The sequence below is a fragment of the Botryllus schlosseri genome, chromosome 5 (assembly GCF_051294905.1).
Source record: "Botryllus schlosseri isolate E-star chromosome 5, Bs_hap1, whole genome shotgun sequence".
Classification (NCBI taxonomy): Eukaryota; Metazoa; Chordata; class Ascidiacea; order Stolidobranchia; family Styelidae; genus Botryllus; species Botryllus schlosseri.
In genome coordinates, this window is record NC_137240.1 from 894,571 (window position 1) to 1,138,363 (window position 243,793).

Here is a 243,793-nt window from a genome sequence, read left to right on the forward strand (position 1 = left end):
TTTACGCTCGAAAATCAATTATTAGACCAGTAAGATCAATATGTCGTGAAATGTACGTCCTTCAGTTCGAGTTCGCCATTGTCGATGGATTCAGCTGTTATTGTAACGGGAGAGTCTTGAGAGACTGTTTTCATTCGATAGTTTCACTACTAAAATGAGATGCCTTGCGATGCGATGGAGCTTCATTGAATGCTGACTGTCAGGCACTTGGCTGCAATCATGTATGTCTTCATCTTTGCAAACTAAAGATTGAATGAGCATATAGGAGTCAATATTGTTATGCCGTTTTGGGTATGCCACATCAAGATAGGCAATCATCTCCAGATAAGTTTCATGCAGCATTAATGCCAATAAACGAACACAGTAAATTAATATGTACCGGTGCTGTGTCTGAGAAAATGAGAATACTGAAATCCATGTTTTCTACAAACATTTTGTAGCCTAATAATCAATGTTCCCTCTAATTTTTGACGAGTCTGCGCACACTCACCAACTTATTGCGCAGAGCCTTGGACAACAGTGCGTAACGACTAAAAAAATGGTCCTCACTTCAGAGTTTTTGTGTGCAACTTGAATTTTCTGTGCGCAGAGACCGTGTAAGCACTGCGCACGTGCGAAGCTTCGAGGGTACATTGCTAATAATATATTATTTCCAGATCAAGTGAATTTCAGTGCAAACGTTTCAAAGTCCACAAACGTAAAAACTGTTGAATATGCATAGGCTACACCGGTAGCCATGCATCTGTTCGCGACAATAAGAAGCCAAGAACTACGTTCTTTACAGTTCCAAGCTGAACTTCTTACAAGATATTAGCATAAACTAATATTAAATCACCTTATATATACGCGGCTTCCGTACATTCCAATGGCGCGGTATTCAGAAACGGCGAATAACCTCGTCAGGGGTGCAAAATGTGGCTGGTTCTGAACTTGGCCAGTCATACACTACTGGCGCCAGAGCGCTGGAAATCGTCTATTCAAGTCGTCAAGCAGCTGATCCCAATCTGTAAAATAATAAATCACATAAGAGGATTCATAACACGAGAGGATTCATAGCGCTTTAAAATCTAACAGTGTTACTATAACAACTATAGACCTCACCCTTGGAACACTCTTTTAAATCTTTATGTTGTCTCGAAACGCGTTGTTCGTATAATTCATGCGATATCTCTTGATTCAAATACAGCTCCACGAAGTGTACATGATCGCGGCGTTGTACAAGTGTCTTTTCGTGTAACCGAGTCAGGCCTGCTTGTTCCAGAACAGATATTATGTAATCACTAGCCATGTGTAAAAACAAGACACAGATATCAGGAAATATTGTTACTAAAATGTTTTAGTTACAACATTTCGAAAACACCCACAGATTGTAAACAAAGTTTCATCTAAAACTATCAGTGTTCACCGCAGATTATGTTCACAATGACCAAGGGAATCATGTTTACAAAAATCATCGGTTGTAGCATCACTACTTTCAGTGTCAGAACGAGGTCGTTTCAAACTGTTTGCGATTCGATGTTGATCAAGGAAAAATTGGAATTTTCGATGTTGCTTGCGGGTTCTCAAGTAGGTTTGTCTCTCTTCGTGACCGAAAAGAGGTATCCACGAACAATTTTTTCCCAAGACCACATAATTTGTCAGCTTTGCTCTGTTGAATAGGATGTGGTTATCACTCGGCGTCTTTCGATCAGGAAATTGTAGTTGAAGTAGCGCTTCTATGCAGACACTTCGGACACGGGTCCATTTCTCATCTAGTTCCTGACGGCGCGCCTTGGATCGATCGGGTATCGTGCGGTCTTGTGAGTTGTCGTCGGTACCGTGAATCGAGAGCTGTGTTAATTCCTGCTCCAGTTCAAGCGTCTCTTTGTGCAAACTATTTAAATCCAATTCTGACATTACTGACTCAATATATGAAATAGCGTTATCCATCTGGAAAACAAATGACACATTAGCACATAATAAATACAAGTAAATCAAAATAAAATCAAACACACAGAATATACAAATAAAATGCAATAACACACAAAATATACAATTACACATTTAATGGTAGGGTTGACACGCCATCCTCGAGCACTCGGCGTTTGGCATAGAAATAGGAAAATGTTTTACGCTGTTGTTTGTACGTATAGACACCCCTATCTCTGCACCGAAACCCCTTGTTCACTCCCCCGACAGATTGCCTAGATGTCAAGACACCCAGAAAAGTTTCGAAATCGACTGGGTTGGGTTTCTGGAGGCCTTTGGAAGCCAGTTTTTTCTTTGGCCCATCGCAAAAGTAATTTTTTGATTGGAGTCCACAGAAGGATGTACCACCTTCGTACTCCACTTTCATCAAACCCGGTTGACGAAGGTAATAGGCATACGTGTCTTTGCAACACTGTCTCGATCGGTCAAAAGAAACCGGATCAGCCAAAAACTCAGCTCGGTGCTCGTCACAAAAATAGCGTGGAAACCAGTTCTCGTATTCCACATAAAATTCATCCCTTTTCTCGGGGATAAGGATATCGTCGAATGAGGCTGAATGCGAAAGATAGAGGGAGTCTGTGTCCATCATTAATAGCATGAAGCACTCGTCACGGAAATATTTACACAAGCAATCATAAAAAAACGACAGCATCTTGAGCTTAGCGTTGTTATAAACCCAGAACCCCACCTGAATACAGTTACCCCACTTGATCGTTTTAGGTCGATTCGTTACTTCAAATAGATCAGCGTTCAATTCGTCATATTTCACAAAAAAACGATCCTTCACGCGGGCACCCAATTCACTTTTATCACAGTAGGTGGTTCGTTTGAATTTACGTGGATTCATCAAGACCCGACCATAGCTGCTGTTTCCGGCTAATTTTTGTGTCAGGGCAATAATCTCTAGGTTAGGGTCACGGTCCCCAGCCCGTCGACAGTCTGAGACATTTTTCGCAAAGTTGTCAAAACATGTCTTTTTGGTGAATTCGACCGCCTCATGAAGTTTTGATATAATCAACCCGTGCTCTACATACCACTTGATCAAGTCAGAGGTCAACAAGATTTTCTTACCCCAGTATGAAGCAACTAACATGCGCGTGGGTTTGGTGAGTAATTTACGATCAATGGCGAACTGTTTCATGTGACCTGACAAATGCTCGCGAGACACCATCGTATTTTTGAATATCGGACATAGTTCAACAAACTTCCTTTGCAAATGTTTTGGCGTAAAAATATCGACTGATAAACATCCGAAGAATGTACCAGTCATTACCATCTCCATCAATTTATGCGCGTTGACAGACTTGGTTCGAGTCAATTGCGGTTGAATTCCGTTAAGATATCGCACAATATCAGGATTTTCCTGTTTCTCCGTGCGCCAGTCGCATTCCCATTTACATACGACTTGATAATTGAGGCTTTTGTAATAATCATGAACACGTTTAGTTCGTTCTCGACGTTCCAGGTCATCACAGCCAAATCTGCATTGATGCGCGTGAAAATGACACCCAAGAAAAGACAAGATTACCCCTTGACCAGCTGAATTACGATAGAACCCATCAGCGGGGTAATTACGGGCTCCTACGCGGATTTCGGGTCCATTAAAAGCATGGTGGACATGTACATTGTGAATGTGTGAATACCTGTTTAGCCATTGAGCTGCTGTCTCCCCCCATTTCGGTGCGGTCTTTACAGGTTTGAATTTAGTACACTCAGCATCGAGTGGTTGCCAATGAACCGGGAAACCAGTTGGACTAGGTTCACTCAAAGCAAAAAGGTATAACGAATTGCTGTCCAGCCCTGTTACATGTTGGGTAATCTGAGCGTCCTCCTTGTAAAAAAATTCTTTGATTCGAGTTTCACCCTGTTTTTGATATCGATGAAAAATGACTGACGGTCCACCCACTAAATTGTCTCTGAATAGCGAAACCAGGTCTTGATGTTTATCATTGAACAAGGTGAAATCGCGCGGAATGCTATTGAAAAGATGTCTTGATACAACCCCAGGTAGGGAGACAGCTTCCTTGAATATATCCACACTGAACTGACTTTTGAAAGATTGAAATTGTTTTTCTAACCCCTCAATGAAGTAGTGAGTATCGATTGCGTTGTACCATTTGAGATAATCACGTAAAGTAGTCATTTTGTTATCATTCCAAACCTTCAAACAGTTTTCATATTCAGCTGTGGATATATTACGACCCTTTAGCGAGCTGTAAAAGTCGCTGTGGCTAGGAAGACTCGTATAATCCAGCTTTTCCAAACTAGTCAGAAACTCGTACGGAAAATGACCTTTAGCGGCGCTACATTTGAAGGCTTTCAAATAAGCATCGTACGAGAACCCGGGTGCCAAGTAATTCACAATATCCAAAAATTTAAGTCTGTTCGTTGTCAACGAGAGGAAGTTGTTACCTCGTTTCAATACATTCAGATTTTCATCAACGAGTAAACCCATCAAGTACTCTTTGAGACAGTTCAAGTCGTACCGACCACCATTGAACGATAAAACAGGGATTTGTTTTAAATATCGCATAAACTCCTCTTGTAAACGTTCAAGAGGTATTTTTTTCTCGGAAGGATCGAGTGCTTTCATTTAGGTAATTTTAGTTTCGAGCATGTCCAAGTAGTGTTGATATTCCATCTGTAACAATCTGAATGACTCACTTTGAATATCATGAAAATGATCAACCATTTCTGCACACAAGTCGTTTGGGTCACCGTTCGAGACAATTACATACGGTTCCAAGAACCCTTCCACATTAGAAGATATACTAACAGAAATGGGAATATGTTTACACTCCCATGAAGTTTTGGAGGAATCTGGAATATCACACTTTTCAAACATGCTCTCGATATCGAACGCGATACGGTATTTGAAATAACGAAGCTGGTGAGGAACAAACACCCCTTCTAGATCAAGTTTTTCAAATATATTAAGAGGAGGGCTATACACGCCACCGGGAAACACTTCAACAGGTTCTGTTGTACATTTATGTCTGGTCAATTCATACTGCAAATTGAAAAATCTTTCGCAAACATCACATTGATAGCTCTCAGCGTAACGGAATATATCAGTAATTAGACAGAAATGGTTGCTTTCTAAATGTAAGTACACAGGTTTCGCTTCAAACGTACTACGACGGATTGCGACAGCTTTACCCTCAGTTTTTGTGTACACAAATATGGCCACATTAAACAAGTCCTCGATATCGTCCAGCATGTCAAGAGTTACACCAGATTCTACGTTGACCTCATACACCGAAGTAAACTGTTGAGCCATTGCCTTTGTATCTTTTCCTAGTGAGTGCGCGATACAGCGAAAAGCACACAGATGATCCTTGTACCTCGTACCGTTTTTTCGGCGTGTAAATGCCATGATACATCTCGCCCTCGCAAGCCATATCGGGAGTTTAATACCGACGCAGCCAATCAACACGCCATCGGTAGGATATACATAAAACTGTACATTAGTCAGACAGACCGGCAGTGACTTAGTGTTTGGTCGAGAATTTCGTAATAAATCAAGCGCCGTTACTAACCTTATAGACTCAACAAATTCATTGAATTTAGCTAGTGTTGAAATCGCCGCCGGTGTTTCTAATACACTATCAACATTCGCCGATGCATGAAAATAACGAAATCTCAGAGTCTCGACGTGGTACAAAATAAATGCATACGCGAAATTGACTTTGAAACGGGTCGACTCTGAGAAAAATATAGCTTGTATATCGCGGAAAACATCCGCTAACTCCCGACCAATGACTCGAATATTATACACATGGTTAGTCTTGTTCACTACATACGATTTTATCGCTTGCCAGTTCTGATTTACAACTTCTTGGCGTTCGTCACCGATCTCTGGTGGGGGATTCGGTTCTTCGCGAACACGATTCCGTCTGCGTCGGCTCATCTGTAAAATTGATAACACGCGGTCAAATTCAGCACTTGGGGGAACATTAAACTAGTCTTACTTACATTCTAGTTTCTTTGTTGGTGTCTTCCCCGACTCTTTATGCTTAATAAAACAAGTAACACATCAATCTATGTCCATTAACGTTGTGTTATAGCGGATAACTTACCAGTAGACTCGTGTATTCAACTTGAGTTTGCTCTGTCTGTTCAACAACAAAATCATTACATCATGTTCACTACTTCTGAACTGTAATAACTCACCTATGCAATTCTTTACTTCAATTCCGACGTTTGTTGTGTCTGTAGGATAACGAATAACATATTACGTTCATGAATCAAAGTAATCGTACCGAATAACTTACTAATTAACTCCTTATCCAGCAATCCGCGATCGAATATACCCAGACAGTCAGCCACGTTGTTCGCTGCTCGACACTCAGAGAGAAAGACCTAAACCGCTGATTCGAGATTACAAGAGCGCCAGCACCACTAGTGGTTGCGCTTTTAGAATCTATTGTTTATTTATGGCTCTAATGTAAAATCTGAAACGGAAAACAGAAATTGAGAATAGACACTCACAACAATGAAAATCATTCAGCACAATCACAAATTATACTTCAATTTTGTTCTAATTTCTAGAAGTCGATGCAAGTACTCATCGGTTGCGGTATTTAATTCAGGCTGAATCTCATCAAGACTCCAACGCTGACCCTTGACAGTAAGCAATCGTTTGATGTCAGCCATGAGCTTTGTGACAGTCAAATTTTTTTCTCCGTCAACGAATCAACATAACATAGTATTGAACCTAAATGCGGCTTAACAACGTCAATAGTCTGGAGGTAGGTGACCATCTTGTCAACTGTGTATTGACATAACTTTTCTTCCTGCTTCTTTTTTCCCTTCACGTCGTCGCGAAAATCATCGTCACTCGCGCTTTTAGATTTCACAGGTTTCTTACCAACCTTCTGTCTGGGTTCGGTACGATTCAAATTTTTCGATTTCCCATTACGAAGCTGTTTAGCCGGTGGTATGCCCGCCGTTGTCGATATGGTTCTTTTTCGAGTTGGCTTGTCGGTTGATACAGATTTAGGAGTATCAGTCGCCGATAGCGACCCCGCGGGGCGTGGTATCGTCATCCCAGAAGTCGACGGTTTCTCGGGATTCGGTAATTCGTTGCTAACGGCTGTCTCGTCGGTCGGTACACGCGGTATCGTCACCAAGTTCGTGAGATCGTTAATCGCGCTTTCTCTAGCTAGTTGACCCGACTTCAGCCACGCCTGGCGCGCTATATCTGTATAGTTTGACTGCATTTCGATCGTTGCCGTAAGGTTGCGTTCTGCGGATTCAACTCTTAAATCCGGTGTCATCAGATCACCAGGATTAATCGCATCAAAGATATCCGCGTTCTCTTCAAATTGCGATTCGAATGCATTTGGTTCATAACCAAATTTGTCAAGATTATCTATCTGAACCTCGGCCATTGTATAATAATTAATCTAACTGCTCCAACCGACGTTTATGTCTGCGACAGCGAAGTATAACAATCTGATCGTGGTGTTGGCTATTTATAGATTTAATTCGATAGTAGCACGCGGTTGGATGGAAAATAATTCAGCGCGCAGGTCATTCGAAATATAGGTCGCACGCACTGCGTAAATCCTTTTGCAAACAGGTCGCGTTTCCGAATTTCAGAACCGGACGTATTTAGTGTGTCACACAGGTCAAAACGCGGCCGCGGACATCTGTTTTTCCAAAATCGCGCAGCGCACCGCGCTTTAGTGAATTTCCTGTTTAGCGAAACGGGTGATTTTATTGTGTCACACATGTCAAACGCACCCGCCAACATCTGTTTTTTCGAAATCTGAGCGGTGTATTTCACCATTTTAACACATTGCGGTGTCATTCTCATGGTTTACTTTTTCAGTTGATAGTTACATATACTCGTTATGGCAACTAGCGCGATTATTGAGAATTACCTTCTGTACTATCATAACTTGACAACCCCCACATTGAGCGAAACAGAAAAATTCATCCACGGAGTACTAGATTTCTATGTACATGGAGAAAACGTGAACCGTGTTCGAAAGTGTGATTTTACCGCATTGGTTAACTCGATTCGATCATACGGCATCGACTGGAATGGGGATTTTAGTGTCATAAGCATTGCGGCGATGAAAAGTGACATACGTACCCTAGCGGCGTACAGAGATTTAGCAACAGACATCTTGAATACTCACGACAGTACATTGATAAGTGACTGGGTAAGAAGAAAATTCATTCGTGTCGTGTCACTTGTGAACGGTATCCTTTCTTACAGAACTCCTGTAAAGTTTATTTCAATCCAAGTCTATTCACGCGGGTCATCAGGATTATACAAAGACTGTTAACTCACTCAATACCACGCGCCTAATTCTATAAATATCGACGGATTTGTTGATGACTCTCACTTTATCAAACGATATGACATCAAACAGCGTCAGCAGTATGCAAGTCGGAGCAGTTTCAAATTTTCACGTCGGCGTCAAATTCGTCTCATCACCCAAAAGAGGTGGCGTTAGCCAATATCTCAAAGGTATATTCATCGACGGCAATAACGAAGAGATATCTTTCACGTGTTTCAATCGTGAATTGTTCGGGGTCATTGAGAAAGCATTCTCCAAACGAAAAAAACTCATGGTCAAATCCGGTTGGGTCCAAATTGACAAGTTTACTGGAAAACCCACTGTATTACTGGGACGGGCTTCGTCAGTAACTCTGCATGGAAAATCGAGACATACGACTGAAGAATACCCATTATTGACCTGTGAATCGGTATACGGAAATAAAGATGAATACGTCTCGATCGCCGCTACTTGTGTTTCTCGAGAGGAGAAGATGGTCAATTCTGGGGCCGGAAAGGAGTTGAAATTATACAGTTTTACATTGAAGGATGATACTGGTGAGGTGGTTTTGGATCAATGGAACAAAGCCTCGCTCGTACCCGGGAAGAAATATCAACTCACTCGTGTTAAAAACTGTGTCGGCAGCTTGAAAATCGATCCGTTAACTAGACTTGTTGAATTGAAAGAATAGTTTGCATATTTGTATACCACAATACAATATTTCATTTCGCGTAAAATGTATGACCTATGTGATTCGACAACTGGGTTAGCGCGGTGTTGTTCTACTGATCGAGGTGTGAAAATTGTGCCATCGCGATGAAGTTGTGGTTGTGAACAGCAGACTATTCTGTAGGCGCGAAACAGCGGTGTGAATAAGCCGAAAGTACTATTCAGCTAGCAATCAATAGCGAGGAAAGAGAACACGATCGGTCATTTGTCACGACTAAACTACGACATCATATATAATAATTTACGATATACACATTAACAAAGGTTCATTCACATGACTATTTACCTGATACATATTTAACACCGTGCGAAAGATGCCTATACCCGAAAGTACGAATCATCGCCGCGTCCATAAGCAAACGATATATCATTGTCGCGCTCACCGTAAACGTTGGGATTCCCTCGAATACGAGACGGCAGGTCATCGCCGCAGCCTATACCGAAAGGGTGGGGTCACCAACACGAGTTTTCAAGGTATATCATCACCGCAGCCTATACCTGAAAGGGTGGGGTCATCACCGCGCCCATGAGAAACAATGGCAGGTCACCGCCGCACGGGGGTCTAAAAGGGTGGGGTCATCACCCCGGGTTTTCAGGCAGGTCACCACCCCGCCCATAAGAACCAATGGCCGTTCGCGAGCGATCTATATAACTACTAACACCATCTCTATCTCTATTGGGACACGAAACTAGGTGACCCAACTGGCCTCAGTAAGCACAATGGGAATTTGGGCAGTTTTTGTGAATGTGTCCAGTCACTCCACAGTTATGGCAAGGTCCATACACAAACGTTACGCTTCTTTGATAGGGAGGGCTTCTAGGCCTACTCATTGGTGGTGGATTTCTGGCAGTCACTAGGTTGCTAACCAGGTCAATCAGCTTGTCAATTTTCGATTCCATCTCATTATCACGCTTGCCTACTGCAAGACGTTCATCGCCATTTTTTGGTTGTAGACTTACAGGAGCCACAACTGGTTTACTAGTTTTGAACAATTGACTGTTAGGCGGTCCATCAACGTATAAATACAAATCCGCGGAAGCAACTAGTTCATCTAGGTTACTTGTTTTCATCAACGTTAGCGGTCGGCGAAGGTTAATATCACCAAGACCATTGATAAACTGTTGACACACAAACTCATCAAGAGCCGCAGAATTCATACGTGGAAAAGCCTTCAAGCTAAGCGTAGCCAGAACTGATGCGAATTCTGTTGGGGATTCTCCCAATTTCATTTTGCGTTTGTTAAATTCAGTACGGCTCAAGGTTTCCATACCTCATGGAACGTAGCGCTTCTTCAATTTGGCAATTACACGATCAATATCCCGACGGCAATCAGCCGACATTTGTGCAAGCACTTGCAAAGCGTTACCACGTAAGCTAGCATTAAGCCTGGTACAAGCAGTTTGTTCGTCCCATCCGTTGGCCAATGTCACCGCATCAAAATGGCATAAATAATCGCTAATGGGCATATTCACACCATCAAATGGTTCCAGTTTAATAACACCAACAGCGGGTTTGGGCATGCTATGACTAGATGGAGTGGGGCGTACAGAATTGCTACGAGTAACACGCACTCTATCATTTACATACTGTGGTTCTGGAGACATCACATCAGTTTTACTGTCAGTCATATCAACAAACTCCCCCATGTCACCATTATCATTACTGTCAAACACACATCCACTCGCATTCGGAGCCGCAGACATACTCTCACCTCCCAAACTTTGTACAATGGTTAATACACGACTGAGGGTACTGTTTTGGGCTTCCACCATATCGTCGATCCGGCGATGAACCCGCTCCAACTCTGCTCGCAGATACTCATTCTCTTCACGCAATGAATCCATATCGATACCGGTAGTCTTGTAGCACTGATCGCTGGTTGTTGACTTGAAGACTGGTGTGCTCGCCAATTGTAACGGTGTCGCTACTAGTTCTTTATACTCTTCAAGTGTAAATCAGTTCACAGCCAGACAGGTACCGTAACAGTTATATTGACGACAGTAGAAAGCCGAAAAAGCGTGTACCAGAATATTCTCCCGCGAACGCATTGTCTCAAGGCGTGACGTCATTGGTCGCCATAGATGGCGCCCCGTCACAGTTGCAAGGCAGTATTCTATGAGGGTACCAACAAGTCGACGATGGTCCATATGCATGTTTTCTTAGAATGTGAATGATCTTCTGCTTGCCAAAATGCCGATAATATGCAAATCGAACATCAGAAGATGTTTGCCAAATCCGAGTCATCAAGAGATGAGACAGGCCTGAATCACTGGAAATCAGTGTCAACACTGAGCAGAATCCGCAGCAGATTTGATCATTTTGATTTATGAAATAGTTCATCGTAACCGAGGTTGCGTAATCAATTGTTCGCGGGCGTGTGTGTGAATAGTTGTCATTAAAGTGAGATCGCTATTATTGATGGCCCTGCCGGACTCGCTGGCAAACTTGAGCGTACTCATATGCGTAAGTTCGTCAACACGGGGAAGCTTGCACGGTCCACGTATCATCTGCATTTAAGCATGTTCTTAACCCTAATAAATTGATGCTGATGATGATGGTAAATTGAAACATTTTTATCCTGTTCCCTTTTTTTCGGCCGGTCACCTCGTGCAGGTTTTCCAGCGAAGAAAATACGGAAACGTGGATTTCTTCCGAGGTTGGGATGATTACAAGAAAGGATTCGGGGATAGTGATGGAGATTTATGGCTCGGTAGGAAAGTTGTAATTTGATGACTTCAGGAAGAATCCGTAACTCGGTCATTATCTGTGTAATAAATAACTCGATTCTGTGATGACTGAGATATTCTCGTCCGTGTAACGGTTTATGCCATAAAAAGGAATTGATTCCAAAGCCAACGCCTTATATCATTTCTCAATGTTTTGTGTCCAGGGCTCGAGACATTGCACGAATTGACAAAAGGAGACGACATGTCGTTGGAAATCAACATGATGACGAAAGATAAAAAAGACCATCTTTGGGCGAAATACAGGTGAGTTGTATTCGAATGCTTCAATTAAAACACATATCCAAAAACGAAGCGCAAAAAGGTATGATAGTGACCACATGATAAAAACAAGGGGTTTGGATTGCAACTCCACAAGGCCAGACAGCTGAAACGAGACGAAGTAAAAAGTCATTTAATTCCATATTTTTGGTGCGATTCATAATGGAAGTACACGGTCACATGTTTCGTAGGTCAAAACTTTGTTAAAATAATTTTTCACGTCAGAAAATGGTAAAATCGTCGATGTATTTGGGTCGTAATTGTTGAGAATATCAATTAATCGTCCCAGACCGGATCCGCAACGACCTGAAGTCTTTCCCAATGCAAAAGGAAGGCTGTTTTGTCCGGAATCTCCTTTCCAGGTACTTCCGGATCACACCCGGATCCGACAACTACACTCTATTCGCATCCGGATTCTCCGGGAATGCTGGCGATGGTCTCTCACATCACAACAATGTCCAATTCTCAACGCACGACGCGGACCACGATGGGAGGTCGGATTTGAATTGCGCTTCCGACTTCGAAGGAGGCTGGTGGTATTGGACACACGGCCTCAGCAATCTGAACGGAAACTTCAACAAAATATTCACGCAGGGAATCTGGTGGGGGAACAATGACCCCATGTTTCGCAACCTGTGCTGTTCGGAGATGAAGGTTTACAAAAGAAACTGAAAACGAACGACAGCGACAACTAGCGGTGACGAGCTTTACGCAACGGACGCATCAGCGGAAATCTCAGCAGACCATCTCGCGAGTGCGGTCTTCCTTGATATCTCCGAACAAATTTACCCAACTTATTTCTGAACCAAACTCGGCCGCTGATGAAATAGAGTTTATGCGGCAGGATTGCTCACGTTTTTAATTTTGTTTAGTCGCGTTTCGAGCGCTTCCGCTTTAGTGCAGCTGTGTGCATTTCTTGATTATATTGTGCGTATATACGCACACCCCTAACAAAATAGGATTCGTCCCCCAGAGATTAGGTTCAGCGCCCTATGATGGCTAAGACCAGTGGTTCCCAGCGTGGGTGATATCGCCCCCCCAGTGGGCGATTTGGCGGCCTAGGGGGGCGAAAATGACGAAGGGGGCGATAGGGGGCGATGACGCGTTAAAACGACTATATTGGAGTCAAGTCGGAGAAATGACCTTTTTTTATAGTCAACCCACGGAAATTTAGTTGCATAAGTGTAAAATCGACAACGAGCCGAAAAGTTGACCTTTTTTTAAGTCAACCCGCCGATGATTACAGATTGTATACTAATTTTTCGGTTCACAAAATCTGGGGGGCGATGATCGGTGTTGAACTTGAAAAGGGGGCGTTGAGTCGAAAAAGGTTGGGAACCACTGGCATAGACCAACGTTTTCGGTGGTAAATTTGAACCGGTGGAATGTGATTCACGATATTAGAGCTGCGTTGTCACATAACAGCCCTCTCACTCCTCTGTATATGATAACATCATGCCAAGATCAATGTGAGTTTGACTGATATTGTAATTACTCACTTACATTTCTAATAAATCAATAATTTGCTTTCGATTACGCGCCAGACCTTGTGCACAGAGCATCTTTTCCGCCAATCCTAAACGCTTTCTAGTTGACTTGTTGGCTTGACGCAATCGGGCCAGACTTCCTGTTTGAATTTTTGCTACATTTTGCTCCACATGTTATACATTAATGTATGAGCCGCGAGATTGAAATATGACCGCCTTCGGAACTATTTTTAATTACCGAGGACGTCCTTTGTAGCATGTGTAGCACGATTTAGCTTTAGTATCTGTTTTTTATTAATATTTTCATTATTCAGCTATATTTCATTCATAACTTACTAACGCTACCCTACTTTTATAATTCTCGGCATCTCGTGTGTTCATTTTGCAGCATTGCAACAAATTAAATTATGACAAACACACCAGCCACTACTATGAACGTTATGCCGTACTTCAACCAATTTCTGAGATAATTATACTCCGCAAGACGACGGCTATTAGAAAAAAAAACGTGTATTTCCACGTTGATCAGCCCTTGAAACGCCCAATAAATTTCAGTTTTCGATATTAATTTGAACAAACACCATCGATCTGGCTTATAACGTATCTTTCAAGTTTAAAACATTTCTTAGTACTTCAACAGCCTTATAATGACTCGATTAACAATTAATATCAATTCTGTACAACGACATAACGCGCTGCTTTATCATTTCTAGCCAGTTGATTGACTTGTGATGAGTTGCTTGGAATTCGCTTCACAAAACTCAGCAGTAGCTATCAATCGCACATCCGCTGTCAAGATTACGCAAACTATGATCCTTGATACACCGAGAATTTATTACTTGAATAGCAATTTAGCAGACCTGTTTTGACTTACACTAAGGAGTCCGTGGTGAGCAGACTTCCTGTCCAATTCGCATTTACGTTCGCCACGTTCTCGGGGTTCCAAATTCAAATAAAATAAACTGTTTCATTACGTAACGCCACTATAGCAAACAAGGGTACTTTCGCAATACAGCTTTTTTTGTTCAGATATGCCGCGGTACTTGATTAATCGGCAGATACCATCATTCGGGTTCGTCATTGTTTCGTTAAAACGGATATGCTAAGTAGCCAGCCTTTCCACTTAACTGATCATTGGAGAAATACCGGCTCCTATGGCCGGCAATGATTTCTCAACAAGATAAAAGCATGGTTTAGTATGACGCAGCATTCTTCACAAATGGCGATGCATTAATTTCACGTTAGTCGGGGATTTTCATCGACTTCAAGCGAGGCTTAAACACATTACCGCCTCTGCCGCATATCATCTTTATTTTATGGGAGTAGTATAGAGAATGTGCGGAACTCGCGGATGCACCCTATTTACTTAAACAAACAAAGATTATCAATATAATAGATAATGAAAGAATTAGCTGATTCTCATTTTGCAGCAATACTCGAAGGGGAATTCCCTTCTGGCCGCGTGGCAATAAAAAAAGGAGAATAATTAACGCTACAGAGAAAAAGAACAAAGAATCTCGATTGACCTTTGGTACTCTGGCCAGACACGAAACTTGGGATTTTATTTATTATAATACATTGTAATTTTACTGTATTTTTCCACGATCCACAGCTGACTTCGGTCCTACACGACGGGGCTTGATAATAGTTGCCTGCCCTGACCTGTCGTTCCGTGGTCCAATTTCGTGGCTTGGGAACAATACGCCGTCAAACCACCCTGGTTGACTTGTCGCCCCGCGGCTGATTCAATTTCGTGTACGGCGGGTCATAGGAATAAATGCCGTTCGTGACGTCAGTATAGTTTTCTCCTGATCCGTGAGATCCTGGTGCGTGTTTTAGGTGTCCGTACGTTCGGCCGTGTTAAGTGACGCTTGTAGTCTGTCTCATACTGTCGTACTTGACCCCTTTGCTTTGTTGTCGACTTAAATAGTAAGGAGAAATGATCTGTTATGGTTATAAATATGCGTTTCATATCGAGAACAACAAAAATGTCGTGAAGTGGAAATGTGTGTTAGGCCCCCCGACATAGATTAACTTAAATAAAGTAACATTATGAATATAATAAGTAATTAAAGAAATAACTGATTGTCAATTTGGTTCGCATCAACGTGTTAACTTACGGTATCACGTACCTAGTAGTTGGTCCAAGCAACAACTGCTGCTGTTCCATACCTTTTACCGCGTCCTAGCGTCTTCATAAGGACAAACAGTCCCAACCAAACAATGTATTCATGATGGGTTCTTTTACTGCTTCACGTCTGGTCAAGCGTAATCACGACGGTGCCTGTAAATGATAAGTAATTTACCGCGACATATTAATTCTGTATGCTGTACATGATGTACATTGTACAACTTGAATCGATCTGTTGGCGAACTAATGCTTTGTCCGTCTGTAACATACACATATCGATCACGTGCTCACCACGCAGTTGTCGTTCGAGGGCGACTAATTTCGCTGCAGACAATTACTGGTGTTCGCGTGTGCCGTAAAACACCCTCAACACTTGTTATGCCAACACCTCCACACATATTTACAATATCATACTAAGGATATATTGCTTCGGCAGCCACGCACTGTCGCTTGAAGTCGACTAATTTCGCTGCAGACAATCAGTTGTCTGTGTTTGCGTGTGGCGTAACATATCCTCAATACATGTTATGCCAACACCTCCAAGCATATTTGCAGCATAATTACTACGGATATATTGATTTGGCGGAGTGTTACCTTCAGAGAATTGCTGTGTCACCCCTTTGAGCCTCGCATTTCCCGTTTGAACTCGGTAACTGCGAGTCAGTGTTGCCAATTTAACGATTTTCGCGCTAGATCTAGCTATTTTCCATCCGATTTAGCGCCAAAACATATGGATCTAACGCTTAGCGATAATTTTAGCGATTTTTGAACAAGTATTTAGCGATTATTTAGCGCTTTTTTACCCAAAATAACCAATTAAGATCAGTTCTGGCCGACGATTGCATTGGCTATAACGGTCACCCGAGTGCGGACTCCGATGATATATAATTATAAATTTCTCACCTACGGATAGATAGTAGATATGCAACTCCTGGCGATCACGCATGGGCAAACAGTGTCTCTTCGTGCTGAGTAATCTAAAAGTAGTATACTTGTCAGTGCTACATCTGGCGACCTGAGTGCTGGTCTGTATTGTAGGTGTTGAATGCTATCATCTGTCATATAAGATAGAGCACAAACATTGAGCACACATTTGCAATATCGTACCCATCACCATTTATTTGATGGAATATCTACATGATAATAAATGCGATAATGTTTTTCATCGGCCTCGGTAAAAGGCTCTGCTTTCATTTCCGGTCTCAAGAAAACCGAAATGTTAGCCTTTTCCGTGGCTGGACGGATTTCCCCATTCGTCTCGACTTTCGGCAATGCTGTCATTGCTTCGTCATCAGAAACAGGCTCGGTTTTAATTCCCGCTGTTGAAAAGACTGATACGCCAGCGCTCAAATCTTCAGATTTCGCGCTTTCGACTTTAATCAGCTTGTACAAACGAGCATATTCAACTAGCAGTGATGCTATATCGATACAGTGCAGTATGTATAGCTGGATGCTAACCAATTCAAATTTAACAATGCGACCCGCGCACAATTATGTAACCCGATTTTCGTTGAATATGGACGACCCCGACAAATCGAATGAGCTCTTTTCCATAGACATCTATCAGACAGTTGTCAGTTCAATGGGCACGGACTTGCGATTCCGTGGGGTTAAATTCCAAATCAAATAATATCAGAGTATCCCTTCTCGCTTTCAGGATTTGGACTGATGCGTCCGGCCTATATGTCGCAACAAACCTGTATAGATATACAGTTGTTATTTGTAGTGTCATCGTCGCCCGCCAATGCGATAAACTCCCAACAGCTGACACATAGGGCTTCAATCTAATACCAGTGTAACTTTTACAGGTCGAGAATAAGGGTAATTTGCAAATAAAACGCCTGCGGCGACTATAATTCGAAGATTGTTTCGGCTCGAGGGTCGGATGAAACATACGAATCCATTCGCGTGGCGGCTATGGCCAATTTAGGATGATGAGCCAAAGCACATAGGGGAGTAGATGTAGATAATAACTATATATTTAGGACAAATCAAGTATTGATTTCATGATAACGTACTCGTGCCGTAAACATTTAGCGAGTTTTATAAGCTGCTTAACCTCAATAACCAATTTGTGGAAATTAGCGATGAAAGCGGATTGTGCACATTCTTAAAACAGCACGGGAATCTGGTTACAGATTTGCTGATGGTACCTGCTGACAGCATCATAACCATGTGACCTTTACTCACCCATCAGCTAATGTCTTACTATGTTACTAAAACATGCTTTCTCCATGTTCTTTTGTGAAGTCAAACGTAATTTACCGATGTCCTAAATATTTTAATAATTCAGCTACTTTATGTGGCAGCTCATCATAATTTGAAATCAGCAACGACTTCATTACATTACGAGTCTTACATTTTACGTAACTCCCTACGTCCAAATAGAAATACGGTTTGCTTGATTCTTTACTGGAAAAAAGCGTTTACATTCAACTCGTTGCATTTTAAATTGCTTGGAGTCGTGACGGAAGTTATGAACGAGTTATGCCTACTATCCAGTGAACCTGTAGAGGCGCAATCTACCTAACACGCACATGGATCGTTTCTTCCCAGTAAATCGCTAAAAGTAATAAACATACTGAAGTTGTCAATCGAAAATCGCAACGGACGCCGCACGAGATAACTATTTACATCGTATCAAGGGCATAACGATACTTATGTAGCGATAAATATTACTCAAGTAAAACAGTTTTATCGCCGTCGACTCTGATAATTAGCTTACTATCTTACAGGCAATTTCAAAATTTATCAATTAGCTTGTGCCATTTGTGAAGTTATTGATAGCTTGTTGTTAAAAACACCTTCGTTATTACAAGCACCCTACCATGACTATAATAAAGTATATAAAATTATTCTCATAAAGTAAAAACCAAAGCTTAAACTTTTTGGATGTTTATTTCTAATAATTTCGACCATACAATACTGAAAAATAATATAATTTAGACTCTTGGATAAATTTTATGATGGTGTAATTGGATTAACTCGATATTCTCACAGCGCATAAACTGTACAATGGCTGACTAAACTCTGCAAACTACCATGATTCAGTCAAATGTTATTGGCATACGTGTTGGTGTTGGCACTGGAGCGGTTTGTTGCTTGAGTATATATGTCACGTATCATCATTTTATCCGACTTATCGAAATATTGAAATAGTCCGACACAAAAATCACATTGGAGGTTGATTAGAATTAATATTAATTTTATTTCCTGATCATGAATTATTGATGATTCACATACGCTAAAGGTGATAACAGGATGTACCATCAATCAATACTTATGGATCATGATGAAGTTGAAATTCCTTGTGGGATCTATCATAAAACTACGACTGAATTGGATGTAAAGAATATCGTGAATGGCCTCATGGAGAAATCTCGCATTTACGAGTTAGAATTCCGCCAATGCCATCTCAATGAAAACCTTGTAAAGATGATATTGGACCAAATTCGCGAATTTGAATTTGAGGTAAACACATTTACACATACCGCTCACAGTCAAGCAGCATTATAAACCCACGTTCAATTTAAGCATGTTATCCGTATAATATACAGAGCTGGCTTTAAAAAACTTTCATCATCATCGCATTGATTCATATTGATATTGTGTGTATTGCGTGTATTGAAGGTATCGTACCGAACAATGCCTAATTGCGCACGGTGTAGCCATTTATCGCAATATAGTCGTACTAGACTAGTGAGAGTTGATGAGGGTTTAATTATTCATCACCTCAATTACCGTTTTATGGGGGAAAGTTTGCACTCGTACAAGTCCTAATGAAAAACTCGGCGTCACAGCCCACGATGGTATTGACACATACTCCTGCCAGCCATCTGCGAGTTGATGAAGGAGTGTGGTTCGACGGAACTCAACCTGGAAGAAAGTAGCGGATCTAACGATTTTCTGATCGTTTTGAGTCAACCCATCGACCAGCATCAGGTATATTGGCGATGGAAAAATCCGGATACTAATCTAGTATAAATCCTTTCGAAATGAGATTTTTAATACCTCATTCTCATAGGTGAAATTGCAAAACCTCGATCTCAGCTACGTCGGCAACATCAACTTTACGCAACTCGGGACTATTATTTCAACCGATCTAACCTATTTGTCACTTGTGAACTCGCACTTGCAGTCCAAGGATTTCGTCGCCATGCAGGTCAAAAACAGTAAGGTATGGGTCTTGTCTTGAGCGATTGTTGTTGAGTAGTGGTCACATTCTTTATAACTGGTTGCATAGAGTCCATTTGAGACGAATCACGAAAATTCTATTTTAATCTCAGAACATTTCGCCAATCTATTATGACGTGACTGACTAATCAACATTTCTCTGTTATAAGTTTGTAATGTTTGTCTTTATCGCCGATTAATTCTGGTCGTAAATTGCCAGTTTCCCATATTCGTTTAGCTCCAATATCTCGACATCAGTTATAATCATCTGGATGAAGAGTGTGTGGCTGCACTACCGCCCTTATTTTTGTAAAGACAAAGCGGTTACTCTTGTGGTGAAAGGATGCGACCTTACACCTGAGGAAATTGATGCTTTTGAATTTTTGGTGAAATCGAGGTAGCCATTCGTTTCCACAATTTTGTGTGTCTTTTTCAGAATAATTGGCTGTATTTTGTAGGTTGACAAACTCGATCTAAGTTACAATACAGATTTGGAACCGGTAGGATTGCAAGAAATAGGACGCTTCGCAAAAAGGCATAACACGAAGGAAGTTCGACTTTCAGCTTGCGAATTGGATGAACAGTCATTAACGTCGTTGAATAATTGTCTCTGAAATCATGGGGTGATCCATTTTTCCTAGATCCGTTTTGTTTTCTTACAAGTGACATAATCAAGCATAGAGTAATACTAATGTGAGTTCCAATCATAGTCAGGCATGGTATTTCATTTAGCGAGCGAATTTATCATCGATAAGGCATTCCTGATCACGTCTGCTGATAAAAAGTGTCATTACTTATGAGCGAAAGGTGTCCTATCGCTCACTCACATTAATCGTAGTTTCCGCAGTTTCTTCATTATGCTCTCGACCTTAATTATTTTCTGTATTACACCAGTTTTGCGATGAGGCGCAGAAATTGAATTGCGAAAATTGCTCTGTCGTTGATAAATATTCTTATTACATTACCTGAGTGGTTTGCAGCGTCGTAAAATATCTGAACATCACACTATATGTTTTAGCTGCATTCGTTGGATTTGAGTAGAAATCCTGATATTTCCTCCTGCTACAAAACAGTAACTGAAATCCTGCACAAAACCCGCGTTGAAGAATTAAATCTGAGTAATTGCAAGATGCTTTCCATGCAAATCAGGAATCTTAGCGAAGAGATGGGGAAACGATGCGCTACAGTAAGTTCTTTCTGCTCTCTCATGGATCTCAATAAAGCAATGTAGTTCAGATTTCGTTTATGAAATTGCATGATCTGAACCGCCTAATATTCAATTATTCAATGAACAGCTAATGATAATCGACCTCAGTGACAGCGATAGAACAAGAATCGACGAGGAATATGTGAATATCATTAAGAGCTTCGTGAAATATCATCCTGAATGTCGCCAACTCAAACTGATCTTGCCGCGCTTGAATGGTTTAGAGAGGAAAACTTTAAGGAAACAAATGCATTCTCCCGGTAAGACGATATTTACGCATAAATATGCATCTATACATTAGAATTCGGCGCATTTATTCCTTCACTTCATATTACTTATCGTGTTCGCTACGGCTTTATAAAATTGTAGGTAGTTACATAACACGATAGGTTAACACAGGTTGATGTGACGTTGCTCGCATGTATGTATTGAGGTTTAGAATTCCCGTAAAATTAATTACTGGGCAAAGTACTCTCGTAAATAACAACGAAATAGTAACATTTATATCTGTTCCATATAAACAATATTTATAGAACACGATATTTGGTCGTGGAGAACCGACGATTATATGGCATCGGAAGGTGGATAATTTTGAGTCGTCATAACTCCTTGTCGCCACTTTGGTCGGAATTTGATCAAATTTGACCTGCGGCATTTTCTAGGTGACCTAATTCCCTGGCGTATAGACGGATAAATTTGAAAAATGAAAATATTCCAGATAAAGACGGTTTTCATGGATCAATCTTTCATGTAATCTCAGAAGAAACTGCATCCATCCTATAGTAAAATTGATGTAATTAAACGACGAAGAAATATATTATTTAAAAAAATATTACATGATGTATGACAAAGGAGTATCCATCATCTTGTTAATGCCATTGGAATAGACGTCAGTCCAATTCCAGCAAGCATGAGCCTCTTCCAAACTTTATTATCATCGAACGCTGCGTTATCAAAAAATACTAAAAAACTGTTCTGAAACAAACAAAAAAATGTAAGTCTTCCTAATCTAGCAGAAGAAAATTACCGTACTTGCTAGGTAATTCAAAGTTCGGAGCGCTTGGAATGTAAATTACTGGGCCTTATGAGAAAATGTAAATTGAAAACGGAATTGTGAAGTGCGAGCTAAGTTTCAGTATCGATAGATGATATGGGCTATGGAGAGCAGATACACAGTACCTCAAGCTAAATGATAATTCCTAAATCCCTATCAGGGCATGTAAAATCACTTACCCATCCTCCATTTTCCCCTATCCACTTTCGTCTTCTACTACCAATGTAATTTCCGACTGACTGTATGATACCTTCTATATTCTCCCCGTGATGTTCATCCTCGTTTTTGTGAGCAAGAATGCTACCGATCACGAACAGAGAGACAATCTGACCCCAATTCTCTTGGGTATCTTTAAAAATTTCATCAGCTATCACCAAGAACATCCGCTCATCCGTAGAATATTCTTCATATTTTTCATCGACTTCGACATCACTGTATCTTAGACGTTTAGAGAGGGCGTTTACGACGGTTCGATGTCGCTGGAACATTTCATCACCAACTCGTCGTAAGGTTCTCTCTGCTTTCGTATTTGCCTTAACGCTTGCCCCGTCGAGTTTGTACATGATAAAATTCCTGGCCAAGGAATATGCTCCGGATATAATTTCATCCTTTTCTTCAGTGACCGATGGTAATACTCGTGATAATTCCATGGTTTGAAGATAACAGCGAGTCAGAGCTCATTCAGAGATCCAAGCTACCTTGAAAAGTAGGATCCAAGAATTTGCTCATTCATTTTCATGAGAGACTGATGATTGGGTTGATATTATGAATTAGAACATATTCGCTGGTCACCGCAAAGAAAATATTGCCTGTTTCACAATACACACCGCATTAGTGATATTTGGCTGTTTCTCAAACCTTGCGTGATAATGTTTCGGATTGATTACTATTCGAGGGAAACTCATTCAGAGATTTACGTTACTTTGAATTTAGTATCAAAGTATTTCTTCATTTATTTTTATGTAAAACTTCCGATGCGATTGAAATTACGAATTAGAAACTAATTTTGGGCTACCTCAAATACAATATTTCCATTTTCATAATACATACCCCGTTTATGATATTTTTATATTTCTTCGCCCTTATCTATTTATCGTAATGTTTCGGATTGTTTACTATTACGGGGAAATGTCAATCAAATTTCGTATCGGTCATATAACTATATTACAGTAATTTCAGTGCTCGCAAATTAAATTTTACTACTCGACTCGAATCATTATAACTAGGGCAAGTTTTTTGTTGCAATTAAACTCCGCGGAAAGTTGCATTTATTTATTTATTTTTGACAAAAGTTGCACTAAAAGACCACATTTTGCTCGGTTGATTGAAAAAAAGGTCAATTTACCGGTCCAGCTTCCGATATACCCGTACTTTCGGTGCTGATTTACGGTGTTTCAGTCGAATTTGGCCGTGTATTTCACCAAAACCGATAATACTTTCATGAGATATCGAAAAAGTTGCAAAATGTTGCAAAGAGTTGCATGAAAAAAAAATGGACAAAAGTTGCAAAAAGTTGCACTATAAGATTCCTTCAAACAGCTTAAAACAGCATTCTACATATCTTACGATTATTTAGGAAGCTACAGGAAGATGTAAAAAAAGTTGCAAAAGTTGCAAAAACTTGCCCTAATTATAACAAATATAGTCGATACGGATTTCAGCACTCGAATTAGTGCACTAGTCGCATCGAAATTTCGACTTCTTGACTATCCAATTCTAAATGATCACTATGGCCGATGTCAGAGCAAATTTTATGTATAGCAATGTGCGACTCGATATCATGACTATTATTCATTTTTCAGGGTTATTCGATCTCGTCATTCGGAAGGTATCAGATAACGTGTTGTGATTTACTCTGCCTTTTCAGGTTTTAGGTAAAACTGGACTCATAATACTTATATTCTAATCGCATTAAAATCGCTACTTCTTGTACTTGAGTATAAATTTACTATGCTATGATAGTCGAATTTTAAAAAGTACTTTTTCAACGGCCTTGATGAAAGGTAGAAATTCATTCTAAATTGAACGGTGAATTTTCGCGATGCTGGATGGCTATCGCAAAGGAAACATAGCTAAATAAATTGAAAAATTTAGCAAAGTTCCGCTGCGCGATATTAGAGCTCTAAAAATTACCCAACGGCATCAGCCCGCATATTGGATATTATCGAAAGTAAACAAATATCATTACTCACTACGATCAACAGCGCGATCGCTAGTTCTTGTACTAAAGTAAAAATTTTCCATGTCATGAAAGTCAAATTTTGAAAAGTGCTTTTTCATTGGCTTTCATGAAAGATAGCAGTTTATTCTAAATTGCACAATGAATTTTCGCGATGCTGGATGGCTATCGCAAAGGAAACATAGCTAAATAAATTGAAAAATTTAGCAAAGTTCCGCTGCGCGATATTAGAGCTCTAAAAATTACCCAACGGCATCAACCCGCATATTGGATGTTATCGAAAGTAAACGAATATCATTACTCACTACGATCAACAGTGCAATCGCTAGTTCTTGTACTTGAGTAAAAATTTACCATGTCATGAAAGTCAAATTTTGAAAAGTGCTTTTTCATTGGCTTTCATGAAAGATAGCAGTTTATTCTAAATTGCACAATGAATTTTCGCGATCCTGAACGAGTACAAAATTTCAAATCTCTGTCCGGTGACGTACTACATAGGCCTACTGCCCGCCAAGCAGCAACGGTCAAACTGCGTTTGCATAACCAAACATCAATACACAAGTTACTTGGTAGAGCGGTGATTATTTATCCTGCTCCGAGATACTGGCGTGTGGAACGGGTTGATAACCTGATATACAGCACGGCGGGTGTACGTGACGTACATCGAATATCTATTTACTGTGGATACTTCTTACGCAATGACTAGCAAAGCTAATAGGCTACTTCTGACGTAATAATGAGCAATGGCATTTAAAAATCAGAGGTTTGTGGTATCATGAACCTGGTATAATACATCTACCTTGTTCACGAATGTTCAGTTTTTTATGTCATAGTCCAGTGGTTCTCAACCTTTTTGGCTTCGCGGACCCCTTTTGACCGTCATGGACCCTCGCGGACTCCCTCAAGTTTTAGTTCAATTTTAGCTCTATTATGGTGCAACCTTCATCTGTCTTGTGCAAATATGAACTGTAGGCTTGTGATACACAGAAAAATAATGATTTTTCTTGAAGATAATATCATACTATTTATATAGAAATTGGTAGACTTTTATCATTTCAAAGCTAATTTGGCTGCTGTATTTCTTGAAGTAAGGTAGTGTCTTGAAAATCTGCGTCTTCGTTTTGATATGAGCGAGGAGTGCGCAAAACCATTTTCGCAAAGATAGATGGAGGCTAATGCAATATTAACGCATAACGCTTCCGATGATACTTTTGGTGTGATCGCAACATTTATGGCACCAAAATGAAGACACACATATTTTATGAACATATTACGTCCAGCATCTACAGCGCAGGGACGGGAAACACACGGACCGCGGGCCGGATTCGGCCCGCAACGGCATTTTGATCGGCTCGCAGAGAGTTTCGACCGTCAAAGTGAAATCCTAATTTACAAATTTTATGCTGCAAAGAATGGATCCAAGTTTTCTAACCAGAAAAATACTGTCATTAAACGACTTGTTCTGTTCGGGTTTACATATAAATTTACGAGCAAACATTTTCGACCATGAACAATTGAAAATTAACAAGACAAGGCTGCATACCAATATAACTGATGATATTAATTTCAGGGTTGGAGCGTAATGCTTTGATAGCAACGAAACACTCCCTAGTCCTTTTTCATCAAAAAATCAGCTTTGTCGAGAGGGCATCCGCAATAAGAATGCGCCAAATCTGATAGCCGAACTTTAGAAGCAGGTATATGATTGTCCGATTTATGACGAGTGTCAGCCGAAAATATTCGGGTTCATTTCAATATGATTATGCTATTCAATTGTATATATTAAAGTTCTGTACCTCCAAGAAGCTGTTCCCTGCATTGGGACAAATTATGGAAATACTTCGGAAATTTTTTATTTCAAACGACTGTTCACTTATTTGATGAGACTGACAACTTCAAATCGAGAAGGTTTCACAGGCATTACGAAGTCACCCTGATAGACGTTACTATCTTCACATATATAGATTTTTATATAATCCACCAAAACGTCTCTAAACAACAATATGTTTGTGTCAGCAGGTTACTCGAAAATTGGCAATGAAAATGAGTTTCAACACTACGATAGTCCATGTCAGACGATTATTATGATGATATGAGTCATGAGGTTTTAGCAGCTGTGGTGCGAAACAGTCTCATGCTTTCTCAAATTAAAAAATAAAATAAAAATTAGGTTATCAAACATTTAAAAATTTAGAGGTCTCGCGGACCCCCTGAAATTACTTCGCGGACCCCTAGGGGTCCGCGGACCCCCGGTTGAGAACCGCTGTCATAGTCCTTGTACAAATAAAATGTAATCGTTCTTTCACAAAGAAATCGATTAGATATGGGAAGTAGTCGATTACGATTACGATTACTTCGGATTTTTTTCGAATGTAATCGATTGCGATTACGATTACTGGAAAATGCTGTAATCGTCGTAATCGATTACGATTACTAATCGCGATTACCCCATGTCTGGTACTGAGTAGTCAGAATTTATTTTGTACAGAATAAATGTCGGAAAAGCGGGTGGAAATTCAGTAATTAAATTTCGTATCACAGTTACAAAAGGTATAGTGCTGGTACTAGAGGTTTACTCTCCACCAGTATAGGCATGTGAGCATAATTTTATTTTACTGTTGACATTCACAGAGTCGCAGTTTTGTTTCGAATGCGCCTCAACATCTCATGTATTCAGTTATTTCCTCCTGAAGTTGCAAATTCAATTTGTTAGATGTGACGTTAAATGTACTACGAAAGCAAGATTAGATACCCATTTTCGATGACAAGATTATAAGCCGGCGACGTTTGTATTTCCAAAGAAAGTTGCTATTTCGTTTCTCAGTTCAAAATACACTCGTGCAAGGATAGCGGCTCGTCTTAATGTGCGAACATCGCAGATATACAGGACATCGCCATATTAATTCTCTGCTTCTAGTAATATAGGGGGTAGGCTAACTTTCGGTGATCAAGTTTGTGAGACAAAATCAGCTTTCCCCACTGTGTCCAAAACACTGAGTGTTCAGGTTTGTTGTCTTGGCGTACAATGTCTTCTGGTGAATTAAACTGCAGATAACTAACCTACGGAGGCTGGTTATCTCAAATGAAACGGAAAGTTTGAGATTTTGTCATTGCGTCTGAGTTGTTCCAAACGTTTTGAAGCAGAGGAACCACACCTTTAATTTCGCACCCTATCAGAGTGGCAACCCCTCAAAAAGTATTGTATACCTATGGTTGCGCGATACACACGCTTTATAAGCACTGGTCTAGTCTACTCTACATATATTCTCCATCTCCTACTTTTAGTACTAGATAGGCTGCTAATCAACAGCGTTCGCATCAGTTTCATCGCGTAACAATAGACCAATACGACGTAGGATACTTACATCGTAGCAATGCCGCATTCTTATCAAGCCGTGCCGCAGTGCTGCACTGCAGATTGGAACTCATTACGAAACGACGGGCCGTATTCTTGTGGTAACTAATTATTTCGTCGCGGGCCGTAGGTTGCCGACCCTTGTCGTACGTGATTCAATAAAGTTACAAGTCGTGGAGACAGAAACAACATATATTCGTCAGTGTGATCCATCGAATACGTGAGCAATAGACAGGCTTCGTGGTACGTCAGCCAACAAGGCCGTACGGCGCGGTTAAGCCGGTCCGTCAAAGGAAGAAACACGCAGCGAATTGTAAACGCAACCTTCTGGAGTCCATTATACAACTACAAACATTCGCTCTGCGTTATATGGTTGACCTTCCGACGTTCAATTGATCAAGACCGACCGGCCGACCGAAGAAGATCAATAAAAAGATTTGCCTTGCACGACGGCAAGAAAGACCATTCAGAGAAAACGACGAGACATTATTGCCAGGAAGAAATGCAGTGGGGTTGTGCTTTCGACGATCAATACGCCAGAGAGAAGACAATAATGAAGACAACATTTGCAGTGATAGAAATCGGTCGGAATTCGCAGAAGTTGTGCAGATTTGCGGACAGTGATGATCCGAGCATGCATCACATGGATTAGAAAAATATAAGGTAGATCGATTTTATTCTCTTGCACTACGACGTTAGTTGGTTACTGTTATTGGGATATTGACAAAGTATAGTTTAGTAAAGTAGCTTGCAATCATTGGTTTCTAAACCCAGGAAGGGGTCGCATTTCCTGCGAGTCAAATCCTGCGCTGCTTGCAGATGTTTGCTGGTAAACCCGCAGCCCGCAACCCGCAGCCCTATTTATTCGATGCCATGATGCATCCAATAGCTGAATAGCTTGATATGTATGTGTGATGAATAATGATATATTGCAAGCCTTATGAAGAGATATTAGCCCTCTGCCATACGACGATACCCTTATGTTGAGTATATCATTGAGGAAATATGCACCGCGGTAGTGCATGATATTTGCATACATTGCTTTGCATGTAATACAATAAATAGGGCACACTCTCGTTCTGTTGGTATATACCAATGTTAAATGCTACGTGATATGAATTAATACTTCTACTTTAATTGAAAGGAATTATCGGACATCGTAGCTTATGTCCTGCTCATATCGCATGCTCTTCATTTATTTCGATAGGTCTCGATTGATCAGCCATTTTCTGTTACTGATGAAGTTGCTGACGAAAGGTACTCGGTAAAGACTTACTCCTGCCTTTATCAAAGTATATTCTGATAGGGTTTGCCTACCAACAGTACTTACTCGAAAGATCATGCTGAAAACCGGGGATGAGCAAACTACGGTCAGCGGATCGCACGTGGACAACATTTTAGCGGCTCACGATAGCATCAAGATATTGATGAAATGTATTCAAAAAATATAATAATTTTATCGACCTGATTAAACTTACTATAATACTTTTTTTATTGCTGGTGCAATGATCCGACTTCGGGGCCAACGCATTTCAAAGGCAGTTCATAAACGTCTTATAAATTTAAAATGACAATGACTTATTTCGTATCATAAATGCGATTTTCGATTGACAACTCCAGTATGTTTATTGCTTTTAGCGATTTACTGGGAATAAACGATCCATGTGCGTGTTAGGTAGATTGTGCCTCTACAGGTTCACTGGATAGTAGGCATAACTCGTTCATATCTTCCGTCACGACTCCAAGCAATTTAAAATGCAACGAGTTGAATATAAACGCTTTTTTCCAGTAAAGAATCAAGCAAACCGTATTTCTATTTGGACGTAGGGAGTTACGTAAAATGTAAGACTCGTAATGTAATGAAGTCGTTGCTGATTTCAAATTATGAGCTGCCACATAAAGTAGCTGAATTATTTAAATATTTAGGACATCGGTAAATTACGTTTGACTTCACAAAAGAACATGCAGAAAGCATGTTTTAGTAACATAGCAAGACATTAGCTGATGGGTGAGTAAAGGTCACATGGTTATGATGCTGTCAGCAGGTACCATCAGCAAATCTGTAACCAGATTCCCGTGCTGTTTTAAGAATGTGCACAATCCGCTTTCATCGCTAATTTCCACAAATTGGTTATTGAGGTAAGCAGCTTATAAAACTCGCTAAATGTTTACGGCGCGAGTACGTTATCATGAAATCAATACTTGATTTGTCCTAAATATATAGTTATTATCAACATATACTCGCCTATGTGCTTTGGCTCATCATCCTAAATTGGCCATAGCGCGCCACGCGAATGGATTCGTATGTTTCATCCGACCCTCGAGCCGAAACAATCTTCGAATTATAGTCGCCGCAGTCGTTTTAGTTGCAAATTACCCTTATTCTTGACCTGTAAAAGTTACACTGGTATTAGATTGAAGCCCTATGTGTCAGCTGTTGGTAGTTTATCGCATTGGCGGGCGACGATGACACTACAAATAACAACTGTATATGTATACAGGTTTGTGTGGCCACATATTGTGGTGTTGCGACATATAGGCCGGACGCATCAGTCCAAATCCTGAAAGCGAGAAGGGATACTCTGATCTTATTTGATTTGGAATTTAACCCCACGGAATCTCAAGTCCGTGCCCATTGAACTGACAACTGTCTGATAGATGTCTATGGAAAAGAGCTCATTCGATTTGTCGGGGTCGTCAATATTCAACGAAAATCGGGTTACATAATTGTGCGCGGGTCGCATTATTAAATTTGAATTGGTTAGCATCCAGCTATACATACTGCACTGTATCGATATAGCATCACTGCTAGTTGAATATGCTCGTTTGTACAAGCTGATTAAAGTCGAAAGCGCGAAATCTGAAGATTTGAGCGCTGGCGTATCAGTCTTTTCAACAGCGGGACTTAAAACCGAGCCTGTTTCTGATGACGAAGCAATGACAGCATTGCCGAAAGTCGAGACGAATGGGGAAATCCGTCCAGCCACGGAAAAGGCTAACATTTCGGTTTTCTTGAGACCGGAAATGAAAGCAGAGCCTTTTACCGAGGCCGATGAAAAACATTATCGCATTTATTATCATGTAGATATTCCATCAAATAAATGGTGATGGGTACGATATTGCAAATGTGTGCTCAATGTTTGTACTCTATCTTATATGACAGCTGATAGCATTTAATACCTACAATACAGACCAGGAATTCAGGTCGGCGCGATAGTGTAGTGCAGTGGTTCTTAACCTTTTTTCTTCCAGCGCCCCCTTTCAAAAATTATCGTGCTCCAGCGCCCCCCAACTTCATATTGTAAGGAATGTAATAATAGGCTTACCATATTTTGGAAATCAAAAAAGAGGACACTTTTTCAGAAATTTTCCACTTGCAAAACCGGAGTGACATTTTCAAAATTCGGTTAATTTTACCCACTTTGTGATCGGTTGACGAAAAAAAAAAAAAAAAAAAAAAAAAAAAGGTCATCTTTTCCGCTCAGATCCCAAAATAACGTTTTTTACTCCACATCGTCAGGTGGATGACTAAAAAAAAAAAAAAAAAAAAAAAAAAAAAGGTCATTTTTTCGCTCAGAGCTAAAATCACCGTTTTTCACCCGCCGGAGCTTCATTTCTGTGCTATTTTGTGGCATATCACTCGCAATTTGCTCTAAAATTTGAATTTAGATTCTACTGCAATACCATTTTTCTCCAGCGCCCCCCATACCGCCCCCCTGAGCCCAGCGCCCCCCATATCGCCCCCTGAGCTTTTCCGCCCCCCTTCAAAGTCGCCAGCGCCCCCTGGGGGGCGCTGTGGGCAAGGTTAAGAACCACTGGTGTAGTGGTTACTAGGGATGGTGTGAACCTCTGAAAGGTTCGGGTTCGTGTGAACACGAACCTTTTTGAAAGGTTCTGTGTGAACACGAACGTGAACCTCGTGACGTCATATTGTAATTCCAACCCTATCTTTCAATGAAGTGATTGCCTATATTATTGTACACGATACCTAGAGAAGACTCGGGCCACATAATATCGCATTGCTGAAGTACATTTAGGCGTTTTAAACGTCGCTAAATGTATCAACCGCGGTTATCAAAGGATATAATAATCTCATAAAATCAATACATTCCGTCGTTTTGCCAACAATTTCGACGAGGACTTACCAGGAAATATAAGCTTACGCCTTAATGGTCTTAGCCAGACCGGACAATGTGTTCGGAATCTGAGTATTGCTACATTGATATTGAGCAGAGTGTAAAACGGGTTTCTATACTCGCTACCGATACCATAAACAACAAGTTATATAGCAGTAGCCAGCACCTTAATCGCACGGATTTGGTTTTAATGATACAGTAAAGATATGAAGTCGAGATTGACCCCATACGCCCGCTCGATTTTTTACATCAGAAAACGATATCAATGCCATTGATTGGTTGAATAAGCATCATTCGCTGACTACGTATATCGCTCGTGATGTTGTGTGATTGCGGGTCAAGCTCACAGCAGAGAGTCACTAAATATTCACAAACGGAAAGCTGGATATTTCGAGAAATTTTTGGTAACAAAAATGGAAGTAAAACTTTTAAGGTTGTCATGGTGCATGCTCGTTAAGTGTTGATTTTTTATGCTGCCAGCGCCATGCATAGAGGGACCCACAGTTGAAATGCTATAAACTTGAACCAAAGATCTGATAATTAAGTGCAAATTACAATTTACCAAAAAGGTTCACAGTGCAGAACCTACCAAGGTTCTGTTGTGAACGCGAACCTCTAAATTTCCGTGGTTCACACACAGAACACGAACGTGAACCTTACGTTCACACCATCCCTAGTGGTTACAGTTCTGTTCTACAAGTCAAGAGTTCTTTAGTTCGAGTCGAGGGTAGGGTATGTTTACATCCTGCAGAAATTTCTGAATGGCGGATAGAATTTGAAAAATTAAAAAAAAAAATTAAAAAAATTAGAAAAACTTGCGTGGTAATTTAATTTTGAATGTGGGCGTGGATGGACACGTAGCGTCATCTCATTGGCGGGCCCTTAGGAGGCCTTTATACACTACTTGTAGTGCCAGGTAAGTCCAATTTATTTTGCAGTAGTGCGGATCATATATTGTTACGCATGCTGGTAAATTGAAAGACAACAAGGGTAGTCTAAGTTCAGCTTTACACCTATAATGCAATAACAATATCGTAGAAATATAGTTGTTAGTATTGAAGAGTGTAGTGGTCTATTATAGTCAGAAAAATTAATCCTGACATGCCATCATCAAAATGACTTTGAAGAAACGAGGGCAAGATATTGGAAACCTTTTGAGTTCGCCTTCAAAATGAATAACTACTCTTCGTCAAAATGGCATTTGAACTTTCTGATTGAATTTCCTTCAACTTATTGCTGTGAAATAAGATTTTGTGCAATGGTATCTATCAAAACGAAATATTGACAGTTTTCAATTGACAATTACATGAGATGCTGTCGATTATCCTCAGCATCGCCTAGATGCGATCACTGGATAACACAAAAACAGCATCAGCCTTCCCATTGACTTGATATTTTAACATGCATTTCAGTGCGCATTATGACGTCACTTTGTGTTGTTTTACAATTGATTGAATCCAAGCTGTAATTTCTGAATTTTTGAAAAGGGGTAATTGCATCCCGCCATTTTCTTCTTGGGGGTAACGGTATGAAAAAGGTTAAGAACCACTGTTATAGTGGCTGGCAAACTCGGGCCAAGTCATGTTGTGTCGGGTCAAGTCGCATGTCGCCTACATTGTGTGTCAAGTCGCATGTCGTATTCAAGTACTCTAACCAGACATGGGTGATTACTTCATGAATGTAATCGATTGCGATTACGATTACTTCTGAATCCCGCGATTACGATTACGATTACGATTACAGCAAAATCAGGAAGTAGTCGATTACGATTACGATTACATTGGCACGATTACTCACGATTACATTCATTTTGCTTAGAAAACCAAGAAAATGTATTGGAAGACAATATAAGGATTACGATGAAAAGGCCTGAAAACAACCATGATGATACGTCATTTTCTTGTTACGTCATAATAATTGCTCAACTTTATATGGGGCGATTTATCGCACACACCGATTTGCATTCTAGGCAGCTCCGTACCTACCGCACCCCAAACTCCCTAATATGATGGTGAGCAAGAAAGGGCCGAAACATCACATCGTCCCCCTCCCCCCACCAAAAAATTTGTTTTGTTTTGAGCATTCGGAACTAGTGAACTATGCACCAACATTACCCGTTCATGGTGATCAATTTATTGACTAAGTACTTTTACACGTCAACCTTTTACTTTTATAATTCTCTCGAATTGATAATTCATGAATCAGCATATTTCTAGTTACGAGGTTTCAGTTTTTTCCATTTACGCCCGTTACTTAAAGTAATTCACTTGATACCTATTATATACGATGCACTGCTTTTCTTATTTTTCTAAGTTACATAACTAGCTTACCATGACTCATCATATTTCTAGTTACGAGGTTTCAGTTTTTTCCGTCTACGCCCACTACGTAAAATACTTCACTTGAAACCTAATACAAACAATGCGCCGCCGGGATTATTTTTGTACGTCTAATACCTATATCACAAAGTTACTTAACGATTTAGCAAAATTATAACATCACATTTTACTACTTCCCTATACAAACTACGTATATCCTGTATTTACACCAAAATTTTAAGAACCAATTCTCTTACCTTCAAATTTTGTCATTCTCCGTTGTGTTCCGTTGTGTTCCGTTTCGTCTCCTCGTGTTCCTCATACGACTTAAGGTTCTACGTCGACGACACCTTATACAACCTACCCATAACACAATCACCAGAGCTATCAACCCGGTTACCATCATTATCAGAGCAACCGGTTCCAGTGTAGGTATCAGTTTCGCACCTTCCATAATCATCCTATCGATCAAGTTTAATCCACTTACCTTATATCCACCTTCCATCATCACCAGTTCGTGCAGCCATCGAGTATAGTTGTATAGTCAACGAAATCTGTGGCTGTCTTCCCCACGGTGGTTCTTGATACTCGGGAATATTCAGGAGCGGGTGTTCCCAACCCTTGTTTTTTCTGCCCAGGCAGTGGTGATGCGTCAGCCATCGTTGACTCCAAGGTAGTATTTATTAGTTCGACACTCCTCGGGGACGAGTCGTCTTTGTCGTCTCCTGTTGAATACAAAACAGTTGTTTCGGTACTTAGGCTACCTTACGATTGTGGCCCGGGGTTTGGTAGTCCGTTCCGATGTCGCTTCCGTCATCATCTCTGGAGTCTGATTTTCGTCGTTCCCTCGGGTCGGTTACGCGCGCTAGTTGGCAATTGTTGCTTCCCATGAGTCACATCAGTTGGTTTGACAGTTTTATACTGCCCCTTTTCTTCAGCCAGTGGTTGCGATTGTATAACTTGCGCCAGCGTCGTTTCCATCCGCCATCCTAAAGTTATGGGTAGTAGGTGTTTCAGCGTTGTAGTGCTTGGATCATAGTCTTTCGCCTCTGGAGTTACCCACGTCGGACTGTAGTAAGCGATCATGTACACTTCTTGGGATGGGGGTTTACCTCTGACGTCCGTCTTGCTACTATCGAGTGCGACTCGCCTTGTCTTGTAGTCTTTCATTCATTTTCTCAAGAACAACAAAAATAGTCAATTTTCATTCGGCAAAACATTGCTCAATAATACCAAAATCAGGTATTATATCTATTGCTTCCTTTAGTGCCTTCGCCTGACCCTCCCGCGTCAGGTTGTAAGGGCCAGAAACGAAAGGCTTAGTCGATGGGTCCTTACGTCCGATGTCGCATTGGTATTTCATGGATTGGGGGGCGCTGAGTTGGCCCCGCAGGCTATCAAGTTCGGAAGCAAATGGATCATAAACGGCTGTCAAGACTCCTTCAGGAATGGCGATATTTTCTAGGCCAGTCAAAAGTCAGGAGGTTTGTATGACAGCTTTGCCAGTGCTACCGATTGTGCACAGAGACTTTCGAGTTCCGTCTTCACGCTGGGACTGGTGTCTTGTTGTAAGGTCACATAGTAATTGGGCCAGTTATTGGCCCAATGCGAATCTCATGATTAACGGGGTTTTGGTGTTGGTGGAGAGAGGGCGAGGTTCTTCGTTGTCAGCGGGGATTCCCAACCTGTTCAATCTGACCTCTGATCTCGGCGTGTGCCCACGCCTACCGTCACGCCGGCGGATTCAGTCGCCGCCGGGGGCCCGTTTCTGGGGAGACGTGCATCTTAAAATCCCCAGACTCCTTGCCGGACATGACCGGGCGTGTATCCGGTTGACCTGCAATAGCTGCTTTGTTTGAACCTTTTGGGGTAGTACTCATGACTGTAGCTGTCGTCATGCATCTATGTGCCGAACCATTACAGTTATTCGGACAAGTGCATCCACGAGAGCATTTAGGACCAGTTTTCTCGTGCAGGTCCTTATTTACGCCAGCGGGCATTCCACGCTCGACGTCTTCTGTTGCTGTCGCATGCAAGCTATGGGCCGAATTGTTAAAGTTATCCGGACAAGTGCATCCACGAAAGCTTTTAGGGCCAATTTTCTCGTGTTGGCCCTCTTTTGCGCCAGCGGGAATTCCTCGCTCGACGTCTTCTGAATGGTGCCGTCAGGGATTCCTGACTCGACACATCTTTGGTTAGTGCCAGCAGTGCTAAATGACCCGACACTTTCTCGACTAGTGCCAGCAAGGGCTACCTGACCCAACACTAGGGATTTCCCATATTTTTTGACCTTTTGGGAAAGAAGGTAACACAGTTGCCGTCGTAAGATCGGCGTATTTATGATTGGTGCCAGCAGGGATTCCTGTCTCGACACATTTCGCGCCAGTGGTGATTACCATCTCGACACTTGCGCCAGCGGCAACGGCCTGCGGCGACACAGACAACGTGCCGGCTCGACGCTTATCTAATTTGCAGCTTCCATCAACCCATCATCGGTTACAGTGTCGCGAAGACTGCTTCCGACTTTGGTCCCGTCCCGTTGATCACACGAGATCCCGCCACGAAGCGTTACTAAAGACAACTCTTCGTTTGCATTAGGCGGAGATTCAAATTCAGTCGCTGTGTTTGGTAATTGTTGTACATGATCAATCCATTTTAGACCTTCAATATCGAGAGGTCTCCTTTCTCGATCGCAAATGGAGCCGATAGTCCGTCGAAATTGATTATTACTAAGGAGTCAACGTGAGAGGAGTCACCTATATCACGTAGTTTCATGTCTATAGGTTGTCGCTCCTCCCAGCTTGGCGGGTATTAGGTTTCTACGACGTTTTTCAATTTGAGGACGCTTCCCGTGTCGGCGCAGAAAACCCCAGTTGTGATCCTTCGACGATATTTTCTTTTCATAGATTGGCGTTCGCAGATAGTAAGGAGGTAATCGATGTGTTCGTCTTCAGACTCTCCCCCGTCCACTGAAATTGCCAAGAAATGACGCTGAGCCCCAGAAGACCTTCAGTTGGTTCCTCCATTTGATTATAGTGTAGCTTCATGGCGCTTGCCATGCAAGTATTCCACACTTGGTTCGATTTACTTCACAGAGCTCAACCCTATCTCCTGGCTTTACCCCATTTTTCCACACCCCTTATACAACCCGGTTTTGTCGACGTTGATTGAAGCATTGGTTGTAGATTGATCGAACGAAGCAGTGACCTTGGAAGGTCCAGCGGCTCAAACTATTCATACAATAGACAAGCCCCTTGGCTTAATACAACCAAATACTCCAATAATTATCATGCAGACAGCAATGAAGTATCTATGCAAAACTCGGTTAAGTTGGCACTCGGAACATACGTCATTCACTACACGAGTCAAGATTTAACCTATTCATATTCATGCACGATTAATAGCAGTTCAATACTTCAAGGTGTGTTTACACCATAAATGTGACGGTATTTCCTGCCGACAATATACATGCATATAATATACAAGAAATATGCCAATCGATGCCACAAAAAAAAACAATACCACACAGAGTTCAAGTTGACCAATTTGCCGACCACCTTGTTTATAAGAGTTCCCCAATCTTCCAGATGCAGATATCAAACCGCAATTAGTCCAGGAACCGACCCCTTGTTTGAGTCGTTACTACTTAGGATCATCAAGTAGCCTACTTGCGTGCTGTCGATTCGGAGATCGGGCATTCCAAGTCCAACAGAACGCAGGGTTTGTTGAGGGTTCGTTGTAACGATATTCCGAATGCAATACCTCTATGTTCTTGGCTCTTTCCATTTTTAGCTCATCGGCTTCATGGAGCGATTCCAGCACATTTAATCGAGCTTCTTCATTTATGTATACATTGCAATTTCGGTTAGCAGTCGCTCCCATTTCATCGCAATGCTTTATTTCTGTATACTTTGCAACTGCAGCAAGCAGCCGATCCAATCAATAGCATGTCAAGATTTTTCAGAGGGACATCGGAACATCACCCTTCAATCTCAAAAGACGTCAAACCCTTCCGCAATGCCTCCGTCAATGTCCGGTTTTCTGGATATAGTCTGCTACTGGATGCTTCGTTTGGGGCTCTGTTTCAGAATGGCGGATTTACTTGGCATAGAGTCACAAGTTCGCCGAAACTAGCGGACGCACCGATGTCGTCTTTATATGCAATAATTGGATACTACAACTGAGTGTACAATTCATGTGGACATCATACATGGCATAGATATGCATACATATATCAGTCATACTTCGGCTCACTGTAAAAGCTCGCATACATGAAAAAATGGTGGCGCCATTTTTGGTAAAGCAAACTGATGGTATAGCTAACACTTAACATGCATACGACACAGTCCCAGATAAGCACAAAATGATGCCATCTCACTTATAATAGTCATATGTGAACCAAAATCCCAATTGTAATCATGCTATATTCCTTATCATTATTATATTCCTTATCATGCTATTTCCTTCCCAGTATTGGTGTGCTTAAGCTTTTTTATTTATTCGTATATATCGTGCTTCATAGGCAATAGAAGTAGTGTATTGAGGCCGATTATAGCCACCAATGAGAATACGCCACGTGTCCAGCCACGCCCACTTTCAAATTTAAATATTGCCGCGTATTTTTTCAATTTTTTTTTTTAATTTTTCTGTCTCGAATTTCAGTGGATTATGAGAACGGTTACTCGCCGAGAATTGAACCGAGGACCTCCTGACACAGATGTGATAACACGCCTTCTCCTGGAATCGACCCCAGAACCTCATGTCTTATAGACCATAACTGTAACCATTACACTACCGCGCTCGCTAAGAAGCTTTTGACGACGAATGAAAACGGTTCCTCCCCCTGACCGAACCGAGGACCCTGTGACTTGTAGAACAGAACCGTGACCATTACACTATAGCGCTCGCTGCCAATCCCTGTCCGTATTGAAGCTTTTAAAAGGCTATCAGCAACTTTCAAGTATAAACATTGAACGAAGCTCGTATACGACTAAGCTATTGCTAGCTTCCTCTAATTACGTTCGTTATTAATGATAATTGACACATATTTAATTTAACGCAACAACGATTTCGCGACGATTAGCATTCGCATTCGCATTCGCCGATACAGTAGGATTTCAACATTTGTTATTGGCGCGACATTCACCATATATTTTTCGGGATATCCACATGATAATGGTCCCTATTGACCTCAGAAAAGGATTCAGGTCCATTTTTCGGCCTCAAGAAAGCTACCATTAAATTAGAGATGGCTACCGTACGCTTCCGAGCCCGCGCTCTCAATTGTAAGGCGAGGCGACGAGTGTACCAGTACTATTACAGACGTACAACGAACGATCAATGTAAGTGGCTCTGTAAATCATGAGCAATAATAAGCGACGAGTGTGCCATCAACATTATAGACGTACAAACGAGCATATTCAACTAGCATTGATGCTTTATCGATATAGCGCAGTATGTGTACTACACATTGTGTAGCTGGAGCTGGATGCTAACCAATTCCCATTTAACAATGCGACCCGCGCACAATTATGTAGCCCGATTTTCGTTGAATATTGACGACCCCAATAAATCGAATGAGCTCTTTTCCGCAGACATCTATGACACAGCTGTCAGTCCAGTGGACACGAACTTGAGATTCCGTGGGGTTGAATTCCGCATCAAATAAGATCAGAGCGCCTTTTCTCGCTTTCAGGATTTGGACTGATGCGTCCGGCCTATGTCGCAACACTACAATATGTGGTAACACGAACCTGTGCACACGTACAGTTGTTATTTGTAGTGTCATCGTCGCCCGCCAATGCGATAAACTCCCAACGACTGACACATTGGCCTTCAATCTAATACCAGCATAATTTTTCTAGGTCGAAAACAAGGGTAATTTAATTGCCACTAAAATGCCTGCGGCTTGTTTTGGCTCGAGGGTCGAATGCAACATATGAATCCATTCGCGTTACGCACTATAGCCTATTTAGGATGATGAGCCAAAACGCGTAGGCGAGGGCATGGAGATAATAACTAGCCTATATATTTAGAACAAATCGAGCATTGATTTCACGATAACGTATTCGTTTTAACGTCATAAAAATTTAGCGAGTTTTATAAGCTGCTTATCCTCAATAACCAATTTGCGGAAATTAGTGAAGAAGTGGATTGTACAGATTCTTAGAACTGCACGACAATCTGGTTATAGATTTGCTGATGGTACCTGCTGCCAGCATCATAACCAAGCAACCTTTACTTACCCGTCAGCTAATGTCTTACTATGTAAAACATGCATTCTGCACGTTCTTCCGTGTAGACGAACGTAACTTACCGATGTCCTAAATATTCAATTAATTCGGTTACTTTATGTGGCAGCTCATAATTTGAAATCAGCAACGACTTCATTACATTACAAGTCTTACAGTTTACGTTACTTCTTGCTCGTTTATTTACTGCAAAAAGCGTTTATATTCAACTCGTCGCATTTTAGATTGCTTCGAGTCGTGGTGGTAGTTATGAATAAGTTAATATTGTGCCTACTGCCCAGTGCACCTATAGATGCGGAATCTACTTAACACGCGCATGGATCGCTTATTTCAAATAAATCGCATAAAGTAATAAACGTGCTGGAGTTGTCAATCTAAAATCACATTCATGATACGAAATAAGTCGTTGTCATTTTGAATTTATGGGATGTTTATAAACTACCTTTGAAAATGCGCGGGCCCCGAAGTCAGGTTATTGCACCAGCAATAAAAAAATAACATAGCAAGTATATTCCGGGCGATAAAATATTATATATTTTTGAATACATTTCATCCATATCTACAAATATATCTTGATGCTATCGTGAGCCACTAAAATGTTGTCCGCATGCGATCCGCTTACCGTAGTTTGCTCATCCCTGGTTTTAATCATAACCTTTCGAGTAAGTTCTGTTCGGTTGGTAGGCAAGCCCTACCAGAGTATATTTTGATAAAGGCAGGAGTAAATCGTTCTCGAGCACCTTTCGTTAGCAACTTCTTCGGTAACAGAAAATGGGTGACCAATCGCGACCTCTCGAAATAAATGACCAGCATGCAATATGAACAGGACATGAAGCTACGATGTCCGATAATTCCTTTCAATTAAAGTAGAAGTATAGCTATTTCCGAGCGAGTAAAACGTTACTCGACATTGCGCTGTCGATATTAGTGAGAAAAGATATTCGTTTACTTTCGATAATATCCAACATGCGGGCTCATGTCGAGGGCAATTTTTAGAACTCTAATATCGCATAGCCCAACTGTGCAATATTTTTCGATTTATTTAGTCATCTTTTCCTTGCGATAACCATTCAGCATCGCGAAAATTCATAGTACAATTTAGAATAAACTGCTAACTTTTATCAAGGTCTTTGAAAAGTACTTTTCAACATTTAACTATCATGACATAGTAAACTTCTACTCAAGTACGAGAAGTAGCGATTGTAAGGTGATTAGAAAATAAGTATTACGGGCCCAGTTTTGCCTAAAACCTAAATCATAACACGTTATCTGATCCCTTCCGAATGACGAGTTTAAATATCCCTGAAAAATGAATAATATTCATAATATTCACATTGCTATACATAAAATTTGCTCTGACATTGCCCATAGTGACCATTTAGATTTGGATAGTAAAGGAGTCGAAATTTCTTCGATGCGCCTAGTGCACTAATTCGAGTGCTGAAATCCGAATCGACTAATTTGTTATAATGATTCGAGTCGAGTAGTGAAATTTAATTAACGAGCACTGAATTTACAGTAATATAGTTATATCACCGATACGAAATTTGGTAGCCATTTTCCCGGAATAGTAATCAGTCCAAAACATTATGATAAATAGATAAGGTTGAAGTAATATAAAAATATCATCAATGGTGTATGTATTATGAAACTGGAAATATTGTATTTGCGGTAGCACGCAATTAGTTTCCAATTCGTAATTTCAACCGCATCGGCAGTTTTCTCATAAAAATAAATAAACAAATACTTTGATACTAATTTCAAAATAACGCAAATCTCTTAATGAATGTCCCTTGAATAGTTAATTAATCCAAAACATTATCATGCAAGGTCCGAGAAACATAAAAATATCATTAATGTAGTATGCATTGTGAAAGGGGCAATATTTTCTTCGCGGTGACCAGGGAATAGGTTCTAATTCCTAATTTCAACCCCATCATCATTCTCTCATTATAATGAATTAGCAAATCCTTGGATCCTAATTTTCAAAGTAGCTCAGATCTCTGAATGAGCTCTGACTCGCTGTTATCTTCAAACCATGGAAAGGGATGAAATTATATCCGGGGCATATTCCTTGGCCAGGAATTTTATCATGTATCAACTAGACGGGCCGAGCGTTAAAGCAAATACGAAAGCGGAGGCAACCTTACGGCGAGTTAGTGATGAAATGTTCGAGCGACATCGAACTGTCGTGAACGCAATCTCTAAACGTCTCCGATACAGTATTGTTGAAGTCGACGAAAAATATGAAGAATATTCTGCGGATGAGCGGATGTTCCCGATGATAGCTGACGAAATTTTTAAAGATACCCAAGAGAATTGGGGTCGGATCGTATCTGTGTTCGTGCTCGGTAGCATTCTTGCTCGCAAAAACGAGGATGAGCATCACGGTGATAATATAGAAGGTATCATACAGTCAGTCGGAAATTACATTGGTAGTAGAAGGCGAAAGTGGATAGCGGGAAATGGAGGATGGGTAAGCGATTTTACATGGCCTGATACGGATTTGGGAATTATCATTTAGCTTGAGGTACTGTGTATCTGCTCTCGAGAGTCCAAACCACCTATCGATAATGAAACTTAGCTTGCACTTCACAATTCGGTTTTCAATTTACATTTTGTCATAAGGCGCAGTAATTTACATTCCAAGCGCTCCGAGCTTTGAATTACCTAGCAAGTACGGTAACTTTCCTCTGCAAGATTAGGAAGGCTTACATTCTTTTGTTTGTTTCAGGACAGTTTTGTAGGATTTTTTGATAACGCAGCTTTCGATGATAGTGAAGTTTGGAAGAGGCTCATGCTTGTTGGAATTGGACTGACGTCTATTGCAATGGCAATAACAAGATCATGGATACTCCTTTGACGTACATCATGTAATATTTTTTAAATAATATATTTCTTCGCCGTTTAATTACATAAATTTTACTGTAGGACGGATGCAGTTTCTTCTGAGATTACATGAAAGATTGCTCCATAAAACCGTCTTTATCTGGAACATTTTCATTTTCAAATTTATACAGCTACGTAAGGAAATTGCTAGGTTACCTAGAAAACGCCGCAAGTCAAATTTGATCCAATTCCGACCATAGTAGCGACAAAGAGTTATGACAGCTCAAAATGATCCATCTTTCGATGCCAAATATCGTTGGTTCTCCACGACCAAATATCGTGTTCTATAAATATTGTGTATATGGAACAGATATAAATGTTGCTATTTTGTTGTTATTTGCGAATAATACTTTGCTCAGTAATTCATTTCACGGGGATTCTAAACCTCAATACATACAAGTGAGCAAAGTTACATCAACCTGCGTTAACCTGTAGTGTTATGTAACTACCTACAATTCTATCAAGACGTAGCGAACACGACAAGTAATATGGAGCGAAGGAATAAGGGCGCGAAATTCCAATGTATAGATGCATATTTAGGCGGAAATATCGTCTTACCGGACGAATGCAATTGTTTCCTTAAAGTTTTCCTGTCTACGCCATTCCAGCGCGGTAAGATCAGTTTGAGTTGACGACATTCAGGATGATATTTCAAGAAGCTCCGAATGATAGTCACATATTCCTCGTCGATTCTTGTTCTATCGCTGTCACTGAGGTCGAATACCTTTAGCTGTTCATTGAATAATTGAATATTAGGCGGTTTAGGTCAATTTCATAAACGAAATCTGAACCAAATTGCTTTATTGAGAACCGTGAGAGAGCAGAAAGAACTTACTGTAGTGCATCGCTTGCCCATCTCTTCACTAAGATTCCTGATTTGCATGGAAAGCATCTTGCAATTACTCAGCTTGAATTCTTCAACGCGGGTTTTGTGCAGGATTTCAGTTACTGTTTTGTAGCAGGAGGAAATGTCGGGATTTCTACTCAAATCCAGCGAATGCAGCTAAAACACAGTGTGACGTTCAGATATGTTACGATGCTACAAACCACTCAGTTGCTGTAATAATAATATTTATCGACGACAGAGCAATATTATCAATTTCTTCGCCTCATCGCAAAACTGGTGTAATACAGAAAATAATGAACGTCTATAGGATATCGAAGAAACTGAGGAAACTAGCATTAATATGAATGAGCGATGGAAAACCTTTCACTCATAAGCAAGGACACTTTTCATCAGCAGACATGATCAGGAATGCCTTATTGATGATAAATTCGCTCGCTAAATGAAATGCCATGTCTGACGTTGCTTGGAACTCGCATTAGTTGCAAACTATGCTTGATTATTTCACTAGTAAGAAAACAAAACAGATCTAGCTAGAATGGATCACCTCATGATTACCGAGACCATTGTTCAACGACGTTAATGAATGTTTATCCAATTCGCAAGCTGAAAGTCGAACTGCCTTCGTGTTATGCCTTTTCGCGAAACGTCCGATTTCTTGCAATCCTGCCGGTTCCAAATCCGTATTGTAACTTAGATCGAGTTTATCGACCTACAAAATACAGCAAATTATTCTGAAAACGACACACAAAATTGTGTAAACGAGTGGCTACCTCGATTTCACCAAAACATTCAAAAGCATGAATTTCCTCCGGTGTGAGGTCGCATCCTTTCATCACAAGAGTAACCGCTCTGTCTTTACAAAATAAGGGCGGCAGTGCAGCCATACACTCTTCATCCAGACGATTATAACTGATGTCGAGATATCGGAGCTAAACGAATATGGGAAACTGGCAACTTACGACCAGAATTAATCGGGGATGAAGACAAACATTACAAACTTATAACAGAGAAATGTTGATTAGCCAGTCACGTCATAATAGATTGGCGAAATGTTCTGAGATTAAAATAGAATTTCTGTGATTCGTCTCAAATGGACTCTTTGCAAGCAGTCATAAAGAATGTGACTATTGACCACTACTGAACAACAATCGCTCAAGGCAAGATATATATACCTTACTGTTTTTGACCTGCATGGCAACGAAATCCTTTGATCGCGAGTGCGAGTTCACAAGTGACAAATAGGTTAGATCGCTTGAAATAATAGTTCCGAGTTGCGTAAAGTTGATGTTTTCGCCGTAGCTGAGATCGAGTTTTTGCAATTCAACCTATGGGAATGAGGTAATAAAAGTCTCATATCGAAAGGATTTATACTAGATTAGTGTCCGGATATTTTCATCGCCAATACCTGATGCTGTCTGATAAGTTGACTCAAAACGATCAGAAAATTGTTAGATCCGCTACTTTCTTCCAGGTTGAGTTCCGTCGAGCCACACTCCTTCATCAACTCGCAGATGGCTGGCAGGAGTTTGTCAATGCCATCGTGGGCTGTGACGCTGAGTTTTTTTATTTGGACCTGGACGATTGCGAAACTTTTCCCCATAAAACAGTAATTGAGGTGATGAATAATTAAACCCTCATCAACTCTCACTAGTCTAGTATGACTATTGCGATAAATGGCTACACCGGTGCGTGATTGAGCATTGTTCGGTACGATACCTTCAATTCACGCGTAGTAACAATATTAATATGAAACAATGCGGTCATGATGAAGGTTTCTTTTTAGGCCCGCTATGTATATTATACGGATAAACATGTTTAAATTGAACGTGGGTTAATAATGCTCAGTGACTGTGAGCGGTAAGTGTAAATGTGTTTACCTCAAATTCAAATTCGCGAATTTGGTCCAATATCATCTTTACAAGGTTTTCATTGAGATGGCATTGGCGGAATTCTAACTCGTAAATGCGAGATTTCTCCATGAGACCATTCACGATATTCTTTACATCCAATTCAGTCGTAGTTTTATGATAGATCCCACAAGGAATTTCAACTTCATCATGATCCATAAGTATTGATTGATGGTACATCCTGTTATCACCTTTAGCGTATGTGAATCATCAATAATTCATGATCAGGAAATAAAATTAATATTAATTCTAATCAACCTCCAATGTGATTTTTGTGTCGGACTATTTCAATATTTCGATAAGTCGGATAAAATGATGATATGTGACATATATACTCAAGCAACAAACCGCTCCAGTACCAACACCAACACGTATGCCAATAACATATGACTGAATCATGGTAGTTTGCAGAGTTTAGTCAGCCATTGTACAGTTTATGCGCTGTGAGAATATCGAGTTAATCCAATTACACCATCATAAAATTTATCCAAGAGTCTAAATTATATTATTTTTCAGTATTGTATGGTCGAAATTATTAGAAATAAACATCCAAAAAGTTTACGCTTTGGTTTTTACTTTATGAGAATAATTTTATATACTTTATTATAGTCATGGTAGGGTGCTTGTAATAACGAAGGTGTTTTTAACAACAAGCTATCAATAACTTCACAAATGGCACAAACTGATTGATAAATTTTGAAATTGCGATAGCGATTGTTGTTCAGTAGTGGTCAATAGTCACATTCTTTATGACTGCTTGCAAAGAGTCCATTTGAGACGAATCACAGAAATTCTATTTTAATCTCAGAACATTTCGCCAATCTATTATGACGTGACTGGCTAATCAACATTTCTCTGTTATAAGTTTGTAATGTTTGTCTTCATCCCCGATTAATTCTGGTCGTAAGTTGCCAGTTTCCCATATTCGTTTAGCTCCGATATCTCGACATCAGTTATAATCGTCTGGATGAAGAGTGTATGGCTGCACTGCCGCCCTTATTTTGTAAAGACAGAGCGGTTACTCTTGTGATGAAAGGATGCGACCTCACACCGGAGGAAATTCATGCTTTTGAATGTTTTGGTGAAATCGAGGTAGCCACTCGTTTACACAATTTTGTGTGTCGTTTTCAGAATAATTTGCTGTATTTTGTAGGTCGATAAACTCGATCTAAGTTACAATACGGATTTGGAACCGGCAGGATTGCAAGAAATCGGACGTTTCGCGAAAAGGCATAACACGAAGGCAGTTCGACTTTCAGCTTGCGAATTGGATAAACATTCATTAACGTCGTTGAACAATGGTCTCGGTAATCATGAGGTGATCCATTCTAGCTAGATCTGTTTTGTTTTCTTACTAGTGAAATAATCAAGCATAGTTTGCAACTAATGCGAGTTCCAAGCAACGTCAGACATGGCATTTCATTTAGCGAGCGAATTTATCATCAATAAGGCATTCCTGATCATGTCTGCTGATGAAAAGTGTCCTTGCTTATGAGTGAAAGGTTTTCCATCGCTCATTCATATTAATGCTAGTTTCCTCAGTTTCTTCGATATCCTATAGACGTTCATTATTTTCTGTATTACACCAGTTTTGCGATGAGGCGAAGAAATTGATAATATTGCTCTGTCGTCGATAAATATTATTATTACAGCAACTGAGTGGTTTGTAGCATCGTAACATATCTGAACGTCACACTGTGTTTTAGCTGCATTCGCTGGATTTGAGTAGAAATCCCGACATTTCCTCCTGCTACAAAACAGTAACTGAAATCCTGCACAAAACCCGCGTTGAAGAATTCAAGCTGAGTAATTGCAAGATGCTTTCCATGCAAATCAGGAATCTTAGTGAAGAGATGGGCAAGCGATGCACTACAGTAAGTTCTTTCTGCTCTCTCACGGTTCTCAATAAAGCAATTTGGTTCAGATTTCGTTTATGAAATTGACCTAAACCGCCTAATATTCAATTATTCAATGAACAGCTAAAGGTATTCGACCTCAGTGACAGCGATAGAACAAGAATCGACGAGGAATATGTGACTATCATTCGGAGCTTCTTGAAATATCATCCTGAATGTCGTCAACTCAAACTGATCTTACCGCGCTTGAATGGCGTAGACAGGAAAACTTTAAGGAAACAATTGCATTCGTCCGGTAAGACGATATTTCCGCCTAAATATGCATCTATACATTGGAATTTCGCGCCCTTATTCCTTCGCTCCATATTACTTGTCGTGTTCGCTACGTCTTGATAGAATTGTAGGTAGTTACATAACACTACAGGTTAACGCAGGTTGATGTAACTTTGCTCACTTGTATGTATTGAGGTTTAGAATCCCCGTGAAATGAATTACTGAGCAAAGTATTATTCGCAAATAACAACAAAATAGCAACATTTATATCTGTTCCATATACACAATATTTATAGAACACGATATTTGGTCGTGGAGAACCAACGATATTTGGCATCGAAAGATGGATCATTTTGAGCTGTCATAACTCTTTGTCGCTACTATGGTCGGAATTGGATCAAATTTGACTTGCGGCGTTTTCTAGGTAACCTAGCAATTTCCTTACGTAGCTGTATAAATTTGAAAATGAAAATGTTCCAGATAAAGACGGTTTTATGGAGCAATCTTTCATGTAATCTCAGAAGAAACTGCATCCGTCCTACAGTAAAATTTATGTAATTAAACGGCGAAGAAATATATTATTTAAAAAATATTACATGATGTACGTCAAAGGAGTATCCATGATCTTGTTATTGCCATTGCAATAGACGTCAGTCCAATTCCAACAAGCATGAGCCTCTTCCAAACTTCACTATCATCGAAAGCTGCGTTATCAAAAAATCCTACAAAACTGTCCTGAAACAAACAAAAGAATGTAAGCCTTCCTAATCTTGCAGAGGAAAGTTACCGTACTTGCTAGGTAATTCAAAGCTCGGAGCGCTTGGAATGTAAATTACTGCGCCTTATGACAAAATGTAAATTGAAAACCGAATTGTGAAGTGCAAGCTAAGTTTCATTATCGATAGGTGGTTTGGACTCTCGAGAGCAGATACACAGTACCTCAAGCTAAATGATAATTCCCAAATCCGTATCAGGCCATGTAAAATCGCTTACCCATCCTCCATTTCCCGCTATCCACTTTCGCCTTCTACTACCAATGTAATTTCCGACTGACTGTATGATACCTTCTATATTATCACCGTGATGCTCATCCTCGTTTTTGCGAGCAAGAATGCTACCGAGCACGAACACAGATACGATCCGACCCCAATTCTCTTGGGTATCTTTAAAAATTTCGTCAGCTATCATCGGGAACATCCGCTCATCCGCAGAATATTCTTCATATTTTTCGTCGACTTCAACAATACTGTATCGGAGACGTTTAGAGATTGCGTTCACGACAGTTCGATGTCGCTCGAACGTTTCATCACTAACTCGTCGTAAGGTTGCCTCCGCTTTCGTATTTGCTTTAACGCTCGACCCGTCTAGTTGATACATGATAAAATTCCTGGCCAAGGAATATGCCCCGGATATAATTTCATCCCTTTCCATGGTTTGAAGATAACAGCGAGTCAGAGCTCATTCAGAGATCTGAGCTACTTTGAAAATTAGGATCCAAGGATTTGCTAATTCATTATAATGAGAGAATGATGATGGGGTTGAAATTAGGAATTAGAACCTATTCCCTGGTCACCGCAAAGAAAATATTGCCCCTTTCACAATGCATACTACATTAATGATATTTTTATGTTTCTCGGACCTTGCATGATAATGTTTTGGATTAATTAACTATTCAAGGGACATTCATTAAGAGATTTGCGTTATTTTGAAATTAGTATCAAAGTATTTGTTTATTTATTTTTATGAGAAAACTGCCGATGCGGTTGAAATTACGAATTGGAAACTAATTGCGTGCTACCGCAAATACAATATTTCCAGTTTCATAATACATACACCATTGATGATATTTTTATATTACTTCAACCTTATCTATTTATCATAATGTTTTGGACTGATTACTATTCCGGGAAAATGGCTACCAAATTTCGTATCGGTGATATAACTATATTACTGTAAATTCAGTGCTCGTTAATTAAATTTCACTACTCGACTCGAATCATTATAACAAATTAGTCGATTCGGATTTCAGCACTCGAATTAGTGCACTAGGCGCATCGAAGAAATTTCGACTCCTTTACTATCCAAATCTAAATGGTCACTATGGGCAATGTCAGAGCAAATTTTATGTATAGCAATGTGAATATTATGAATATTATTCATTTTTCAGGGATATTTAAACTCGTCATTCGGAAGGGATCAGATAACGTGTTATGATTTAGGTTTTAGGCAAAACTGGGCCCGTAATACTTATTTTCTAATCACCTTACAATCGCTACTTCTCGTACTTGAGTAGAAGTTTACTATGTCATGATAGTTAAATGTTGAAAAGTACTTTTCAAAGACCTTGATAAAAGTTAGCAGTTTATTCTAAATTGTACTATGAATTTTCGCGATGCTGAATGGTTATCGCAAGGAAAAGATGACTAAATAAATCGAAAAATATTGCACAGTTGGGCTATGCGATATTAGAGTTCTAAAAATTGCCCTCGACATGAGCCCGCATGTTGGATATTATCGAAAGTAAACGAATATCTTTTCTCACTAATATCGACAGCGCAATGTCGAGTAACGTTTTACTCGCTCGGAAATAGCTATACTTCTACTTTAATTGAAAGGAATTATCGGACATCGTAGCTTCATGTCCTGTTCATATTGCATGCTGGTCATTTATTTCGAGAGGTCGCGATTGGTCACCCATTTTCTGTTACCGAAGAAGTTGCTAACGAAAGGTGCTCGAGAACGATTTACTCCTGCCTTTATCAAAATATACTCTGGTAGGGCTTGCCTACCAACCGAACAGAACTTACTCGAAAGGTTATGATTAAAACCAGGGATGAGCAAACTACGGTAAGCGGATCGCATGCGGACAACATTTTAGTGGCTCACGATAGCATCAAGATATATTTGTAGATATGGATGAAATGTATTCAAAAATATATAATATTTTATCGCCCGGAATATACTTGCTATGTTATTTTTTTATTGCTGGTGCAATAACCTGACTTCGGGGCCCGCGCATTTTCAAAGGTAGTTTATAAACATCCCATAAATTCAAAATGACAACGACTTATTTCGTATCATGAATGTGATTTTAGATTGACAACTCCAGCACGTTTATTACTTTATGCGATTTATTTGAAATAAGCGATCCATGCGCGTGTTAAGTAGATTCCGCATCTATAGGTGCACTGGGCAGTAGGCACAATATTAACTTATTCATAACTACCACCACGACTCGAAGCAATCTAAAATGCGACGAGTTGAATATAAACGCTTTTTGCAGTAAATAAACGAGCAAGAAGTAACGTAAACTGTAAGACTTGTAATGTAATGAAGTCGTTGCTGATTTCAAATTATGAGCTGCCACATAAAGTAACCGAATTAATTGAATATTTAGGACATCGGTAAGTTACGTTCGTCTACACGGAAGAACGTGCAGAATGCATGTTTTACATAGTAAGACATTAGCTGACGGGTAAGTAAAGGTTGCTTGGTTATGATGCTGGCAGCAGGTACCATCAGCAAATCTATAACCAGATTGTCGTGCAGTTCTAAGAATCTGTACAATCCACTTCTTCACTAATTTCCGCAAATTGGTTATTGAGGATAAGCAGCTTATAAAACTCGCTAAATTTTTATGACGTTAAAACGAATACGTTATCGTGAAATCAATGCTCGATTTGTTCTAAATATATAGGCTAGTTATTATCTCCATGCCCTCGCCTACGCGTTTTGGCTCATCATCCTAAATAGGCTATAGTGCGTAACGCGAATGGATTCATATGTTGCATTCGACCCTCGAGCCAAAACAAGCCGCAGGCATTTTAGTGGCAATTAAATTACCCTTGTTTTCGACCTAGAAAAATTATGCTGGTATTAGATTGAAGGCCAATGTGTCAGCCGTTGGGAGTTTATCGCATTGGCGGGCGACGATGACACTACAAATAACAACTGTACGTGTGCACAGGTTCGTGTTACCACATATTGTAGTGTTGCGACATAGGCCGGACGCATCAGTCCAAATCCTGAAAGCGAGAAAAGGCGCTCTGATCTTATTTGATGCGGAATTCAACCCCACGGAATCTCAAGTTCGTGTCCACTGGACTGACAGCTGTGTCATAGATGTCTGCGGAAAAGAGCTCATTCGATTTATTGGGGTCGTCAATATTCAACGAAAATCGGGCTACATAATTGTGCGCGGGTCGCATTGTTAAATGGGAATTGGTTAGCATCCAGCTCCAGCTACACAATGTGTAGTACACATACTGCGCTATATCGATAAAGCATCAATGCTAGTTGAATATGCTCGTTTGTACGTCTATAATGTTGATGGCACACTCGTCGCTTATTATTGCTCATGATTTACAGAGCCACTTACATTGATCGTTCGTTGTACGTCTGTAATAGTACTGGTACACTCGTCGCCTCGCCTTACAATTGAGAGCGCGGGCTCGGAAGCGTACGGTAGCCATCTCTAATTTAATGGTAGCTTTCTTGAGGCCGAAAAATGGACCTGAATCCTTTTCTGAGGTCAATAGGGACCATTATCATGTGGATATCCCGAAAAATATATGGTGAATGTCGCGCCAATAACAAATGTTGAAATCCTACTGTATCGGCGAATGCGAATGCGAATGCTAATCGTCGCGAAATCGTTGTTGCGTTAAATTAAATATGTGTCAATTATCATTAATAACGAACGTAATTAGAGGAAGCTAGCAATAGCTTAGTCGTATATGAGCTTCGTTCAATGTTTATACTTGAAAGTTGCTGATAGCCTTTTAAAACCTTCAATACGGACAGGGATTGGCAGTGAGCGCTATAGTGTAATGGTCACTGTTCTGCTCTACAAGTCATAGGGTCCTCGGTTCGAGTCAGGGGGAGGAACCGTTTTCATTCGTCGTCTAAAGCTTCAGTACAGACGGAATTTCTTAGCGAGCGCGGTAGTGTAATGGTTACAGTTGTGGTCTCTATAACAGTGGTTCCCAACCTTTGTCACTTCGCGGACCGGTCAAAATTTCCAAAAATGTCTGGCGGACCGGTGAACTTTCAATATTGAAATGAAGCCAAAATGTAAAGTATGTGAGGGTTTTTTGCAATTATATGGTGCTAGAGTGTGTCATTTAGAGGGTTTTGATCGTAATTAATTATCTTCATGATGGCATCCATGTGATTTTATGGTAGTGAGTCTGCTGAGTCGAGATAAAATTGCCTTGTCCAGATAAACGTGCTACCGCCGAGAGTCGTTTACAGTTTTTCGCACCGAAGGCCGTGGGTATATAATCGACCACGCCAACCCGAATAATATTCTTCTCTTTGACAATATCGAGAGAAGAAGCGGTTCGGAGTAGAACCAATCACCTTGTCGTGCTACCTTGCTCATTGCACACTGCCACCAGACGCAGGCTACTCTGGCAACTACGAATACGATGCGTGCCGCAAGACAACACCTTACAGCAGCTGTACCGGCCATGCGCAAACCCGGGCCGAAAAATTACTTCGTCAGTTCACCCCAAAAACGCTGGTCTTGGGTCCACGCAGGACGATTAGCCAAACTTCCGGGGGCTTCGACCCCAGACCCTACAGTTGGGTGGATGTTTTCACCTGTACTTGTGAGCGCATTCATTCTACTCAGTGTAAACAGAAAGTCTATACAGCTTAATCGCGCCTATAGCGAAAATTTCCCATCATTCATGACTGAATCGGTATTCTCGCAGCCGAATTTTTGGCACAACCTTCGTAGTCCCATGTTAGCCTGAACTTGTGTTGGTACGTCGCGGCGTGGTAATGGCTGACGACGAAATGCCTATTTAGATAAATCAGCGGTTCTTAACCTTGTCTCCAGCGCACCCCAAGGGGCAATTTGGATTTTAAGGGGGGCGGAAACGCCAAGGGGGCAAAATGCGGGGCGCTGGGCTCATGAGGCGGTATGGGGGGCGCTGAAGAAAATTGGCGTCGCAGTAGATGATATAGTAGAGGCATATGATTATATAGTAGAAAAATAGTTGTATATATCCCTCAGTTATAATTCCAAATTAACTTTCGACAAAATATGTGAAATCCCGAAATTTTTCGTCACGAAACTTACACATTCGCTGTTCCCATGAATGCAGTGGTTTATTTTAATTCATGTAAAAAGAATTGCGCGTTCTTTTGAATCGCCAATTCCCCGTTAAAACACTCAACACTAGCCAGTCTTCAGGATTACCGGACCACGACCTAACATCGACCTCGCCCTCCGCCACATGCCACCCCATTTTGTCGCTTGCGTCTTATATTTCTCTGCATTACTTTTCATTCAGTGTGCATGCCTCTTATTTACTTCGCCTAGGCTAAGGTGGGTGTCTGATCTTAAAGGCTACTCCAAGTTGTTTCGACACCCTCCTATCTTTTCATTGTATCGCAGTCTTGTGATGTTTTGAAACGATGAAAATATTAATAAACCTGACTGACTGACTGACTCCCGTCACACTAGCTCGGGTTATTTCCACTAAATGTTTCCAGCTAGGTATTTGTATCCTGCCGCGCATATTGTGTTGAAAGTGATGAGAGTGATGCCCTTTGTACATTAAAGATGCTTTGAAGCTTTGCGGCCTAAATGATTACCGAAATATAATTGTATTTGAGAGCTACAATATTAATCGTCAGAATATTTCTTCATCGAACCATAAAAGATGATACTGATTAGTTTTGTGATCTACAACGCACATGAACGTTATATAATATGGTTTACTTTGTTTGGAATACATTCATCTTGAAGTTAAGAGCTGGGTGCAGTGCTAAATTCAATGTGAGCAAAGATCTCTACCACATTCTCAGTTGATTTACTGTAGTAACACAAAACAATAAAACAAATACCAATACAATTAACTTTCCCGTATTGGCAAACGCAGAGGTGAATTCGGGATGTGTACATCGGACTCAAACCATGAGGCCTACCCGATAGTTGTTATAAATAACGACCTTGATTTGATCCCCAACATAGCACATATACAAGTATTATATCGTTAATTACTCGAGTGATCCTCGGGCGCGATTCAAAATAGGGGGACGCCAGACCCAGGTAGGCCTACCCGATAGTTGTTATAAATAACGACCTTGATTTGATCCCGAATATTGCACATATACAAGTATTATATCGTTAATTACTCGAGTGATCTTCGGGCACGATTCAAAATAGGGGGACGCCAGACCCAGGTAGGCCTACCCGATAGTTGTTATAAATAACGACCTTGATTTGATCCCGAATATTGCACATATACAAGTATTATATCGTTAATTACTCGAGTGATCCTCGGGCGCGATTCAAAATAGGGGGCGCCAGACCCAGGCAATTTTTGAAAAGGGGTGCTGGAGGAAAAAAGGTCAAGAACCACTGATATAAATCATGCGTGTTTCTCGGGAGAGGGCACCTATAAGCATGGCATTTAGTGACACTAAATCGCGCAAAGCGCGAAAAGAAGTTGAAAAATGTTGAAAAAAGTTTCAAACAAATTACAATATGATTTATGTTCATTTGCAAAATAATTTTGGGCCCTTTTCAAGCTCGGCCCCTCTTCAATTGGGCGGTTTGCGAGCCCCAGTTACGGTCTTGCCCGAAATGAAATCGAAAACGAATGATCGCACGAACTGCGCTGTTTAGCGACGAGTCAGCTCGTATATGTTCTATACTTGTCGCCTTCAACATTGCATCTTGAAATTAAGGTATAAAATTGTAATATAGCTCGCGGACCGGCAGGAATGTCGTCGCGGACCGGCGGTTGAGAACCATTGGTCTATAAGACATGAGGTTCTGGGTTCGATTCCAGGAGAAGGCGTGTTTTCAAGTCTGAGTCGGGAGGTCCTCGGTTCAATTCTCGGCGAGTAACCGTTCTCATAATCCACTGAAATTCGAGACAGAAAAATTAAAAAAAAAAAATTGAAAAAATACGCCGCAATATTTAAATTTGTAAGTGGGTGTGGCTGGACACGTGGCGTATTCTCATTGGTGGCTATAATCGGCCTCAATACACTACTACTAATAGACTAGGCTTATCGCGAATTTCGAACTCACATATGCTCCAATGCCTTACCCCAGGAGGTCTTTAAATAATCATGTCCTATGGTCCATTACACATCAAATTTTCAAACTTTTGTCGCGTTGGGGTGAAGGGTCCTGACGCTAGTATAGGGGCGGGGTCAGTTATGATGCCTTATTGATGCCTACAGATGTAGTAGGCTACTCGCTATTAAATAAGTGTAGGCCTAGTAACAACCAAATTCACATAATAAATGGTCATTAACCCATACCCATATCTAAGACATAAAATGTTAGTGTCATTTGAAAGCAACCGGGTGGTAGATATCAAAAATACGGTGAATGCAGTACTTGAACACAACAGGAAATATTGGCGTCATCATACAATAATTCATCATAGTAAACCCTCACATGAAATACCCATTAGCAGATTGATTTTTGCCAATACAGTATACTTTCATAGTTCATACACGTAATGATTGCAATGCGACAAAATGGCGCTCGTCAGGCGCATTCACTTCGTAAAGTGAATACGCGGACAAAGCGGGTTTTAGGCTAGTGTCATTTTCCATCATCGACACATCAGTTTCGAAAAACGAATGTGTGGATAAGTTCAACCATGGGTTACTTTTCTAAGGTCTTTATATTAGCAGTACTGGCCTGAAGTATTCCTAATGTTATAGGCCTAGTAATTCCGGTTACATTATACTTCTTTATTAATCCTAGTTAGTGACCAAGGTATCGATGTTTATTAATCACAATAGTAGCCCTAAACTTTTGGAATATTAGTCGATCTTCTCCAAGGTCTAGCACCAAAGGTATCGATTTAGCAATTTGAAATCCGCTGATATTGTTGTTTGCGATTAGATAGTCGGCAACTATACTGGCGCTTCAGCGCTACGACGTTAAATCGACACAAGGCCCGATATACATGACAACACAAAATGGACACAGTAGCCAACGAACTGACTCGCTGCTCCGTGACCATTTACAGCGTCTCCAAAGGGACATTGACGTCCTGATCAGAATGGTATTGAGTGTATTGACCTTGCCGGAATAGTAGCGCTTGTGACGTTCAGATATAGTTAAATATATTTTCATTTCGAGTCAGACCCAGACAACTAGAAAATTTTCAGCTTTTCCGAATTAGATGAGATTTAGAGCTACATAGCTTTTCCAAATTATGTTAGAATTAGAGCTACGCAGCTTTTTCAAATTATGTTAAAATTAGAATTAGAGCTACGCAGGTGGCGAGATAGCGCAGTGGTATAATCCGCGGCTGCAACACCAATGGGTGCGGGTTCGAGTCCGACCGAGGTCGACTTCTGAATCCCGATACCTAAGTGTTGGAGGTTTACCTAGGCTCCTCCTCGTCTCCCCATCCGCGTCAGCGGTGTCTTACAAAAGCCTAGAGGTGGGCCGTGCTATAAGTCGGCAGTTACGGAAAATAAAAAAGAATATCGGCCTGGTGTAAATGACCATGGTAGTCGACAAACACCATGAGTACCCCAAAACAAACAAACAAAGAGCTACGCAGCTTTTTCCAAATTAGATTAGAATTATATTACTGGCATTTCGCTCTAATTCCGTGAGATTAGACGACTAGAATTATTTAGTTGTCCAAGCCTGGTTCGAGTCGCCTGCTTGCAGTACCAATAATAAATCTAATTTGACTTTGTCCTTGTTATTACTTAATGCGACAAGTGGGTATATTTCTGAAGCTATTTTTGAGTTAGTGCGTTTCATCTTACGTCAGCGAGGTAAATTGTCCTCAAAAACACTAAACAAGAATGCTCTAAAATGCTGACAAAACCATGGAATATCTAGGTACAAAGGCACCCGCCTTATTGTCGGCATGAATATGCACAGCGAACGGCACATATTTATTGACGCACTGCGATACTACACATTTACAACGCCGTAACATACCCTACGGAAACTTTATCGCTGCTAGTGATTATTTTTCATCCTCACTAATTCTTGGTCTTAGTTCGGCCCATGTAAGCTTACACGAAATAATAGAGTGTTTTTCGGCATATTCAAATCTTGACTGGAGTCAGGCTCACTTTCAACTAGACACTTTCATCTCGCCAAATCTGTCGCAGCCAATTACTAAACGCGACAGGATAGTTAGTACGACTGACCTGGATCGCAGTTTCGTGGTGTTTTGAAATGATGAAAATATTATTAAAACTGATTGACTAAACGCGGCATAAGCACTCGTCATTTCCTGCTTTTATATCTCTAGACATTAGTATCTCTGGACTTTAATTAAACTATACTAACTGTCCTACTCAAATTTTCGCGTAAATGAATTACATACTTTTCATATTGATTATTCGAGCGGGTTTCTGCAGATATGGATCAATACCGTTAAGCATGATCCGTTTTGAATACTATCGATAAAACGTGTTAATATGGTGTAGCCTTCTTTGTTTCATCCATGGCGACTAGGACTATATACCGCGCATGTTTGAGAACAAACGGCAATATTCGCGAAGGATTTCATATGTCATCACCCATTCGAATTACAACAGAATATGACTGATATCCAGAGGTGGTCAGTCACGAAGTACTTCTACTTTTTGGAAGTACTCAAGTAGTTTTGCTCTACTTCTGGTACTTATTCAAGTAGATATGATTTTCTCTACTTCTACTTCTACTTCGTACTATTTTGTGATCTACTTACTTACTTTTCGCTATTTTCAGTTTGTCAAGTAGAAGTAGTCTAATTCCCCAATACGAACGATAACTTGAGGAATTCCGCGGCTGTTTTCATGGAGTACCAACATTTAATATTCATAAGAGTCAAGTAAAGCCCAGGAATTTTATTGCGCTTCGCGCATAGTAGTAATGGAGTGACAAATATGTTTTCATGAAAGTATCAGTGAATGTAATTGAGGTACGGCATTGCTTGGTTCCTCTCACACCGCATTGTCGTCCTTATCAAATATTTCATCACAGTAAATATGGCCCACCACAACGTTTGAAACTACCGTTCACAATCTAGCAATTGCCTATCATATTGTAATCTAGTGGCCCCTTACGTGTCTTGATAATCTGAAAAATCCAGCTTTTTTGAACGTTACACCTGTTTTAGCAGATGACCTTTTAAGCTTTGTAGACAAAATACAGGAAATATATTCTCCGCTTTTTAGAAGTGGTATTTGTATTTCATTTTAATTAACGTATAATAATCACGCTAAGTGATGTAACTGTATCCGATACATTTTCTACGTATTGCTCTTCGCCTAAACTTGTGGCCTTATAATATGGGGTAGGGCGCCATCCCATGATATTCTCTAAAAACGGGGTGTTCCAGTAAACAAAAGATAAGTATCGCATTTTCATATCAGTACTATAATTTGCATCCCATGATGCGAAACAATAGTTATTATGTCGAAAGTTGATACCTCCTGGGAAGCATCATCAATACGAATCAAGCTCCCTGCACGGGCCGCATAGCTCAATTCGCAGCTTTTGACAGTCCATGCCAACGAATTAAGACTGTTTTCAAAACTACTTACTTACTTGAGTAGATATAAAGTCAGTTAATTCTACTTCTACTTCAAGTAGTTTTAGGTGGCTTATTGATGAAGTACTTCTACTTGTACTTGAGTAGATTTTTCCGTCGCTTCTCCTACTTCTACTTGAGTAGCTTTCTTGACTACTTTGGCCACCTCTGCTGATATCATCCATAAGTCAGTTTTTCTTTTCTTTAGCAATTGTCATATAATTCGGACCCTCTCTGTCTTTCAGCGTTTCCTTTATTTGAATTCAAAACGACTAGCACTTTTTATACAGTTGTACTGTGTTCCAGAATAGCTATAACCATCACATTCTGTGGGATCCGTTTTTGACCACAATACCTAATTTAAGATATTACGTCGCGGGCCATTCAAAACCTTCCCGCGGCCACGGGTTGGCTGGCCCTGACCTAGCTCAATCAGGGGTGTGCAAATATTTTCAGGTTAGTTGATTGTGAACTAGCGGGACGAAAACTTGGCCCATATTACAAGTCGTATTATTTTTCCAAATAAAGATCCGAAAATTACATCCTCAATGCAGGCCATTGCAGGTCAACCCCTTTTTTGCCTCCCCCGTCCAGCACAAATTTTGATGGTGGGCTCAACAAATTTTGGTCTAAAAGCGCATAGTCGCAATGCCTCGAATCAAGTCAAATGACCCTTACAGCAGGGGTCGGCAACCTTTTGCTAGCCGCGGGCCAAAATTCAAGTGTACAACTTGGCGGGTCGGAATTTTCCTTAGTACTATATTTTACGCTCACTTCGGTATGTTAGCCTGCATTGCTGCAATCTCGATCATACGAATCAGAAGACACATGTATTTACACTTCTATAACACAGAATCATTGTGACAATTGACGCAGCTTGCTCTGTGAAAGGTTTTCAACTTCTGGTAACAAGTCAGATGAAACTAGAATCAGACCCTATTCAAAATGGACGTCAGAAATACGTGATCTTAGCTTGCTCTTCGTGAATTCCATTGTTCGCAACTATTGTTCATATGCGTACGTGCTTCCAAAATTTGATACAATTTCTTTTGCATTGTTGGTTAAGCTGGGATAAAGACCAATTTCGAGAACGTACTCTTTGTCAAAATCATGCAGCGATATGCTCTTTGTATAAATTTTGTCATTCAATTCAACTGCATCGCCTTTCAGAAAGGCCTATTTGAAATTTTCTGGCAATGGTATTGGCGTCCGCATTAAACAGAGCACCGAATAGTCAGAATTCATTTTGTAGAGAAGGAATGTCGTAAACGCGGGTGAATACTCAGTAGTTAAATTTCGCATCACCGTACAAGTGTAGTGATTAGTACTAGATTTCCTCTCCTCCAGTATAGGAAAGTGAACATAATTTTCTCTCAACCTCCCACGCGCCTAGTTGTTTTCCCCCTGGAGTTGCAAATTAAATTTGTTCAGATGTGACGTTAAATGTACCAGGAAAGCAAAGTGAGATACCCATCTTCGATTACAAGATTATGCGTCGGCGATATTTGTGTTTTGCCCTTTCAATCCTCAGTTCATACACTCGTGTAGGCATAACGTAATTGATTTTGACGATGTAGGTTACTATTATACCGTAGCAATGCCGCATTTTTTTATGCAGGGCTGCACTGCAGATTGAATCTCATTATGCAACGGCGGGCCGCATTCTAGTGATAACTAATTACTATGTCGCGGGCCAGTTTGAAAGGGATGGACTATTCGGCGCCTTGACATATTATTATCGAAAGCTTCGACCAGGCCTAGGTTATAGCCGACGGCCCTTTTGTAAGCGCAAACGGCGGGGAACACTCTATCTCGTAATCGCAAATGCAGTTCGGCTCAATTCGATACATTAGGCGTTCTTTCATTTTTACAAAGAGGTAACCTTATTAAAAGCAAAAAATCGAGCGACAACATGTTGCGCAAAGCGTGTAGTAAATTTTTACTTTTGATAAACCTATCGCAAATTATTCTACTTTAGTGTACGGAGATCTACCAAAATATGATCGGCTAACTGATACCACAATCATTACATATCAACAGTTGCGGCCAGACTAGTCAATTTCAGTTGGCCTAGTAAGTTTACAATCTGTGCAGTCATTACTGATTTCGCAAATTACCTCACGGGTCACTGAAAACCCTATCGCTGGCCACGGATTGGCCGGCCCTGTGTTACTAGGTTGCTATTCCACCCTTGTGGATTTTAGGGTTCGTATCGAACTTGGGGCGTTACATTCCTTGATTTCGCCTATCTATACTATCTCCGCTCTACAAAATTTCCCCAGGCCGTAGCCTAGAACTCGCTCGGTATGTACAATGGTCCTGCGAGCGGCTATGCAATGCCAGCTCTGTGGATCCTACTGCACCTATTTGCGGTAGGCGTAAGGCTTCCCGCTACCGAGGCGAGTTACTGTTTCTGGGCCCACGAATTACCATAAAAGCAATCGTCTAATTTGGGTCTACCCCTACCTAACTTATTCGCTAACTAACTACGCTTTGGAACAAAGCCCATCTTGAACTCGAGACAATAAGGGCCCAGCCCATCGTGCCACTCGAATTTGTCCTCAAGCTCGAAATGAAGGCTTTGCTCCAGGGACTAATCGCCCGTCTGGAGGTTGCCAGCTACCAAAAACGTGCCGTAAGTATTTTACTCAACCTGACTTACTTCCCGATTTGAAGCTATACGAACCCACCGGGTGGCAGGTTCATATTCCTTACTTAGTGTAAGGTCTGCTCGGCAGAGCTCGTAAATCGCCGTAGTTAACGCAACACCTCTAAGCGGGACCCCGCGCATTTCCCAGCCTAGTCTTCCAGGATAGGCCTACATAGTAATATTCGTACATTGCTGATCCCTCGGGTACCTGTTGACTGTAATCGTCTAAAAAGGTTATTGAAAAGCAATAATTAGCATGCACTAAATCAGACACATTCCCACACTTGCCAAACGGCCGCCTACCTTGAGCAAATAATTATTTTATCATTTCACGCCTTCCTGTTCTCTCCAGAGGCCCCAATTCGGACATGCTCGTGGGCCCTTCTACCAAGTCTTGGAGGAGCCGCAGCCGCGGCATTAATAATAGGGATATTAAATATATTAATCTCAAATGGGGCCCCTTCGACGGGTTTCCATAAACAAGAATCTTACAATCTTCGGAAAAATCCAAATTACATAGTATCTTGCGATCGATACAAAAAAAAAACTCACAACTCCATACATGCAGGCCGGGTCGCCTTTATGCCGGCCGTAATTTGTAATTTCAAAATCTTGTTATGGCGAAACTTGCCGGGATTTCCACAGCGACCTCAGAACGAAAAATGGGTAGATATGGCCCGCAAGCTGTGTCCGTAACCTCCACCATAAGCCGATCGTATCTGCGAGCCTAGCGACTCGAATTCAACCTGAAAGGACCCGCACATTCAAGGGCAATCGAAATGGCACCCAAAGAAAACACAGGCCGACTTTTTACAATCGGGAACATATTCGGTGTACTAAATTTTCTCTTTACAGGGTGCAAGCACAAGGCGATTTGGTGCGCACTACTTCAAGCGCGTAGATAACCGAGCAAAGCCCCAACCTTCCACGTCTGCATTCTGCAACTACGTTTAGCTACCGCTACATAGGACACGCAATATTTATAAAGTACTCAACTCAGCGCTGTGATCTTTGCCGTAGCCTCGGTGCAAGAATGGCCGTCTTGCTCCTGTGTTCTTTCTAAGCTTCAATTCCTTCTGCTCCGTGTTGCGAGTCCAGATCAGACTGAATTAGACCGTGTTGCGCAGCGGATTATATGGGTTTCTGATTTTTAAAACAAACTAAGGCTTCCTGTACTTAATAGTTGGCGATTAATTTCGGGCCTAGCTCGTGGCAAGTTAGTTATTTCTTTATTCTTTTATGAATCACAGTTCGTGGACCCGCCGTGCTCATTGTCCGATTGTTTTTCGGCTCCAAGAGCTGTCAATCATCACTACTTCGTGCGAGAGCTTGTCTTTTTTAGCTTTATTAATGGCTACGAGTCACTCAAATGATGATGATGATAACGATGATGGTGATGATTTCGTGCGCAAGTTGTCAATTAGTCAGTTTCGACCCTACTGGCGCCATTTTGATTGAAAACTTTAGCAGCCATTTGATCTCGCCACAATTCATTGTAGTTCAACATTATAGTATCCCGCATGCGGCAATTCACGCTAGCATTTCATACCCTGTACGACTTACGCCTCGCTGGCCCATAATTGGCCGAATCGCCGACTTAGAAGATCACATATAGCCTCCCTTTTTATCAAAAGGACCCCTATCGCTTACCTATCCCTTTAGGCCGCCGGCGGGCGCTGTTGTTTCATTTTGCGCACACAAAGTTCAACCGAGCTTTTCACAATCTGGATTACGGCACATAAATTGATAACACATGTCTTAACAATTGTTCTTTTTATGGTATATTGAGGCATAGCAAGTTCATGGATCTTTTATCCACAACTGGGTCTTTCCTTACGCTATTCTCAGGATATAACTAGTCCAAGTGCTGTTCGTAAATCAGCCGTTGAGATTATTCGCACGCGTCACTAATGGCGCACAAGATTCATGTCAGAGGCAATGTTGTAATGCTAAGATCAAACTACTTCGCATGTGGTCAAGTTTAGTGAAACACTCCTGTCCTTATGACGAAAGATGTCGCCTAACGGTTCACATTTCTGGTTATTGGGGCAAGAGGCATATTTCCTTTCGGATTGTTCGAAAGAATAAATGAATGCAAAATAGTTCTTTATAAAATTATACCGGGCGCATGAGATACGTAGCTGGGCGTGGGTTCATTATATTTCAGTTATCCTAGATCAACTGTTCTCGAAACTCCTAGTCAGAAAGTGGCAGTAGGTTCACGCGGGTTTATTATACAGCAAACATATGGCGATATCGTTATTTCATGTTGCGCAACCAACCAGCAAACCAGTGTAGCTGGCTCACATCAGATATCTACTGCCAATTTCGCAGTATGGGGCATCCATTATGAGAATTTGTACCTTGGCACCTTTGAAGTTCAGGACTGTCACTCCTAAATATGGCCACATTGCCGCGACCTCTGTCACCAGGATTACCAACCCAGATGGTTCGAAATTCGACCCGCGATGTGATTACGCCCGAAAAAGTCCGCTAAGTAAATCTACTTGAATTCAAACTACTTGAACAAACTCAGAACTCGCGCCACCGCAAGTCTCGCGCCGCATCAACATTTCACGACATAACTCAATGCCATGCACTGCACGGTGTTAATTTTAGATCAAGCGTTGACCCGTGACATCCAGCTGGTACAATGTGTATAGAACCGACAAGAATCAGTAGCCCACAGATGATATTCATGCAATAGAGCCCACTTCCAATACGACTGAGAACTCGAAGTTCGCGCACCCAATCTAAGCGTATTAACCAAACCACGACTCGCACTTTATTAATAAAGACGCGGGTTTTTCCCATTTTAATTAAAATATAACGCGGTTCTAGCGGCCATTATTATCCCGCAGGTGGTTAGCAATTTGGGGTCGGTGAGATTGACCGTTGCCTGCTCAGTTATCCAATTTTATGATGTAAGCTAGCCCGGACCCGGTGCAGTACCAGTTTATAATCTGCCCCGTACATGTACATGTACATGTACATGTACATGTACATGGCCGTACATGTATTACATGAGCCCGTTCCCTGTAAAGTAGATATAGACCGCCCATTTTGTCGTGTGCAATACAAGCTTCAGAACATCCAATCTAGCGATTACGTCATCGCTCATGTGCGTACGTAGCATATAGAGAGTACCGCACGAATAATTTGGCGATTATTGTATCTTCCTTGTACGGGCGAAATCAGAATACATATATTCTTGCGCGTTGTGTCAAATACATGCGACATCATATACCGCCAACGATTGCCAACATACTGCACCGATCACCGGCGTAAATAAAAATCCAAATTGGGTTCAAATTTAGGATCACGTACCATTGTTGGTTTTCTTGACATGAATTTATTGGACTACTTTCAACAGCAATTCAAAAGGTCGTGTATTCCTTACAGTCGCAGCGCAATTCTTAGGTAACGCGTAGCTCTCATAGGTCGTGGCTATTTGATACATTCGTATTATAATTATCGTGTAACTAAACGCCCGGACTGTAATCGGCTTGGTGGCGAATCTTGACCGGCTGGGAATTCAACGTCGAGTTAACTTTATGTTTTCTTTCACCAAATAGTTATAAATTTGCGAAGTTTAAAAGGGTCCAAAAATACAACTATAGGTCACATTACTTTGGTAAATTAAAAATTGGCTTCACGCCATCATATTAACTTTGCTGTAACGATAGTTCTTCGGATATCATTCGAGTCACCGTATGTTAACGGTTATGAAATTTGACTCCTTAATTTCCTGAATTTGCATCGCACATTAAGCGCTATCCTTAGTCATTCCATCAAGCTAGATTTAAAAATGTTGCCGCAGGTCGCTGAATATAGCCGCGGCGGCTAGTTCATATTTCGATTTAAAGGGGCACTGCGCTCTAAAAATGATGTGGTCTCAAATTGAAGGTAAAAACGAACAAAAATTTTTGGCCGCAGCCATTTCCTTCAGAACGCCACCGTAATGGAGCTGCAATTTATTGAAATTTCTACAAGACCAGCTGCCGCGACTGCTTAACCCGTTACATGGCACGATGTCTTCATCGTCGCACTTGCTCGACGCGATAAGGCAGTCACGCAGAGAACGAAACTTAGACACATTTCCTTCATAACATCGGCTGACAACTATCTAAAATTCGTACTCTGCGTGACTGCCTAATCGCGTCGAGCAAGTGCGACGGTGAAGATATCGTGCCACGTAACGGGTTAAGCAGCCGCGGCAGCTGGTCTTGTAGAAATTTCAATAAATTGCAGCTCCATTACGGTGGCGTTCTGAAGGAAATGGCCGCAGCCAAAAATTTTTGTTCGTTTTTACCTTCAATTTGAGACCACATCATTTTTAGAGCGCAGTGCCCCTTTAATTAAAATGGCCGACAGATTATTCCTCTGGTCGTTCCTAGTATTTATCCTGGGTACACGAATAATACATTAATGCCTTCAAGTCCAGATTATTCAACCTCACATTCCCAACATTTTTTCTACGCTTACACGTTAAATTTTATTGGTGTTAAATTCACTTGTTCCATATGAGATCAAGTAAACTTTAATAAAATATATGCTTCGTCATATTACACTTCATTGAATACCATTCTCTCAAATTTCATTCAGTGTTCCTCGTGGAGAGCTGGGTATTAACTGCACCTGAACCAATAATTCTATATAATTCAATATTGATTCTGTCAATATTATTGGAAATTGCATATATACTGCTATAATTTTTTTTATCCTCTCTCTGCCCATGTAATCAGATTTACCGGTAGCGCTGAGTGAGGTGTTGCCTGAGAAAATGTCGGGCCCGTAAATAATAATTGAACAATGAACATATTGGGGTGGGCTCGTTGTTATTTCATGTATTCCTGTCTGCTATGTCAGATGATATTAAAATCGCCCAAACGTAATAAAGTAAAAGAAGCACACGATTTAAAATTGGTATTTCTTCACTGGCAAATATTTTTTCTCTGCGGGGTGGCACTTGTCTTGCAGATTGTCAGTACAGGAACATTTGTCGCCAGTCATTTATAGGCTACTATGGACAATTGAACATATTTGTATGTATATAAAAGTTTTCGGACAGCATAAGGCCAGCAGGTCGAGTTTTTTCGCTGCCTATCGTTCTTGCACACTTATCGGAGTTGCATATTGCATGGCCTCAAACTTCATATGTTTTGATGCGTCGTGGCGCGGTGATGGCCGACGCCGAACTGACAATTTCTATAAATCATGCGTATTTTTCTTGGAGAATGGTACTCAACAACGAAGAGGCTCGGCACCATCAAATTGTTGTTGCATAAAGTTGCATATATATTCCAAAAATACTCACGAAATTATTTTGAGCCCCCTTCGAGCTCCCCCCCCCCCTCCCCCCATTGTCGGGTTTGGGGTGCGGTATAGTTACGGTCCTGGAGCGAGCTCAAAGGGGAATCAAAAGTATTTCGTAAACATACATAAAATGTAGACTATTTTGGAGAAATTTAATCAACTTAAAAATTTTCGTCAAGCTTCGCAATTTAATTTCTGTAGATACCTTGGTTCTGAAATGCATATGTCTACCCTTAAAAAAAGTATGCCTAATTTATAGCAATAAGAAGTTCGGTGCACGTCATTACCGCACCATGACACACCAAAAGACAGGTGCATTTCCAGCCAACATGTGACTCCACGAAGTGTGCTACCAAAAAAATCTTACGCCGAAACTTTAGGTATGTGTTAATTTTCAATAGCCACGATGGATGGACGTGATGAATAGTCATGTCCTCCCAATCTAAACCCAAAATACAGATGCAACCTGGGCACCCTCAGAGGAATGAATGCATGGGAATTTGAGTGTGCGTCCCACGACATTTTTAGCCTGCTAGACGTTTGGGTGACTACAATAGCTTTTGATTATATAACAGACGTCATGCAATAATGTGATTATAACAGCATATCAGATGTTATAAATATGAATTACGAGCTCGCAGCTCGACCGGCAAATCTCGACATCGGTGGCTGGGAGAGGATTGAAAATGAATAATAATATTGTGTAATTATCAATATTACTAACGAATTTCAGTCATCAACCAGAAAATTGACTACCTTATGGAAGCCAGCCCGAAACCAACGTTTGGAGTGGAGGGACGAATTGCTGTTTTGGTCCTGATTCTAGCTACAACCCACACTAACATGGTGCATAAGCGGGTGGCTATGGCGCAGGTCCAAATATTGAGTAAATAATTGGAAAATAACGATTGGCGCCCGTTTCAAATAGAGTCATATGAGAAAAAGATAAAGTGAACATAAAATGCTGCCTTCCATTTAATACAGATATGCAGCAAGCTGCCGTTACAAGAAAGAAAGGCTCGGTTATGATATATAAATGCAGCTGTTCGTTTTTAATGCTTCATTGTGGAAATCGTAATGTCTCATTTTAGTAGTACAAAATTTCAAATCGATTTCCGGTGTACGTACGCGGACACATAGGCATACGGCTCGCCAAGCAACAATTAACGGTCCAACTGCGTTTAATCAAGCATAACCATTACCTAATCATCAATTCATAAGTTACTATCTAAAATTAGGCGGAGTGGTGATTATTATCCTGCTGCGAGGAGTGACTCTGTACTGCACTGAAAACCTGATATCCAGCGCGGGCGGGTGTTTTTATAATCACATTACAATGTACAATGTGCTGTACATTGTACATCGGATATCGGATATCTGTTAGCTGTGTGGATACTTCTTACGCAATGATGAGCAAAGCCAATACTTTTAATGTAATAGGCTTACCATATTTTGGAAATGTAAAAAGAGGACACTTTTTCAGAAATTTGAGACTTACAAAACCGGAGAAGAATTCTCAAAAACCGGTGAATTTTTCCCACTTTGTGACCGGTTGACTAAAAAAAAAGGTCATCACTCCGCGCTCAGAGCCAAAAATACCGTTTTTTTTCTCCGCATTGCTAGGTGGATGACTAAAAAAAAAAGGTCATATCACTCGCAATTTGCTCTAAATCTGACCTCAATTTTCAAAAAAGAGGACAAAATCTCAAAAAAGAGGACAAAAGGGCGTCCTATGAGGACACTTTCAGAAAAGCCAAAAAAAGAGGACAAATCGTCTTAAAAGAGGACGTATGGTAAGCCTATAATGTAATAATGAGCAGTGGCGTTTGAAAATAAGACGTTGGTGCTATCAATAAGCCTGATATAATATCGCTTCCTTGTTCAGAAATGTTCAGTAGGGCTCTTCAAAAATGACTTTTTTTCTCAAATCTTACTGGCTACTCGATAAAATTGTTAGGTTACCTAATTTAAGCCTGCACACAAAATTTGGTTCAATTCCAGCCAGTAACCGCTTTGCTACAGGAGAAGAAAGTTTCTATTTACTAAATAAAAATAAATAATAAAAAAATTGAAAATTTTATGTTCACCCTATGAAAGTGTTAGGCTGTCTATACAAACGGTGCTCACCAAATTTGGTTCAATTCCAACCAGTGGAAGCGGAGTTATTGCCGTCGAAAAATTTGGATTTGAATAAAATAGTATTTACGGTGACCGATTCTTTGTTTATTTAATATAGTTGTGCTCACCGCTTCCACTGGTTGGAATTGAACCAAATTCCTCATCCTCATGAAAAGGTACCGAACAGTCCCTTTAAATAACTCCAGACCCCATTCTTTTCAGCCACTCGCGCACTGGAAACAGACCAACGAGACGTTGAAAGACCTTCAAATAGAAAAGGAGAATATAGACAAAAGCAAGAGAATATACCATGACACGCTGGAAAAGGAGCACTGCAGAGAAATAAGGGAAATGGAGGGCCCAAGCTGGACCAACATCCACAGCAACTGCCTACCGAAAGACCAAATACACCTCAACTGGAGAATAGCCCACAACCTACTCCCAACCAGGGATAGGATGTATGCAAGATTGGCTGCGACAACGGCGCATTGCGCTTTTTGTGAAATTCACACAGAAACTCACGTGCACCTCTTTACCAAATGCAAGTCCACCCAAACAGTAATACGTTTTTTCCTAGACCTTTGGGAAGAAACCACCAACGAACGGAAGCAGAATGCCGATCTTGGAAGCATCATACTAATGAAGCTGAATGAACTCACCAAGAGAAGTAACATCAATTCGGTAATTAAATTGATCTCTATTTTCAAACAGACCATTTGGCAAGCAAGAAACAGAAAAATCAGGAACAGACCAGAAATTGACACAAAATGGATCCAAAATTCAATGCTAAGAAGAATTGAAAGGAGACCCCAAATCGAGGAAGACGAGAAAACGGGAGAAATTCTGAACCAAATCAAAGAGCGGGCGCGCGCGCTAGGCTTGAACAACACGGCCCTCTTGCGGCCCTAGCTTTCCATTTTAACCTGCCATACGAATTTATGTTGAAACCTGTAATACATGTTATAATATTGTAAATATCAGTTTTTTTTCATACAATACGATATTGTGTTGCATACTTCATTTTATTATTGCAATTGTAGCAATAAGTTTCTTTCCCATGCGATGCAATAAATAAAAAGTTGACAGCCTAACACTTTCGTAGGGTGAACAGAAAATTTTCAAATTTTTTTATTCTTTATTTTTATATAGTAAATAGAAACTTTCTTCTCCTGTAGCAAAGCGGTTACTGGCTGGAATTGAACCAAATTTTGTGTGTAGGCTTAAATTAGGTAACCTAACAATTTTATCAAGTAGCCAGTACGATTTGAGAAAAAAAGTCATTTTTGAAGAGCCCTAATGTTCAGTTTATGTCATGGTCTTTGTACAAATAAAAAGTAATCGTTATTACACAAAGAAATCGATTAGATATGCGAAGTAGTCGATTACGATTACGATTACTTTGGAATTTTTTCGAATGTAATCGATTGCGATTAAGATTACTTGAAAATGCTGTAATCGCCGTAATCGATTACGATTACTAATCGCGATCACCCCATGTCTGACTCTAACACAGTTTGGGGAAGTCAAGCGCATTTCCACCGTACATCGCATAACTTATTCACGGACGTATCGAGCAAGGTACGCTTATATAATTAGCGGTTATGCCTGTAAACCTGGTCGGCGGTCACGTATAGCGATCATTGCGCAAAGCGATCTGCTATATCGAAAGGCACTGCACGTTTTGTCCCGCTTAGAGATGACGACTATTACGTATTATGAACTAGAAATATGATAAGTGAATTTGGCCCAAGACGAGTAAAATATCGCTGAGAAGAATGTATTGATATATTGGTTCAATTTAACACCTTTAGCAATTAATGCAGATTTAGCGCCTTTTTTTAGCGCTTTTTTCTAAGTATTTAGCGACATCTAGCGATTTTTGACACCAGTTTTAGCGATTTTCTTCCATCCGGAGTTGACAACACTGCTGCGAGTACGATGTCAGATTCAATTGTACAGTGACGAATCGGGGTAGCTCGCTTCATCGGGAATCAGGGGACTGACTTATTTGTCTGAAACGCGATCGGTTTCGGTGGTGCAATAATGAGGATGAATTGTGACAGATCATACGTGATGCGATCTATAGCCTGCTTTCGGTGAGGTGTAAAGATGAGTGGGAGATTTCGAAATCGGAATCCACCGCGACTAGGGTTGCAAAATCACAGTCCAAAAATACGGCTGGCTCGTAAAGTCCTGGTATTTCCATATATTGGGCTGGTAAAATGTAGCATAAATCCGACTCTCAAAGATACTTGGCTGCATCCAGTCCGGGTTTAACCAAAACTGATAAATCTGCGCCGGGTCCGGGGACGAATCGTGACCACCCTCCGTCCAGACAAAACAGTTCTGCTGTAATGGGAGTGTCGTCGTACAATGTACATTAATTTGCGTGCAGCGAAACTTTGTATCGACTCATTGGCGGACTTCTGTTTGTCTGTACAGTTGTTATTAGTGTAATTAGATTTGGCACCACAAGGTGAACTTTGGCAAAACCACTCAACGATAAGAACTTTACCCGCCAACAACTCCAACGGGATATATCTATGTAAATTTCATTCATATTATTATGAAAAGCTAATCCATCACGTTCACACGATAATATTTCGGACGACTCCTTTGATTGTAACATGGTGATCGGTGACGGTGGACTTCTAATCAAGGTCCAAAGAATTTAGAAATGCGTTAGTATTACACCGGTCAGCCGGTAGGGTATTCGAGAAAATCGCTTAATTTTTTGACAGGAACGATGATCACACCGACGGGTTCTCATAACTTGTCGTTGGTACGCTTCCAATTTCGATGTGGTGTGATGTACACAAATCAGCTGTGATCAATCGAGCGTGACACAATCGATGTCAGTCATCAATCTGCTGTTTGACAAAACTCAGATTTTCGGGAGTGTTGACAGCCATACAATGCGAAACATTTGATGTCGCCATCGACCCCCAAGTCCCCCATATTAATAGGGTTACCATACGTCCTCATTTAGGGAGATATGTCCTCCTTTTTTCATACAAATTGTCCTCCCATCGACCAAATGTCCTCCTTTTTCTCAATTTTTCTTCCTTTTTTTTAGCTGAACACACTCCACAACAGCATGAATAACACGAAATGGGGGCCTAGTCGATTTCGAAAAATGACCGTTTATTTACTTAACTTGCACAACACAAGTAACTGTCCGATATTTCTGTAGTCAAGTCAGAAAAATGACCTATTTTACTTAATCCAATTAGGTGTGTAAATATAAAAATCACTCGTCTCCTAAAGTAACTTTGGCAGCTCGTACAGCCAAGTGCTCCCATGTCGTAGCGGGAATAGCCGGGGAACATGGTAAATAATTCCCACAAGAAGTACTTTGGAGCGGTGTGAAATCGACGTCGTTCGTTACGCGACGAGTATGAAGCAAGACGCCACTGTAATCTCTCTCTGTGTATACACAACGTGCTAAGCACTGTGGGGGATACGCAGCTACCGATTCTGGTCCAGGGAGCGAGATACATGTAGCGATTTACGACACATGCTAAATTTCCTTTCAAATGAATTAAAAAATGTGGCTTTGAAGTACTCAAGTAGAAGTAGTGTTAAAGAATAGTTGGTATCGTAAAATTGCTTTATATCTTAATTATAAAGAGTAGTTTCACATAAAACTGTCAAGGATAGTCCAAACAGGTTGGTAACTTTGATAAGCATAGTACCCCGGCGGTGCGAATTGCCGAATCGATACATTATTCGACCACCGATCAACATATACGAGGAATAAATCGTATTCAATCAATGTATTTTAGCAACAGCAATGTCACTACCAAGCCGTATCTCGCCGATAATAACGAGGACAATGTGGATTTGAGAACAGTATTTTTATACAGGCACCGCCATGTCTGCTTCTCTCTAATCAATTAACACTCCGCCAAATCAATATATCCGTAGTAATTATGCTGCAAATATGCTTGGAGGTGTTGGCATAACATGTATTGAGGATATGTTACGCCACACGCGAACACAGACAACTGATTGTCTGCAGCGAAATTAGTCGACTTCAAGCGACAGTGCGTGGCTGCCGAAGCAATATATCCTTAGTATGATATTGTAAATATGTGTGGAGGTGTTGGCATAACAAGTGTTGAGGATGTTTTACGGCACACGCGAACACCAGTAATTGTCTGCAGCGAAATTAGTCGCCCTCGAACGACAACTGCGTGGTGAGCACGTGATCGATATGTGTATGTTACAGACGGACAAAGCATTAGTTCGCCAACAGATCGATTCAAGTTGTACAATGTACATCATGTACAGCAGGGCTGGCCAACCTTTTGAGCCAAAGGGCCACATTCGAACGACAAAATATTGCGCGGGCCACTAGCTGCGCAAAGCGCGAAAATTTTTCGAAGTCCATAGCTCAATAATATTGTCACTTGACTATATTGCGGGCCTGCAGTATATCGCTGGACTCAGTTTGCCAGGACTGGACTATTCAGCGCCTGGACATATCAATTTCGAAAGCGTCGACCAACATGCGTCAATTATTTCGTGCCTATAGGTTTCATAGTCGCCGGTCTTTCTGCGAGCGCAAACGCTAGGTCGCATATGTTGAACGACAGTTTGTCTCGTAATTGAGAATATAGTTAGACTCAATCTGATACATTAGGCGTTCATTCATTTTCACAAAGGGGTAACAATATTAAAAGCAAGAAATCGAATGACTACATGCTGCGCGAAGCGTGTAGAAAATGTTTACTTTTGATAATTTATCGCAAATTATTCTGCTTTGTAGTGTACGAAGATCTACCAAAGTGTGACTGGCTCATGGAAATGCCAATGCGTCGTAACTGATATTTTAATCAGCTCAAGTGTTGCGGCGAGACTAATCAAATTTTTGGTTGGCCTTGCAAGTTCACAATCTGTACAATTCATCTTTTTATAACATTACCAAGTTCGGAAATTACCTCTTGGACCACTCAAAACCTTCTCGCGGGCCACATGTGGCCCGCGGGCCACGGGTTGGCCGGCTCTGATGTACAGCATACAGAATTAATATGTCGCGGTAAATTACTTATCATTTACAGGCACCGTCGTGATTACGCTTGACCAGACGTGAAGCAGTAAAAGAACCCATCATGAATACATTGTTTGGTTGTGACTGTTTGTCCTTATGAAGACGCTAGAACGCGGTAAAAGGTATGGAACAGCAGCAGTTGTTGCTTGGACCAATTACTAGGTACGTGATACCGTAAGTTAACACGTTGATGCGAACCAAATTGACAATCAGTTATTTCTTTAACTATACTTATTATATTCATAATGTTACTTTATTTAAGTTAATCTATGTCGGGGGGCCTAACACACATTTCCACTTCACTACATTTTTGTTGTTCTCGATATGACACGCATATTTATAACCATAACAGATCATTTCTCCTTACTATTTAAGTCGACAACAAAGCAAAGGGGTCAAGTACGACAGTATGAGACAGACTACAAGCGTCACTTAACACGGCCGAACGTACGGACACCTAAAACACGCACCAGGATCTCACGGATCAGGAGAAAACTATACTGACGTCACGAACGGCATTTATTCCTATGACCCGCCGTACACGAAATTGAATCAGCCGCGGGGCGACAAGTCAACCAGGGTGGTTTGACGGCGTATTGTTCCCAAGCCACGAAATTGGACCACGGAACGACAGGTCAGGGCAGGCAACTATTATCAAGCCCCGTCGTGTAGGACCGAAGTCAGCTGTGGATCGTGGAAAAATACAGTTAAATTACAATGTATTATAATAAATAAAATCCCAAGTTTCGTGTCTGGCCAGAGTACCAAAGGTCAATCGAGATTCTTTGTTCTTTTTCTCTGTAGCGTTAATTATTCTCCTTTTTTTATTGCCGCGCGGCCAGAAGGGAATTCCCCTTCGAGTATTGCTGCAAAATGAGAATCAGCTAATTCTTTCATTATCTATTATATTGATAATCTTTGTTTGTTTAGGTAAATAGGGTGCATCCGCGAGTTCCGCACATTCTTTATACTACTACTTATGGGATTTGACTGACAGTTACGTTACTCATTGGATTTTTTTTACGTTGTTTTCGATTACGACGGACATATTCCGTCACCCCTAATCGCCGTCTAGTTTGCTTGCTGGCAGACTTCCTGTCATTTTCCCCAATTCCCCTCACCACGTGCCAATGTTTTCCTACTACATTTTTTTCCGCAGTCGACAGAGATTGACCCCTTGCTTGCAACGCTGTAAGGGAACAGCGTGCCTATTATTTTCTCAATTGTTTTAGATATTGTTGACACCTACTAAATTCGGTGCCTTCTCAGACTGGTTATACTTATTGATAGGCTTTGTGTTTTAATTCCTGCTTGTATTGTTATTTGGTACTAGTTTTAATCGTGCTAGTATATTCCCTTTCGTCGTCATGCTGTTGTGAGGTTTTTACAGAATTGGCGAATATACGTGTCCGTCATCCACGCTTCCGGGTTTCGGCGTACCAAGCTTCTACTCATATGTGCGAAGTCATCGAAACGATTTCGACAAACTCTAAAACAACGATCTGGCAATATACTTTCTGACACCACGTGCCGTCGCACTGCAACAGTCGACAGCGACAGTTCGCCGCTGTCCACCGACGAAACTACACCAATATCCGCAAACGACCATCGACCGACCGACGATCCACCTATCAGCACCAGTGCAGGCACACCTGAATTGAGTAACAGTTGTACGCCGGAAACACCTGTACATTATCGATCGAGATTTTGTACGAATTTTACTGACCAGGAACACTTTTGTGCATATGGGCCACGGCCCGAAGCTGAAGTCTACGCGGACTTGGGTCTGTCGGTTACCCTAAGTCACAGGACAATATCGACCGAGATATTGCAATTTTGAACTGGCCACTATTGTATATATACCGGCCACAAACTGGAGTTAATTTTGCCTTCACGTGAACAGCGACGGTACCACTATGATGTTTGGGCTGTCACGTGGATGAATTTGTAAATTTGTTTGTTACTTTTTGCTTAGGTTAAATTGTGTTGTGTTATTCCATTTAGGATAACATATATATTAGAAAAGCAGTATAAAACCTTACTCTTGCAACTTCTCATACTGAAGCTGAAACTGAATAGACCTAATTCATATTGGTTTGATAACATTTCAGGTAATTACTTAAATGGTCGTTGAAATTAAAAGTCTTTACTCGTAATTGTTACTAACCGATATCCTTCTTAATAGGGAGCGGGGTGACCTTTCTGTACCAAATTTGTACTCGACATAGTAAATTATTATTGTCAATCATGGTCGTATGATTTAATGGCTTTTCCCTTAATAAATTCCTAATTAATTCACTTTTCAAGAGGAGATAATGCAGCTATCCCGCTGTGATCAGTCGCACATGATATTTCGCGCTGTCTCGGATAAGAAACTACTTCTTGTTGTGATTACTCGAGAGTCGAGACTTCTATATAAGTGTAGGTAACACGTGTTAGAGATTACTTTGATTATGAGACTCTTTACGCAAACTACTGCAACGTTCTGAATAAACCATTGTATTGAGAATATATGTTACGAAGAACCTCACAAAGAGAAACAAGCTATCTCCAGATAAGTATTGTATAGCTGGGCACCAAGACGTTTGGTTAGCTATACTTTTATACAGATCACCAGATACATAAAACAGTCAATTGCTGTAATATCATTTCTGCCTTCATCAACGGATCATCATATGTCGTGGGATTGCAGTTAATTTCAAAAGTGATTTCAGTAACTCTCTTATAGAGCCGCTACAGTCTTCCTAATGTCGTCTCAGTAAAGTTGAAATTCGCGAGGCAATTGTTGATCATCGCCGCTTACTCGAGCGCTTAACGAAAGACGAATAGTGCAAACAATAGCGCTTCGCCTCAAGAAATATCTTATATGCGCTGATTGCTACGAAGCAGTGACGTGCGGTCCAATGAGGCAGGTGAGGCAGTCTCACCTGTCGTCAGGGCGAATAAGTGAAAACCCTCCATGAGTCGATGATTATTGATATTTTACATCAATCTTCATAAATAAATAAATTTGAACATTTTTTCACACAACATTATCAATTTGCATAATTATTATTCAAAAATACAGCGCGAAAGGAGAGTTGCGGCACAGGTGAGGCACGGGCGGGTCGTGCCTCACCTGCGACAATGCAATTCATCATAATAGCTCGGAATTCATAACAGCTGGTATCAATCAAATTCTATCGTCACACTGATTCCGAAAATCCAAATACTAACAGTGTCAGACCACCGGAACCCCCTCAAAATCGCCAAGGAAGGTGATATTCGGCTTTATTACAAACAATGTCATCGCAGAGAATTATAAACAATAGCCAGGTGAGGCACCAACGGATTTGCGTCATGCACTATTCGCTAACAATTGGACAATCGCAGCACAGTGAAACGCGCTATCGATTTCGGAATACAACAGTCTTGTAGGAATTATATAGTAGCGACGGCCAATACGTAATGCGGAGCAAATACATTCCCTTACTTATGTAGCTGTTATTTATTTTCCATTAAATTGTGATATGTGATAGCTACTTGCATCGGCTGCATTGTCGTTGCTTTATGCTTCGAATAATTTATAACGGTACTTGAAGAGATAGTAATTATTATCCGTCTAAACTTGCCGATTTAGCACAATAGCGACCACCCCTACAAGTATTGTATAATGTGGAATTGCAACGGCTAATAGTGTGCAAAGAAAATCCTCTCTATACCCGCTGCTGTTGTTATTCACATTTTGGATCTATTTATCAGGTAGGCTACTTTACGTGCGTGTGTGTTTGGGTGTTGTGGAGCTCTGACCCCTTATTCCCTCTCATATCTGTATATCACGTGACTTATATCTTTCTTCTCGCTACCACGTGACTTACCATTTATCAGCTCGCGCATTTCAATTACAAACTAGACTCATATCATGCGATATCCTACTGTATATTCCATGCATATTCGACCAATATATCTATCTGAGGCAATACTGTCGTTGCATTCACGTTGAAGTTGTCAGATCAAGGACTAACGCAGGGACGTGCGTCTACTACGAAAAGAGCTAAGTAGGCTATATCTACCCAGCCACACATTACGTGGGACTCAGGTTACAACTCTAGCAGGTTATCAGACGACATATCTGGTCCGCAGTGTGTGTGTGGAGGGGGGGGCGTGCCTCGGTCACCAGCCATGAACCTCACCACACGTCACTGCCACGAAGTATATCTTCATAATAGATAGAAGAAATAGATATATTCAAGTTATGTTATTGTTGGGTTAAATTTTTCATCTGAACAAGTCACACACAATGTACCATGCGATGTCATGAACAGATAGGAGGATGTCGAACGACACGCATCAGTAGCGATCGTTTTAAAGATCACCCTCGGCCAAGAGTGCCCGATGTTCACAGTTCTTTTCGATGTTGATCTTTTTGAAGCCGAGGCCCTTTCTACTAGTTCTTTCCATTCCTTTTGAGCACTTTCCTTCGTCGGGTATTTTTCTGGGCTTTTTTGTCGCCGTAAGAACGGCAACGGCGGGGAAGAGGAGCCCAGATAAACGTCCGACGGGAATCGAACCGGTTCCGTCAGATTGGTGGGCGCTTATCGTTACAATCAATCAATCACTACGCTATCTCCCCGCCGCAATTGTAGTTGGTGGCTTGCAACTGGATAGGTCGCCAGAAAACTGGGACGGACATAAATTGCAATGCGAGCATTTAGATTTCTAGTATTAAGAAGCGGTCTGGGCCTATTTGACAACAAGCTCTAAAACAGTGGTTCCTAAACGCGTATCACACGAACCACAGGGATCCGCTATAGAAGTCACACATACATCTCATACAGCAGAAGTCACACTGATGGAGCTTGAGCAATGCAGTCTATGAATATAAGTGCAACTGTGATTGGTGCTATACGTGGGAAGAACGTCACGTTTGCATATCCCCATAGTTATTACTAGGGTTGCATTTATTGTTCAAAACATGTTTTGAACAGAGTTTTAAATAAATGCCTTTTTAAAATGAATTATGTATATTTTAAGTTGTAAATTATGCTGTAATTGTGTAAATACTTTCCAAAAACATGTTCAATGAGCCTACGGACAGGACAATTGCCACCCGATATAGCCGACGTATATAGATATGGGATGGTAGGAACTAGTGCGGAGCGGATCTACAAATTCTCTGGTCCGATTCCGATTTCCATTTCTCCGGTCCGGCTCCGGCCGTCTCACGAAAAGTACTGGTCCGGCTCCGGCCGCATATGAAAAGTCCGGCCACGGTCCGGTGATTCCGTGAAATTTATAAATATTGGTCGTTTATTTTCGCACTGGCTTGGCGGTTACTTGCGTGTGGTTGGTGTGAGTCGTCTTTGAAATCAGACACCTACTTTAACTAAATATTGCAGTAAAACACGCGAATTCCTCCCAGTTTACTGGTTACCCAATAGAACACAGAAGTCATGTTTCAGTCCATAAACTCGCACATCGAGCAATCACAAACGCGGCAGGCGGTATAAAACAATCTCATACTCATGTGCAATGCGTGTACAATCGAGCGAATATTCAATATGATGGCTGCATTAAAATATGTGCACTTGATGTCTTTAGTCTTAAACTGCATTGATGATAAATATAACTAGACACGATAGGCAAAGGCGTAAAAGAAATCCTGCACAATTGGCGTAACATTGTAACAGTGCGGGAATAGGATGTTCCTAAAATTGCGTTTTATTGCTCGGCCACATCCGGGTCCGGGATCGCGTTTTTCGGAATTTCCGGAGCGGCTGCCGGCTCCGGAGCTCGTTCTCGTTGACCGGTCGCGATTTCTCCAACCCGAGACTCAAGAATCCCTGAAACAAGTTGTCATTTCCAGAGAGAGACAGACCGAGTCTTCATTTTCATCCAACCAAAATACATAAAACACAGACGGCAATGATTGTGGTACAGAAAATATGCATGCACAGTACGGGTGTTCAAAAAAAAACTTTTTTTATTCAAATTTCATCGGCTAAATTGTCAAATCGCCAGGTCACCAAAAAAAATTTGCACACCTCGTTTGACTCAATTCCAACCAGTAGGAGCCGGGGACAGTCAACTTGAAATTTCGGTAATTTTTGAAATGATAGTATTTTCAGTGACCGATTTCGTCACACCAACATGGCCAAAAATAGTGTTCCAGGTATGCCTGAAGAGGCAGGAATGTCTTGTCTTGTTTTAATCTTGACCAGGGCCAATGGTGGAGTTTGGGTGAAGTCATCGCCAGTAAACGAAAGAAAGATATGACACGGATTAGCTGGAAATTAGTCCACTTCATCGAAATAGACACGCTAAAACGACGGTTAGATAATTTTCAAATAGAGTACTTTACACACTGAAATTAACGACTATGAAAAGGAAATGAACTGATAATAAGAACGTAAAATACGGGTAAATATATTTCTCAAGTGATAGTCAATATCTGTATTCTTTTTCGGTCCAATGTATATTTCTTCACGATACAATTTGATATTATAGGATATTCTATCATTTGCTCCGCAGCACTCCTATAGTACTCTCACAGGCGAATTATAAGACCAATGGGCATCGTGACAGATCTTGCTCCTATCAAAACTTATGGTCCTCTCTGCATTTCATCCTCCACATTCGGTGAATACCATCCAATTGTACCCATATATCCTGGTAAAAATGCTTTTATTACTCTATGAAAAGAATGGGGTTCAGGTAATATTGAAAGACCAGAAAATGACTAATGTGCTTTATGAGCTCAGTGGGTTACCATTTAGTTTCCCTGAAGGTCGTAAAGCTTCGAGCACATAAAAAGCTCTAGTATCAACGCTTATGCGAAGTACCAGAAATGCTTTTTTAATTCATCAATACTATTCATTGGCTATGCCCATTCTCAATTGCAATCAGCACCATTTTTAACGACCTGGATCAGTCAATGTCAAGTAGCAGAAAAATATTCGAACACTGAGCTGCTGAGGAATGCAACTGATGTCTCTGTGGATGAGATTTTGGGAATGGCTACTTTGCAATCAGTAAAAACTTCGGATTAAGGCAGAGAGACATCAGTATGCCCCGCATAACTGGGATAGATTTCGTGAAATCTATATGGGTCCGACAAAAATACTTCTAGACATGACTATCACTTGAGAAACATATTTACCCGTATTTTACCTGCTTGTCAGCTCATTTCCTTTCCGTGGTCGTTAATTTCAGTATGCGAAGTACTCTAATTGAAAATTATCTCACCATCCTTTTAACGAGGCTATTTCAATGAAGTGGGCTAACTTCCAGCTAATATGTGTCATATCTTTATCTCGTTTATTGCCAATGTCTTTATCCAAACTCCACCATAGGCCCTTGTCAAGATCAAAACAAATGGAAAGGACATCTCTGCTTCTTTAGGCATACCTGGAACACGATTTTTTGTCATGATCGTGTGACGAAATTGGTCACCGTAAATACTATTATTTCAAAAATGACCGAAATTTCGAATTGACTGACCTCAGCTCCTACTGGTTGGAATTGAATCAGATTTGGTGTGCAACGTTTTTTAGGTAAACTGACGATTTGACGGCTAAGCCGATGAAATTTGAAAAAAAAAGTTTTTTTTGAACACCGCTAATGCACAGTATTTGGTATCAGATAGGAATGATCGATATGACCGTGAAGGTCAACTAGTCTGATCACACCAGCATCAAACAGGTACACTTGACTCCATACAGTCTGGATGTAAAAAAGAAAAGAAAAAGTGAACAATGGAAGCAAATGATCAATGAAGCAATGTCTGGGCAGGGTTGTGACCAAGTCACAAGGCTCCAAGTCACAAGTCAATCTCACTTTTACAGTTTTGACTCGAGTCGAGTCGAGTCATTTTCAATTCACCACCGAGTCAAGTCCGAGTCCAAGTCAGCGAGCAGATGGTCGAGTCCGAGTCATGGTATTATGACTCGAGTCCAAGTCATTGTGTTGACTGCTCAGTTTCCAGTTAAAGTCTTGGTAAACCCATTTTTTATAACCCTGTTTTGGTGATATCGAATGTTTCGCATTTATAATATACTAATTTTGCTCACTGTTTTTGTTCGCAATTTCAAGTACCAGTACCATTAGACGAAATTCCAATAGTGTGGTTACTGAACTATTCTTTTGAAATTACAACGAAATGTCGGTCTTGGTCGTCTCGAGTCATATGACTTGGTTCGAGTCATGCACAATGACTTGAGTTCAAGTCGAGTCAATACACAGATTGACTCGAGTCGAGTCAGTTCCGTATTTTGAGAAAATGACTCGAGTCATTACAACCCTGGGGCAAGGTAGGACAACAGTGTTAATATGACGACAAGAGGTGATTAAGTAGGTCTTTTGTGAATCTATTATAAGGCAATTCACGGATATCTTGTGCTAATTCACACCAGATGATAGGTCCTGAGTAGTCAATAGATCTCTTAGTAAGGTTGCTGTTGGGTGGGGGTAAGTAGATATTTCTCTTTGACGAGGATCTCGTGTAATGGGAGTGGACATTTTTAGCAGGTATGAAAAAGTCATCAAACACATGAGGCAAACTATTGGAAAAATATTTGTGTACAACTTTTGATACTTTGAAGCGATATAGTTCGTCAACTTGCAAAATTCAATGCTTACAGAAGTAGGGCAATAATTTGGTAGGTACGTAAAGGTACAGATGAGATCAACCGTATCGCACAATTTTGCAGGGTTCGAATTTCCGCACACTAAGATTCCGTATTGCGGGTGAGAGTGAAAAAGTGAGCCTTGTGGCACTCCATGAGTTATGTCTCTCGTTAAACAAATTGTTTACGGTGTGCAAGGTAGCTTTCGAGTAGAGTTGCTGCAGTAACCCTGATTCCATAGTGCTCTAGCTTGTATCTTAAGATTCTGTGGTTAACTGTCTCGAAAGCTTTGCGGAGGTCGAGATGATCAGAAACGGAATACTTCAACTTATTCCGAGTACTCAAGTAGTTTTATTACTTGTACTGCTTACACTTCTAAACAGATTTTGAGCGGAACTACCTATTTTTTGCAATATGGATTTTCGCCGGCTACCTTAACAACCTCTGTCCATTTCACACTTACTCGCGATCGATTCGACAGACTTCAAGTCGCTTCTGAGAAGATACATCTCCTTTGTGATATCACTGATAGCCTCTTGTCGGTCGATCTCTTCGCGTTGAATGGCTGCGACTTGTTCGATGACTTTCACCAAACTAACATCGGACTGTTGAGAGAGAATATTAAATTTGAGCGCGGCAAACATTTTAGGGATGCGCGGACCGGAGTCGCATAACTAGAACTAGTAAACTTTTAGCTTTTCATAAAGAGATCAGTATGGCAGAATTGAAAAAATACAACAACTATAAATATCAAATATGAGTTCATTTTCATAAAAACAAGAGTGGAAAATGTCTGTACAGGGACCTAGACTCGTTTGGCACGATACAGTTTTCCTGTAGCACGTCCAGTAAAACCAGATATTAGATTAGAATTAAAATTATAGCTACACGTATTTTTTCCAAGTTAGATGTGAATTCTAATGACTGAATTCGAAAAAACTTTGAAATTGAATTCAATTCCTAAGCAGGAGAAGGGCAAATGTCTGTACAGCAAACTTGATTCGTTCTGTACTGTACAGCTCCTGTAGCATTTTCAGGAAAACCAGAAATTAGATTAGAATTAATATCATAACAGCTCATTTTTTCCAAATCAGATTGGAATTAGACTACCGTCATTTAGTTCTAATTAGTCCAATTATGCAACTAGTAGTTCGAGTTTGGTACGAACCTGTTGTGGTGATTTGCCTTCAAAACTCGCGAGAATATTGCTGAGCACGACAACCCTCTCATCAGTTCTTTGCAGTCCTGAAAAGAAAGTATAGTTGGGAATTTGGGATCACAAACTTCTTATCTGGTGCAGTCAGTACCAAGTACTTCTGCACGCTTCCAGACTGCTTCAACTTGGGCACGAATAGTTTTTAGGTGAAACTTTTTACACTATATATTTTAAAAGCAGAAAGTCACTGTCATAAGAACCGCGTGAAATAACTCCTGCATCCCAATAAATGCCGAGTATATTTTCAAATATGTCACCCATTTGTATCGACATTAGTCATTTCTTGTTAGTCCCAAAGATAGATCTTGCGATTTCGAAGTAGCCACCTACGACGAGCTCCTCAAAGCATGCATACCCTCTACCAAATCTTCTTCACAAAACTATTTACTCAAGTACGTTTGAATCAGGAGTCGCCAACATGCAGCCAGCGAGGTCACATTTTGCGGCCAGCGATCTGATTTCAGATTTCGGAAGAGCGTCAGGTAAAGAATTTTGAAATGCTAAAATTCATTTCAATTTCAAAATATTCTTGTACAAAATGAGCTATTCTCCTGTGCCTAACATCACTATTCCTCACTAGTTAGCGTTGGCAACAGCATTCCATCAAGAATGAATCAGCTGATATGAATGGGCAGGGCATATTGTAATGGCCCAGACTCTGCCAAGACCGAGAGGTTTAGAAAACAGCTTAGGGGTTTCGCCACAAGATCAAGCTTTACGAGTAGATAGTTTTCCAGTTGGTACCGTGTGTAAGATTTGGCTCGATTCAAACTGGTAGATCTGAACACACAGATACAATAAATAAAAAAGATGTTCAAATCTTACTGTCAACCCCATGAAATTATTAAGTTGTCTAAAACAACGGCGCTTAACAATTTTTGCTCACTTTCAACCAGCAGAAGCGAAGTTATTGCAGTTGAAAAATTCTGGATTTGCAAAAATAGCCTGGGAGGTAGGTAATCCCGGAATCATTAATGACAAACTCAAATAATTTCGCTTCTAGGGGTTGGAATTGAGTCAAATTTAATTTGCATTGTCTTGGTAGATAACTCAACAACTTCATGGGGTTGACAGTACAATTTCAATTTTTTTCAAATTTTTTAATAATCAACTTGAAATTTACAACTCCTGTGCGTTCATCGTTCACATCTACCAGTTGGAATCAAGCCAAATTTGGTGTGCTGCATTTTTTTAGGCAACCTAACAATTCAATCAGTGAATCCGTGGAATCCGGAAAAAAAGTTATTTTTGAACAACCCTAGTCCCTAGTCCATAGTTCAAAATTAAATTGATGAATATGATTTGTGATTCTTTATTAAAATATTACTCAATTTGTGGTAACTACGCCTGTCGGCCATGTTAGAGAGCACAGCATTGTACTGAAAGATTCAAAAACGTTTTTGCTAATTGTATCGCCTATTTTGTCTTGATATTGCGTTCTTGTGGCCCGCGGCCTCTACAAAATTTGAAAAGTGGCCTGTGACATGTTTGCAGTTGGCGACCCCTGCTTCATATCCACATTTTCTATTTCCACATGAAGTGGTTTTGACACGTCATGTAAATTTCTACTTTAACTTGTGATTGAGTAGAAATTTACCACATCACTTCTACTTGAGCATCAACGCTGACTTTTGACAACTTCTGCTCGCTATATTCTCAGAAAGATTGCAAGATTGGCATTGAAAATACAAACTTTCAGAAATCGAGGCAACCGCGTTGAGAACGGATTCGTCCGCAGTCGCTTTTTCCGGATCAGAATTTTTCTCCTAAAACACAATAAGAGTCACTCCAATGTGACAGCAAAGTCCGCGAAAAAACAACCTTCAGATCTGCGATCTGTTTTGTCACAATTTCCAGACTTTCCGTGAAACGGTTTTGCATTTCCCTTGTCGACGCCTGCAGCCATTTTGCAGAGTTTTCGGAGACTTCCTAAAAATAGGAGATGTCAGTAAAATTTCGGAACGTTTTTTTTTCTGGATAACCCACCGAAATCTGTCTGTCAAGTTCATCGATGCGGGCCAAAGTTTTCTGTCTCAGATCCGCAACCTGAATGATAATTTGTGGTTTTAACTCGTCAAAATTGAGTACTTTAGTGATTTGATTATGAATCGAGCGCTAGCGATTTGTATTGCATGCTTCGTATGTTGCGACATGACCAATCAAAGTTTACAGAAGACAACTAGATAATTCGAGTTGTCTAGTGCGACTAAATTAGAGCAAAATACCAGTAATCTAATTTGTTGAATGTTTCTATACTCTAATCAAACTTATTGTTCCCTTGAAAATGCCTCATTGTCCGCGGTTTTGCAACAAAATAAAAATAACATCCCTCTCGCACAGAGAAATCCAGTGCCAAGCCGCCATCACATTGCTTACAGTTACAACCTACAGTCATAGTAGTTATTGTGACAAGAATAATAACCATGCTGGAATCGTAGCTGCGGACAACTTTCTAGTTTCGATCTCAAACAGAACAGCAGCGAAAAAAATGAGATAGTTAGTTACCACAGGCTCGTTCGGTTTTATGCCCTCACTTATTTCAGAAATTCTAATCCCAATCTAATTTGGTAAATACTGTGTAGCTCTAATACCAATTTCAATTTAATTTGGAAAAAATTGTGAAACTCTAATTATAATTCTAATCTCATTCGAAAAAGCTGAAAATTTTCTAGTTGTCCAAGTATGGTTTCCAGGCTTCCACAGTGGAAAACAGTCTCGAAACTAGAACTCTCGTGGATAAAAAACTGTTAGTGGCGAAAGAATAATCTCTTACAACTGGACTAAAATCATTACAATTAAGACTCGACTCCGATTACAGCACTACAATCATTGTGCCATGCCCGAGAACCACTGAATTAAAACATATTGACTTTTTAGGAAATTTTTTTGCTGATCTTGGCTACTACGATTTTAACCTTTGTACCTAACTACGATAAAACCCAAAATTTACCAACATTGCCGGATTCCGGTTCTTTTCTTTCGCCGTCCAATTTTTCCAGTTTATCTCGAACATGAACCACGGTAGATTTGATAGATTCTATCGCTGACGACAACCTAGTTTTTTCCGCCGTCAAGTCGATGGCTTCTTGCTGAACCGAAGAAATCTGAAACACCAGGCTCGATACATGAGTGGGGTCGACTGAGGTCAAAGGCAGGGCCTGGACAAAACAGAGTTACCCATTGCATCGCACTTTGTGACAATGCTGCAGGGTTGTAATGGCTCGACTCGAGTCATGATTTTTTGGTGACTCGAGTCATTTTTTGAAATGCGTAAAATGACTTTACTCGAGTCAATTTTTGTATTGACTCGACTTGTACTCGAGTCATGTGACTCGAAACTAGGACGGACGATACAGACCTTTCGTTCCATCTCCGAAGAATAGTATAGCCATCACCAGGGCAAGTTATTGTTGCAGTCAAATCCGAGGAAAGTTGCATTTATTTTTCACGAAAGTAGCCGTAAAACGTTGCATTTATTTTTCATAAATATTGCATCAAAAAGTTGCATTTACGGATATTTCCTTGAAATTATTAGGGTATAAGATACTCAAATCGATCCGTATTCCAGGCACTGTGGCAAATGTCAGTGTTGGCGACTTCAACAAAATCAATAGCCTGAAAAAATTGACCCAGTGAAAATATAATGTGTGTAAAATCAGAAAGGACCTCAAATTTAAACGCCAGTGAAATAATCCAGCGAACTATTTACATATAGTGCCAAATATTTCCAGTAAAAAGCTGATCGCAACAAAAATCGAAAACTTGTTGCAAAAAGTTGCAATATAAGAGTCCTCCAAACAGCTTAAACCGCCATACTACATAATTTCCAAGTATTTAGGAAGCTGCGTGAAGCTGTAAAAAAAAGCTGCAAAAACTTGCCCTAGTCATCACATGATTGGTATTTCGTCTGTTAGTCCTGATACTTGGAAAATTGGGCCAAAACCTGATAGGACTGACGAAAATTATGATACTATGAATGTGAGCCATTTTATATCATTCGAGCAGAGTTGAAAAAGTGGGTAGAAATGGATTGTAAACCCAAAACTGAACAGTTAACATAATGACTTGGACTCGGCGGCGAATTGGAAATGACTCGACTTGACTCGAGTCAAAACTATAAAAGTGAGATTGACTTGTGACTAGGAACCTCGTGACATGCTTACAACCTTGCAATGCTATGGGTTGATTGTGACTTCGCAGATATGTCATTTCCAGTAACGTGCATAGCTTTGTACTACATGTTTCGTATGTTGTGATACGACCTACCGAGGTTTCAAGGCTTTTACAGTGGAAAATAGTGGAAAAATTTTAGTTTTCATAGTAAATTAACTCTTAGTGGCAAGGAGCGTATCATTTCAGTACTCAATAAAATGATATCTCACTAATTCGAATCATTAGAATTAACATACGATTCGGATTCATTGTTCTCAGCTGCTGTCAATGGTCAACTTACCCTTTCGGCCTGTTGCATGCGAGCTTCGTTCAAACGTTTGATTTCATTCATGAGTCGAGCGATTTCCGACTCAAAGTCGAGTCGCATGGACGACTCCGAACTCTTTACGTCTTCTACCTGAACCAGAAATTTGGATTTGGACACGAATTCTGATACTTATCGATTTGTGATTCTCAAAATTGAAAAAAATTCAAAATTAAATTCGAGTTCAGGATTTGGACCCTAAAATATTACATCTGATCACTTCCAATCCCAAAAAAAGTATCACTGTTTTCACAAAACATCAGAATCTCAGCATATTGAGGAGTATATTAATATTGAAATGAGCTCAGATATTTCGGCTGACACTCGTCAGGGGTAATCGTCAGCAACTAGTAGACTATTGGAAAGAGCATTGCATACTAGTTTCGGACGATTACCCCTGACGAGTGTCAGCCGAAAATATTCAGCTTTATTTCAACATCAATAAACGAATCAATTGTACACTGTAGTTCCGTATCACCGAGAAGCTCCTCAACTCTCAGAAAATATTAATAAACTGTAAACGCACCGTTTCCTCCAAATTCATCACTTCCTGTTTCAATGTTGTTTGATATTTTTCTAATTTTGCGTCAATCTCGTTCACTTTCCTTGAAGCATCCTGAAAAAAAAAAACGCGAGTTGATTTGAAACCACAATATTTTCCGTCCCTACCTTGGTGGTAGTAATCCAAAAACTATATATTTGGATTCGAAGTCATATCTTGCATCGCTTATGATTAAGGCTGGGCATATTGATTTGAGGGGGTTAGCGAGAGAGGAAATTTTCTAGTAGGTTACTAAAACGACGCTGTCCTGTCCACTAAAAGTTAATGATTCAACATTAAAAATAGTTTCGATACTATTTGCCACTGTGGAATCCTGGAAACCTCGATCGGTCGTATCGCAGCATATGAAACATGTAGTAAATAGCTAATCACATTACAGGATATGATGTATTTATGAAAATGTGGTCATAAAATACCAGATATTCAATAATGTAATGTAGAGCTGGCATTATATGCTTTGTGGTCTCATAAAAAGGTACGTATGCTAACTGTCCACATCAATCACAGTTATGATGTTGCAAGGAATGATTATCGAATACTTGGAGCCTAAGATTCAATTCAGAATCAAATCACTCGGATACCCCGACTTTGCACTTACGTTCTTTTTCAGAGCTGCAATCTCTTTTTCCAAAGCTGCAATTCGTTCGATTTTTTGCGCGACAACTTTTATCTCTCCGGAAACATCTTTCATATCAGACATCCTTGCTCGGATCGTAGCGACTTCTAACTTGATGATCTGAATATCAAATTGATGAAAAATGAGAATGCTATGATTATGAAATGCGCCTGAATTCTGGTCGAATATAAGTCAAGCTCTTTATCCAAACCATAGGAATAGGACGTTGTATATTTTCGCGGCATATACACCGATTCATGATACACATACACACCACGAGTGCAATATCCTTATGAATAGAGTCAAGTGAGGACCGATCCCCTCTAATGTCTCCTCCTTTCTGTGATCCACTTCTACTTGATACTTTTTACAAAAAAATTTGAAAATTAGATATTCGTACTAAAAATTTCGAGGACCAATCTTATCTATGATCGATAGAACTGCTCAGTAATGCAGTACTCAAGTAGCTTGCTCCTACATGCACTACATACCCGATTGGTAACGATGTTAGACTATTTCTAATTCTACTTGACAATTAATGGTAAATATTACTTACTTTTGACACATTGAAGAAACTTTTGAAGGTACAGAACTTTAGTAGGCTATAGATTCAATTGGTTTAGGCATGTATTGAAAATCACTACTTCTACTGGAACTGCGTAGAAAGCTATGGCATTACTTGTATATCTACTTGAAGAAACTCTTAAAAGTACAGGATTTCAATATACAATTGAATGTATTCATATTGAAATAAACTCGAATATTTTCGGCTGACACTCGTCAGGGGTATACTCGTCAGCAACTAATAGAGATTTCAAAAGAACTTCGTATACGGTACATCAACAATCGCATCACTAAATATGACAAAATTTTTATGCCTGTGATGCCATACTTGGTAATACTACTGTTGATATAGAGTTCTTTTGAATTGTCGAATAGTCGCTGACGATTACCCCTGGGCCTGACGAGTGTCAGCCAAAAATATTCAGGTTTATTCCAATACTTGTCATCCAATTCTATGAAAATTAGCAAAGAGAGAAATTACTTACCCCAAATAGGAAGAAAGATGCGGCAGCTGTGGTTCCAATGATGAGAAAAAGTACGAAGAACCAGTTAAAACAAGTCATTCCGCTTCCTGATTTCTGGGCCGCGGTTGGCTTTGATTTCTGAGCCTGAAACAGACATTGGCGATTGAAGTTGGCTAATTAGTACCAAGCGCTGTCACAGTAAAAATCAAGACTTTGAATATTTCAACCATTGTAAGCAGACATAGACAACTGCAAATGCCAGTAATCTAATACTAATCTAATTTATGAAATGTTTATGTAATTTTCCTTAAAGTTTTTTGACTCCCTAATATTTATGGATTGTCATCTCCAAGTGTACTGACCTTCTCCGTCCGCGGCTCATCACTCGATCCATTCGCTGGCTTTCTCTGACGGAGGGAGCTGCTCTCTTTGGCTTTCGCCATCTTAATCAAACTTAACAGCAACACACACTTCAACCCGGCAGCAATTAAATCGACAAATCTACGACTTGAAGTAAACAGAGCGAAACGCCACGTCGCTGCAATTTGGAATCGCCGCATCTCGGTGTGCATTCGACCACGCACTATGGCTCACTGCAACAGGCCCTTGCGGCAATCACTACAAGATTGCGATACAACATACAATGACAGATTGGAAGCTGTCGAAATGACTTGGAGTAGTCTTTGAAATCAGACACTCACCCGTAAAGAAGAGGCATGCACACTGACTAAAGAGACCATAAAAGGGACAAGCGACAAAAAGACGAGATCGTGGTCCATAGTAATCTCTAGCGCTGATTGACTAGAATTCTAGCGAGTGGCAATCGGAGGGAATTGAAGTTCCTGGGTCACTTACAAGTGTCTATCTTCCGCACGAACGACGATCAACTCTGTACTGAGAATCAGGGCTAAGAGGTCGAACAAACGACTGCGCTAACAACGAGAAAAAGTTTAATTTGCAAGTTCACTACTTCTATTTGTTGTTATCTACCCATGACAGCAACATCTGCTAATAGCATATGAAGAATTGTTGCTTAAAAATCACAATGAAGCGCGTATAGTGTTTGTTACTCGGCATGCATAAGCCTCGATATTTTCATAAGCCGTACTATCAAGGGAAATATAATTTTAAAATGTAGCCTACAACATCTTTGATGCTCTTCTTGATGGGTGCTATATATCTAGGCTTACCATACGTCCTCTTTTAAGAGGATTTGTCCTCTTTTTTGACTTTTTTGAAAGTGTCCTCGGAGGGCGCCCTTTTGTCCTCTTTTTTGAGATTTTGTCCTCTTTTTTTGAAAATTTAGGTCAGATATAGAGGAAATTGCGAGTGATATGCCGCAAATTAGCGCAGAAGTGAAGCTCCGGCGGGTATTTCGGAGGGAAAAGCGGTGATTTCAGGTCTGAGCGAAATGAAGACCTTTTTTTTTTTTTTTTGGTCAACCGATCATGAAGTGGGAAAAATTTACCGGTTTTTGAGAATTCTTCTCCAGTTATGCATGTCTGAAATTTCTGAAAAAGTGTCCTCTTTTTTCATTTCCGAAATATGGTAAGCCTATATATATCTCCTATCTGCTCTTTGTATGAAGAAATATTAGTAGGGTGGATTAATGCTAGCGTGCGATCGTGCATGTTGAGGTTGCAGGATTGACTTCTCCCATACCAGACGCAGTATATCATATGTCTCTTCATCGCCTGCCCATTTTTCGATAATTGTATGGGCTCAGTGGTAAATGATTGATCAACTTCACCAAGACGTTTTGACTCCTTCCTATCTATTTTCGCTGTACCGAGTGTTATACCCTAACTCAGGGGTGGGCAATTATTTTTCTCCGCGGGCCAAATGAGAAGCAGAAATATGTTGACGGGCCGAGTCAGAAATTTTAGAATATCCAGCATATTGATTTTATTTTTAAATTGGAAGCAGTGTATTACACGAATTGGTGCTCAGTGGATGTGTTGATATTGAGGAATGATAAAGTGACGGTTATTTACCGTTATATTTTGAACAATGTTAAATATGATACATTTTGGACTCTCTTTAAACCCCTATCCGCGTTTTTATATCAATCCCAGCCCCCATCGAGATGCACGATGCACGAGATGTCTTGTATACACTAATTAGCAACGTCTGCGCCCTAATCGCGCGAAGCGCAGAATTTTTTCATGATTAATGATTCAATCGGTCAATAATATTGCTAATTGCAAATATATTGCTATATTTTTCAACCTCTCACAGCCCACGTAGTGGCCTAGGCCTACTCAGTTTTACCGCTAGAGCTGAATGAGATAGCCTACTGTCTTGATAATATTCGGGAGGGCCCGCTGGTATAATTACTTCGTTACATATTGTTATTTCGTGACCACGCGTCTGCTATGTGAAAAGATATTGAAATCGCGGAAGCGTACCAAACTAAAAAGAGGACACCGATTCCCGATTGGTATTTCTACACTGGCAAATATTGCCTATGGACAATTGGACTTTGAGGTTTTCGGTCAACATAACGGCAGTCCTTTGAGGCCAAGGTGTTCTCGCTGTCGAGCTTTATTCCCTTTGCTTAGTTAATTTGATCAGCAGTTGCAATTACAGTGCCTTCTCGGAATCCCGTGTTGGCCTAAAGTTCATTTATCTTGGTGCGTTGTGGCGCGGTAATGGCTAACGCCGAATGCCCATTCTAAAAAACATTGAATGAAGTTGCATAAACTTAAAAAAAATACCCTATAATTTATGTTCACTCGTAAAAAAATTTTGGGCGCCCGTCGAGGTCGCCACGCAATTGAGGGGTTTGAGATGCGGGAGTTACGGTCCTAAGGATAATGTATAGCTTATTGTCTTGGTAGCTGGTTTCTGAGAAGTGTGCAGCTTGCCGAAATGGCCTTGTTGATTAGCGAAGGTTGTAGATATTAACCATCTTTGAATTTCAACTTTCGGCTTTCTTTTTTTTTTGACATCCTTTATGGGTGGTGATATATTCATAGAAATCATGGGCAATGATTCACTTGTTTCGTGAATTATGGATTTGGAAACATATCACGTAACAATTTAAAACACAGACCGTGTGATGCATGATGTGACAATGACGCCAAAGAAGGTTTGGTGACTTCTTGTGACTTTAATTCTAACGGCATAACTTGCTACAGTGACTTTAGTTTTCATCTGGATTAGGCATGTGAGGTACGAATAGGCTGCGTAATCACGGTATGTTAATAGTTTGGCTTGATAGTAAACGAATTTCCGGTCCAGTTCATACATCGTATGGTTTTAGTCCAAGCAGCCATATTAAAAAGTAGGTTTGATATTTTTAAAACAGCCTTTCGCGGGCCGCACAGAATCGCTCGGCGGGCCGCATTTGGCCCGCGGGCCGCACTTTGCCCAGGCCTGCCCTAACTGGTCGATCGTTTCAGTATCGAATGTGATCATTGCATCGCATTGTGTGCCTTGAACCAAGGGAAATAATATAGAACCGCCGATCACTACTGCAATTCTTGTAGTATAGGCCTATATGTTGAGTCAATGAATCTCTAGAAAATGATACTATAGCCATGAGGAGTAGGCCTACGTTTCTCACTCGACGCCTCAGTGATTAGGCTATACATAATATATTAGGCTATACCCCGCTCGCCGTTTACCTCGTTAATATCAAACAAATAATAATTGATTCCTTGAAAGTGCGAATAGTGAAGAATATAGAATTGTATAAAATATTTCTTTTCCAAGAGCAATAATTGACAAAAGAAAGTCTGACAATCACGATGTTTCATCAACAATCTCGTAGACTTGGCTGGCGCGATGTCCACCTTCTCCGTCAGACTTGCAAGCTTCCGAAACTCCAAATCTCCTGTAATTGGATTCCGCAGACATCGATCCTCCGCACCAACCTCCTTCTCGCAACACGAACAAACTCAGACCAGCTCGCCACGCGACAGAAGCGCATTTTTCGACCGCGTCTTCTCTGGAATTTCACTCATTCGTAACAAGCGTGCATGATCGAACCGGTCCGTCTCTCACCTTATTCTGTAATTATCCATCAGATCGCCGTCTGTCGCTTCCAAACTTGGAATGGCACGCGGTTGTGATTCTCTCCAACATCCAAGACTTCGAATTTTTACTGAGAGAAACGAGGTCATGCTAGGGGTTCTTATAAGCTTTTTATACAGCGTTTATTGAACAGGAATCAACAGACAATACATTTTGCAGTGATATGATACTTAGGGGCTCCGATCGTCCAGTCATTCAGTGGAGTACGAAAGCCATGCTATATAGCCACATAGGATTGGAAACTGGTACCCATGTCATATAAATAAATTGAAAACAGTTTGAACTGGTTATTGGCGGGAGAATGGGAAGAGAGTTGGAACATCAACAGTATAATGAGCAATAATAATTAATAAACGAAATAAAAAATGAATTAAATACAATCACAATGACAAAAAAGATAAATAGGAGATAAATATTATAGGCGTCTTGTCCGAATGATAATATCGTTTTATAGAGGTTCTTGGTGATGTATTTCAAGATTGTGCGTTCATGCACCCCCTAAAACTAGTTAGAGGACTACATGCAGTAGCCTGTAACACCAATGTTCTGTATGATCCAATGCGAATAAAACAGGGCCATTTTAAGCGCATCAAGCACGAATATCTAAACTTAGGCGGTCCGTAAACTCACTTTTGTCGGCAGATATGATTTCGTACACTTCATTTGCCATAAAACCGCCTCGACCGCTCATCGGACATTCGCTCGATTGCCCAAGTGTCGTGTGTAGGTTCCGGGCATTGCCGCTGGATAGACATTCCCCGCCATCATGAAGAGCGAAAACTTCGAAGCCCCTGCCACAAACTCGAGTATATATTCGAAATTTTCCAATGTCATCACAAATCACTTCCTGATAATATTGATCGTTACTATAGAGCTGGACAAAACCGAGTATACCTGAGAGATTCGATTCTGAATCGAGCATTAGAGGATTCGAGTTAAGTATTCGAGTATCAACCATTATGAAGTCATACAAGTATGGAGGTAGAGAAATTATATAATTGAGCTCTTAGTGGAATTGGGCGTGGAATTTTAGTACAGAAAAAAATGTGGAACCTTGAAGCGGCCATCCTCGCGCATTTTCGAATGGCATCCTTCCTGCCATAATAAGCCCCGTCCAGTCGCGAAGAAGTTCCTTCCAACGACCCGACGACGTTCGGACTGCCGGCGTTGAAGCATCCGAGTCCACTGACTCGAACTGACATCGAAGCAGAGTTGACTTTATTTTACAGTTAATAATTCTATCCATTTAAAAACACCACGATAAATGGAAAGATGGGATGGTGTCGAAACGACTTGGAGTAGTCTCTGAAATCAGTCATGAGATACCAGTTTATCTTTTAACCTGGGGACCATGACTAGTTGTATGGGGTCCACGAAAGGCTATGGTGGAAACTACAAAAACATCGGCGTTATTTATAAGATCTGTCTGTATTTTAGACCTATGTCCTTGTCTTGTTTTCAGTGCTCCCTACAGGTCACAATCGCCACACGTTATAAAGAAGAGGTACGCACACTTGCACAGTGAATACGGGAAGATTAAATAAATATGATTCCACGATTCTCCGTGTCCCTGCTCGTTATTTCTCACCTTCCCAAACTACGTCCAGCTCGTACACCTGATTCGTCCAAGAACCACCGCGACCGTCTTGCCTGCAATACGACGAACGTCCGTGTCTAGCGAAATCCTGTCTCGCGTTTGCAGAGGAAGCGCATCTTCCGCCATCTTGAATCGCGAACACGTCGAACCTGGACGAAAGAATAACGATCGCTTTCAATCTCCAGTTCTGTAGAGCCTTGGATCTCTCTCTCATATCCTCAATGGAACAGCAATATCGTATTACATTATTTCTATTCGCGAACGGCATGAAACCCAAAGTCTATCTAAGTTTCTTATTTTCGTTGACCCAACTCATTTTCTTACACATGGGTGTGAATCAACTCGACTTAAATCACTTTGCGTTTTGACTCGACTTGTGATCGAGTCATTGCGTATGAGTCGACAAAGTCAAATGAATCGAGACAGTCTATATCACTTCATTCAATATCGTCCCATCAATAGCCGATACTTGGCAAATAGACTCGAAACTTCATCTGATTGCTAAATATGATAAGAGTGAAAAAAGGAGTATATAATGAATGCGAGGCATTCAATATCCCTAAGAGTTTTAAAACCGTGAGTTGAACCTGACTTGAACTCGATAATGAACACTGAACAGTGAACACTATGACTTGGACTCGGACTCGAGCACTGATTCTATAACTCTGACTTGAAGCTTTGCTCCGTTGGACTCGGAGCCGAATTGAAAATGACTCAACTTGACTCGAGGCACGACTATAAAAGTAAGATTGACTCGTGACTCGGAACCTTGTAACTTGGTTAAAACTCTGGTACATCCTATATTGACTACTTCGTAGACTCATACTATCGACTGTTACAATGTTTCCAATCGATACTCGTACAGTATGCTACTGTATATTCATTCGGCCAATACTTGAGGTGAACCGTCGTCGTAATTCTATTTTATCTGTATATTCGTTAAAGCTGCCAGACAACGCGCGTGGAAGAGTTGTGTCCGACGTCATTGCTTAGTTACGTAGGCCTATATTACTTAAGTCACAACTTAAGGAAATTCAGGCTTGCGGTCACTGCAAGTTATCAAACAACAGCACGATGCCATACGGCACCTTCCGAGTGAAATGATTTTGGTAACGCACACCTCTCACCCAGACTTGGACAACTAGATAATTCTAGTTGTCTAATTTTACTAAATTACAGCGAAATGCAAGTAATCTAATTCTAATCTAATTTGTGAAATGCTTCGATGCTATAATTCTAATTATAATCTAATTTGTGACATGCTCCTATGTTCTAATTTTAATTCTAATCTAAATTCTAAATTGCAGCGAGTTGACAAGAATATCCCTGCCGCGCAGGAAAATCCAGTGCCAAGCAACCAGGTCATTACTTACACCGTACAATCATAGCAGTAACGAATAATAGCCATGCGTTAGTACAACGCCGAAGCCGTTTCAGCTAGTGCGGAATAGTGCTGTTTGGTACAGTCGAATAGCTTCTTTTGAAAAAACAACAATAATTTGAAACTGAAATCAATTTCAGAATTTAAAAATGCTTTACTTCGCGTTTTTCCAACATCACAAATCTGATCGCCGGCGGCATGTGGCCCGCGTCTTGGTGAGTGCAAAACGAGCTTGGTGTACACTGTACAGACGGTAACGATTTTCATAGTTATAGGGACGCACTGTGATTTGATATGAACTGAATTTGATTTTTCCGTATTTATTTCTCATTCACGATTTCATTCAATCTCCAAGTTTTTTGCGAATTCAGTGATTCTAATTTTAACCTAATTTGGAAAAAGCTGTGTAGCTTTAATTCTAATTTTAATCTAATTTGGAATAATTGTGTAACTCTAATCCTAATTCTGATCTAGTTTGGAAAAATTGTGTAGCTTTAATTCTAATTCTAATCTAATTTGGAAAAATTGTGTAACTCCAATTCTAATTCTAATCTAATTTGGAAAAAACTGCGTAGCTCTAATTCTAGTTCTAATCTAATTTGGTAAAGCTAAAAATTTTCTAGTTGTCCAAGTCTGCTCTCACCCGAGTTGTGATGCGACTTTGGCGCATTTCCGGACAGCGTCCAATCTCTGGCTGTAATCTCCGTCTAGGATGTTTGATGATCCTTCCAGGGACGGCAAAGAGTCGTTCCAAACGTACGACCAGCATCCCAAGTCCATCAAATGGAAATAATCAATTGCCGCTGCTGGAAATGCGATCACGATGAGTGACAGGAAGACGCTATAGGGCTTAGCACAATCATTAGATTACTCGAATCTGAATCGAGTAGTAATTCTAAAGATTCGAGTCAAGTACTGGAATTATGAGCCTCTTGCCACGAACAGTTTTATATCATCAACGAAAATTATCGTTTCCACTGTAGAAGCCTTGAAACAGCGATTGGTTATATTCAATTCAATTCAATTTATTGCTACAATTTTCATCATTTCAGTACACCACAAGACTGCGATACAATGAAAGATAGGAAGGTGTCGACCCGACTTGGAGTAGTCATAGGACGCATTTAGTACAGATTAAGCTACGCACGTTATTGCATTGAGATGACATTTCTGTGAAGTCGTGATCAATCCGCAACATTTTGACAAAATGCAACGAAATTACCATGCATGGTAGAAAACACCAAATTATATTCAGTGTGATGTAGAACTACCAGTGTACGCGAATACTCGATCCGAAGCCCAATACTCGATTCAGAATCGAATCATTCGAGCACTCTACTGTGCCTAGCCAGCCGCAATCAACTCACGTCGTGGATTCGGAACTTTTCGCAAAGTTTCGCGATTTCTCGGCTCGGTCACGACTTGAGATTCTCTTCTGTGCTGAATCGTGACTCTCGGCCTGGCAGTCCAAGATAAAGTTCGCCTTACCACAACCGGGTCCACTATCCATGGCAGAGTGCTTGCCGGTGTGGTTGCGATCGTAGTTGTAGAGCTAGTTGTGCTTGGCTCGGGTGATGTAGTTGATGATGTAGGCAGAGGTGGAGGCGGGAATCCTAAAGAAGGAAAATCCAGTCACTCTATAGTTTGCGAAACTTGAGAAAGAAAGAGAATATTTATTTGTCAACCGTACTTATTCAATTACACATCAAAAATCAATTCGGTGAAATGCGATACACAGAAAAGCAAGGTATGAACGGAAAGATCGATATAACAGGATTCCTCAAAGTCAAGCCATCCACGACGGGTGCATCATATAATACAGAACTCGTTTCCCTAACCACTTTTAGTTTAACTAAATGTAAAAATAAAAAATGAAAATGGAACAGAAAAAAAACATAAATAAATAAGAAATTAAATGATAAAAATAAGGGTCATTAAGTCCGAAATGTTATGATCGTTAAATCTTACTTGTGTCTGAATATCGAATCTCATAAACTTGTATTGACGATGCAGTGCCCTTTCCCGTATGACTGCACAATGGCTTTCGTCTGGTGGCTATGGCAACAGCCTCGATGTCGTCCACGACCATGCATTTTCCACCATCCAACATAGCCATCGTTCGATAGCTAATGTAGCGCATAGCAATTAATAAACACGCATTTTAGACTGAATCACAAGTAATCAACTAGGAGACTAAATTCATAAAGAAAGGGTATAGGTGGTCCGTGAAAACAAGACCTACACTTCAGAATTCGGAAACCCCGTGTTAGGGGAGCTGACAAATCTCTGACAAATCCCACCCTGAATCAGCGACTCCCTTGGCACATTTCGTGATGGCGTTCGTCCTGCTCCTGTAATGTCCGTCCAATTCATCCAGCAAGCCTTCCATGGATCGGACCCCCCTGGGGGGTAAACTCCAACACCCGATGTCGCTCAGTACGAACTCTGCAACGGGTTAAATATCAGTTCAGATTATGAGAATGAGAATCGTTATTGGTCAGCCGTACAAATCGATAGCATATATACACAGCAAAATAAAATTCTATGAAATGCAATACGCAAATATGCAAGGTAACGCTCGGCAACTGAGTTATCAACGACCGAGGAAGGAACAATAACATCTCACCGTGGGTGCCTCCAGTCGCGTCATCCGTTCTGGGAGTGACTTGGTCCTCGAAAATGAACGAAGGTCGCAAGTTTGAAGGTCCTCGAGAGATGTGAGCTGGAGCGACATCGATCGAAATTAGTATTCGCAACCGCAAACAGTATAGTTTCAGTTTATCAGTAAATGGTATTATCCCTTCAAAAACACCACAAGATTGCGAAACAATTAAAAGCTGGGAAAGTGTCGAAACGAATTGGAGTATAGTCTATGAAATCAACAGTGTTGGGATGACTCGAGTCACATTTTTCGTATGACTTGACTTGACCCGAGTCACTTTGCAAAAATTACTAAATTTGTCTTGACTACACGCTTCAAAAATGTAGATTGACTCGTGACTCGCAGCAAAACTAACGAGTCAATCAGAGTCGTCAAGTAATCGGTATCGATAAAAATCGCTGTATCTTTCATATGTTCGGATTATTCTCGACCTGACTTGACATGAATTCTGACTTGACTCGTTACTGGCTTGACTTGACTCGACCCGACTCGACTTGACTCGACTTGACTCGACTTGACTCGACTTGACTCGACTTGACTCGACGTGGCTCGACTTGACTCGACTTGACTCGACTTGACTCGACTTGACTCGACTTGACTCGAGTCACCTCCAAATTTCGAGTGACTGGACTTGCTTCGAGTCACAGTACAATGACTCGAGATGACTCGAAAGTAGTGGCTTGATCCCAACACTGGAAATCAGGCACCCGCCTTTGTCTAGCACAGTGGCTCTGGTTTTCAAAATTAATTAGACACGCCCCCTTTTATGATAGTGAAAAATTTCGCGCCTCCCTTATCGTCACAGAATGCAACCAGAATGCTAGCAATCCCAGCGGATAGTTTGATGTCATGGATGGTTATGATTGGTCATGAGAGAATTCTCAAACATGAAATTCGGACATACACAGAGCTAAAAAAACATAAATTGGGATAAATCGCGCGAAGCGCGAAAAAAATATTCAGTTTACCGCAGCTTCGCGCCCCCCTTCAGATGCTTCCACGCCCGCCAGTTTGTGAACCACCGGTTCACTGGATGGCACATTCAATGACAGACAATTTATTGCTTCGCCAAAAATAAAACACTAGAGGTCGTCAAAGTAGTCGCCATCGGTACTCAAGAAGAAGTAGAAATAACGCCGCAAATTTCTATTCAAGCACCGAGAAAAAATAAGTATTTTCGGTCGTATTTTGAGAAAATGACTCGAGTCAAGTCGACACACCAAAATTTCGCGACTGGAGTCAATACTAACCTGAACAGCATGCGCTGACTAGTTTTTATTTAATAAACTAACAAAAAAACACGTCACCCACGTCGACTGGAGGCTTTGATTTCGTAAACTTGATTCGCTCTCAAACCCCCGCGCCCGTTCGCCGCGCATTCTTCCGCCCGTCCCAGCCGCGAGTATTTGAAGATCGCGTTGCTCGATGACCCGCACCAGCCGCCGTTTTGCAACACGAACGCCCGGTAACCTGGAAACGCAGTCGGACAACTAGAAAATTTTCATCCTATCCTGAATATATTTGAATTATAGAATAACATATATGCGCAGGTTTTTCAAAATTAAATTAGAATTGGAATTGCGAGATTCGTAAAAACTTGGTAATTGTATTCAATTCCTAATTAGAAAGAAATAAAGCAAAAATACATGGTTCAATCCACATCGTAACAAATCATATTTCATTCTCACAATAAGTCCGAGAATGGTAAATGCCTTATTGGTCAGTATACATAAAGCTTGCGTCGTTTCGCACTAGAGATCTCCTGTAGCATTTGCAGGAAAACCAGAAATGGGATGAGAATTAAAATAATTGTATAGAAACATTTCACGAATATGATTAAGAATTAGATTATTATTGGTATTTCGATCTAATTGCAGCCTATATAGAAAACTAGAATTATCCAGTTGTGCAAGTCTGCTCCGATAACCCACCTCGTTCCCAAGCGGCTCTGGCGCATTTCTGGATAGCGTTCTTTCTCGCGGGATAATTGCCATCCAGATGAGAGCTCTTTCCTTCCAATCCCGGGACGAGACGGAATCTGCCGTCACGCCAGCAACCCAAGTTCTTCAGCGTTATGTCTGAGCGAAAATATCACGTTATGCCAATAGTATATATACAATGTATATATAGGCGAAGCAATATGATTAGATGTACCGTCACGGCAATGACCGAGATGATAATTATATTTGCTGGACTACTAGCAAACATAACCATTGACCATGCATAGATAGTTAAGAGATCAACTTACAGCCTTCACCTGGCGTTCCGGCTGAGCAACAGATGCTGATCATACAAAATTGAAGAGTGAACGCGAAGAAACGCATCTTCTCGTAATCATAAAATCGTGCCCTGCACACGACGGATGAACAAACAAATTACCACCTCGCGAAAGTCCATAGAACGAAAATAGCCGAGTGCCCAGCAAATTATTTCAAGTCAATAACACCCACTGTCCGGTCCGATTGATTGAATGACGCAATCGAATGATCCAACAACTTCCGCGACTGAAAGTCGATCGAACTAAGTAAATCGCGAGTTTCCAAAACCCGCGAAATTCCTCTCGACGATTCCACACCAAGTTATCATTACAACCAGCAGTTTTTAAACACATATCGAATATCATTGGAGGCGGAGTTGCCAACTGCGGGAAGGCTTTCGCTGGCAAACTCTAGTATGCCTTATTCGAAATATCCTTGTATATATTAGGAGTAAGTTTGAACAGGCCAATTAAGCTTGGATTATCGTGTATTTCGATTTTCACCCGTTTACCACCCCTGATATACGGGTGTGAATATACAGTATAGGCCTATACACGATACCTGAACCTACCTCAGACTTACACCACAGTAGGCCTATATATCGAGTACAACATTTTAATCCAAATTATGCATGCAAATAGAAACGTAGGAAGGTATATAGGCTAGGGCTCTTCAAAAATGACTTTTTTTCTCCAATCGTACTGGTTATTGCCGTCGAAAATTTGGATTTGAATAAAATAGTATTTACGGTGACCGATTCTTTGTTTGTTTATTATTGTTGTGCTCACCGTAAATACTATTTTATTCAAATCCAAATTTTCGACGGCAATAACCCCGCTTCCACTGGTTGGGATTGAACCAAATTTGCCGAGCATCGTTTCTATAGACAGCCTAACACTTTCATGGGGTGAACAGAAAATTTTCAAATTTTTTATTATTTATTTTTAAATAATAAATAGAAAATTTCTTCTCCTGTAGCGAAGCGGTTACTGGCTGGAATTGAACCAAATTTTGTGTGTAGGCTTAAATTAGGTAACCTAACAATTTTATCAAGTAGCCAGTACGATTTGAGAAGAAAAGTCATTTTTGAAGAGCCCTAATATAGGCACGTTATAGGCACATATGATTTATGAGCGCGATAGATAATTCTGAGTTAGGGTCTGTTTTCGTGCATACAACCCTTTTGGCCCCTTTGGGTGTGATTTAGACTCTTTTCACTGAGAGTGTATGGTCATCAAAGACGAACTTTTTGTTCTGTAGATCAGCAAGCTTGCGGCACCACGAATTAGATATAAAACTTAACGATCTATTAGAATTATACGTTAGATCCAGAGTTAATACGTCCATAAGAACGGAAACGCATATCTATAGTATTGAATGATGAATGTTGAATGCTAATTGACACGGGTTTTGCAACGGGGAGCAGATAAAGTGACGCGTCGCGTAACCTGGCAATTCGACATAACGCAATTATCTATGTGACACGAGACATCTCAGAGGAGATAGCGTAGCGGTGAGCGTCGGAGGTTTTTCTGGGCTCTTCGTGCCCCGGGTCGCTGTTCTTGCGGCGAAAAAAAGTTTAAGAGACCGCAACTGGTGGTTTCGGCATCCTCTCCTTTCTGTTCGTTACATCGCATTGTATATCGCATTGTACTTTGCTTTGCTTTACTTCTGCAGATCAAAATATAATCTGACGATTACGATTACACCAATGTGTTTACTATAATTTGATTTCAAACAATCTCAAATACTCCCCACCTACTGTATACTACCAGTACAATATAACTTGATCTAATGCGTTGAAAACAATTTACATTGTGATCGTTGATGAAAGTAGAACGTGCCAGAAATGTGCCAATTTGCCACACAGGTTGGCAGTACGGTTGATGATCATTCCGCTACGCTCGATTTTCCGTTTATCTGGATTCCGCTTTAAGCATATCATGTCAGTATCAGAGTTGGCCATGAAATGATATCGATCGTCCATCTTACTCAAATTCCCATAATTGACTTCTCCGCTGTTTACGTTGTTTCGAAATAACTTACGAAATATCCGTATCCCGCTGATTTCGATTGAAGTGCGGTAAGTAGTAATCAATGGATTGGGCAATCATCCACCAAATTTATTCCAACTCGCATGGTTGTTTTTTCCGCTGCTCAGAAATATCTCCCGCTACGGTCCATATTCTTCCTATTCAGATTCTGCTCTCTGCATATTATGTCGGCAGTCGATGGGTAATCTACCGACAAATCGACCTGTATCTAACTAGCATGGCTGACTTTCCCGCGATTCTCCGCCATCCGCTTATGCAGATGCCGATTGCAACTTATTATGACCGTAGTAATATAGATAACTAACCTACGGACAGGCCTTTTTAATTTTTAATTAGCCCGGAAGTCTATATTTTTCGCTATTTCCTGATTTTATAGCTGCTATGGGCCTGCCGCGTATGCACATTGCGCATACCAAGGTGAATGAACGAGATTTCTGCTTTTCCGCCTTTTAGGAATCAGCACTTTTGGCTCTTTCCACTGTCTCCGTTGTTTTCGATATTCAGAATCCGTGTTCCGCTATTTCGGCTTTCCCGTCTTTTAGTGCTGCACTTGGCGCAACAAGTGCATAACACACTACACGCGACAATGGTCGTGAGAATTTAATGACATCATATTTTATGATTGCATCGCTGACATGGCCAATTTATATCAACGAATCCAGGTTCCAGGTTGACAGGGCTGCTGCTACTCACTGATTATAGTACTTAATTATACATATATGGGTATAGGGCGTAGGGCTGGTCCAAATCGAGTACGTGAGTAATTCGATAGACGTGTCGGGTCGAGTAGATATCGCCCATCATGACGTCACAACAGTATGAAACATGTGCGAAGTTCAATTATGTACTTTTTATGTGATTATACAATGCAAGTCCTGTATCACAATACAGGCAACAGACAATGCCGTGGGGTGGGTTGATCTCGGCTTCATAAATGTGTCAGTGACAGTTCCACTAACACGCTCAGGCCTACAGTTCTACAGTAAAATTATAGTATCCGTATAATATATAGTATATAGTAATATATATAGTATCAGACACCCACCTGGTAGAAAGAAGCCATGCACACTGACCTCCACAGTGACCTGTATGGAATCGGTGTCCTGTGCCTACAGTTTTATTTTTTAATTATTTTTTATTAAATTACTTTACCTTGCCTATGTATGGGATCGGTGTCCTGTCCTCACACCATGTTCTATTTTGTAATTATTTTTTATTAAATTACTTCAACTTGGAAAATCATAGCTGCTCACCTGATAAATCAGGCAAAAAAGCCAGCGATTTCAATCAGGTTACCTTGGAGGATCATGCCTGCTCACCTGACATATCAGGCAAAACGTACCGAGATTCCAGTAGGGCACACTGAATGAAAAGTAAAAGATAATATACTGGTGACAAAAAGAGAGGGCATGTTTCGTTAGGCGAGATAGATATGTCAGGTCGTGGCTCGGTAAATTTGAGGGCTGACTAATATTGACATGACATTTCAGTTCTCGAATCAGTGTGGCTCAAACTATCATAGATTTAATTTTTTCATCCAAACTGTCTCAGTCGCTTTGAATCGGCTGTAAGACATATAACTAAAATCTGACCCAGACCTACATGGGATACCGACCGCCCCGGTAGATTTCAAGATGCCAAGCCTATTGTTCACCTCTAGCGTCCAAGAACAAACTTGAAAACAGTTTTATTCCCGCTTTCCAGCTCAATAGAACCGGAACAATACTTGCCTAATTATTACATCGTCATTATCTCATGTCTGCATCTTCGTAACATACCTGCAACAATGGCTTCTGCGAGGAAAGAAAATGAATCTGAGTGTCGACCCACAATGAATTCTTTGCTCTTTGATGAAGCTATCAAGCAAAAGATATCGAAGGCCTTTAAAGCAGGCGCTGAATATTCGGGTAAGACCATTTACACGAGGAGATTAGAGTTGGAAACGGTTGAAAGCCAGAACTGGATGTTACTGACAATATATGGTTATTGTTGATTAATAACTTTATTTCACATTTTAATGGCGACTTGATAAAATTGTTAAGTTGCCTAAAAAGCGATGCATACCAATTTTGGCTCAATTCCAGCCTTTAGAAGCATTGCTATAAGAAGATCAAGTTTTAGATTTATTGAATAAAAATGAGAATAAAATTGAGAATACTTTTCAAAATTTAATAGCATCCCCATGGAATCGTTAGGTTGCCTGAGAACGCTACATACCAAATTTGGCTAACTCCAACCAGTGGAAACGAGTATTTCAGCAGAAAATGTTGAATTTGAAAAATAATGTCACCGGATGTCAAATTCTTTGATTATTTACGATAGTCCCACCCACCGTAAATACTCTTTTTTCAAATCCAAAATTTTCTGCCACGACAACTTTGCTTAAACTGGTTGGAATTGCAATAAATTTTATATATACATCGATTTTCTTAACAACCTAATATGATATTTATTTTTATTTCATAAATTAAAAAAATTTTCCTTTTCTATCAATGCTTCTATAAGGCTGGAATTGGGCCAAAATAAGCGTGAAGCTCTTTTAGGCAACCTAACAATTTTATGAAGAAGCCAGTCAAATTTGAAAAATTATATTTTTCGAACAACCTTCATTTTTACATCTCTTCCTAAATTTGCTATCAAAAATTAACAAAAAATGTTCCAAAAATACTTATATCAAATTTTTTACTGGTTGTAATGCAGCTAGGCTAGCCTTAAAGTGCGTGTATTGTCAATGGTTATTATTTAGCCTTTCAATTCCTAGATGCCACTGTGACCGTGTCTAGTCGGCCATTCACCCACTGTGTCGTGAAGAATTTCATATCCGATCGCGTTGAAGATAAAGGTTTGTATGCTAATATATTGATATCAAAACGAGCCCGGATGAATATGCTCCTGAAAATGCTACAGAAGAACTATATTGTGCAAATTGAGACAAGCTTGATGTACAGACGTTTGCCATTCTCTTGCGTGTGAGTGTTTGACAATGATTTGATATGAACTGAATTTGATTTTCTTTTTATTTATTTCTAATTCCAAATATAATTCAATATCCCAAGTTTTGCGAATTCATCAATTCTACTTCTAATGTAAGTTGAAAAATCTCTGTAGCTATCATTCTAATTCTAATCTAATTTGAAAAAGCTGGAGTTTTTCCGGTGCTGCAACTCTGACTGGTTGTATTTGTAGGAGAGTTTCTACGTTTGTTGAAGCTGGAGCTATCTCAGCAAGATTCCAATATCAAGTCGAACGATCTTTACAAATTTTCTCAGAGCGACGAACTGATGCTACCGTCTAAAGGTGCGTGTAATTTTAATGCTTGTTGCGTGAAAATCGTTACATTTTGTGTGGCTTGTTCAGATCACGGGCCGACTAAGAATCGAAAGCATTTGAATCCTTTGTGCTCGCTTTTTCGGAACGCCTTGTTGCCATGGATGCGGGAAATTACGTGCGCGGATCTAAACGACTCTATTGACATGTTCTATGCGCAATACAAATATACGGGTTGGTCTCTTCGGCAGATTTTTACAACTTGATAATTCTTGTTTAGTAATTAGACCAATTATAGTGAAATGCTGATAGATTAATCATGAATTAATAATGTGAAATGTTTCTATACTGTCATTTTAATTTTAATCTAATTTGTGAAGTGATGCTATGCTTTCATTTTAATTGTAATCTATTTTGTGAACTGTTCTGTTTTTATTCTCTCATTTTAGTCGTAATCTAATTTGTGAACAGATGCTGTGCTCTCATGCCAATTCTAATCTAATTCTTGAACTGTTTCTGTCAGACTTCGACAACTGGATAATTATCTAGTTGTCTAATTTCACTAAATTAGAGCGAAATTCCAGTAATCTGATTTCAATTTAATTGGAGAAATGTTTCTATGCTCTAATTCTAACTCTAATCTAATATGGAAAAAATTGTGTAGCTCTAATTCTGATTTTAATTGAATTTGGAAAAAGCTGTGTGCCTCTAATTCTAGTTCTGATCGAATTTGGAAAAACTTGTTCTAATTCTAGTTCTAATCTAATTTGAAAAAACTTGTGTAGTTCTAATTCTAGTTCGAATTTGGAAAAACTTGTGTAGTTGAACTACAGTAGTTCTAATTCTAGTTCTAATCTAATTTGAAAAAACTTGTGTAGTTCTAATTCTAGTTCGAATTTGGAAAAACTTTAGTTCTAATTCTTATCCTAATCTAATTAGTAAAAGCTGAAAAATTTCTAATGGTCCAAGTCTGGTTTCTATGCTCACATTTTAATTGTAATCTAATTTCTGGTGATGACACTTGATGCATTTCTTTCTGAAACTAATAATCGAATTCAATTTCCTAGATTTCACCTATTCGGTAATTCTAAATCTAATTTGGAAAAAGAGGGAAACGTTCAAGTTGTCGAACTTAGCTCCTTTTTAGTTGATGTGTCTACTTTGCTGTTATTTATTTTTATCGCAGACGTTCTGCTTTGTCACGACGATGAATTGGAGGACCGACGGATCGCTTACATTTTGTATTTGTCGGAAGATTGGAAGGAGAAAGACGGCGGTTCTCTCGATCTCTTTTCAGTGGATGGTTTGTCAATCGAAGACAACTTTGTGCTCGTCTTATCAAACAGCAGTGTTTTTTTTCAGAAAACGGGGATCCCGCAGAAATTGTAAAATCTCTCGTCCCCTGTTTCAACTCGCTTGTTTTCTTTGAGGTTTCGCCGGTTTCATTTCATCAGGTGCGTTGAGGCCAAGACTTGGGAGTGCTACATAATTCTCGTCCAATTAAAATAACTAAGTTCTCATTTTAATTCGGATCTCATTTCTGGATTTCCTGAAAATGTTACAGGATGAATGTATCTTGCGGACCGAACCAATCTTGGTGTGCAGAAATTTGCCATGATTTAATAATGAAGTTAATTCGATTTGTCCGTGATTTAATTCAATTTCCCAAGTTTTTGCAAATTCAGTCATTCAAAATCCAATCAAACTTGAAAAATTGAACTGTGCAGCTATCATTTTGAGTGTAATTTGATTTGAAAAACACAAATGTGTAGCTATAATTCTAATTCTAATATAATGTGAAAAAATCTGCAGCTATAATCCTTATTCTAACCTAACTTGAAAAAAAACGTAGCTATCGTTCTAATTCTGATCTAATTTGAAAAACTGTGTAGCTGTAGTTCTAATTGTAATCTAACTAAAAAAAATGTGTAACCATCGTCCTAAATCTGATTTGAAAAAACTGAAGCTGTAATTCTAATCTAATTTGAAAAAAAAATGTGTAGCTATCGTTCTAATTATAATCATTCATTCAATTTCCAAGTTTTTCAATTTCAATTATTCCAATTCTAATCTGATTTGGAAAATAACTGTAGCTATCCTTCTAATTCTGATGTTATTTGTGAAAAACTGCAGCCAAAATACTTATTTTAACCTAATTTGAAAAAACAACAACGTGTAGCTATCATTCTAATTCTAATTTGATTTGGAAAACCTGAAAACTTTTCATTGGTACAACTCAGCTGAGGCCATTACTAAAGAGCAATGTTGACGAACTGTACTTATCAATCACGCTTGCTGAAATCTGTTATTGCTCTTGAATATGAAATTTGTTTTACGCAGGTTTCCGAAATCCTCTCCAAGACGAAAACGAGAATATCGTTAAGCGGTTGGTTTCACGGGACGCCTCTACCACGACCGCAGCGGCCTCCTAGCCCGAAATGTCCTGCCATCACATTTTTGCCTGCACAGCCCGTATGTAGATTAGCCTATTGACCTGACTACTTTGTCGAATTTTATTAGTAACGTGCTAAATTTGTAAGGCTGTAGAAAAACGATGCACATCAAATTGGACTCAATTCCAAGCTGTAGAAAATTTTACATTTATTATGAAAACATAAAAAATAAGTTTTCAGATTTTCCTGGAATAGTATTTATGGCGGGATATTATATTATTATTAACTATTAATTTATACTAAATAGTGCCATACTAAATTAATATACTCTAATAACTTCTACTGGTTGGAATGCAGCGAAATTTGTTATACATCAATTTTTTAGACAACGTAATTTTCATGGGTTAACCTACCAATTAACTTTTCAAAAACAAATGATTTCATACTAAATCTAAATACAGCTCCACGTCATCCGGTTTGATTTGAGCCAAATTTGATGTGCACCGTTTTTTTTTATCCAACCCAACAATTTTATCACGCAGCCAGTAAAATTTGAACAAAAAGTTGTTTTCGAACACTCCCAATGCCCATACTCTGCAGATATATTCTCCATCTTTACTTTGTGTCAGGATGCCGATCTTCTCTCTCAATGGGTCAATCCGAGGTATCTGTCAATTGCGACGCAGGCTACCATTCAGGAACAGTTCGAAGCGACTTCGGAAATTCAATTGCCAGAATTTTTAATCGTGAGTGTTACAAGTATTGACTTCTTGAATTTCTCAGTGAGACCGCATTAATTGACATTTGCTACCCTCAAGCCCATAAGAATGAACCGTGATTTGTAATTTACCGGAGCTTGATTCAGTGGCTGATCTTTCGCAAACTCAGTAATTCTAATTCTAATGTAACTTTGAGAAAACTAGCTATACCATCTGTGCACTGTGCAGCCATAATTCTAATTCTACTCTATTTTGGTGAACACTTTGTAGCTGTAATTCTAATTCTAATCTATTTTGGGAAAAAACTGTAGCTGGAGTTCTAATTCTAATCTAATTTGGGAATAAACTGTGGCTATAACTCTAATTTTAATGTAATTTTGAAATAACTGCGCAGCGATAATTCTAATTCTACTCTTATTTGGAGAAGACTGTGTAGCTATAATTCTAATTTTAATGTAGTTGTAATTCTAATTCTGCTCTAATTTGTTGAAAACTTTGTAGCTGTAATTCTAATTCTAATCGAATTTGAAAAAAAAAAACTATGTAGGTAATAACTCCAATTTAATCGAATTTGGTAAAAATTCGTGGCTGTAATTCTAATTCTAATCTAACTTTGAGAAAACTGTAGCTATAACTCTAATTTTAATGTAATTTTGAAATAACTGTGTGTGTGTAGCGGTAATTATAATTCTAATCGAATTTGGAAAAAAAACTGTAGCTAATAATTTTAAATTTAATCGAATTTGGTAAAAATTTGTGGCTGTAATTCTAATTCTAATATAATCTGGAAAAGTTGAAATTTTTCTTCATTGAACGACTCTGCTAATGTCCGACACCAATATTTCTTTGAAAATGGGATTTCGTCACTCTAGTAGAAATTGTTCTTTTCAGGCCGACAGATACAAGCTTCTCACCGAGTCGATACTCCATTTGTCGAGTCACAACGAGTTTTGGGATCAGCGAGGCCCCGCCAACAAGAGAAACTATCTTTCGATGAAATTTGATCAAGATTTCGAACTGTACGATTCCGAAACGCCCGTCTCGACGTCAAAATCGTCCGTCAAAGTTTTAGAAGTGCAATCAGGGACGGAATTGAAGAAGTTTTCGGTTTCGTCGGAAACTATGAAAGCCTATAATCTCGTGAATGACTTCATCCGACTTTTCTGTTCCGAAGAAATGTTTCTTTACATGTCAAATGTCACAGGTGAGAGGTTATGTAGACTTGTCAATCAACGTTTTATTCAATTACTTTCTATGAAACTATGCTGGAGTGGTTATTACCTTTTTGTTAGTGTCGAAATTTTTTTGCAACCTTTACCAGATTTCGATAACTAGATAATTGTAATTGTCCAATTACACTAATTGAAGTGATATAACTTCTGTATCGTACGAAACTAGCCAAGCTTGCTGTACAGACATTTGATATTCTCATGCTTGCGAATATGAACTATGATTTAATACGAACTGAGCTGCACTTAATGTCCAAGTTTTCGCGAATTCAATAATTCTAATTGTAGTCTAATTTGGAATGAAACTGTAGCTATAATTGTAATTTTAATCGAATTCGGAAATAACCGTGTAGTTCCAAGTCTAATCGAATTCGGAAAAAGCTGACATTTTTTTAGTTGTGGAAGTCTGCCTCTAACTGCGAAATTTGGGAAGCTGACCACTGAACAATGGTCTATTATTGTTCGTGTTGTGCATAAGGCTATTGTGTCCTGCTGATAATACAAAATAAGAACGTCTTTTAAGCAGGGTGATTGTTTTTTGACATGTCAAACTAAATCAAAATTGTAGCGTTATGTCAAAATATTTTCAAAATTGTTTACAAAGTCGTTCCCTTGAGAGGTATATTATAAATGAGAATTATAGTTTGAATACCTTTTTCCACGGTGGAAGTCTAGAATCCTCGGTTGGCCATATCGCAGCATACAAAACACATCGTGCAAAGCTACGAACATTACTGAAAAAGATATATCTGTGAAGCCGTTATTATCCCGCAGCATTGTCTCAAATTGGAATAAAGTTCGCGCAGTTGCATAATACCAAATTATCCTTTAATGTCATGTAAAACTGGCTTTATATTCTTTGTGGTAATAACGGTGGTAGCCTACATATTTGAACTTTTCATATCCATAATCTTACGATGTCAGGATGTGTGATGCTGGAGCTGAAGCCTAATATTCAATTCCGAAATGAGTCGGTCGGATTCCCGATTGTTCCCAGCTGTACTGATAATGTAACTTCTGTTCTCATTTTGGGTTTCAATTGACAGATTGATTTCTAAGAGTGAATGATTGAAAATTTTTTCTCATGAGCCAGCCGCGAGCCATGAGTGTAAACGTTACGTTTCGGAAACGATGATATTTTATTATTTTTGTATTCAGGCCTATCTTTTCATCCAATGGCTGCCAATTTTGACGAGTCGTCAGGCTGTCAGCGGGAAGACGACTCTGCAAGTTCTGCGAAACGTACGAAGCTGGATAACGAAGAGAATGTCGCCGGTCTCAATTCGAAATGCAGGTATTAGCCCATGTTTGAAGATACCCCTTTTTGTCAAATTTTACTGTCTGCTGCACATCTTGTCTGATCTGTAGAAGGGTATCAATTGTAGAATTACCCACCATAAATACTGGTTTTTTAAATCCATAATCTTTCACTCCAATAATTCTGCTTATGCCGGTCAAAATTGAGCCAAATTTGTTATCCGTCGTTTTTTAGGCAACCCAACAATTTTATGCCAGGGAAATTTGTAAAAAAAATGTTTTATTTTGCAAAAATTTCCAAACGCAAATAACTTCACTTCGATGGGCCGGAATCGAGCCAAATTTGTTGTGCATTGTTTGTGAATTGAGCCAAATTTATAATGAAACGTTTCTAGGAAACGTCAGAATTTAATGGGATAGGCAGTGCAATAACGTGTAAACCTATTTCCAGATATGAGATCAGATGTTGGTCGAAAGGTTCCTACACGTTGATTAGCGACGACAGCTCCGAATCTGGAGAGTTTGCGTTGGACGTCAATCTGCAATCTGGGGCGGAAGGTCAGTCTATGAAACGCGACAGGCAGAAATCTCTATTAATAATTCAATTTGATAATTCATAAGAAAAATTTGATTGATGAAAATTATCATAAATTTCCTTGTATTTTTCAGGCTGGGAACAAGAATTTGGGGGTTTTGCGTCGTATATTGCACAAGGGGAAGATGTCGAGGTGAGTCGTGACTTAGTCGAGTCACATTTTCAATTCATCAAATATTTGGCTCTGCTTCGGCCACAGACGTGGTTCATTTAATGGACATTTCAGTTTTCAATGATGTTTTAATCAGCGGTAACACTACGGACAAAATTCGTAAGACACAGACAAACTGCTGACCTAATGGCCTTGACTAAGATCATAAAATCATTACATGTATCCGTAATAATATTGTGCCCCGTGTATAAACAATAAAGTATTTTTTGGCAATTTTCACTACAAAACATTATTTTTTCGTTATCACACGAATAGGTGTTGGGGCCGCCTTTATAGCTTTCATACTGTATTTCAGTCAATAAACGTCAAACTGCGTACTATTTTGAATGGAGCATTCATTCTCATGTATGGCACCAATTTTGACAAGTTCTGCGTCCATCACTCGCAAAAGAGACTTTCTGAAAATATTTGATGATGATGGGCTTGACGAATTCTAAAACGTCTCGTTTGATAATTTACACGACTTGCCAAATTCTGAAATGATTCGAAATTGGTTATGGCTGGACAGTAGCGGTTTCCGATTTGGTCCCATCACTTAGTGCTATGAATTTTATCCCTCATGCCCAATTCTATTTTTTGTATTCATTAAATCGCTGCTGGTACATCTGTATACACCACAGCACAATTCTCAACTAAAATCTCATTTTCTCTTGCCAGCTGCTGACCGTCATACCGTCGAGCAATTGCCTTTCACTCGCCTACCGGGACAGCGAAGCTTTGAGGTTCATCAAGCACGTCAATCAGAAGTCGTCCAAGTCGTTTTTTGATTTTTCATTTGTCTACTCGGAGTGACTCAGTATTCAATGGTTTTAGTAAATGATGATAATGTGAATGATGGTTGTGTTAAAGTAGGGTTTTTTGGGAAATAAATTGGTAAAGAGACTAAGGTACAGAACTTCAATATACATTATGCAATTATATCATACATAACACATTGAATGTAACCCGAATATTTTTGGGTCAAACTCCTCAGCAACTACATTGCACACATTCAAGTCAAAATACAAGCAGCCTCTAATGAATAAATAGTAGTCAGCGCTCGATACCTGATGTATCGACCACCGCCTAATGCCACATCTTTCTGTTTATTATGTTACCTCTCATTGCCTTTCATCCACAGTGTGCATGCCTCTTCTCTACTCCGCCTAGTCCCAGGTGGGTGTCTCATTTCGGAGACTATTCCAAGTCGTTTTGGCACCTCCCTATCTTTTCATAGTATCGCAGACTTGTGGTGTTTTGAATTAATGAAATTGTTAATAAAAGAATCTTCAACTTTACCTTTGCCTTACTATTGTTGATCATGTTCTATTCGAAGTGCGTTTTCAAACAGGCTGGCAGTACTTGTGTGGAGAAATTCAGTTACAGTGACACCAGACTACAGTCAGTTGATATACGAATACATCTTTTTAGTTCTACATTTAAAACAAAGCAGTTGCTGATCTACCAGATACGTGTCGTGATTCTTGTAGACATGGCCATTATTAGCCCAGAGTATCATTACAAGTGTTGCTGGGGGTGGAATTTTTGTGTCGAAAGCCGCATATTTCAAACTCTAGTCTAGACCTCGCCCCGCTGAAATGCCGATCCTACCTGTAATATTTCTTACCTCATTTGTAATCCAGCTCACAAACCTTCTTAGTTGTGGATTTTTTTCGTTTGTTCATTTTAATTCTGGTTGTATTGTTCAAAAGTGTCTTGATGGAGTTTGCAAAATTGATTAGTTTAGTTCTAACCCTAGTTACCATGCTTGAAGAGTGTCTAATTCCAGTTGCGAGTTTTGTAAAGTGCCTAGGTCTAGTTGTTTTGAAAATAGAGTAGTTTGTAAAGTATAGGTGCCACCCCTAAGAATTTCACGACGACAAAACAACTCAGGACAGCAGGGTGCCACCCACGATAAGATTTCCACGACACATATATTCAAACGACAAAACACAGATCAGGACAACTCAAAACCCGACTGACTCTGCAAACAATACAGTAACTTTGCTTTCAACGTTTCCGCGTCCGTGTATTCGGGTAGCTTGAGTAGGTTGACGCAAGTAGAAGCGGAAGGTAGGCGGTCCTCATCTCCGCCACGCTGGATGCAAAAGGGAGGGTCCAACTCCTATTGAAAGAATAATACGAAATCAACCATTACCTAAACTCAACTGCATGCTCAAGTGTCGCCAGGAGTGGAGCGTTTGGTTTGCGTTTGCTGCCAAGGTGTTCCTGGACAATTATGTACTTATGCGGATATTATAGCTCTCTGGACTGCCTACTACCATGCTTTGACATCACAAAAATTACCCAACACCGATATTTCATTCAAAATATAACATCTACCCATATTATCTAGTTGTGATGTTGAAAACTTCAAGTATAAAACAAACCTTGAACCCGAGTAGTGGGGGTCGCGAACAGCTCGTCACAAACAAGAGAAATTGACTCAATTGTTCGTTGCTCAACTGCGGCAGAACTTCCCAGAACGCGACGATCGTAGGATGGTCGGCCGCGTAGCCCGCTGAAAAGGAGTGTGAGAGAGTATCTTTATTTGTCAACTGCACCAATCAATAACATACATAGCAAAAATGCAGTTGGTTGAGATGCGATATACAGAAGTGGGCCGATTTTTTTACCTAGAATACGGAAGATTTTGAACTAAAAAATCAAAATTTTGACATTTTGTGACCTTAAAAATCGTAATTTTGACGCATGCAAATTAGAGGTGTTTTACCCACATAATCTTAAAATTGTACTATTTCTCTTCATTTCTGGTTGGAGCTGTCTGTCCTTAGTAGTTTGGCCTGACAAAAACACTTTTTTGCCTCAAAAACCGACAAATTTTTACATGAAAAAAACTTCATTTTAACAAAATCTGGCCCTACGAAAAATTCCAGTAGTAGAAATATATAAAAATTTGTACTACAACGAAAGATAATTTCCTACATTCTCGTGTAGAAAGTGTCTGTCCTTGCTAAGTAGCTTGCCAAGAATGGAGAAAGAACGTTCAACAGCATCAGTTGCTGGCTGACAACACTGAAGTTGTGCGTGCACTGCTGGTGGCACACCGTGTTGCTTCATTCTGGCAATGGTGTCTGCATCACAATTTTTCATCATGCCCTTCTTGATATAAGAACTGCCCACGCAGTCTTGCTTGAGTTAAGATATTGCGGTACGTTGAGCATAACACCATGTCAACCTATTCGTTTATTTGTATATTTATAATTCACAATGAGCAGACAATGGGCCGTCTACTAACGATAGGTCTATGAAGTAGGCTACATTCTGTAAAATGTCAAATGGTAAGTTCACAGACAGTGCAAAATCTACGAAACAAACGAAATGCAGGTTGCGAAAAAGTTTGAACTTTGTGAAAATTTTTGATATTTTTTGACCTAACGCTACCATTTTGACCTAATTTTAACTTTTTTTTGACATGTCAAAAAAAAAATCGCCCTTCAGATGTGCAAGGTATGGACAGGAGGCTCGGTATAGCAGAGTCGTCAAAGATGAGCAACACAGGCCAGGAGAATTCAAACTTTACATCAAACCAACAAATACACAAATGTAGTAAAAATACGCAGCATGATGGAAAATAATCAGAAATTAATGAATAAAATAACGTCTATGGCAGACTTGCGCAAACTACCGGAACTAAAACTACTCCCTGTTCAAAACCCGCAAAGAAAACTAGAACCAACTACTTTTAAAATGCGTAACTAAAACACAAACAACTAGATTCAATTTTGCAGTAAGTCGTTCATTGTTAGTTTATCAGCATTTCGAATGGGAGTAGTTTCAACGAGCTAGCAATGGCCGGAAGAACATCACACAACAGAACACTGGTATCATAATTCACGCCAAACGAAAACCCGCATTTTCTACATGTTTGGCAACTAAATTTTTGTATGAAATGGACAATTAGAACTAGAACTCTACTCACTTTTTAAAATCCGCAACTAGAGCTACAACTACAACCACTCAAAAATCAAGAAGTTAGCTTGGCCCTAAGATCGTCAACTAGCTAGATTGTAAAAGTCTGGTCTATGGTCATTCGGCCAATGCAAATACAATTGAGCGGTAGTTTGAGAGCGGAGGGTAAAATATGATGAGTCTTACCAGAATACATCGTGTTTGACTTCAAGTCTGCCATGTCGATGGGAACTTCCGCTCCCGCTATCAAAGTCTGGATTTCTTCGTGGTCGAACATTTGCAACCAGTCTACGTTAACCACATCTTCTAGGCCCTGTCGGAAATGATAGCACGGCGACCTCATCTGTACGTTAAGCTTGTAGTTCGCCATCAAATGCATGTACCTGTAAAGGGTGTGAATATGATTTCATTCAGGAAGGGAAAACTTCCCAGAGGTCGGACAACTAGAAAGTTTTCAACTTATCTAAATTAGATCAGAATCACAGTGACTGAATCTACAGAAACTTGCTAGTTCAAGTAAATCCAAAGTTAAGGAGAAATGCAACAAAAATAGAGTTCATATCATGTAAGAATTCACTATGACAAATAGAGCAAATTTTGACACGTCAAAAAAAGTCAAAATTGTAGAGTCAGGTTAAAAAAATCAAAATTGTTTCCGAAGTCAAAATTTTTCTGCAACCTCCATTTCGTTTGTATCGCAGATTTTGCACTGTCGGTGTCATTTGACATTTTACGGCAACATATTTCAATTATTCCTACCATAATACGTGATGTAACTACTGGAATTCTTCATAGGGCCAGATTTTGTTTGAATTGAGTTTTTTCATGCAAAATTTGTCAGCATTTGAGTCAAAAAAGTTTTTTCAGGCTAAACTACTCCGACAGGGCAGACAGTTGCAACCAGAAATGAAGATAAGTAGTACAACTCTAACATTAGGTGAGAAAACACCTAATTTGCATACGTTAGGTGAAAATTTGGTCGAAATTTTAATTTTTTAGGTCAAAATCTTTCTTTTTTTACGTAAAAAAAAATTGCTCCAATCATAAGCATGAGAATCGCAAATATCTGTACAACAAGCTTGACTCGTTCGGCATGATACAATCCTTCTGTAGCAGTTAGATTGGAACAACAATGATACTTACACGGATATTTTTCAAATTCAATTAGAAACAGAATCAATGAATACACAACAACTTGCAAATTGAACGAAATCACAAATTGTTAAAAAATACCACAAAATTCAAGTTCACTTCATATCAAATCAGAGTTGATTCTGACAAGAATGAGAATTACAAACGTCTGTGGACCAAGCTTGGCTCGTTTCGCACGATACGCTTCTACCAGGGTTGTGATGACTCGACTCGAGTCCGACTCGAGTCACGATTTCCTGATGACTCGAGTCATTTTCTAATAATACGGAAATGACTCGACTCGAGTCCATCTGTGTATTGGCTCGACTTGGACTCGAGTCATCTCACATGACTCGAACCAAGTCATATGACTCGAGACTCAGACGGCCAAGATCAACATTTCATTGTAATTTCGAAGAATAGTAAAGTAACCACACTATTGGGATTTCGTCTATTGGTACTGGTACTAGAAAATGCGACCAGAAACAGCTAAAAGTGAGGGAAATTAGATATTTTAAATGCGAACCATTCGATATCACCAAACAGAGTTAGAAAAAGTGGTTTTAACAAGGCTTTAACTGGAAACTGAGCAGTCAACACGATCACTTGGACTCGACTCGAGTCATAATACCATGACTCGGACTTGACCCTCTGCTCAATGACTTGGATTTGAGTGAAAATTTCATGAAAACAAAAAATGAGATTAGACTGAAAATGAGAAACATCTCACAAGTTAGATTTAAATGACTGACATTCTGCTACAATTAGTTTAATTATACAGTTAGAATTATCTAGCTTAAGTCTGCAAACAGCCGTCCTACATGTCTTTATTCCTGTTGGTGACCGAAATGTTCTTTCCGTTCTGGACCAGTTCCGTCACCCTGGTCACACCCAGCGCCTCGTCAACCACGGTGAAATTGAGGCCCAAATCCGAGACATCGCCCTCGTAATCATGAAGGTACATCAGGTTCCTGGAAATGAGGACATTTAACAAGAGTAGGGGGGTCAAGAGCGTCAAACTAGTCAGTGTAGGGACAAGGTAATTTTCTACTCGAGAGTAAAAGTTGCGAACTCCAAGATATGTCAAAACTATGTCAAGTAGAAGTAGAAAATGTGAAAAGTACCCGAGTGGTTGGGTTCAAAAAGTATGTTCGCATACTTTTCGAAGTTACTCACCAGTAGGGCAAGTTTTTGCAACTTTTTTTTACAGCTTTCGTGAGCTTCCTAAATACTCAGCAGTTATGCAGTATGGTGCTGTAAGCTGTTTGGAGGAACCCCAAAAACTTTCCCTACTGTTACTGTTACTGTGATGACAAATTCCACGCTCAATATTCTGTTACACAACGAAGAATATACTGACATCGAAATAATCCCATATATTTTCCACCTTTCATAATCTAAAGTGTGAAAAGTCAGTAGTTTTTTCTAAAGATTGTCGAGTAGATCTGGAATCTCAGTTTAACATCATAACCAGCCAAGTATGCACCGCACAAAGTCACAAGCTACTCGAGTATTTAAGAAAAGCACAAGTATTTCTGGCGATCGCAGGCTTGACCCTCACTTGTAAAAGTCCGGATCGAGAGACTGTAAATGGTTGATGTCGACATCTGCGGACTTTCTCTGCAAAATCTTGCAAAGGAAGAACGAAGCGAACGGCAGTTCCACTTGCATACCCTCATCTATTATCTGAAAAGAATGCTCGCATTGAACAGACGATTTTGTCACCAGCAAACCAAAGACGAGCACGGATTTCGATTTGTATTTGAAAAAATTGAAGGATTTGATGATTTTGGTTGGATTATGGATTCACAATCATTTTGAAGTTGAAATTGGATTTAGTTACAAAATTCCTGATACTTTTCAATTTTGATGGGAATTTCGTGCAAATTTTGGCAATTATCAGATTTAGACATGGATTAAGACACAAGACAAAATTAAATTCTAGATGCGGGTATTAATTCTAATGTAATTTCTGGTTTTCCTGAAGTTTTCTTGCAGGACAAATGTATCGTTCGAAACGAGCCAAGCTTGGCGTACAGACATTTGCCGTTCTTTAAATCTAATAATTTAAATGTAATTTTATAGCTGAAAATTCTTTAGTTTTTAAACTCTGATATGTTCATCACATTCCGCCAAATTGGATTTTCCCATATTTACATTAATTTGCACGGTTGACAAATGCAGATTCCCAATCTCTCGCATGAGATTTCGTCAAAATCAAAGTCTCACCTTTCCCAACATCCTCCCCAGAAAGAAAAAATGCCGGTCCGCGTCCTGCATGACCAGCGCCGCATGGGGATTCGGATAAAGCCTCCCTTGCGCCGTAGACTTGAAAATGCCCCTCGTGGGGTTGAACCCGGCCTTGATTACTTGCTGCATAAACTCCCGCGTCACCCCGGCCCCGTAGCCGACCTCGTCGAGACCCATGGCGTTCACAAACTGGACGCGAAGACGCTTTCGTAGGTTGGGAGCTGAGATGAGAAAAGTTAGACTTAGAATTACAGTAAGGTAGACAGATTTTCCGAATTATATTGGAAACAAAATGATAGCTATACAGGTTTTTGTTTCAGAATTAGATTAGAATTAGAGCTATAGCTACAGTTATTTTTTCCAAACTAGATTACAATTGGAGTCATAGTACGCTACCAATTGTTTTACAAATTTGATTGGAAATAAAATGATATCCAAAGCTGCAATACATTGTAGAAAAAAAATGCAAAATACCGTTTTCCTGAGACAAGTCGTTGAAAGCGTCTTCATAGAGAAATTCTCGTCGAACTTTGACCTCGTTGGTCATGGTCGAAGAAGCAAGCCCCGCCTCCACTATGGCTCGTTGACGAGAGCTCTCGCGACCCGAACGTTCTTTCTGGAGCATCGTCTGAGAGAAATCGGTTTGATTTTACAGTTTTCTGTATTATCTGTGATTTACCTGCTCGAGTCGCAGACTATTATGAACCGAGTAATGAAAATAGAGGAAATTACTAATTATACATGCAATGTATTGCTCATATAAGGGGAATTGTAGATGTATAGCATAGCCTCAGTGTATTATGTAATACTAATTGAATATTATATTGATTTTGAAATAAACCCAGGTATTTTCGACCAAGGTGCGGTAATATTAAGGGCTAACTAGTCTTCATTAGTCAACAACTAGTAGAGAATTGGATAGACATTGTATATCAACAATCTCATCACAAAATATGACTTCATTTCGAATACTCGAGACGAAGAGATCATCCTATATCATATTCAACGTTAGGGTTACCATTTTGGACAACAGGAAAGGTAGACTCTTTTCACATGCGGCAAAAGTTGCTACAGATGACAGAAAATGGCCGACTGTTATATTTATAGAGCTTATTTTGTTAGGTTGACTAAAAAAAGGGTTATTTTACCCGACTGGACTCCCGAAATACCGGTTTTAACCTTACGTTATCAGAGTTGACTGCAAAAAGAAGGTCATTTTTCAAACTCAACTCTAGCTTTTCCCGTAAATCCTACTCTTTTTGGGCATTTTAGGCTAAAAAGGAGGACAAATTTCTTGAGAAGGAAGAAAAAATCCTCCTAAAAGAGGCCGTACGGTCACCATATTAAACATGAATATAACATTCAATTGTTTTTTGAAATCCTGTACCTTGAAGACGCTCTTCAAGTAACAATAATGATTAGTCGAAATAGTGGATGGAATACGAAACCTCATATGTTGAAACAAATTGAAGTAATACACAACCAACACACACATACAGAAGACATAATTAAAGCCTGCAAGCAATAGTTAACAAGTGACATAGGCATATATACGCCACCACGGATTAAACGCTAAAAGCATGTAAACCTTGACCAACTATATTTCGAAACTGTTCAGTTGCGGCAGACCTGTCTTAGATATTGCTATCTCAGCTTGTAATCGAGTAGATGTTACACCGTTATTTCCACAGGAATATTGTTACCAAGAATGGTTACTTCGACCAAAAATGTCACTCACTCACTCACCGTGAATATCGATACTCTTGCGTCAAACGGAACCACAAACGGCATGTTTATGAGGACTGCTAGCTGTCGCGCTTCATTCACCGATAAAACAATGTCTTCGTCCGACGAATCTGAGAGAATGCCCGAGTATCGCTCATTATTACATCAAGAGAGTATGAATGATGTGGGAAGCAACTATCTACCCTTTATGGGAGCACAAAGAATATAATTCCAGTTCTAAATCACATTGAAGATGATTTTGTACTTTTGCAAACATGCCTATTTCAAACCAAATATGGATCGATTCCTACCTGCAGACGCAAAGCTATTGGAGTTATAAAATTGGTTGCATAACAAATTTGGCTCAATTTCAACCAGTAGAAGCGAAAGTTAGTTATTGGTGTTCAAAATTTTGGATTCGAAATAATAGTATTTCCGGTGGGTGGTTCTACAATTACTAGTCGAAGAATTTCTCACGTAACTGATATGAACCGAGCCTGAGCTTTGTTGCATTTCTTTCTATGTTAAAATTAAATTAAATTTCCAGGTTGCTGCGCATTCAGTAATTCTGTTTCTGAACTATTTGGAAGAAAATTGTGTAGCTATCATTCTTATTCTAATCTAATTAGGAAAAAAAGCTGTGTAGCTATCATTCTAATTGGAATTTTTCAAACTTTTGTATTTTGTTATTTTTGAACAACCTTTTTTATATAGCAGGGTTGCAATGACTCGAGTCACTTGAACTCAAGTCATTGCGTATAAACTCGAGACTCAGACGGCCAAGACCGACATTTCATTGTAATTTCGAAGACTAGTAAAGTAACCACACTATTGGGATTTCGTCTATTGGCATTGGTACTTGAAAACGTGACCAGAAACTGCTAAAAGTGAGGAAAATTAGTATATTATAAATGCGAACCATTCGATATCATCAAACAGAGTTATCAAAAGTGGGATTAACAAGACTTTAACTGGAAACTGAGCAGTCACCACGATGACTTGGACTCAAGTCATAATATCATGATTCGGACTCGATTCTCCGCGCACTGACTTGGACTCGGACTTAACTCAGCGGTGAATTGAAAATGACTCGATTTGACTCGAGTCAAAACTACAAAGGTGAGATTGACTTGTGACTTGTGTTAACCAAACAAGTTGAAAATACCCACTGGCAAGATGGGCCGCCACAGAATTCTCATTCCCCGATCTGCGGTACCAACGGTTGGCCAGATCGTTCGATTGCGCGATCACAATGGAATTGGAGAGCCAGGAACCTTTCGCGATGAAGGCCCTTCGAGAATCTCTCGTGTGCAAATGTTTGACCAGCCTTCGACAAGTCTGAAAAATTCAAATTAAGAGTCATTGAATTAACGAAAAGAATTACACGAAACAGTATCTAGATATTGCTTCTAGGAATTAGATTAGAAATAGAATTACTTAATAATTTATTACATTCTGAATTAGAAGTAAGACGAGTTATGTTAGAAAATGATTAGAAATGAAAACAAGAGCAAAAAAAGAGCATTTAGTGAACAAATCAACGTAATTTGCGTGATTCCAAACTTATGTAATCTGAAAGCCTTGTTTAAAAAGAGAGAGAAGCTTACCCTGAAAAGATGAATGAATTTGTTTCTTATGTCGAGCTCCTCCTTACTGCTATCATCGGACTTGACCGGATGTCCAGTCGACAAAGCTTTCAACGCAGACCTTAAACGCGACAAACAATTTTCGCAATACCAGACATGGCGTGATCGTGATTTGTAATCATTACCAATTCATCGAATTTGCTAACGATTAATTTATATATATATATTCGATTTCTTTGTGAAAGGGTAAAATCTAGGCTCTTTAGCCTTTAAAATAACTATTTTTTCCAGATTACGGGGATTCACTGATTGTTATGTTGCCAAAAAAAACGCTCACGACAAATTTGGCTCGATTCCAACTGGACACGTAAACACACTGGTTTTTAATTTTTTTGAATTTATAAAAAAAAAATTCAAATTATACTGCCAACCCAATGAATTTGTTAAGTTGTCTAAAAGAATGACGCTAGACCAGGGGTTCTCAAAGGGTGGGCCATGGCCCACTGGTGGGCCACAGAGCATTTTGAGGTGGGCCACAGAGCTATTTAAAAAATTTTAGAATTAATGTAAGTTTAGTTGTATTTCTTATGTTATTCGCTATAAATATATTCGTATTATCTAATTATACGTAGGCAACATAGCTACAAAGCTTTTCATCCGACCCTGATTAGACGTAGTGACACGTATGAAGTCAGCATGTACGAATCGAAAACGTTAGGGAGGAACGGTAGCTTTTTGTACTGGCTATGACAACCTACGGCTAACAGCAACTAAAATAATTTCAAGCGTATAATAACTGGAAGATAATGCTAAAGTAGCCAAGTATTCCGGCAGCGTCATATGCCGTATGGCGTTGAAAGGGGTATGCAATGAGCTCGCAATGAAGTGAAATTGATGTACAGATTTACTGTACTTCTGCTGGCCGTATTATTGTAAGCTAACAATAGCCATAATTGCAAATTATTAGCAACTTCTGGCGGAGGTATACTGCACCACCTCAACGAATCTTAATGGATTGAGGATTCATCGGAGCGCATTGATCTTTGAAGTCGGTTTAAAATGTCCGGCCTGGAAATCATTGTACATAATGAAAGGAATGGATTGTATCATTGGATTGAATATTCTGACATCGCGACTTCAGCAGTTTCGGTACAAGACATACAAAGTACATCATGCATATTGAAAAATCATCCTTCACTTCTCTGTAGTGCCCCATCCACCAATTAATTGTTCGAAGCTGGCCCAGAATGATTATAATATTCCCCACAATAGTAGGGGAGATGTGGTACCGATGGATCAAAAATTGCAAAATGATCTCTGGCCCCCAAATCGTCAGCCGAGAATAGCAGATCTTTTGCTGTCTCAACACTTCGATACAAGCTCTACATACCGCGGACATTTACATGAATATCCGCCTTTTCAAGAATTATTTATAAACGTTTAAAGTTTGTTGCTCGAACGTGTCATCGGTCCCCACCCGGTGGGTCCAAAGGCACACGACCATGGGACCTATGAGACATACGCTCAAAAACTCAAATGAGTTAACTTGTATTGTTGTGTACTATAAGCTAAGCTACAGCAAGCCAATGAAGAATGTTTCGTCGCGACCTTCAAGAATAAAATAGTTTATATCAACTCAAATGTGGGCATAAAATCATGTTTTGATTTACGCCTAAACTTACAAAATTAATGTCACATACATATTACCCGCAAATCGGCATTTTGACTTTCAAATACCTCGTAATATCGATAAAACACCACAGGTAACTATGATTTACAGCCTATATATAATATATGGGTAGGCGAGTTTCTGTTGCTAAGTGATTAGTTGGTCCATCTATTTTGCTTGATTTGGCTATGGTACCGTAGGTCCCCCACCCCCTAAATATTGTAATTGACTTGAAAATAGTCCACTCGAGGACAGCATTGATTCAAAAAATATGTGCCATTATATACGCTGATACAAGCCCTATACTTCACATCAAAAATTATGGCGGGTTTGTTAGTCTGCAAGGGGATATAGAAAAATGCAAATGTCGATCCAAATTTACTTTACACCCCCTAAAACGTAAATCAGTCGTCACAGACCCCATAACTCACGCAGGTCGATTTTTTTGCATGTGAGGAAAGATTCTGTCAGCATGTAATTGTAGACAAATTCACGGAGTGTAATCATGGAATTATCATGGAGAATTTTTCAAGTATTTTCGGTCCCAGTGATCCATCGGTACCGCATCTCCCCTATCACTTAAGTCCCAATCACACAGTGTAGGGATATGATCATTTTGTTTCGCGACGAGAATGGAGCAGCGGACGAAAATAATCTACTTAGAAGTTTTAGCTTATGATCTACCAGGGCCGTAAATACCGCACTCTCACCCCCAATGGGGGAACTCGAAGGGGCCCAAGATTATGTCGTTGGTCGTTTGTTGGAGGATATTTATTCAACTTGAATTTTTTTTCGCGCTTCGCGCGATTTCATGTCCCGGGATATCGAGATTTAAATATGATCAGTTAGAGAAAAACAGCGCATATTTTAGAGAAATTGGCATATCGGCGCTCTCCATGACCACACATTAAACAGGATTATGACTCTAAAATATCAGGTGGGCCACAGCACATTTTTAAACTGGAAAATGGGCCACGGCCAAGAAAGGGCTGAGAACCCCTGCGCTAGACCATGTTTTCTCACTTCCAAGCGATATAAGCGAAATTATTGCACTTGAAAATATGGATTCGCAAAAATAGCCTGGACGCTTGTACGGGTTGGAATTGCGTCAAACTTGTTTTGCATCGTTTTTGTAGACAACTCAACAATTTCATAGGGTTGACGGTGAAATTTGGAAAATAAATTTTCAGTTTTCTTTTACAACAAATTCAAAATTATCAGACTCCTGCGCGTTCACATCTACCAGTTGGAAGAAAGCCAAATTTCGTGTGTCGCGTTTTGTTTGGGCAGCATAACAATTTAACCAGCGAATCTACGGAATCAAAGAAAGTTATTTTTGAACAACCCTAGTGGTCAGTCACTTTTCATATCTTTTTGCAATTTCGCGAACCTGATGTCATATTTTCCGAAATGCGATCTTGTCTCCGGAAGCGTCGTTTTGATGACAGACAAACAGACGTCGCGTATCAACGCCGCTATTGAAGCCAGATTTGGGAGGGAAAACGTCATTCGACTGGCGACACCTGGAGAATAGTCAAATTTTGGGATTAAATGAACGGAATAACCAGCGGCTCGCACCAGTCAGAGATGAGCTCGGAGACAATGCAGTTAAGGTTGTAATCACTCGAGTCATTTTCTCAAAATACGGAAATGACTCGACTCGAGTCAACCTTTGTATTGACTCGACCGGAACTCGAGTCATTGCGCAGACGGCCAATACCGACATTTCATTGTGATTTTGAAGAATAGAAAAGTAACCATACCATTGGGATTTCGTCTATTGGTACTGGTACTTGAAAATGTGTCCAAAAACTGCTAAAAGTAAAAAAAATGAGTATATTTGAAACGCGAATCATTCGATATCACAAAACAGTTATAAAAAGTGGATTTATTCAGACTTTAACTGGAAACTGAGCAGTGAGCAGTCAACACATTGACTTGGACTCGGACTCGAGTCATTATACCATGACTCGGACTCGACCATCTGTGTGCTGACTTGGACTTGAGTCGGTGGTGAATTGAAAATGACTCGACTGGACTCGAGTCAAAACTATAAAAGATTGACTTGTGACTCGGAGCCTTCTGACTTGGTTACAACCCTGATGCAGACTCTGCAGAATGTGTACAGTTGCAGAAAATACGTTTCAGCTTCAGTTGACAGCGATTTCCTGTTGACGTAAGTTGATTTATGAGCTCAGTGGCTTTTCCTGCATCGTCAAAACTACAAGACGAGTTAGCCTAAAGAAATCAGTTGCGGTGTCTCAAGCATACATTTGTAGTATTGCGTTCCTGGAAACACATATCTCTGCAGTTATATCCAGCAGTAGAAAACAGAGATGTTCAAAGTTTTCATAGCGATTCATCTTGCTGGCATGGCGTACGGATACCGCCAGAATGTCCTCGACTTCTGCTCAACGGTTATTAATGGATATAGATCGGACGTAGGTTGTGAATGTATGGGTAAAACCGGTAAGAGTGGTCCGCCCGGGCCGAAAGGGGACAAAGGAGACGAATTTGATCCATCAGAGCTGATGAGTCAGCTTGAAGTTCTGAAAAGTAAATTTTGACAGTCTGCCAGGGTTGTAATGACGCGAGTCAACCTTTTTAAGTGACTCGACTTGAGTCACTCTATGTATCGACATGACTTGATCAAGACTCCAGACTAATTTTGTCTTTTATCTGTTTCAATAAACCTGTTAAGGGAAGAGGTGGTTGGACTCAAACTTGAGTCTGGACCCTTTGCACCCTCACTCGACTCGATGGTGAATTGAAAATGACCATTTTGACTTGAGTCAAAACTATAAAAGTAGGATTGACTTGTGACTTGGTTACAGCCCTGCAGCCTACTATTAAAATCACGGCCTCTATTACAAACTTTTGCTTTTCCAGGTAAATTGGAAAGAATGGAGAGAAATCCCGAGATCACATGTAAGTTGAGACACCAAAAGAATTGGGTTTGTAGCTAAAAGGCTTATCATTGCCTTACCTTTTTGATATTGGCCACAAACTTATTCATTTCTCTTTGTGTTTTAGTCCAATATTGTTTAATTGGGGTGAAGAGTGGCGCGATACCAGACTCATCTATGAGCTCATCCACCGATTATAACGCCCGTCACCTAGCAAAATATGGACGCCTGGACAGGACTCTGTACGCGGGGGCATGGTGCCCCCTAACAAGTATGCCCAACATATTATAATAGGGCTGAGCACAATGATTCTTCCGAATTGAGTATCAACTCTAATGATTTAAGTCGAACAGTGAGAGATTTACCCAGCCCTTATTGCAAGACATGTGACTCTTCCGCTTCCCATCGAGAAGTGATATCATATTATCATATTAATAGCAACCATAGGTCAATGGATACAAGTTGACCTGGGCTCGCCGCACCTGATCAAAGCGACAGTTACACAAGGCCGAGACAGTCCGAACGGTAGTTCGGATTGGGCCACGACGTACAAGGTAGCATGTGGAGTCACAGATACCAATTTATCCATAATCACCGAAGGAGGGAAACATAAGGTTGGTATGGGAATGTTCAAAATACGGGCCCTTGAGGGCCAAGCTTTTGCATGTGACGAGACCTTATCGTAACTATAGAGTTGCATTCAAACAGAACATATTCTTAAAACAAACATACTTGACAGGAAATAGGTGCCATTTATGGTATATACACTGTACATTAGGGCTCTTCAAAAATGACTTTTTTTCTCAAATCGTACTGGCTACTTGATAAAATTGTCAGGTTACCTAATTTAAGCCTGTACACAAAATTTGGTTCAATTCCAACCAGTGGAAGTGGAGTTATTGCCGTCGAAAAGTCTGGATTTGAATAAAATAGTATTTACGGTGAGCACAACTATAATAAATAAACAAAGAATCGGTCACCGTAAATACTATTTTATTCAAATCCAGAGTTTTCGACGGCAAGAACTCCACTAAAACTTTCATGGGGTGAACAGAAAATTTTGAAATTTTTGAATATTTATTTTCATATAATAAATAGAAATTTTCTTCTCCTGTAGCAAAGCGGTTACTGGCTGGAATTGATCCAAATTTTGTGTGCAGGCTTAAATTAGGTAACCTAACAATTTTATCAAGTAGCCAGTACGATTTGAGATAAAAAAGTCATTTTTGAAGAGCCCTACTGTACATACAGTGGAAGATAATGAAAGCTATTACGCCGGACATTATTACTATACCAGTAGGCCAAGGTTACCGTTACCCTGTCTGTTCAATACATTGCCTTGTGTCTCGTATAGAGGTTTGTGCATTGGGGTTGTTTAAAAATGACTTTGTCCTTCTAATTTTACGGGATAGTTGACGAAAGTGTTAGGTTGACTAAAAACCAATGCATAACAAATTTGGCTCAATTTCAACCTGTACAATTTGAAATAATAGTAATAGACTAATATTAACAGTGGGTAGTTCTACAATTTTAATATAGAGAAGAACACAAGAATATACGACTGTAAATACTACTTTTTAAAATATGAAATTTTGTACTCCAATAGCTCCACTTCTACAGGTTGGAATTAAGCCAAATTACGTGTGCCAAGAATTTTATCAACTACCAGTAAAATTCGGAGCAAAACTTCATGTGTTTTATTGAATACCGTAGTTTCAAATATTACAATCACTAGTCACTACTGTATGTTTTATCGTTATGACTAAACAAGGTTTGCTAACATTAGTTACCCTGGGGGATCATTTTCATTGCCAATTTTTCCAATACAGTGTTCGAAAACCCTATCGTGATTAAAAGGTCAAACCTACAGCATGTTATTTTCAGATATTCCAAGGAAACTCCGATCAGACAACGAAGGTAATCGGATGGTTCCCCGAGCCTGTGACTTGTCGTTACGTGCGTCTCTACCCACAGACCTGGCATACTTTTATGTGTCTTCGAATGGACGTAGTTAAAGCTAATTGTCCTTGAAAATGGAGCCTGAGTTGGTTTCATTTCTTTCAAATACGAAAATACATTGATTTCTGCAAATTAAGTAGCTTTCTGTGTTGATTTTACCAGATCAAATGTATGTAAACAGTACAAGCATGAGGTTGCATAAAAGCTGTCCCTGTCACCATAGTAACTAAAAACAAGTGTCACTGAAAATATGTACCTCACACTTGCGGGCAAACGCCAGGGTATTTAACAAGTCACAAGTCAATTCAACAACTTAGAGTTTTGACTCAAGTCAAGTCGAGTTATTTAGAAATCACCACCGAGTCAACCCCGAGTCCAAGTCAGGGAGCAGAGGGTCGAGTCTCCAAGTCACTGTACAGTAGGGTTGTTCAAAAATAACTTCTTTTCCAGATTCCGGGGATTCACTGATTAAATTGCTTGGTTGGCAAAAAAACGCCGTACGTCAAATTTCACTTGATTTCAACTAGCAGATGCGAACGCACAGGAGTTTGAAAATTTTGAATTAATTTTGAAAAAATCAAGACATAAATTTTCAAATTTTTTTGTCAATCCCATGGAATTGTCAAGTTGTCTACAAAAACGAAATAAAACAAATTTGACGCAATTCCAATCTGTAGAAGCGAAGTTATTTGTGTTATTCATTAGGCCTATTAATTATGGAATAACCCACCGTCCAGGTCAATTTCCGCGAACCAAAAATTTGTAACTGCAATAACTTCGCTTCTACTAGTTGAAAGTGAGCAAAAATTCTTAAGCATCGTTCTTTTAGACAACTTGATAATTTCATGGGGTTGACAGTAAAATTTGAAAAATTATTTTATGATTTTTTTTAATTCAAAACTCCTGTGCATTCTACATCTACCAGATGAAATCGAGTCCAATTTGGTGTGTAGCGTTTTTTTAGGCAACCTAACAATTTAATCAGTGAATCCCCAGAATCCGGAAAAAGAAGTCATTTTTGAACAACCCTACTGTACAGTTCCCAGAGTGTAGGCTCGACAGTAGAGTAATTTCCAGGTTACTAGCGTCGAAATGCTACCGCAGGCCCAATTGAAGATGTAAACGCGGGACAAAGTATCATTTGGTCATAGCAAGGTGACGAAATTTGCCACTGTAGATACTATAATTTACAAAAATGGTGAAAATTTCAAATTGTCATAGCTCTGGTGTTACTGGCTGAAATCGACTCAAATTTTGTGTGCAGTCGCTTTTTTTTTATAAAACTTAACTATATTTTCAACTATCCAGCGAAATTTGAAAAAAAAAAATGGTAATATTGAACAATTCTAGCGGCCATATTCAAGTCCATATTCGGCAACGACTGAAATCCGATCAAACGCGGTATGAGTATGAGACGTTACAATATCAGTTCCAAATCCAGCTTCAAAATAATCTTAAATTCAGATCCGATAAAAATCTGGGAAAAATCATCAAATTTGCTTAGTTCAAATCCAAACCCATGTTCGTCTCTGTATCAATTACATTATGGATTTTGATTTGGACTTGGATTTGAAAATACTAAATCCGCTCATCCCTGCTACCAACCCGAGTAGAAGTCCGTGTCCGGAACCGCCAACAGATTGAGATTGAAAAGCGCGCAGAACACGACCAGTTTCGAACGGACAGACGACGTTTCGCTCGAATTCATCGAGCGTCCTTCTATGAGCAGCTGCACGAGAGGTACACTGCCAACCGAGAGAGAGAGAGATTCTGTTTTCGTCAACCGTGCTTATCAATACCATACAAACAAAAATAGGTTGAATGTGATATGTTAAGTATGGTGTAGATCAGCGGTTCTCAACCTTTTGTACCTCATGGACAGGCGAACCTTCAAAAATCTCACTTTATTTAAAGCTGCTATTCTGATATTAGATATTTATTAATGGTTATATTGCAGATTCTGGAGGGCAAAGCTTGCGAAGACCCGTTAGAAACTACCAACTTCATTGCGTTTATTCGGTATTCTTTGAAAGAGATGGGACTTTGCTATGATCCCTATTATATCCTACCGACAAGTGCCCCCAATTGTACTTGACTCTCCTAACTTTAACTTATAACTTACGTGAAACGAATACTTTTGAACAGTCTATGGAGACGCCACACAAAAGATATTATCCAAACTTCAAAATCAGTTTGAAATTTGATGTTTTATTTCTCGAATTAATGGATAACGGTCAAACTTCTTGCAATCTGGAATTGAAATATAAAATTCCAATATAATCGGCGACCAACAGGAAACTTGCTACGGACCAGCAGTTAAGATCTAATGGTATAGTTCAAAATTGGGCAAATAATTAATCCTAGCTGTCGAATTAGAATAATTAGAGCAAAATGCCGTTAATCTAATTCTAATCTAATTTCTGACATGCTTCTACGCACTCATTTAATTATAATCTAATTGTGAAAAGCTGAAAATTTTCCATTTGTCAAAATATGACATCTACCATCTAAAAATAGCACATTGAACGGTCTCTTATTCGAATTTCATGCTGGCGATGTCATATTTTGGTGATACGATCGTTGATATGCGATGTTCTTTCCAGTCATTAACTAATTGCTGACGATTACCCCTGACGAGTGTCAGCCGAAAATATTCAGGTTCATTTAAATATCAATAAACTATGCCAGAGTTTTGAGGATAAATCATCCATTTAGCTTTTTATCACCCATTGACCGACTGAAATCGCAGCTAAACTTACCTTTTTCCCGTGATTCCGCTCTTGGTGCATAAAGTCATCAACGAATTCCACAGTTGACGCAGGAATGTCGCAGAGAACGCCAAAGTGCGTAGTAACCTAAAGTATTGCTTTTGTTAACACGAGCACAAGGTTACCAGCCAATTCAGCACTTGGCGAACACCAATCCTAACCCACTCCTACCCTAGCCCCTGAGGCCCTGACTAGGGCTGAGTGCTTCTATTCTGAATCGCATATTAGGCCTTGAGACAAGTATTAATCATTATGACGCCACATAATAGGGTGGAGTGAAAAATGGAAAATTTTGAATTTTAAAACGGACACTTGATATGTGGTGCCAAATTTAAAAAAAATAATTTCTATAATAATTTTGGGCTCGTGCACCCTCTAGTGGTCGTGCAATTGCACCGAACGAGCCAAAAATAGCTAATTTTGCTATATATTGACGACCGCTTCCTCTAGAAAGCTGATTTTGGCCTCAAAAGATGCGGAAGCAACAAGTTTCTATCTCACTTCCACAGAACTTTGTCTTAAAAATGAACAGAAAAAAAGTTACGAGGAAATTATTGATTTTTAGACCATTTTTCAGTAAAATTAGGCACTGAAGCAGGGTACGAGGCCAAAAGCGTGTAGTGATCGATCTTATGACTGACAACTCCATATTGGAAACACATAAATTGTTAATTCATATTGAAAACACAAAACCATCAATTCCATATTGAAAAAGATATATTTCGAAGATGATTTCACTACCAGAGTATCAGTCTGCACAAACTTTGAAATCTTGTTTTGTATTAAAAGATTTCATCTGTTTTTGAGACTTCAGTTTTTCTCTGATTAAGTCATCTCTACGTTTAAATCCCGACACATGGGCAGATGCTTTGGTCACCACTTTAACGTCTCTTTCCACTGCCTGGTTGTGCCAAGGATGTTTGAGGAGATGACCTTAGATTTTCCATCTCGAGATATGGTGAGTTTTTGATTGCTGGTGGCTGTTCCATATCTTTTAGATTCAAGTTGACAATTTAGTGGTATGATTTGGCCTTGATGTTTATAATTGGGATTTTAAACAATCTGATTCTAGTGTCAATGTTGTTTTTAGGTTTCGTTTCATTAACATATCCTCCTTCAAAGTCATTAATTGGAATCTGGTATTCTGTTTGATCTGCTCATAGTTGTAATCTTGCAAGTCTTCCGAGGCCTTCATCATCATCGCCGAGCATTCCCAAAAGACATTATCCGGATGTGCAAAATATGCTTTTCCTTGTAGCAAAGGTAATGCAAGGTTGCGAATTCGTGTATCAGAAATCTTTGTAATATGGGAAACTATGTTGCAGAAGTTTTTAGCACCATCAACAATGGAATTGTGCCTTTTTTTTTCAAACCATGACGGAAAATAAAACTCCATGCAGAATTAAGCAAGATAGTTCAGATTGCTTGATGGATGACTCTGTCGCACATGTATGCTATCATTGCTATGTATAGAACCTCAAAAAATCAGGAAATCTGAACTATCTTACTCAATTCTGCATGGAGGTTTATTTTCCGTCATGGTTTGAAATAAAAAGGTACAATTATGGATGACTCAGTCCCACATAGAACATGCCGAATTTTTAGTTTCTATGTGCGACAAAGTCATCCATCAAGCAATCTGAGCTATCTTGCTCAATTCTGCATTGAGGTTTATTTTCCGTCATGGTTTGAAATAAAAAGGCACAATTCCATTGTTGATGGTGCTAAAAACTTCTGCAACAGTTTCCCATGTTACAAAAGCTTTCTAATACACAATTCGTAACCTTGCACTATCTTTGCTACAACAAAAGGCATGTTTTGCACATCTGTGAATGCTCGGTGATGATGATGAAGGCCTCAGAAGACTTGCAAGTCTATAACTATGAGCAGATCAAACAGAATATCAGATTCCAATCGGCGACTTAGAAGGAGGATGTGTTAATGAACCGAAACCTAAAAACAGCGTTGACACTAGAATCAGATTGTTCAAAATCCCAATTATAAGCATCAAGGCCAACACCAAATTGTCAACTTGCATCTAAAAGATGCGGAACATCCACCAGCAATCAAAAGCTTTTCATATCTTGAGCAGAAAAATCTAAGGTCATCACCATTAAGGATCAATCATCCTTGGCACAACCAGGAAGTGGAAAGAGACGTTAAAGTGGTGACCGAAGCATATGCCCATTGCTCATGTGTCGGGATTTGAATGTAGTGATGGCCTCATCACACAAAGACTGAAATCTCGAAAGCAGATGAAATCCTTTATTACGAAACAAGATTTTAAAGTTTGTGCATACTAATACTCTGGAAGTGAATCCATCTTCGAAATATATCTTTTTTCGATATAGAATTGATGTTTTTGTGTTTTCAATATGGATTTGCAATTTATGTGCTTTTAATATGGAGTTGTCAGTCATAAGATCAATCACTACAAGCTTTTGGCATCATAGCCACTGCTTCAGTGCCTAATTTTACCTAAAAACATCCTAAAAATCAATAATTTGCTTGTAACTTTTTTTCTGTCCATTTTTAAGACAAAAGTTCTGTGGAAGTGAGATAGAAACTTGTTGCTTCCGCATCTTTTAAGAACAAAATCAGCTTTCTAGCATAAGCGGTAATCAATATATAGCGAAATTAGCTATTTTTGGCTCGTTCGGTGCAATTGCACGACCACTAGAGGGTGCACGAGCCCAAAATTATTATAGAAATTATTTTTTTTAAATTTGGCACCACATATCAAGTGTCCGTTTTGAAATTCAAAATTTTCCATTTTTCACTCCACCCTAGCCACATAACATGAACAGCGTGGAAAGTTTAAATACGGTATGCATCTTCCATGCAACCACAAAGAGTAAAATTGCCAGTTTTACAGCATATTGGAGATAATTTGGTATTTTTTTCGATCATACCCATTTCCTTGTACTGTGTGACAAAGTCATTTCCACTGGATTTATTTACAGAAAAAAACGATGCTCAACAAATTTGGCTCAATTCCAACCCGTGGAAGCGAAATTATTGACGTTCACAATTTAAGATCTCTAATCATAGTATTTACGGTGGGTAGATCTGTAATAAATAACGAAAGAATTTGACACCTTATATACTATTTTTTCCAAATCCAAATTTGGAATTGGGCCAAAATTGGGGTGCAGTATTTTTTTATGTAACCCAACAATTTTATCAGGTATCCAGTAAAATTTGAAAAAAAAGTTATTTTTAACAGCCCTAGTGTGTAGCTTTTTACAAAATGTTTCGTATGGTGCGATAATGGATAATCAGGGTTTACAGCCTTTCGCAGTGGAGAATAGTGACATAACTATCATTTTTGTTGGTAAATACACTGCAGTAAGCAGCAATAAACGTGTAATTTCACTGGTAACCAAGCAGAAAAATAATATTAACACATAGTCTCACTTGTTTTTCTGAACATTCACTTTTTTCACGGTGATCAAGTGATCACAAATGGCGCAAATCGAGTCCAGCGTTTCGTTCGTGTGCGACTCGTAAATTCTTCTGTCCACGACAAAGTCGACAAACAGTTCCGACGACAGGACAGACTCGCTGTCCCGGACAAGCTCTGACGTCGACACGCGGCCTTCCTGCGCAAAGAAAATTGCATGTAGTGGAAAATGATGTTTGTAACTCAGACTTGCGAAACTACTGAATTTTCAAATTACGCAACTACAACTAGAACTACTCGCATTTCAAAAGTCTCGACTAGAACTAGAATTAGAACCACTTAATTTTGCAGAACTCGCAACTAAAACTACATATACTCACTTTTTACAACTACAACTAGAATTAGAACTACTCACTTTTCAAAGCTCGCAACTAGAACTACTCATATTGCTAAAGTCACAACTAGAACTAGAGGTAACTACTTGATTGTATAACTCGAAACTATGGCTATTTAACTAAGACTATTCACTTTTCAAGCCCCACAACTAAAACTAAAACTTAAGTCTTTTAAAAATTAGCAACCTTTCCCTTGTTCATTTTATTTCATCGGAATTGGACCGCCTTTCCACATAAACATCAGTACAAGTTAGAAATGGGAGTGGTTTTGACCCTCAAAACCATCCCCTGGCTACGCCACTGTTCATAGTGATGACTCTAAGCTAGCAATGACTGCAAGGACATCACACAACAGAACATTGTCAACACGTGTTTTCTAGTTGATCTACAACTAATTTTGTTTTAAAATGCGCAACTAGCACTAGAACTACTCAAAAACCATTAGGTAGTTGACCATCAACTAACTAAATTTGCAGTGTGCACAAGTCTGTTGTCAACAAAACATGCCTGACCTCTGAATGCGAGAGCTGATACTCCATCTCTTCGGTTTCACTGTCGGAATCATCGTCGGAGTCGGGGTCTGAATTTGGCGGGGTCGGCAGATGAACCACGAAATATCGCACGCAACGCAAGTACTCCGAGAAGCAAGACAACGATGCAGATTCTGCAATCAGAGTTGAAAAGTTATCAAATTTTCAGTTTTCCAAATTAGACTAGAATTAGAATTAGAGCTACGGCACAATTGGTATTTGTCTGGGCTATAGTTCAAGAGAATCCCACTGGGTAGTGCACTTTTAAAGAGTGTCACACACTCACACACACCACCACAAGCTTGAACAGATCACGACAAGGAAAGGTAAATTAAAAGACTAAAACTGGGTTTTCCACTCTCCGTGGAACAACGGATTTGCTTTCTCAGAATCGCTTGGTATATCACTAAAACCAAGAAGACTTATTCTCATATCACTGTCAAAGTGACAAAGGCCTCTGTTACGGAAACAGATACTGTAATTTTATACTTCCTCGCGCGTTTAAACAAAGAGTTCCGGTCTCCGGTGGAAGGAATTGAAGATGCATATACCGACTTGGCAATGCATGCCATGAACGCTCCATAAAGATGACATATTCAAACATAAAAACAACTGCATAAAAAATGCATAAAAATGTATTAAACGCCAGTATACAACAAGTATATACAGTGAATTTGTTAGTAGACTACAAATACGAGGTAACAATGTTCAGCGGCCTGCAGCATCTTTTATAGTCGAAATGCGGCTCGCTCTTCATGGGAAGTAGAGAGCCCATGGGGTGGACGGTAAAATTGAAAAAAATGAAAAAAATATTACAATTTATTTTACAATAAATAAAAAATTTTCAAACTCCTGCAGCTTCACATCTACCAGTTGAAATAGAGCAAAATTCGGTGCGCAACATTTTTTTAGCCGATCTAACAACTTTATCAAATAGCCGCAAAAATTTAAAAAGAGTAATTTTGAACAATCCTATTGTCCATGTTTGTATGCAAATAGAGAAGTCACAGAACTCTGGTTTGAAGTAAATATTCATTACAATCTTTTCGTTTTCTGTGAAAATCGCGTTATAATGGTTTTGTTTCTGACGCACAGTTCATTTTGTGTACCAGTATTCTAACTAATGTAATATATTTATATTTTGTGACCAAGTGAAAATATGGGGTTAGCTGAAGGCTTGCAGAGTGGTGTAAAGGTTCGCCAGGATGGTCAAGGTCATGAATCACTAAATTGAAACGATCTGTCTATGATTCACAGCAAAAAGTAAACTTACCAAGTCTCGGGTGTACGATTCGCGATAACGATCCTAACATGGCAGGTAATCCCAGCTGACAGCTTTCCAAAATTTCACGTGTGCATTTTACAAAGAGTTCCACGGGCAAACCGTGCATCCTTCCTAACGCCGGATGAACAAAGTAATAGAGTTGCGTGCTCGGGTGCCCGAGCACGACCTCGCGGACAAACGATTTCATGATCGAGTCTCGCATGAGACTTGTGGAAGTAACCTTTGAGCCTGTTACAGAAGATTAAAGACAACGGCGTTAGAGACCATTCAAAGTGTGTTGGATGCAGGGTTGTACTGAATCGAGTCATGATTTTTTGGTCACTCGACTTGAGTCATTTTTTCAAATGCGTAAAATGACTCGAGTAGAGCCAATTTGTGTGTTGACGCTACTTGTACTCGAGTCATTGTGCAGTGCATGACCCGAACCAAGTCACATGACTCGAGACTAGGACGGCCAAGACAGACAATATGTAATTTCGAAGAATAGTTAAGTCACCACATTATGGTATTTCATGGAAAATAGGGCCAGAAACTGTTAGGACTGAGGAAAATTACAATATTATGAATGTGAGCCACTCTATATTACTCTAGCAGTGTTGAAAAAAGCGGATTAAACCGAATTGAACTCAAAATTGAAGAGTGAACACTATGACTTGGACTCGAGTCACAACACTATGATTCGGACTCGACCCTCTACTCACTGACTTGGACTTGACTCGGTGGTGCATTGAAAATGACTCGATTTGACTTGAGTCAAAACTATAAATTGAGATTGACTTGTGACTCGGAACCTTGCGACTTGGTTACAACCCTGGTTGGATGCATAGTAGCCTACAGTATACAATTGTATACCATTTTCATATTGAAATAAACCTAGCTATTTTCGTCTGACACTCATCAGGAGCAACTAGTAGAGAATTCTAATGTTGTATAGCAAAATCCATCATCCTAGTTTGTGTATTATCCAAAATAGTACATTGATACTACAATGTGTTTAACTGTAAGCCATCTGTTCGCCTTAAGTATTACAATTTTCACGCATATGTCATATTTTGAGATACGGTTGTTGATGTACAATGTTCTTTTCAATTCTCTACTAGTTGCTGACGATTGCCCCTGACGAGTGTCAGCCAAAAATATTATTCAATTGCTATTGTATTAGCCATTCGCTTCCATCTTTCAACATTTACCTCCAATATTTGTGGCAAGAGTAATTGGACGGACAAGTAAACTGAGCAGAGTTTCAGCGAGTGGAGTCGGGGCTCTGACGTGGTCAAATTGCGGTTCGAGATCAAATGGCACTCTCGTAGAGAGAAGGTTTAAAATGCCTTTGAAGTAACCTGCAGAGAAAGAGAGAGAGTCGTTATTTTCATCATACCGAAATACAGATCAAACAGAAGGCAACAATGATAACACATGCACCGTGGGGCTGTTCGAAAATAACATTTTTTTTAAATTTTCCGAATACTTCATAAAATTACTCAATTGCACCCCATAGAGGTGGTGTAGTAATTGGAGGAAAAAAAATCTTTGGATTTGAAAAACAGCATTATTAATTATAAAACTACTCACCGAAAATGCCGAATCTATACCCGATATTTCTAAGCTAGTTTGAAATTCAGCAATTCGTATTACATGTTTCGGAATTCAATCTCGTTAGTTGTATTTTAGTTAGTCAGTCGTGGATCTTTGAAGGTCGTTAGTTCTCGCTAGAGATTTGAAAAGCGAGTAGCTGTAGTTGTGAGTTTTGAAAAGTAACGACCGGTAATTTTAGTTTTAGTTGACTATTTTGGAAGCAGAGTAGTTCTAGTCATGAGTTTTGAAAAGTGACTAATTCTAGTTCTTGTTGCGTATTTTGAAAAGTGAGTAGTTGTAGGTTGTAGTTGTGAGTTTTGAAAAGTAACTACCGGTAATTCCAGTTCTAGTCGAGTATTTTGAAAAATGAGTAGTTCTAGTTGGGTGTTTTGAAAAGTGAGTAGTTCTGGTTCTAGTTTTGAGTTTTAAAAAGTGACTAATCCAAGTTCTAGTTAGTTATTTTGAAATTCCACTAGTTTGTACAAGTCTGAGGTTTAGAAACAACTTGATCACAAACTCACCGATATCAATCAAATCATTCCACATTTTCAAAACGGAAGACCTGACGTCATCTTCCTTGTAATGGTGAGCTTTCTTCAACAGCTCAAGATCGGTGAGCGTTTCAACGATACGAAGCGGTATTGTAATATTAGACTCAGAGCCTGCCGATCCAATGCTCCTATATAGAGAAAAAAATCAATAATCCAAGCGAGTAATTTCATAATCAAGTCCCGAAGTTACTTGCAAGACAGTTGTAAAACCTTCAAGGTCGCAGAGAGATTTTTATCATCGCTGGAAATCCATTTTGTCTTCTCCTTGATGAGCTTTTTCCCAAACCAAATCTAGAAAATGAAAGTGTCCGAATATGACCAAACAGGTAGACTTTGAAAACAAAATAATTCCAGATGTCCAATCAGACTTATTAGAGCCAAATGCTGATAATCTAATTCTAATTTAATTTATGTAATGTTTCTTTACTCTCATTTCAATTCTAATCTAATTTCTGGTTTTCCTGAAAATGCTACAAGAGAACTGTACAGTACAAATCGAGCCAAGCTTGGTGTACGGACATTTGCCATTTTTGTGCTTATGATAACTTTGATTAGGCTCATATGAACTGGACTTTAAATTCGGAATTTAAATTAAATTTGCAAGTTCCGTAATTCTGAATTCTAATCTAATTTGGAAAAAACTGTGTAGCTACAATTCAAAATTAACTCTGGTTTGATATGAACTGAACTTCCAATTGCAATTGGAATTCTGAGTCTAATCTAATTTAATTTAGGATAACTGTGTAGCAGAGATGAGCGGATTTGAATTTTCTATGTCCTAATCCAATCCAAATCCAACACTTCAAATCCTACTCAAAGTGCTAATCCAGAAATTTTGTATACATCAAGCCTAATCCTGATCCTAATCCGATATAAACTTGGAATTTCTCGTAAAAAGCCCACATCTTATGCCTATAATTAGGTAAAAAGAATAAAACGCAACAAGTGCTAAAGTAAATGAAGTAACTTTGGTAGGACGAAAAACCTCGTCGCCATCAGCCACAGAACATCAATCTCCCCAAATATCGGTTAATCCAATCCTAATCCATTGCAACATCTAAAATCCTGATCGAATCCAAATCCGACAAAATTTCACAAATCCGGTTTTACCAAATGCTAATCCATGCTCGTGCTCATCCCTGCTGTGAAGCTATAATTCTAATTGCATTTTAACTTGAAGTTGAAAAATTTCGTGTAGTCAAACTCGGAAATAGGCATTGAAATAAAGCATCACACAAGAATACTAGCTAGGTAAAATGATGTTATGTGTAACCAAACGAATTAGCATACATTTCAACAAAGAAAACTTACTAACCAATCTCTCATCGTCTAATTTGGGGCAATGAAAAAACATCAGTAATCTCAGATTTGACTTCATATTTTCCACGTTGAATTCCCCGGACGCGTTTTGGGCTACGTTAGAGTCAAATTCTGTGCGAAGTCGACGCTTCAGATGCTGTCGCGAGAGAAATGATCGCACAGACGCTTGGATGACTTGAGCGCCCCTCAATCGTTGACGAACGTCCTGGATGTTAGTAAGTTATTAACAAGCCGAAAATTGAAATCTTCAAATCAGACCTCTCTCTTTCGTCTTTCCTTCTGTGTGTTCCTAAGTAATTTTTCTTTGTCAAACGTGTTCTACAATGTAAAAAGCATTATAATGTGATAAATGATAGACTAGAGTGGTTTCTTGACCTTTCAGGAGGCCGGATAAAACTTGAAGGGGTAATGCACTCTAAAAATCATGTGGTCTCAAATTGAAGGGTAAAACGAAAAAAAATCTGGCCGCAGCCAATTGCTTCAGAACGCCACCGTAATGAAGCTGCAATTTAATGAAATTTCCTCAAAAACTTCAGGCTCCAGCAGTCACACAGAAATCAAACTTTATATAGTTGTCAGTCGATGTTATGAAGGAAATATGTCGAAATATCCTGACTGAACATTTTCCGTTGAACGCTGTATCAAGACCACCTTAGCGTGTACGACATATTTCCTTCATAACATCGGCTAACATATAAAGTTTGGGCAATAAAAATTGTGTATATAGCTATCATTCTACTTATAATCTACGGTGATTTTGGAAAAGCTAAAATTTTCTATAGTTCTTAAGTTGTGGTTTATTCATAAAATTTTTCATTTCAAAACATCACAAGACTGCGATACAATGAAAGATATATAGGAAGATGCCCAAAAGTTGTCAACTCTGATGGAATAAGCATAACATACGGTACCTGTCTTCTTGCTCCACCAAGAGAGACGTTGGGAGTGGTGCGAAATTTTCCTTCGAAGCTATACATCTTCCTGTGCTACCAGCGTTACTAGAATGTCAGAAAATATGCGACAGGAATACGAATAAACTTCGACCAAACGAATCGTATTTTCTGGAACCAGAATTTAATGTTTATCAATAACAGCAAAGTCATACTACGTCATTCGATACGACTGACCGAATTTAATGAGTCATTACGATGAGATTTGAAATAAGATGCAATCAGGGTATCTACGCTGTAAATTGCGATGTTAAATATGTCACAAGTTCAAAATTAATGCTCAGAATCGTAAAATATACAAATAATTCGCTATTTATGGGTCGGTTATTTTATTATTTTATAACCGACCCATCGATATTAGGGCTACACTGAATTCGTTCGAAGAAGCCTGTAGTATGGCAAATATTCCCAGCTGTTTCTGACAAAAATGTTCACATTAGTATGTGGTATCGCAGCGATTATGTTCATAGACCAGTTTAGCAAGAGTAAAATTATTAGCATTTAATTCGTGAAATAACATTTCATTGTCAGCTATAATTTCATCGACAGACAACATATTGTGAAAATGAGTTTCGCGACGCGATGGGCAATTATCACGGCAATGGTATTAGCGAAAGCAGACGGCGAGCGTAGAATAGGCGTCGAAACCATCCGTCCCTCTGAAACTGAAGGTTTACTGTATGACCCCGACCAGCCGGTGGTGAAGACGGAATTTTCTGTTATATTACTTTCCCGTGATACCGATTGCTATTATCATTACGTCCCGAAGTATGCGTCGATGCAGTTTCAATTTCGGGTGAGTGAATTATAAGTGAACCACTACAGCTCTGACGGTATATTGATAGATAACTATCTGCTCTAGTATCTGTAGTAGGCCTACTAAGCCCTATCAAGATAACTCACAGGGTGTGTGTGTGTATCTATAATATGGTAACTTTTGTATCAGTTATGCACCTACCGGTTCCGATGACTAAGGTGTTCCTGTTCCCACCTAAATTATCAAGTAGCCTATGCAAACCACATAGGAAAAGTAGCCTATAGGTTTCAAATCAGTCTGTTCGTTCGCAAGGTCACCACTCCTCCGGGCACGATGGCGCGCAGCGTCGTCTCAATCGACATCAACTCTCCCTCTGGAGATCGAATTTACAACGCACATTTCAAGATGACTGACGAAATGGAAGATACCGTTGCACGGGAGTCTGGTAAGATCTGTCTGTGTATGAATACCTTCAGCAACCAATGTATTTGTTTGCATACTACTTTTGTCAGGTTATTACGAGATTTGTCTCTACAACTCATTAGAACGTTTCGGCGACAAGAAAGTACGAGTGTTGTTTTCATATACCAACCGAGGAAAACTCGACGAAAAAATGAAGGCAGTGAACGAGACGGACGCACTTACGGACGAAATCCAGGTCAATATATATAAACGACTCATCTCTCAGTCATACTAGGATAACTAGATAATTCTTGTTGTCTGATTTGACAATAATTTGAACGAAATGCTGGTAATATAATGCTAATATCTTATTTGCTAAATGTGACTGCTACTTACTCTCAGCGAAAAGAGTGTGTATTCACACCTAAATGTGTTACGAACTCAGAATTATATCATGGTTTTAAATCCTACGTGCTTACGTGCATACCTTCCTATACTTCCAACGTGATTAGACATGAGCTGAAGTTGATATTTGTTGCATTTCTTTCCAACTAGGAATTGAATAAATTTCCAAGGTTTTGCGAGTTCCGGAATTCTAATTCAAACGTAAGTTGGAGAAAGTGTGTAGCTATACAGTTCTAACTGTAATCTAATTTAGTAATTCCGAAATTTAATAAATGTCCAAACCTGATTAGAGCGACCTCAAAGCCCATTTTCAGCCTGACGTTTTATTTCTGAACAGGGGAGAGTGATTAATATGACCGTGAAGACGATGATCATGCACCGAACCCTGTTCTTCCTCAAGATCTCAGAAGGAGGCCACTACGAGTTTATGTTGTCAATGTCGCAATACGTGAAAACGTAGGTAGCTCAGTCTTATAGTTGCTTCAAGTCCGGTAGCAGTAGCTTTATTCATACCACGTTTCATCCAATATCCCACAAGATTGTGATACAAAAAAAGAAAGGAAAGAACTGTAGTCACACTTTTACAAACTAGTACCAACTAATACCAACTATCTGGTTATTTGAGTAGTTCTAGTTCTAGTTTTGGTTTGGGATTTTGAAACATGAGCAGTTCTAGTTCTAATTGCGCATTTCAAAATAAAAGTGTAGCCGAAAAACGAGAAAACGCGTGACGACGTTTTACGTGAATGTAGGGTTGCATTGAAAACAGAAATCAATTTAAAATAAACATGTTTAAAACAATGCCCTTGTTTGAAACATGTTTTTTATTGTTTTGTTTGCCATGGCGTCACGAATATTCAATTGACATTGACAATTGAAAATGTATGGTAAATATGACTCCTTCGGTGAAAAGGGCACCCGATCACTGTCATAAACAGACCAAAAATATCTTTAACCGGAACTACATCGATATGCAGCATATATACCAGTGGTTCCCAACGTGGGCGATATCGCCCCCCAGGGGGCGATTTGTCGGTCCAGGGGGGCGAAAATAGCCAAGGGGGCGATAGGGGGGCGAAAATGGACGAAGGGGGCGATAGGGGGGCGATGGCACGTTGAAATGGCTATATTGGCGTCCATGACCGTAACTGCCACACCCAAACCCCCAATTGGAATGGGGGGCCCGAGGTCGAAGCGGGCCCACAATTCTTTCGTGAATTAACAATAGTTATAGAGTATTATTTGGGAAATTTAGGCAACTTTTTCAAAAAATGTTCACGCTGCGCTCCATTTCGTGGTCACATATTTCTTGCTTATTGGATACTTTTCCTCCAAGAAATAATACGCATGAGTTATAGAAATGAGCATCTCGGCGTCAGCCATTGTCACACCATGACTCACCAAGACATATGAAGTTTCAGGCCATGTAACATGCGACTACGAGAAGTATGCCATGCAGTACGAAAATACCTTGGCGGAAAAGGACTGCCTTTATGCTGACCGACTTTGATATATGTACGATATACATATATATTTAATTGTCCATAGGCGCCTAAATGGCTGGCGCCAAATGTTCTTGTCCTGGCAATCAGAAACCCACAAAAAATGCCATCTCGCAGAGAAAAATTAATTGCCAGTGCAGAAATACCAATTTGAAATCGTGTGCGTCTTTTAGTTTAGTACGTATGGGCGATTTGAATATCTTTTGACATAGCGGACAGGCCACGAAATGTCATTACGTAACGAAGTCATTATACCCACGGGTCTGCCCGACTATGTTCAATTATTATTTGCGAGCCCTACATTTTCCAAGACACCTCACTCAGCTTTACTGGTAAATCTGAATACATGAGCAGAGAGAGGATAAAAAATTGACAGCAATATATATGCAATTCCCGATCATATTGACCGATTCAATCATGAATGATAGCAATTTTTCGCGCATCGCGCGAATTAAACTCACTAACTAACAGTGTTGGGATGACTCGAGTCATGACTTGACTCGAGTCAGACTCGAGTCACCTTTTTCGTATGACTTGACTTGACTCGAGTCACTCTGATAAAATGACTTGACTTGACTTGACTCGGCGTATCAGAAATGTGGATTGACTGGTGACTCGGAGCAAAATTGACGAGTCAATTTCAAGTCATCAAGTAATCGATGTCGCTAAAAATTACTGTATCTTCCATATGTTCGGATTGTTCGCGAAACGCTGGTGTAACCCGCGGGAGCGACCAATCATTCAATGATCGCGTGTTTTACTGAGCCCTCCATTGTTCTTTCACAAATATATTGACCACAAACGAAGTTATCGAAGCTTACAGCTTACGTTTTCGTAAACTAGTAGTAAAGTAATTTAATAGCAAAATATCCATTTCTGATATATGTTCTTACCTTAGCCAAACCTCTTGTTTTATTAAAATTGAATTCGAATATAGTTTATATAGCTTTCCTCAACCATTGGGGCAGGCTCGAATTATATCATATCAATATGTAAATGGTTAATGTATTGCATATCTTATCAAGTCGCTTCTCCATTTTTGCTGGTAATAATAAACTGAGGTTATGCAATTACGTACGTAGTTTAACAGTTCTACGTGTATGTGAGCGATACAACGCGTTCATGTGTTCAGAATCAATGACCAGTCAATCTGTATTTCAGACAGCTAACAAAATGCAATGACGCAATCATGTCTCATACTTCAAAAAGGTAACTTGACTTGAATTGTGACTTGACTCGTGACTCGACTTGACTTGACTCGACTTGACTCGAGTCACCTCAAAAAATCGAGTGACTTGACTTGACTCGAGTCACCTTCGAAAATCGATTGACTTGACTTGACTCGAGTCAAAATGTGCAATGACTCGAAGTGACTCGTGACTCGAAGGTAGTGACTTAATCCCAACACTGCAACTAATGAGTCCAACAATTTGTGCTGAGAGGTAGCGGTAAACAGGTATCGGGGGAGTTTGGTCTGAGTGCAGAAGTTTGCTTTATCATCCTATGGAGGAGGTCAAGACCAACGTATTAGGGCGAGGGGGGGGCTGACGAAGTGCTGTTACGGTCATTTGGGAACCAAGTCGAAGAAATCACCTTTTTTGTTAGTCAATTCACCAAAATTTAGCTGGAAAAGTGTAATTTCGAGGTCGAGCCGATAAGTTGACCTTTTTTCTTAGTCAACTCGCCAGTGATTTCAGTCTTTATGACCATTTTTCGATTCCCAATATTTGGGGGGCGATGATCGGTGTGGAGTTTGAAAAGGGGGCGATGAGTCGAAAAAGGTTGGGAACCACTGATATATACGGTCGGCGGTCATCATCATCAGAAAACACCCATTCTGTACCAATGATTTATATCTACGTGCAAAAACTGTTGAACCGACGACGATTTCGAGGATTCCAGCCACCCCACATCGTATGCGTCGACTATTTCGGGTGCAAATCGTCCGTACGCTCATACTATACATGGTTTTTCGGACGTAATTACACCATTATGGTATAATTAGACAACGTTTGATTTTTTTTCTTTTTTCAAAAAGGTAATTGTTTAACAAACCGCTTGTTTTAAATGCATCCCTACGTGAACCGTGCCGGTTTCTGTTGTGTGATGCTCTTGTAGACATTCCTTGCTCAGACTCATCACTACAAACATTGGTGTAGCCGGGGCGGGTTTTGGAGTTTTTCTAAGCTTTTCCTACTTAAAAAAATCAATAAAAATTGGGTTATCAATCACTTAACAGATTTAGAGGTATCGCGGACCTCCTGAAAATGCTTCGCGGACCCCCGGTTGAGAACCACTGACCTAGAGCATATAATAACTGTAAGAGGCACTAAATGAAAAGCGCGTCTAGTGTAATGTAGGCTACTAGTGTGTGCACCATGGTGCGAAGTCTACCAAATCAGTACTTATTTTCAGCCACCTATCTTGTTTTCCAGCGCATCTATTGTCACCTGTGTTGCCATATGCCTCGTCATGTATCTGCAAGTAGTCTCGTTGAAAAGACCGTTCCAATCCCCGGCCAATGTGAAGCCGAAAGTTTGAAACGGATACGTCACAAAAAAGGGATTTCCAATCCTCAGAGCTTACGTCTTGCATAAAATGTTTCGGGTTTTGAATTTTTAAATTAAAAAATATGAATCTTGTTGCGGTGGTCTTCTTATTCAATGTTTTGGTTGAGGTGAACAAAAGCAGAGCCTGTCTTATCTCCGAATTGTATTATCAAACTCGACATTTCAATCCAAATGATACCTCCACAGTTCTCCATTGGTTGCCTAAAAAAAAACTAAAATTTCCCTCTCAGCTCCCGAAATACCCGTTAGAGCGTTACTTCAGTGCTGATTTATGATTTACGGTATTTCAGTCGACTTTGGCCGTGTATCTCACCAAAATTCTCAAAAAGACGGTGGCCGATCTATTTAAATATACTATCAAATATTTTCAGTAAATTGGTTGCATGAAAAATCAAATAAACTTTCATTAAAAATCGAAAAAGTTGCAAAAAGTTGCATGAAAAAAAGGACAAAAGTTGCACTATAAAATTCCTTCAAACAGCTTAAAACAGCATTCTACATAACTTTCGAGTATTTAGGAAGCCGCCGGAAGCTGTAAAAATAAGTTGCAAAAGTTGCAAAAACTTGCCCTAGTTACCATTCATACGATTCTTCAGTATCAAATTGTAACACCGATTACCGCACCCAGTCTAATACCTCGATAACAACCCGATAACACATACCAGTTTAGAAACACACGATCCTTGTGCTAGTTCAAAGCGAACACAAGAAACCCGTGTATTCGATGCATACCCACAGACACATGTAGATGTGTATTCGATGCATACCCCCATTATACATAATATCGGCGTATGTCATTACTAGGGCTGGGCACAATGATTCGAGTACTCGAATCTGAATCGAGTATTCATTTTAATGATTTGAGTCGAGTAGTAAAAGACGATTTTTTCGAGTACTGAAATTATACGCTCCTCGCAACTGAAAGTTAATTAACTAACGAGAATTCTATTTTTGATAATATTTTCCACTGAGGAAGCCTTGAAACCTTGATTGGCCGCGTCGTAGCATAATAGACATAGTACAAAGCTACGATCGTGACTGAAAATAACACATTTCCGAAGTCATGATCGTTCCACGACATTGTCAAGAAGGGCAATGAAGTCGGTATGGTCGAAAAATTACCAAAGTATATTTAATGTGACGGGTAGCAGGCATTATGTTCTGCGTGGTGGCATAAAAGGTAGATATTTGAACTTTGGCATAGTACATTCTGTTGTGACATCATAATGAGTGATACTCGAATCGACTCGAAGCATTTTACGTGATTCAGAATCGAATCACTCAGGTACTCGATTTTGCCCAGCCCTAGTCATTACGTTATCACACCGTTATCAAATAAGTTTTGACTGCGAATATGTATGTAAGTCAGCTACTCGTTACTGCATCCTACACTAAAGCACACCAACGAGTCCAAAACCCAATCAGTATTCTTTTAGAGAACCGGTGTCTAATAACTCGTGAATGTCCTAGGCATAGGCGCCGACTTTCATTTTTGCATGGGGTGGCGGCCGGCGCGTAGCCAGGGGGTGTCTAAACCCCTTCCTTTTGAAACGCAAGACCCCTTCCTTTTGAAATGACCATTTTGACGCTAATATTCAGTTGCAATTCAACAAGCCGTGTTATCACTAGTGTTACGCGGGGCCAATTAGCGAGTTTATTCTGTGCACGCATATCGCATCACACAGTGTAACGCGACGCGATCTCCCGCTGAGATGATTGCAAAAGTAAGTCATTGATTGTCGCGCACTCGGCATTCGTCGCTGGACTGAGCGGTAACACGGCGCGACAATTCTGGAACACGAAAGACAGGCAAGAATGATGATTACAAACGTGCGCGGCCAATCCGTAATTATCCCTTACCGCCAACGCAATGGGTTTTTACATAGTATTAAGTAGCTCACATCGCGACAATTGGTTGCTGATTAAAACATCAATTTTGACTGCATTGCTGCATTTCACGATTTACGTTCGCAAAGCATAATTGGAATTATGGGCACTAGAATAAATTCCAACTAGCAGGCACACACAATAAAACACTGTTCAACTCCGCGCTACGAGAATATTTATCACAATAATGGTTCACAAAATATTTTAAACGCGGCTTGCGGCCCTCAACGATGCAAATAATGCACTTTAATTTCTAGAAGGTGAACGTATATTTGGTCGTCAAATCGCGATAGGAGATGGTGTTTCTCAGAGCGCGCGAAGAAATCTACGTGTCTAGCGATGAGGTCTAATTTGTACATCTAATAAGGATCGTCAGTTTGCTGAAATCAGTATCAGTACGCTGCGCGAAATACATAGTAGTGATCAATTTTATCGGACTGTACGTACAATCGGCCGGCAAGGTTGCGCTGATAACGAAATTGCAGACATGCCGCAAACCTTCAACAATTACAATTACAGGGTGCGCTAGTCATACCGAAATACCCAGATTCGGCAATGACAACGAGTACATTAGTACAATTTGTTCGGACGCGGGTATAAGTTTTAATCAAAAAGATACATAAACAGAACACTAACAATATTACACTCAGAGATTGTTACTGTTTGGCGACAGTGATTCTGCAGACGGTAGTACGCCTGCATGCCGGGGCGCTAAATCATACCACCGCCGATAATACCAATGAGACATCGATGACCCATTTCGCATACAAATGATTCTGGCTAATTTTGAGTACGCAGCATCGATAATACGAATCAGTGAATTGGCATTTCAAAAGGACTGGATTTCTAGTTTTAAGTGAGAAACTCACTGGCTACGCACCTAGGGTTTTATTACCGACAACGCGCTGGTTATTCAGCCCGGGACCTACGGCAGACGCACGTCCCTATCAGCCAGTCGAATTTGATCGTGAAATGGTGCGATTTTAATTATCCAGGTGTTATTGCTGCAAGAGCATTATGGCTGCACACAGTGCACAGTGCACACTGCACATACCGCAACCTTATCAATGGAAATACAAGTCCCGATGGTTTGAAATTCGACAGGAGGGAATACGAGTGTGTAAAGCAGACAAGAATTAGTAGCCTAGAGATGATAGCAAACGAGAAAGCGCGCATCTAATCCGTAATTCCTCAACTTGCGTATGGCACAATGGAGTTCCGAGTCTGCCATCGCGACAATTCTTTGCAATTGAATATGCGCACTTAGTGCAGGCATACACAAACACACTGTCCTTTTTCGCGGTTCAATTAAAACGGCTATCACGAAACTAACTCTAGAATTATTTTGTAAACGAATATGCGTGCAATGCAAATACAATTTAATTGAGAGAAGTATAACGTGAATTCGCTCGTCCAGTAGAGAGAGCTGTTGTTTCTTAGAGCACGCGTGTCGAAATCGACGTCGTAAACGAGGTCGCGTCGATTGTATGATTACTAATCACGGATTACAATTTATTTGGCAATTAAGCACTAGTTTAAGCTGCGTATACAATTAGTCGCGCGCGTATCGGTTAATAGTAAATAGTTGGCATTTACGCGATAATCACAGACTCACTAATTGACAGCACAGACGGCGGGCGTTTAAGCATTTTGTATGGGGTGGCCGCCACCCCATAATTGTGGCATGGGGTGGCTGCGCCACCCCGCCACCCCGTAACTCGGCGCCTATGGTCCTAGGTATACATTGACACGATCAATTCACATCACCAACGAAAATTTATTTATGTCAAGTGAATGCGAAAAACAGAATCTAATTCCGTAAACCGCAACGAGTAGTGAGATTTTGCCTCAACTCACTCTGCGAAGTAAACGCCATCCCACAAATTTCACACTGATGATTTTTGATGTCGTAGTGGATCGCCGTGTGGTTCTTAAGATGTTGCTCGCGAGCGAACTCCTTGCCGCAGATTTCGCATTGTTGATTTTTGAGTTCGTAATGCGTCGCGATGTGTCGACCCAGATCGTTCTTTTGCGCAATCCCCCGCGCACAAATCCAGCATCGATGCTTTTCCCCGTTATAATGTGTTGCCATGCGTCCATTTAGATTCGATATCCTAGAGTGAACTCTCTCCCACAAACCCAACATTGACTGGCTTCGACGTTGTAGTGCGTGGCCATGTGCGTGTCTAACCGTCGTGTTCGATCGAACTCCTCACCGCATAGCTCCACATAGATATCGGTTCATAACGGTGATCAATATTTCTGCGGTATTGACAATTTCAGTAAAGTAATAAATTCAAGAGTCACAAAGGTCAAGTTTTCGAGTATAACATCGGGTGGATTACAGCGAGTCTTCGCAGAACGCACCCTATCTGTCTAGGTTAGATATTGAAATACACGGCCATATCAATACCACGAAAGCGAGCCAGTCCATAGGATCGGTGTATGAAAATGAATGAGCACTGTCAGATGGCGCGCTGGTTATAATTGTGCGGATTCGTCTGCACACATGTAGCGCTATTCAAATATTCTATACACAGATATGAGTTACCTTTTTTTAGAGTCTATACACCTACCTTTCTTTAGAGTCTATACGCCTGTTTTCTAAAAATAAATATAAATCACTGCCCTACGTCGCCCAGACATTGCTTCATATATCATTTGCTACCATCGTTTAATTTTTCTTCTATTTTTTTTAACTACTGTAACCTTTTTTACAGCAAGACTGTTTAGAGTCAAGTGTACCTGTTTGATGCTGGTGTGATCAGACTAGATGACCTTCACGGTCTTATCGATCATTCCTATCTAATACCGAATACTGTGCAAGCATATTTTCTGTACCACCATCACTGCCGTGTGTTATGTATTTTGGTTGGATGAAAATAAAGACTCTCTCTCTCTCTCTCACTGACAGAGTTGTAAGTTTCAACGTTTGTTTCGAATCAATGCCCGACAAACAAGCGATCAACATTCTTATGATATAAGACATTACCATGTTTACAGACTTTGAATAATATTATATTGATGTCAAAGTGGCAAATTAACGCATTCGGATACGATTCAACTTGAGTTGCGTTACGTTTGCAAATGTCAACTCATACATTCGCGGCGGGTTTATCGAAAATTGATAGGGAGCTAGTTAGCGGTACCATGCCTAAGAAGATCGTAATCGAGCTAAAATCAACCACTATTCCAGAGTTGTGAAAACACTGACATAGCGATCGCCAGAAAGTTTCAAATTGTTGGTTTTCGAATCACCGTCTGCATCGGTTCTGTTAGTCGTTGCTTATTACATATAGTTATTAATCTTGTTATATCTCGCCTGTGAAATCCAGTTCCGCGACAAACTAATTACCAAAATGTTACCTTGCGAGCGATCGGTATGTCTGTAACACCAAGTCACGAAAGATCGCTATGTCTGAGGCGTTTACTTGTCAGCGACCGTGGGATTTGTTTACTATTTCACACCTATTTGAATAAGCGTTAGTTCGCGAACTCACGAATCACCGCCACCACCTATACCTGAAAACACGAATCACCACCGCAGCCTATACCTGGAAGTACGACATGCCACCGACATGGGGGGGGGTCTGAAAGTACGACTTGCCACCACGGGGTTCCAATACGACTTGACACCGCGCCATAAGAGCCCCAGGCACACCACCGGAGATAATACTAACTACTACTGTCTCTTCCGTGGTGTAGCGATTGAATGTAGATACAGAGAAAGAAAAACGCCGATTGATAAGGATCATTGGCTCAGGTTGGATCTAAATTGAAACACGCAAATAAGGAAATAATGCTGCTGGGTCGCTAAGAGTCCAGTAAAATCTTCGGCTCGACACCATGAGAACGAGGTTTCTGAATTCTGAAGCGAGTTATTTTTTCGACTACCACCTCTAGGGTGTCAATACGCTCTTGAGTGCACTGCTGATATTTCAGTTATACCGTTGCCATTGAAAACCACATACTGCGAAGCGACATATTCTTCCGAATAATTTCAAGTTTGTAGATTGTTATAGAAATGCAGCTATGGATTGAAATTTAGTCAGATCTGGTGTGGACCGTTTCTTAAGCACCCTAACAATGTCGTCAACTAGACAGTGACTTATTGAAAAGACATTTTAACTGCACAGAGCGAGAGGGCGAATATCGGATATGTCACGCCACGTCCGCACACCAAACAATCCGCTGCTGATCTTCTGTCGAAATATTGCTTTGATTTGATCAGCGTGTCGAATCGCTTCTGATTCAGCCAAGATTTCCTGTTATTCTGCAATCCGCATAGTGACGCAATACGACCTCATTGTATAGATAACTAACCGTAGGTTAGTTATCTATACTCATTGGCAATCACCTGAGTCACTGATGCATGAACTTTCGGACGGCGAAAACCAGAAGTAAAATTGTTGGTTACTAACGTGTCTGTCTGTAATGTCTGTATGTAATGTCTGTAGGCCTACACCAAGCTTGGCTCGTTTCGCATTACAGTTCTCCTGTAGCGTTTTCAGAAAAAAACCGAAATTATAGATTACAATTAAAATGAGACCACATCAATATTTCACAAGTTAGATTAGAATTAGATTTCGCTCCAATCAGTCTAATCAGACATGACTAGAATTATCTTGATGTCCATTGTCCATGTCTTATTTCACGTACGTATCTTGTTGTATAAAATTCCACATCCTCGCCAGCAAAGCGGTTCAGAAATTGTAAGGCCCAATCCGACATCGAGAAGCGCTCCTTCTGCCGCATTCTCCGAACAACTTCCGATATTGTCGCGGGTCGGCCGAGACTAAACGATAAAAACTTCACATTGCGCTCTACGTCACCCATCAGGTGACCACAAGCCTTGTTTTGCGAAACACTCAATCGGCAGGGTCGTGTTGTTTGCCAGCAAGGGAGTATCACTTTCAGAAAATGAATTATGTTAGGTGTTACAGTTGAACTTCCAGCCCAGTGTATTTTGTTGGTATTGCTAGGCGTGTGACGATGAAGGCTGGACTCTGGACACAGTGATTGTACTCGTACACTGTGGAAGCCTTGAAACCTCGATTGATCGTATCTCATCATACGAAACGTATCTAGTACAAAGCTACGTAGGTTAGTGGAAAGGACAGTCTGTGAAAACAACTCACAGCATTATCACAAAGTGCAATGGAATAGGCATGGTGTAAATTAAAGCTACCAAATTATATATAATACGATGTAACAGATGGCATTATATTCTTCGTGGTCGCATAAGAACTCTCCACTTTTTCCATATTGTTGTGACGTCGTAATGGGTGATAGCCTGAGCCTAAGACTCTATTCAGAAAAGTGGTGACTGGTGAGGTGACAGTCGTCCACTCGCTCAGCGCCATCGTCTGCAATCAGCGTTACCAGTATCAGGTTCAGTTCAGTGTATTAGTAATCTCATCACTTCAAAACACCAAAAGCTTTCGATACAATGAAAAAATGTACGAAGGAGTCGAAACGACTTGGAGTATAGGTTTTTAATCGGTCACCCACCTTAGCTTAGCCTTACAACATTGAAATAAGAGGCATGCACTGCACAGTGCACATTGCACACTGAATGAAAGTAACAGAAGATAACATTCAAAGAACAAGTGATGAAAATAAAGTCGCATGTCTCGGTAGGCGGCATAAATATGTCACCCCATGTCGTCTGGCAATTCTAGAGCACAGAGTACTAAACTTCAAAATACATTTGAATAAAGTATTCATATCTATAAAATAAAGTTTTGACTGTTCGCAATATAGATGACGGTAACCCCTGATTAAGTGTCTGCTCGAAAAGCTTTGGGAATAAATATGATTATACTATTCGAAAAGAATAGTATTCATTCCCGTGATTCTCAACTATGGGCTGCCTATTCAACTGCTGAGGGGTGCCGCGAGAATATGAGGCAAGGAAAATATAAGGCTGTCGTTAACATAAAACAAAAATGAATGACATTCAAGTTCTACTGTAAGTAGGATTTGGGTGCTCGAAGTGCACTCTTAGCGAAAAAGAGTGTGCATTTCCTCCCGTATCGATAGAAAACAGAACCTATCTGAGAATTCAGAAACCCCGTTGTCGCAGTGTCGATTCAATGTTTCACCTGACTTGTTATCGATTGAACAGCATTTCCTTATTTGTGTGTTTTAATTTAGACCCAATTTTAGCCAATCGCCATTATCAATCACTGTTTTTACTCCGTTGTATACATTCAACCGCTGGCTTAGTTCTTTTGGAAGAGACTCTTTGGGGCACAGAACTCCAGTATACAATTGATTGGTATATTGGTATTGAAGTATATAAGAATATTTTCGGTTGACACTCGTCAAGGATAATCGCCAGCAACTATAGTAGAGAATTGAAAAGAATATTCTACACCTATTCTCTAAGTTCATGACAATAACCCCTGGCGGGTTGATTTCAATATGAATATATTATTCAACGGTATCCTACTTTGTGGAAGTGACGGTTCTGATTGACCCATTGTAGCATTGTTATAAATCCTACCTGCCAGCGTTCCTTCGAACTCCATTCGTGATTATTCTAATTTGTGGAGCATCATCTGGATTAGAATTTTGTGTTTGATTTATACCGCGGCATAATTATGTGATAGGTTCGGTTTCGTGTACCACCGTTTGGATGTGATAGACACTCTTTTCGCTAAGCCTTCAAAGAAATACGAAAACAAACGTTCAATCAAACGTAGTAGTTCTACAGCTTCGACACTTGGAAACTGAGTTACCTCGTTTACTAGCTAACATTCTGCGGTCGGCGAATTTGTTTCAACTTGTTACCAATATATTCGACGCCCTATATATTCTGAATCACAAAGGGACTTATTTCGTTCAATGATCAAATCAAGAGAACACCCGGAAAATGCAAACGACTGTTAAATCGATAGGTAGTTTTTCTACAGTTTTATATCTATTTCTCTGCGGCGAATGCATATCGTGTTTATTTAACCGCATTTCTGGATTATGCAAAATGCTGAAAACTGTGTTGCAACTCGTTATTCTGACTCGGTGGCTGTCAGCAGGTCAGTTCGATTTCACTTTTACGCGTAGACTCCTACCAATTATCAGCTCGACGATAATATCGATTCAATATCACACTTAGAAAGAAATATTGGCATCGGCCAATTGAGATTAAAAATATCGGCGATTTTCGTGACGTCACAACATGTTAATAGTGAGTCAGAAACCTCGAATCTGCGACTGCTATATTTGAAATACTGATCTATTTCTTATAGCTTACAGAGGTCGTAAATGTAGTTATCATTGGCACTCAAGTAGAAGTAGTAGTAACGTCTTTTATTTTTTCTCAAGCACAAGTAGAACTAGCTTTTCCAAGTCAGTACACAGTAAGTGTCTTAAGCCTATATTTGACTAAAAACTGAAAACTGGTAAGTAGAAGTACTCTAAAACCGTAGACCTACTAGTTTCCAGATTCTACTCGAGCACTCCGAAAAAGTAGAAGTGCTTCGTTACTTTGAGTATACGTACTAGCCTACTTGGACAACTAGATAATTATAGCTATCTAATTAGACTGAATTGGAGGAAAATTTCGGTAGTCTATTTTTAATCTAATTTGTGAAATGTTTCTATGCTTTAATATCAATTCTAAATTTCTGGTTTCCCGAAAATTCTACAGGAGAACTACACAGTGCAAAACGAGCCAAAATTTCTGTGTATACATTTGCCATGCTCGTGCTTATGAGGATGAACTCTGATATGAATGGAACTGAACTTGATGAAATTTCCGAAATTTCGCTAACTCAATTATCCTAATTCTAGACTAATTTGGAAAATGCTGTGTAGCAATAATTCTAATTCTAATCCAATTGGTAAAAGCTGAAAATCTTCTACTTTGTCCAACTCTGGTTCCAAGTAAGTAAAAATGTAATAACAAACGGAAGTAATTTAAAAAACCTTCACTTGACAGGCTGCAGTAGTTTATAAGCAAAGCTAGTAAAATAAATGCTCTGAAGTTATGGAAATGCGCATTAAGCAAGATGCCATATTTTTAAAAATCGGCGGAATATGTTGCAAATTATCGGCTTTGTCGGTGTCGGCTCAAAATACGATATCGGTAGGCTGATCGAATTCCTTGTTTGGAAAGTGAAAACGTGGAACATGTCGTAACATCCAGGAAATAATCGCCGATAGATCGGTTTCCGCGCGTTTTCGATAATCGTTTCCGCGCCGTCACAATACTTGTTGTTGTCCGCAATTTATGACGTCGATACAGTTATTTTAGTCCCAAAAGATGCGCCGCGCGCGCAACGTTCCGAAACGCGGCTTAAAACTACGAAGAACCCAACGTGACTACTAGAAATACGCAGAAATGTAGAAATGCAAAAAAGTTCCATCTGCATACAAACTATGGAAAAGTCCCTCAATATTTGTTTTTCTTTAAGATTGTCCACACAAAAACGTCACAACTGAAAACCAGCCGATTGAACCGTTACCTAGGCCCACCATATATGCTCTTTTATAGCAGAATTTGTCCTGTTTACTCAAGAAAAGTGAATGTTCCTCATAGGACGATCAAATGTCCTTCTTTTTAGCATTTCGAGTCAGATGCTTATAGCCTACTTTCATCAAAGACTCTTAGGCTAGATGTTACATTTATTTACAAAATAAATAGTGGATTTCCAACAAATTGCCGTATAGCTTGATTGTTATTACAAACATTGTTCGACGTTCTGTGCCTTTTTAGATGTGAAGATCTGTTGCCAGTTCGAGCTTAACAGACTTGTTGGTTGGATCAGTTTAAAACATTTTGACAATTTCAATTATATTTCGCGTAGACAATTTAACGAACTCGTTAATATGATCGTTCCTTGTTGGAACAATTCAAGAGAGCTTCAAACTATTCATGGGCTGGATCTAAAAAATAAATTTCATTTGTTGTTTTTCTGTCTTTTTTAAAAAAACTTTTGATTAGCTTTAATTTGTAACTTCACCTGCAACTACCAAAGAAATGTAATATATCATCAAACTAAGACGTAACAATTCCACTTATGTTTTACTTTCCGGCAAAAACATGGGTGCTAAAATATGGTAGGCCTATAACGTTGCCTATAAAACCGATAGCTGCGGCACTTTCACCGTTAACCCTTACATATTCGGCCGATATTCGAAAGATAAGGCAACTTGCATAAGGCGCATTTCCAAAAACGTGGAGCATTTGGACAGCTTCACAGCCATTGTCAAGTCGGGCAGTCGCAGATAATAGTTCTGAATCCCTATTACGATATTTGCCGATTCCGATATTTCTTCCAATGTGTGGTATCGGCTCCATATTATCGTCAAACCGATACTTTCAGTCTGACTCTATAGTCAAAATGATGTTATTTCAGAATGCGCATCAGACATCGTCATACTGAGTCATACTCCAGTAGTGTTTGAATCTCGGGTGACTTCACTGGTGTGCATAGACATGTCAGGCAGTCGCCCGAAAGATTCTTTCTCGATAAGAAGACAGTTTCGTTGGATCGACAGCACGACAGCTGAGGTGAGAAATTAAATTGTCTTTGGATTCCAGGAAAGTTTATTGCTCTATACGAGGGACCCCCGACCTAGGGAGCCATATCAGACTTTTTAATGAAATAATTATTATCTATAATTTTGCTCCACTATAACAACAGCATCGAAGAAAATCACTCGGCTCGACTCGAGTCCATTCATGGTGTTTGTCGACTACATTGGTCAGTTACACCAGGCCGATTTTATATTTTTAACCCACTTCTAGGCTTTTTTTAAGACACCGCGCATGCGGATCACATGGCGTAGATGGGCCTAGATATACCTCCAACCACTTAGATAAAAATTCTGCAGACGTCCTCGGTCGGACTTGAACCAGCAACCCATTGATGTTGCAGTCGTGGATTATACCACTACGCTATCTCGCCACGCGAGTCCGTTTTAGTATTGAATCGACCCCAAAATGCCTTCCCGCGGATCCCGAAGGGGTCCGTGAACCCCCGGTTCATAACACTTCCCTATGGCCTGGACTCGGACTTGACTCGGGGGTGAATTGAAAATGACTCGACTTGACTCGAGTCAAAAAACTCCAAAAGTCCAAATTGACTTGTGACTCGGAATCATTTGACTTGGTTACAATCATATATATTGTGTGCTGTATTATTATCATTTTATCATTTAAATACCGATGAGTGTCTAACGTAGTTTTTTTTTTTAAATTGAAATAACGTTTCCCAATTTATTCAGAAGATTAAAGGGAGAAGAGGGCATCGATTTTTCTAAAATTTTCAAAGAGGGCCACCCCTACTTTATACACTTGTATTTTCTCTGCTCCGAGTAATCATAAAAGGTTTCTTGCTGACCGAAACGTTCATTAGTAGTAATATGTTTGGGCGATCGACGCCCATTCTCGATTTATAAAGAACAAACAAACATTATCAAGATAATAAACAGTGTAAGAATTAGCTCATTCTCAATTTTGCAGCAATACTTTTATGACCTTGTGTGCGGCAATAAAAAAAGGGGGAATAATTAGCGATAGAGAGAAAACGAACAAAGAATCTGGATTGACCTTTGTACTCAGACATGAGACTGGAGTACTTCTACTTGTACTTTTCCACTCGCCTCCTGATTATAATACATTGTAATTTTACTGTATTTTTCCACGATTCACAGCTGACTTCGGTCGTACACGACGGTGATCATAGTTGCCTGCCCTGACCTGTTGTTCCGTGGTCCAATTTAGTGGCTTGGGAACAATAACCCGTAAAACTGGTTGACTTGTTGTTCCGCGGTTGATTCATTTTCGTGTACGGTGGGTCATAGGAATAATTGCCGGTCGTGACGTCAGTATAGTTTTCTTCTGATCCATGAGATCCTGGTGCGTGTTTTAGGTGTCTATACGTTCGGCTGTGCATAGTGACGCATGTAGTCTGTTCCATACTGTCGTACTTGCTCTTGCTTTGTTGTCGACTTAAATAGTAAGGAGAAATGTTCTGGTTATAAATATGTGTGTCATTTTGAGTCATATCGAGAACCAGAATGTCGTGTATTAGAAATAGGTATTAGGCGCCCCCGACATAGATTAACTTGAATAAAGTACCATTTAGAATATAATAAGTAATTAAAGAAATAGCTCATTCTCAATTTGACTCGCATCAACGTGTTAATTTCCGATATTGTAGTAATTGGTGCAAGCAAAAACTGCTGTTCCACACCTTTACCGCTTTCTAGCGTCTTAGGACAGACAGTCCCAACCAAACAATGTGATGGGTTCTTTTTACTGCTTCACGGTTGGTCAAGCGTAATCATCCCGGTGTCTGCAAATGATATTCAATTTACCACGGGATATTAATTTTGTATGCTGTACATGATATACAACTTGAATCGATCTGTTGGCGAACTAATGCTTTCCCCGTCTGTAACATACACATATCGATCACGAGCTCACCACGCACTTTTCGTTCGAGGGCGACTCATTTCGCTGCAGACAATCAGTTGTGTTCGCGTGTATCGTAACATATCCTCAAGACTTGTTATGCCAACACCTCCACGCATATTTACAATATCATACTAAGGAACTATTGCTTCGACAGCCACGCACTATCGCTCGAAGTCGACAAATTTCGCTACAGACAGTCAGTTGTGTTCACGTATGTGTCGTAAATATATCCTCAACACATGCTATGCCAATACCTCCAAGCATATTTGCATCATACTTAGGGTTCTGGTCAGGCTGATTTAAATCATCACGTGTCGACAATCGATCGAAGCCCGTCAACTGGTATTTTGAAAGCTACCGGTATGGTGTATTATTGTGTATGGATTGGTGCGGTATTAGAATTGTGGTTACGGCTCGTTGGCGGTGCGAGGATCAGGTTTATAGTATACTATAACTACTTAGCTCGGATACGACGCGCTGCTATCGTTGCTTTGTCCAAGACCTAATTCACGATAATCAATCTCGCTGTCGAAAATGACATGCGGCCGCGTAGACTGCATAGCGCCATTTTGTTTTGTGATCCATCCTGCTGTGCCGAGGATCGAAACATATCCTCAACACATGCCAACACCTCCAAGCATATTTGCAGCATCATACTACGGATATATTGACTCGGCAGAGTGTTACCGCCAGAGAATTGCTGTGTCACGTCTTCGGGCCTTGCATTTTCCGCTCGGTAACTGCGAGTACGATGTTATTTCAATTGTCCACGAAACGAATCGGGGTAGCTCGTTTCATTCGAAATCGGAATCCACTGCGACTATAGGATTGCAAAATCAAAGTCCAAAAAATCCGACTGGCACGTAAAGTACTGGTTTCTCCATATATTAGGCTGGGTAAAATGTAACATAAATCCAACTCTCAAAGACACTGCTGTAAGGGGAGTGTCGTTGTACATTAATTTGCGTACAGCGAAACTTTGTATGCGGTGGTGCAATAATGAGGATGAATTGTGCCAGATCACGTGAGGCAATCTAACCTTCTTTCGGTGAGGTGTAAAGATGAGCGGGGAGATTTCGAAATCTGACTCCACCCCGACTCGGGTTGCTAAATCAAAGTCCAAAAAATCCGGCTGGCTCGTAAAGTCCTGTTATTTCCACATGTTGTGAGGGTAAAATACAGCATAAATCCGACTCTCAAGGCCATTTGGCCGCATCCAGACTGGCTTCGCTGAAAACTGATGAAATCTGCGCCGGGTCCGGAGATGTTTCGTGACCTCCTCCGTCCAGACAAGATTGTTCTGCTGTAATATAGGTGTCGTTGTATAATAATTTACGCCCAAGAAGACTTGGTATCGACCCTTTGGCGGAATTCTGTTTGGTTCGTCTGTACAGGTGTTATTAGTGCGATCAGATTTGGCGCCTCAAGGAGTATATTGGTAAAAATCACACAACGATGACAATAACTTTACCGGTCAACATACGGTCAACGATGCGGTGTGATGTACGTAAATCAGCTGTGATCAATCGAGCGTGACACAATCGCTGTCAGTCATCAATCTGCGACTTGACAAAACTCGCGTTTTTTGGGTTGACAGCAACGCGATATATTTGATGTCCCCGTCGACCCTCCTAATAGGGTTACCATGCGGCCTCATTTAGGGGAGCATATGTCCTCCATTTCCCAGATATGTCACCCAATTCACCTAAATGTACTCTCTTTCTGTCAGTTTGTCCTCCTTGTTAGCTCAACATTTCCAAAAAAAAACACCACAAGTAACGCAAAATGTGGGCCTAGATTACGAAAAGTCGGGTACGTAGCCAAATCGGAAAAATGACCCTATGATGGTATTGTGCAGGCTATTACGTGGATACGTGGGCGTGTGTAAACATGTGAATAGTAAAAGCGCCCCAAACTACCGTGAAAAAAGATCGAGCGCACTCGACCATGACGGGGCCACCTTAGTACAGCCAAATGATCCCGTGTCGTACCGGGAATAGCCGAGGTGGTGGTACATCATTCTCACAAAATGTACTTTGGAACGCGTGTGAAATCGACATTGTCCGCTACTCGACTGACGCAAGTCGCCACTGCAGTCCCTCTCTGTGTATACACAATGTGCTGAGCACTGCAGATCCAGACGAGACTACGCATTCTGGCGAGGTTATCGAGATAGCTGGAGCGATTTACAACACATGCTACATTTACTTCAAACGGAATGACAAAATATGGTTTTGGAGTACTCAAGTAGTTTTAAGGGAATGTCAGTATCGTGATATCGCTTTCTATCCTAATTATAAAAGAGTAGGTCCCCATAAAACTGTCGAGCTCAAGCACGTTGGTAACTGTGATAGTAGACAAAACTGACTCGAGTACCTCAGAAATTGTGACTGTATTTCGTTGCTGACCACGCGCCTGCTTATTCACACCGACTGACTCTCCTAGTAAGCAACTGCGCCCCCGTCATCTTCTTATTGCTCAAATAATTTTACAATTCACGAAATCCAATCTCATTTGTCGATAGTTTTATCAGAACAAAAGTCACAGTTACACAAGTCTCGTAAATAGGTGTCGATACACTACAATCGTTTTATCGCCACTATTCAACTCATAGCCCGATCACACGACTGACGTTTCCGCAGATCAATTTTTGACGTTTGATCAACTCTTGCCTGGTTATGGGGTTTCTAATCACAGGGCGATTGAGATTAGGGTGTGTCTTTTCGATACGTTGCGCAAACTCGATACCTTTCGTTCGGAGTACGTATTCACACTGCGGAAACCATTTTGCATGTTCTGTCCAAACCTCGTCTTCACGGTCCCAACGAAGCCCGCCGTCACAGTAAAAGCATTTGGTTCTGTCCGAATCAACGTAGTAAAACCCCGCTTTTGCTAACTGTTCAACACTAGCTTTAATTTTATTCGGTTCCCAGCCCTTGTCGAACGTTGCGATTCTTTTTGACAACGACGACATGAGAGGGTTCACGGGTTTAAGACAAGGAAATAGTTGCTCAAGACATCGCCTTTCGTCCTCGGAGGGTTCCTCTGGTTCTTGCAGATGTAAAGTGAGACGTCGTATTTTGTCGTCAAGCAACTTATCCAAATTGTCTCGTTCGTACTCGGTTAACGCCACATTCCCCGAATCGTCGCCACGTGCGAAACAACAATCCGAGCGATACGTCAAGTGTATTTCAGATATATCGTCTGTAGGCCTCCAATTGCGTAGAACGCCGGAGCAGTTGAAGCACTGCGTTCTGTCCAGGTCACCGAGGTAGAATAAACCTTGTTTTGCCAACTCGCCGACCGCCCGTGGTATGGGATAGCTGGGCCATTTCTCAAAGGTTTCGCGACGCTCCGACTCCTTTCGCAAGTCGAGATTCCTAACCCGATACTCGTGCTCTTGATCAACGATATTCGCAAAGTTGATGTTGGCGTTTCCAGCGGCTTTACACTGTCTCAGTAAACTTTTGAAATTCGATTTCACAATAGGTATGTTCAACGCGTCTCGTACACAATTCGCGTCATGACGCCGTGCACTCGACCCGGTCCATCTTTCGAGGTACGCACTGCACCCAAAGCATTTGATTTTGTCTTCAAATCCTAGCCAGTAGTATCCCTCAGACGCTAAATCGGTGCGTGTTGCGTATGATACTTTAGAGAATTTGGCGAACGTGGCGAGTCTGTATAATTCAGTGCGGTGTGAACCGGAAGCGATATACACTCGTTTCTGTCCGGGCGGATCAGAGTATCTCTCCATTGACGTTATGCCAAGCTCTTTCATAAACATGGAGTACTAAGACAGAGCTTTTTGTGTCTAAACGTGTCCCATAGGTCAACCGAGTCGGCTCACACATATATTCCTAGTTTATCCTTGAGAGCTGTATAGATTACCGGTAGCTGTACTTTTATGGCTGATTGACAACCGTTAGCTGTCGCTATTGCACCATTTACATATGTTTTTACCAGGAGCGGGCAACTTCTGCAATCCGCGGGGTGTGTATAGCAGAGTACCTTTGCGGTGCGTATTGCTGAATCGATGCATTTTTCGACCACCGATCAACATATACAAGGAATAAATCGTATTCAATCAATGTATTTTAGCAACAGCAATGTCACTACAAAGTCATATCTCGCCGATAATAACGAGGACAATGTGGATTTGAGAACCGTATTTTTATACAGGCACCGCCATGTCTGCTTCTCCCTAATCAATTAACACACGGTGCAATACTTAAATAAGATTTCATAGTGGTCTATAAGCCTGATACCCTAAATTGACAGAGATATCAATTCATTACAGTTGTTTTCTAACGACGCTACAGACAAGTATCAGTAAACACAAAACGAATTGTCACACTGTTGCGTCAATTCACCGACGACTCAGTATGAGACACGCTCGACCAACGAATATGCATGGGACAACCGAAACAGGTGACCTTGCGTGGTGGGTATTTTCGATAACACCGATACGGCAACTTTATTCTCTCTACTGGCAATGTGATGGAGAGCGGCTTAATTCATCAGACAAAGGCTGGAAGCAACAACTAGCAAAGACAAATCTAATGGCCACACCGACATTCACAGGTATTCGATAGACCCGATCATACCGAGGTCATCCCACTTCTGTAATGGCACGGGTACGAAGCATTTTGAACGGTGTTGCTCGGTCGTGGTTTTTGGCCTTCCAAGACCTCTGTTAGCATCAGTCTATCTCACTGTTGGAGTGCCAATGTCAAACGTCGTAATTGCGATCACTCGCTCATGTGTAGAATATAGAAATTGACGCCTGTACTATTTGCACGACCTCATGGCTTTGGTAAACTTACTAAAGCGGAAAGTCACTGCCAAGTTGAACATTGATTGATCGTTCTCTTGTTAGCGTCGATATTCGCTCGTACGTGCTTTCATGTCTTTGAATTTTTGTTATCGTCGAGTGTGGTCATAAATAGACAGGGGGACAAATTTGATGCGTTCAACACAATACGCGTTTACCACATCTCATTCCGGACCGTAACCGATCGTTGACCGAGCCTACGATAAACGTCGCTTTTTACTCATAGGTAAGCAGATGATCTGTGAAAACACAGGCGCTAACGTGTCATTTCGTTATTCCTTCAACGTCACATGACCGCCTATGAAGGCTTTTTGGGTGCCCACCAATACAGTGTTGAAACGTGATCCATAGTAGTTTACACCTGGTGTGGAGCAGCGGAGCGGGTGCAGAAAGTAAATTAGACAACACAAACCAGTTGACTACATCGATGAATATACGAGGGCTCATCAATTTTGTCAAGTGACTTTTGAATGGATGTTATTTTTGCCAAATAAACCCCCACTCTGTTTGTAGTTTGAAATAGTAACGTAATTAGTGGTTTTTCCGTTGGGTTAAACGCACTTTTGAACACGAAGTATATTGGCAAAATCGAGTGTGACACAAACGGTGTCAGTCGTCAATCTCCTGTTTGACTAAACTCACATATTCGAGTGGGTTGACAGCAATGCGATACATTTGATGTTCACATCGATCCCTATATTTATAGGGTTGTCCTCCTCCTTTTCCCAAATATGTACAACCTTCGCCAAAATGTGTTCCTTTTTTGTAAATTTGTCCTCATTTTCAACTTAAAATAACAAAAAAACCCACGAATAACGCGAAATGTAGGTCTGGTCGATTTCGGTGAGTGACCTTTCATTTAGCTAACTCGCACAACACAAGTAATTGACAGGTATTTCGGTAGTCGAGTCAGATGAAATGACATTGTTTTATAGTCAATCTAATGAAATTAGCGGTATAGATATAAAAATACGTCCTCCCCAATCGTAACTTGCAACCTGTGAAAAACGTGTACCGCAAACTATCCCCAACACCCCCAACAAAACATAGTTGCGAAAAAATATCATACTATGGACGTATTGACTCGGCGGAGTGCTACCGTGAGAGAAATGCTGTTTGACCCCATCGACCTAGCCTTGGATTTACCGTTCGAAAAATTCCACCAGTGGAAGTTGTGATCGAGTGTCGCAATCAACGTCAGCCACGCTCCATCAATCTGTTGCTTTGACAAAACTTGTACGTATACACCAGAGATGAGCATTGATTAGGATTTAGAAAAAAAAGTATTTGTGCAATTTTGCTGAATTAGGATTGCATTAGGTTTTGAGATTGATTTACTATGTCGTACGGGCAATTACTACCGAGCCCCGTCGTGACGATATCGGATTAATCAGTCGTCGAACGACAAGTTAGGGCTAACCGTTTATACTCCTAGTTTATTCTTGAAAGCTCTATAGATTACTGGTTAGCTGTATTGTTGTGGGCGACTGAAAACAGTTAGTTGTCGCTATTGTACGATTTACACTTTGTGTTATACATTTTTTGTTACCACCACGAACTAGGAGATCAATCACGACGACGGGCAACTACTCCCAATTGGCGGAATACTGTTCGATTCATTTGTATATTCAGCTTTAGCACCACAAGAAGTATATTAGAAGTTTATGATGCACCAAAAGATAAACAATGTATGCCAACAAAATAGTGTCTTCGTTTTAACATGTCTTTGACGTGCCGCCGAAACACTATAAAATAAAATAATAGTAAGACTCCATACTTGTGTCACAATATACAACCCCACCTGTTTTTAGGAATTCCATGTGACTCGACAGGTCTTGTAGCTGAGACGGGCGAGGAGGATGCCAGCAGATTCTTGCGTCTATGAATAAACGTGCCTTAGCAACGACAGAGAGCTAAGAGCATATTTACACACCCCCAATCTCCTCCAAAATGTTTCTGAGTCTTCTCACGTCCATGTTCAAAGCCTCTATCTTCAAGACCTCAGCCAAAAGCTCCATCCGGTCTGCCCCGCATTCGTGTCGTATGATCAGACCAAACAGAACCCCAATCTCAAACTTGTCTTTCTGCTCGCACGGAGGTAAATGATCGTACCCAGACATGTACTCCCGCAGTGGGAAGAATTCTGCATGATCGATGTATTGATCCATCTGAGAATTGCAACAATTATGATTTCAATTTATGATGAATCATAACAGTTTCAACTCACCGCGATTCCTTCTATACGCTGATAAAATCTGAAAAGAAAAAACTCATTGTATTATACAATCATGAAACACAATACGCTTTTCCCCACCTGCTGTAAGTTATTGGCCTGCGGAGTTAATGCTATCGTCTGTAAACAACGCGAGAAAACGAGCACTATTGTGAAAGGTTCAAGATGCATAGAATAATTCGAGTCAACATGAGAGCATAATGCGAAAACAGGTTTAAAAAAAGCACAGAATACGGAAAGTGCACATTTGAAAAAATCATAGTTCCAAGGGTCTCGTATGAATACCGTCTGATTCGACTATTCGCTTACAGTAGAAGTGAGACAGGGCCGATCGAAATTGCTCATAGGTAAAAATGGAGGCATTTTTCCGTACAAAACCCGAATTAATATCCCCATGCGGTTTTTTCTCAAACAAAACTTTCCGGTAGATGTCAGCAGTCAGTTTGTTTACTTTTGAGAGCCCTTTGCATGAGTACTTATCCTCGTTGCAATAATAAGTCTTTGCGGACAGACCAACAAAAATATTCGATTGTGCCTCAATTTTGAAAAGACCACTGGTCCGTTGATCATATCGATTACGAGCTTTACAACAGGCACGTTTATCATTGAACAAGAGAGGATTGGCCAAAAATTCGCTACGATGCTCGTCACAGGCGATTGCTGGAAAATATTTGTGAAAATTTTCAAGAAATTCTGCTTGTTTTTCGGGTCGTACAACTTTTAGCAGGCTGTCAGAGGAGATAGCGCCGTACCAGGAATCAGTGTCCGAATATAATAGTTCAATGGACCGTGGCAGGAGGTAGGTGGACATATACGAGTGGAACCGTAATAAGGACAATTTCGCATAACCATACACAAAGTACCCAATGTGGTTAGGTTGGTTCCAAACATGTTTTCTCAATTTCATGGACACCTCAAAAATATCTGGTGACAACTCAATCATTGATTTAAATCTGGAGTCATTTACCAAGACCATAGCTTTTTGACGGTTAACAATCTTGACATCAGAATATTTTGTACAATTCGAGATAGTTTTACCTATACAGGAATTTCCAATGTCCTTATAGAACTGCCCTAGTGGCTTCTGGGACGGGTCATCGTCAGCCCGTCTTCTAGCCTCGGTTATCGTGTCTACAAGAGAATTGAAACATTCAATGGGTTCAAACTCGATAGCTTGAAATACCTTAGTAACGATTAACCCATTCTCGAGGTACCACTTCAATAGTGGTGTTATTAACAATGTTTTTGTGGCCTGCAGAGTAGCAATCAAGAATTTCCGTGGCCGTTTCAAAAAACCATGTTGTTCAGCAAATGCTTTCATGTATGGACCTATATCATCACGACTTACGTAAGCATGTTTGAACAGGGGACAGAACTCACTAAAATGCTCCTTGAGATGACTAGGCACATGAATATCGACCTCAACGGCCCCAAAAAATTGATCTTTTGACACCAACTCTAAGAGTTTCGAACTTGAAAGGACCCGACATTTCACCATTTTACTGGATTCGAGAGTTTGAATAAAGGCAGCTATATCACTTCGTTGGCGCATAATGACCCATTGACATTCTGTGATGTACTCCAATTTATACCCCACTTTTTGAATATACTGGATTTTACGCTGCGTCGCGGCCCAGCGGGCTTGGCGATCCGGGCTGGCTCCCAACTCGCAGCCGTGACCATGGTGAAAACATCCAAACAGCTCAAGTGCAACAGGTCCTTGTGGAGTCCTATAATACCCATCAATACAAATCTGGAGCAGGCCGATACGATGCTCAGGACCATTGAATTGATGTTGGATTTTGACCCCCCGACAGTGCGCAATGTAGCTTAGCCATTGGTGAGCCATTTTTCCATAGAGCGGTGCCGTTTTTGTCCTGGAGAATAGAGTAAAATCTTCATTAGGTGACCACAGACAAGGATAGCCCCCCGGTAATCGTGAACGGAGAGTATCCAAATAGAGACAGTTCGAATCCAGACCTAGCACCTGTTCTACAGGTAGAGCGCTATCGCCATAGATTTGGGGTTTGATTTTTGTGACTTTAGCCTCTGCATATCGCAATGAAACAACAGAAAGCCCGCCACGTAGATTTTCCCGTATCAAGGTGTGTATATGGCTATACTTTTGATTCAACAAGGTGAATACAGGTGGTATGCTATTAAACACCAACCTTGAGGCCAGAGAGGGCAAAGATATACCATGTTTAGCCATATCAATTGAGTAACGAGCAAAGAGTTGCTTGTGCTTTGTGAGGGCCTCCAGTAACGGCCCGACATCTAAACTAACATAGAAAGATAGATAGTCACGAAAAGTAGTCATTTTATGTTCCGCCCACTTTGATTGACACCAAAGATATTGTTCATCAGTTATATTAGACCGCTTCAGTTTGTTATAAAAATGTATGTGGTCTGGGAGAGATTTTTCATCCAATACTGATAAATCAGTGAAATAGTTATATGGAAAAAAAGCCTTCGTTGAAGCGCAGTTATGACAACGTGTGTACGCGTCATAACTTGTACCGGCGCCAAGATACAAGGTCACATCCAAAAATCGAAATCGACTAGTCGACAAGGACATATACGATGTGCCCCTCTTAATAATACTGATAGGGTCTGATAAGTACTCCACCAGATAGGGGATAATCAAAGGTATATCATAACGAGACCCATTGAAAGAGAATACAGGTAATTGACTCAAATAATTCAAAAAACGATGTTTCAATAAGGTCGCCGGGCTCATACGTTTGACATCCGGCTCAGCGGTATGCATTTCTTCAGCAATACAATCTAATCGTTCCAACACGTCATAAAATTGTTGACATAATACCTCAAAACACTCACTTTGGATCAATTCAAACCGTGACATCATTCTAGCAACCAGCGCTCCAGGGTCGCCATCACTAATCAGTACTTCTGGAGTCTCGTACCCTGGGTAATTACATGCGAAGGCCACCGCGGCCGGAATATGACAGTCCACATAGTGCACATTAGCAGTATCGTTTGGAGTCGAGCCTTTTTGTAATATACTCTCATAGTCAAAAACCAAGTTATACGGGTAGAAACGAGATGGTTTGGGCACGATTATCCCCAACTCGTCCAACGCTTCAAATATAGTAGGCTCAGGCTTGAACATACCTCCACGGTAGTGATTAGGAATGTCTTTAAAACAATTATGACGATCGAGGAAGTATTTTGAACTGAACAGACGATGACAGGTCTCACAGCTATAATTCTTGCAATATAAGCTCGAATTTTTAATATAACAAAAATGTCTCCCTCCCTCTAAATGAGCGTGAATTTTCAACCCCTCCCGAGCACCGTGTCGTAGTATATAACCGACTCCTTCTTTCAATGTATAGACACAGATGGATACTTTAAGACATGACTCAACTTTATCTAGATCGTTAATACATACACCCGAATCAGGGTCCCCATATAAAGCGGAATATTGTGCCACCAAAGAGAGTGTTTTAGACTGCAAGTCACCACTATAATGATTACCATCACAAAGCATAACAGCGACACAGCGGAATATACAATAATGATCGTCATATGGTACACCATGTCGATTTTTCATTAAATCCAAAACACTATGTGAATTCACAATAGACTTTGGTATTTCGATTGTACTACACCCAATTAATCTGAAGTCAGATTTGTACACGTAAAAGGTCACGTTTGTGACTACTAAGACAGCAAATTTAGTATCGTCTCTTTGAAAGCGAGCACTCTCGAAGCCAGCGGCCAGGTCTATATTGTCTACAAATTGGTCAAAGTCACTACGATTGGCAATCATTTTAGGTGTATCCAACATAACACCTGCGTTCTCGGACGCATGATAGTATCTCAATTCGTTTGTCTCAACATTATCTAGTATGTGGGCAAAAGCGTAATTGATTCGAAAACCATACTGTTGTGAGACGAAGATGTCCTGTAGATCGTTGATGACGTCACTTGGGTTGCGGCCGAGTACACGGAAATTGTGTAGGCTGCGTATACTGTGCGGTGCGAGTGTAGAGCTGCGAATGGAGTGCCAGTTTTCTTCCACGATCTCGATCAGATTTTCAGGTATACCCAAGCTGCTTGGTTGTGCAAAATCAGACACAATTCTTACATGGTTTCGTCGCCTAGACATTCTGGAAACAAAAAAAACACAGATTCAATAACAGGTAGCACAAAACACACATAATTACATATGATATTACAACATAAGCATGTGATTAAAACATGATAGCACATCAAAAACAGTTATACATTCGTATAAAATTTCATGGTGGCTCTGGCAGCTGACATCTCTTTGAGAAAAGCGACTTTCGCACGCATGATGCGTTCCAAGGGTAATTGCATACGCAAATCCTGACCGTTCGACTGAGATAGTATTTGCGAAATTTCTTGCTCTATCCGGTTATAATCTTGAGTGAATGTTTCATGAGAAGGAAAACTAGATCTTGAAAGTATATCATCCACTTCCCCCAGAATAGTGAACATCGCTTCCGATGGGGCGATTGAAATAGCCTCAACAATGGTCGCCTTGAGGTGCTCCATCATTCGTCTACTGTATTTACCAAACCTCTCACCCCCAGGTCTACGTCTGGATGGGAATGCGGGGGGTTGGGCTGGATTTTCTACATTTTCTGGAATATCATTTGCAGGGCTAATCGCATCGAGCAGGTCTACCGGATAACCACCATCCATCAATTCTGGTATCCCGTTATCAGCCATAGTCATGAGCAAAGATTTGTGATGGTAAGCTCAATTTACACTTACTTATAGACACTGTAGCCACATAACAAGCAGAAGAAGGTACGTAACACAGTTTAACAGTGCCAGCAAAACGCGGGAAGGAATTTTATGACCCTCCACTCGCCTTTTCCCCCAACCATTTGAATATACAAGCCTCTTTTTTCTCTCGTGCCATACTTGCATACCCAATTTACACTTACTTATAGACACTGTGAGCCACATGACAATTGGAAGAAGTAACTTAAAACAGTTAAATAGAGCCGGCAAAATTCGGCAAGAAATTTTATGACACTCTAATCGGCCTTTTTCCCCCAACCATTTGAATATAAATACAAGACTCTTTTTCTCTAGTAACATACTTACAGGCATAATTACACTATGGCATGTAAATACAACCCGTACGAAAATACTGCAACGAAGCGCAAGCTAGATATTGACTTGAAACGGGCTACCCCGTCTCATATCCCAAATTTTGACAATGCTACCAGTTTCTATGGCATGCAAGTCAGCTTCGATGGACGTGTACAATTGGCGTCGACCAGACGACATGGACCCAAGATGACTTATATGAAAGTCTTGATCACAGATGGTAAAAAATCTCTACCAGGGGTGATATTCAATGACAAATTACTGGACTGCATCGAAACTGCATACAGACAAGGTCATACTATGACATTCTGTAACATCAAGATCACTGCTGACGCAAGAACTGATGCCCCGTCATTAATCATTGGTCGCAATTCTACTGCTACGAAGAGCAAAGCACGCTTACCTTGCCCAGAGATGGTTGAATTCCGGTACGTGTCCGCAGAAGATATCCAAAAAGGCTTGTACGACGACAAGATTGTTAATTACAGAGGTCTCTGTATTGCCACAGATTCTGAATCCATTGGCACAACCTCGGAGAGACAGCTACATTCATATGCACTAGTGAATGGTGATGTTTCTATTGATCTGAAAAATTGGGGTATTATACCGTTATTCACTGCTGACAAATACTATGATGTCACCCATCTACGTGTACAAGTCCGATCAGGCAAACGTGAGCTGTTCTTACAAGACTATTCGCGCATTTGCAAAGAATGAACTGTTTCATGTATGAAATAAAAGAAACATGTGATTATCTTGTTGACACTATCAGAGATTAGGGTTGGCTATAGTTAACTTTCAAACCTATCAGAATACATCATCTTTCGATATCATACTACTAGCTATCGTCTCGACTCAGTAATCTCACACGAGCGGCGTGGAAAGAGGTTATCAGATTGTAAAACCGCGTGTTTGTGAGAGCACTATACGCAGTGATAATTAAAACAGAGCGAGACAGTATCGCAGTACATTAACAGGGGGAAAATCAGCGTGATACGTAATCAATACTCAACTCTCGCTTCCAGTATAGTGACCAAGCGACGACCGAGACCAATGTCCAACGTTTTCGAACAAAGAGAATAATTCCTCGACCCAGCGGGATGTATTACAGGACAAAGGCGCTGTGTACGAGGCGACATGGCTGTTTTCGAAAGCGAGATTGTCGCTCCTCGGCATAGCAGGATGGATCACAAAACAAAAGGCGCTATGCAGTCTACGCGCCCGATGTCATTTTCGAAAGCGATATTGAACATCGTAAATTAGGTCTTGGACAAAGCAGCGCGTCGTATAATACCCGAGCTAGGTAGTTATAGTATACTATAAACCGGATCCTGACACCGCCAACGACCCGTAACCACAATTCTAATACCGCGACAATCCATACACAATTATACACCATACCAAGAACTTTCAGGGTATCCGTCGACGGGCTTCGAGCGATTGTCGACACGTGATCCGTGCTCTGTGACCCGTAACAATAGAGGGCTTTATTTACATAGGTATTTTTTCATATTCTCGAGAACTCGAGTTGACACGTATATTTATAACTATAACTGATCATCTCCCCCTACCACAATCTCGGTCTATAAGCAGAGTACGATTCGCGTATGACACAGGCCGTGGGCGTCGCTTTGCACAACCGAGCGTATGGACACCTAAAACACGCACCAGGATATCTCTATCAGGAGAAAACTCTACGACAGACAACTACTACCAATCCCCATCACGCTATATATTATTATAATACAGATAGATACATATTATTTTATTGTAAATAAAGGAAAATCCACTTTATCAATTCATCCGCCCGGCGTTGACCATCTACCTAAAACACGAACCGGGATCTCCCCTACGGATCCGAAGGAACAAATACTATACTGACGTCATGCTTGACGGGGAAATATTCCCAAATCCTATCGTGTTTACACGCAATTGGATTAATCAACCCACCGCGGAACGACACGTCAAGACAGGTGAACTATACCGATTCGTCGGCGTGCACACCATTGAAATTAAAAGTCAATCCATTGTTATTCGAGGGAAAATATAAAAAATAATACACAAGTCTCGTGTCCAGAGGCGAGGTAGAATCAGGAGTGGAAAAGTACAAGTAGAAGTACTCCAGTCTGAGTACAAAGGTCAATCCAGATTCTTTGTTCGTTTTCTCTCTATCGTTAATTATTCCCCCTTTTTTTATTGCCGCACACAAGGTCATAAAAGTATTGCTGCAAAAATGAGAATGAGGTAAATCTTTCAGTATCTTTTATATTGATAATGTTTGTTTGTTCTTTATAAATCGCGAATGGGGGGATTCCGCACAAACCTATTACTACTTTCATTTGCAGCCCTCCACAACGCGATCAGTGTGGAACGAAACTGCCCTACTGCACGAGTGGTTCGGAAACGAGACGGACAATGCCATCGGCGGGTTCGGATGCGGAACCGGAGCCGGAGCAGTGTCGGTTTTCAAAATGAAATCAAGCGGTGAGCATCACTAAACAATTTAAATTTTAGTTGCATAATTGGAATGATCAGAGCGAAATGCGGGTCATTTATTTCTACTATGATTTTAATGCTAACCTAATTTCTGGTCTTCCTGAAAATGCTGCAGAACTGCATATAGTGTGAAACAAATCAAACTTGGTTTTACATTCACTTGCCATTCTCGTACTTATGAGAATGAACCTGATATGGGAACTGAACTTGGTTTTTGTTGTATGACACCTCCTCATTTGGAATGTAGCCTAATTTCCAAGTCTTTGGCAATTCATTAATTCTAATTATAATCTAATTTGGAAAAGCTGAACATTTTTAATTGCCCAACTCTGCCCCTGATGACAGGAACCCTAACTCCGGAAGAATTCAGCGTGACGTCATCAATCGGAGATAAAGTCGTTATTCGGATGCTCAGCAAAAACTCGCACCAGCTCGGAGGAGTCCTGTGGTACAAAGACGGACATATTCTGGATCTGAGAGAGAATCCGAGAATATGGGATGTAAGACGAGGACTGAATCTTAATCGCAATAATCCGTGGATAACTAACCTACGAATGAATGCGAAACACGTGACTGCATGGTTTGGCAAACAGCGAGAGCTAGCAATTTCTGTCAACATTGGTATACAGAGTGACACGGTAATGTTATAACTTGCCAAATTTATTAAATCTGGTCTTGCACGGAAGCTACTGCATCTATTTCGAAATTCCCCCTAAAAGACAATTGGCATGCGACACATGAGCATGTGGGTTAAATTACGGGTTAGGGGTAGGTTAGGGTTGGATTTATGGTTGGGTTAGGCTTTAGGTTAGGATATATATATAAGGGTTAATTTCAGGGCTATGTTTCGGGTTAGGGTAAGTTTTTGGGTTATACAGTCACATGCTGAAGTGACGCATGCTGATGTGTTCCATGCTGGGCTGTCGTTTTCCATTGTGTTGCATGCTCATATGTCGGGCAACCGATATGTATATGAGTTTATTGTTACTAATTTTATCCCGACTTATCTTTCTTGTTTTCAACAATCCGAACACTTTGAATCTTCGCTTAAATTGACTATATTACAATCACATGTTGCGGTGTTCCGATTGTTCGTAACAATTCTGATTTCTAGCCAGCTCTGATTTGTGCAGTCATATGTTGAGAAGGGATACCATATGTCCTCTTTTAAGAGAATTTGTCATCTTTTTTCAATAAAAGAGAAATGTCCTCCGAGTATGCCCAAATGTGGTCTTTTATCGCAATCCGTCCTCTCTTTTTGTTTGGAGTGTTAGGCGACTAGAGACGACTGAAAAGGATCAATTCACCCAAAAGTACACGTGAAAACCGGCTTTTTCTAGAACTATGCAGCGATACCCATACACGTTTCTCATTTTGATGTACATTTTTGTAACTTGTAAAATTGTGCTTTTTTTCGGCAAACCGAATGTTGACCATCTATTCATGTAGGGTACTTATCTATAGATAGCTCAGTGTTCAGCTACATGCTGAGCCCTAATCAGGTCATAGTATGGTTTGGAACGAAATTCCGGCATGAAATATTGAACTTTACAGGTATGGTATGGTTCGGTATGGAATATGAAAGTATTTGCAGGTATGGTCCGGTATTCAAATTATCATATCATAATATACAAAATACCATACAATAATATGCCCGTGCGCCAATAAAGACGATGACTGACTGTTCATTGCGATATAGGTTGATAATTCTCCGAACTTCATTGTTATAAATGTGATTTTGTTTAGATTGACGGAGGGAGATCTCTCGTGATCAGTTCCATAATCGAGGGTGACTCTGGCACTTACATGGCTCACTATGCACGCGAAGAGAAGATTCAGGCCGCGGCCACAATCCTGCACGTCCGAAGTGAGTGTCAAACAAAATTTCTTTGCTGAAGATTTGCGAGCTGCCATAAGCAGCAATAGACTCGGTAAACGAACATTATGTATTTTGCCGACTTCTACCTTAGGAAAGGGTGCAAATTAGGCGAGGGATATTTTCTCGCACAAAATGTTGCTTTTGCACCCATACTAATGGGTAAAAACGAGTCAAATACAACAATTCTTATGGGAATATAATATGTAACCAGTGGTATACAGTGGGTTCTGCTTATGTCAGCCACCCTCTTTCACCTGATCGGGGTGGTACACTCAAACATCTCACTGCACTCCTGGGATATACTTTTTTTTTTCTAAAAAACCCTTCTCATCTTTTTCTAATTGTTTCCAAATCCATTTCAGAGTGCTCAGAACTGTCCTGGTCCGCGGATTGCACGCAACGTTGCCCCGTTTGTGAAAATGGAGGGTCGTGCAATGAAATCTCGGGCGAGTGCATTTGCCTGCCGGGGTTCCGCGGACAACATTGTGAGATAGGTGAGACGAACTGACGTTATCCTTTTCCTATTGTCATAAAAGTTACATATTTGAACGTACGACATCATTCATACTGTTATGAAGTCATAATGAGTTACACTCGACGCCTTCAGAATCGAATCACTCGGGTACCCTACATATGAGATTGCGACATTGGGCACTTGAGCATGTAACGCTTGAGTATGTAGGTTAGAGTTAGCGTTAAGGTAGAGGTTTAAAAGTTACGTGCTAAAGTGTCGCATGCTCAGCTCTCGATTTACGTTGTGTCTCATGCTCAAATGTTATGCAACCCGAGTAACTTTCCCCTGTTTTCAGCCTGTCTGCCATCCCATTTCGGACATGAATGCGAATACCAGTGCGCGGACGCTGGCATGGGAGGCACAACTTGTAGCGGAATCCAGCTCTGCTCGACCAGCGGATGTTTCTGTTTCAACGGGTGGGGTGGGAGCGACTGCACGGAAGGTAGAGAACGCAGCACAATACGCAACACAACACACGTTGCTACAGAATTTTGTGTTGCAGCCTGCGCACTGAACTACCACGGGTCCGGTTGCAAAGAGAGATGCGATTGTATAAACGGTGGAAGTTGCGATCTATATCAGGGATGTATCTGCACTGCCGGATTCTCAGGCACTTTCTGTGAGATTTCTCAAAATGGAAGCGACAGCACAGTCGTTGCGAGGTAACCAAATTGATGCGATCTGATGTCACACTCCGACCGATGAGCCGAATCGCCTCATCGATCTGCGATAATTAAGCCTGGCATGTTACGACAAATAGGCAATTAGCAGTGCAAGCCAATATCAGCGATTACCAAGTTAGCAAGATACCCTCTTCTGCTTCTTTGCTTATGGCATAGCTATCAAAGTTATTTTACATCATCTTCTTAAATAGGCGGTGTGGAGTTTCTGACCAATTTTAATAATCAGCCATAAACTATATACAATATACATAAATTGAATATCATTAAATTACTATTCTTGCTGTAATGAGTGTCTCGACTTTGAATGTAAGATATCGCCGAATCCATGAAGACGAAATCCGGTTTTGAGATACCAATGCACGATTTCTTTCGCAGTAGTTTTTCTCCGGAACTGACGCCCGGTTCGACGGAGACGCTTCCGGTGATCACGGAAATCGTGGCTGATCCTTCATGGATGGTGAGTGTGGCGTCATACTAGTTTGTCGAAGTGTATAAAACGGCATCCCCTCGCAGGTAAACGAAAGACAGAGGGTGAAAATCAACTGTTCGGTGTCAGGGAACCCTTCTCCTGGACATGGTGGGATCATTCTCAAGGTCAGCAGATTATACATCGTTAATACAAGCCTGGTGGAAATAAGTGTATTTATTAAATTTCCACCGCAGCGTTGGGTGCAAACAAAGCATGTAAGCCAGGGGTTCTCAACCTGGGGGCGCGCCCACCTTGGGGGCGCGGGAGGCTCTCACGGGGGCCGGGAAATTTTTGTCAATTTTGTCAATGTCTGTATAAATTGTGACTAAGCATGTGTTTCACAACCATTCTGAAGATACGATTATTGAAGATTAAACTTAATTCGTATTCTAGAGAGCTTAACAAACTCAAACTTCAGCAGTCGCGCTCAACGGAGTATAGGCTGACTTCAACTTCATTTGAGCAAATTGTTGATATTCTTTGAAGATTTAGAGAAATTCCCACGTGCAAGTCATTCATTACTTTATAGCTTTGGCAGTAGCCCAAATCTATGTGCGCTAGGTAGCTGTTGTTGATAGCTGGCGAACTGCACTGCCTAAGACAGACTTAGATGCAATGTAAGTTGCCCGGTTTCGACATCAATAATTTAATTCATTCCCAAAACTGGTCATATTAAGCATGGCAAGACAGAACGACGCCGTGCTCTCTGTAGTCACTAACCCGCATCAGGATTAGTCTCAATGCAACCTACCTTGAAATTAATTGATGTCCTTTTCATTGTTTTTTTGTTAATTTCAAACAAGTTTGGGGAAGTTTGTCAGCAATGTAAAAGACTAAACAACTGTAACGCGGATTCAAAATTGGCGTAAGATATACCTTATGTATACTATATTATATCAGGGGTGGGCAGCCCGTACGGCCGCATGCGGCCGTAGAAGGGAATTTGTGCGGCCGTTGACGCCTAATTCAATTAGTATGTGTTGGCAGCCGTAGACATGCAAATTGCAATTACGAATTCACTCCCGAATTTTCGAGAGATTTTATTTAATCTTGAAATTTTCTTCGCGCTCAGCGCAATTCAACAAGACTTCATTTTTCGATTTTAATGCAGTAGCGCCCTTCTTAATTGGATCAGGAATGGGAATCCTCAAAAAATAACAATTCATTCGCGGCGCTGAAAAATTTTAGCGCATCGCGCCACAATATGCACTCCCAGCAACTATTCATAACATTGCCATGCACTCGCGATTTCGGTGCGTACAATACGCCGTTGTGAAAAGTAGAATAGTCCGGAGTTCACCGGGAATGGATATGGACAGTTTACCATAGGCATTTTGCGTCCAGATCGTTCATTGCGGCTATGCTCTGGAATGCGGCCTTAGGCTACATAAGTAATCGAATTGCGGCCATGATTAGCAGGAAGGTTGCCCATCTCTGTATTAGATGATGTGCTCTTTTTGACAAGACGATCAATGTCAGGGGGGTCAGGGGCGCGCGATTGTTTTGACCATCGCCAAGGGGGGGGGGAGTGCGTGTAAAAAAAGGTTGAGAACCGCTGATGTAAACACATGGATTTCCACTATAATGTGGGGTGCAGAGAATGTAAAAACATCGGTGGAAAAGAGTGACTGAAAAATATGTCTATTTTCCATTTTACATCATAGAATTAAATCGGATGAACGGTACCAAATTTTGCTTTCAAACCCTTCCAGATCGAAATTAATGAAATACATCAAAAATTATGGTCATTGTTCCAGGAATATAATGGTTTCTGTTTACGTTCAGGGCTACCCATTTTTTTACATAAATTATTGAGGGGGTTCTTGAAAACGGAACCACCGACACCTCTATGATGTATCTCCATAAGAATTGTTGTCCTACTCATTTTCAATCACTGGAAAGGTGTAATGCACAATTTCGTGCCTGAAAGAGCCGTTTACCGCATTTGCATCATACGATATGGTGAAAATCGGAGGAATACACAATTTTCGTTTACAGCGCATACAGACTTATAACGAACATGCATTCGCTTACAGTGGCACAGCGGACAGACAATTGAGCCGACCACGACAAAAATGTTTAGCGCACGCACCACTACGTCAACTTTCGAGCACGATATGACGACATACGCAGGTCCGTTTTGGTGCGTCGCGAAAACCAGCGCGGGACAAACGAAGAAAGAGTTTAATTTCACGATACCAGGTTCTGGATTTATATTTTGGGAATACTTATTTCCTTTGTAATTCATATCATAACAATATGATGACCAGAACGCTCGAAAACTCTTTCTTCCTTCTTCGAGGTTTGATCGTTCTGAATGATTAGCTAACTAACCTACAGATCGACGCAAAATATACGATTGGGCATTTGGGCAATAATATATCTCTATCAATTTCTGGTAGCTTCGTAAACAGACTTGGTAATGCTATAGCTTATGAACCTAGTGCATATCTTAGGCCTATTGAAACTGGTTTTGAGCGAAAAGCTACTGTCGCGCTGATTCCGAAATTCTAAATCGTAATCTGGTCAGGGCACTGCAACTATCTCCAAATTGCCACTGAAAGTCGGAAAATGGCATCGTTTAGAATAATTGGGGCGCCTCAATACAATTACGGGGAAACTGATCCATTGCGCCGCACTGGATTGTTCGCAGCAATGCCGACTTGGCCCAACCCCCTGAAAATTGTAAAAATCATCAATTTCACTGAAAAAGGACCGCGTACATTGTACATTGTACAGCGATACAGTCGTGTAGATTTAGAGTTGAAAAATTTAAAACAATATGTTATATATGTTTATGGCTTCCAGAAAAGGTATCACACACCCCATGGTTGCGAACCCCAACCTAATAATGACCCTATTTTATATTAAATTCTTTTTGCAGTGAAGCCGAAACCAATGAACCCCCCCGAAGCTTTGAAGAAACAGCCGAAGTTTCTCAGACTGAAATTGAACAGCTACCCGTTCAAGGGGGACGGACCGATTGTCCGAAAGTTCTTATTGTACAAGAAAACTAGGACGGCACTGCCGTTCGAGACCTTTCAAGGGTAAGGAAACCATTGACTTTTTCTCGGGGCACCTTGTAGTAATGAATCGAGTCATACTCATGACTCGAATTGAGCCGCAATCTTTCGGTGACTCGAGTCACTTGACTCGTATCAGTTTCTTAAACATGGAATACTACTCGATTTCACTAGACCATTTTTATTATTATTATATTCTTTATTCACAGAAAAACTGGTAAATACACAAATAATCCGGGGAGCAACCTGCCCCCAAAGGAAAATGACGAGATTGGAGTAAATTTTTCAAATTTCAGTAATACACTCAAATTGTTATTCGTATGCAATACATGAAGAGGTCAGATTAGAGAGTTGCTGTAGATTAGGAATTGGCAAGGGTTACAGAGTAGAGGTAGAGATGATTGAAAATGAACAATCAAAATTACACAAATTATACTGTGATTTAACGCGCACAAGTGTAATTGTAGTCCAATTCGAGGATTTGCGAATAATATGCACAGTGCCCAATAACGTGATCTTTTGGATCATGTCGAATCGAACGTTACCCGGAATCTATTGAATATGTCTCATGAATATTTTGCCTAAGACTTAGTATTATTAGTATCGTTTAATAATATATTGATGTTATGTTGCTTATAACAGGGCCGTTCTTTTGCACCACAAGCCCATGAATTCCATCAATAACACTAGCTAAATACCAAATACAATATAATTCAGTGGATAGGTGATTGTCAATAATTGTATACGTCGACGACTTGACCAGAGTTATGTAATACATTGACTCGACTTGCACTCGACCAAGTAATATGACTCGAGAGTAGGACTATAGATTACTGACCTACCGGACTCGGACGGCCAAAGCAGGTATTTCATTGTAGCTTCTAAATCTTGTAAAGTTACCACATTATTGGTATTTCTTCTAGGAGAACTGGTACTTGAAAAGTATACGACCAAGAACTGATAAGAGTGAGAAAAAGTAGTATATTATGGGTTCGAGTTCATTGAACATGATTTGAACTCGTAACTAAACTTTGAACACAATGAATCCAAAATATCAGAGTAGCTAGCAATTTCCTGGAAATTACAATAGCTTGGTTTCCTGTGTGTCAGCAACAATTGAAACACAGTGCCAATGTGATCAATCAACATTCAACATAATGTAAATCAAATTGCCGGTAAAGAAAGCTCATTCGCGACAGAATGTCTAATATAGCTGGCGGTGCTCGAGAAACTACACGAGAATATGAAGGAGATGACCTGATTGCTTCTTACCACGATATCAGACCAGATTACCCGTCTGAAATACAACAACAGATATTAGAACGCGTGAAAAGACGACAATTCATGCTCGATGTTGGATGTGGTGGTGGAAAATCGACTGGCTTATTCCTTGATGATTTCGAGAATATTCTAGGGATCGTCGTCAGTGAATCGCAAATAACGTATGCTCAGCGCAATATCAAGAATAGCAATGTTACATTCGAAGTCGTACACGATAACTTGTTACCTGTTGACTCAAATGGCGTGGATTTGGTTTTTTGCGGGGCATCTTTTCATTACTTGAACGCGCCGACGTTTTTTAAACAATGCGACCGCGTTCTACTACCAGGCGGAATACTGGCTTGTGCCATATACGGCCTTGATGTGGTGAAGACCTTGGAAGGGAAGATGATTAGCGATTGCACGCCAGGTTCAAAGATGTGGAAACTGCGTTATAACTTCGGCACCAACTGTCGCACGCCGGGCGGGATCCGCGACGCTTATCTGGATAAATACGAGAGTACTTATCGCTCGTTGAAAAACCCCACGAAAGAGATGCTACCCTTTGCTGAAGTAGACGCGAAATATACGACGCAAATGTTCGTTGATTACTTCTCCACAGTGTCTGGATATATGAACAAGGTTTTCGAAGATCCCGAAAAAGACCCGCTCATGCTGTTACGCAGGGAACTAACGGAAATGTTAGAGGGTGCCGGCATGGATTGCGAAGACGACACAGAATTTATCGTTACTTTTCGGTTCACTGCGATGGTAGTCGAGAAAACCGCATACTTTGGATTTGCGTAAATGGTGTCTATAACTCTATAGCAACGCATCTGTTACAAAAATGATACATTTCAAAGCAATTGTTCTCTTGATGACAAAACGATGAGAGATTGCAATGAAACGCGCGGGGCGAATACATATACAAGCTGTCCAGTGTCCAAGTTCATTTCTCATCGTGACGTGTGGTTTAATGCGTACTATATGTTGATGTTAATTTTCACATTCCTTACACCAATCCTATATATACTGTGTAATCATCCATTCCTATATATGTTTTTGATGGTGTTAATTCCATCAGTAGCGATATCGCAGACAAAAATATTCGTCACGAGCTTTACGGCCTTCATAATGGCTTTGACTGGCATTATTATGTCATCACAAACATAACGCATTAATTTGTTTAATATGTATCGTTCGTGTGGAACTAACCGAGGCTCCGTGCGGTTTAAAGCCCGTTTCACGCATGCCTGAATTCGGGCTAATTTGGGATTGAAAATCTGAGTACTTGAGCGCTGGTCTTGTAATAAAAGACGTTCTTTGCGCTATGCTGGTCGACTCGTTCGTTGAATTTTACAAATCGGAAAGGAAGGCTTGCTGTAATTTTGCATACTACTAAATGCACAAATATTGAACATGCAGTCGAATGTTTAATGGAAGTTGGCAGTGCCGAACTCATATGCTGAAAGGAGGAATGATGCTTGCGGAAAAATGAGGATTTTCATTTCGTAAATGTCGTCGAAATGGCAAAGAATGAACCAACTATGCAGTCTTCATTTATCACCCCGTCTATAAAAGTAGCTTGCTTTGAATTTATATCCCGTAGTATTCGATTTTGTCCTTATTTGATCTTATTTTCAACAATTACAATACTTTTATGAGTCCTCACTGTTGCGATGTTTGTGGGGCATCTGTCACGTTTAGGGCTGCATGGGCAAAATGATTTGAGTAAAGGCTGCTCGTATCTGAATCGAGTGTTGATTTTAATGATTCGGGTCGACTCTAGTCTAAAGATGTCTTTTCTGCCACTTACCAATAATAGTTAATTTATCAGCGATCATTATAGCTTCGGTACTATTTTGAGCTATGGAAGATTTCAACCGCGATTCGTGGTATCGCAGCATACGACACATATCGTACACACCTACGCACGTTACTGGAAATGTCATATCTGAGACGTCGTAATCAAATCACATCTTTGTCAAAAGGTGAAAATAGCGGATATAGCGGGCGTCTTTTGTTTCCGGAATATGGCATCGCCTTGTTAATGATATGGGGCGTCCTGTCTGTCAAATTACAATATTTCATGCGCAAGGTGTTCCATACAAGAAAGCAGCGATGGTACAGAGGCCACAAGGGCTGCCTGCGATGTGAAGACCCCAGTAGCCAATTTAGCAGGGATATCTAGAGTTCTGATGGTCCATTACGTGCCAGCTGGAATTCGTCCGTACGCTACATAAATAATCGAAATGCGAGAATAACAAAAAGGTTGGACACACCTGCATTTACGAGTAGAGGTGACCAAGCTAGTCAAGTAGAAGTGACGACGTAAATTCACAATCAAGTACAAGTAGAAGTAGCGATTTCTAAGTGTAGGTAAAGTCGAAATATAAGTATTAGTCGACACATGAGTGAATCGGAGGCATTCCCTTCTTCCAAGCAGAGTTTGTCAAAATGAGTTGGACTCCATCTGAACTCGGGACCGAACAGTAATAAGAAACATTATGACTTGGACTCGGACTCGAGTCTCAACGCTACGCCTCGGACTGGACCCGTTGCATCCTAATTTAAACATCACACGGTGGTTAATTGAAAATAAATCGGCTTGGTGTCAAAACCAGGGTTATAACCAAGTAACAAGGTTCCGAGTCACAAGTCAATTTTACTTTTATAGCTTTGTCTAGAACAGTGGTTCCCAACCTTTTTCGAACCATCGCCCCCTTTTCAAGCTTAACACCGATCATCGCCCCCCCCAGATGAAAAATGGGCATACAAACTGTAATCACATGCGGGTTGACTAAAAAAAAAGGTCATCTTTCTCCGCTCAGAGCTCAAAATAACGTTTTGCTCTCCGCATTGCTAGGTGGATCACTAAAAAGAAAAAAGGTCAGCCGTTTTGTCGCGACATCGCCCCCCTATCGCCCCCTTGGCTAATTTCGCCCCCTGTCGCCCACTTTGTCCATTTTCGCCCCCTATTGCCCCTTCGTTATTTTCGCCCCCCTGTACCGCAAAATCGCCCCCTGGGGGGCGATATCGCCCACGTTGGGAACCACTGGTCTAGAATCAAGTCGAGCCATTTTCAATTCACCGTCCATTAAAGTCTGAATCCAAGCCAGGCCGCAACAGGTCAAGTCCGAGTCATATTGTTTAATGTTCAGTATCGAGTTCAAGTCAGGTTCAACTCACTTCTGTAAAACTCTTGAGTGACATCGAAGTCCTCGGATTCTTATATACTTATTTTTCTCATTCCAATCATGTTTATCCAATCAGATAAAAGACCGTTCATTGGCCTATTTTTCAATTATCGATCCTGGTATACGAGATTTGAATAAGTCATATCGAATGTCTCGAGTCATATGAGTTGGTCGAGACCGGAATCGAGTCGATTTTCTTATAAATGAAAAATGACTCGAGTCAACGAAAAATTGTGACTCGACTGACTCCAGTTGATCGCTGTCTAGCGTCATTACAATCCAGGTCAAAACTGAGAAAGGCAAGTTGACTTGTGATTCGGAATCTTGAGCCTTGCGGGTTACAGCCTTGATCTTCTCGATTCACCGCTGGAGTTGATGGATCAGTTTGTTTTTTCCAGACCTATCGAGAACGACACTGTCATCTTGAGAGATCTGGATCCCTACACCGACTACACCTTCCGTCTCCTTCTTGCGAGGGAGGGGTCGCACGGGATGGGCTATCCCGGACCCGAGGCCGTCATAAGGACATTTTGTGACTGTGAGTCGAATTGTGAAGAGCAGTGGTTACCAACGTGGGCGATATCGCCTCCAGTGGGTGATTTTGACAAAAAAGGGGCTTAAATAGTAAATACCAAAGAGGACGATTGGTGAGCGATAGGGTGCGAATGTGTTAGAACGTCTAGTGCGATATATTTAATTACCACAACCAAAAATTGCATGCAACGACGGCTTATTCTGATTATGACGCGAATCCTTAATCCAATCGAAGTTACATTATGGCATCCTCTGTTGGTGGGCTGCCAGTAAAACTGCACTCAAGCCACTGCAGAAACTACAGCATAAAGTACTCCGAATCATAGCTAGGGCCCCAAAGGGGCCTGGCTGCCCATCCAATAAGTCGCTGCTGAAGAGATTCGGCGTCCTAAATAAAGAAGATATGCGGAAACTAGAAATCGCCAAGTTTATGTATCAGTTTAAATGCGGTCGTTGCCCCGAATATTTCAATGACTTCTTTACCTCGGAATCAAAAGCGCACAAGTACAACACACGCGCGTCCACGTCGTCCAAATATCATATGATCGACCGAAAAGATCATCGCTCTATCAAATATGCCGGACCTGATGTGTGGAACAGTATCCCGTCGGCCATCCGACAGTCGACGAGCATGTCCACATTCAAGTCGAAATACAAGCAATTACTACTAAATAAATACATTCCATCCTCAAGATTACCGGACCACGACTGACCTATCGATCTCGCTTCCCATGACATGCCGCCCTATTTCTTGTCGCTTTCTTTTTCTATACTATCTTCTTTACTTCATTCAGTGTGCATGCCTCCTCTTTACATCGCCTAGGCCAAGGTGGGTGTCAGATTCCATAGACAACCTAGTCGCTTCGACATCTTCCTTTCTTTCATTGTATCGCATTTTTTGTGGTGTATTGAACTGATAAAATTGCTAATAAACCAATGATGATGATGATGATGATAAAGGGGACTAAAAAAGGTCAATCCAGCTAAAAGTAGCCACAGAAACCCGTTTTCCGAGTCCCGTCTACACAAAATGACCTTTATATTTTAGCTAATTACCCAGCAATTACGGTTAGGTGGAAAAATTTCATTTTTATATGTCCTTTTTTCGGGTTCGTAAGTATGGGGAGGGGGGGGGATTTGTGTCGAGATTAATAAGGGGGGAGGCGAAAATGGTTGGAAACCACTGGTGTAGAGCCTGACTACTCTGTCATTTTAGCAATTACCTAGTTTCTTAAGTTTAAAATGTGCTTAGTTCATTATAGCTCTCATGCAATATTTTAGTCATACAAATTTAGTACTGCATAACTATGTACAAAATACAGTAAAGATGAGGCATTAGCAAAAGCAATAAGTGAGATACATTTATCGTTCTGTCAGTCAGAGCGGTCGAGAGAATCGACATATTTTAATTTTCTTGAACGTTATTTAAATCCTGGTTCCAAATTGATGATAGCGAGTCGAACGTCTTGGTGAAAGTTTTCACTGGTCGTGCAAATGCAAAATCGATTCTTTATAACGTTGATGAGAGGAAAAACTGACTCGCAGTTGTAAGTAGACCCCAACATAGTGAGAAATTACAATGCTAATTTGTGGCCCGGCAGTTAAGTAGCCCTGGTAATCAGGACGAAAGTCTCTACATCACTTGCATTAACGCAGGGGTTGCCAAAGTAGGTGATTTTTGGGGATGCGGGGAAAGAAAGTGTTTAAGTAGTGGTATGCAGGCTTAACTGCTTGAATAAGTGGAGACAACTTACTTCAATATTATACGGAAAAGTAGAAGGATCACCTTATTGATGATCTCTAGTATTTGGAGTGGTGATACAGATATATTGAGCTTGATAAGGGGGCGATGAGTCAAAAGGGGGCATTACCGCTCTTTCATTTTTTCAAATCCGCTTAATCTAACCTGATTCTCTCGCAGTCCCCCGGAGAGCTCCAACCATCCAAAGCATTTACGCCAGAAACGACACGATCCTTTTCGTCTCGTGGAAACTGCCCCCGGCGGCGGACATCCGCGGGGAAGTGACGGGATATCAAATCAGCTACAGGCTGCTCGGTGAGAATTCAACATCAGCTCGGTCGCACGAATGTGAGGTCCTTAAACCATTGGGTGGAGCCAGAGGGGGTCAGTGGTCAGCAGGGATGGCCACAGTCCGTTTCAGGAGCCGGATCCGGAGCAGGATTTCATCGATTTTTAACGTAGCCGGATTGGATCCGGATTTTGAATTTGGGCTGATGGTCGGATTTTAGCCGGATTTTTCTATTGAAATATGGGTATAGCATTGTTTTGGCAGGATTTTTCCGGATTCCGAATTGGACATTCACCAGCCGGATTTTTTCGGACTCCGACCATCTCTGGTGGTCAGTGGTCAGTAACAAAGTAGTTCCAATTTTTTAGGTGACCTTTTTCGGCAAAGATACTTACTTTTACACTTTGGAGGTACGGAACTACAATATAAAAATGAAAAAAAAATCTATTCCTAAAGAATTTTACCCGAATATTTTCGGCAGACACTCGGTCACTAGTAATCGTCGGCAGCTATAGTAGCGATTTGGAAAGAACATTGTACATCAAAAATCGTTTAAAAAATCTCGTCGCCTCGATTCTTCGAAATTTCAACTCTGGTTCCAACTCACAGGCGAAGATCCCAAATGGACCTGGATCACGCTGGCGTACAGCGACGAATCTTCGACCACCGTGGCCAATCTCATCCCGCTGGGAGTGTATAGCGTCCGGATCCGGTTACGAAACTGCGCCGGATACAGCCCAGACTCAAAAGAAGTCCGGGTCACAATGGGTCGACTAGGTGAGTGATGCAGATGCGTTCACGAAGAGAGAGGTGCAGAATTTCGATATAAAATTGAAAAACGTATTCATATTGAAATAAAATAGAATATTAGATGTGCTAGACCACTCATTCTTTCATTTGTGTGCCTTTGGGTCGACTTTGATCAAAATTCACCAACCTATAGTTTTTTTATACCATCTAAAAATAGTGCATTCAGCTTGAGCCATCTGTTTGCCTCGATTGTCCGACTTTTCATGCATGTGAGTCATATTTGGTGAAACCATAGTGTCCTATATGGTGTCGACACAAGCAAATCTCACGGCTCAGTGAAATTGTATCACGTCACAATTTCCATTGGGCTACAGGCAATTTGACGGTCATTTTTGACCGGCTTGCCGAGCATTAAATTTGGTAAAACGTGTATCAATCGAAAGCTGACTCTGCACTGATTACGAAAATATAAATTTTATTCCGCTCGTGGCCCTGCAACTCCCACAATCAGCCTCGAATTTTTCATTGTTATGGAGATTGGCATTGGGACGCAACAATGCTGTCTGGCGAAACGAGAGAGTAGCTCATGACGCAACAATGCTGTCTGGCGAAACGAGATAGTAGCTCAAGAAAAAAAGAGCCAGAAGGCATTGTTGCGTCCCAATGCCAACCAGACGTATTATGATGCTTATGTCTTTCATACTATGTACCGTACATGCATCTTCTTTACATTGCCTAGCCTAGACCCTGGTGGTTGTCTGATTTCAAAGACTCTACTCCAATTCGTTTCGGTATCGTCCTATCTATTAATTGTATCGCAGTCTTGTGTTGTTTTTAAATGATGAAGTTATTAATAAACTGATACCCCTGACAATTGTCAATCGAAAATATTCGGGTTTATTCAATCAATCAATCACATCGTTGAGTTATATTTTCATCTGAATAAGTCACCAACTATGTACATTGCGATAAGACACAATGCGATGTAATGAATAGACAGGAGGATATCGAACGACACGCAGTTGAGATCTTTTTAGACTGACATCCACCTCGGCCTAGAGTGCCTGATGTCATAGTTATTTTCGATGTTGATCTTTTTGAAGCCACGGCGCTTTCTAGTTCTTTCCATTCCTTGTGAGTGCTTTCTTTCGTCGGGTCTTGTTTCATTATGAATATCCTGTTGTATTTGCATATGTTGCTTGTAACTGTCTTATTACTTTGCAATCTATAGAAAAACCTGCCGGACCCGATATTCGCTCGGTCAACATTACATCTAGGACAGCGTACTTCAGTTGGGCTCCGCCCCACAACGCCAGGCCCTACACCATATCGGGATACGAGGTGCGCATGTTCCAAGAGTTTGGAAAACTAAAAATTTCAGATTTCCAAATTAGATTAGGATTAGAAAGATAGCTACACAGCTGTTTTCCAAATTTCGTTAGAATTAGAATTGTAGCTACACATGTTTTTCCAAAAATATAGAATTCGAATTGTAGCAACACAGCTATTCCCCAAATTAGATATTAGAATTAGAATTGTAGCTATACGCAGCTCTTTTCCGAATTAGAATAGAATTCGAATTGTAGCTAAACAGCTTTTTCCAAAATTCGAATTCGAATTGTAGCTACACAACTATTTTCCAAATTTCGTTAGAATTAGAATTGTATTTACACAGCTTTTTACAAATTAGATTACGACAGGGTTGCAACCAAGTCACAAGGCTCAGAGTCACAGGTCGACCTCACGTTTATAGGTTTGACTCAAGTCATGTAAACCCACTTTTTGTAACTATGTTTGGTGATATCGAATGGTTCGCATTTATAATATACTAATCTTCCTCACTTTTAGCAGTTTCTGGTCGCGTTTTCAAATGTCAGTACCGATAGACGAAATATCAATAGCGTGATGGCTACTTTACTATTCTTCGGAATTACAACGAAATGTCGGTCTTGGCCGTCTCTGTCTCCAGTCATATGACTTGGTACTAGTCATTTGCAATGAATCGAGTCCAAGTCGAGTCAATTCACAGATTTGCTCGTGCCGATGAATTACGGAATATGCAAATAACATGGAAATTGACTTATATTGCGAGTTAGGAAGAAAGTCAACAGAAAAATGAATTTCATTTCATGTCAAATCAGAATTCATTCACATATTAAGAGAATGGTAAAAGCATTTCCTGAAAAACTATAAATTACAATAAAATAACGATGAGAGCACATAGAAACGCTGGACAAATTAGATTGAAATTATACTCGGCAATTCGCTCTAAATAGTATAACTAGACGGCAATAACTATCTAGTTCTCCAAGTCCGGATCTTAACATAGTCACCGAAAGGCTTTCTGTTCAGTAGATGAAGAACCACTTACGAGAAGTAACACTTTTTCAGATTTCGTTGCGAGAAATGAACTCGAATGGGGAAAGTACGAAGCGGAACGTATCGGACGTAGAGTTCGTTACTAGAGACCTGGCGCCGTACACCAAGTATCGTTTCAAAGTCCGAGCCTACAACCACGAAGGACCGGGAAATTACAGCGACGAGGAAACATTCCGGACGGACGAAGCAGGTCAGCTATCCATATACGGATGTCCCCAAGAAAGCACTTTGAAAATAAATAAAATTGTCATTTCCGCACAGCGGTTGAAGAACACTGACTTATTCGACTTTCGATTGTAAATTCAAGGGGAATAATCCTAATTTCAGCGCCGACCAATCCTTCGAACTTCAGCGTGACGCAGATCACCGTTTCCTCCATTCAACTGTCCTGGGGCACCCCCGTCCGTCCTAACGGGATAATCAGGGGTTACGAGCTCAATTACACATCGCAGGGCCAGCCGTGGAGAGCCGTACAGCTCGGGCGGGTCAACGAGTATACTGTTCAGGTCAATTTTATATTTTATTTATGCATACACACTATCTGGGTAGCAATTCTCGTCTTAATTGAGGACACAACTACTGGAATTGTAAAATCAGTGAAACACCCATAAGTTCAATAAAAATGTAGCAATCTTTCTGAAATTTTGACCCAATGTGTTTTGGTGGACACCGTAACTTTGATAAATTCATTGTATTTTGTGATTTTGAGACTAATTTTTACCTGACAAGGGAAAATATCGGTTTAATTTTATTTATTACGAAAATTATTCTACCGCGCGTTACGCTTCTCTCCGTGACACCGCTACTCCTGTTTTAGAACTTGAAAGAATTCTACGAATACGAATTCAAAGTTCGCGCCATCACGATCGAACCGGGCGAGTGGACGGCGGCCGTGCTGCAGAAGACGATGTCGTCTAGTGCGTGTGTGTGTTCAGAATAAATGATTCGAACTTCATTCCTAATCCACGTTGCAGGCCCGTTGGAACCGCCCAGGATCATTGCAGTCTCGAATCAGTCTCCGAAATCGGTTTTATTTCGATGGGAGCCACCGCATCCGTCCGAATACGTTCATCAGATCGTGTATTACAAAGTGTCTTATACGGACGACATGAGGCAGAACATCGAACACTGGGATTCGAAGGTAAATCGTGATGCTGTGATAAACGCAGACTTGTACAAATTACCAATCCAGATAGTTGATGGTCAACTAACTACCGTTTTTTGAGTATTTCTAGTTGCGGATTTGGAAAAGCAAGTAGTTCTAGTTCTAGCTTCATTTGAGCATTAAAATGTCCTCAGAACAACTGAAAAAACACTTGTTGCCGTTTAGCGTTAATCGTAATGATGTGTGATGTTCTTACGCCCATTGCTAAGTCAGAGTCTTTGCTATAATAAGAGTTGCATAACGTGAAAGTGGATTTTCGGGGATCGAAATCCCGACCATTCCAAACATGGCCTAGTGTTCAATTGTAAAACCGAACCGATTCCTTTGAAATAATAAGTTGCTTCGTTGTGTTTTATTAGTTGACAGTTGGGGATCTTTAAAGTTTGGTAGTTGTAGTTCTAGTCACGAGTTTTGTACGATAGTTTGTTCAAGTGCCAGTCTGCACATACAGTTGCTAGACATTTTTGCATGCTACACAGTGAAAAACTGCATTTGGGCATTTTCATGGGGTAGCCAATAAAATTTGAATTTATTTCGTAACTTTTTTAAAGATAAATCCAAAATTTTCTACTCTCATTCCTATCTTTTACAGGTTAGAAATGAGCAATTCATTTTTCAGGCAACCTATAAATTTGTTCAAGTAGCCAGTAAACTTTGAAGAGAAGTTATTTTTGTGCAGCGCTAGTGAGCAGTGTCGCATGAAGTTACGGTCAGTGTTAGATTTAAGGACAGGTTAGGGCGAGACGCGATGAAAATAGTCCGCGTTGCTACTCAAGTAGAAGTAGAAGTAGTTCGTTCCTTTCTAGTCAACAGAAGTAGCAATTTTCAAAACATTTCAAAACTACTCCAAGCGGAAGTAGAAAATTTATGAACTAGCCAATAAAATGTGAAAATATCGTATTCAAAAATGTTTGAATATGAACTCATGCTCATGTTTTTAGCTCGTCCAAGGCAATGATACCAGCACGATTGTCGAAGACCTTCGTTCGGACACCGTCTATCTGTTCGCCATCGCGGCGGTCACGTTGAAAATCGGACCGTTCACCGAACAGCGAACATTTCGGACCGACTCTCTCACCACACCCCCTCGCCCCGATGTCTACTGTTACAATATCACCTCCGGCCGCGTCACAGTAGCTTGGAAAGTCTCGAAAGGTTACGACGTCAGCAATGTTGGGCTGAAGTGAGTCATAGACGATTTCATTGAGTATTGAAATTATATGTTCCTTGCCCGTACAAGAGATAATTTATCAATGTCAATTATTTTTGATGCTATTTTCCACTTCGAAAGACTGTAAATCTGGATTGATCGCAGCGTCAAGCCAAGCCGCCAAGTGTCTAGCACCGACTAGGTGAAATGGACACTTGGTGGACCCACGGCAATGCATGCTTGATGCTTCCTTCTTGTCTGAACTTGCTGCTCCGTGAGGGCGCAGAAATAAAGCTGTCTAAAAACTATTGTGAATCACTTTACATCGAATATATTAGTAGGTCTTCCACACATACTCTTACGGTGCCATAATGAGTGATAGAGTGATACACGAATACTTGACGAATACTCGATTAAGAATCGAATCACTCAGGTATACTCGATTTTGCCTAGCTGAAGTCGTGTATGTTCTTGAATGCCTTTCAACAATAATAAAACTTGTCAGATGGAAAAGCGTGTCTTCAAACGACTGGAATCTCCTGCATTTCACGAACGACGCTAAGTCGGTAACTCTCGACACTCTCGAGCATAATACAAACTACAACGTCGAGTTGATAGCCTACAACTCGGAAGGCCAAAGCCCACCGGGAACAACCACATTTCTCACTCAGAACTCAGGTAATGGCCCTCGCACTTTCTCCTCTTCAATCCAGAGCAGTAGCCAAGTCAGAAGGTTCCGAGTCTCAAGTCGATCGTACTGTTATGCTTTTGACACGAGTCAAGTCGAGTCATTTTCAACTCACCACAGAGTAAAGTACCAAGCTGAGGTACAAACGGCCAAGTCCAAGTCGCATTGTTGAGACTCGAGTCCGAGTCATATTGGTTATTACTGTTCACTGTTCAGTCTCGAGTTCAAGTCATGATCGGTTGAATTTAAACAGATCTGCTTGGGAGAAACCAATCCTGCGCCTTCGTGGTATACTCAGTTGCCCCACTCCTACTGAGAGACTCGTCAGTAAAGAAATATTTCTATTCTGTCGAAGTTCTCAAAGGGTTATATTTAGAAAATACTTCTAATTCTACTTCTTTAGTTTTCAGTTATTCCGACAAAACTATGTCTACGCTTATTTGGTAATTGCTACTTGTACTTGTATTTGAGTGTTAATTTACGTCGTTACTTCTACTCGAATCAATGCAGCTTTTGACTTGAGTCGAGTCATTTACCGTATTTAAGAAAATAACTCGGGCCAAGTCGTAAAAAGCGACTCCAGTCGGTTACCGACTCGAGTCATTACTGCATGGTGCCCAGAGCCCTCTAAAAAGTCATAGGTTTCTTTGCTCTTGTAAGGTTTCAAACGGCATTTTCTTTATTCGGAAAAATGATGCATTGCAATTCTTCTAAAATCCTATCGAGAAAGCTCCAATCCTCCGTCTTGTTCCAGGCGATGGAACGATCGGTTTGAGGGAACGTATTATTATCGGGATTTCTTCTTTCGTTGTGATCTGCGTCATCATGACAGCTATCTGCTGTCTCGCCAGTCGCAAGTGAGTGTTTTTTACGTGGTGTGTTTATTTTGTGCAAGGATTATAATGAATATAATTAACTAAATGGGACCATAACCAATCATAATGAACACAAAGAATAACTCCAGACCAGGTTTGTAACTAAGACACAAGGTTCCAAGTCAAATTAAGTCAATTTGACTTCAATAGCTTTGACTCGAGCCAAGTCAGGGAGGCACGGATCGAGGCATAGTGTTAAGACTCGGTTTATTAGCAATTTTATCATTCCAATACACCACAAAAATTGCGATACAATGAAAAGACAGGAAGAAGTCGAAACGACTTGGAGTAGTCTTTGGAATCAGACACCCCCCTTGGCGTAGGCGATGTCAGAGTCAGAGTCCAAAGTCATATAGTGTCTGCTGGTAAGTATCGAGTTCAAGTTTCAACTCACTTCTGTAAAACTCTTAGGTGATATCGAAGGCCTCGAATTCATAATGTACTTATTTTTGTCGCGAGCGAGATAGTGTAATGGTTATGCGTCCGGCTTCTCGATAGGTAGGTCGTGGGTTCGATCCCCGGCCGGGTCATACCAAAGACTCGAAAATTGGTATCCGCAGCTATCCTGCTAGGCGCTCAGCAATCACGGATAGCATGGAGGAGAAAAAACGGGGGCGCAGACTAGATGACCTCACGGCCGTATCATAACTCCGTCGTCAAAGCATATCGATGGTGCAGGCGATAAAGAGTATCATATCTCACTCTCTCTCTCTCTCTAAACATGTTAAAGGATAGCTTCCGGGCCTATTTTTCAAGTATCGATACACGAGTCATATAAAATTTGTCGACTTGAGGCAATAGCAAGCGGATTCGAGTCAAGTGGTGTCTTATTCCATTTTAAGAATATGCCATGATGCAGATATTGTTGTAACGCCGTCTGAAACACTTCATACATGCCCTGCAACCCAGTCATTCTCCGAATGCATCCCAGAGATGATGTATGGCGTTCGCAAAATGCGACGGACGCAAACACGCATGCGATGCCAAGCCGCAAAAACGGTCCCGGCATATGCCAAACATGTCCCAGTCAAAATAAGGTTGCGACTCATTATGCGCCTCATCCGAAAACTTTCAATGTGATCCCTATCTTCATTATGATTACGGCTGGCACAATGATTGAAGTACTTTGATCTGAATCGATTAAAAAATTTGGTGATTCCAATGGAGAAGTGAGAAATACTGAAATTATACGATCCTTTGCCACTGAAAGTTGATTTTTCAACGAGAATACTAGTTTCGATACTATTTTCTCTGTGGGTTGTTGTAAACCTCGGTCAGTCGCATCGTAACATCCAGAACAGGCCTAGTAGACTACAAAGTTATACACGTTAGTGGAAATAACACATCCGTGAATTCGTGATAAACCAACTGCATTGTCACAAAGAGCAATGAAGTAGGTGTGGCATAAAATTGCCAAATAATCTTCCATGTGACGAAGAACTGGCAATATATTCTCTGTGGTCGCATGAAAGGTAGGCTACATATTCGAGCTTTCCACGTCATATATGCTGGTATGACGTTTAGTGAGTGATACTCAATTCAAAGAGGAATCACACTGACTATATTCGATTTCGCTCAGTCCAGATTACGATCCTTATGTGCATTATCCCGCTGCAATTGTTCCCAGTAGACGGAGGAAACGATCCGACGCCGAGTACTACGGCCACGAGATGTCTAGAAGGCACGAGATCAAACGACAATCTACCATCGGCTCCTCCTTTAACGCCGGGGCGATTACGTCACGATCGATGACTTTGCTCTCGAATCACTCCTCGCATTCCATGAATTCAAAAGCAGCTTCGAATTGCGAAGGACAGGTAATTGGGACGCCTCTGTGACAGAGTTGACAACTAGAATATTTTCAGCCTTTATTATAGCTACATTGTTATATCATATCATGATATATATATCATATATATCATATTATCATATTGATATCATATTAGAATTAAAATGAGAGCATATAGAAACATTTGACAAATTAGATTAGGATTAGATTACAGGCATTTCGTTAGTTTAATCCCATATCGATACAATTTTTCCTTCTTATTTAGCTCGCTATTAAAAAGTCCCTACACGATTCAATCCCTGATAGACTTTTTATGATGCAAACTAGGGACATATAGTTTCGTGAATGAACTTAATAGGCATGGTCCAGAAGGCCTCGGTCACCGAGATGGCCCCTCCCCATATACACATAAGAAAGGCTACATACCGACATTTCGCTCTAATTTGAAAACTATAATTAGTACTAGAATTCTCCAGTTGTTCAAGTATGCTCTGATTCGAACGTTTCCTTGATTGACAGCTCACGCTCCCGGAGCACATGATCCTGAGCTGGGGAAGCATCTTTTTCGAGGACGAGACTCTCGGCGAAGGAAACTTTGGCCAGGTCGTGAAAGCGATTATTCAGCTCGACGAAAAATGCATAGTCGCCGCGGTCAAGACTTTAAAAGGTAAACGGAACTTGTTCGATAACGACTAGGGGGAGAGAAATTTACGACATTGCTTTTATATGTTATTGAGTAGCAATACTGACTATACTTTGACCACCCCTTTTCCCTTCATGTGGATGATTTTCAATAATTCGAATAATTTTCAAAATATTTTCAAGATTTTCAAACTGCGAAACTAGACCTTTAAAACTAGAACTGCTCACTTTTCAAAATCCGCCACTAGACCTAAAACTTCTCAAAAAACATTAGTTAGTTCATTATCATCATTTTATTAAATCTTTTTATCAAATGAATACACCATGACAAGATTGCGATATAATGAAAAGACAGAGGGGACCGAAACGACTTGGAGTAGTCGTTTAATCAGACTTAGAGCATGTAAATAATTCTGGCGTAAATAAGAGATGACTGACTTGAAGTCTAATCACAACATTACCACTCAGGAGAAACCGTTTTACCAATGATGCGATGGTGACATAATCGACCACCGATAAAGCCTGACTGTCATTTTCCACGCAGATGGCGGTTCTCTGGACGACAGAAAAGACTTTTTAGCGGAACTGGACATGATGGTCCGCCTCGGAAAGCATCCAAACATCATCTCCCTTATCGGGGCGTGCGAGCATCACTCGGACGTGTACCTGTGCACGGAGTTCGCACCCAACGGGAACCTCCTGCAGTTCTTAAGGAAGAGCAGGAAATCAGGAGGGGAATCAACTTACACGTACTTGACTCAAGGGCAGCTGTTGCAGTTCGCTCTGGATATTTGCCAGGGAATGTCGTATTTGAGCGAACGAGAGGTGAGATCACTACAGGAAGCCAAACAGATTACAGTTTTATATCTTAATTGCAATATGCAAGATGTTGGATTACTGTCCATTAATTAGAAAAAGGAAACTTATAACTTATAACTTTCAATTGATTTAAATGTTAGTAACGTATTTTTTTTGCAACGTGTAATAAACAATATAGACTTCATATGGTCTCCTACAATTCTGTTTATTAATCGCAACAACAAAATTGGACGCCCGTCTATTAATTAGAAAAAGACTCTCCAATTTTTTTAAATATTTATTTAAATAGAGTATTTGGAATACATTTTTCTGCGTCGTGTCGTAATATAGGCTTCATAATCACCTGCAATTTTATATCTCAATACAATATGCAAGCTTGACGCCTGTTCACTAATTACATTTTAAAAAACGAAACCTGAAAGTAAATAATTCATTTTAATATTTGATATGTAATTTTCTGCGTCGTGCCGGAAGGGAATTCGTGGTTTATTTTAGATTTTGCTTACTTCGCAATGCTGCAAGTGTCGTGCCAAACTATTTAAGAATAGCCTACAACTATTTCACGACCACTTATATTGATGAGATATGAACACTTTTTGAACAAAATTTATGATAGAACCCATGATACCAAGATGGCTGTAGCAAATTTCTCATTGAATTGAAGTTCGCAATATTAGCTTTTTCGTTGCATACAATTGTCCTAATCGCATATTCGGTTTATTTTTTAAGGTTCACCGGTCCATGAAATTTGTTTAAAAATATTTACGGACCCAGACAGTCATTGATTGACATTTTTATCGATTCAAAATCACCGCAACATCGATAACGATAGATTTTGGGTTGCATTTAAAACCAAAATCAATTTAAAACAAACATGTTTAAAACAAGGCCCTAATTTAAAACATGATTGTTATTGTTTTTTTATGTTTTTTAAGCCATGACGTCGCCAATATTCAATTGTGACGGCATAGTGGATTGACATTTACAATTGCAAATATAGGGTGAAAATAGTTCGATGACGCTTATTTCCGTTCAGCTTATCCACCGCGATTTAGCGGCTAGAAATGTCCTACTGTCGGCCGACCTCACTTGCAAGATCGCAGATTTCGGGCTGTCGCGAGGGGAGGGCGTTTATGTCAAGAAGACGTCCGCGCGATTGCCAATCCGCTGGATGGCAATTGAGAGCCTCAACTACAACGTTTACACGACTCAGAGCGATGTGTGAGTGGAACAGAATTGATTTAATCCAAAGTATAGATTGAAATTAGAATTATAGCCACACAGTTCTTTACAAATTTGATTGGAATTACTGAATTCACAAAAGACATACAACAAAATCAAGTTAGTTCATAGCAAATTCGAGTTCTTTGTCATAGAATTATCTAGTGGTCCAAGTTTGGAGTGTAAACTCTTTCCTTGTTTTAAGCGTTATTTTTTAACCTGACTTGAATATCTAGATGTACAGTTGGACACGAGGCAAGTTTGGTGTAAGATATTTTTCCATTCTAGTGATCATTCATGAAAATGAACTTGATTTTCGCTTTATTTCTTTCTATTCAGTAATGCATTTAAATTTTCTAGTTTCTGTGAATTCAGTAATTCTAATTTTAATCTAATCCGGAAAAGCCAAAAATATTCCAGTTTTACGACTCTGTTTTGAGCAAACACTCGCGCTTCAGGTGGTCGTTCGGAGTGGTCTTGTGGGAGATCGTCAGTCTCGGCGGAACGCCCTACTACGGTATGTCCTGCGCTGAATTATACGATAAACTACCGAAGGGTTACCGGATGGAGCAGCCCCTGAACTGCGACGCGGAGATGTGAGCATCGTTACTATAGAGGTTACGTTCACGCACGAAACCCGTAACCCACTATTTCTTGTATAGCTACAAAGTGATGTGTCTGTGCTGGAAGGACCGGCCCCACGAACGACCCTCGTTCCCGCAACTGAGCGTGGCGCTTCGAAGGATGATCGACGAGAGAACCGACATTGTGAGCAGATTTGGGAAGCTGGAATACTTTCCGTTTTTACAAATTGGATTGGAATGAAAATTATAAGCACATCTACATAGTTTATTCCATATTACATTAAAATTAGAATCCAATTCGCGAAAACTTTGGAATTGAATTAAATTCCGACTTGAAAAGAAATCCAACAGAACTTAAGTTCAGTTCCTATCAAATCAGCGTTCATTCTCGCATGTATGTGAATGGCCAATGTCTCTACGCAGAGCCGGGCTCGTTTCCCACAATACTGTTTTCCTGTAGTATTTCCAGGAAAATTAGTCATTAGATTACAATTACAATTCAAATGAGAGCAAATAAAAGTAGTTTACTAATTAGACGAGAATTACAATCCCGGCATTTCTCTTTAATTAGTCTAATTATACCACTGGAATTATCTAGTTGTCAGGTCCGATTGTGAATGCATTGTGACGTTGCCGTGGATACTTAAACAAGCTACCAATCTAGTTAGTTGACCGTCAAATAACTTCCGTTTTTGAGTAGTTCTAGTTGCAACTTTTAAAAAGTGAGTAGTTCATGCTCTAATTGAGAATTTCGAAAGGTGAGTAGCTCTAGTCAAGACATGTGAAAAGTGAGCTGTTGTAGTACTCGTTCTGGCAGCGTATTTTGAAATTCCAGGACTATGTAAAAGTCTGTTGTCGTGATTATCGCTTTTTTCAGAATTACGTGAACACGGCGGTGTTTGACAACTTTTCGTTTTTCAAAATCGACGCCAACGAGGAAGAGGAGGATTAATTCCGTCATGACGTAACGACGTAGTTGAATTCGGCCTTCAGAACGACTGTGACGAAGCTTCACTCCGCGTGGTGTTCGAAGAAAGGAAATGCATTTTTACCCGTTTTTCGATTAGAAGCAAACTATTGAATGTCGCAGTTTTCATTATTACTCTTGTCATAAATAGAGTCCGACCGATATCGGATTTTTGACCGATACAGATAAGTAGCACCTTCACCGATATATTCAGCCGATATTCAAAAGATATGGCATCTGGCTTAAGGCGCATTCCTAAAACGTCACGGCATTTATTTGAACAGCTGAACAACCATTGATATGCTTGGATTGCAAATAAACTGCTTTTTCAAAGAACTGCAGTAGTTTCTACACACTTCTACTCGAGTACCAACGATGACTCGCTATTACCAACCTATACCTGCCAGTTATAAGACAGGCGCGGCCAATAAGTCCATTTGTTCAGTCAGAGGCTACATTAGGGCTACGAACCATCGCACTGGCCGCTTTTAAGTTCTGGTGGTCTTTTTGAAGTCGTCCGATAGGAGTGAATCGCATTTGGTTTTGAAAACAAGACTTATCCTACCACGAATCGAAATCAATAAAAACTATACGTCATAAAAATCGCGCGAAACTTGTTCAGAGTTCATGAATCTGTTCGCTCAATAATATTGTTGCTTGCGTAAATTACGGGTAGCTTCTGTATAACGATGGGCTCATTTGGCAATGACAGAATACAGAATCTAGTCGTGTACCACCTGGAAGACCTTCGCGTACCACCAGTGGTACGCGTACCACAGGTTGGGAACCACTGCTGTACTGGAATGGGAATCGTAGCTTCACAGTTATATCCAAAGCAGATTGTGAATACAGGTAGCCTTGTTTTTAACTATTGCGTATTTTGTTAGGGGTGTAGGTACATATACTCACAATAAAATCAATAAATGCACACAGCGACACTGAAGCGGAAGCGCGCGAAATGCGACTAAACAAAATTAAAAACGCTGAATCTGGTTGATTTTTATCCATATTTTTGGAATCAGTGCGACAACGAAGACCGCGAGATGGCGCTGTCGCTTATGTCTGCTGAGATTTCCGCTGATGCACCCATTGCGTAAAGCTCGTCACCGCTAGTTGTCGCTGTCGTTCGTTTTCAGGTTCTTCTGTAAACCTTCATCTCCGAGCAGCACAAGTCGTGATGGACGGCGCCATCATCACCAATATCCATCCACCACCAGATTCCCTTATCGCCTGTTTTGTTGAAGTTCCCGTTCAGGTTGCTGAAGGTGCATGCGACGCCATACCACCAACCTGCTTCGGCGACGGACGCGCAATTCAGTGATGGATGAGGATCGTGATTGGCGTCCCTCGTTGAGAATTGTTGATTGTTGTTGTATGCGAGAACATCGAAGGTATTCCCGGAGAATCCGGATACGTACAGTCTGTAGTTGTCGCTGCCGGGTGCGATCCGGAAGTTGCTGGAATTGAGGATTCGGGCAAAACAGTCAGTCAAACAGCAAGGGCCGCAAACCGGAAAGGAGAATTTGGGCCCCCCTTTTGGGAAAGACGTCAGGCAGATGCGGATCCGGTCTGGGGCGATTACTTGATAATGTCAACAGTTTCGACCCAAATACATCGACGATTTTACCATTTTTGACGTGGAAAATGATTTTAACAAAGTTTGGACCTACGAAACATGTGACCAAGTAGTTCCAATGTGAATCGCACCAAAATATGGAATTAAATGACTTTTATTGCAATCCAAACCCGTTGTTCTTAACCTGTGGTCACGGTCATACCTTTTTCCGCTTCATTTTCAGATATGTGCGTTCGAATACAGCTCACCTGTATTTAGCCGACAAATGATCTTTTTTATCTTTCGACATCATGTTGATTTCCAGCGACATGTCATCTCCCTTTGTCAATTCGTGCAATGCCTCGAGTCCTGGAAACAAACGATGAGAATTGATAAAAGACGTTAGCTTTGGAATCAATTACTTTTTACGGCATAACCCGCTACACGAACGATGATATTTCAGTCATCATACAATCGAGTTATTTATTACACAGATAATGACCGAGTTACGGATTCTTCCTGAAATCATCAAATCCCAACATTCCTACCGAGCCAGAAATCTCCATCGCGATTCCCGAATCCGTTCACGTAATCATCCCAACCTCGGAAAAAATCCACGTTTCCGTATTTTCGTCGTTGGAAAACCTGAACGAAAAAAGGGGAGCAGGATAAAAATGTTTCAATTTACCGAGGTCGCGTCACTTTATTAGGGTGAAAAACATGCTTAAAAAATAAAATATCATTTAAAGAAGGATAAATAAAAATCCACGCCTTAAAGGGACAGTGCATTCTAAATATGATGTGGTATCGAATTAACGATAAAATCGGGAAAAAATTCTTGGCTGCTGCTTTTTTCTTCAGAAAGCCACCGTAATGGAGCTGTAGTTTAACGAAAATTCCAACTACCCCGATTCCTCGTCAGTGGATTCTCTTCTCTGAGTATTCGTTCGAGGTTATGGTGCAAAATTTTGTTTCGTTTCAACCTGATTTGAACTTTTGTTCATCAAAAACCGAGGTTCATGTCTTAAAAATTCCAAATTCTACTCACAGTCCATTTCTCAGCATATCTTTTGTGTTTGTAAAACTTCATCTCCGAATAGCACAGGAGGTGAGGCGAGGGGAGAACTTGATTATGAACATCTTCCCGCCACCAAATCCCCTTCGCGTCTGTTTCGTTGAAGTCTCCATTCAGATTGCTGGCGCTGCAGTTGCCATACCACCAGCCTCCTTCGAGGAGAGAAGCGCAATTATCCAGGGAACGGTCGTCGTGGTCCGCGTCTTTCGTTGTGAATTGTAGATTGTTCTGATATACGAGAGCATTGTATGTTGCATTCCCGGAGTACCCGGATACGTGAAGCGTGTAGTTCTCCGATTCTGGTCCGATGCTGAAGTTGCTGAAATGAGAATTGAAGTCAGTTTCTATAGCTCAGCGGTTCGGAGTCTTTACAAACCAGTCATGCATGACAAGTATTTTGTTGACCTGATGCTTAGTCAAGAAGAACTTCTGACTTTTCCCGTTTTGCGCTCTGCCTCGATGTGAGGACGAAAGCGGTTTTGAATGACCCATTCCGGTCTGTCATGACTGAGGCGACTCTTTGGTTATGCAAACCTGTGGTTCTCAATGTTTTTGAACTAACGGACCAGCAACACAACTTCAAAACCTATCTTGCGGATCAGAACACCTTCAAAAAGAAAAATTTACCCTAAATTTAATTGCGACAAATGTAACTTGTGCCAAACGAGTTGTAGGGTACTTTATTCCGGTTTTGTACAAAACTCGCAGCATTTTGACGTACGCTGAAAGTATAGCCCATGAACTGTCTATTGCGACGCCATGCAGAAAATACGTTCCAAACTTGTTATTCAATTTACAATTTGATGTTTTATTTCTCTAATGAGCAAACGTCCAAATTCCTGCATTATAGAATCGAAATAGAAAATTCTAGCTTATTTGGCGGACCGCCATGAAACAGGCCACGGGACGACGGTTGAGAACCACTGATGTAAACAATGAGAAATTTTGACAAAAAATTGGACGGGAAAATTTTTTTTGACTAAATTGTGGCTAACGCAATAATTTTGACCTTTTTTTACAATTCAAAAAATAACCACCCTAGTCATGACGTGAGATCTATGAATTGATGCATTCGAATACAGATTACCTATATCTAACCCGCATATGGTCCTTTTTATCTTTCGACTTCATGTTGATTTCCAACGCCATGTCTCCTTCCTTTGTCGCTTGATGCAATGCCTCGAGTCCTGGAGACAAAACGTTGACTTTGTTACAACCATGCACAGAATCACGTCTGACTTTATTACTCAGATAATGCCCAGGTTAGGATGAACAAAATTCTACAACTTGAAGGAATCAAACGACAACATCCTACCGAGCCAGAAATCTCCATCACAATCCCCGAATCCTTTCTTGTAATCATCCCAACCTCGAAAGAAATCTACGTTTCCGTATTTTCTTCGCTGGAAAACCTGAAACGGAATTCGGCAAACAATCAATGTCGCAGAAATCTACGAATTCCCTTTCCCGAGTCCACGTTATGGTTCAAAATTTAGTTTCGCTTATACATGATTTACATCTTTACCACCCCCGATGACGTGATGTGCTATGGTAGAGTTGCTTCGGACTGAGTCATATTCTTGATACATTATTACTATCCCATGCTTTGTTACACATATATATACATGATATTTAATAGAAGCATACCTATCGTTTCGACTAATACATTTCTTGTTACATAATAACAACCGAAACCACACAATCCATTTACTTCCGTGGGTAGGGGCAATCCCACCAATGACGGCCTACGGGGACGAGATCTTGTCGTAAAGCATTGGGATTCTTACCTAACCAAATTCTGTTTTAATATATTTGACCACAAGAATTCCAAATGGATCCACTACAGAAATCGTATACTGCGCCTTAAAATGCTGCCAATGTCAGTTCCTTCCTTCTTCCTTCCAGCCTTCGGCAGCTCAACACATGATTTGAACTTTTGTTCGTCGTAAACCGAGCTTCATATCTGAAATATTGCAAATTCCACTCACAGTCCATTTCTCGTGTGCAGCACATCGTTTGTAAATCTTCATCTCCGAGAATCGCAGGAGGCGAGGGGAGGAGTCACCTTGATCATCAACGTCAAACCACCACCAGATTCCCTTCACGTCTGTTTTGTTGAAGTTCCCGTTCAGGTTGCTGACGCCGCACCGGTTATACCACCAGCCACCTTCGGCGACAGAAGCACAATTCTCTTCCGACCAATGATCGTGATCCGCGTCGTTTGTTGAGAATTGCTGATTGTCGTTGTATGCCGTGATGATAAGTGCGTGGTCGTTGCCCATGAGTTGGGCAGTTACTGTGGTAGTGCATTTTTGGGCTACGTCACAAGATGCAATGGTCAAGTCAATGAGTGACCAGCGGTTAACAGCTCACGCTGATAGGTTAATGCGGGTAGGCAACACGGTGTCGACAGTAGAACCATGTTGTTCGAGCCGATTTGATCATAGACCATGCTGCAAACAGATAACATGATGTCCAATCTAAACTCTAAAGTGTGACATGATTTATTTTACAATTTTTGAGTTGACTGTTGTTGTATAATTTATATTGTGCGGAGTAATTCATGATTTCTTTAAAAAATCTTAGTGGCTAGTTACAGTTAGTTAAAATTAGATGTTTTGATTTAAAGAACCTCTTACAGAAGTCTTACCGCAATGTGATTCCTGCCCAGTGCTATGAATATCAAAGCGGGAAGTCAGTCTTGAACGGGTAAATGGCGAGAGTAAATAGTAGCCCGTCCCTTCAATCAGTACCTAAGAAGTAGCTCTTGGTTGCAAAAAGGTTGGCGACCCTGCCTTAGACTAATTCAGTGGTTCCCAACCTTTTTTCATATCGTGGATCCCTTTGGCCGAAATTCGAGCCCCCCCTTCCCATGCAAGAAATCAGTTGGACGATTAGGAAAGGTGATTTTTCCCGCGCAAACACCCGCTGACTAAAGAATGAGACGGGTGCTACAGAGTGCTTGTTTCAGGTTGGGTCGTAACAATACTTTGTGGACCTCCTCAAAACAATGGTCTTGGTCCCAATTCACGGTAACACAACCACACAGATAGACACACACACCCTCTCCTCAACGAACTAAGCCCAGTATCACGCGATTCGTAGATGTGGTCGTGTTTGTCGAACGCAAAACTTATCCATTCATGTTTGTTGGCTTACCATCCACCGATCGCTAATACAACTACTATCTACTAACTATTGGTGAGCATAAAGTGACTGTTCACGCGATTTTTATTAAAGTTCATGTACTGGAGCTGATGGAAATGGTGTTTTCGAAAATTTAAGACACCCATGCCACACAGTCAAGCCTTCTAATGAAGTTTCGGGCTGATCCACTTTACTTTGTTGAAGCATGTTTTTAGCTCGTGACCACCGGTAGATGCACGATTGTTAAGCTACTCGAACGATTCCAGACTTTATTGCTTGACTGGAAGTTGTGTTTTCATACTTCAGGTCGCATTTGCATCGCGGGGTTTGGATTCGGTATTCGAATTGGATTCTGTTGGTTGACGCCGCCGATCTTTCCGATATGTTGCATCTCGGGAACCGTCTTGCGTTGTTCTCGAACGCCTCCCACTCTTTCCGCTGGGATAATAAAGAGACAGAACCTTGCTCGATGTTTGTTTTTCTTCTTATCGTCACTTTTCACTCGATTGTCAAGGGTCATTGTGAGATCACTTCACTTAGAATTGTCAAAGCCATCTCCAGGCATTATTACACGACAAAGCGTATGACATCGCGACGAGCCTGTGCAGCAGCCTCGATCGATTCCGTTTCGCTCAGTTCTAGATGAGGTTGTTTTAGGCAGTGGTCGGTTCCGTCGCTTTCAGAAAGTCGCAATCGCCGACCCTAACTGGAAGCAAGAAACTTAAACCGATTGCTGAAAAATATTCATTCACTCCACTTCGCATCAGAGTTTGACGGCTAGAAAATGTTCACCTTTTCAAAATTAGAATAGGGTTAGAAAGGCAGCAACACATTTTATCCAAGTTATGTTAGGATTAGGGTTACTGAATCCGCAACAACTTGGAAACAAAATTGATTCCGATTTAGAAAGAAATACAGCAAACCAAGTTCAGCTCATGTCAAATCACAGTTTACTTTCGTAAGCACGAGGATGGCAAATGTATGTACGCGGATCTTGGCTTGTTTCGCACTATGCGGTTCTCCTTGTACCGTGTCCAGGACAATTAAAAATTAGGCCACATTCAAAATGAGAGCATAGAATCAGTTCACAAATTAGATTAGAATTAGATTATCGGCGTTTCGTTGTAAATGGTGTAATTGTACAACTATCATTATATCTGGTTTGGAATCGCAAATCGCCGATGGAGCAAATCGTCTTCGTTGTGTCCGATGGGAAGCATTTCCAGTTTGTGTTCCCGCCCAATGTAAATATCAATTAGCTGTTGACGCGCGGATTGTCCACGTAAACAAATTCTTCTATTTGTTCTGTTAACACACGATCCACGGCGCATGTCAAGAATATGGCGATGAATCGACCAAACTCGTGTTTGCGCAAAGAATATTCTATCCGCTTTATACGCGCAATTTCTGTTCGATTTGACGAATGAGCCGGTGTCGGATAACCGGCGTAAACACGGCTTCGATTTCGCGATTAATAGGGTAAGGACTGCACCCCTAGGCGACATAGATCAACCATTTTGAATAAAATAACGGAATTGCTCACATTTTCACGCTATTAATAATTTCATAACATCACAAGACGGCGATACAATGAATAGATACGAAGATGTCGAAGCGTCTTTGAAATCAGACGCCCATACCTGGGCCTACAGGCGATGTAAATAACAGGCATCAACACCGGATCGGATGGAAAGATGAAAATCAGTGACGAATGTCTCGTTAGGCGGGGTTGATATGTCATCTTGAGATACGGTGTATAAGCTTGCGGGCTGACTATAGTGTTCATTCACTCGCTAACGACCCCATCCGTAATCATCCCCATTTATGGTCGCAAAGCTCCTGTACAGTCGTGACTCAAAAACAATTTTGCGATATGCGTCACTCAACTTATTATTTTTAAGATAATTACATTAATTATAGCCCCAACCGGCAATGTAGCGAGCTGTAACCCTGCGAAGAGTAAAACCATCAATTTGTCTGTGAATCGATACGTCCCTACTTTGCTAAAAAAGGCGGTAATCATTGGCTTTGCGATCAAGTAAAGGCTTTTAGTGACTCATGGATCTTTTATAATCCATCCCGTCATTTGATACAAGGTTCCAAGAGCACACGGGTTATTACTTCGAGCCATGATATGGTATTATTTGCGAAGTTTCATTCGTTGGTACGAAGCGTCACAAGATATTAAGAGTAAACAGGGAATCGTAATTGACGAATGTTTGCTCGGATAATACGTTGGCTTCAATCGGTTAGACCGCGCAAATCATCATCACATGGATATCCTGTTCCGCTGGTATACGCCGGGGTACGCAGGATAAATATTTTTAGCAAAGGCTCATAGTTACAAAAGTTTGAAATTTGCGTAGAACCCCTATAACTTTCCCATGAGATAATATACAGTCTTGCAAATGTAATGCGGTTTAACTACAGTGAACTCTAATTTATTCGGACACTTCGGCCCCGATCGCTCCGGATTAAGCAGAGAAACGGCTTCGTCTAACTAAGCGTAAAATCAATTTATTCGTTTCCGGTAGTGCGTAAACACGGAAAACGCCTTAAAATAATGTACTTAGGCGTAATAAACGAATTGCAGCTGCTGCGCTAGCGCATTAAACGCATATTAGTTATACCTTCAGTTTAGTTGTATTGCATAGTACTGTATTTCGATACTATGGTGATCCGCAATTGGCAATAATTACGTTCACATGATTAGTTACGTTGCACAGTACATTGTCGCCTTATCGTCACCGTGACATATTTTCTGTTTTGCTGTCGGTTGTGTTCTATGTTGCTTAAAGTCACATTGGTTATCTTGGCTTTACTTTCAATAAAGGTTTAGTTAGTTACTCAACGCAATAGTCAGTTTACGACAGATACCAAGCGATTCAAGAATTCCTAAATACTTATTTACTATATATTACTGTGTAAAACACACATGGGCAGGCCGTGTTATTTTTGGCATATGCCAAAACTGCCAAAAATAAGTTATTTTTGGCATTTTTCGATTTTTATTTTTGGCAGTTTTGGCATCCCCCTCTAAATAGATAGTTTCAGCCTCGAATTAGTCGCAAAAACGCTTTATTTGGGCTAGTTTGTCAAAAGACACCACAAAATGTGCAGCATCCACTTATAATCAGTGCCAACAAATAATAGGAAGAAGAAAAAACCTAACGATTTCATAGGTTAATAATATCAAACTAAACAACAAAATGTGCAGTATTCATCGGAATCGGTGCCAATAAGCAAAAAAAGAAAGACAAGTCTAACAAACACGCTCAACAGCTGATTGTTAGAGCTGTTGAATAGACTTAAATCGTTTGCACTGTAACAGTGCTTCCAAACTCAGGTCAGCTAAGTTTCTCCTAAATTCATTTCTCGCCCAGAGAATCTGGGAAATATCGGCTTCAACAGTAGCCGTTGAGGGAAGGAATGTTGCCAGTCATCCACAAAAGGTTTACAGAGCTTCAAAATCGTTGGAGGGCCGAATCGGCTTCCATGCATCATGAAAAGAGATCACTTCGCCAGTGCCATCGATCTCGTCGCGGAAAGAACTGTCTTCCCGATCCTTTTCCAGGAATTTCCTGTGTTGTCTCTCAACACATTCTATTTAGTAGCCAGACTATCATTTCTCCTTCAGTCTACTGATATATTCACTTCAGGTGGCTTTAATATTACAAACTCGCATGGAAGAGTCCTGGGAAGGTTAGCTTGTTTAAGAACGTTGGCGCAACAAGACTGTCTGGAAAAACGAGACTATTCAGCTCAGAAATAGCCAGACAGTTTGTTGCGTCACAATGTTCAACGCGATTACAATCCAAAAATCGTGGTTGATTTGGGGGGGTTCCAGTTCCATGAGCAGAATATAATTTATATTTTAATAATCAGTACTGCGGCAGCTTCTCATTGATACCCGTTTTATCAAATTTAGCGCTCGACAAGCCGGTCGAAAATGGTCGTAAAATTGCCTTTGGACAAATGGAAAGTATGACGTCAACCAAATGCAGTCAGCCGTTCAATCTCGCTGTGCCCACACCATTTATGACACCATGCTTTCACCCCTAATGGGTGGGCTGGACCCAGATTAAGAAACCTGCCTTTCACAAACGCTCTTCTCGCTTGTGACGCGGTCCCGTTAACACAACACCATGAACGAAATACACTATTTGGCAGGCCGTTTTATTTTTGGCATATGCCAAAAATTGCTTATTTTTGGCATTTTCAAATTTTTATTTTTGGCAGTTTTGGCATCTGGCTCCTGAAATGCCAAAAATAACACGGCCTGCACATGGGGGTAAAAATAGCACAGTAATTCTTCAATGATCGAAATACTATTTTCACCTGATACTCCACAAAAAGTAGAAAATTTGGGAGCAAAAATATTATACGCAGAAAAGTTGTCTGTTTCAATCTGTTCAAAATGCCATCGAAGTAAAAGCGACTATAAGACTGGCACTCTCTTGTATGAGGTTCATTGTTGATTGTTAATGGAAGGGTAGAATTTCTTTCACCATAATGACTCATTTTGTATTAAAACGAACGAAGAAATCTTCTGTTTATTTTGTCATAACGAAATGATAGGAATTGCTATCCGATGCATGAATTAAGCGGGGAGTTTTCAACGTGCAATTTTTACTTTTGTTCCGTTTCCGAGCATTTTGTCCGGGTATTCCGATTTCCGAATTGAGCGAATTCAAATGTATATACAACTCCGGCAAGGCGGTATTAGCAAAAGCAATATTCTAAATGTATTTATTGTTATCTTAGTAACAGCTAGTGGGATGATTGGCATTTTTATTGCTTGCTACTTCTTTACATCTTGGTTCTGAAATGATGAGAGCGAATCGAAGCAGCGGTGATAGTGTTCACGGGTCGTCCACATGCGAAATCTGTTTTTGTACAGTTCATGTCTGAAAACGGTGACTCGGAGCCTTAAGTAGACCCATTGCTCGCATTATTAATCTGCAAATCAACGATAATAATGGTTTAGTTTTGTTGAAAAACTAATTAACTACTGAGACCGATAAGGTCCGGATTCAACACTGCAATGTCCACATATAGGACCGCGGGTTGAGTAGCCCTGCTGTATCAATCAGCGACATTGAGGTTTATCAGACCCATGTGAAATGCGAACCTCCAATCGAAATTATCTACACAAGTTTTTTTTTAATTACATTATAATTAGAACTACTGGATTCGCGATTAATTGTGACTTTGAAAGAAGTTAAATTCATGTCAAATTCTGGTTCATTCTCATAAGCAGGAGGCAAATGTCTGTACAGCAAGATTGACACGTTTCGTACGATAAAGTTCTCCTATATCATTTACAGGAAATCCAGAAATTAGATTGGAATATAAATTAGAGCATCAAACATTTCACACATTAGATTACGGGCATTTGGTTTCAAATACACTAGTCTAATAGACGACTAGAATTACATGTATCTAGTTCTCCAAGTCTGTCGCATTGATTTGTGACGTATTTGTCGACCAATACGCGATAACGTTGCCATGGTTTCTGCAGCGTCACTCAACGTCGATATGTAATTCCTTGGATAAATAGTAAAACCTGTAAACACGGTCGTTTTCATAGCGGCGCCAGATGTCGAAGGATGGCTTCAGTGTGGCGTAGTAAGGCGTAGCGAAGGAGTGTGCGCTATCATAACAATTCGAAAGGGAATTCAACAGCCTACAGAGCAGAGCCATTGAATTACAAAACAGTGCTGAATAAACCAGTGATCCCTAAACTGTGTGTCGCGAATCGTTTTGTAATTTCGGAATTGTTGATATACAATGTTCTTTCCTATTCTCTACTAGTTGCTGACGATTACCACTGACGAGTGGCAGCCGAAAACATCCGGCTTCATTTATAAATGAATATGCTATTCATTCCTGCGGGCCGTATGTTGCCCGTCCCTGAACTATGACATTGGCAATACTGTTACGAAATGGTCAAGTTGGTACAGAACAGATACGCTACGACTCTGCGTCCGCAACTAGGATCGCCAGCGCGACATGATAGGGGTATTACCTGTTTTAGTCGTGTCGCAAACCTAGTGTGCAGCCGGCCTTACTAAAAGAAAGATATGGAAAATTCAAAGCTGTACGTTTTATACTACCACAAAGAATACAATGTCAGTGTTATATCGCATTAAAGATAATTTGATGTTTTTCATTGCACATTGTGACAATGCTGATGTTCGATCACGACTCCAACCACAGATACCGTATGTCATTCACACTACATGTTTTGTACGCTGAGATACAACAAATCGACGTTGCAACGCTGCCGCAGTGGTAAATAGTATCGAAACTATAATTCTCATTAATAAATTAACTGGTCGTTGCGAAGGGTTACACTTGGCTGAAAATCTGCCCTATCTGCCACTTGATTTCATTCTCGTATGTTTTACTCTCGATGTCACGGCAGATGCGGCGTACCTAATTTTATAGCATGGCTTCCAGTCTCGAGGTCGTGCGTCATAGAGTCACCTCAGCTGGCATGGCGTCACCCGGGCATTATCCCCTCACTGCTTCATCGCGACGAAGACACGCGCCGGTCGGTGTCGTTGGATTCTCGCACCACAGTCGACTGAATCCAGTGGGTTTTCTCGGTACGATCATCTGTGTTTACTGTCTAATATAATTTCGCTGCACGTTTCTGGGAAGATTATATTACTTCGCAGTTGTTGCAATTCACCGAATTGTGTGTGATTGATTTCCTTTCATACAGACAAGCGTCGCAAACTGCTAGATTTTCAAAATTCGTAATTAGAACAAGTCCTAAAACTACCCACTTTTCAAAACTTACAATTAGAACTGGAACTACAACTAATGTTCAGATACCAGCAGTGCTGTTCAGTGTTCACTGATTAGCATTCAACATGGCCATTTGCCATCGATGTCGTAATTTGCTTGATGATTGAAACATGATGCAATGACGAAAATCATATATGCCCATAATAAGACCGCAAGCGCTTAAAATTGTCGAATTGTACATGCAATAGCAATGCTGTAAAAACTGATTATAATATCTAAGTATCCAGTAAATCACTTTTACGAATGCAAATGTAAATCTTAAATACTAATTATCCAGTATATTTCCTTTACGAATGCAAATGTAAATCTGAAATACTGGCTATCCCGTAAATTGCTTGTACGATTTGAATCTGTAATATATTTACCCTCCAAAACAAGTAAAATTCATTTTGACCTGTCCGTATACTAATTCAACGGGCATTTACCGTTAATTTAACTGACGGAAGAAATTTACAGGTATCATTTGGATAAATCTACGAATATTTCTAAGAGTGTACTCAACTTTCAAAACTAGCGATAAGAACTAAATATTTTGGAAACGGGAAAGCAGGACACTTTTTCAAAATTTTCTGACTTAGCATACTGGAGTAAAGTCCGGAAAAGTGGTTAATTTTGCACGGCATTGTGGTTGGATCACTAAAAAAAGGTCAACTTTTTCACACTTTACGTTGGTTGACTAAAAAAAACGTCACTTTAGTTCGAACCACGAATTTCCTATATAGTGTCATTTATGCCCATTTTCACCCATTTCCACTATCTTAGCTCTAAAAGCTGTAAAGGAGGACGAATTGCCAAAATAGAGGACATTTCGGCGTCCTCGGAGGACATTTTCAAAAACCTGAAAAAGGAGGAGAAATCCGGAAGACCTTTTATAAAACAGAACAAACTACTAATACGAATTAATGAATCGCAAATGAGTCAAAGAGATAGACAGAATCGGCATTTCAAAGAGAAGGGGTTTCGAGTTACAAATGTGAGGGGTTTCGACCCCAAAACTCACTCCCTAGCTACGCCACTGTTTGTAGTGGTCACTCTGAGCTAGCAATGGCTGTATGAACATCGTACAACAGCTCACCGGTATCACGGTTCACGCCATACGGCAACACGCGTTTCTAGTTCTTCCACAACTTGTTTCAAACGCGCAACCAGAACCACGTACTTCACAAAGCCCGCAGCTCTCGGAACTAGCAGTTCGTTGATCAACGACGAACTAGATTAGTAGTTTGCACAAGTCTGAACAGTAGCGTACATTGTTTCATAGCATATATTATATTGTGAATGGTTGCTCTATATGTATATATTTGGGGGTGAAAATTTTATGTCTATCTGTGAACTACAGCTTGCACCATGTATCCTAGTCTCCATTATCATTTGCCAGTGTCTTTTTTCTTGTTTGTTGGCGTGACGGAATAAAAACTCATCTATCTATATCAGAGTAATGCGAATATTTTACCGTTTGAAAATTTCAGTTTTTCAAATTCAGGCCGCCATTCTTGGCACAGCGTGTCGCCGCAGGGCAGCAATTCTCTACTCTCGACGCGAGTTCAAAAATTCAATTTGCGACTCAGCCCTCCCACGCCAGGCGAGGAAGAACTCTGTCGGAACTGGTTGCAGAACAGCGCGAAGCATTCGAAACGTAACAATGAAGACCATGCGGTGTCTTTGGCGGCGAAACACAGTCTGGCGGCTCTGGAGAGGCCTAAAACCGCTCAGGTGACAGAGCTAGTTACTGTAGTCTGAATAAAAGTAATGCCGTAACCATCTACTCAATTAAATATAGAAGTAAAATGTTCAGCGATTTGTGCCAGTAAGCAATATCGAGTTCCCTAACTTCTGTAGACCGGCGACCGTTATCGTCATATCACAAAAATGCAACCAAAATGCTGGCAATCTGCTGTATATAGACACTTTTGGAGGTACAGAACTTCAATATACAGTTGAAAAGCATATTCTTGTTGAAATGAACCCCGATAATACGATCCAATTAAATACACTGTTGTGCGTACAGAACTCCAATTTACAATTGAATAGTATTCTTATCGAAAAGAGTACGAATATTTTCGGCTGACACTCGTCGCTGGTAATTGTCAGCAACTACAGTAGAGAATTGAGAATAACATTGTATAATGTTGAAAGATATCAAACACAAGCGTCTGCAACTTGAACTAAATATCTTTAGCCTGGCCGTCGCCATTACCACGACCCGGTCGGGCGCCGGCCGATCAACACCGTTCAGAGTGCACGGATGGCGTCGTCGGGACTGGACCGCGTGGCATCATTTGAATCAGAAAGACGAGGGTCACCCTGCACGACTCAGCGAGCATCACCTCCTATTGCAACACAAGCAATGAATAAAGTGAGTGGGGGTTATCGAAGTAGGACACTTGTCCTTCTAATGTTATTTTCTTGTCAAATAGGTCGTGATCAGGTCCGCATGAAGCTAACACACACCTCTTATCCCAGAAAACCGCTTTTTCATTTCTAGATCTCTGAAGAACGAAAATTCGCAGAAAACCCACGGAATTCACCGAACAACTATCGCGCGCCCGTCCGTCCCTCCTCAGCGAGGCCGCACGACACGAAACGGCGCATTGGGGCCAGGAACTCGGCCACTCCTCCTCACACGGGCACGGGAAAGCCCGAAACGAGGCGGTGGTCTTTGAGCGAGGCCACCACGAATGGCGCCGCTAAAGACGACGATTCTGCCTATTCGTCCTCTCGAGACGTTACAGACCGCGCCCACACCAACTCCCCGGGACCCCCACGATCCGCCCCAAACCCGAGGCGCCCCAATCCGAGGTCGAAATTTATGGTTTCGGGTCAAGATGGCCGGCCCGTGTTGTATTATCGTCACAATGATGGTGACAGGTAGGCAGGTGTTTTGATCTGCAATTTTCATATTTCATTCATTTATTCATTCATTTTTTTCATTTTTTTTTTCATTCCAATCGTTCATGTATTTAATCATGTCATTTATTTCTTCATTAAGCTTATTTCCTTGTTATTCATTTATTTGCAATATATTCCATGGAACTCTGTGATGTCGTTATTGTTTTGTTGTTGCTGTTGAATATTTTTTCTTTGTGATTTGTTGGTTAACCTAAAGGGGCTAACGACATCTAATCTTTGATGACTCTGTTGCATCGGGCCTCCCGTGTATAACTTGCATATCTGTATATCGCATTTCGCCCAATTGCATTTTAGTTATATGCCATGCGTGCCATTGATATGCGCGGTTGACAAATAAAGACTATCTCTTTCTCTCACAGCCGATTGTCGCATCATAATATCAACGACAGAAGATTCATACCCCTCATTCGGCCCGAGGGAGAATTACGCAGGCCTGTCACGCAGCCAGCCATGGTTCGTACCTCGACAGTCACTTGGTTACTGTTGTTTTACATTCGTTTTATTATTTTATTTTAATATTTGATTATTTATTTAATCAATGTACATACAACTTCATTGTGTTTGCAGAGAACGGAGTAGGTGTCATTGTTGTTTTTACCTTGATTGTACTGTTATTGGTAATTTTAATATTTAATATATATATTCATTATATTACCTTCATTACCGTATCAATCTTAAATTGTGTTTACAGAAGTCGAAATTGCTGTTGTTATATGTATCGAGAATGCATTATTTCTATTCTTTTTATTCTTCTTCTTATAGTTTAATTATGCATTTTATTCATTGCATCACATTCAACGCATACTTGCACTATGTTTGCGGATAACGGACCAGTTATTTTTGTCTTGAATGTAACGTTTTTATCCATTGTATCATCTGCATTTCATTCCTGCATCTTGATTCCAGAGGACAAAACAGTTTTATCAATATTTGATCATTTTCATATCTTTTTCCCTATTCACTGTATTACCTTCTTGCATTGTGTTTGTAGGGAACAAAGCAGAGAAGCAGCGGACCATTTCGACGAAGATCCACGAGGCTGCGTTCCTCCGACGATGACATACAACAGTGGACGTCAATAGTAATGCCACAACGAACGCTGAAATCGATCAGCCAGTTCCTCGAACCGCAGCTGCTCGATCGAATTTTAAAATGGCTCGAAAAAATCGAACCGAACCCGAAACTCTATTACGGTTTCGAAACAGATCTGTTCGGCGGTTCGCTTGGAAATTCCGGATGACACGCGATTTTACCAAGCTCTTCTTATTTATTTGCCTTTGATTTTACAAACCCACATCACAAACTCCATCTACCTCTCAGACACACAAGCTTTCCTATTTCTGTCATTATGTCATTCTGCTGTCACGCGACGCGTTTCGAACACGAGGTCCGTCCTGGTTTTATTCATCTTTTCATAGACAAACGTCGTTTCTTACCATTTTCACGTCATTTTCAAACCGAATCACGATTAAAAAAAGGAAACTCATTCGATGTCGTCCAAGGCCTCTTCGGCTTTTCGCATGCCCTCGTCCCGCATCTGGTCGTCTTCGATCTTGTTGTAGAGGACCCGGGCCTCCTGAAAGCTAGCTTTCGCCTTGGCGAGGGAGCCTATGTCTTGGTACAGGAGGCCGATGTTGTAGTACAATTGCGGGAGAGTGATCACTCTGAAGAGAGACGGAATCGGTGATTATATGCTGAAGATAGGCACTTGCGCGTCAGACCCTTACAATGTGTGCAAAAGAATCAACTACACCTGAAGAAGATATATCCCAGGGGTGTAGTGGGTTATGCTGTCGCTTCGCACCTCACAAAATCTCAAAAAGAAGGTGCAGGTATAGGGTACATAACCCACTACTAATGGGCCAAATATACCAATTCCCATGGAGACATATCCCGAGGTGTATAGAGTTTCTGTGTAACACCTTGTGATGCCTTGGGGTGGTTACAGCCCTGGAATTGATCATACAGGTGTATTTGACTCATATAGCAATCCGATGCTATAGTAGAGTTACCAGAGAGTATATTTTCACTCTGTAGATAAATCACTTCAGATTAGGGCGGGGATCAATGATTACATTGAGTATTTGCTGTCGAGTCCAATATAGTGAGAGGCGATTATTTCGAATACTGGAATTTTACGCACCTTTCGTCGTTAGGAGTTCTATACACTGTAAATGTATGGGTGGAAAATAGATGTACAGTCAGACTTCGTGGATGTGAATCAGGTAAAGGGCACTTTCATGTAGAAAACAGTGCTTCAGACTAGAGCCCGACCGATTATCGGCTCGCCGATAATATCGAGTCGATATCACGCTTGGAGAGAAATATCGGTATCGGCCATTGAAGGTAAAAAAATATCGGCCATTTTCGTGACGTCACAACATGGTGGCAGGTAGTCAAGAGAAGTCGGTGAAAGACGTGAGGACGGTCAATTATAAAAATAAATGGCCAAGCTGCATATAGAGCATACTGCATACAGGGCAGTAGGCGTGTCTATCTGAGTATTATAGATAACTAACCACCGTTATGCCCCACTGACTTCGTGGGAATCCCCCTTCAGTAATCGATCAGCAAAGACAGAGAGCAGCTGGATGGATAGTTGTCTGCAGAAGATTTCAATCAGTAAGAGAAATGAGAACTTCAATCATGATGGACTGACCCTCGTAATGATAGAGAAAAGCGTCGCGTCGAAACATTTCCCGGTTCGGTACCAACAGAGCTAATCATACCAGTAATGTATGAAGTCGTCTGACTGAGGCCTGCGGCTGCGGAGCCACCATGATAGGAAATATGCGAGCATAAAGGGCAAGAAAATCAAGCAAACGTGGAGTAAAGCCAGTAATTGATACGAACATTTTTGATTCCATGATGACATTGGCCAATTCTGACAAATGCTGGTCAAAGGCCCATGGGGGATGGATGGAGCAGTTGCAGACGTGGACAATTGGAGTTCTTTTGCACATTCTCATCAGCTATTTGTTAATGATGTGCTGAAGGCTCCAGGTGTCAGAAGAATATCAATATCAATATTTGGTTAAACCGTTAAAGGAAAGATCCCCTGCAAGGGAGCGGTGGAACCGAAATGAAGAAAGATTTCCTGCTGTGCCACTAACTATGCTACCAAGTGAAAGACTGCTCACTGTGTTTAGTACTATATACATCATCTATGGAAGACCACAGAAGTTCACTCCTTGGAGAAAGGGCCGAGAAATTGTGCTTCGTGAACTGTAATCTGCAACTGCTGGATAGGTGCTTTTAATACATTTTTATAGTTCCTTGATCATTTATTTCATGTTCAAGCATATCAATGGCTGTAAAGTTGTTGAAAGAAATGCTCTGAGGTGTTAAATATGGGCCTTGAGCTAGATTCCATATCTTTTGAATATCGGCTGAATATATCGGGGTTATCGGTGGAGGCACTGGATATCGGTCTTATCGGTATCGGCTCAGAAATCCAATATCGGTCGGGCTCTACTTCAGACCCTTTCCGATATAGGTGCAAATAAGTCAAGTACTCATCGAGGAGATGATCCATGGGATTTGGGGGTTATTACACGAAAATAGAGCCCACTACACCCCGGGAGAAATCCCTTTAAGGTTCGTTGACTCAATTTCACCAGTTAGCTTTCGGCATCGACTTAAAAGTGCGATATCGGTCGGGTGCAAGTAAATATTTCATACCAACCTGCAGTCGGCTCCGATATTGTCACGCAGCAAATCTATTCCCGCCTTGAGCAGGGTCTCAGCTTGCTCGAACTGTCTCAGCTCGTAGTGGCCGATCCCCACGCTGTTCAGAGCTTCCGCCTGATTTTCCGCGCGAAAAGCTGGGTCCACTTTGGCGCGCTCGCTGGCCAACATGAAGTGCGCGTGCATTTGCAGCACGACGTTCATCGCGTTTCTCACCTGCGTACAGACTGTATAGATCAGTGGTTCCCAACGTGGGCGATTTGGCGGTCTAGGGGGGCGAAAATGACGAAGGGGGCGACAGGGGGGCGAAAATGGACAAAGGGGGCGATGGGGGGCGAAAATAGCGAAGGGGGCGATGACGCGTCAAAACGGCTGACCTTTTTTTTTTTTTTTTTTAGTCAACCCGCCGGTGATTACAGTTTGTATGCCCAACTTTCGGTACACAAAATTTGGGGGGCGATGATCGGTGTTGACCTTGAAAAGGGGGCGATGGGTCGAAAAAGGTTTGGAACCACTGGTATAGATGAACAACTGGAAAATTGTCAGCCTTTCCAAATTATGTTAGAATTATAATTGCAATTAGTTTTGTCTAATTAAGATTAATACTAGAATGACTAAATTCGCAAAAACACGGGCATTGATGTCAATTTTCGAATTAGAAAGACATAGAAAGGTAGGCTATATAAAAAAAAATCGAGTTCAGGTAATATCAAATCAGATGTCGTTCTCATAAGCATAAGAACGCCAAATGCCTGTACATCAATTTCGGCTCGTTTCGTGCTATACAGTTCTACCGTAGCATTTTCAGGAAAGCCAGGGATCAGATTAGAGTTAAAATATGAGCATAGAAACATTTCACAGACAAAATTACAATTAGACTCTACCGGAATTTCGTTCTAATAAATCTCATTGGGCAATTAAAATATTGTAGATGTGCAAATCCGATCCGGTCCGATAAAACGAAATCCTGATCCAATCCGCTTCCTATATTTCCGTCTTTATGTTCAATTCCGAGCATTCTATGCCATTGACAGAGGTGGTCAGCAATGAGAACATCAACTTTTTCGGGGCACTCAAGTATGTTTTGCCGTCGTGCGAAATTTTCTCAAGTGCCTGCCTTTTAGAATATATCCACGTATCCAAAACTATACTTATATATTTTTTACACATTGAATTTTTTACTGAAGTAGGTTTTGCCTTATTTGCAAACTACTGAAGCGTTTATGATTTTGAACTATCCTTCTTAAACTAAACTTCTATCGACATTTTTCAGCGTAGAATTACCTGGAAATTGTTACATTGAATTGTATTTGAATAGAAGTTTACGTGATTACTTCTACTTCAATACCAACAACGGTAACTTGACCACCTCTGGCTGTCAATATTTTCCTAATTATGCCTCCGGAATGCATTGAGGGTATCAAGGATTTTTCGAAATTGCGGTGCAATATAGAGTTCAAGTCAACACAAAACATTCAAGCAAACTAATTGAATATATTGGAGCCCTGTCCTGATTTGACACTTGAATTCTAGTTAGGTTCGTATAGGGAATGCTGATCCTGTAGATATGTAGCGCACAGGCCGTTGACCATCGTCGCGCGGCGCTTCGTTTTCGAATCTTACTTGAGATGGGATCTCTCCGTCCGAGTACGCCCCGCCTACTTGCTTTGCGAGAGATCGCACGGAATGGCGCGCCTTCAGAATGCAGTCTCGCATCCTCAGTATCTTCTGCCTGTCGTCCGGGATTCGGCTGTAGCAATCCTGCGCTTCTTTGTAGCGATTCAACGCGGACGCGTACCTGATGAGGGAACAAACAGGCAGAGGTCGTCAGCCACGAAGTACTTCTACGATTTTGGATTAGCCTACCTAAGTAAGTTTTATCTTTAGTTACTCAAGTAGTCATATTTTTCCCTTTCGACTTGACATTTTGCGGCAAAAACTACTTCCATTTTAGAATTTCGGAATAGGTTTTGCCGACATGTAATCAGGGGTGGTGAGTAGCGAAGTATTGCCAAAGTACTTCAAATAGCCTACATCTTGTCTATTTTCCAGAGATGAGCATGGATTAGGATTAGGATTTGAAAAAAACAGGATTTGTGAAATTTTGTCGGATTTGGATTGGATTACGATGAGAGATTTTTTTCTGAACGGATTTGGATTGGATTTACATATTTTCTGGGAGATGGATATGTCGTGTGGCGAATGGCGACAAACTTCATTCAGATCAGTTATTAATGTACTTATGGTTACTAATTTATCTTGAATCAAGGGAATCGTTGGTTGTGAAAGAAAATTTTCCAATTCCTATCTTGCATAAATTAGCATTTTTTCTGAATTTCCAGTTAGAATCGGATTAGGATTGGACATGGACTTGAATATGAAAAAGTTATGGATTAGGATTTGGATTTGGATTTGGATTGGATTAGGACATGGAAATTCCAAATTCGCTCATCTCTGCTATTTTCACGACTTCCTCAAGTGGCTATGGTTTTAAATTAATTCTATTTATACTTGGCAGTTTTTAGTTATTTAGGCAAAACTAGACCTAGAATACCTCGACACCGCGACAAAATGTACGTTTGAAAACTGTTTACTCGTGTCCTTTTCAGAGTCTGAAAATTTCAGACTTTCTATTCTATCGTCCACGTGAAGTAGGCTCTAGTTTTGACACTCTGTAATCACTATAGCTGAAGAGGAGCTTGGAGGTACAAAACTTCAATATACAATGTAATATTGATATTGAAATGAACCCGAATGTCGCGGTCTGACACTCGTCAGGGGTAATCGTCAGCAACTAGTAGAGAATTGAAAAGAACGATTGCTGATATACATTCATTTCAATTTTCTACTAGTTTCTGACCTTTACCCCTTTCAGTGGAAAATATTCTGAGTTATGTTAATATTTATATGTAAATAACTACTTGTGATTGATTAGAAGTTTGCGTCGTTACTCCTATACTGCTACTCAAAAAAAAGCAGAATTATCTGAGCACCTCGGCAGCCTGCATGCATGACAGGAACAAAAAACCGCGCTCCATTTACAACCTTTACCTTCCAGTGCACTCGAACGCAAGTCCCACGATGTTCAGACACAGAGCTTTGCAATGGTCCCGATAACCGGGATCCACGTCGCAATGGTTGATGACGTCCACGAAGAGGTCGTGCATTTCCAGGAGTGCGTTCAGGGCCTCCCTCGCTTCGTGAGACCCTCCCTCGACGGGTTCAGCTTTCATTAAAGATTGTATCACGTCGTTCTGACCCCCCATGCTTAGGATCATCCCGTCGATGCCCTCTTGGCGATTCTCTACGCCTGAAAAGGTCATCAAATTTGGGGTTTGTTCCCGATTCTTGTGATAAACAGATGAAGATTAGACTTGTACGAACTACGAATCTAGCTAGTCGACGGTGAACTACTATATTCTTGAGTAGTTCTAGTTCTTGTTGTGGATTTTGAACAGTGAGTAGGCCCTAGTTCTAGTTCTATTTCTAGTTTTTTTTTGTAACGCAGTAGGTTTTACAAGTTGGCCGAAGAGAGACAAACCAGAAAAGAGCGTGTTTGCCATGAAGTAGTTTCTGTGCGCTTCGTCGAATTGCTTGTTTTTCAAACTCTCGCCCGCTTTTGCCTTCGCGTTTTTAGCGGAAGCCAGAAGGTTCTGTTGTTGCTTTTCTGTCTTCACCGTTCTGTCAGCGACTTCTCTGTTGTTCATGTGAGAGATCGCCTGAAAAAAGCAAGCACTTTCACGCGCGTTCGCTCAAAACGCATAGCGATGACTTATTATTATGTCCCACCAATCCCAGTACGACGCATGATGCTGTAATATATCACAACGCGGTGTATAATTATTATGTGCGTGGTCACGTGTTTGGCACCTATCCATGGGTTAGCTATCGATAGTAGTCCTATATTGGGCGCTTTTCGCTGCTTTAGTGCACCGACTATCGGTGTTTGGCTACTGTGATCTCACTTCGATAAAAAATAATAGCATTGAGTGATGCACTATTTTCGTAGTCTCGTTTCGCTTTTGGCGACGATGGAAAGCGTGGCCCGTTAGTTATTCACTACTGATGTCTAATTTCATGTAATTGGAAGTTAAATCAAGACCCTGCTTCTTCCCCAGCCGTTTGAGAAGCATGTATTTGTGTATACTCAGAGAGAGAGAGAGACAGAGAGAGAGAGAGAGAGAGAGAGAGAGAGAGAGAGAGAGAGAGGGAGAGAGAGAGAGAGAGAGAGGGAGAGAGAGAGAGAGAGAGGGAGAGAGAGAGAGAGGGAGAGTCTTTATTTTCATTCAACCAAAATACATAGCAAACGGCAGTGATGGTACAGAAAACATGCATGCACAGTATTCGGTATTAGATAAGAATGATCGATAAGACCGTGAAGGTCATAGTCTGATCACACCAGCATCAAACAGGTACACTTGATTCTAAACAGTGTGGCTGTAAAAATGTTAGTTAAAAAAGGAAAATAGAAGAAAAATTAATCGATGGTACCAAATGATTGATGAAGCAATGTCTGGGCGAGGTAGGGCAACAGTGTTAGTATAACGACAGGAGGTGATCATGTAGGTCTTTTTTAAATTTATTATAAGGCAATTCACGGATATGTGGTGGTAATGCATTCCAGATGATAGGTCTCAAGTAGTCGATAGATCTCTCATACTGTATTAATGCAAGCATGCAGCAACTCGACTAAACAGTTGCTTCTCATCTATTGAGAAAGTCACATGTTGCATTTTGCTCTCAAGCGCTGGCGTTGCGACTCTAGGACTCGCCTGTTGGAAATGAATTCCAGCCTCCTCAATCCTCCCCAAGTTGAAAAAACATCCGGCCAGCAACTCGTGCATGTAGCATTCTGTCTTCTCCAGTTGGAGTTCCAACATGGGCAGCGCCTCTGCGAACTGACCCATTCGATACAGCTGCACGGCTTTGTCTGTCAACAGTGTTAATCTTTACGAGGCCATCCCCGTCAACTATTTGCCATAGGGCAAGAAACTACATTATTTGCAAAAAAGTGTGTTGTCACACCCATGTACCACCTTGATATACGGGTATGAATATACACCCATGGTACACAAAACGAGAACCTACTCAGACTTACACCACGGTATGAATAAAACACAACATTTTAATCCAAATGATACTTGTACGCAGGGACGTAGGAAGGTATGCACGTATAGACCCGTAGGATTTATAACCGTGATATCATTCTGAGTTAGGTTCTGTTTTCATGTACCACCTTTTGGGTTTGACTAGTGACTACACACTCAAATCTTCGAAGTATACCATTTCCGTTCACAGCGCACTCACCTATAGATTCAGTAGGCCCTTCAATGTGCACCATCGCAATTTTGATGTGAAAATGACATTCCAGCTCAAAGACGCATAGCGTGTGTTTTCCAAGGCCGCTGCGTTCTCCGACTATGATCAGATCGGCCAATCTCTTCTCCAGGTCAGCTCGAAGCTCGTCCGCGTTCAAGCCAGCGTCTGTTACAAGCTCATTTGGGATTAGGAATCGTTGCAAACGTTTGGAGACCGACCGATTAACATTTATCGCTTCGCCGGTAATTTCGATATCGAGCATTTGAGGTTAAAATCGAGTCGGTATTTGAAAGAAATATCGGTATCGGCCATTAGAAGTAAACAACTATTGTATTAGTGACGTCATAGTGAGAGTCATAGAATTATAATCTGCGATTACTAGACTGTGAATATTCATTTATCTGTCATATCCTACAGGCAGTGGTCTAAGCAGTCATCGTTGGTACTAAAATATAGGGTTACCATACATCCTTTTTTAGGAAGTTTTGTCCTCTCTTTTCAATAAATTGAAATTATCCTCGGAGGACGCCTAAATGTCCGATTTTTAGGGAAATTGTCCTCGTTTTCTCGAAAAAATGTCAAAAATGCGCCCAAAACTGGGCTCTGATGCAGCGAACGCCAGATTTGCAAGACAATCAACGAAAGATACTGCGCGACTGGTATTTTGGGAGCAGAGATGAGAAAGATGACCTGAAATGGGATAAAAGGGGCAATGCGGGAGTCGGGTCAAAGTGATGCCATGTATTTTAAAATTTTAGTCAACACAGTAATATTGGTTAAAAAACTTTCAAAATCACCAGTTTTCTTTTCCTGTACTAGAGCTTTCAGAATTTTTGAAAATAGTCCTTCTTTTTCGGATCTCGCAATATGGTAACCCTACTCAAGCAGAAGTAGAGGTAACGTCGTACGTTTCTTCTCAAATAGGCGTAGAAGTAGCGATTTACAAGTACATATAGAAGAAATTCGGTATTATGTGCAATTGCGCAAATTTGTGCCTACACATGAAAACTATTGAGTACAAGTAGTTTAAAAACATAACCATGCACTTGAGTATTTAGTGCAAGCATCTACAAGCCCACTTGAGTACATTGAAAAAGTTGTAGTGTTCCGTCACTGACAACCTCTGCGTACAAGTGTCCAGATGCAACCTTTCTATTTTCTTTCATGTTCAAGCATAGAAATGGGTGTGCAGCTGTGCAGATAAATGATCTGAAGTTTTGATGATGTAAGTCTAAGCTAGATGCCGTATCTTTTGAAATATCAGTTGCATATATCGGGATCATGGGGGTCGGCTCAAAAATCTGTAATCAGCCTCGGTCGGTCTCTACGAATTTTGTTTGTCGCCCACCTTGTCTCTCTTCGTATTTCAGGAGAGTCGCTTTCTCGCAAATCTTTCTGCATCGCTCGATGATGTCGTCTTTGATCTGACGTACGATGTTGTCCATGTTGAACTGGATGTTCGGGCGAGCTCGCCCTTCGCTCACGGGCTTGATGTCTTGGCTACCTATCAAATATCACTGTTTGTATGAAAGGGTCATACCATAAATTACTAATCTACGGATAGATGCGCAACTCGATCGTCACACTTGGATACGCAGAGTTCTTCACTTCTGAGCCGACTAAAAGCAGCATAAATGGTAGTCCCATAACTGGCGACCCGAGGGCTCCAATTTAATAAAACTAGTCTTAATCGAAAGCTAATTCACTAATTCAAGTATTATTATTAAAATTAAACTATGGCAACGGAACAATCTGCGTTTGACGGCTATATCGGAGTGCGGTGGTTTACGGGGTGGGAGACGAAATGTATGCTGTAATGCGGCAGCGGTCGAATATCATTTCTTTTTATATATTCAGGCTGGAATAATTATCATTAAGAATATTTCCCTTCATATGCGCGTTGCACAACTTTGTTGTCTTCAAGTGGACAGGGGGTGGGTGAGTACCATGCCTTGTCCGTAGGTTAATAATCTATAGTCATATACTCTGAACGAAAATCGTATATTATATACCGATTTTCACCCTAGCGTTAAGTGTACTTCGTGAGTACTTTCTCAAACACAACATCTTATTCCAAATGATGCTTAAAAATTAGAATAAGCACAAATGGAAACGGAGGAATGAGGACATGAGAGACTTGGGATAACGATTATTTATTTACGCCATGAATTAATCGGAACCGTTCCTCCCTCACAGTAACCACAAGAACTTAGCTCGCGATTGACTATTCAGAGAAAGAAACGCGCTGATTGATACCGATGATTGGCACAATCAGTGCGATAATTATATTGAAACACACAAATAGCGAAATGATGATTAGTTGGTAACAAGTCCGGTGACATATTCGATCGCCACATATCACGAGAACGGATTTCTGAATTCACCCATTTACCCATGTATTCACAGTGCAATGATCGCAGGTCTTCTTATGGTTCACTGTTTATGATCGGGATTAAATCCTGCAAAAGTAGCAGCAAATATTCTGGACGTATGCCTACCCCGTGATCTGTCCAGGTTTAGTTCTTGCGAGGTGAGATTCACGGTGGCTTCGTGCAAATTGTAGCCGACTTCCGAGGGCGGACCCATCGAATTCGAGGAGGAAAAGCCTGGTACTTCACCTGCGAGCGATCGTCGTCGACGGGTGAAGCTGTCGTCGTAGCTCCTCTGCTAAAAATGAGTGACTTTTAATCGAGGATAATAGAAGTTCCCTGGTCGACTGATGGAAAGTGCAGCCCACCTGTTATGTGAGCACAAGGAATGACAGTTATACATCATATTAAAGATTATTTACATTTTTGACCCTACCTATTTCATTGCACTTAGTGACAATGTTGTGAGTTGCTCATGACGTCACAGATATGTCATCTCCACTAGCATGCTGCGTATTTTTGTACTTCATGTTTCGTATGCTTCCATACGACCAATTGAGGTTTCCAGCCGTCCACAGTGGAAATAGTATCGAAACTAATTTTCGTTGGTAAATCTTACTGGCCAGGATGGCATAATTTCAGTATTAGAAAATAATCGGCTTTTATTACTCAACTCGAATCATTATTCACAGCCTTATAATTCCTAATGCTGTATGGGGAGATCAAGACTAGGCATTGACAAAATCGAGTACCTGAGTGATTCGATTTTAAATCACGTAATATGCTTCGAGTCGAGTATCGAGTATCACTCATAACAGAATGTAATACGTCAAAGTTCAAGTATGTACCGTTTATGCCACCACAAAGAATATAATGCCTGTTATCCATCTCACAAAATATACTTTTGCATTATTTCGACCATACCGATTTCATTGCACTTCTTGACAATGTTGTGGGATGATCATGACTTCGGAAATGTGTTATTTTCAGTAACGTTGGTAGCTTCGTACTATGTCTCGTATGCTGCAACACGGCCAATCAAGGTTTCACGGCCTCCTAAGTGGAAAATAATATCAAAACTATAATTCTCGTTAGTGAATTAACTTTCAGTTGCGAGGAGCGTATAATTTCATTACTCGAAAAAAATCGACTTTTACTACTCGACTCGAATCATTAAAATTAATACTCGATTCAGATTCGAGTACTCGAATTATTGTGCCCAGCCGTAATCAAGTCTATTGATTCGCGTTTTTCTTCAGGTCGGGTCCTTGAATTTGAGTCTTATTTTTCGTCTCGTTCCAAATAAAACATTGCATCGCGCTAGCATATACTGCAAGGACGTAAATATATGACCATACATGCGATGCTCACCCCGTAGGAATCAATGCCGGGCTTATCATTCCTGATTCTTGAGGCTGGAACTGCGGTAGATGGCCTGCTATTCGCTACCAAGTTGTCAAAGTCCGCTAAGAACATATCTGCGAGTTTCTTCGCGGTCGCGGTATCGTTATCGCCGTGTAACGACATGGCAGACAGATCTTGCTATCTAAATTCACGACTTATACAAGGTTTATGCGAATTCTGCCTAATGACGGCACATCACCAAGATGTCGAAATCATCATTGACGATTCCCAATGCGATGTGGTCGTGAATAGCCAGAAAAGTATCAAAAATATGTGCGAACTCGTTGGTTGCTAAGTAAAAGGAATTCGTGGCAGTTGAAGAGCGATCAACCGCAAAATAAAACCATAGCAATCGCGTGCAACATTCATTAAAGCTGATCTGTAAGGTGAGAAACTTTTAACTGAGAATTGCCATCTCGCAGACGAACCTTTACAGGAACAAAGTTTGTAAGTGATAATTTCAATCATTTCAATACCAATCTTGTCTGTGGTTCCTTGATCGCTTGCCGTCTTTATTCGACTGAACATTATGCCGTTCAAGAAATAAAGCCGAATCCAAATTAGCTGGACATCAGTTTGCATCTTTTTCAAATAAGAATGGAATTAGACCTACACAGTATTTTTTCTTCAAATTACTGAATTGGCAAAAACCGGGAAATTGAATTAAATCCCGGATTAGAAACATATAAAACAGTGCTTTTTCAGTTAGCGACCCACTTTTAATGCAATGTTTCGACCCACCATCGGATATCGTCGATCGATATCATCGATGTACAATGAGTCGTGTGACGGTGTGAGTGACAAATGAAATTGTGCGACAATTCGAGAATCTGAGTGTATCAAGCAGGCAGGAATGCAAAGTTTACGTCGGCGGAACTATTTATTTCCCGTCAAAATTTCTCACTGTTTAAATCACCAAAATTACAAATAGTCATGGCAGGCCTCACATTGAGACTGGCATCATAGATATTTAGCATTGTAACGAAATATTCCATTGTAACTCAATAAAGCCGTCTGGAATAGTAGGTTGCAGCTCAGGAACTGCGAGAGAGTGTATTTGCAAATGTTGACTTTTTCAGCAACTTCCGGATCGGCCCCGGTTCTGACTTCTACCGACTGCACGTATCCGGATACTCCGGGAATGCAACCTACGATGCTCTCGCACATCACAACAATCTACAATTCTCAACGAAAGACGCGGATCACGATGGTTCGTCGTACAGGAATTGCTCTTCTGTCGCCGAAGGAGGCTGGTGGTATGGCAACTGCAGCGCCAGCAATCTGAACGGAAACTTCAACAAAACAGACTGGAAGGGAATTTGGTGGTGGGGGGATTTTGATGATCAAGATCTCCTCTCCCCTCACCTCCTGCGCTACTCGGAGATGAAGTTTTACAAACGCAAACGATGTGCACACGAGGAATGGACTGTGAGTATCACCATTCAGAATCGACAATTCGCGAGATTTCTGCAACTGCTGAATTCCACCGTTTCAGGTTTTCCAGCGAAGATAATACGGAAACGTGGATTTCTTCCTAGGTTGGGATGATTACGTGTATGGATTCCGGGACTGTGATGGAGATTTCTGGCTCGGGGGGGATGTTGTACTTCGATTCCTTCAGGTTGTAGGATATTGTCGATATAGTAATTCGTGTATTATCTGAGTGATAAATAATATGCCTCTGTGTAGGGTTGAGACCAATGTCACAAGGTCATGACGAGTCACAAGTAAATCGTATTCGAGAATCTGAGTGTATCAAGCAGGCAGGAATGCACTTAACAGATGATTACAAACGAGAAAGCGCGTATTCAATCAGAAACCCGTATTTTCGACGATCACAGAGGGGTGCCGACACTTCCGAGAATAGCTTGCGTCGCGGCAATTGATTTCTGATTGTATTCGAGCTGGATCATATTTTCCAATGAACGTTCGCAAAACATTTTAAGGTATATGCATGATTTGCTATTTTCAGTCTTACAATTTCGCGGCACTCCGATCAAAGTGTCATATAACAGCGGATTCGGGCGCCAATCAGCATTCGTGCAAAGTTGGTTTCCAGCAGTGCACCCAGAATATTCATCGATAAATTGTGACGTACATTACGAACCTCTTTTTGTTTGGTTGCAACCTCTAGTAGAGGGAATGGGAATCTCTAGGATCGACTATAATTCATTTTGAATAATATGAAAAAGGTTTCGTTACGTCATTTCCGTTGCAGCTTACACAATAAATAGTGGATGGACACATATTCCCCTAATCGGGGAAAAATTGACAGTAACTTCTCTCCACGCCTCAATCGATTCAGATGTAAGAACGTTTGTTCGTATGAAGCGGTCAATAGTCAGGGATTCATGTTTTGTATAGGCGCTACAGATATGTGTGTCACATTGTTGTGTTATTACCACAGCGTTATGAGTCACGGCGTATCAACATGGCAGTATACTGTATAGTAACAAATTATAGCTGAGCATTATATCCGGTTGAAAGATACACACATTGAAAGTGCATATTCTAACGACGCTGTGAAAGGTCATAAGTCATTCTCTGTTCATTTCATCATAACAAGGTGCAAAGCCGTCAAGAGCAGTGGTTCCCAACCTTTTTCGACTCCTTGCCCCCTTATCAAGCTCGACATAGCCTATATTTATCGCCCTGCATAATTTTCGAATCTGAGAACGAGGACATATAAACGGGAAATTTATACATCTCCGCACTCTGATCGATGGTAAATGGACTTAAAAAGTTATCTTTCGCAGCGATCTCTGAAAATCCCGGAATCTGATGATAGCTGGTGGAGAGTTAACCTTTTTTAGTAAACTTTCGCGGCAGCTCCAGAATAGCCTGTTTTTCTCGTGTATTTTGTGTCGGTATCCGGTTGCCGGATAATTAAATATATGCGAATGAATATCGCAACAATTTAGCCCCCTATCGCACCCTTCGTACGTTTGCACTCCATCCAATCTACCCCTTAGTAATTTTCTCCCCCCTGTTTCTCAAAATCGCCCATTGGGGCGCGACATCACCCACGCTGGGAGCCACTGGTCTAGAACATCACAAAATTCGAATGCCAGGCAGACACTGGGAGGGTCAGCGAGCCTGTTACTTAAAAATGTAGCCGCTGGTCAGCAATATAGTTCGCGTTTTTGTAATTTACGGCTATTTCCAACTAGATTAGAGTTACGCGTACTGAGTTCGCAAAAACTTAGGAAGTCCAGAAATCAACTCATGTCAGATAAGAGTTCACTCTCATAAGCATGAGAATTGTAAATGTCTGTACAGCAAGCTTGGCTCGTTTCTAACCATACAGTTCTCGTTTATCATTTTCAGGAAAACCAGGAATTACAATTAGAGAAGAACAACATTTCACAAACTAAATTAGGATTAGATTACCGACACTCGCGCTAATGTGTCTAATTCGACAACCAGAATTATACAACTGTCCATAAGTCTGGGTCGTTGAGTCACATCGTTTTCATAATATTGTCACTTTTAATTCAGCTATTTTTAATAACCCCAATACAGGCGCCTTAATGCGTTGCGATGGTTACGTTTTGATGCAGTCGCTGCGACTCAATTTTCATTATTGTAAACCTCTTTCAACGAAACGCCAGTGTGAATCGGCAGATCGGCACCAAACGATTGCGTGCTCTCTCTTCGGAAACATTGTTGCGCAGCTGAGAGTGACTGGCGTCACGTTCATTTTGAATGTACGTCTCAGGATTTGAAGCGTATATGAGATGTGACATTCTCAGTTTCGTGTCCAAGTAGCTGAAGGTAGTTTGAACACCGCTGTTCACGTACTGTCTGTTTAAATCGCGAGATTGATAAGTTTCTTGTTAACGGACTTGCCGATCAGGCGTATATACAGAGAGGCGAACCTCATGACGGACAGAAGCGAATCAGAAAAGTGCTCCAGGGCATATTTAAATGACAGTTGCGAGGATTCCCAGTCGCACGACCGCAGAGGTAAGTTCAATATATGACATAGCTACTAAGTAACCTATTATTATACGCTGTAAACGTAAATCGTGTATATCGCCGAATTTCACCCTAGCCGATTTGGACAACTAGCCTAATTCTAGGTGTCTAATAGACCAATTAGAGCGAAATACCGGTAATCCAATTCTAATCTAATTTGTCATATGTTTCTTTGCTTTAATGTTAATCTAATTCGCGAAATGTTTCCATGATCTAATTTTAATTCTGATGTAATTTCTGGTTTTCCTGAAAATGCAACTGCGGACTGTATATAGTGTGAAACGACCCAAGCTTGGCGTACAGACATGTGCTATTCTCGTGATTATGAGAATGAGCCGCCCAAAATATTCTATACTTTATGTTTATTTACGAGATAATTTTCGGCCTTTAATAACGCATGATTTCACACTGCATCTCGAACGCCCTGCTTTTGTGTTTCGTACCCGGAAGGGTCCACTGATACCTGGTAAAGAACCTCTGAACTAACTCTAACTAACTATACTTTATATTCTCAAAATGCCCAACTTTGGAACTAGAAGTGGAATTATACTTATAAACAGTTCTTAGTTACCCGCCCACTAACTAGATTGGTAATTCGTACACGTCTGACTTTGTGTACCACAGAAATGATCCGAATTTGCGACAACCTCTCCATCGATGTTCTAAGAACTATTGGTCGCCACGGCAACGTCTTCGAAGGCCAAATCGCAAGTCGCCTGTGCGGCGCCCGGTCGTGCGTCGTGAAATTTTCTGCCATTTCTGAGCAGAACATGCGAGAAGCCTCGATTCTCACCAAACTCGGTTCTCACTCAAACGTGATATCCCTCATCCAATCCGGGACTTACTGTGACGGGTTTGAGGAACGTTGCTACGTAGCTCTGGACCAATGCCACGGGGAGAACCTGCGACAGTATCTTGCGAATCGAAGGGAGGACAATATCAGATTCGATTCGAATCAAGCGAGCGAATTCGCGAAGCAAATCGTAAACGGGGTCGTGTATATCCACGACAATAACGTCATCCATTTAGATTTAAAACCTTCCAATATTTTACTCTCCCAAAACCTACGTCTTGTGAAAATTGCCGATTTCGGCCTCAGCGTGGAAGTGAAATCGCCCAAATCGAAACTTTTTCACAAAAATCAATTCGGTTCGAACAGCTACAGGCCCGTGGAAAGCTTCGGTAACGGAGTGATTTCTCAAAAGACTGACATTTTTTCTCTCGGCGCGCTTCTATTTCACGTTCTCAGCAACGGAAAGGATGTGTTCGGCCAGGACGAACACACGTTCGTACACAACGTCACGAACGACATCACGGATACTTCCGGCTTGTTGGTTTCGAACCCCAACGCAACCGAATACTTAATCAAAAGCATGGTGAGAAAGGAGAGATGTAAAAGGCCGAACATCTGGCAGGTTTTGGACCATCCATGCTGGAACGGAAGGGAAGCCAAATGTCATTTCGGTGAGTTTCATTTGGTTTTGTGATCTCGTTGGTTTTAAACTCGCGATCGCGTTTAGACGATCTTGTTGCGGATGAATCGGATTCCAGCGACGAGGAGACGACGATAAAGAAAGCGAATCCTCCAACGAACGACTTCCATGTGCGACGGGAATTCATTCGAAAAATGAGGGACTTTGGATTCCGTCGGTGAGCTTTGCTTGAGTCAGTAACTCTCGAAAATATGGGGTTATTGATTAGCACGTGGCAAGATAACAGCTGCAACACAATGGGTCGTGGGTTCGAGTGCGACAGCGGCCGACTCCAGAATTCCTATCAATGCCTCGATGGTTCTAAGCTCATCGCCTCGCTATCTGAACCGCTTATTAAGCTATGCTTCGAAGTGGGCCGCTCTACAAGTGAGCAGATACGGAATCATAATAAAGTTTATCGTCCAGGTGTAAAATGGCCAATGGTCAAAACACCATGAATACCAAAATAACAACAAGATTAGCAAGAGGAAGCTAGAATCCGCAGAGCTCGTGCATCAGTTCATTGGCGATTTGCCCGAACTTGGATTTGGGGTTTAATACCCATTCGGGTATAGGGGTATGCAACACGTGTGCGCTCATGCCGTCCAATTATCACAATATCATCACTTAAGAGAGAACGCTCCGCTCTACGCTCGAGATTACCGGGCGACGATCTGACAAATCGACATTGCATACCGTCGTACTCGAATTAATTTTCATGGCATTTTCATTATTGTGGTAGTCTATTGTCTTGCATATCTATTTCGAGCATCATTTTTCGGGCATTTTCTTCTTTCCAATATTATCTGTACGCTAGGGAGCGATACAAATAATTTATCTAGTCGTTTAGACTCCGCCTGTTCTTCGTATAGCTATCTCTTGTGGTGTTTTGTGTGCAACTGATGATGGTGATCAATCTCTCACCTTTGCACGAAAGCAATATAATAATAACATTCTTGGTTCAAATTAGAGGTCGACCAAGATTGATTTTTACTGGCCGATACCGATACCGATATATCGTCACACTCACAAGGCCGATAACCGATATCACAGGCCGATGTATAATATGCAAGGACTAGGAAACAACTTCACCAAAAATATGATATAGTAGGCAAGATGACACTTGTTCATGCCACTGAAAGCTGAAATACATCGAGAAAACTGAAATTGAAAAGAATTATTGCTTGTGCACATTCGTTGAAATTTGGGATAACGCAAAAAGCAAAACACGATAGAAATTGCATATCAGTCCAGAAAAGGTAGATTGTAATGCAGGAAGCATAGTTTTTCTGCATGCTCACCCAGTTAAACTCGTCCTGCAAGGGTAAATCTGTCATGTATCGCCCTTTGCGTCGTCGATTTCTTGAGATTGAGAACACGGAGCATCGAATTTCCAATATTTTTGATACTTTTTCAAATTTAAATTATCGGCCGCGATATCGGCCTTCATAGGCCGATATCGATCATCGGGAAAACTCTAAATATCCGCCTCTATAATCGGCCATGTCGATAATCGGTCGACCTCTACTTCAAATGACAAAAGTAGTTACACACGGACACGGTCGAGGGTTACGGTGACAACTGCGAAATTGAAGGATCCGCAAATCTGAAATTTCATTCAAAGCACACTCAAATTGTGTTGATGTATTGCTGTGTTTTCCAGAAAATCCACCATCGCAGTGTTCGACCGCTTCACTCGTGTTCTATTCCACGTCGACTGGGAACGCGAAAAACTGTCTGAGATGAGGCAGCTGAACGAGCACCTCAATTTTGGTACTTTCAGAGCGATTTCTTTCAGGGAACACATCTATGTTTTCAAGGAAGACAGTTGTGTATATCGACTGGAATACGGTGATGTAGAAGCCCAATGGGAGAGAATGGCAGACGCCATCGGGCGACACGGTGACTGGCCGCAAGCCGTGGCTTCCTCAGACCACATCTTACTGGTCGGAGGATCAAACCTGACTTTTAGCAAAGCGTTGTCAAAATTCCATCCGGATAAAAATCGATGGGAAGCAATGAATGATAAACGGTTTGCTTCAAGTAATTCTGCTCTTCTGGTTCATGAGAGATTTCTCTATTGTTTCGGAGGCGCGACTGGAGAGCAAAATGCGATAAATGCGGTTGAAAAAATGGATCTTAACACGCAAAAATGGTATTCTCTCGCCAACATGAACGTACCAAGGCATGGTGCGGCCGCTGCTGAACACTGCGCCATGATATACGTGACCGGAGGCATCACCGTGGACGAAAGACTGCGATCCGCCGAGGTCTATGATATTCATACCGACCAGTGGACTATCTTGCAACCGATGTCAACCGAGAGAGCGTTTTTGCGATGTTTTGCAATTGAAAACCGGATTTTTGCTGTGATTGGTGACCATTATCCTAAAACGATTGAGTCTTATGATGTTTCGAAATCGAAATGGGAATTGGTAACCGAATTCAAAGGTCTATTTGTGAACGATTCGGTGCTAATACAAATGTCGGTGTAAGCCAGTGGTTCCTAACCTTTTTTCCTCCAGCGCCCCCTTTCAAAAATTATGTTGCTCCAGCGCCCCCCCAACCTCATATTGTCAGAAATATAATAAAGACAATGAGTAAGAGGGAGGGCGGTAACAGCACTTCGTCAACCCCCCTAAAAACGATTGCCTTGCGCACCCATAGCGTGATAAACCAAACTTCTGAGGGCTTCGCCCCCAAGGACCTCGTAGCGTGATTTCGATGGTCAGTAAAGTTTGTGTGGCCTGGTCGCCCTAGGTGCCAAAATATTATATAATGCATGAATGAATAGGTGGTAATTACATATATAAGTCGCTATAAACTTTTTATCCTCTCAGCACACGTAATCAGATTTACCAGTAGTGCTGAGTGAGCTGTTGTATGGGAAAATAAAGGACACGTAATTACTAATTAAACATATTCGGGCGTTCCCGTAGGTACAATTAATTCGATACCAGGGCCGTAACAGCACTTCGTCAGCCCCCCCCCAAAAAAAAACGTTGGTCTTGGGCCCCCCATCGGGTGATAAACCAAACTTCCGGGGGGCTTCGCCCCCAGACCCCACTTCGGCTATCTGCTATTTGCTGATACTAGTTATCTACATTGGGTGTCCATTTACTGAGTCAGCTATTCTCGCCTAGACGCGCGATGCGCGAAAAATTTAGTATAATTAATGATTGAATTGGTCAATATGATCGGGTATTGCATGCATATTGATATCAAGTTTTATCCTCCCTCTGCTCACGTAAATTTACCGGTAGAGCTGAGTGATGTGTGATTGAAAAGGTAGGACCCCGCAATAATAATTATACATTTTCGGGCGTAGGCTATACCCGTTGGCAGGTAAGAAACGGCACTTCATCAGGCCCCCCGAAAAAATTTGGGTCTTGGGCTCCCATAGGGTGATAAACCGACCGCCCCCATCGCGTTGTTCGCTTTTTCCACGAAATCAGCTGTACTGTTTTGCTAACCAGTGCGAAGCGCGAAAACTTTCGATAATTCATGATAAAATCGGTCAATAAGATCGGGAATTGCATATATATTGCTATCAATTTCTTGTCCTCTCTGCTCACGTTACCAGATTTACCGGTAGAGCTGAATGAGGTGCAGTGTTCCCTCTAAGCTTCGCACGTGCGCAGTGCTGACACGGTCTCTGCGCACAGAAAATCTACGTTGCCCACAACGAATCCGAAGTTATGACCTTTTTTTAGTAGTTACGCACTGTTGTCCAAGGGTCTGCGCGCAGTGAGTTGTTGAGTGTGCGCAGACTCGTCAAAACGTAGAGCGAACATTGTGAGGTGTCTTGAAAACTGTAGGGCCCGTAACTACTAATATTTAAACATATTCGGGCGGGCGAACCCGTTTGTATGACTTCATTGCATGATGTTATTTCGTGACCTCCTGTCTGCTATATCAAAAAATATAGAATCGCCCAACAAGGATATCGCCCAACAGGAATATCTAGTTTTAGATATCCCTATCGCCCAATCGTACTAAACTTAAAGACGCACACGATTTCGAATTGGTATGTCTTCACTGGCGTGTAATTTTTCCCTGCCAGATGGAATTCGTCTTCTCAGGTTCAGATTGCCAAGACAGGAACATTCGGTGCCAATCATTTAGGCACCCATGGACAATTAAACCTATGTCTTTTGTAGGCTATATATAACGAAGTTTTCGGTGTTAGTTTGCTCTAAATACTCATTAAGGATATGTCCTACCACCACATCATCTACTGCGAGGATATTTCTCCAGCGCCCCCCTACCGCCCCCCTGAGCCCAGCGCCCCCCATATCGCCCCCTAAGCGTTTCCGCCCCCGCAAGGTTAAGAACCACTGGTGTAAGCTATCCTCAATTTGAGCCTGATGCGTTCTCCGATTTTCTATAGTCGTCTGATTTCATCTCGAGTTTCATTGTCGTCGCATAATACTTAATTAACGGTACGTGTTACGAAATAAGGCAAAGTACCAAAATAGATAATCGCCTTGGTATAAATCTGTAGAAAATGGCACCGAATTTATACAATATGTAGGCCTACATCACTGATAGGAAAGTAGACCTATTCCTTAACTTTCTAATTAAAGGTAGTTGTTACCAGAGGTGGTGAAAGTATAGTCATAGTCATCCTTGGAACTCAAGGAGTTGGCCTAACGTCCCTAATTCTTACTAAACGTACAAATGGAAACAGCCACTTTCAAACAACATAAGCACTTTGGGTCACTCTAGTCTGGGCCAATAGTCATGCCCAAATGATCGAAAATTGTATAAGTGGCATCCAATATAGTAGTGGTCGGGAACCTATGGCTCGCGAGCCATATATGGCTCTTATGGGTATAATATATGGCTCTTTGCCGAGTATTTATTTTTGTACTGAAGTTTCATCATTGCCAAAATAAATATTCTCGTGGCAGTATTAACACATTTGTGAGCGGCACAGACAATGCCGTCTTTAGGTTTAGGGACTCGGACCCCTCCCTTCAAAGTCATCAAATTTAAGTTTCTGTCACGCCGGCGGTCAATATCACTCGCGAATTCTATGCGCCAGTATT

General features: G+C 40.6%; 14 protein-coding genes and 1 long non-coding RNA gene across 21 annotated transcripts in view; 7 read left to right on the forward strand and 8 right to left on the reverse strand.

Annotated features, from left to right (window-relative positions):
- The window catches only part of LOC145438524 (uncharacterized), a 1,262-nt gene extending 373 nt beyond the window's left edge, over positions 1 to 889 (reverse strand). Inside the window, exons 1-2 of the long non-coding RNA XR_013914954.1 lie at positions 836 to 889; positions 1 to 242 (exon numbers count right to left, since the gene is read on the reverse strand). The exon at positions 1 to 242 is cut by the window's left edge and continues 373 nt beyond it. This is a non-coding gene — a long non-coding RNA (uncharacterized LOC145438524). The remainder of the gene's footprint in view (positions 243 to 835) is intronic.
- The window catches only part of LOC145439962 (uncharacterized), a 27,949-nt gene extending 15,281 nt beyond the window's left edge, over positions 1 to 12,668 (forward strand). The window contains exons 5-7 of the mRNA XM_080317631.1: positions 11,605 to 11,701; positions 11,882 to 11,981; positions 12,359 to 12,668. Of these exons, the coding sequence (XP_080173757.1) occupies positions 11,605 to 11,701; positions 11,882 to 11,981; positions 12,359 to 12,668 (507 nt within the window). The remainder of the gene's footprint in view (positions 1 to 11,604; positions 11,702 to 11,881; positions 11,982 to 12,358) is intronic.
- Positions 12,669 to 80,150: 67,482 nt separating this feature from the next.
- LOC145438540 (uncharacterized) lies at positions 80,151 to 91,388 on the reverse strand. Its single transcript, XM_080315873.1, has 11 exons — positions 91,251 to 91,388; positions 90,184 to 90,321; positions 89,550 to 89,639; positions 89,000 to 89,116; positions 87,501 to 87,650; positions 86,533 to 86,592; positions 86,368 to 86,475; positions 86,240 to 86,312; positions 84,499 to 84,575; positions 83,794 to 83,935; positions 80,151 to 80,549 (listed from the first exon to the last, which is right to left on the reverse strand). Exons 1-11 carry the CDS (start codon positions 91,326 to 91,328, stop codon positions 80,428 to 80,430), a joined length of 1,155 nt encoding a protein of 384 aa, XP_080171999.1. The 5' UTR covers positions 91,329 to 91,388; the 3' UTR covers positions 80,151 to 80,427.
- A 3,495-nt stretch (positions 91,389 to 94,883) lies between these two features.
- On the reverse strand, positions 94,884 to 103,753 carry LOC145438541 (uncharacterized). 2 transcript variants are annotated; one of them, XM_080315875.1, is made up of 13 exons: positions 103,156 to 103,753; positions 102,839 to 102,985; positions 102,219 to 102,377; positions 100,872 to 100,967; positions 100,546 to 100,690; positions 100,214 to 100,371; positions 99,613 to 99,858; positions 98,889 to 99,048; positions 96,856 to 97,013; positions 96,321 to 96,462; positions 95,898 to 96,058; positions 95,238 to 95,337; positions 94,884 to 95,181 (listed from the first exon to the last, which is right to left on the reverse strand). In XM_080315875.1, the coding sequence occupies exons 1-13, from the start codon at positions 103,229 to 103,231 to the stop codon at positions 94,977 to 94,979; spliced, it is 1,953 nt and encodes a 650-aa protein (XP_080172001.1). In that variant the 5' UTR covers positions 103,232 to 103,753; the 3' UTR covers positions 94,884 to 94,976. The 2 variants fall into 2 exon arrangements, with proteins under 2 accessions (XP_080172001.1, XP_080172000.1); XM_080315874.1 differs by having other exon boundaries at positions 98,889 to 99,051; positions 103,156 to 103,750.
- A 3,144-nt stretch (positions 103,754 to 106,897) lies between these two features.
- On the forward strand, positions 106,898 to 115,683 carry LOC145438542 (prolyl 3-hydroxylase OGFOD1-like). The gene is made up of 13 exons (XM_080315876.1): positions 106,898 to 107,126; positions 107,981 to 108,061; positions 108,406 to 108,516; positions 108,577 to 108,720; positions 109,673 to 109,789; positions 109,849 to 109,940; positions 110,827 to 110,958; positions 111,509 to 111,625; positions 112,490 to 112,802; positions 113,986 to 114,121; positions 114,536 to 114,642; positions 114,754 to 114,812; positions 115,509 to 115,683. Exons 1-13 carry the CDS (start codon positions 107,006 to 107,008, stop codon positions 115,641 to 115,643), a joined length of 1,665 nt encoding a protein of 554 aa, XP_080172002.1. The 5' UTR covers positions 106,898 to 107,005; the 3' UTR covers positions 115,644 to 115,683.
- A 1,062-nt stretch (positions 115,684 to 116,745) lies between these two features.
- Positions 116,746 to 144,887, reverse strand: LOC145438543 (ubiquitin-protein ligase E3C-like). Its single transcript, XM_080315877.1, has 22 exons — positions 144,728 to 144,887; positions 144,075 to 144,134; positions 143,812 to 144,021; positions 142,687 to 142,787; positions 142,467 to 142,624; positions 141,561 to 141,710; positions 140,359 to 140,598; positions 139,068 to 139,219; positions 138,175 to 138,359; positions 134,749 to 134,844; positions 133,595 to 133,734; positions 128,515 to 128,647; positions 125,477 to 125,576; positions 125,039 to 125,207; positions 123,891 to 124,000; positions 122,619 to 122,772; positions 122,124 to 122,365; positions 121,456 to 121,580; positions 120,716 to 120,865; positions 118,950 to 119,146; positions 117,221 to 117,351; positions 116,746 to 116,955 (listed from the first exon to the last, which is right to left on the reverse strand). The coding sequence occupies exons 1-22, from the start codon at positions 144,791 to 144,793 to the stop codon at positions 116,788 to 116,790; spliced, it is 3,237 nt and encodes a 1,078-aa protein (XP_080172003.1). The 5' UTR covers positions 144,794 to 144,887; the 3' UTR covers positions 116,746 to 116,787.
- Positions 129,222 to 132,125, forward strand: LOC145438544 (lactadherin-like). 2 transcript variants are annotated; one of them, XM_080315879.1, is made up of 5 exons: positions 129,222 to 129,680; positions 130,014 to 130,052; positions 130,158 to 130,301; positions 130,478 to 130,644; positions 131,915 to 132,125. In XM_080315879.1, exons 1-5 carry the CDS (start codon positions 129,461 to 129,463, stop codon positions 132,059 to 132,061), a joined length of 717 nt encoding a protein of 238 aa, XP_080172005.1. In that variant the 5' UTR covers positions 129,222 to 129,460; the 3' UTR covers positions 132,062 to 132,125. The 2 variants fall into 2 exon arrangements, with proteins under 2 accessions (XP_080172005.1, XP_080172004.1); XM_080315878.1 differs by having other exon boundaries at positions 129,230 to 129,680; positions 130,469 to 130,644.
- A 377-nt stretch (positions 144,888 to 145,264) lies between the features above and the next one.
- On the forward strand, positions 145,265 to 150,477 carry LOC145438546 (transmembrane emp24 domain-containing protein 6-like). The gene is made up of 5 exons (XM_080315880.1): positions 145,265 to 145,562; positions 145,836 to 145,968; positions 146,036 to 146,181; positions 146,668 to 146,786; positions 150,268 to 150,477. The coding sequence occupies exons 1-5, from the start codon at positions 145,332 to 145,334 to the stop codon at positions 150,371 to 150,373; spliced, it is 735 nt and encodes a 244-aa protein (XP_080172006.1). The 5' UTR covers positions 145,265 to 145,331; the 3' UTR covers positions 150,374 to 150,477.
- Positions 150,478 to 158,329: 7,852 nt separating this feature from the next.
- Positions 158,330 to 205,346, forward strand: LOC145438547 (angiopoietin-1 receptor-like). 4 transcript variants are annotated; one of them, XM_080315883.1, is made up of 30 exons: positions 158,330 to 159,326; positions 161,652 to 161,806; positions 178,242 to 178,380; positions 178,738 to 178,892; positions 180,139 to 180,259; positions 180,634 to 180,765; positions 181,081 to 181,227; positions 181,288 to 181,447; positions 181,844 to 181,925; positions 181,982 to 182,062; positions 183,974 to 184,139; positions 184,822 to 184,984; positions 189,816 to 189,955; positions 191,873 to 192,007; positions 192,591 to 192,758; positions 193,963 to 194,072; positions 195,123 to 195,300; positions 195,438 to 195,616; positions 195,928 to 196,027; positions 196,085 to 196,251; positions 197,217 to 197,458; positions 197,931 to 198,103; positions 198,868 to 198,970; positions 200,619 to 200,805; positions 201,297 to 201,444; positions 201,964 to 202,244; positions 203,275 to 203,459; positions 203,918 to 204,055; positions 204,122 to 204,227; positions 204,921 to 205,346. In XM_080315883.1, exons 1-30 carry the CDS (start codon positions 159,167 to 159,169, stop codon positions 204,993 to 204,995), a joined length of 4,476 nt encoding a protein of 1,491 aa, XP_080172009.1. In that variant the 5' UTR covers positions 158,330 to 159,166; the 3' UTR covers positions 204,996 to 205,346. The 4 variants fall into 4 exon arrangements, with proteins under 4 accessions (XP_080172009.1, XP_080172008.1, XP_080172007.1 ...); XM_080315882.1 differs by having other exon boundaries at positions 181,847 to 181,925; positions 200,616 to 200,805; XM_080315881.1 differs by having other exon boundaries at positions 158,331 to 159,326; positions 200,616 to 200,805.
- On the reverse strand, positions 170,214 to 178,227 carry LOC145439582 (uncharacterized). The gene is made up of 6 exons (XM_080317080.1): positions 176,300 to 178,227; positions 174,696 to 174,920; positions 170,779 to 170,806; positions 170,485 to 170,719; positions 170,353 to 170,430; positions 170,214 to 170,296 (listed from the first exon to the last, which is right to left on the reverse strand). The coding sequence occupies exons 2-6, from the start codon at positions 174,917 to 174,919 to the stop codon at positions 170,214 to 170,216; spliced, it is 648 nt and encodes a 215-aa protein (XP_080173206.1). The 5' UTR covers position 174,920; positions 176,300 to 178,227.
- A 527-nt stretch (positions 205,347 to 205,873) lies between the features above and the next one.
- Positions 205,874 to 209,922, reverse strand: LOC145439964 (microfibril-associated glycoprotein 4-like). Its single transcript, XM_080317632.1, has 5 exons — positions 209,629 to 209,922; positions 209,010 to 209,052; positions 207,114 to 207,167; positions 206,835 to 206,934; positions 205,874 to 206,467 (listed from the first exon to the last, which is right to left on the reverse strand). The coding sequence occupies exons 1-5, from the start codon at positions 209,920 to 209,922 to the stop codon at positions 206,143 to 206,145; spliced, it is 816 nt and encodes a 271-aa protein (XP_080173758.1). The 3' UTR covers positions 205,874 to 206,142.
- Positions 207,590 to 209,124, reverse strand: LOC145439926 (techylectin-like protein). The gene is made up of 3 exons (XM_080317594.1): positions 208,956 to 209,124; positions 208,728 to 208,827; positions 207,590 to 207,959 (listed from the first exon to the last, which is right to left on the reverse strand). The coding sequence occupies exons 2-3, from the start codon at positions 208,787 to 208,789 to the stop codon at positions 207,590 to 207,592; spliced, it is 432 nt and encodes a 143-aa protein (XP_080173720.1). The 5' UTR covers positions 208,790 to 208,827; positions 208,956 to 209,124.
- Positions 209,923 to 211,374: 1,452 nt separating the features above from the next.
- LOC145438550 (uncharacterized) lies at positions 211,375 to 221,999 on the forward strand. Its single transcript, XM_080315889.1, has 6 exons — positions 211,375 to 217,398; positions 219,087 to 219,316; positions 219,783 to 219,959; positions 220,089 to 220,471; positions 220,873 to 220,966; positions 221,505 to 221,999. The coding sequence occupies exons 1-6, from the start codon at positions 217,239 to 217,241 to the stop codon at positions 221,751 to 221,753; spliced, it is 1,293 nt and encodes a 430-aa protein (XP_080172015.1). The 5' UTR covers positions 211,375 to 217,238; the 3' UTR covers positions 221,754 to 221,999.
- On the reverse strand, positions 221,886 to 234,734 carry LOC145438549 (uncharacterized). 2 transcript variants are annotated; one of them, XM_080315888.1, is made up of 10 exons: positions 233,260 to 234,734; positions 232,018 to 232,183; positions 230,868 to 231,023; positions 229,508 to 229,684; positions 228,973 to 229,130; positions 227,742 to 227,919; positions 227,252 to 227,510; positions 225,824 to 225,998; positions 224,199 to 224,416; positions 221,886 to 222,177 (listed from the first exon to the last, which is right to left on the reverse strand). In XM_080315888.1, exons 1-10 carry the CDS (start codon positions 233,413 to 233,415, stop codon positions 221,997 to 221,999), a joined length of 1,824 nt encoding a protein of 607 aa, XP_080172014.1. In that variant the 5' UTR covers positions 233,416 to 234,734; the 3' UTR covers positions 221,886 to 221,996. The 2 variants fall into 2 exon arrangements, with proteins under 2 accessions (XP_080172014.1, XP_080172013.1); XM_080315887.1 differs by having other exon boundaries at positions 232,018 to 232,186; positions 233,260 to 234,733.
- Positions 234,735 to 235,101: 367 nt separating this feature from the next.
- LOC145438548 (uncharacterized) lies at positions 235,102 to 241,304 on the forward strand. The gene is made up of 4 exons (XM_080315886.1): positions 235,102 to 237,258; positions 237,895 to 238,734; positions 238,791 to 238,920; positions 240,406 to 241,304. The coding sequence occupies exons 1-4, from the start codon at positions 237,174 to 237,176 to the stop codon at positions 241,235 to 241,237; spliced, it is 1,887 nt and encodes a 628-aa protein (XP_080172012.1). The 5' UTR covers positions 235,102 to 237,173; the 3' UTR covers positions 241,238 to 241,304.
- The last annotated feature ends 2,489 nt before the right edge of the window (positions 241,305 to 243,793 follow it).

Bases quoted from the DNA above. Each gene is read 5' to 3' on its own strand.
- LOC145438544 (XM_080315878.1), top strand. From the start codon at position 129,461: ATGTTCAAAGTTTTCATAGCGATTCATCTTGCTGGCATGGCGTACGGA. The intron at 130,302-130,468 runs GTATGCCCAACA...TCATATTAATAG, and splicing joins GGCATGGTGCCCCCTAACAA to CAACCATAGGTCAATGGATA. The intron at 130,645-131,914 runs GTTGGTATGGGA...TGTTATTTTCAG, and splicing joins CCGAAGGAGGGAAACATAAG to ATATTCCAAGGAAACTCCGA.
- LOC145438540 (XM_080315873.1), bottom strand. From the start codon at position 91,328: ATGACTTGTTTTAACTGGTTCTTCGTACTTTTTCTCATCATTGGAACC. The intron at 89,117-89,549 runs GTGCGTTTACAG...TTTCTGGTTCAG, and splicing joins TGATGAATTTGGAGGAAACG to GTAGAAGACGTAAAGAGTTC. The intron at 83,936-84,498 runs GTTCGTACCAAA...CTCTCTCAACAG, and splicing joins AAGGCAAATCACCACAACAG to TCCGATGTTAGTTTGGTGAA.
- LOC145438547 (XM_080315881.1), top strand. From the start codon at position 159,167: ATGCAAACGACTGTTAAATCGATAGGTAGTTTTTCTACAGTTTTATAT. The intron at 181,448-181,843 runs GTAACCAAATTG...TTTCTTTCGCAG, and splicing joins GACAGCACAGTCGTTGCGAG to TAGTTTTTCTCCGGAACTGA. The intron at 192,008-192,590 runs GTGAGAATTCAA...TCCAACTCACAG, and splicing joins AATCAGCTACAGGCTGCTCG to GCGAAGATCCCAAATGGACC.
- LOC145438546 (XM_080315880.1), top strand. From the start codon at position 145,332: ATGAGTTTCGCGACGCGATGGGCAATTATCACGGCAATGGTATTAGCG. The intron at 145,563-145,835 runs GTGAGTGAATTA...TTCGTTCGCAAG, and splicing joins CGATGCAGTTTCAATTTCGG to GTCACCACTCCTCCGGGCAC. The intron at 146,182-146,667 runs GTCAATATATAT...ATTTCTGAACAG, and splicing joins CACTTACGGACGAAATCCAG to GGGAGAGTGATTAATATGAC.
- LOC145438550 (XM_080315889.1), top strand. From the start codon at position 217,239: ATGGCTTCCAGTCTCGAGGTCGTGCGTCATAGAGTCACCTCAGCTGGC. The intron at 217,399-219,086 runs GTACGATCATCT...TTTCAAATTCAG, and splicing joins GAATCCAGTGGGTTTTCTCG to GCCGCCATTCTTGGCACAGC. The intron at 219,317-219,782 runs GTGACAGAGCTA...AAATATCTTTAG, and splicing joins AGAGGCCTAAAACCGCTCAG to CCTGGCCGTCGCCATTACCA.
- LOC145439964 (XM_080317632.1), bottom strand. From the start codon at position 209,922: ATGGGCAACGACCACGCACTTATCATCACGGCATACAACGACAATCAG. The intron at 209,053-209,628 runs GTGAGTGGAATT...ATTCCGTTTCAG, and splicing joins CTGCACACGAGAAATGGACT to GTTTTCCAGCGAAGAAAATA. The intron at 207,168-209,009 runs GTTGGGATGATT...ATTTTTTCCGAG, and splicing joins AAACGTAGATTTCTTTCGAG to GTTGGGATGATTACGTGAAC.
- LOC145439926 (XM_080317594.1), bottom strand. From the start codon at position 208,789: ATGGCGTTGGAAATCAACATGAAGTCGAAAGATAAAAAGGACCATATG. The intron at 207,960-208,727 runs GTAATCTGTATT...TTCTCATTTCAG, and splicing joins CATATGCGGGTTAGATATAG to CAACTTCAGCATCGGACCAG.
- LOC145438542 (XM_080315876.1), top strand. From the start codon at position 107,006: ATGGCTTCTGCGAGGAAAGAAAATGAATCTGAGTGTCGACCCACAATG. The intron at 108,721-109,672 runs GTTGGTCTCTTC...TTTTTATCGCAG, and splicing joins TGCGCAATACAAATATACGG to ACGTTCTGCTTTGTCACGAC. The intron at 114,643-114,753 runs GTCAGTCTATGA...TGTATTTTTCAG, and splicing joins TCTGCAATCTGGGGCGGAAG to GCTGGGAACAAGAATTTGGG.
- LOC145438549 (XM_080315887.1), bottom strand. From the start codon at position 233,415: ATGTCGTTACACGGCGATAACGATACCGCGACCGCGAAGAAACTCGCA. The intron at 232,187-233,259 runs GTGAGCATCGCA...ACTCATTTTTAG, and splicing joins CCGGCATTGATTCCTACGGG to CAGAGGAGCTACGACGACAG. The intron at 224,417-225,823 runs GTAAGATTCGAA...GTCTGTACGCAG, and splicing joins ACGGAGAGATCCCATCTCAA to GTGAGAAACGCGATGAACGT.
- LOC145439582 (XM_080317080.1), bottom strand. From the start codon at position 174,919: ATGTCTAGGCGACGAAACCATGTAAGAATTGTGTCTGATTTTGCACAA. The intron at 170,807-174,695 runs GTATGGTTTTCG...TTTTCTTTTCAG, and splicing joins GACATCTTCGTCTCACAACA to ATTTTATCAGCGTATAGAAG. The intron at 170,431-170,484 runs GTGTGTAAATAT...GTTTATTCATAG, and splicing joins CATTTTGGAGGAGATTGGGG to ACGCAAGAATCTGCTGGCAT.
- LOC145438541 (XM_080315874.1), bottom strand. From the start codon at position 103,231: ATGCGTTTCTTCGCGTTCACTCTTCAATTTTGTATGATCAGCATCTGT. The intron at 99,859-100,213 runs GTAAGATTTAAC...TTCCTTCTTTAG, and splicing joins GATTCGATATTCAGACACAA to GATTCCCGCCTCCACCTCTG. The intron at 95,182-95,237 runs GTGAGAGACGGA...GTGAAATTCCAG, and splicing joins ATGGATAATTACAGAATAAG to AGAAGACGCGGTCGAAAAAT.
- LOC145438543 (XM_080315877.1), bottom strand. From the start codon at position 144,793: ATGTATAGCTTCGAAGGAAAATTTCGCACCACTCCCAACGTCTCTCTT. The intron at 140,599-141,560 runs GTAAATGTTGAA...CTTCTGTAACAG, and splicing joins TCTTGCCACAAATATTGGAG to GCTCAAAGGTTACTTCCACA. The intron at 116,956-117,220 runs GTTTGTTTTATA...TTCTTTCAATAG, and splicing joins CCCCACTACTCGGGTTCAAG to GAGTTGGACCCTCCCTTTTG.
- LOC145438548 (XM_080315886.1), top strand. From the start codon at position 237,174: ATGACGGACAGAAGCGAATCAGAAAAGTGCTCCAGGGCATATTTAAAT. The intron at 237,259-237,894 runs GTAAGTTCAATA...TGTGTACCACAG, and splicing joins CCAGTCGCACGACCGCAGAG to AAATGATCCGAATTTGCGAC. The intron at 238,735-238,790 runs GTGAGTTTCATT...GATCGCGTTTAG, and splicing joins GGAAGCCAAATGTCATTTCG to ACGATCTTGTTGCGGATGAA.